The 283674-nt window shown below is 38.0% G+C and overlaps 25 protein-coding genes and 2 non-coding genes across 39 annotated transcripts; 15 read left to right on the top strand and 12 right to left on the bottom strand.

The window, feature by feature from the left end:
- The first annotated feature begins 4497 nt into the window (after positions 1-4497).
- On the top strand, positions 4498-7642 carry LOC149027018 (large ribosomal subunit protein eL13z-like). The gene is made up of 5 exons (XM_089158182.1): positions 4498-4604; positions 5769-5884; positions 5995-6128; positions 6961-7119; positions 7209-7642. The coding sequence occupies exons 2-5, from the start codon at positions 5776-5778 to the stop codon at positions 7428-7430; spliced, it is 624 nt and encodes a 207-aa protein (XP_089014308.1). The 5' UTR covers positions 4498-4604; positions 5769-5775; the 3' UTR covers positions 7431-7642.
- A 1515-nt stretch (positions 7643-9157) lies between these two features.
- On the top strand, positions 9158-11074 carry LOC149027017 (putative 12-oxophytodienoate reductase 11). The gene is made up of 5 exons (XM_089146226.1): positions 9158-9349; positions 9527-9667; positions 9787-9917; positions 10026-10181; positions 10299-11074. The coding sequence occupies exons 1-5, from the start codon at positions 9243-9245 to the stop codon at positions 10898-10900; spliced, it is 1137 nt and encodes a 378-aa protein (XP_089002352.1). The 5' UTR covers positions 9158-9242; the 3' UTR covers positions 10901-11074.
- Positions 11075-12722: 1648 nt separating this feature from the next.
- On the top strand, positions 12723-18556 carry LOC149027016 (pentatricopeptide repeat-containing protein At4g18520, chloroplastic-like). Of its 4 annotated transcripts, none has more exons than XM_089158170.1 (5): positions 12723-13176; positions 15327-15366; positions 15709-17798; positions 17935-17994; positions 18110-18556. In XM_089158170.1, exons 1-3 carry the CDS (start codon positions 12832-12834, stop codon positions 17175-17177), a joined length of 1854 nt encoding a protein of 617 aa, XP_089014296.1. In that variant the 5' UTR covers positions 12723-12831; the 3' UTR covers positions 17178-17798; positions 17935-17994; positions 18110-18556. The 4 variants fall into 4 exon arrangements, with proteins under 4 accessions (XP_089014296.1, XP_089014280.1, XP_089014288.1 ...); XM_089158154.1 differs by having other exon boundaries at positions 15327-17399; positions 17527-17798; XM_089158162.1 differs by having other exon boundaries at positions 15327-17593; positions 17684-17798.
- A 1044-nt stretch (positions 18557-19600) lies between these two features.
- LOC149027015 (BTB/POZ domain protein TNFAIP protein) lies at positions 19601-35274 on the top strand. Its single transcript, XM_089158132.1, has 10 exons — positions 19601-20136; positions 21431-21528; positions 21606-21651; positions 25941-26023; positions 26197-26261; positions 28220-28281; positions 29778-29837; positions 29976-30008; positions 34742-34807; positions 34912-35274. The coding sequence occupies exons 1-10, from the start codon at positions 19690-19692 to the stop codon at positions 34954-34956; spliced, it is 1005 nt and encodes a 334-aa protein (XP_089014258.1). The 5' UTR covers positions 19601-19689; the 3' UTR covers positions 34957-35274.
- A 421-nt stretch (positions 35275-35695) lies between these two features.
- LOC149027014 (pentatricopeptide repeat-containing protein At2g27610-like) lies at positions 35696-37219 on the top strand. The gene has a single exon (XM_089159806.1). The coding sequence runs from the start codon at positions 35696-35698 to the stop codon at positions 37217-37219; it is 1524 nt and encodes a 507-aa protein (XP_089015932.1).
- Positions 37169-44919, bottom strand: EMB1968 (ATPase family associated with various cellular activities (AAA)). The gene is made up of 12 exons (XM_089158119.1): positions 44846-44919; positions 44688-44766; positions 44475-44554; positions 43669-43791; positions 43478-43547; positions 43311-43384; positions 43075-43195; positions 42836-42898; positions 39959-40018; positions 38139-38264; positions 37962-38045; positions 37169-37567 (listed from the first exon to the last, which is right to left on the bottom strand). Exons 1-12 carry the CDS (start codon positions 44887-44889, stop codon positions 37466-37468), a joined length of 1026 nt encoding a protein of 341 aa, XP_089014245.1. The 5' UTR covers positions 44890-44919; the 3' UTR covers positions 37169-37465.
- Positions 44920-45114: 195 nt separating this feature from the next.
- RSW3 (Glycosyl hydrolases family 31 protein) lies at positions 45115-57809 on the top strand. The gene is made up of 6 exons (XM_089158079.1): positions 45115-46827; positions 50068-50341; positions 50455-50590; positions 55549-55759; positions 55860-56066; positions 56933-57809. The coding sequence occupies exons 1-6, from the start codon at positions 45244-45246 to the stop codon at positions 57299-57301; spliced, it is 2781 nt and encodes a 926-aa protein (XP_089014205.1). The 5' UTR covers positions 45115-45243; the 3' UTR covers positions 57302-57809.
- A 94-nt stretch (positions 57810-57903) lies between these two features.
- On the bottom strand, positions 57904-60286 carry LOC149027011 (uncharacterized). Its single transcript, XM_089158092.1, has one exon. It carries the CDS (start codon positions 60157-60159, stop codon positions 57931-57933), a length of 2229 nt encoding a protein of 742 aa, XP_089014218.1. The 5' UTR covers positions 60160-60286; the 3' UTR covers positions 57904-57930.
- A 41-nt stretch (positions 60287-60327) lies between these two features.
- LOC149027010 (chloroplast processing peptidase-like) lies at positions 60328-68478 on the top strand. Of its 3 annotated transcripts, none has more exons than XR_016173907.1 (6): positions 60328-61475; positions 66185-66253; positions 66351-66419; positions 66940-67026; positions 67118-67498; positions 67607-67633. XR_016173907.1 is itself a non-coding variant. In XM_089158103.1 (6 exons), exons 1-6 carry the CDS (start codon positions 61248-61250, stop codon positions 67671-67673), a joined length of 588 nt encoding a protein of 195 aa, XP_089014229.1. In that variant the 5' UTR covers positions 60328-61247; the 3' UTR covers positions 67674-68478. The 3 variants fall into 3 exon arrangements, 1 of the variants encoding a protein (XP_089014229.1); XM_089158103.1 differs by having other exon boundaries at positions 67431-67498; positions 67607-68478; XR_016173909.1 differs by having other exon boundaries at positions 60331-61475; positions 67099-67498.
- A 6398-nt stretch (positions 68479-74876) lies between these two features.
- Positions 74877-78027, top strand: LOC149027009 (amino acid permease 3-like). Its single transcript, XM_089158067.1, has 6 exons — positions 74877-74996; positions 75960-76086; positions 76183-76416; positions 76510-76603; positions 76688-76902; positions 76990-78027. Exons 1-6 carry the CDS (start codon positions 74991-74993, stop codon positions 77781-77783), a joined length of 1470 nt encoding a protein of 489 aa, XP_089014193.1. The 5' UTR covers positions 74877-74990; the 3' UTR covers positions 77784-78027.
- Positions 78028-80753: 2726 nt separating this feature from the next.
- LOC149027008 (Chaperone DnaJ-domain superfamily protein) lies at positions 80754-92376 on the bottom strand. Of its 2 annotated transcripts, XR_016173904.1 has the most exons (9): positions 91093-92376; positions 86079-87729; positions 85863-85989; positions 85683-85783; positions 85448-85513; positions 85201-85290; positions 82685-82861; positions 81478-81593; positions 80754-81410 (listed from the first exon to the last, which is right to left on the bottom strand). XR_016173904.1 is itself a non-coding variant. In XM_089158049.1 (8 exons), the coding sequence occupies exons 1-8, from the start codon at positions 91770-91772 to the stop codon at positions 81555-81557; spliced, it is 2931 nt and encodes a 976-aa protein (XP_089014175.1). In that variant the 5' UTR covers positions 91773-92376; the 3' UTR covers positions 80756-81554. The 2 variants fall into 2 exon arrangements, 1 of the variants encoding a protein (XP_089014175.1); XM_089158049.1 differs by having other exon boundaries at positions 80756-81593.
- Positions 92377-98929: 6553 nt separating this feature from the next.
- Positions 98930-101488, top strand: LOC149027007 (putative receptor-like protein kinase At1g11050). The gene has a single exon (XM_089158026.1). The coding sequence runs from the start codon at positions 99309-99311 to the stop codon at positions 101220-101222; it is 1914 nt and encodes a 637-aa protein (XP_089014152.1). The 5' UTR covers positions 98930-99308; the 3' UTR covers positions 101223-101488.
- An 8-nt stretch (positions 101489-101496) lies between these two features.
- Positions 101497-135442, bottom strand: LOC149027006 (ultraviolet-B receptor UVR8-like). Its single transcript, XM_089158038.1, has 12 exons — positions 134839-135442; positions 133680-133866; positions 125054-125200; positions 119081-119162; positions 116371-116526; positions 113904-114077; positions 113084-113155; positions 105815-105886; positions 105544-105662; positions 103162-103247; positions 103004-103056; positions 101497-102501 (listed from the first exon to the last, which is right to left on the bottom strand). Exons 1-12 carry the CDS (start codon positions 134927-134929, stop codon positions 102421-102423), a joined length of 1320 nt encoding a protein of 439 aa, XP_089014164.1. The 5' UTR covers positions 134930-135442; the 3' UTR covers positions 101497-102420.
- An 874-nt stretch (positions 135443-136316) lies between these two features.
- On the top strand, positions 136317-144029 carry LOC149027005 (zinc ion binding protein). The gene is made up of 7 exons (XM_089158018.1): positions 136317-138602; positions 139545-139600; positions 141315-141587; positions 141955-142191; positions 142353-142472; positions 142690-142818; positions 143503-144029. Exons 1-7 carry the CDS (start codon positions 136832-136834, stop codon positions 143518-143520), a joined length of 2604 nt encoding a protein of 867 aa, XP_089014144.1. The 5' UTR covers positions 136317-136831; the 3' UTR covers positions 143521-144029.
- Positions 144030-148768: 4739 nt separating this feature from the next.
- LOC149027004 (uncharacterized) lies at positions 148769-149619 on the bottom strand. Its single transcript, XM_089146214.1, has one exon. It carries the CDS (start codon positions 149594-149596, stop codon positions 148769-148771), a length of 828 nt encoding a protein of 275 aa, XP_089002340.1. The 5' UTR covers positions 149597-149619.
- Positions 149620-149969: 350 nt separating this feature from the next.
- On the bottom strand, positions 149970-150041 carry TRNAW-CCA (transfer RNA tryptophan (anticodon CCA)). Its single transcript has one exon. It is a non-coding gene; the product is annotated as a tRNA-Trp (tRNA).
- A 960-nt stretch (positions 150042-151001) lies between these two features.
- SECA2 (Preprotein translocase SecA family protein) lies at positions 151002-184058 on the bottom strand. Of its 4 annotated transcripts, none has more exons than XM_089157986.1 (31): positions 183697-184058; positions 183460-183594; positions 183302-183371; positions 183154-183218; positions 182938-183058; positions 177775-177866; positions 177513-177578; positions 177240-177304; positions 177075-177162; positions 176871-176939; positions 176582-176697; positions 175033-175123; positions 174101-174184; positions 173900-173992; positions 173686-173781; positions 173496-173581; positions 173015-173093; positions 172734-172847; positions 163109-163201; positions 162536-162599; positions 162129-162418; positions 161473-161528; positions 160263-160380; positions 160080-160160; positions 159706-159785; positions 152548-152602; positions 152395-152464; positions 152087-152264; positions 151875-151998; positions 151451-151525; positions 151002-151367 (listed from the first exon to the last, which is right to left on the bottom strand). In XM_089157986.1, exons 1-31 carry the CDS (start codon positions 183859-183861, stop codon positions 151203-151205), a joined length of 3144 nt encoding a protein of 1047 aa, XP_089014112.1. In that variant the 5' UTR covers positions 183862-184058; the 3' UTR covers positions 151002-151202. The 4 variants fall into 4 exon arrangements, with proteins under 4 accessions (XP_089014112.1, XP_089014103.1, XP_089014121.1 ...); XM_089157977.1 differs by having other exon boundaries at positions 152087-152276; positions 183697-184057; XM_089157995.1 differs by having other exon boundaries at positions 152087-152276; positions 160263-160373; positions 161478-161528; positions 183697-184057.
- Positions 184059-185953: 1895 nt separating this feature from the next.
- Positions 185954-189896, top strand: LOC149027001 (20 kDa chaperonin, chloroplastic-like). Its single transcript, XM_089157957.1, has 6 exons — positions 185954-186170; positions 186314-186493; positions 188758-188937; positions 189021-189176; positions 189334-189411; positions 189503-189896. The coding sequence occupies exons 2-6, from the start codon at positions 186320-186322 to the stop codon at positions 189674-189676; spliced, it is 762 nt and encodes a 253-aa protein (XP_089014083.1). The 5' UTR covers positions 185954-186170; positions 186314-186319; the 3' UTR covers positions 189677-189896.
- A 175-nt stretch (positions 189897-190071) lies between these two features.
- LOC149027000 (Photosystem II reaction center PsbP family protein) lies at positions 190072-191573 on the bottom strand. The gene is made up of 3 exons (XM_089157968.1): positions 191240-191573; positions 191008-191163; positions 190072-190520 (listed from the first exon to the last, which is right to left on the bottom strand). The coding sequence occupies exons 1-3, from the start codon at positions 191558-191560 to the stop codon at positions 190260-190262; spliced, it is 738 nt and encodes a 245-aa protein (XP_089014094.1). The 5' UTR covers positions 191561-191573; the 3' UTR covers positions 190072-190259.
- SRT2 (sirtuin 2) lies at positions 191490-202408 on the top strand. The gene is made up of 11 exons (XM_089157950.1): positions 191490-191882; positions 193651-193735; positions 193891-194152; positions 194311-194376; positions 194922-194967; positions 196594-196754; positions 196835-196964; positions 197811-197975; positions 199281-199408; positions 201557-201656; positions 201750-202408. The coding sequence occupies exons 1-11, from the start codon at positions 191841-191843 to the stop codon at positions 201801-201803; spliced, it is 1239 nt and encodes a 412-aa protein (XP_089014076.1). The 5' UTR covers positions 191490-191840; the 3' UTR covers positions 201804-202408.
- Positions 202409-204809: 2401 nt separating this feature from the next.
- On the top strand, positions 204810-206247 carry LOC149026998 (1-aminocyclopropane-1-carboxylate oxidase-like). Its single transcript, XM_089157938.1, has 3 exons — positions 204810-205039; positions 205179-205405; positions 205631-206247. Exons 1-3 carry the CDS (start codon positions 204938-204940, stop codon positions 206220-206222), a joined length of 921 nt encoding a protein of 306 aa, XP_089014064.1. The 5' UTR covers positions 204810-204937; the 3' UTR covers positions 206223-206247.
- Positions 206248-206274: 27 nt separating this feature from the next.
- Positions 206275-218317, bottom strand: NADK2 (NAD kinase 2). Of its 2 annotated transcripts, none has more exons than XM_089157926.1 (8): positions 217628-218317; positions 214546-216488; positions 212959-213080; positions 212710-212851; positions 212384-212608; positions 212072-212146; positions 209076-209177; positions 206275-208534 (listed from the first exon to the last, which is right to left on the bottom strand). In XM_089157926.1, exons 1-8 carry the CDS (start codon positions 217881-217883, stop codon positions 208331-208333), a joined length of 3069 nt encoding a protein of 1022 aa, XP_089014052.1. In that variant the 5' UTR covers positions 217884-218317; the 3' UTR covers positions 206275-208330. The 2 variants fall into 2 exon arrangements, with proteins under 2 accessions (XP_089014052.1, XP_089014043.1); XM_089157917.1 differs by having other exon boundaries at positions 214546-216459; positions 217632-218317.
- An 864-nt stretch (positions 218318-219181) lies between these two features.
- On the bottom strand, positions 219182-242810 carry MEI1 (transcription coactivator). Of its 3 annotated transcripts, none has more exons than XM_089157896.1 (17): positions 242411-242810; positions 242253-242295; positions 242032-242153; positions 240590-240697; positions 237806-237950; positions 237608-237699; positions 236695-236788; positions 236072-236561; positions 231006-231148; positions 230445-230776; positions 229530-229694; positions 225708-225998; positions 225026-225454; positions 224761-224805; positions 224503-224594; positions 220218-220311; positions 219182-220125 (listed from the first exon to the last, which is right to left on the bottom strand). In XM_089157896.1, exons 1-17 carry the CDS (start codon positions 242585-242587, stop codon positions 220048-220050), a joined length of 2940 nt encoding a protein of 979 aa, XP_089014022.1. In that variant the 5' UTR covers positions 242588-242810; the 3' UTR covers positions 219182-220047. The 3 variants fall into 3 exon arrangements, with proteins under 3 accessions (XP_089014022.1, XP_089014014.1, XP_089014031.1); XM_089157888.1 differs by having other exon boundaries at positions 219184-220125; positions 230445-230779; XM_089157905.1 differs by having other exon boundaries at positions 219184-220125; positions 224503-224588; positions 230445-230779.
- Positions 242811-242958: 148 nt separating this feature from the next.
- On the top strand, positions 242959-243040 carry TRNAS-UGA (transfer RNA serine (anticodon UGA)). Its single transcript has one exon. It is a non-coding gene; the product is annotated as a tRNA-Ser (tRNA).
- Positions 243041-246514: 3474 nt separating this feature from the next.
- LOC149026994 (Ribosomal protein L3 family protein) lies at positions 246515-248335 on the bottom strand. The gene is made up of 2 exons (XM_089157877.1): positions 247653-248335; positions 246515-247565 (listed from the first exon to the last, which is right to left on the bottom strand). The coding sequence occupies exons 1-2, from the start codon at positions 248224-248226 to the stop codon at positions 247276-247278; spliced, it is 864 nt and encodes a 287-aa protein (XP_089014003.1). The 5' UTR covers positions 248227-248335; the 3' UTR covers positions 246515-247275.
- A 4327-nt stretch (positions 248336-252662) lies between these two features.
- On the top strand, positions 252663-254588 carry LOC149026993 (exopolygalacturonase-like). The gene is made up of 4 exons (XM_089158196.1): positions 252663-252803; positions 252881-253170; positions 253737-253962; positions 254385-254588. Exons 1-4 carry the CDS (start codon positions 252663-252665, stop codon positions 254586-254588), a joined length of 861 nt encoding a protein of 286 aa, XP_089014322.1.
- Positions 254589-258459: 3871 nt separating this feature from the next.
- Positions 258460-280359, bottom strand: LOC149026992 (wound-responsive family protein). Its single transcript, XM_089157865.1, has 13 exons — positions 279684-280359; positions 278689-278775; positions 278481-278573; positions 277999-278075; positions 274936-275569; positions 270921-271020; positions 270725-270828; positions 270493-270576; positions 266456-266581; positions 265818-265955; positions 265673-265720; positions 264992-265093; positions 258460-259366 (listed from the first exon to the last, which is right to left on the bottom strand). The coding sequence occupies exons 1-13, from the start codon at positions 279966-279968 to the stop codon at positions 258884-258886; spliced, it is 2361 nt and encodes a 786-aa protein (XP_089013991.1). The 5' UTR covers positions 279969-280359; the 3' UTR covers positions 258460-258883.
- Between the last annotated feature and the right edge of the window lie 3315 nt (positions 280360-283674).

Genomic DNA, 283674 nt, shown 5'->3' with positions numbered 1-283674 from the left:
CAATGACTCAGATGAATAGAATAAGACAAACAATTTAGGCAAAAAAAGAATAAGCTAGGCAACTAGTTCTCCGGGTCAAAAGCAATGTCTGGAACTTTATGCACGGTCTACAAATTACACAAGCACTAACAATATCATCATTGTTGATAATGCCACTTAATTATTCTTGTTCTAATCTTCTCCTGTATCTAGAAAACACCTAATATAATGGAAAATTACAAATACACAAGTCGTGCTCAAACAATAAAAGAAAAAAGATAATGACTAATAAGTTGGCCTATTAGTCGGCCTAGGACCGTTGCTCACTCCTTGCGTACTTCTTCTCCATCTCACTTATTAATTCTCCCCCCCCCCTTTTTTTTTCTTGGTGAACCTATTTACCTAATTTTTAATACTTATAAAATGGATTTGTGGTTATTTCATTATCTACTCTCAATTCCTCCATGATAATTGTTCCTAACTAGCATCCTACTTAAATGTCATGAGGGCGAAAAATTAAGCATCACGATTCACTATAGAGTCTCGCAAAGCTAAACTCCCAAAACGTTCATGTGCTCTCCCTTGTGGTTTCGATTTATTGTATGTGTCATTGTAGATTTAGAATCAAGTTGTGCTTATATGATATCAACAATGATAATATTTATTGCAATGATCTAATAGATGCTTCAATAACATAAGATTAATTGAAATTTAGGATCACAAATTTTCATCTAAAAAAATAATTGTTGGCCTGTGTAATATTTTGGTTTTTCATTTGAATTTCACAGCCCATTTTAGTTTTCTTAATTGTTAATTTCAGAAAACAAGCATGAACATTTGACCATCTCCACAGATATTCAGTCTAGAACCACTAAAGTGTAGTCTTTATTTATTCTTTCAAAGAAATAAAAATTTTAGTTCTCGAAGACTCTATGCTATGCATCTAAGGGCCTATTTGGTTACGTGAATCCAGAGATTTGAAATCTCTAGATTCACAAATGAGAGATTTTTACCCGTTTGGTTGTGTGAATCCCTAGATTCATGAAATCTAGAGATTCACATTTTTACACTAAAAACGTGAATCTGTAGATTTATGGGTATGAGGTGAAATCCAGAGATTTCATCCCTACTATCAAAGCGTTAAACATTTGAACCATAATTCAATAAATATATTTTTTAGAATAAATCTACAAATTTAATTCCAGAAATTCAAGCTAACCAAACAGTTAATTTTATAAACCATGACTCTAGAGATTTGAAGTCTATAGATTTGAAATCTCTAGATTTTTGAAATCTACAGACTCAAGTAACCAAACAGGCCCTAAAAGAATTACCTTTTCCAAATGTGAAAAACAATAGGGATAATTACTGTTGCCCCCTTGTACTCTGATTTTATTACTACTTTATCTCTTCTACTTTTTAAAATTGCTAATCCAACCTTTAATTTTGTCTAAAATTACTAATGCCCCCTTCCGTTAAGCTCAGTTAGTTTACTGATGATGTGGCATCTATATATTTTCCAAAAACCCAAAAATAACCCTACAATTATCTCTTTACTTATTTACTCTTTGCAAGTTATAATACTATCCTTAATTAACTATGGAGAAAAATCAACTATAAATTAATTTTTCTTTTCTAAAAAGAAACTACCGAAAAGACTTGATTTTTCTTTTCTAAAAAGAAATCGCCGAATAAAGGAAATATGTGATTAAATAAAACTTAAAATAGAAACTAAAATACTAGGAAATATCAAATGTAATTCAAAGTTGAAAATTGAAAATTTCCTAATATATGCTAACCATTGTACAAAGTGTGTGGTCCCACCAAAGCCAAAATTTATTGTAAAATATAAGATTTTAAGGATATAATTGATATTCAATATAGTTTCTAAAAATGAGGGTAATGTTATATTTTTTAACTTCTTAATTTTAATGAAGGGCAAAATAGACATTACATATTTGATATTAACAATCACTTAACACCGTTAGAAGTGAGGGGGGCAACAGTAATTTTATAAAGAAAGATGTTTGATTAGTAATAAAACCAAAGTACAAGGGGGCAATAGTAATTATTCCAAAACAACATTATTATAAATGGATCTACCATGTAATGATCAGTATCATAGCAATAAATAGAGATTTTTTTTTTCCTTCCAAAATCATGTATTGTATGTGTTTTGTGAATGTGGGATACATAAGATCAACAAATATTTGGCATGATACTTTTATAGGCAACTTTCTTAGATGGTTAGATTTAAAAAAGAGTTTTTTATGTGTGAATCCTTGTAATGGACCATTAACTAATTTTGGGTCCCCTTAATGCAATATATTACGTATGAATCCCAAGCAAACTAACACAGTTAGCCGCCATTAAATGTATTCAAATTTCAAACGTTAAAGGACCAAAGTGTCCCTTAAATTCTTTAATACATTGTCTTAATATATAGTTTAAAAGATATATAATTGGTTATTAAGCATTGATTATATGGTTACAAAAATTATAATAACATAATGTATTAAATAACCTAAGGGGCATTTTGGTCCCTCAAAGTTTGAAATTTGAATATACTTCAATGGCAACTAATGATGTTAGTCTAGTTAGGACCCACATGCAATATATTGCACTAAGAGGACCCAACATTAGTTTGTGAAAGTAATGATCAAATCCTAAAGTGTATGATAATTTTTTTTTGTCTAATTAATATTCTATTTTGAACTACCTAAATTACCCTAAAGTCTTTCATTGCAAATGATGAAACTAACTAATGATAGAACTGAAAATCACAAAAAAACAAAATTTAAAATTGCCAAGATGAATATAAGCATTTCTTACAATATTTTATACAAAAGATTTGAGGGTAATTTGAGTAGTTCATGGTGAAATGTTTAATTTGGTGGGAAAATATTATCACAAAATTTAGGATTTGATAGTTATTTTAAAAAATATAATTCATTTAAGTAAAACCTTTTTAGAAATATCTTATTTAAGTAAATTTTTTTTTAAAAAAATCTGACCATTTTTTATTTTTTTCCCCCTAATTTTAATAACAAATTGTTCCCTTAGAATGAAGGTTTATCCTCATTATTGTTGTTATTTTCAGTTTCATGTCGACATTGATGTGTTGTGAAAAAACAGAAAGGCGAAATTATGATGAAAATCCAAAGGATAAGATTGAGATATTGGAATAAACCACTTGGACAAAGACAAGCACACTATCGTGACACCTATTATGACAACTAATCGAAGGCTATATAAATGGGCAATTTCGTACTTCAACTTGTAAAGTTTCACAAATTACAAAAATTACAATTAGCCCCCGATTGAAACTAAATCTACAAAAAGCCCACCTTCACACATTTGCAAACCTAACTCTGGTTTCTTCATCGTCTCTAGTGAACAAATTAATATTCTTCATTTTCGTAGCCTTTGCATCTCTTTCATCTTCTTTGTCTTGATGCATCTTAATGGTGAGATTGTGAAAACAATAATTTAAAATCAAAACCCTTGTCTCTCAATCTCGAATGGGTGAGAACCCAAGACTTCTCCGTGAGAAGTTGGGCTTTTAACTGCTTTACTAACTCACCATTGATAGTACTCTCTAATTTATATTCTATATTCCAAAAGCCTCTGATACAAACACCAGTTCAATTGGTATCTTACGTTTACTAGATGGATTTTGTGTGGTTGGTTATAGGTTCATGTTTCATATAATTAGGGTGAGGGTGGGTTGAGTTGGGATCCATACCCTAACTTGCCAAGGTTGATTGTGATTTTTAACCTTAAAAACAAAACAACAAGCGTGGATTAATGGTCCCAAAGAAATTTGATCTCTTAATCGCTTATGACTCATGAATTGGTCTTTGCTAGTCAAGTTAATCATTTTACTGATTATAGGTTAAGTAAGTCTTCATGGTTAATTTACCATATAATTAACACTTAATGGTTAATTATCTATTCTTAAAAGTATATATTAATACAATATATTAAATAGCTTGAATACTTTGGTCCCTTCATTTTTGAAATTTGAATATACTTAACAGTGATGTTAGTCTCATTGAGAGCCATATGTTTGTATTTTAACTAAATTAAAAGAGCTAGTGGGAATGGTTAGACTTGAGTGGCCGGTTAGGGTAAATCCGACACTATCAACCCTGTTAGGGCTAGTTATTTTATAACCCAAACCATTTTCCGGATTGAAAAGTTGGGTCGGGCTCCGGACCGGTTCGAATTGACAGAATTTTACATTTTTACTCACACTCCTAATTCTTATTGGAACCTGTGCGCTACACATGAAATCCACTTCACTTTTTTATGGGTCCTTTTAAATATGGGCTGCCTAACTATTCCTTTCTCTTTGTAGAACAAATGGGCTTTCGTTAGACTTACCAACCCGTAAACCGGTCCTTAGAAGCCCATGACTGAATTCTCTTACAACTGAACTAGGCCCACAGCCCATATAATTTGCCTTTGATCTGAACCGTCGAAGTTAGGGTTTTGGGTGTTTGGTTTTAGTGTGCTTAAAAGGGCAGTAGAATAAAGGGTTTTCGCTGAGCCTAGGAGTTGAAAGCTACCATTTGCTCTCGGCCGCGAATTATCACTCTGGTGCACCGTGCAGCCTCGCTCAGGTAAAAGCTCCATTGCTTCTGCCTTGAATACTTTGGTTTGTAGTTTCCGTATCTGATTGATTGAATGTTGCATGATCAAATGGATGAAAGACAGATGCGGAATCTGGATTTTCTAGATTTGATGTTTTCGTCTGGTTAATCTAGTTATTTTAGTTTATTCGGTATTTGCAGAACTGCAGTTCTTGTGTTTCCCTTTCACTACGTAGCTTTGTCATTTGGGCGTCTGCGAGATCTTTAGATGTGGCTTATCTTTGTTTTTTCAGTTCTGAGTTATCAAGTTTTTGGTTATTTATACGTGACTGGATAGTGTGATAATCTAATATAGTTCTTCGGTGACGGATGAGAATGTTGATTTTTTGCAATCTGAAGTTTTTAAATGTTGTGGTGGCCGTATCATCAATTCTGAACCCAACCGAAACTTCACACGATGAGAAGTATTGTAGCTCATGTGATTTCGACTGGATCAAATGGTATAGCGAATGGCTTTTTTGCGGAATTTTAGTTGATGCAATTTAGACGGGCTGGGTGGTTATTTTTCTTTTTGCTTCTGTGTTCGTGAGTAATATCAGACTGATTGTAAAAAACTAGATATTTTGGATTTTAATTCAATGTTCACCCATCAATCCTCTCATGTTCTTAGTCCAACATGGCAGGAACTATTTTTTATGCTTCCATCTAATAGCAATAGCCTAATGCCGATTTTTTTTCTTCTTTCTTTTAAACTATTTCCCGTTACTCTAAATTCCCAACTGGAAAGAAATCTTGGCCTACTAGCATCTTGACTGAATTCCTATTCTAAGGTAACCAGATTTCTGGGCCCAGGAATAAAGATGAAATCTGTGCCATTCTAACAAGATATTTTTAAGTGCCTAATAAATTGAGGCCATGTGATGAATCTCTACCCTTCCCCTGTGTGACCTTCTGATAAACAAATGATTTTTGATGTTTAAATAAATTTTGTGGAAGTTCACTTTGTGATTTTGTCATGGTCCTGTAAGATTCAATACCATTTTTATTTTTACCATTTTGCTGTCACGTTTTTAATTATTTGCTTGATATTTGTAAATTACATGCGCACTTGCTATCAAAAGAATGTAATTAGTGGGCATAAACAAATTTTTTTCACGCTGACATCTGATTACTTGTAGTCTTGCTGTTTTTTAGGTAAGTCATGGTTAAGCATAACAATGTTGTGCCTAGTGGGCACTTCAGGAAGCACTGGCAGAATTATGTCAGGACTTGGTTTAACCAGCCTGCTCGCAAGACCAGAAGACGTGTTGGTTAGTATACCCATCAGTTTTTTTTTTTGCAATGATTCCTTGATTTTGCTTACTTTGGGCATCAAGTTACTCTTAGTTCTTGATATGAATTTTTACTGGCAAATTTTCAGCAAGGCAAAAGAAAGCTGTGAAAATCTTCCCACGACCCACAGCTGGCCCTCTTCGTCCTGTTGTCCATGGGCAAACCCTAAAATACAACATGAAAGTAAGAGCTGGCAGGGGGTTTTCTCATGAAGAGCTTAAGGTAAGACAATATTTTATAATATGTTCTCAGGTCCTTGTGATTTCTTTTGCCATCAGTATTTTGGTAGTCGAGTCTTTGTGAGTTCATCCCAAACAAAGCGATGGTACAACTGCATTCCTATTTCCTGGAAGGTAATCAATGTATTATAGGGTTTATCAGAGAAGGAGCTTAGGTGATTTTTTTGTGTGGTGTGGTGGGGTGGGGGGGCGTGTTTGAAGACAGCTAGTGTTGGTGGTTGCATAGAGAAGGGGTGACAAGGGTATCATTTGTTGCAGTAGAAAAATTACTTAACCAGAACAAAAATGTTTAAACTGTTGATGATATGTAAGTGGGGGATCCAACGACCATGAAATCCTGTTGTGTAAGATTTCAAAAGTCGATGCTGAAATAGCATTTGGTCGAAAATCTTGACCCCTAGAAATAGTTGATTTGATTTGGTTTCCTCCATTTCTCAGTGTTCTCGGATCGGTGTGCATTGTTCTTGCTTTATTGTTGTTGTAGTAATGGTTTGAGAGCTTTCTTATTGCTTGGATATGCAACATCATCTTCTGGCAAGAGAAGCAGGCGTTGGATTTTACTTTAGTATATATTCCCCCCTTTTGTTCATATGGATGTACAAAATCATATTTCAAAGCTTTTCTCATAACTTTCTACTTCAGACACAAAAAGATAGTCTAGGTTTATTCAATTACAGAAACCTATTCAAGTAATATTTGTTCTCCTGACAATTTTTTTTATAAATAACCTTTAAAACAAAGGTTCCCTATCCTATTTAAGCATCTTATATTGTATAATGTTTTTTTCTTTCTGATTCTTACTATATGTTTTCCAGGCAGCAGGAATCCCAAGGAAGCTTGCCTCAACCATTGGAATTGCTGTTGATCACCGCCGCAGGAACCGCTCTTTGGAAGGTCTTCAAGGCAACGTCCAGAGGCTGAAGACTTACAAGGCCAAGTTGGTGATATTCCCAAGGCGTGCCCGGAAATTCAAGGTAAAATGGCATCTGAAGTTAAACTCCCATTTGCTGATCTTGTTTCGATCCCTTTATTGGCTTTGTTTCTGATATCTTTCTTTTTGCAGGCTGGTGATTCAAGCCCAGAAGAATTGGCAACTGCTACTCAAATCAACACTCCGTACATGCCTATTGAGTTGGAGAAGCCGTCCGTTGAGTTGGTCAAGCTTACTAATGAAATGAAGTCATTTAATGCCTATGCGAAGTTGCGTCTTGAACGGACAAATGAGCGCCACATGGGTGCCAGGTTGAAGAAGGCCGCTGAGGCAGAGAAAGAAGACAAGAAATGATAAGTTGATGAGTCAGCTTTTTAATCTGCGGTTGGAGAGTTTGCAGACACAATGCAGTTTTGGTTTCCTGAATCTTTGCGATATAGGTTATGCTGTAGACCTTTTACTTTATTTTCTGTTTTCTGTAGGGACGTGTATGTTCTGGTCATTTACTATGAAACTAATTTTTTGTTGGATGGTTTCTTATTGAATCTCTTTGAATTATCAGAGTACCTCTGGTGTTATCAATGGCAACATGGTCTATTGATTCGTTATGGTATACTGTTTGGTATGCTGTGTGCTTGGTTCTGCAGTTGGTTCTCCATCTTCGGTTCTGATAATGCCCTTAACAGCTACCACTGCTGGATGCTATAAACCACAATTTCTAATGCATCTAGGCCTTCACCAGAGGTCATTCAACGTTTCCGAACATTGCAGTGAACAGAATGTCATATTTGTTCACAGATGTACAGAACCAGCCATCCTAATGAGTTGGAAACTCCATACTTGCAAGCACTACTCGGTATTATGCTAAGTTATAATTTGTCCGCAGTTTTGCTTTCGTCATGTGCAGGAATGTTCAGCGAGCCCTTGGATGCACTCAAATTAATCATGACCATTTGGGAGAGTTAAGTGATCAACTCAACTGATTTCTGTCCATGAACTGAACCATCTCATTGGACTAAACGAACTGAAATTGTGTGTTTCTCATATTCGTATAAGAAAACATCAAAACATAGGGCGCCAAATTCGCCTTTGAAGAAAAGCTCTTAACACGCAAAAATCACAGAGAAAAGGTTTGTCTGTGGGCTTTAATTTTTAGCTTTGCAACAACTATTTTTTTCGAATGGGTTTGGGAATATCTCTGGATTTTCAAATGGAAGGGGTCTGAAGATCAGATAGATTGAGGGTAGAAGGCAAACTTGGAGCTAGCCCTGTATTTTGGTGTTTTTCAAATGATTTTGAAAAAATGTATAACCCTTTTGATTTGATGAAGAGTCTTGCGCATTACTGAAGCAAAATGATAAAAAAAAAAAAAAAAGGCGCTTTTATTACAAAAAAAAAAAAAAAAAAAAAAAAAAAAAAAAGAGATTTGTCCATGTATGAAGAAAACTGAAATGCTCCTAAATAATTTACCAATCACTCTGGATTTTGTATACACTAGAAAAACTCGGGAGTTTAAATCTTCTCTTGCGTCCGTAGTAAATAGGATTCAGAGGTTTACTCCAAAGAGTGCCAAATAGGGCTGTCCAACAAAGTAAATATTTTTCTACAAAAAAAGAAAAAAAAAGTAAATATTATAAGGGCCGTAGAAGTCAGATCCCTTCGGACGAGCCCAACTGCGTTGCAATGTCAATTTGACCAAATCTCGTAACTATTTACCTACAATTCAAAGAGCCTCTTTTGAAGACCTCACTGCAAGACAATCCTCGTGCAATAAAGTAGGGTTGCAAGACTTACCAAGAAAACCAAAATCCAAATCCTTGGAGAATCAAGTAATCAAAACAAAATTTTTATGCAAATGGAAAGAAGAAGACGAGACGAAAATGAAACTGGGTAGCTTTCAGAATTTAAAATGAGGAGATGATTGTTGTTCACAACTCCCTTTCCTTAGCTTCTTTTAAACCAACAAGTCTTCTAAAAGCTTTGTCTGGTTAGAGAAGGGCTTGATAGTTAGATTGGTTACACTTGTCTATATAAGTCTTGGTCGGATAAGTTTGTGTCAATTATATTGGTTTCTTGATGGTGAAGCAGCTTACAGGGAGACTGGAAACAGAGGAGAGCAGTAGAGATTGTAAAAGTGAAAAAAAGAGAAGTCGAGAAGATCATCACATGGCTAGTGCTCAAGGAAATCCTGCACAGCCTTTGAAAAAGACTAAAATCACTCCCATTCCTCTGCTTTCTCCACACAAAATGGGGAAGTACCAACTTTCTCATAGGTTTGCTAACATCACTAACCTTATCTTGAGTTTATCTTGGTTTTTTGGTGATGGGTTAAACTTAGATTTTCTTGAAATTAGTCTTATTTGCATGCTATGACTTGCTAGTTACTATTGGAAAATTCATAAATCAAGAAACCCTAATTTTTTCTGGTCTGCATTATGGATTTTCATCAGAGTAGTTTTAGCTCCATTGACTAGACAGAGATCGTACAACAACCTCCCTCAACCACATGCTATCTTGTATTACTCTCAGAGAGCTAGCAAAGGAGGGTTGCTCATAGCTGAAGCCACAGGTGTTTCAGACACTGCTCAAGGGTAAACATCCGTTAAGTTACTCAATTGCTGCTCATTTAATTCATTCTGAAGAGAAAAAAAGGAGGAAAATTCTCAAACTATTTTTTGGTTTTATTTTCTATCTTCCTTACTGCTGTTAGAATCCCAAACACACCTGGTATTTGGACAAAAGAGCAGGTAGAAGCCTGGAAACCAATAGTTGATGCTGTTCATGCAAAAGGTGGAATCTTCTTTTGCCAGTTTTGGCATGGAGGGAGGGTTTCCAGTTCTGGTATGCTTCTGTTGAATCTTATACTTGTTTCTCTTACTCATTTTTGTTCCATGATGTCTTCATGATCATTGAGAGAATCTCATACCTTAACTTTTGATCTTTATACAGCTTTTCAGCCTAATGGGCAAGCTCCCATCTCACCTACAGACAAATCAATGAGCTTTAATAGCCCTGACTTCACACCTCCACGACGGTTAAGGATAGATGAGATTCCTGGAATAGTAAATGACTTCAGAACTGCTGCCAGAAATGCCATAGAAGCAGGTAAGTTATTTTTATTGAATAATTGCATGAGGATATCTGATTATCTGCTGAGACTGTTCATGACAGAATCTGATAATTTTGGCTTAATATTTCACCTAAATTTCTCTTGGAATCCAGGATTTGATGGAGTTGAGATTCATGGAGCTCATGGCTACTTAATTGAGCAGTTTATGAAAGACCAAGTTAATGACCGAACTGATGAATATGGTGGAAGCCTTCAAAATCGTTGTCGCTTTGCTCTGGAAGTAGTTGAGGCCATTGTTGATGAGATTGGAGCTGACAAAGTTGGGATTAGGCTTTCACCGTATGCCAATTTATTTGATTGCAGAGATTCAAACCCAGGAGCCCTAGGCCTTTACATGGCTCAATCCCTAAACAAATATGGAATTGCTTATTGCCATGTAGTTGAACCATGGGTGAAGACTCTCCATGGTCTTCTACCCATGAGAAGGGCCTTCAATGGTACTTTTATTGTTTGTGGAGGCTTTGATAGAGCATCTGGGAACAAAGCTGTAGCCACCAATTATACTGATCTTGTGGCTTATGGTCGCTTGTTCTTGGCTAACCCGGATTTGCCTAGGAGATTCAAGCTTGATGCTCCCCTTAACAATTACAGAAGAGAGACATTCTACACATCTGATTCTGTTGTTGGTTACACTGACTACCCATTTCTTGACTCTGAGGCTACAGATTCGGAAAATGAGGAAGAAAGCAAGTAATTTCAAGCCTGATGCTCCCCTCAACAAGTACAATAGAGAGACAGTTTACACATCTGATCCTGTTGTTGGTTACACTGACCATTCGTTTCTTGAATCTAAGACTAGAGATTTGGAAAATCAGGAAGAAAGTGATTTTATTGTTTTCATTCAAAATTCCTAGGATTTCATATCAAAGAAGAGTTTGATCATCACTCCAAAAATTAAAGTGAAAAGTGTTTGATGTACCAGATCTGAGACTATGTGGGCTAGTTATTTTGACATGCACGCAATTAAATAGCTTTCAAGTTTGTTATAAATCACTCCTAATTATCCAGTTCAAAAGCTTAAAACTGTTTGGTGAAGATTCCGAGTTGAATAGAGTTTGAAATCATCCAAAGCATATGCTTCAAAAATCGAACAGCAGAACTACCGAATCCAGCAACACAAGAAAACTGAATGCAAGAAAAGTCGTGAAATCAACTCAAGTCTCCTCAAATGCTGGTTTTTGGTGCATAAGCATTGAAACTTGTGGGGAATTTCATCATGAAAGCTGAGAAGAACACAAAGGTTTCCCACCTACACATGTTTTTGAGTCAAGGAGTTGAGATTAGCCACGCGTCATCCACAGAATGGAGATGCCTTCCGGACCAAATGATCATTTATGTTGTCACAACTTCTATAAATAAAGAAAAATTTATATATAATAAAGTATAACTGGGTAGTAGAGTAATAAATAGATTTTCTATCACCACGGTGGATTCAGTGAGATAGCTAACCCTCCATTGACAAAGATCCTAGACTTAGTAAACCTTTTCGAATTCAACTTTAATCATGTGTGCGATGTTTACAAATTTTGGATGGAATAGGAAAGGTGTAGAGGGATGAAGGTTAGACCTACACCTTTTAGACTTATTGTTTCTACCAAGGTGTGTCATGCCGGCGGAATATCCCCGAATTATGAGGATTACCGAAATGAAACATGCAACGAAACCGATTTCAACAAAATGTCGCAAAAAATTGGCGATTTATCACCAAAAATCAGTTTATCACAATAAAAAAATCACCCTTTGTGATCAAAATATCAGGGTATTTAAGTAAACTCACTCACCATAGAGCCTTTCGCCTTTGGGTTTCTTCTTCAATCATTCCCAATTTGTCGATCAACATGTTGTAGAGAGCATTTTGTTGAAGTTTTCTATTTGGAATACGTGAATTAGGTACATCTAAGTCCTGTGCAAAATGATGTAATGGCAGCCAAAGTAAGGGATTTGAGAGGCGTCGCTCAGTGTGCGAATGGAGAACCAACAGCTAGATTCTACCATCGCAATTGAAGCTTTGAGAAGTGACTGAAGATAAGTGGAACAAGTTATTTAGTTTTCCATTTTTCTGGCAAAATCAGGAATGGTATGCCTATGCTTGGTGCCCCTCGGTTTCCTCATTTTTCCCTACGAAATTCAACTGAAATTCTACGCAATCTCGACATTTCCGGTTTCGTTGGTTTTGCTAGCCAGCAAAACTTCAAAATCCGGTGATGTCTTACACCTTGGTTGCCACTATAGGGTTGGTAACACATCCATTTAAACAAACTTTATTAATTGTTCTCTAAAAATATTTAACTTGATTCAAAACCCAAAGCAATATGCTAACAAAAATACTCAGATAGTTGAAATCACTAAAAATAAAATATAATTATACCATATCATACTAAAATTAAATTTCATTTTCATAATAAATTCTGAATAATGTTACCAAAACATTTTTCATTTGACCAAATATAACTTTTAATATTGATTTCTTATAATAAATGACTAAAATGAGTAAAAGCGAGAACAAATATCATGGATGGATAATCCGCCTTCGGTGAGGCACACCGAACGGCCAACTTCATCCACTCGACGAACGGAAGGAACAGCAGAACCAGATAGCGAATATCGAAGAGAACGCAGTTAGGAATGGTTCTTTCCACGAGTAGCTCACCCATTCAAACCCTCCATAGTTCTTCATTTAATCTCAAACATTCCTCTTCTCCGTTCATTTCACTTCAAATTTCCATCTCAGTTTCTAGCAGTGATAATTGCAGTTCCACCAGTAATAGAGTTAAACAGTGCAGAGCAGCTAAGCGGCAGACTGGTTCACTGGGGAAGAAGCCGCAACGAGTGCCCCCTGAGAAGAAGAACGATGTTCCAAAGTTGTTGTCTGTCGACATTGAAGCGGTTGCAGGTGACGACGATTCTGCCGATTCGGGCACTGCCTCGCAATCGTATCAACCCTTTCCGGTGACGGATGATCATGGAAAGGTGCGTAAGGCTTTGTACAAGTTCCTTTCTTACTATCCCTGTCCAAAACGCTCTGTTAGGAGCTCTTTATTTTTGGGTATTTGGTGTAGTCAGTTTCGTTTTGGATTCCTTGTGGGACTTGATTGATTATATGAGCATCAGAAGGGGTCTTAGAACATTTTGATGAACAATGACATTATTTTGCATTGTGTAAAAGGAAACTTAGTTATAATTTTAAAAGATAGCCTTTTGAAGATTTGTGATTGTATCAACTCACGTTCGAGGACGGTTACCTAAATTTGACTGTCACGATTGCCCCACACAAGGTATAAATATGTGGCGAATTTCAGTGGTATGACTTTGATTCTGAGTTGGCTATTCCTGGCACCATTGTTCTACCGTTCTGCATTGTTGTTGTTGCTGGAGAAACTGATTAGGCATTGGAGAATCCCCAGAACTGCCTCAGGTTCTGTCTTGTGTTTCTTGTTTCATCTTCGTAGTCTAGTTTTTGCAGCAATATACTCATTTTTTGAGCTATTAAATTATGGCATCGACAGAAGAGAGAGGTTAGAAATTAGTTGATATACCTTGCAAGATATCAATATTTTCTTGAACAATAAGCTTTATTTTATGTGACAACCAAAACTAAAAGTTAGTAAGCCACACATTTAGATAAAAAGTCTGGAAAATCAGATGTGGGCTTTGTGATATGCAACTGTAGAGGGAAATTCATCAAGGCAGTACCTCAGCGAATGGAATTTGAAGACATATCTCTTGGAGAAGCTATAGCACTTCAGGCTGATGTATTCAGTTGGGCTTCCAATTTTGCATGGCTGAATCTGATAACAAGCATGTAATTGACCTACTCTCAGATAAGTCTAAGAAACCCCCTTCCCTTCTGGATACAGTAGTAGAGGACTTGTATAGGTTGTCTCTGCAGTCCCAGGTTTTATCCATCATATTCCTAGAGGTGTAAATGCTATGGTAGACACACTTGCCAGGAGGGCTCTGTCCATTGAGGGGATAGTATCCCCCAGTCAGACTCCTTGGCTCTGAACCCAGTGTAATTCGGAAGCCTTGGTTTCTTCCGCAAATGAATGAAGGTTCTTTTACCAAATAAAAAAAATGAAGAAGTAAGCCATGCATTTGTAACTTATAGGATCTCTTGGATGTGTAACAAAAATGTGGAGAAAAAATATCAGAAGTCAGCATATGATATCTAGTGAAGTGTTATGCTTCATTATGCATGATGAAGCCTAGTAGGGCCCTGTGGAAATCTATACTTCACAACAATACCTGATGAGGTCTAGGACCAATTTATGGAACTTTATGCACTTTACGATGTCAGTGAAGTGTTATGCTTCACATTTTACCACAGGATAGAAAATTGTGAAGCTTTATTACGCATAATGGGTCCTTGATAATAGAATTGTGTCAACACAAACAAAAACTGAGTAAATCATTTATTTTAGAGATAATAGTTCATTAAAAATATAAATGGATATAAAAATGAGTCTGGCAATTCTATCTCTCTCTCATTTTCTTGTTGCCGGTTGTGACATTGAATTTCCCTCCATTCATCCAACATGTTACGTGATGTTAATAATTCTATGAATAATTTAATTAGCCAAGAAATGCACCATCCATTATCATATCAAGACCAAAACATTTTAGTATATGATGGATGATTGTTTCTTTAGTGTTGATTGAATCCTCAAAATGGTCTTGTTTTAATCCAAAGCCACTTAAATAGATGATCAAACTGAATGGGTTGTGAATCTGACCAACTGCATCCTTTCCATATAAGTGAGGATCAAAGAGTACTTCATATGTCAAATGTCTCTGTTCCTCGTGAATGCTTATCTATTACTTATTATCGTTATTAGTACTGGTATATGTTTAACTTGCTGGGTACCTTTTCTTGATTACTACAAAATATAAGATACTGCATGCTGACCCTTGAAATCGTTTCCTTTTACTCCCACTTCTCTCAGTTTTTGAAAACTTCAGCGAACATCAAAGAATATGTCTGTAAATAATAGTAGGGTTCTTTTAACGCCATGTCGTGGAATTAATTTCCTTCATTTGCCTGCATATTTATCTTATATTCTTGTGATTAGTGTTGATGTAGTTTTCGTGAACATTATTTTGGTTTATAAATTTTTGGGCAGGTCAAAGACATGTCGTACCAGTCGTGCATGACTGCTCAAGGTAATTCTCAGGGAGTTATGCTCCAAGAGATTAAGACACTTAAGTATCATCTCACAATTAAGGATCCTGGGGAACAGCTCTACAATTTAAAAGAAGCAAACTATCATACTTACTCATGCAAAGGTTCAATATTTTCAACCCAATCACGGAAAACTCTGTGCTCTCCCAATTTTAGAGAACACAGAGACACTGATATATTTGATTCTCTGTTTATTGATCCTGCTGTGGTTGGTTATTGGCTTCGGCTATGCAATAGTGTAAAAGAAGTTAGAATAGTACATGCGTTTGTTGTGAAATATTTAAAGAGCTCTGTAATATTTGTAAATAATAATTTGATAACAGCTTATTCAAGATTCGGGAAGTTATTGGAGGCTCGTAAGGTGTTGGACACAATGCTGGAGAGAAATGTTGTTTCATGGACCGCTATTCTTAGTGGATACTTGAGAAATGGGTTGGATGTTGAAGCTCTATCCTTATTCATTGAGTTGATTAAAAATGGTGTTAAAGCTAACAGTAATACATATGTTTGTATGTTGAATTTATGCCGCCATAGATTAGACTTTCAGCTTGGGAGACAAATTCATGCTTGTATTATAAAAGGGGATTTGAACAACTTGATTGTAGACAGTGCCATTGTTTACTACTATGCACAGTGTGGTGATTTGTCAGCTGCTTTTCGAGCATTTGATCGGATGCTAGAAAGAGATGTAGTTTGTTGGACGGCTATGATCACTGCTTGCGCACAGCAAGGACGTGCAGTGGATGCCTTTCATTTGTTCTCAAGGATGCAGGATAGTGGTCTTACTCCAAATGAGTTTACGGTCTGTAGTGTTCTAAAGGGTTGTGGGGAGGAGAAGGCATTAAATTTTGGTAGACAATTGCATGGAACCATAGTAAAGAAGATGGTTAAGGATGATGTTTATGTAGGGACCTCACTAGTGGTTATGTATGCAAAATGTGGGGAAGTTCTAGCTTCCAGAAGAGTGTTTGATAAAATGAGAAAGAGAAACACAGTCACATGGACTTCAATGATTTCTGGCTATGCATTTAATGGGTATGGCAAGGAAGCCCTAAGCCTTTTCCGCTTGATGAAACGGCGACATATAACTGCTAACAACTTGACTGTTGTCAGCATTCTCAGAGCATGTGGTTCAATTAGTTCCTTAACCACTGGAAAAGAAGTTCATGCACAAATCTTGAAGAGTTTCATCCATAGAAATATCTACCTAGAGAGCACTCTTGTGTGGTTTTACTGTAGATGTGGGGAGTACTTTTATGCTTCGAAAGTTCTTCAGTCAATGACTGTAAGAGATGTTGTCTCATGGACTGCAATCATCTCTGGATGTGCTCGTCTTGGACATGGCTTACAGGCTCTGGAGTTTTTGAAAAATATGTTATGGGATGGTGTGGAACCGAACCCTTTTACCTATTCATCTGCTTTGAAAGCATGTGCAAGACTAGAAGCTATCCTGCATGGGAAGTGGATACATTCCTCTGTGAACAAGACCGATGCTTTGTCCAATGTTTATGTTGGTAGTGCTCTAATTGACATGTACTCGAAATGCAGGTCTATTTCAGAGGCTACCAATGTTTTTAATAACATGCCTGACCGTAATGTGGTTTCCTGGAATTCAATGATTCTTGGGTACGTAAGGAATGGCCTCAGTGTGGAAGCTTTAAAGCTTATGTATCAGATGCAAGAAAAAGGCCTTTTGGTGGATAGTTATGTGATTGCCATAGTTCTTGGTGCATGTGGAGATGTTAACAGTAATGAAGAAACTCCATCTCAGTGTTGCTTGCAGTCAAATTAATGTTATCCTTGATTTCAAGGCAAGTGTAGTTTTAACACTGTAAATGAAATTAGAGCAGCCAACTATGCTGAAGTTACTTGAATGGAGAAGGAAACTGACATAAAAGAGCAATAAGCAACAGTAAAAAATCTTTGAAGACTATATATAGTGAACATTTATCAGACCTTTTACTCAGTATTGGTGTGGTGCACTTGGAAGTGGTTTTGGAGAACAGCATATCAGGTTGGTTCAGACAGAATCCTTCTCATTTCTTGAAGCCTCATGGTATCCACTAGCAATGTCCACAATGATTCTATGCCACTATGTATAATTTGCTTCCACAAATTATTAATACTGAAGAATCACACAGGTGTTCAGAGTGGTCAACATCGAAGTGTGAAACTCAAAAGAGACCGCTTCTTCAGGAAAGAAAAAAGGTTCTCTTGCATTTTGTTGTTTGGCAACTGGCAATGTATCCAGATGAATAGCCATCTTAGCAACTCTGATAAGAAAAAGGTTTCTTCCAGGTTAGGTAGCTGATGGTCGGAGGTGATTTCATGAAGTCCATGGGGGGATTTAATCTGCATCCAAATGCTGCTGAAATGCAGATTAATTTTCAGCCAAAGAGAGTGGTATTTGCAGGTATGGTACATTGGGCAGCTCTTCTCTAACTATATATCTTTATAGATACAACTTTATTACTATCAGTGATAGTTCCTTCAATGCATGAAAGAGAAACTAATTTGGAGTTTTCTGGATGTCTTGCTTCTTTTTGTAGATGCCTTTATTTTCCTCGTGTATTTATTCTGCTCACACTATGGACCAGAGTACCAAAATAGTAAGTTCTTTTTTCTTTTTTCTTCTTTTTTTTTGGGGTGGGGGGGGGGGGTTGTTGGGGAGGGGAGAATCTGTTGTAGCCTTAATTTTCCCCCTCTTCCTTGTCTTTTCTGCAGGTTTCAAGTAGTTGATGGAAAATGAGGTCAAACCATGTATGCGTGTTTGCAGCGTCTTAGAATGGATATCTGCCCGTTTTGGTTTTCTTGGTACTCTTCATTTGTTTGACTGGTTGCAGATTGTGACAAAATAGCAACTAAATAAACTTGGGATCCAGATGCAAAGAAGTGGAGGGTGAAGAGAAAGAGAAACTGCTTAGAGAACCAGTGTTTGATACAGAGAGATATAAACAAACTAGACTGTTTGATGTTTTGTATGACATCCGTGAGATGCCCCTTAAAATTAATGTCACCCCTTGAGTTATTCAATTTATCAATTAGACTATAGGGAAAAAGTATGTTGGTGACACCTCTTGCTGTTAGAAATTAAAATTATATGCTGATGTAAGCAAGTTAAACTTTTCAAAAAGACAAGAATATCTTTGAATAGAAAATCTTATGCTCGACTCGACTTCATCTTTCTCTACTATTTGCAGACACTCTTCTTCTTGCAGCTCTATAATTTCTATTGGTGCAAGATTTTTCTTTTAATTTATTTTTCTATTTTTTGCCCTATTTTCTTATAATGTGAGGTTAAAATTGAAAATGGGCAAATAAAACTAACGAAGACTAGTAGTATTAGTAATTGGGGGTTTACTGATAAATTGGATGTGGCATAAATATTTCCTTTGATGACTACTATGTGGGAAATTTTCGGTCCGCATAAAGGAAAAAAAGAAAAGAAAAAAGAAAAAGAAATCTCGATTGTCTTTTATTTCTTTTTCTTTCAAACAGCAATGTAATGTAAGCAGATCAAAATTCAGTAATATTTGAATTTGAATTTGATTATTAAAGGTGTTGTCTGTTCGAATTCGGATATGTAAACTTATAACCACATTCATATTTGTTTAATTAATCAGATTTTCAGATAATATCAGATTTGAATTCGTAGTAATCGGATGGATAAAAAATCCAAATTTAAAAGTGATTTTAAACTCATTCTCAAATATTTAATTGAACTTAAAATTAACAAACCTGAATTTAAATCGAAAACTTAAATTTGAATATTCTTAATCGAATATAATTATGAATCGAATTTAAAATATTGACTATCTAGGTAAAATATCCTCTACTGTGCAGGGTAAATGTGTACAACAATGCACTTATATATCAAATAAGTGGTTGTAAAAAAAAAAAATTTATTATTATTTAATTTAAATTTAAATATTTAATCACATCTTCCTATATTTAGTGCGAAAGTACAGTGCAGCAGAGAATTGTTTTCCTTAACATCCCTCATCAAAATCGAACTACAAGTCTACAATGGCATTTTAATATTTAGGGTTTAATCAAATATTAGATTCAATTCAAATCTATTCAAGTTGTTCGGATCGGGTCCGGATTCGGTGTTTGTTCCCGATTTATCACCGACACGAGTGGGACTGAAGAAACCCACCGCTACTAATTCGGAAGTGAAAAATAGATATCAAATATAAGGTATTTACGAGACAACAGACAAAAAGGAAAAAAATATCATCTCTTCGCGGCAAAGCATCAGAAAGCGAAGTAGCGAAGAACATCGAAGAGACAACAGAGAAAGAATGGTTTTCGCCACTAGTAGTTCCCATTTCTTCTGTACTCGTCCATGGCTTCTCAGTCGCTCACCTCTTCAAACCCTTGATAATTCCTCTTTGAGTCTCAAGCATTCCATCTCTCCCTTCACTACACTACAGATTTCTATCTCAATCTGTGGCAGCCACAGTTGTAATTCCACTAGAACTATAGTTAAACAATGCAAAGCAGCTAAGCAGCAGACTGGTTCATCAGTGAAGAAGCGACAACGAGCGCCGCCTAAGAAGAAGAGCGGTGCTCCGAAGACTGTGTCTGTGGACGATGAAGCGGACGCCGCTGATGATGATTCTGCGGATTTGGTGGGCACTACCTCGAAACCGTATCAACCTTTGCCGCTTCCGAAACCTCCCGCTGGGTTCGTGCTGGATGATCATGGAAAAGTGCTTATGGCTTCATCCAAGCGAATTGCAACCATTGTGAGTTGTTTTCTTTACTATCTTTGTTTAGAACCCTGATGAGCCTTTTATTTTTGGGTATTGGGTGTATTTCAGTCTTGGTTTGACATCTCATGGACTCTCTTCATTACATGGACATGATAAGAGGTGTCGTGAAATGTTTTCATGAGCATAGTCTCATAGACCTTATGTTTCCATCGTATTATAAGGGGACTCCTCTTTATTAACATGGCTTTTAATATTTCTAACTGTTTCGATCCTTAATAGAAACCAGTAGAATCTTAAATAAGCTACAAGTCGTTAAGAAGGAAATAAAGCTGAAACACTTGTTGGAGATTCTCACGGATTTCATATAGGCCTAGAAAAACATAAAATTCATTTAGAATCTATTGGTTTACACTCAATGACAACTGAAAGAGAGGCACGTTCTCAAACTACTTACCTGAATTGGCTGAAAAGAGGTCTTTCAAAATCAGTTATTTTTATCTGGAAAATGGATCAACATCTGAGCAGAGGATATTGGGTTTTTAAATTGATGAGGGGCTCGTGTTTTTCATTGTAAAGACATGATTCTAGGATATCTCAGTCACTGACTCACAGGTCTCAGGATAATGGTTTTCCATTTTAGTTTTGTTAATTCCATGTCATGTTTTCTTCCTGTTATTCATCTATAGCATTGGTGCACCTTTGGGCCTTCAGTGTATGTCAAGTAAATACATAAACTAAACCCCTTGTCTGGCCACTTGCATTTGGGACCAATATCAGGTCCATTTCTAACAAGGAAATGGACAATCCATGTGTGCCATGTGTCCCAGCATCACATCAGATGGGTGAAATGCATTTATCAGTTGACTGATGTGACTGATAAATGGATTTCACCCATCTGATGTGATGCTGGGACACATGGCACACATCTGCAAGGAAATGGATGGTCCATTTCTCACAAGGAAATGGATCTGATAAATTTCCCTTGCATTTGTGCATATTTCTCCTTAAAATATGCCACTTTTTTTTTTTTTTTTAAGTGTTACAATCCTTATACCTAAGATTCTGAGGGATCATTTATGGATTGACACTTAGAAAGGAGAAATCCTATAATAATGAGCATGCAACATTGTTTCATGAAAGTATGAAACTGTATCATCAAAAACCAGTAACAGTGATTTTGCATAAATTCCCACGTGTGTAGAATTTTCACTTTCTGATGAGAAGGAAGCAAAATAATCAGGTCAAGTAAAGTAGTATAAAAGGTATGCGCAGTCTTATTTTTTTGGTTAAAATTGTATTCCTAGTAATCTGACAAAGATTTTGGCAGGTTGACTCAACAAATAATTTTCCATTGGACTGCATAATAAGAAGAGTATTCAGAAGTTCTCAAGGGGATGAATGTATGCTATTGTGCCCAGTTGACACGTAAGTGATTTTCCTCTTGTGCAGGTCTTATTTGTAATTCTGTTAGAAATCTCTCATTCTGGAACTTACTCCTGCAGGCCTGTTCAGATATTAAAAAGCACAAACGTTGAAGGGTGGTCAGCAGTATGACTTTTGTTCCAGTCTCTTAGCCTTAAATTTATTTCTGGTTATGGATAAGCTATATATATAGGCAGTAAGCCTTAGCTTTACATTTCTCTCTGGTTATGGATAAGATATATAACCAGTTCTTACCACATTTGATTTCCTTTGTTGAAGGCCAAATGATCTAGTTTAAATATCTCATGACAATGGACTGACTAAAACACATTTTTATACCAGGAAAAGGAATGACGCAGCAGTCGCAGGGTTGATCTTTATAATTTATTAATATTAATTGAAACTACTGGACTAATGCTTGATACCCAAAGTGCCTGTGATACTTGAAATCATAACCATGTTGCAGGGCAATGACTCGTGATCATTTGGCCAACATAAAGGAGCTCTTTGAGTGGAATTAAAATAGGATGCTAATTGTTGATATTTTTGTTGTCTTCCAGTTGTTTTAGTAGTCTCATCAACTCAGTGATTGTTGGGCAAAAAAAAAAAAAAAAAAAAAAAAAAAAAACTCAGTGATAGGACATTCATACGACTCCTTATGAAGTATGGTCTGGAATGTGGGGTACTTAAGAAGTATCATATTGATAACTTCATTGTAGAATAGTTAAGTGGCAAATCTAGGCCAGACAAAATAAGGAATGATCATATTTAAGCAGATTGTGGAGTAGCTTGATACATTAAGCTACAAGAAGTGAACTGAGGTAGCATGGTATTGTTCGATGGAGGCCTTTGGATGCTCCAGTTTGGGGTAGGGATTAAACTCAGATGTAATGAACTAAAACAGCCAGGGCAGACCTAAAATGACAGTAGGAGAAGTGATTCAAAAGACGAGCATAGCATTAGCCTTGTTTCAAATTTGACCTTGAATAGGGCTGATTGGTAGGCAAGGATCCATGTAGCCAATCTCATTTACTTGGGATAAAGTTCATTGTTGTTATCAAGAAGAACTTCTTTAATTTGACATTTAGTCCATTCATGGTAATTGTTTGTTGAATGGTTTTTCTTGGCTAGATTGTGTGGACCAAGGCAAAAGGTAGGTATTTAGGTACAGGTCACATCGGGCTTTAGTTCAAGAGGAGGTGGTGGAGCTACACTGGGAGATCAACTAGGGGCCTGTTAACCTAGATTTTGTATGAAACAGCCAATTTAAGTTGGCCAAACCAGGCATGGGGTCCTTTAGTATGCGTTTGGTAACGTTGCCGTTCTGAGAAACTAGTTCTTATGGAAAACCGTTTTTAATGTTTCTGTGCTAAAAGACCGTTCTTTGCTTGAAAATGGGCGTTTGATAAATCCGTTCTAAAAATATTTGTAGACCACTAATAGAATATGTTGGGGTTTTTTTTTTTGGTTGAAAAATAAGTTAGTGTTTGATAAACTTGTTCTAAGGCTTCAATTTGAACCAATTTTATCACTTCCATTTCTGTTCTTTTGTAAAAACATCTTTTTGATGTTCTGCAAACACTTTTTGACCGGTCTGTTCTTAAAGAACAGAAGAACAAACCGTTTTATCAAACGCCTCTAACCCGTTCTTCCGTTCCCAAAGAACAAAAGAACGCCAAAACGTTTTTTAAGAACGTTATCAAACGCGCCCTTGAAGATTAGGGTTAGATCAGAGTTAAGGTTGATGTGTGGTTAGGACTAGTGAGTGAGGGACAGTGAATGTTTAGGGTTTCATGGAAGAGGCTGTGAATTCTGAATTTAAATTCCAGCAAATTAGGGTTTGCTTTTTCAGTTTTTGAAAAAAGAAGGAAGTTGGGGCTTTAGGGTTTAGAGTTGGAATTTTGAGCTGGGGATTGTATCGAGTTCTAGTAGGGTGAGGAGCATTGTTCAATCCAAATATTGGACAGAACTGATGTTTGGATTTTGAGATCTGAAAATTGGGTCTTCCCATGGAAACTGTTAGGATAAAACTCTTGGGTTTAGGCTGGTCAGATTGCAATGAAATTTGAACGGTCTGTTAGCATGATGGTGAGGCTCTGGTGGTTGGATGTAAACTGAATGGAAAATTACAGAATCAGAAGAATGGAGCAGTGATGTAGATCAAAGGCCAGGATTTATGGATGGAGGCTGTGGTGCGAATATGATGATGCTTAGGTGGCTAGAGTGGGTTGTCTTAAATTCTTCTCAAAAGACACCTTGCTTATGGTCTTCTAGAAGGTTAGGAGAAGAAGTGCAGAGATATTAAATTTACTTACTGTAGTTGCAGTCCTTGAGTCCTTCAATGGCAGCAGCTTACTTGTGTCTGAATTTCAAGCAGAACCTTGATGATGGGAGTAATCTTCAATTGCTCAGCCTAGTTGAAAGGAAGGCTCTTATTTGAGCACTGCATGCCTCACCCCGTCTATTAGTCCTACAATTCCCACTAATGAAAAATTTACTTACTGTAGTTGCAGTCCTTGAGTCCTTCAACGGCAGCAGCTTACTTGTGTCTGAATTTCAAGCAGAACCTTGATGATGGGAGTAATCTTCAATTGCTCAGCCTAGTTGAAAGGAAGGCTCTTATTTGAGCACTGCATGCCTCACCCCGTCTATTAGTCCTACAATTCCCACTAATGAAAAATTTACTTACTGTAGTTGCAGTCCTTGAGTCCTTCAATGGCAGCAGCTTACTTGTGTCTGAATTTCAAGCAGAACCTTGATGATGGGAGTAATCTTCAATTGCTTAGCCTAGTTGAAAGGAAGGCTCTTATTTGAGCACTGCATGCCTCACCCCGTCTATTAGTCCTACAATTCCCACTAATGAATCTATTGTGCAATTTCCCATCTCAAGGAATCAACTAGTCAACCCCATCCAATCAGAGCTGGATCAAACACCAAGTCACCAACTTGAAGAATCATACACAATGGAAGGGAGAGGAGGCAGCAGCAACTTACAAAGCAATATCATTTATCAAATTTTGTTCCATAATACTCCCTTCCAACCTCATATGAAGACTGAAAAAAAGACTCTTATTTTGAAAAGGAAACATTTCTAAACTTATTATGTAACTTAAATTGATGAGAAACTAAAACAACCCAAATTAAGACTTAGAAAGTCCAGATCCAGGCTCACAAAAACATTTATTAACAATTACTTGCAACTTGGATTAAAACAGAGAGAACTGGTTCATGATGAACTAACTATTAGCCGCTAGCCACTATAAGTCTTGCACCTTTACCTATCTATATCTATAGAATATATGTACATTTGTATGTGTATAGCGACTCATTCAGGAAGAAAAAGAGTGACTTAGGAAGTCTAGGGAAAGGTAAAATGATTAATATAAGTTCTATATTTATATTTGAGAATTGTCAATGCTATGAATTGTGATCTTAATCTAATTGCTCATTTTGAATTGTTTCCTGTCATAATGAGATTCATTTGATTGATATATGTACTGTACCCATACAACATAAATTTAAAAGATTTCATACAATTGTGTGATGAAGAGATTCGATTCGCGCCTTAGACTGACAAATTCTTGTCTTATAAAATTTCGGAAAAAAATGGATTCCTTGTTAATCCTATTGTAGATTTACAAGCTCTACATAATATTTATCCTTGTTTTTGAATTGATTGATTCAAGAACAACCTAAAAATAAATGAAGTATCCTGTTTTTCTACTTACTATCCATATTTTAGACCCATTGCAAAGTAAACCATGGAGTCAAAGGCCCAATACATATATAACCAACCCTAACGTTGAAATGAGCAAGTTAGGTGATCAATGTTTATCAGTGGTCTGGGTCAGCTTTCCTTGAAAACAAATTTTTATATGGAAAAGATTAATTTTTTGTTGATCTGTTCATGCCTGAAGCATAATCAAAGTAAGTCTTTAGATTTCCTAGACCTTAATAGTATATATATGATGACGAATGGTAAATTACCTTAACAAAATATTGCCCTTTCACATTCTTTGCTTCATTTTCTTTTATAAGATTGTTTAGGTACTTTTACTCTATTATTGACAAGATATTAATAGTCACAACAGTATTTGACAAAGTGGAAGTCCAGATTTTTTATAATTTATAAATAAGCTCCTTTTGACCAGTTCATTAGGGGGTGTAATCCTGAAGAAGGGTTGCTTGTTTTGATTGTAACAGAAATGTAAGACTGTGGGCTGGCATGTTTTTGCCTTAAGCCTTGAAACATGGCTAAGAAGAACAGTAATTCCTTTCTGGTCTAAATATTAATGGGTTATATTGATATACTTGTGGTGGATTTCAGAGTTCTTCAGTCAGGATGCTTATTGGTAGGTGACTAATCTAATATACAACATTGCACATTCTTTGCCATTTATACTGAAGTTTTGCAGGTCAATGATGAGGAAGTTGAGGATATTCTACCTGCTGCTGCTTATGCACTTGCAAAAATACATATGCATCTAGTATTCAGTGGGTAGAGTTATTAAACCTTCTTCAGTTTTGATTTTGTAATGGATAGTTTCTCACTTTTTAATTTTTTTTAAAAGATCATGTTGGTCTGCTTAAAATCTTTCATTTCATAGCTTGTTTTTCTATTACCTGAAAGCCTCAATGAAGTTAATTTCCTTTCTTCTGTTTTGCGACCAGATTTTGTTATACGGCACGGGGTGGATTTTGTTATTCAGAAGAGGACATATTTGAATTTCGTGCAGGTTGTATTCCTCCACTTTTTCTTATTTATTGTCTTTATGTTATGAAATGGTTTTGGCGTCCTTTGTTCTTGGTCGGTTGTGGAGTTAAGCATGATTCAGCTTATCATGTACTTTTAAAGTAGAGGCAATTGGATAAATTATGAATTACAAAATTTACCCTTTATATGGCATGTAAGTAATTTCTCCTTAGCAGTGAGCAGCTCCATATCTAGGAACATGAGGGATGCTTCTATTTTATGAATTCCGCTTAAGTTTACTGGTTATATTAGAGATATGCCAATTTTTTGACGTTTATTTATTTTTCAGTTTCTCGTTGAGACATCTCAATGATTTGCTGTTCCTACAAAAATGTGTATAGTAATCCTCAAGGGAGATGAAATTTAAATTCAAAATCCAAATTTTTTATCTGAGTCTTTACTCCCTCATAGTGTCTCAATCTCAAACAAAACCTAATCCTGCACCTCCTTGTTGCAGTTCCTTGAACTTATGCAGGGGATATTATGAGGTAACTTTTATGATAAGGATTTTTTATTGACACCCCCTTAAGGTGTCAAATGGTTTGTAACCTTCCTTTTTAACCCTATTGTTTTGTCTTTTCATTTGTATCCTTAATAAATTTGCAAAACGGTCACAGATATTGTTTAAATGGCAAAAGGCAAACGCGGCCAAATTTTTTTGGAAACCCTTTTATACCCTAATCTAAACTTTTTGGATAATATCAGAGGCAATAAACTTAAGGTACCAATTTCTAAATTCTACTATAGAGTTGTCATTTAAACATTTTGTTTATAATATAGGTGCATTTACTATCATGTGTATGCAATGCCCTTTTAGGTGCCCATGTAGGTGCACCATTCTAGATGGAGTGCTTGCACCTAGGAGTGTAAACGGAACGGATTCAGATCGGATAGTGGTATATCCATATCCGCATCCTATTATATTCGGACGGATTCGGATAATATCCTATCGGTTCTCGGACGGATTCTGTCGGATTTGGATGATAATCGGATAATTATTTTCTTAATTAGATTCTTCTAAATGGGCACGAATATAGATTGAATACAAGTTTTCGACTATCTAATTACATCATTACCTTTTTATTTGTGAGGACTAGGTTTGAAATTTAAGAATTTAGCAACTTTGGTAGCTATTTTAGTAGAAAATCTAGAAAAATAGTCACATATCATAGGTAAAATTTATAAAAATAAGAATAATAAGTTTAAATAAGTAACTTAATTGGATAATTTTATCGGACGGATAATAACCGGTAAGAAAGGGGTATACCATAGCCGCATCCTATTAATAATCGGACGGATTTGGATACCCCTAAACGGATGCGGATGCGAATTCGGAAGCGGATTTCGGTTATCCATTTACACCCCTACTTGCACCTAAATAGTTGTTAAGACATTCCCTAGGTATCTAGGTTACCCTTTTTGTTGTTGATTGCTTCTAAGAGATTGGTGAGTGCAGAACCTTACCTTAATTTTCAGGTTGATTGGACCATAGTCTCTCTCTGCATTAGAATTCTCTTTCACTCGAGTATTAGGTTTGGAAGGTTAAAGAAAGTTTCTCTTCAAAATGGCAATCAAGACCAAAAAAAAAACCATCTATTATTTGTAAGTGTATCTCCCTTTCTTAAAGTATCCTTCATTGTTCCTTCCCTCTTGAAATCCCATAAAGCCATCTCTTCCATGTTCATCACCTATTAGTCCCAACTCCCGTTCCTGATCAATTTTACCAAAAAAGATTCGGAACACTAGTTCCAAACAGCCATTATCTTCCTATATGTGGATTATTGTAATTCGAGTTGGCCCATAGCTGTCAAATCTAGGGTTTTTTCACCTGGAATTGCATTGTATAGATTCTATAGAATGCTATTGATGTTGACTTTTAAGTTTTGATTATCTTCTATCACTAAAACTTGTTTGTAATTGAATGTTTTTCAATTACTACAGATGACGAAAAGGAGATTGATGGAGTACCAACTGAAGGTGTAGAAATCACATGCTTCAATCAGGTAAATTAACATGAATGGGTAGTTATAATTGGATATTATGATGACAATAATTCTCACCATTCACCTTTGGTACCAAAATGATGAGGTTCTTGCTAGGAAATGTGATCTCTGTGGTTTACTTGCAGTTTGTGCCTTGATTTTGAAGATTGATCTGATTTTAGTTGCCTTCATATCAGAAGCTAGGCTTGGACAAACCCGTCTTATCTTTTGTTGATTATTACATTAATGATAAAATAATAAAAAATATCTCTAATATCAGATAAAATAATAAACTTCCTCCTGCAAATGCTTTAAGCTGTTGTGGACAACAAAAAACTTGTCTGTAGAGAGGAAGTCCTTGTAATTAATTAAGATTTCTGTTCTTCAGTGACACCCTATAGTGCTGTGAATTTAAGTACTTCTGTTACTTATCAAATTTTTTATTTTTTATTAAGTTCTAATGAACTAGAAACCTACTTTTGGCTTTGTTTAAGCAAGTTTAAGGTATTTTCCCCATTTTTGTACTTTCATTCACAGTTTAGGCAGAGGAGAAGGTAACAGAGAGGAGGTTTGGACTTGAGACCTCCTGTGAGCAGGGGCTTTAGGAGTGCACCAGTTTTTAAAAAACTCAAGTAAATCCTTGTTCCGTCTCCCCCCTTCCTTTTTCTATAGTTGGGTCTCGTCTTTGTCAATTGAGCAACTCCATGGGGTTCATGTCACCTCTTTATTTAGACCCTCATGGACATTGTGTGGCAGCCCTTTCCTACATAATCTCTATCTAAAGTTGAGGTTTTTCTCTCACTTCATCTCTACATTTAGGTCCTAATGAACATTGTATGGCAGCACTTCCTTATTCAATTTTTATTGCTTCCACTGATTAAACTTCTTTGTTCGTACATGTTAATTTAACTATTTCTTTGCTTTAGAAGTAGACTGCCTAAATTTATTATTTGTCTCAGTGGCGAGTGACCTAATAAAGAGAATTTTCTCTTAACTTTTCTTGTCTGAGTGGAGGAGCCATGACTCTCTAATTCCTTGTTTTCATTGATATTTTTACATAATTGTCATGTGTTTCACTTCATGGAATATATGAAAGATGATTCTTCTTATTCTTTCCATGAGAGTTACATCTGTTGTTTCCTATAAGTTAGGAGATATGCTGTTGGCATTTCTTTCTTTTCCCCTATATGTTGCCCTCTAGATAGGGAATGTGGGTTGAAAATCAACCTAATCCTGCCATTGGGAATCACTGAAATGATATATGGAATGCTAAGATAATCACGCTTGGTGAACTCAGTTTTGCCTCTTTCTGTGATGCACTACCCTGAAAGAGAATATTGTGAAACAAACTTGTTCAGCATTTAAATTTCTGACTGCGCGTTTTAACAAAGTTTGTGGTGGGGCTTCTTTTTCATTAACTTTATTCCCTACCCTGCTCTGTTGCTTATTTATGTACAATATGTTGCACTAAGATGTATGGGAAGACAGCATTTGAGTTCTTGATGTTTGTGTTGCAGGATGGCACACATTATATGATTTATACGCCATCTGATCCACTTCTGTTTGTTGCTGTGAAGGTGAGTCAGCAGCTGTGCAGTATATGTTCACTAAATCTAGGGAACTACTTCCTTTTTCTAACATTACTTTGAGGAGTTAAAATATTTTTACCTCAACAAAGCAAAATGAACTGAAGAACCTCTTTTTTGTTCATGCAGGACCAGAATGGTCAACTGCAGATTGCAGATGATGTAAGTATTTGCATTCTTGCATTTGAACTTTACCCCTCTCTTTACTTCTACTCTTCTCCAGCTGGATCATCTTTTGGATGGAAAAATTATCAAAAGAAAAGAAAAGTCCCACCATATTAGTAATATCTGTTGAAATATTCATACAAGTTCAGGATGCATTGTCTTTATCCAAGTTAATTGCATATTGTACACTCATCCTGCATTTTATGCAACATGTGATGCATATCAGGCTATTATAAATGTGACATCACTTTGGTTTTTAAGGTGTGTCCTAATTTGTGATCCAGAGGGAATTTAGAATTATTTATCTAGGGGAGGAATCTTGGACTTTGTCATGTATCTCTAAGATTGATTCTTTGTGATATTCCAATAAGTACGGAGCATTGATTTTTCATTACATGCATGCATGGTTATGCACATGTTAATGTGGTGAAAGAGTTGGTTAAAAGAGATGCAAAATTAGACTGGGCACAGTTTTGTGGATGCAGATCCGAAGACCTATGTACACTCAAAATGTATCACTCATTTCCACCCTCAAACTCTTAAAAACCAGCAAACCCTGATCCTCCATATTGAGTTTTGTTCTAATTTACCTGGCAATGTTGGCCCTTAGCTGAGCCAAGTCAGTGGCTATGTCATTTGTTCGATCAGCTTTGGTTCTATATTTATGATGCCAATAAATTTTTTTCACATGGTGTTTCTGGGGGGCTCCAAATTTGGCGGACATGTTATACCATCTATTCATGTCCAAACTTCAACCAATGTGGAGAACTTACGTGTTCTAACTTTTTATCAATGGTTAAATTAAGTTTGGAAAGTCTAAAATAAGTGATGAACTCATGAACTTACTAAAAATTGTTGAGAAATTGAGGGAGAAAGTCCTTACATGGTAGGCTATATGGTTGAGATAGGTCATCAAATTTGACAGGTGACCCACCGACGGGATCTTAAGTCTTGTCTGATGGTAAGCTTTTTAAATCAGCTTGCCTTATGGCTTAAATTGGTGGATGTAATGGAAATATCTCCTAATAAAATAAAAAAGAGATTAAATTTAAAATAGTAAGCCTGTTATTTTAAACCTTGTGGATTAATAACTTGGTAAGTTGACAATTGGCTGTTGGATATTTTTGAGAACTCATTTACTAAGTTACTCGTCCAATTTGCTGGCCTATCTTAAATTCTCAACCATATGGCCCATCATGTATAGGCCTCCCCCTTCATTTTTTTTAAGGGTTCATATTGACTTCACTTTCTGAACCATCCAAAATTGTTAAACGCTTACAATGATACAAGATATATCATCTGTCTGAAATTTAAACTATAGATTGATGATGATGTGGACAACATGTTCACTGAATTTTGGACCCCATCCAGAATCCCAGATTGCTACATGTTAGTTATTAAAGGCATAAAGTTGGTTCCTGGAGTAGCTGTACATGAACTTCATCCTTGTAAGAGAAACCTCCTATGCAAGTCAGATGAAGTTCTCTTCCTCAAGGATGGGGCGTTGATGTATTATAGATTTATAGTGGCATCCCATGGTTTATGCATCATGTGAGACCATGCTATTATAACTTGGCATTGTTTATTCTTGTGGTGTGCTTATGACATGATACCCCAAGGAACAAGCTTACTGTTGTCTCTTAGGGTCCTAACCTTTCTTTCTGGTCTTCTTCCTAAAGACCATTGTTGTTTGTTCCTTTTTCGTTAATATATTATTTATTCATCCAAAAAAAAAAAAAAAAATTATGATCAAAAGGATGTTTAGAAACATTTAGCTGGGGGAAAAATTTTGGATTTTGTCTGTATTTGTGGTATATCAATCACAGAGCATTGATTTTTGCCTATATGCATGCACAGCTATATACATAGTGATGTGATCAAAGAACTTAAGGTAAAGGCTAGTGGATAAGGGCCATTGAGTCACTTAGTATGGGTGTTGTGTGTGTTTCTTTTAACGGCATATCATGTGAAAGCATATATATTAGATTGAGCGAGTTCTCTATGCTAATGATTGTTGCTTCGTGGGCATTCTGGATTAGCCCCAAATTTAGTGGACATGTCATCCAGACCATCTTTTCATGTTCAAACTTTCAAATATATCTGAGGTACCCTTTTTACTGTCTTAGTATCAAGGTTTAAAACAAGTTTGAAAAGTTACCGAAGTAAATTTAGCACAAATCATCGAAAAATCAGGTGGAGAAGTTCTTACATAGTAGGTCATATGGTTGAGATAGGTCATCAAACTATATAGATTATCTGTTAAAGGGATCCCAAGTCTATTTGATGGTCAGCTTGCCAAATCACCAAACCTCATGGTTGAAAGTAATAGGTGTGATGGAAGCATCGTGGTTAAGGAAAAAGTTTTTGCTACAGCAACATTCAGAGTTCTTCCATTTGTTTAGCCACTTATGAACACTATGAAGAGATAATTTGGTAGACTGACTGTGGGTAGATTTGGAAACTCTTTGATAAACTATCTGTTATATTCCTTGGCTTATCTCAACCATACGATCCACCATGTATGAGTTTTTCCCTTCATTTTTCATTGGTTCCTATTGTATTCACTTTGTGAACTTATCAAATTTTGATTAAACCTTTGTAATGACACGGGAGATGTCAGATTTATATGAAATTTAAATTAGAAATGGATGATGACATGGACTAAATATTCACTGAATTTGGTTTCCAACTGAATTGCCACTTGGATGTTATCAAGGGTATGAAATGGTCCCTAGTAGGTGTGCTTGTGTAGATCATAGGTCCATGTGTAGTTGTTTGAACAGGGTCAGTGTGGTTTTGGGATGCAATTGCTGTGAGAGGCAGTCTGGTCTGGTGATATGCCATTTTTTTTTTGGGCGGGGGGTGGGGCTGTGATGAAGCATCTGATAAGGCAGTCTCAGTCCAGAATATTGACTTGTGTGGAGGACAATATTGCTTTCTATATAAGGTTGCCTTATATATGTATATAATTTATAATTTTAGGTTTATGAGAGTAGGCTTAGCTTTTATTTAGAAGTTCCTATTTTAGTCCTTGGACACATGGGGCAAGGCATGCTGCTTGTCGGTAGACCTGCTGTTGAAGTAATTCTAACAAAAGAGAATAAATAGGAGGAAGCAATAATAAAGATGAATGAAGTGGGACGCATGGAAAGCCAAAAAAGGAGGGGGGGGGGTGGCGGTTATGCAGTTGGCTGGAGATGCTGGGAGGCTGATTTGGGGGGAGGAAAGGGGATTTGGGCATCAAGGAAGTAAGGTTGTTGTCGGCAGCAGGCTACTGCTCGGAGCACTGGACTCTAGGTAATCCAGATATTTTTTGCTTTATCTTTCATTCTAATTTTTCTTCTATTGTGGAAACTACTGTGCTGTGTGAGATCTCCTAACAGTCTAGAAGCTTCATTGTTCCTGCTGGAGAATGTTGCTGATTTGTTTGTCATTCAACTAGGAACCATTTATGCCAGACTCTACTCTTCGCCTATCATTTATCCTAATGTAGAACTGTTTTTATGGAACTGCTATTACATTATGGGCAGGAGTTCCATCCCAGTAAGTAAAAATCCATAAGTGTAGCAAATTAAAAACCTTAATAAAGTGTTGGGGTGTTTGGTTTATTTTATATTTGCAATGGGTTAGGTGCAAATTTTTATGGTTTTGGCTCTCTGTTGTGCTACTGGCATGGCAGTTAGCTAAGCCTTTGTTTCCCGTTAGGATTTATGTGTGTTTAAGAGGCTGAAGAGAGGTTTTTTTTCCCTAGTTTTTTACCCCTATTCTTTTCTCCCCAGCTCCCAAAATAAATTAAATCTACAAATATTAATTATTGTTATCAATTTTAGTTAAAATGGAATGTTTACAGTTGCCTTGCAGTGAGAAAAGGTTCTCTGGTTAGAGGCTTGATAGGGCAGCCTTCTGTTTAGGACGATTTTCCTTTATCAGAAGCTGAATGCCTGAAAAAAAGGCAGTCATAATTCTGTTTTCAACTCTAGTATCTCACCTTCTTGAATCAGCAGGTAAAAAAGATGCAGGGTGTACAAAAAAAATCACCACATCGATTTTTCTAGTAGGTTTAAATGCTTTCTTTTGGGTCCAAATTAAAGAAGAAGCATAGAGATGGGATATGCCTTGGTGTTATTTATTTATTTAGGGTTGGGGTGGGGGGTTGGTGGTTGTTTTCCTTTCAAAATTAGGTGAGTATGATACTTAATAACGGCTTTCATGATTGATATTAATGGGTTTCAGTCCTTTCCATTTCAGAGGTGAATATATCACTTCTTACAACCATTCATAATGATGTGAAACTACTGAGTTTCATAGTCATACAATGGGCCAGAGTTTCTAAAGCATGTAGTTTCTGTTCTCTTTCCTTGGATTTAAACCAGTTTTCAAGCTCTCATAGTATGCTGGTCTACAATTTTACTCGTGGATGTTATTGTTATATTCGTGTGCATAAGCTGACGTAGAAACAGTTTCTGCTTCAGTTTACACTGGAAAGATTAGTTTAGTATGGAGGGGCAACTCAAAACTGGGGACGCTTAATTGTACTGCATTAAGAAAAATAAAGGCGACAAGATGTAGCCAAAAGTAATTATTGTACAGAAAAACAATCACAACTCTTTGACTGTTATGATTTGAAATGTTTCTGCTTCATGGTCAGCAAAATGAAAAAGGATTTCCCTTCAGACTTGGTTTGTACAGTTTTCTTACTTTTTCTTTTTCTTTCTTTGCATGTATATCAGGATCTCTTAGAGGATCCTGCTACCGTAAGTGCAATAGATGAGGAGACAGAATTCAATGCCCTAGTGGTATGTGATTACTTCTCTCTTAAACTTGCAGCAAACAGTCCTCCAGAAACTGGACTGCAGATACTTTTTCTCCTGTTTATGATCCGGTGTTTATGCTTTTACAGGAGGAAGAGTCTGCTCTCTTTGAATCGTTGTTAGGAGAAAGATAAGGACGGCCAGTTTCTTGCTAATCACCACCAATTTAGCATGTCATTTGCCAGCCAAAAGATGAGCAGGTTTGTTGGTATCTAAAGAAAGCGCTTTGTGTTCAAAACAGGTTCTCTCTGGATTACAGTGCCATTTCATAGCTAGCTGTTCACACTGCAAATTCAAAATGCAGCTGCTCTAGGCCACATGTATATATAAGTATGTTGTGTACTAGTTTAACCAGGTTGAGGCTGTATATTTGCTTATCCATATCAAACGAAACTTCTCAGGTGGGTTGCTATTTGTCCGAATTATTGGCTTCTTTCCATGCTTCTACCACCATTTTTATTATGTTACATTTCATTGAGAACTGTATCCCGTTCATGCTTCAGCTCGATTACTGTCATCTCTTCTCTATTTCACAACTTCCACCACCTTGACCATTAACGGTGCAATGAACTTCCCAACTATCTTTACGGTGATTAGTGCCCGCCTGCGTACAAGGTTCTAATCGGCCATAAACAATTCTCTTTAACACAATGCAAACCCTATGTGCTACGTAGGAACTTTCAACGGTCATCCCACCAGTTTTGCTGCTTCTTGAGGATAAAACGGCGGACAAAAGGCTCTCTTCGTCGTAGCAAGCACTCCTTTCGTATAGCAGGACCGAGGTACACATAAGGAAGTGGCTTTCAGATGAAACGTCCCAAAAATATTTATATCCCTTTACGTGTAGGAGCAAATCTTTAGCAACCGAAGTGGATGGCGAAGCAGGTTTCGTTTGCTCTCAGGCAGTGTCTGAACCCGAAATTCACTGGATCGGCCAAGATGGTTCATGCCCATTCTCTTAAACTGGGTTATCTATCAGACGTACACCTTTCCACGCATCTACTGAACGCGTACTGTAGGTGTGGTGTTGTACTTGATGCATGCCAACTGTTCGATGAAATTTCTGCTGCGGAGGAGCACCTATTATTGGACCCAGTATGCTGGAATTCTCTTATATCGGGTTGTGTTCAGAATAGAATGGATGAGGAGGCTTTCTGCCGTTTCAAACACATGCAGTTCTACTATTCTTATCGTGGCGTCAGAAGTCATTTAGAGCACTTGCATCCCGACTCCTATACACTCTCGGGTCTACTGTCTTCCAGGTATTGCCTAGATAAAAGCATCAGCCCTGGTGAACAACTGCATGGATACGCCGTCAAGACTGCAATTCTCTCGAGCCTTTCTGTTGGGAATGCTTTGATAACCCTGTATGCCAAATGGGGTATGCTTCGTGAGTCAAAGCTGGTTTTCAAATCTATGCCAAGACTAAATATTGTCTCATGGACTGCGTTGGTGTCAGGCCATGCTCAACGAGAAGGTCAAGAAAAAGACTCTCTTGGGATATTTTTACTTATGGTGAGAGAAGGCGAACAGCCAAACCAGTTCACGCTTGCCTCCATTTTCAGTGCATGTGCAAGATTGGCTTCCCTCTCTCAGGGGCTGCCATTTGTGCCAATTGCCCTGAAGTTGGGTCTTCTTTCTGACATGCATGTCCAGAATTCACTTGTGGGTTTCTTTTCAGAATGTGGCTCTATGGAGGAAGCTGAGGTTGTATTCAATGCCATCACTGATCCCGATCTTGTATCTTGGAATTCTCTTCTTAAAGGTTATTCCCACCAAGGAACAGCTGAAAAAACACTAGAAGTTTTTGACGAGATGAGAATAAGAGGTGTGAAACCAGACACAGTCACATTTCTGTCTGTCCTATCTGCATGCAGGCACACCGGGATGGTGTCACTAGGCCTAAATCTCTTCAGAAGCATGAAGGAAGACTATCAAATTAGGCCTGAGGCAGAGCATATTTCTTGCATCGTTGACATGTTGGGACGAGCAGGGCAGCTTCAACAGGCAGAAGAGCTTATCAGGGACCACCAACAAAAACTTAGTCCTTCAGTGTGGCGTACACTGCTTGGAGCCTGCCGATTACATGGCCAGGGAGAATTAGCAGAATTAGCTGCATCAAGGCTTCTTGAATTGGAGCCTAGTGATACAGAAGCTCACGTTGTTCTTTCTCACATCCATGCAGCAAGTGGGAATTGGGAAATGGTGGCAAGACTCAGACGCTCAATTAAGGAGAAAGGAGTGGTAAAGGAACCTGGCTGCAGCTGGATTGAGCTTGGAAACCAGGTTCACTTCTTTATGGCAGCAGAATCAAACCATCAACAAATCGAAGTCATTTACAAGACACTGTTGCTACTTACCAAACATACCAAAGATACCAAAGAGCAGATTATTTAGGTCCCACTACAGCAGCTGTGAAATTGGATAGAATCTCTTGCTAAAAAAATTGGCTAGAACCTAGTCTAAAGTCCACCCAATGTACAACACTGGTTGGCATTGAACAACGATAGATCTCTCTTTCAAAAACTTGTTAACTGCATGAAAGTTCAAACAAGAACTTCTATACTACATCAACATTCCAATTAGATGTTAACTTCTGTTGGTGGAAATACTGTGCACTGGAACTAAGATAAACATGTGCTGCTACTCATAGGAGAAATCTTCTGGCATGTTACAAAGGGCTCGCATCGTATTGCTGGTAACATCCATCAACTGCAAATATTCATCTGCTCCATCAACAAGACACTGCAACTCCAGAAAAGCAAAATGGTGAATATGCCACAATAAATGTTTCTAATTTCCTTTCATAACCCAAAAAGGAAACAGTAACAGATAACAGAATTCTGCGTGAGGTCATACCTTTTGGAACAATGGCAATTATACAAAGAAACGCTAAAAATTCTAATAGTGAATAATGTAGAGAAGATGCGGCAGATGGGTGTTAGCAAGTTGCTACTGTGACCACCTTTTTGACCAAATTAAAGCATTTGTTTCAATTATTATGTTCATCCAGATCAAGTATAAATATTTCAACTCTATGGAGACTTCCTGTCACCCACATTAACACCAATGCCAAAAAAGATAACTTCAAACTGCAGGTGTTCCATCAGAACAAATAAAATGATTAAAAGGCACTGACCTTATCTGCTTCGCCTAATCTCCTGCAGATTCTTGCCTTTTGCTCATCTGATATATCCTCTGCTCCCACAACTACATCAAACAACTGGCAAACATACACTTTCAGTCCCAAAAATATCAAAGGGAAGGCAACAGGGACAAATGGAAGAAGGAAGCTTAGAAGTGCCACTGATGAAACCTGGGAAAGCATTTGAGAAACAGGATATCCCTCTGCAACTATATTAGTGACTTCCTTGTTTGCCAAATTAAAATCACCACTTCTGCATGCTGCAAAGAGTGCCAGAACAACATCCTGTGGAATGACCTGGTAACTCAAAATTGAAAGGGTCAGCTAGGGATACCAACACTTAGTTCCAGAACAATGTTAACTCAGTAAAAATTGGGATAATAATGTTGTTAAAGTGTAATTGAAGACAAAGCCAAAAAAAAAGCTCTTTATCTTCATCAAAACTTGGGTAAACTTAGTCAGTTATTTTGCACCGTCTCTGATGTCGCCATTGTCTGAAACGAACAGCAAGTGTATAATCTGATGATTAAATATGCAATTTTATACATTTTGAACAGCCCAATAATATACAAGAAGATAGAAGGTCTCACAGATATTCAACAGAATAAAGGGGTTGTGATGTTGTACTATATTAGCATCAAATGCTTCTGATAGTGAGATTCAGGCTTAACTAGGAATCACCATGTATTGACATTTGACCATGGAAGTTGAATGGCCTGTGCATAAGTGATTTTGTTAACAACAGCTAAGGTCGGAATTTTAAATAAGTTTATTTTTTAGATGCGTGATTTTGATTAAATGTTTTTAATGTAGTTTCTTCTTCCTTAATTAACCTTTCTTGGTTTTCGGGAGAAACTCTTCCTATTTTGATGCGTGAATTTGATTAAACGTTTTAATGTAGTTTCTTCTTCCTTAATTAACCTTTCTTGATTTTTGGGAGAAACTCTTCATATTCCTTTGGTTGTTAATGGTTTATTTGAAAAATAAGAATGGGAGAAATTGAGAATTAAATTGATTCAAATAATTTCAAGAAATTTAATTGACCATTATAGACATCATTTATTACTAATACAAATGTCTAATTGATTAAATACAGAGGGGTATTGGAAGGAAACAAAATGTAGCCATGTCTATTGAGTTCATACTTTTATAATAGTAGTATGATAGTATGATAGTATGATAGTATGATAGTATGATATATATTGGGTAAACGATTGTATATCTTAGATGGATTGTAAGCAACATGGTGTCTTCATTAGAATTTTATATGATGACAGCGTGATAGCATAGTTGGGTCAACAGCAAAACTGTACTTCTGTTTGCTAGGCGTATTTCTTGTATGTCCTTCCCTGCTTGCTGAATATATGAATATATCCATCCATACATCCTATTTTAGGTCTCAAATAACAAGAGGGTGGTGCCTTGTATTACTTGAAATGATGTGGTTTTTCAAGCTAAAAAACTAGTTATCTTTTTAGTGTGACGTCAAGTACATGTTTTAAAACATCTTTACAGAAATAGGTTTTCTTTCTACCCCCCCCCCCAAAAAAAAAAAAAAAAAAAAAAAAAGAAAAAAAAAGAAAGAAAGAAAAAAAGAAGAAGAAAACTCCATGTTTTAAAACAAGCTCATCCATGGGGAATTTTTTTCTTTTTCTTTTTTCCCTGGGTGTCCCTGATTTAGGCCAGATTAATTCCTCCAGGTCCATGGAGAAGTATCTTATTAATTCATGATTAAATGGACTAGGTACGCATGCAGATTTCAGTTTGTTAGAAAAAAACTCAAAAATGCATTTGCAAACCTGTCTGGACACCATGACAACTATGGATCAAATAGCATCTGCTACAACCACCAGATAGAGTGCTACAAGTTTCTGTGCTATATGGAACACTTTTGCTCATAAGCGTTTCAAAAGTTGAATTTTTTCCAGGTGGGTTGAGGGTTGTGGGGGGGGGGGGGGGGGGTTGTGTGTTTGAAAGTGTATAAAACTTACCCCAGATACGCTTATTAGGTCCTTAGCAGAAATTGATGAACCAAACAAACGAGCAGCACTCTGTAATAAATTGAAACATTTGAATATTCACATTAAATGATCTCATTCAATGAAAGAACCTCAATATGATGAAAAGGTAGATGCAGAAAGGAAGCTCATCATCTTGGATTTTGAATATCAAGAAAATCTCAGACAAATATCTCGTATTAAAAACAACAATTCTCCTATACAGAAAAAATCTTCCATGCTTCAATGTGGTCAAGAGCTCTAGAGACAAGATTTTCACAAAGGTCACAACAAGCACCCCTTCGCCTCCATGGTAGTGACATTACATTCCATGGAAGAAGAATTTTCAGGTTGTGTTTGGCTCAGTTTTTTAGGTCAACTCCAAATCAATAATTCAGGTTAACTTAAGTCCCCGGTGGATATAGGTCATCGGCCAAGTAAATTTGAGATTCTTTTTTTCTTCAATTTTCATTTCTATGGTCCCATTTTGCTAACCCAAATATTAGGGACTTGATGCCTAGATGGGGTTAAGCAGTTGGTTCTAATCCCATGAGTTAGTGGTCAAGATATACATCTAGAAGAGATTTCTAATTTTGTTACTTTCTATTTTGCACATATTAGCAATGGATCCTCTAGGAGGATTCCATCCATTTCTATTTATTTTCGTTGAAATAGCTAATGATCCTTCTAAAGGATTCTTTTAGCGTTTGCTTGGAAGCCAAGAAGCAAGTATAGCCAGGAGCATAGCTCCCATGGTCCACTAGCTGTTTGTCTTCTGTAGTAAGGTATTCAGTATTTCAGCAGCTATAACTCTGCTTCATACCTATAGTTACACCACTACCAATAACCCTAGTTCAGTACCTTAATATTGATACACCATTCTCTGTTTGCAGACCACGGTGTAACAGCAAACTGTTTCACTTGTTTGACAGTAAGGTCCATAAGGGAATCTTATTAATAAGATCAAGTCCTATATTAAGCTTTGCTCCCAAGGTGATGAATCAACAAACAAAGGTGGGAATCCTTTACAATGGTTGGTGGTCAAGCCTGTGTCCTGGTGGTGAAGCCCGATAGTATCTCTGTTCTTCTATTTCTTCAATTCTCTTATTTGCTCTTCATTGCTTATCTTCTAATTGGTATCATTCCAACCAGGTAAAACCGCAGCTGTCTTCTTGGAATTTCACTTGTTAGCCTGTATTTTGGTGCCCTGTTACGATGACCATTCCTGTAGGTTTTCTAAGTGCTTTGGTTACCCATGGTTTCTGTCGGTCCAAGCTACTTGATGTTTTGATTGACTTCTCTTTTGGCCGATGACTCTAGAGTTATATCTGATACCAACATCAGCTTTCTTCCACAGTTCTGGCCAGTGTATTCTACTGATATTCTCTGTTGTGCACTCCTGTTTACTGTTTTTATACTAGCCTCCTATTCTGGATGCAGCAACTTATAACTTCCTATTTCGGAAAATCCAACCCTTGAATTGATTACTCCTCCTAGTACATTAGTATCTTGAGTATATCCAATTTGAAACTTCCTATTTTGGAAAATCCAACCCTTGGATTGATTACTCCTCCTGGTCATTAGTATCTTGCGTATATCCAATTTGAAGTTCACCAGACCTGCTGATTTGAAGTTACATTAGTTTTTATTAGTAGCCAATTTCCGTTAAATGTAAGTCTCTGTTTTGATTACCTATCACTCAGAAGGATCCTACCCTTGGAATTGATTATCTTTTGGGGGATTTATCACCCAAAAAGGAGGATTGTTTGATCCAAACGTCAACTTCATCTGACTGTTGGATTTCTTCTATTTGATTCTTTCTATTCTATGATTCTATCATTGGATCATGGTGTTTTCAACTGTGGACATTGTATTATATTAACCCCCTCGTATCAACCTTAGAACACATCTAGTGTACCATCAGTTTGCTCCGGATTCAGAGCATTAAGAAGCCCCTTGTCACAAAAAGACCCCTTGTAAGGCCAGGCAAAGTGCCCTTTGCAGGCATAATGGCACCAAGGCATATCTTGCTTCCACTCTCTATGAAGAAAAACTCTTCAAAAAGTATGATTTCCCTCGCAACTAATCATCACTACATTCCTCTGAACTAGTTCCCAAACTTATACAACCGGACCATTACCAAATCCTGAAAATTCGGTCAATTACTATTTACCGTCAAGCAAAATGCTTAGCGTACTACCTAGATCAAGGGGCACACATGTTTTGCTCGCAAGTGGGCCTGGATCTTAAGGAATTCCTCTAGCTCTTCCATATGCGACCGGGTAGGCAATTTAGTCTTTAGAGCTACCATCCACCATTTGTGGTGGGAGCACAACCTTAGGAGATGGACCTCCAAAACTCGATCTATAGAAGTGATTTGGAAAGCCATCTGTTTTGATATTACTGCTAGACTTATTTCTATTTCCCACCCCCGAGTTTCTGACACTCCTAGGAATAGGTTAATTGTTAGATCCTGGAACCTCAGCTCTTCATTTCGAGCTATCCCTTGATGTCTTGTAATTGCGCCTTTGTTTTAATTTAATTAATTATTCATCCAAAAAAAAAAATTATGAGAGGAAACACCGAATCCAATTTAAACTCTTAAGCCGGAACTGTTTCAGGGCCAATGTACCATGGTAGATATCCCAACAAATCCAAAACTGAAAGAGAAAAACAGATTTCCATAGAAGAAGAAAAATGGCATATCAAGATATAACCAGTACATGATTCTGTAAGATTTAATTGGTCATTGTAGTTATATCAACCTACTACATGGCATGCGGTATTCCATTCTTATACAGCAAGAGAAAAAATAACCAGAAACTTCAACCAATATATATATGGCATGAGAGAAAAGGTTCTGCTCATAACCTGCAAGTATGTTATGGCCCGTCGAAGATCACCTTGAGAGATTGAACTTAAGGTTGAAAGAGCCTACATTGAAGCAATACCATGAAAGAAGTTAAAGCTAGCACTGGATACTAAGATCCTAGCTTTATACTGAAACCCTCTTAACTCATTTTTCTTTTTTTAATTTTTATTTTATTTTTTAATTTTTTTATATATACATAAAAAATAAATAGACAAATAAATAAACAATAGCCCAAAACCTCTGAATCCATACTGAGGCCCTCTTCTCCACAAATGTGCAAAACGCGGCTACTCATGACATCTTCTGAAAGTGGCTTGAACCTAAACTTGGCACATCTAGAAGCAAGCGGCTCTATTATCCTGCAAATGGTATAACAAGATCACCTAAAGAGTTAATTTATCAAAATCATTCCGGCTTAATCCTTTGTAGCCTACGGTAACAATGGAAAACACATAAAGATAGTACAAAAAAGACCTGCTGATGTAGTTACAGATGAAAAAGAATCTCGTAACTTTGGAGTGTGTTTCCATCGAACGACGCAGTGCATTCTGCAGTAGATACATGGAGAAGTTCATCTGTCAGGGAAGCATTGTCCCACAGATCGGTACTTGGGAAGTATAAAGGATAACTGTTCAACATACCTGAGCATCTTCAGTCATTGAATCAGCCTCATCTAGGATAATAATTTTGTATGGTGGGCATGGATAAGGCCTACAATGGAGGGGGAAATTAGCTAGGAAAGAGAAAAAGAAAAGTTGAAATGAAGCCAATGAAGCACCATATGAACTAAGTTCTACAAATCAACATGAGCACACAATAGGTAGAAGTATACCCCTGACGAGCACCAGAAGCAACAGCAACTGCAGCAAAATCCTTGATCTTGGTTCGAACAACATTGATCCCACGGTCATCACTCGCATTGAGCTCTAGCACTCTAGATTTGTAAAGCTCAGGTCTTCAAAGAATGTTCCATTTGCACCCAAAAGAGGAAAAAAAATTAATAACAAAAGAATGTCCCATAATTAGGAAAGCACATACAAGCTTCATAGAACTCAATAAATTTGGAAACTAAAAAACATCTACAGTCCATTTTAGCTCGTTAAAAAATGACATTTGAATCTCCACTAGGGACTACTGTCATATTCCACAAGGCGGTGCAGAGGCATCCATGCGCCCTTTGTCTGAAGGAACCTTGGATCCCTAAGTGCCACCTAAGCACACCTTTTATTGTTGCATTTTTATTTTTTCATTCCTCTAATGCCTATGGCTTAGATCCCATTACAGCTATGGTTCTCTATCTCCAAGCTATCTTTTACATCTTGAGGGAAATCACATACACTATGGAGTATATATGCACATTTGGAAATAGAATGGAAGTGACTGAACCACAGCATGAATGGTAACTTTTTTGTAAAATGGTGATCGAATAGCCATCATAAACATCTGAACCATTTTATCAGTTGAAATTTCCGATGCATTATTTTGAATGTAAATTCTCACCATGAAGATATTTTCTAAACCAAACTAATTGATCTTGGTTTTGACATTTCATATTGCAGCACATAACTGTTGTAACAAAATCAAACAAGTCAATGAATTTGAAGAAAAAGCTACCCGAAAGGGGAAACGGCGGCTTACCCAAATAGCTGACGGGCAATAGCAAGCGCTGTAGTAGTCTTGCCGGTTCCAGGAGGACCATAGAAAAGCATGTGAGGGCACTGCAGAATAAGATTGGATATAAAATCACAATCAACAACAAGAATAGCCTCAAGGTCTCAAAGATGACTATGAAACCAATAAATTAGAAACCCAACAGAAAACCCTAGAAAAGAAAAATCTAAAAACACTCACATTCGCAGTCTCGAGGGTATTGGTCAGGACCCGAACTACCTCTTCCTGATGAGCAACGTCCTTCACTTTCTTTGGTCGACTGTTAAATAAACCCATAAAATTAAACGAATAATCATATTTTTCACAATCAGAAACGAAAAAGAAGCGAAGAATCATACTATTTCTCCACCCAAGGCTGAGAACTCTGCAACACAGGCGCCATCTTTCACTTTCTCTGCAATTGGTGCTTCTTTTCCCGCCCTTAATAGAAGAGAACAAGTCTCAGGTCTGGGTAGTGTACCATAATAACGGTCTATAAACGATATAAGAAATTAACGGTCTTGATTTTCCTGCGTGTTGAAATTACCAAAGTGTAAGAGGGTTAAGATACGGTGTATCTTAAAGCAACATAATATGGTAGTACGAAAATGTGTAAACTCTATAACTTATGTTCTGAGTCTAGAGCTCTTCTCTTCAAGAGTGGAGAATGAATCGGTGAAAGAGAAGAGAAGATCCATGTTTGGGAGAATGGTTGGTTAATGGTTCTAACCACCTCTGGAAATTTTAGTTCTTGGCCATGGCGTCGATCACGAAATCTGCAATTTTTCTGCTTGTACTGCTGCTAATACAACAGAGCTTGGTTTTCTCATGGAAGAAAGATGAGTTCAGGAACTGTAACCAAACCCCTTTTTGCAAGAGAGCTCGATCAAGAAAACCCGGATCTTGCACCCTTATTGCTACCGATGTCGCCATTAATGACGGTGACCTTACCGCCAAGCTTCAACCTAAGGATACTGGAGAAGCGAAGGAAGAACAAGATGAACCCGTGAAACCATTGATTCTTAAATTATCTGCGTATCAGAATGGCATCTTGAGGTTTAAGATTGATGAGGACCCTAGCTTCGATCCGCCTAAGAAGCGATTCGAGGTGCCTGATGTGGTTCTGCCCGAGTTTGACGAAAAGAAGCTCTGGTTGCAGAGGGCTTCCACGGAGGTTCTTGATGGCGATTCTTCTCCTTCTTCGGTTGTTTATCTCTCGGATGCTTATGAAGCCGTACTGCGCCATGAACCCTTTGAAATTTTCGTTCGTAATAAAGGTGGTGATCGAGTATTATCGTTGAATTCGCATGGGCTTTTTGATTTTGAGCAGTTGAGGAACAAGAAAGAGGGTGAAGATTGGGAGGAGAGGTTCAGGAGCCACACTGATACCAGACCTCATGGCCCTCAATCGATTAGTTTCGATGTCTCTTTCTACGGAGCGAATTTCGTTTATGGCATTCCTGAACATGCTTCAAGCTTCGCATTGAAGCCTACCAGAGGTCCCGGGGTTGAATTCTCGGAGCCTTACAGACTATTTAACCTGGATGTTTTTGAGTATCTCCATGATTCTCCTTTTGGGCTTTATGGGTCGATACCTTACATGCTCTCTCACGGAAAAGGTCATGGGACTTCTGGGTTTTTCTGGTTGAATGCTGCTGAGATGCAGATTGATGTTTTGGGTACTGGGTGGAACTCTGAGTCTGGGATCGTTCTTCCTTCATCTCAAGGTCGGATTGATACGCTGTGGATGAGTGAGGCAGGCATTGTTGATGCATTCTTTTTTGTAGGTCCAGGGCCAAAGGATGTTATGAAGCAGTATGCTAGTGTCACTGGGACACTTGCAATGCCACAGCATTTTGCAACTGGATATCACCAGTGTAGATGGAACTACAGAGATGAGGAGGATGTCGAGCATGTTGATTCGAAATTCGACGAATTTGACATTCCTTACGATGTCCTCTGGCTTGACATCGAACACACTGATGGGAAGAAATATTTTACCTGGGACCGTGTGCTCTTCCCCCATCCGGAAGAGATGCAGAACAAGGTAGCTGCAAAAGGTAGGCATATGGTTACAATTGTTGATCCTCATATTAAGCGGGACGAGTCCTTCCCTCTGCACCAAGAGGCTACACAGAAAGGGTATTATGTGAAAGATGCGACTGGAAAGGATTTTGACGGGTGGTGCTGGCCTGGTGCTTCTTCTTATCCTGATACATTAAATCCACAGATTCGATCATGGTGGGCTGAGAAGTTCTCTTTCCAGAACTATGTTGGTTCAACTCCTTCCTTGTACATTTGGAACGACATGAATGAGCCTTCTGTCTTTAATGGCCCTGAGGTATGATACTAGTCACATTTCTGTTAATATTGCTGTCTTTAGATCCATTTCTGTGTTGGGATGGTACTTTTCTCTTTTCTTCTCGTAAACTATAATAACATGTGGGTCTGTGACACGATCCCATCTAATTAGTGGAGAAGAGAAATGCAAAATATCATTGAGTCCTCATTGTCAGAATTCGTAATGTCATTGTGGAAAACTTATGCAGAAACCTTAAAACTAAGCCGACAAAAATTGTGTATAGTTTTGAAAGGAAATTTGAGTTTTGTATGAGCACTAGAAATTGTAAGAGTGATTTTCTCAAGAATCTAGTTGAGTATTTGTTACAGTAGCAGCGAATGGCTAGAGCAGTGCCTCCTCTTGCATACGTTATGTTTCAGAGCCATAAAACAATGTGTTTTAAAAGTTCAGGTTCTAGCAAGCTTGAAATATTTGGAACCTTCAACCCCAAGAATATGGTTGAGGCATTTCCTTTGCTCCTTCAACCTCTGGAAGTCTTAGTTTCTACTTTAATACCTTTTGTCAGTTCCAAAGCAGGAAGAAAATGTTTAAGCCCATGACAGAAAGGAATTAATAACGCCCATGAATTTAGAATAGTCGTTTGATGAAACAGTGGATATGCATGATGAATCTGCAGTGACTAGTACCAAGTTCACATAATGTGCACTTTCTTATCTTTTAAAGTGTTCTGTTGAATGAGAATCCCTGGTGAAGAAATTGGGATGCCAATGGAATAAAATAGACAACATATTTTTAGTTTACAAACTCCTAATTTTTTCTAATATTATATAATTTGTACTCCACAAACAACTAATTTAATCTAACATTAAATTAGGGCCATGGAGGCCCTTTGTTGTGCCTTCCTCTGGAAAGGTCAAGAGTCCACTCGGTTCCTCCATCCCATCAGCTGGATTTCTGTCTGTCATCCCAAATCTGAAGGGGCTTGGGCATTCGGTGTATCTCCAATATCAACCTTGCCTGTCTCCTGAAATTCATCTGGAAAATTGCTTCCAGGCATAATTCCATTTGGGTTTTTGGATGTACTCTCACTTGCTCATTTGGACTGCTTCCATCCCCTCCAACTCATCCTGGGTCTGGAGAAAGCTTCTCCTTCTTCGCCCTTGGGCTCTTCCTACCATTTCAACCATAATCTTGTTTGGATCCTCCACCTCCTTTTGGCTTGACCCATGGCATCCGTCAGACATTCTCTTTAACCTCCTTGGCCCCCGCTCTATCTATGATACCCACATTCCCAGGCTCACCCCTCTCTCTACCTTCATCACTAATGGTTCATGGTCCCCTCCCCCTCACCCTAGACTCACACAAGTGTGGAACTCCCTCCCTTCCCTAAATGCTTGCGTCTCCCTTGACTCTACATTTTGGCTTCCTACCTCCACCAAGTTCTTTACCATCTCCTCTGCCTGGATCCTCCTCAGACTCCCCTCTACCCCTGCACCTTGGGTCCCCCTTGTTTGGTTTAAAGGTCACATTCCTTGTCATTCCCTTACCCTTTGGAGAGCCCTTAACCTAGCCCTACCTACCCAAGCTTTTCTCATTTAGCCGTCACATCCTAGTTAACCCTAACTGTAACATTTGTTGGAACTGTTTTGAAAACCTTGAACACCTTTTCTTCTTATGCCCCTTCTCCGATCTCTTTGGGAGGAAGGCCTTGCTTCCATTTGGCCTAGGTTGAGGCGCTCTTATGGCTTTGCTAGAGATTGGGCCTGGTGCTTGCGAGTTTTCTTGGGCTCCTCTCTTTGCGACCGAGTTGCTAGTGTTTGGTGCGATTATACACCCCTTATGGTGGGAGCAAAATCTTAGGTGTTGGGTCTTCCAAATCTCGATCTCTTGATATGATTTGGAAGGCTATTTGTTTAGAGGTCTCTTCTAGACTTCTTTTTATTCCCCATCCCCCGGTGATTGACTCTCCCAGGAATAGGCTAATTGTTAGTGCCTGGAGTCTCACCTCTTCCTGTAGGCCTCCCCCATGAGAGGCTTGTCTTCCCCTCCCCCATTATTCTCCCTTTGTATTCTTGGCGTTGTTGTCTTTAATATATTTCTTTATTTATCCCAAAAAAAAAAATTTAATCTAACATTATATATTTCAGAAAGGTAACATAATTAAAAGAGTAGGACACCAACCTTCTCTCTGGTGTTGCGGTCAGGATAAGAAACAAAATTGCCTAATAATTTCAGAATTTTTTTTCTTTCTTAATCTATCTGTTCTATCAGGTGTTTCTAATCTGGCTGTTAGCAGACACATTGTGATTGAGTGGACCTCAGGTACCATGCTCGCATCAACTTTCAGCAAAAACTAAATTTGTCATGGAGAAGTAAATCATTAAATGCCCTGTTAAAAAAGTGGATTTGTATTAGAAGAACTGGGCAGATGAAATGCAAGGAAATATGCAAATAATCAGAAGTGTTGATTAAATCATAGACTGATATTTGATATGTGGCCAATCTAGACCAATACCTCGATCCCATGTGGTTACAATTGCAAAACCTCTCTTCTACATGGCTTAACATTGATTCAGTGTAGAAGGTGACTGAGTTGGAGCTAGAATGCCATCAGCGTAAAAGCTCCCGTAGATCAGTATTCTCACTTACACTCTCCTTGATCATTTCATCATTTTCCACAGTGAAATTATCATTTTTATCTTTCTTAAATTCCTATCAGCAGAAACTCATTTACCAGAAACACTTTTTTAACCTGTCTTACTGTGCTTAATCTAAGGGTAGCAGTTTCCTACTGTTAGAAACTTGTGGGAATCTAAGTCCATAGAGCATTCTATTTCGGTCTTTTTTAGTAAACTAAAATACGCATTGGGCATGGGAACCTCTGGTTTGTGGTGATTGCTGAGACTTCTTTCCATCTATAGGGATCTGGTTGTTTCAGATAAAATCCATGTAAAAGGGAAATCCTGAGGTAGAGAATCAGTACAAATAAGTGGTTTTTCCTGCCAATCTTCATTTTGCTTGGTTTTTACTTGGATGCAAATAGAAAGGAAGTCTATCTTTTCTAATTTGATGGCAAGATATTCCTTTTTTCTGTAGTAAGGTGGTATACAACTGAAAATCCAAGGAGCTAATCAAAATTTACGTATAGATGCCAACAGAGTCAGTGCTTAATGAGGTGTAGAAACTTCGAAGTATTATTAATTTGTAAACCAATTGAGATATATTTTGGTTCATTTTTCTTATCATAACCCTGTTACATTTGTATCTTCTCTTGAGCAGGTAACAATGCCTAGGGATGCTCTGCATTATGGAGGTGTAGAACACCGTGAGGTACATAACGCCTATGGTTACTACTTTCACATGGCTTCAACTGATGGGCTTATAAAGCGAGGGGATGGAAAGGACAGGCCTTTTATTCTGTCCAGAGCATTCTTTGCTGGAAGTCAAAGGTATGGAGCAGTTTGGACAGGAGATAACACTGCAGATTGGGATCAACTCAGAGTGTCAGTCCCAATGATTTTAAGTCTGAGTCTTACTGGAATTTCATTCTCTGGTAAGTAAGATATCATTCTAAAGTAGTTGTTTCCAGGATTCTTTTCCCTGTAAGTAGGCCTGGTTGCAAAGGATCACTTCAACTACAGTATTTTTGTCATTCATTTTATACAGGTGCTGATGTTGGTGGGTTTTTTGGGAATCCTGAGCCTGAATTGTTAGTTCGCTGGTACCAGCTGGGTGCCTACTATCCTTTCTTTAGAGGTCATGCCCATCATGATACCAAAAGGCGAGAACCTTGGTTATTCGGGTAAATATATTTAATTTCTTTGTTTTTCATCATTATCTATATTTAGCTTTAAACTTGTAGTTTTTTTCTTTTTAAAGCATGTCTCATGGTCCAAGAAATGCTTTAATAACTTAGACACATACGATGCAGCTCAACCTTTATGCCAATTGGTGGCTACATATATCCTTTGTCCAATCATCTCTATTTACATAATGGTTGCTAGTCCTAAGCAATGCATGTCTTTCCTCACCTCTTCTTTTAGAGTCACTTCAGGTCGACCGCTGGCTCTTTTAGTTCTTCAATTTGAAGATCACCCTTTGTACTATGACCATTTGAAGGCCTTTGTTTGGCCACTTCAAATGACTTTCCTATAATTCATCATGTATCAGAGCTCTTCTATGTTGGCTCAAATTTGTTCATTCTTTATTTATATTTCTAGTTTTACTGCTTATCCATCACAATATTCCTGATCTCAACTACAATGTGTTTGTTTATATGTTGTTTTTTTTTTGCTGTCAACATGCAGCTTAGGGCATCATTGTTAACCGTATAACTATCCTGTAAAATTTACCTTTGAGGTTTAAATGAATATTTTGATCACACAACATTCCTCTCTCCACACTCCTCCACTTTTTTTTTTTTTTTTTTTTGGGGGGGGGGGGGGGGGGGATGAATAAATAAATATATTAAAAAAAAACCAAGGCCAAAGAGGAATACAAAGAAAAGAAAGGGAAAGAAGGGGGGCCTACAACCAGTCAAGAGGGCGACTAGAAAGAAGAATTAAGACTCTAGGATCTAACAATTAACCTATCCCTTGGAGAGTCGAAACCCGGGGGATGGGGCATAGTAATAAGCCTACAAGAAACATCAAAATAGATGGTATTCCAAATCAAGACTCGGAAACGGGATTTGGAAGTCCATCTTCTCATGTTGCACTCCCACCATAAGTGGTGAACAGTGGCAACAAAGACGAGCTTACCCATATGGTCGCAAATCGTGGAGCCAAAGAACGTTCTTAGGATCCACTTCCAATCTCGAGCAAAACCAAAAGACTACCTCGATCTAGGCCAAATAGAAGCAAGGGCTAAACTCCAGATGGATCGGGCAGAAGGGATAGGTGAAGAAAAGGTGGTCAAGGTCCTCAAAACCGTTCCAACAAAGGATACAATTGGGATTGGCAGGGATGTGCGACTAATGAGGAAAGCTTGTGTAGGGAGGGCCAAGTTGAGGGATATCCAAAGGGTAAGGGAGTGGCGGGGGATTTGGCCTTTGAATCAAACTAGGGGGGCCCATGGGACAGGGGGACAAGGGGACATGAGGAGGTTCCAAGCGGAGGCAATTGTGAAGGTTTTGGTATGGGACGGGGTCTAAATGGTGATATCGGAAGCAGAGGATGATAGAGGGGGGAGGGAGTTCCAAACTTGTGTAAAACTAGGATGGGGAGAAGGGGACTAAGAGCCATTAGAGATGAAAGAGGATAGGGTGATGGATTTGGGGATGTGGGAATCATAAATAGTCGGGGACCAAAAAGAGAGAACAAAATACCCATCGGATGTCAGGGATCAAGCCAAAAAGAGGTGGTGGAACTAGAGGATATTTGAGGAGAGATTGCATAAAGGGTTAGGGGCTGAAGAGTTAGAAGCTTTTTCCATATCCAGGAAGAGGTGGAGAGGGGTGGGGAAGTCCAGATGGAGTCTGCTTTGAGGAGATATGAGTAGACCCAAGATACCGAAATGGAATCATGTTTTGAGGCAATTTTTCAAATGAGTTTAAGGAGACAGGTCAGGTTAACATCATAAATATGGCGAATACCAAGCCCTCCTTCAGATTTAGGCCGGCAGGTAGCCCAACTGATAAGATAGAGGAAGCGAGAGGGGATTCTTGGCCCTTCCAGAGAAAAGTGAAAAAGAGGGATTCCATGGTATGGATGGAAGATTTGGGGAGAGGGAAGATGTCACACCAGTAGAGATAGGAGGACAAAACGGATGAGAACTACTCTACCGGAAAATGAGAGAAGTTTACCTTTCCAGAGCTGGAGTTTTTGAATGTGATCAAGCATAGAGGAGCAACGGTGACGAGTGAGCCTACTTGGGATAAGAGGAAGGCCCAAATAGGTCATAGGAAAGGAACCAAGATTGAAAATGGGAGAGCCGTAAGAGGGAGGAGTGAGCGGAGTCAGAGATACCCGAGAGGAAGATAGTGGATTTCTCTAGATTGACTTTAAGGCCAGCCAGGGACTCGAAGTGGGAGAGAGTGGAGAGAATAGAGGAGATAGAGGAGTGGTCAACTTTAGAGCATGAGATCATCAGCAAAAGCGAGATGGGTGAGCTTGAGGGCTTTAAACTTGGGAATGGGGTAAATGAGAAGTTGATCAGTCTTGGATTGGAGAAGGCAGGATAGGACTTCCAAGTCAACATTATTCTCTGTTTCTCCTTATTTATTTAAGATTGAACTCAGGTACCTGAAATTTTCACTTTGTTGAATCTCCCTATTAATCAATCTTCACTACCTCTTGTTAGTTCTTTACTTCTATTATTACACAAGTGACACACCATACACTCTGTTTTCATTCTACTAATCTTGAGACCTTTTGATTTGAAGGTTGATCTATTTGTATCTATCACTGTTTTTGTTTCATTCACCAAAGCAATATCATTGACAAAAAAAATACACCAAGTCATTAGCACAAACAACTATGGGCTTAAAACTGATTCATGATGTAATTGTAATTGGGAACTCACTGATCGCTTTTAAATGTCTCTAGTTTGCTCATCTATGATTAGCATAGACAAATATGGGATCAAAATTGACCCTTGATGTGATTCAATTGTTATTGGGAACTCTCTAACTTGCTCCCTCTTTCTTACACTAGCACTACACCCTTTTTTGTACATATCTTTCATAACATTCACATATTTACTCTAGATACTTTTCTCTCATATTACTACTTAAATTTTTAGGACCCTAAGATGTCTTTTTATAAGTTAATAAAGACCATATGGAGACCTTCTTTACATTCTATGTATAGAACAAAATTCCGTCGAAACTTGCAAAATTTCCACCGAAATTTTCCATTTTGAGAACCTAGAAACGAAAAACTAGAGGACTGGAAAAAATCCCAAGTTTCCATTGAAGCAGTCGAAATTTGGTTGAAACTTGTCGAAACCTGGTTCAACCTAGCTGGACCAGCTGGTTCATAAGAAAAAAAATTTTCCAAATTTCGTGGAAACCTAAGAAATTTCTTGGGAACCTGGAAAATTTTTTGAAAACCTGAAAATTTTCATGGAAACTTGGGAAATTTCGTGGAAAGACTTTTTCCTGCAAGTTTTGTAGCTTTTCCAAATTTTTTATTTTTTTGTTTCTTACATGTTTCCCCAAATACCCCTCCATCAAAACTTCCCTATCCAAATTGTGTATTCCCTCAGACTGGTTATCTTAGGCATGTTGATGACCAGACTTATAAAGTTACAGTTGTCGATTACCTTAACTATGTTTGTTGGTTGGAGGAAAGAATGTTGTAGGCATAGTACTACTCAACGCAAAGGATGGATCCACTCTTGGCACTAAGTTGTATTTTTCTTTTATTGTCAGTTACTTTGTATTTGATGTTTTGAAGTTAGAAATTATATATTGAATGTTATGTACTTAAGTAGTTAAGAGCCAATGTGTTTTTATACTCTAATTAGCTTAAATGCAGAGTCTCACCCTAAAATACTCCCTAAAAACCTGTCGAAACTTGCAATAAAAAGTCCTAAGTTTCCTCGAAATTTCTCAATTTCCCACCTTGGTTTCCCATTTTCACCTGGTTGAAACTTGAGTTTCCCTCGAATTTTTTTCTAGGATTCTATGGATCCTTCTATTTGTCTCTTAAGCAAGTAAACATCTTTTGTAATTAATCTTCCCAGCATAAGGCCAATTGGTTGTCAAAAATATTTGTTTCTTCCCTTCAGTGGGTTCTCAATTAGTGTCTCCCATAACTTCATAGGATGAACCAGTTTTATTTTGTTATTAAACTTTTATATACCTTTTCTACTTGTAATAGCTTTATAATTTGGATGTTTAACGCCAAAAGATATCCACATATCTGTGTGGAGATAATAATGGGTAGTTTGAACATATTTATCAGTTTCAATACTGTCACGTGGTAGGTTTTGGCTGAAACACATATCCACCTTCTTTGTGTGTGCCAATACTGTCACATACAAGGTTTGAACATGAGACTCCTTGTCCGCCTCCTTTATAGTGGTCTGTTCTGAATGGTCACATGAAAAAGTTTGAGTTTAGGTTAAACTGGGTTCTATAGCTATTTTAGTGAACAGACCATTTGGACATCATCTTTGTGCCACATAATGGCATAAACTTACTACTTAACTGCAAATGCATCTATATTTTAATATAGCTTCAGTGGAATTACATAATACCAACTTTTCAGTTGTAGAATCTATTGGTTTATTAGTAGGGCAGAAGGACAAAGTGTATAATATTACCATTCATCCTTCCCAATTTTCAATTTTCTGAAGGTTGGATGAATTGCCTGTTGAGAGCTATTTCTAATTTACTCTGTGCATTTGCAGATGATCACATGAAGTTTAGTTTGCCCTTATGCTCAAGTCATTTACTTCATCCGGGGGGTATGATTAGTAATTAGAAGAGGAAGATTCTTCAACGTTTCCTGAATTATTGGCTACAAGCCATACTATTAGGCCTCAGCTTTTTATTTTTATAGTTCAATTTGTGTTCAAAAACACAATTTTGTGGCCTTCAATTCTTATTTGAATAGTTTTTTTTGTGCTCCAAAATTTTTAAAAACATGAGATTGGTTTTGTTGTTATAATTTCCCCCTCCCTAATGTATGCATGCACTTTAAATCCTAAATAGAGCCTTTTCAGAGGCCAGCTCTTATGTCTTACTTTAATGTGGAGAATGCTAGAAGTTGAGGTTTTGAAGTTGCTTGATTATGTTCCTGATGTGATGAACAGAGAGCGGAATACACAATTGATGAGGGAAGCAATATATACTCGTTACACGTTGCTTCCATATTTCTACACACTGTTCAGAGAGGCAAACACAAGTGGGATTCCTATTGTGCGTCCCCTATGGATGGAATTTCCTGTGGATGAAGCTACTTTCAGCAATGATGCTGCTTTCATGGTTGGAAACAGCCTTTTGGTACAAGGGATATACACAGAGGTGCATTATCTAGCTCTTTTTACTTTGTTCAGTTGGTTTTTCATTTTCTGAAGGTATTCTGCAGACTGATCTTGTATGATTGGACTGCCATCTGGGTCAGAGGGAGAAACACGCATCAGTTTATCTTCCGGCAGGACAGTCATGGTATGATATGAGAACGGGAATTGCTTACAAGGGAGGTGTAACCCACAGCTTTGATGTTTCTGAAGAAAGCATTCCTGCTTTTCAGAAGGCAGGCACCATAATACCAAGAAAAGATAGATCTCGCCGGAGCTCCACACAGATGGCGAATGATCCTTACACTTTGGTATGTCTTTGATGCTAAAGTATCTCTTCGTATCATCGTCTTCCAAGCAACGAAATTGTTCATGAAAATTTCTAGTATTTCCTTATAATGTTTCTATTTCTTTTGTTGGTTGTATGAGCCTGTTTTTTTCTGTTTCAATTATGTCTTCCTACTTTGAGTTGTGTGGTTGCCACTTGATCAATTGATGTGCCTTCCCCAACCCCTAACCACCCCCCCCCTTTTTCTAGTTTTCACCTGTATACGGATAAATTTTGCCATAGGTTACTATTTCTTCATTCTGCTTGTTCTGAATATCTTGGAATGATTTCTTCATCTACATGCTCTGGATAATCTTGGAATCATATTTAGTTCACTCTCAGAACTTGATAATGCCAACTTTACCCCTTGGAAGTCCTTCGGCATTTAATGTTTTAAGAAATGAGGTATATGCATTGTCATTTGATGAATATTTAGATGTTTGATATCTAGAGTCCAAATGAATAAGACTCACTGTAACAACTTCAATCCTGAATTGCCTACCCAAAAAAAAAAATCAGTTTTTAATTTCTGATATTATAATGCTATCCTTGTTCCCCTGCTGCATGATGCTCATATTTCTTATTATTCTACTGCATTTCTTCTTCTTAAGTCCAAGCATCTAAGGTGGCATTAATCACATTTGGTTTGGACTTGTGAAAACGTTTGTCAACTGAACTCCCTCCTGAATTACATCTGAAGTCTTGTAAGACGGAGAGCATTTTTAGTCCTCAAAGTTTTGGTTGCTTCAATTAAAGATTGTATATCTCTCGTAGTGGCTGCTCTAACAGGTGATGCTTCAATGTTGGTTGAAATCATCCCCTCACTTCTCTGTTTCAATGTTTGTTTAGGTGATCGCTTTGAATGGTTCCCTCGCTGCAGAAGGTGAGCTGTATGTTGATGATGGAAAGAGCTTTTTATTTGGACAAGGGGCATACATCCATCGTCGCTTTGTCTTTTCAGACGGCAGACTTACATCTTCTAATATGGCACCTCCCACCTCTGCTAAGGTTCTCTTTACGTCTGAGTGTGTCATTGAAAGGATTATAATACTAGGGCTCTCCTCCAAGGCAAAAAGTGCTCTTATTGAACCTGCAAATTACAAAGCTGATGTTGAATCTGGACCCCTTAGTCTTAGATGGAGAAAAAGCCCCGGTGTATTTACCATTCGCAAACCCAGTGTTCGGATTGCGGATGATTGGACGATAAAGATTTTGTAGGTGTTAGCGAGATCTAGAAGGGAGATTTCCTGTTTAAGTAATGTTTATGCTTCTGAAAATGCCTTCCTGTTCAAGGGGGTACCTGTTAGAGGTGCAAGGGTTGGCATATTTTGTAGTTTTACACTGAGAAGTGTGATATTCTCCCCAGCTTGTATTCTGTTAATTTGTAGTTGTAGTGGAAAGACCATTCATTTTGAGTTTCAAAAGACAACGATTTTGGTTGGAAACTGCTTACGTACATGTGTAGATCTTCTTGTGCAGGGGTGCTGCTCTATGATAATAAGAATGATGTTATAAGGCATAAAAACTTCTTGTTCTTGGGGAGAGATGGTGGATGTCAGGACAGAGATTCCTTTGTGCTCTACTGGGGTTGTATGAATTTTTATGGATCATCAAGAAAATTTCCATACTGTCCTTTTTTTTTTTTTTTTTTTTGGTAAATATGAAACTATATTACATACTGTCCTTACCATATGAAACTATATTACATTCATCTATATCAAACGACCAACATCGAAGATATATGCTAGATACAGTAGTAGTTTTTTTTGGCCAAAGATACAGTAGTTGTAGTAGCACACCCTTATGCCTTCCTGCTGCTATTTTCTACTAAATAGGAACCCAGATTTTCAACACTTCACCACACTCGGGCTTGGATCCCTTGGTGGATACCCGGTGTCTGATGATCCCAAGGTCCCAAGACTCTCAGCCTCACTACCATTAGCCTGTCCCAGCCAATGACAGTCGTCAAAAGAGCATCCACTCTTATGATACGGTGACTCAACCACATCCACAGGCTTGATGAATGTAGGCCCCCATGCAGGTGTTCCATCCTCATACGTGTTATGGGTCAACCTCCGGATATCCGATCCGTCCACCTTCACCGTGAAAATATCTCCATAGGGCTGATAGTGATGAGGATTCGCAATTGGCTCCCCTGATACAGCCGCATAGTCAGATGTAAACACGAGGCTTTTGCCATCCGGGCTGAACCAGGGATGATTGGTTCGACCAGCCTCACCACTGTGAACCAATTTCTTAAGCCCGGTTCCATTTGGGTGTATCAAGTATAAAGCGAAACCCCCTCCGCCCGGATTATGCCGGTCCGAGGCGAACGCGATCCACTCGCCATCTGGAGACCAATTGCACATCGTATCCGTCCACGGACCCTCTGTTAGCCTGTAGAGCCCACCTTTCTCCCCCTCTACGGCATCCATCACATATAGGTTCTTGTGGCCCGACCGGCCCGACCGGAACGCCACCCACTTCCCATCCGGCGAAGCTGATGGAAATGCGTTGTTTTCGCCACCAATCGTCAGTTTCTTGTACGGAGGATAACCCGTTGCACCATCTTCAACCTCATCAACAGATACAGATACTATATCAACGCCTGTGCTTTCTGTAGCAAAGGTGGGACCGACGCTAGTGTAGATAACCCCTCTACGCTTCCAGTCCCAACCAGTAGAGAAGGCGGTGTAGGGAAAGACTTGCCTCTTTCCTGAACCGTCACGGTTCACGACGTAAACGCCGGGAAAATCCACGTAAGCAATTCGTTCTCCGTCGGGCGAGAAGGAAGGAAACGACCCATCAATCCTGAACAGAGAAAGATCCTTTAATGGGTTCTGGAGATTCTCAAGCAGAAGAGGACTACTTGTTCTTTCGTTGCTGCTTCCTCTGCATCGGTGATACCCAACACGAACACGAGTCGAATCGGAGGAGAAGAACGGATTGTAATGGTGGGTATACGGAGACACTAGTCGAGTCAGCTCTCTGAACTCGTTTCGTTTAAGGTCGAAGAGCTCGATATGACGGAAATCTGAGGAGGGTCTCCTAGTTGCCACGGCGATGAAGCCCTTGATACTCGGTGAAGCAGCTGGGGTGAACACATGGAGACCTGGCGGTGTGACTCGCTCAATCACTACTGACTCGGCTTGGATCCCTCTCGCCCGTGGCAGACTCGCTTTGTAGACGCTCCACCATCCATCCTCGCTTCTGCGATGGAAATACAGTGTGAAATCATCTGCCCAACAAGGCCAACCTCCATGATCGACCAATTTAATCCTCTCGGAACCATCTTGAGTCTTGAAAATATAAATATCCGTGTTGAGTTCTTCAACCTCCCCATCCCAACCCTTCTCACCATGCGAAGCCACAGCGGTCCAAACCCTAGAAGGGGACACAGAGGGACTGAAATCAGCGATTCCTTGAGGAGTTAATCTGCGAGTCTCACCTGTTACTGTATTGGTTGAGAACACAGCAGCCCAGCTTCTTCGAGGAATTCCAGGATTTTCATGGGTAGAAACATAGATAAGATGCTCCCCTGCAAGAGAAGGTCGGTCTTTCATAGAGATCTTTACATCACTTTGTTCTGGGGTTAACATTGGAACCTGAATTCGTGATCCGATTTCAAGAGCTGATCTTCTTGCACTTTTCTCTGAGTCGATGGGATCCTTGCTGTGATAGACATCAAGATAGATGTTGGAGGAGCCAAATCTCTCTGTGACGTAGAGAAGTTGAACAGGGGTTGAAAGATTTGGGTCTAGTATGAGAGATTGATTAGGGAGGAGCTGAGATAGGATTGAAGAAGAAGAAGAGGAGGAGGAGGGAAAGTAACCATTGAAGTTCACGGATTGACCATCAGTGTGTAAAACTTCATCGTTAGGCTCTGGTGGGTAAGATGTTGGGAGGCTGAAGATGTCAAAGTCGTAGGTTGCTCTCCCTAGAGTGGCGAAGACTATGCTGGTATGATCAACGATTTCTTCTGCAGTTGCAGAGATTACCAGGAGGAGATGAAAGAGAAGCCAGAAAGACAGACCCATCTTAACGTAGAACACTTCACTTGACTGTGATCGAGCCATTGGGGATGGTTATAAAGGATAATTGCATTTTGGTCTGTGGTTCATAAATGCCCTGCTGTTACTTCAAGTATCTAATCCAAAATTCCAATTCGAGAGAGTGATTCAGAACAGATCATCCATGGCGTGTCCCCTAAGCTGTTGGCCGTATCTAAGAGAGAGAATCTTGGATTAATCTTAGACCGTTGGGATAGGAGGTGGTTATTTTACAGTTTTACCCCTGTGTCGTGGTGTGCACGTTTCGGACAGTGTTGTCTTTTCTTGAAAAGTCTAACATATCCTGGTCCGAAAATGTCATGGCCTTGCAACTTGCAAGCATCAGGTCTTGGCGGGAACGGACTTAAAAGAAATTAGCCGAAGTTTGGCCGAGCCTGCAAAAACCGTTACAGGATATAAGAGTTCTTCTCTGTCATGGCGATTGCAAGAACAGTGACGTCAGTGAGAGAAATCAAGAAACTTAGGCACCAAGAAAACCCAACACTATGTGGTTGCCTTTCATTCTTGTATCTTCACCTATAAAACCATCTCTCTTCTGGACTCGTTCTTTCACTTCGCTGAGTTAGAGACCGGAGAGGGAGCTACGAGGAAGAAGATAGAAGGAAGTAGCAGAAACCTTGTTGATCACAGTGACTTCAGGGTTTCTGAAAATTGATTCCATTTCCCAACTGAACTAACTTTTTACTACTTCTGCATACTATCAATACCTGTAGTTCTTGTTTCACTTCATTTACTTTCTTTCCTTCTTTGTAGTCAGCTTCGCCGTTTGTCTCGCACGATTTAACCGACGGCTTCTTCTCGTTCCTCTTCGTTGATCTTTGAGGAACAGATGCTTGAGCTTCTGGTTGTCGAACTGAAGCAATGGAGCTTAAGCAGTAACTTCGAGCTTTTTGTCTATTACACTAGCTATTTCTTATTAAACAAATGGCTCCGTCGAACGGGAGTCGTCAATGTTCGACTTAAACCCGTTGAAGCTTGAAACCCTTCTTCCATTTCACTGTTGAGGATACTGTCATCGTCTCTGCTTCTCTTCTTTTTCTCCTATTCTTGTGTAATTCGCTTCTGTGCTTGTTCTTTGTACCAAAATTTGCAACATGAGTTACTTGAGACCGTCGGCACTTTACCGGTTTCTTCTCACTTTCCCTTCGCTGCGATGGATGCCGTGTCAGACGTTGGCGTTTCTGCGATGGCCTAGTCTTGACGGGTTTATGAGCGTTCTGGTGTTGGTGCTCTTATGGTCGATGTTTGTGGAGTTTCGCCACATACCTTCATCATCAATGTATCCTACCATCCGTGCTGGAGATCGAATTCTCGCCGAGAAGGTACCTATATTTCCTATTGATCATTTTCTCTTCAATTATTTTACTTTTATCTGTTAATGTTACCCTAGTCTTATTCAAATTTGTGACTACCCATTGAGATAACTGTAGCGTTGACTGTTTATTTCAAGTTTGAACTCTAAAAGGTTGGGATCTTGTGCTGAATTTCTGATAGTGTCTTTGGAGCAGTTATTAGTATTGGAATTCAATATGGTATGCAAATGAAGCACAAAAACAGATCTCATTAATGGAATGATTGGCGCTTTAAAGTGTGGAGCAGTGAGTGTTAGTGTGTTACCTTCTAAAGAGCTCCAACCACTGCTGCTCTGCATAAGGGCAGCTTGTCCATTTTGCTTTAATCACTGCACCCCATTCATGTGCGGACTTTGTGATTGAATTAATTAATTGGATACCATATTGTTTTGCAAATATTAAGGTTTCTCCATTGTGACCTAGTAGACAGGGGTTTGTATGTCATGACCCTCCCCAGACCCTGCATTGGCCAGAACCTCTTGCAGAGGGTACTCCCCTTTTACTGTTTGCAACCGTTGATGGTAACAACATGTTTGTTTAGGAATTCCTCTTTTGAAGTAGTCTATCTACCCAACTTTCACTACAGCTGGAATTTCTCTCTGAAATTTTTGCCTTTAATAATCTTCTCTCGCAAACATGATTCTCATTTCTTTCTAATGAATTGGAAGGCATGCTATGAATTTATTTTTTCTTTTTTGTTAGTTTTAGTTAATTTAAGCTTTCCTGCAACCTATGTTACCAAATTTGTTTAGTCATTGACATAACAGGTATTCTTATTCTGAACCCAGAATATTTATTTTTTCATCATGATTTTTTGATATTCTTTTATTCAACTGCTAGCCTTTGGTGTTTTTTATAATTATTGTTTTTTTTTTATCCCCTTTATTTATCTTTCTTTTTTCTTTTCTTTTTGTGTGTGTGGGGGCGTGGGGGGGGGGAGTGTTGTGTACTGGTCCAACCACTTCACAGTCTCCAACCTTAAAGCATTGTTTGAAGTTTGAACCCTCCTGGACTGGTTAAAGAAAATGTGCTGCTCTCATTGATTTTTCAAGTGCATAGTCAATGATGTATTTGTCAGAATTTTCTTAAAAGAGTAACTAATGAAAAGCATATTCATAGAGCAGCAGATTTTCTAAATCTTCAACAATTATCCCACTTTTATGTTTGTTATTACCCAAAATCTAGGCAGACCACAATGCACACATGAAAACAATGTGAATTCCAAATGTGGGAAAATAATTTGCATCTTATAGTGTTTGTATATGAAATTTAACTATAATCCTGAATCTGGGTTCGCACCTCAACCCCATATGCTCTATCACAGCTGAATGGCATATTAGGACAAAGTCTAAAACTCACCCTCTCCCAAACAGGTGTTGAAGCTGGATATCTCTGCTAATATTCTGTTTCACATGTTGATGCAGAGGATTTTGTGGTCCTCTCATCACCAGAATGGTTGTATATTAAAATATGTCCAACTGTGTAATCCTTGACGGGTTTGAGATACTATACCCGAAAAGGGTGATGCCAATAGCAGAGGAAGAAGAGAAAGTAAAGATGGGCATTGAAGTCCTTGCCCTCCTTAATGAAAGCAAGAACTAACATATATGAAATTAGGTGTTCTACCCCCCCCCCCCCCCACTTAAAGTGCCATTGAACAAGCTCATCAATAAACTGCTAGGAGTGTAGGCAGAGCAGCACTACTATTGTAACTCTGTAGTTCATATCAGTTTCCTACTCTTCAAGGGTACTTCTATCAGAACATTGCCACAGTTCCTCTTTTAGCCTTCAAATGTTTTATCTCTATTCCACTACTTAGGGAGATTCTTTTAATCCTACCCCTTTATTTTATTTATTATTTTTTTTTTTTTTGGTTGGGGGGGGGGGGGGGAGAGAGAAATCTATCCTTTAATACTATTCTCTGAGCAAATCATTGCTTGAGGTTCCTCATTTTTGCAGATGACATGGTAATGGCATCATCATTTGCTAAAGAAAGGCTTTTCCAACCTCGGTAGTATTAGTTATATCTTGTCCAACTGGTTATCATAGACTTCAAATTTTACCTATACTCCCCCCCCCCCCACCACCAAAGGAAAGAACAACAATATGCTAAAACCCTTCTTCTCTCCCTCGTGAATAAAAGTAACCGCACGCACACGGCATCGGTGTAGCTAACGGGTCGATCTCAGGGAGATATACCACTTAACTTTAATCCTCCTAATGATAACACGAGAGTGACAAGTAAATTTTTTTCAATTAATTACTTAAACTAAATTAGCGGTCTTAACACATGCATCTAACAAAATTGAATCGGGAATAAAAATAACCTAACCATTTGCCGTCCAGAATTAAAAGAGAAAAATGCATAAATAAAAAAATTAATAATACTAAAATATTAAAAGAAACAATAAATAAAAAGGGAAAGATTAACATAAGAGAGGCATGACCGTAGGCATCTCTAAGACCCAGGGGGTAGGGAAACAGTAAAAAAAAATTGCAGAAAAATAAATAATAGAATAATAGATAAACATAATAAAAAGAGAATCGTAACCAAAGAGAGGCACGATTGTAGGCATCTGTGATCAAGGACCCAAGGGGATTGGGGAGACAATAATAAAATGCTGAAAAGTAAATCCTAAATTAAGAATAGAGAGGGGTAGACAAAAGCAGGAACGGAGGGGGACGAGGGGATTATTGACGAAGAATACTTGCTTGCTTTCTTGAAATCTTGAATAACAAATAAAAACTTGATTGATTCGAGATCCAACTGACCCTAACAATCAGATCTAAAGTAATCCAAATCTGAAATTGCTAGACCCAGAGAAAACGAATCGCTTCAAACTTGAAACTTGAAATTGAACTTGAAATTGCATTAATTGAAATATAAAAAGTACACTTTCATAAATCAAAGAAACTAAACAATTTAAATATATTGCATTACATAAGAAATTGAAACCTAAACATCTAAACTAAAAATTGAAACCCATAAGCATCAAAGGAAGAGAGCCTAAAAAAAAGCTAAAGAGAGAAGAATAGAGAATGAATGAATGAATGATCAAAGAGAAGAGGGGTATTTATAGGGGGCTGGTGAAGTAGGTGGAGAGAAGTAGAATTGGAAGTGGAAAGTGAAAGATATAAAGAAGGTGAGAAACTTAAGGAATGTGAGATAATTAAGGGAAGTTAAAGAGGGTTGTGGGGAGAGAGTGAAAAAGGTGGAGAAAAAAATGGAAAGTTTAAGGTGGGGACATGGGTGGAGAATTTGACAGGAAAAAGAATAGAAAAATATAAATAGAAAGTGGAGAGAGAAAAGAAAGTGAAGTTGGAGAGAGAAAAAGCCAAAGAGAGGGAATGAGTGGAGAAGGAAAGGAATGGTACGTTTGGAATGGACTAAGATAGGAAGGAAGAGAGAGAAAATAAAAATAATAATAAGGTAATTGAATGAGAATGGAAAAGGTAACTCCTAATCTTTAACTACTTGTGATCTTCTACATACATCAATATTTTTCTTTTTCAACAAAAATAAAAAATAAAAAAATTCTAACTAATCTCAGTCATCAATCAAAATTGGCTTCTTATTTCTAAGATATTCTTGGAGTTGGCCCATAATCGCATTTCGATCCACTCCTAGCCGAATGCATAGAACCGAGTCTTCTTCATAATTGAGAATTTGAATTGGACCTCTTTACGCATATCATACCCGAAAACTCCAAATATTAGCTCAAATCCTAAAAAAATCATAAAATCTGCAAAAACAACATAAAACTCAAAGTAGTTCCACTCTAAGTGTGTAAAATGCATGCTTTATGCCCTAGATTTCACACATAAATGTGTTCATCAGACGGTTACACAGTTTCCATGGAGCTCAAGGACAGCTTTGGCAGTTGACTTGGTTGTAGGTCCATGGACCTCTATACTGTGTGGGAATATATTCATTGTCTAACCGTTCTAGATTCTTGTTATTTTCCTGTTATCATTTTCTTACTGTAATTTGGTTCTGGTTTCCTATTGTAATTAGTTTTAAGAATCCAAAGGAGTCATTCTTATTATGTAATCTGTTATGCTTTTCATTATAAGTAATAAAGGTGGTAAGAATTGTACAATAGGATTAAATCTCTCAGTTTTCTCTCCCTGTTCTTCCTTTCAGTTCTCTTCTTCCCATATCTGTCTTCTGCTGGACATCCAAATTCATTATGTTTCTGCAGTCACCAGTCATCTCAGTGCATAGACGAGGCCAACATGCCCAAGGGCAAAAAATGATATTGCCTGTTCACAAATCTCTTCTTTTTGCATAGAAAGACATTTCAGGTCTTCTTCCCACCTGTGAATTGGATCTTATCTAGGTACCTGGACACACAAGGGAACCTTGGTTAACCATTATGAACCTCTATGGTGAATTCTGTCTTGTTCTCTGAATAACATCCTTTGGTTATACATAAAATATGTTGCTGAGCTTTGCTTACTTTTGATCATGGGTGAGTCGCATGTGCTTGCTCAACCTCTTTATTTTTTGTTTTGTCATCGTATCCTACGTCTTCCTGGTGGGAAGGAACCCACTCAGAGAAGTCCAGCAGAATTTTTGTGCTACATTTGGCTAGCATCAATACTGGAAGGAAGTTATTATTAATGAACGCTGGTGTATGCACAGAATGATAGTAATTTTTTCTATATTTCTCCTTCAGGTGTCGTATTATTTCAAAAGTGTTGCTGTAGACGATATCGTCCTTTTCAAGGCACCAAAAAGTTTACAGGTCTGGTTGATGGTATAGAAAAACGTATCACGCTTATGTCTCTTTCTATGTCAATGACACTGTTAACCTTCTGCTACCCTTTCCTGTCTCTCCACAGGATATTGGATACAGGAAGGAGGATGTATTCGTTAAAAGAATTGTAGCAAAAGCTGGTGACTTAGTTGAGGTATTGCTTCCATATATAATAGTTGTAAATCTCAGTTTTCACATTGATACTAGAATGTATCTTCCTTCTTTTTATTTTATTTATTAATATGAATAAATAACATAAGATTAAAAGCCCAAAGAAGGGGAAAGAGAAGAATGTACACAAAGACAGAGGGGGGGGGGGGGCAGCAGCCAGCTTTCAAGAGGGAGGCTGGAAGGAGGAATCTATACCCCTGGTAACAACAATGAGCGTGTTCCTTGGGGTGTCCATAAAAGAGGTATCCTAGAATGTATCTTATGACATGCACATTGCACATATACTCATTGTGACTATTCTTTCAACTATTTTTGTATTCCATAATTCAAGTCTTGGTGGCTGTGGAGTAAATCTGAATAGCTGCATCATTGATTAGATTCTAGATACAGAATATGCTTTCTTTTGTTTTCTTCTCATTATTGTGTGGCACCATAACCCTTGTTGTTGATAGCAGTCTTTTAAATGGTTAGTCCCTAGCAATAAAGTGTTGACATCCTTGTAGGTTCAACATGGACTACTCTATATCAATGGGATTGCCCGTCATGAAGATTTCACAGCAGAACGGCCAACATACAAATTGAGTGCTATGGTATGTCCTCCCCTGTCTTATCATCTTATTTTATCAATGTTATTCTTTTCTAAATAATCTATTTCCATTTAGAGATTTCATGTATCAGCAGAGTGTCCTTGAACAACATTACGGGGTAGGAACCGCCTGGGCAAAAGATTACGACTGGTCAATTGATCATGAAAAGCTAATTACACAATATATCTTCAGATGAATAACAGAAATGGAGTTATGAGCAAGAGGGAAGAAGTGGCCCGGTGGACTCCATGTTGTTGACATCTGAGAGCTCCATGATTATATTACATTTGCCTGAGCCTCAGACGGTGCACTTTCTGCACTTTCTGTCCCTTGGTTATTCTTGGTTTCTCTTGGACCTCAACTGACAAGTTCTGTATATCAAATTTCTCTGGTTCCTTCATTTGCAGCATGTGCCTCATCATCATGTTTTTGTGTTGGGTGACAACCGTAACAACAGCTATGATTCCCATCTATGGTAAGTATATCCATAATTGAATCCCCAGGTAGCTACATTTATCTGTCAATTTAATTCTCAGGCAATAATTGAGGGACCATGACTTCTTTTTATCTAATTTGATCACAGGGGACCTCTACCTATTGGAAATATTGTTGGGAAATGCGTGATGTGTTTTAGAGCACCAAACCAGTGATATGAAGTGGTCTAGTGACGCATGAAACCTGTTTTATCTTTGTTATCCATGACTTTGGCTGAATCTGGGTTATGGCCTGGACTGTTTAGATGGATTGGGTTCGCTCTCGGGCAATCTTACATGCATGTCAGTTGAACTTGAAAAAATCGGTTTGCTGGTATTTGTAACTATTAGTTGTGACTAGGAATTTTTTTTTTTTTTTTTTTTTGGTAGTAGTTGTGACTAGGATGTTAAGATCCTTATTACTGTGACAGTAACTTCTAGTGTTGTGAACTGCGAAGAACAGAGTTATTGTGTTACACATCCAAAAGTGTATTTTAAGTTGTAACATGGTATGTGTTAACGGGCGTGGTCCTTCTCTCTTTTTTAAACTCTTTGGTCTGTATTCTGGCTGAAACAGAGTTCTTTCCTTCTTGGCAGCTCCCCTGTTTTTATTAGGTATTGGAGAGATTATCTGCAAACAAGAGATGAGTGGCTTCATGTTGTATTTTGCTTTACATGGTAAACAACTTGTGATAATTATTGATATGTTGGGGATATACAGTTTGAAGCTCCAAATGTTGAATTGTCCATGCCTAACAAAATGATAGCTTTATCATGATAACCTCTGGGGTACTCATTGCATCAATATATTTATTTATCCATAACCAGGAAAACATGAACCTTAACTGCTGAGAGTCTATCAGAACATGTACCCTTATAAACATGTTCCTTACCGACAAAGCCTTTCTGACCAGAGAGTTAACTAGAATTAATAGTTTATGAAGGCTTTTATCTGAATAATGGGTCATGAACTATGAAACTAGTAGTCTTCCAAAAAAAACGACAGAGACTGAAATTTCACCCAATTCTAAGGTTTTGACAGAACTCATGTGACATCCCTCAACAGAAACTGACAACTAGCAAGTTGTTGTCATGGCTTGTCTTCCCAAATTTAAGTTGGGCTTTTGATAGGGGGTGTCAAATCTGTTGGGCCTTTCAAGGTTTCACAAACGTTGTAGGTTGAGTCTGAGTTGGATTGGACTGATACAGTCATCAGTCTCGGGCTTCTATCAAGTCTTAGCTAATTAGCAAAATTGAAGTCCTGATAAACACAGTCCAGAATTTACAATTATAGACTCTGAATCAGTAGTGTCTATAAGCCTCTGCTGCATTCCATTACCAGTATAAATCTTCATCACTTAATTTACAAGGGTAGGTCAACTTGCCCTACAGAAATCCATGTAAGACAACTTAGATACAATTCATAAGATGTTAGTTGAATTCCATCTGTATACCTTACATGTGAGTTGAGAATAGAATCCTTACCTTTCATGGCGAAGAAGGTCATTAATCTTCTTTTGTATTTGTACTTCTGAAAAGATAACTTTTCTCCTAATTTGACAAAGTGAGATGCGATGCATTTGAAGCACTTGGGTTCTACCAATCTTCTCTGTTTCGGGATCTTTTAAGCTTGTCCTTTGATCCTATATTCCAACTCCCCCAACATTATCACCGCCATCATCATGGTCATCATCATCCATCATCAGTTTTGATGGCAAAGCTAAGTACAAATAGCAGGTTTGGAACCTGCATTGAAACTTGCAAGAATATGACACATAGCTGTAGGTCATTGGTGGCTTGGCTGCCATGACTTGGGTCACCAACACGTGTGATGGTCAAAGAATCTTATTGACTCTAAATATCTCAAGGAGCGGTTCAGATTCTTGCAGAAATAAAAGATTTGAGCTCTTATAGTTATAGGCTTCTAAAATAAATGAACATTGAACCGCCCGCCGCATGAAGACAATGAAAGCGATACCTAACCAAGAATAAATGGTTACCTGTCACAACTAGCAAGTCTGTCATTTCAACAAACACCTGGCGTGCACTGGCCGCTTCGCCGCGTTCGGGATGAGTCAAAGCCCACCCGAGTGAGATGGTAAATTGGTAATGTTGTAAATAGTCAACGAAACCAAGACCCTTTTCGTTATCTCAAGCGTGTGACCTCGTAACTAATAAGAGAAGAAAACATCAAAGGCACAAGCAAAACACGATTTTAGTGATTTTAGTGCCGTGGAGGTGGAGCCCACACGCCTAGAGGGAATCTAATAATCAGATATCGGATGAGAAGAGTTGACCGACGAATCTCTCCTCATGACTTAAATCGTCTCCTTTGGCTGTGGGTCCCACTCACTGGCGTCAGATTTGAGGGTATACCAACCAATGAGGAAAACAGCATCAAGCGGTTGATATTCTAAGCATGGTTATCCCCCTTCACTCTCCACCGTTGGTTTCTCATCAAGCGTCACTAAAATTAGGCTTCTCTTTTTCCACTTAAAAAGAGTATCTTCTACCTTTTCATTGGTGAATATAAAATTACTTATTTAACTTTTCACCCCAAAAAAAGTTAATAATACTTATTTAATTCATAATAATTAAGAAGCCTACCATCCATTTAAAATAAAAATTAAAATAACACCCAAAGGGCTTATCTTCCATGGGAGGGTTCTACCACCATTGGTATCTAATTCTTACCCAAAAAGGAGAAAGAAAAAAAATTGATGGGTATCTAATTAAAAATGTAGACGGGTTGGATATAGAATCAGTATAGATAAAATCGATGTGATGTAACCCCGAGGGGTGGCTCAGTTGGCAAAAGACCAACACTTCCACATAGGAGGTCAGAGTTCGAATGCCCTGCCTATATTAATTATATAAAAGTTCCCCTGAGGATGTAGTCGTGGTGTGCACAAGCTGGCCCGGATGAACCTTGGATCCAAAAAAAAAAAAATCGATGTGATGATACCCAAATGTTATTAAACTAAATTGATTCTGAATTGTTTTTATTATCTATACGTATTTCTTACTCATGTAACTCCAACTTGCTTCTCCAAATACATATGATTTGCTCTAAATTTATTATCTCCTCTTTTATTCTTACCTTCGAGATCATTTGTCACACGTTTTTCTTGTTATTATTATTTCGAATAAAATATACATTTGAATATCGAATTTGAGAATCCAACCATCTGTTTTCGTTAATAGCATCTTCTACCCAACAACGATAAATACCCACCCCCTCCTTTATTCATAATTAAAAGTCTATCATTCATTTGTAAGAAAATTAATCAATAGGCATCCTACTTTCCGTAGAGGGGTCTACAACCATTGGTATCTAAGTGTAACGTGTTTTTTGTTAACTTCTCTATCAACAAATCTTTAGACCTATAACATCATCAAATCTTTGTTAACATCAATTTGTGAACTCTAATTGAATTTGTGATTTAGAACATTTTAAAGTCCTTAATTTGAATTTCCTGAATCAATTAGGTTATAATTACTTATTTTAGGTTGAATGCTAAAAAAATCAAAAACCTACATGATAGCTCATTTTTTTTTAGTTTTAGGGAGTGGTTACCAAAGCTTTATAGAGCCAAAGTAGACCTCAATTTTGGTTCAAATTTTGTTGGATTCTTTGATTTTTCTTTCTCTTTTTTTAATTTTCAAATTGATTCTTTTCTTTCTAGTTCACATGTGATTTTTTTTTTAAGTCTAGGATGGATTTATTTTCTTTACTATTACGTGTTTTAAAATAATTGTTTTTACTAGTTAGAATACATTAATCATACGGAACTCTAGACACGACTCTCACTTCATCCGTTATATTTTAACTTTTCATGAGATATCACTGTTTCTCGTCTTCTTTATCATTAATGTGCCAAAATACTCAAAAAATATTCAATTTATGGAATCCCCCTCTGGACAAATTTTTATCATCTCTTTGTTTGTCCTAATGTAATCAAAGTCGTAAACAAGCATGTATAAATATCTTAAGAATTAATTAAATATAAAACTACATAGGTAAAGCAAGAAAAGAAAGAGGTACATATACTATATAAATTCAAAGGAATCAATGCATTTGAAAGAAATAACTAAGATTCTAAATTTAAGTCCAAAATAAATCACATTGTCGACAACCAATTGTCATGCTTTATTGAAACCAAAGTTCCTTTATGAAGTTTTGAGTTTAATAAACATCATGAAGATTTGAATTTAGTAAACATTAAAAATTTGGCCTTTAGTCGTTGTGATTAGATACAAAACCTAATCTAACTATTAAATGCATTACCCAAAAAAAATGTAACTATTAAATGGTCACGTCAAATTAGTCAACATGATTTTAGGGATGTGAGGAATCCAAGTCCTACAAGTTGAGATGCCTTTGTTGAAAACTAACTCTATAACAGTATAAAAAAAATGAGCGAAAAGTATAATTAACAATCACATAGACGAAACTATGATAGATGTGGTCAAAAGGTTGTCCAAAAAAGATAAGAAAAATATTTGTTTCACCATCAGTGAAAAAAACGTTATAGCGTGTGCATTGTAAGACACACATACACGAAACTAGGATAGATGTGGTTAATGAGGTTGTGTACAAAAAATATAAGATAATATATGTCTCACTATCAATGAAGAAAGCATTATAGCGTGTGCATTGTTAGAAATTCCGTGTATTTTTTCCTAAGAGTACTTAGCCAAGAAATGAGAAATTAATTATATATAACAGCACCTCAATATTAGGTTTTTTTTAAAAGTCAAAAGAAGCCAAGAAATGAGAAATTAATTACATATAGCAGCACCTCAATATTAGGTTTTTTTTAAAAGTCAAAAGAACATCAATAACAATCAAGAAATACCCAAAGTTTTGTAAACCACACAACCAAAGTTTCTATATGTAACTTTACTTATCCAACAGTTTCAAACAAATGAATTGACAGATACCCACCAGGAAAGCTATTATTCCCTAGAAGGGATGTCATAGGATTCCTGTTTTGGGGCATATTATGCCCATAATTGAGCTTAAGTAATCTAATTTCAGAGGTGTTTCCCTTTCTGATACCTATTTGTTAAAACTGTTCCTGGAAATTTGATTTATGTATAGCTTTCACTGTTCCTGGAAATCTGATTTATGTATAGCTTTCATTGAATCATGTGGGTAAGCTTTCTGTGCAAGTGGTCCATGGTCATGGACATATCAAGCCTAATAGTTTCAAGGATAAGCAGAATAGAGCAATAGAAGAGCATGCCCTGTAAACCTTATGTTCCCATTTTTGCCTCTATCAGATTGAGAACAGACAGTAAAGAAGCCATAAGATACTTTGGATGAGGATTGGATATGTTCTGAGAGGTACTGATGAAGAAGATGATGATTTAAAAACCCCATTTGGGATTACTTTTTTCTTTCTTTGGTCCTTAAAATACATGGAGGGTTGAATCAGGGTGTGTTGAAAGCTCACCTAAAAGGCAATGCAGAAGGCATAAATAGTCATCCCACATGTTCATAAGGAAGCCCTACCTAATAGTTTTTTCTTCTATCCCAAAAACTTTTAAGTGAATAAAGGGATTAAAAGAGTCATCTCTTTAGACTATTTAGTTTCACACATTCAAACATTGCAGCTCTATGCTCTTATCTTAAGAATACCTTTTGACTGTTATATTATCAATTTGATTTTCTTGTTTAAACAAACATCAAAGTAATCTAACAGATCCTTAATGTATCAACAACTTGTTTCAAGTTGCAAATACATGCTCATTCCTTTCATCTTCCTTCCTAAATATAGTGATTTATATGTAGTGAGTTCATCTTTAGATCTTTATAATGTATCTTGAATCTTACCTGTTATGCTGCAGGACCCCCATTAATCTATTTTAGTACTAATTGTAAAATTATTTGTCATTATCTGAACATTATTCTTCATCCACTCAACTCTAGACCAGTCAGAAAAAAGGTGGATAGGTTTTCTCTCAATTACAAAAGGTTTTTCTTCAAACAAACCTCTAGACTAAACAAACAGGTCTTGATCTCTTGAATAATACTAGTATCAACTTTCAAATACAAAGTCACTTCCATTTATCATCTTTTTATTTATTTATTTAAACTTCCATATTGTGGGTTGATCTGTAGATTTTAGTAACTTAATCGGTATCTGTACCTGAACAATGCTTTCCATTGCTGAGCTTGTTACTGCCTCAATGTGTGTGTGTGGGGGGGGGGGGTGGCTTCAACTTGATTTCATTTAATAAGTGACAAGCAAACCATTTTGCAAAACTTATTTATTAAGCACTGGATTATGGAAACAGAACATACACAACGATCTGAATTGAAACAGGGCAAATAGCAAGTTGAGTTGAGGTATCAATTCTGAATTCCCTTATAGGCTGGCAGAAGTAGTGAAACAAAGTTAGATTTGGAAGCTTTGTCATCTTCAACTAGCAAAAAATTCCTTATACTGAACTTTAGTAGTAGTAAACAACTATGCCTCAAGGTAGCTCTGTTAATGCCTGTTCACATTACTAGTATTCATTAAACAAGTGGTCTTCCAAGTTCCAACTGTGTTCCACCCCTCTCCCATCTTTATTCCCGTTCTTTAGTAAACCCTTCACTTAATCCAATGATTATAGCTCAAAAACAGGTAGTTTATTCTGTTAATTCCTTCAACAGACAAGGGTGGCTGAGAACTCCACTAAATCAAAGCTTATATAGAACAAGCCACTACTATTGGAGCTTTTGTAACCAGATTCTATAAAAAATGTGCACTTGCTAAACTGCTCTAACACTAAGCTAGTGGGTTTCTTAAATCAGATCCAACCATATGTGTTTCTGGTTCTACCACGTCGACATTTACCTTCATTTGAAAAAATAACTGATGGTCCTGCATTTAACAAAAATTAAAATCACTATATAAGTTTAATTAAGAAAGAAGAGAAGTGCATTAAAACTTTTAAGATTCTAAGAACACAATCTTAAAGCTCTTTGTTCGTCACTTCATCTCTCATTCATTCCTGGGACCTTGGGAGCTAAAGGGGAACTAGATACTCCACGTTTGATCATCAAAGGGTTGGATGCTTATCATACCATGCAAGGATTTTAATATCACTACAATTAGATACATTTATAGAGGCAATGACCCAGTCACTGTTCAATTTTGTTCTTTCAATTACTTTGTGAGCCCAGTTAGATACTTGAAATGAAAGTACAAAGGGAACCCAATTCTGCTTTCAGGAAGGATGGAGGAGAAACAACACACGTGAGAAGAGGGGAAAAGAAGAAAGCAATGTAAAAGGTTAATATTTTAATCATTTTTTCTCTGTTGCCTAAGCCCCTAGTACTCTATATAAGCTTCCCTGATTCAGATGGACATGCAGCATCTCGTACAAGGTACAAGCCCTCTTTAGTTTCAGTCTCTTCTTCCTCTGTTCTTCTGGTTTTCCTCATCTGTTGTGGAAGATAAGAGCTTAATTTTCATCAAAGAAGACGCCAGAGCTGAAATAATGACGGTATGGCTAATAGGCATTGAAAAGCTTTGTCATTCAATTTAATTGGTTTTGGTTGGTTCTTCTTGATAAACCAACAAGGGTACCTTCTAATTTGTGTTTGAGTTTCAGTTTTGTCTTTTTGTTACAAACTCATAATTACTCGTTTGATATTTTCAAAGAAAGAGGTGAAGGTGAGGTCAGAGCGTTGAGGGTCGGATCAATTGGTCTGGGACTCTGGGGGGGGCTCTTATGAAGAGAGAGAGAGAGAGAGGGGAAGAGAGAAAAGATCCTAGCATTAAAAAGAGAGATTTCATGAGATCATTGACTCAAGAGATCTTGATGAGTGTTCAATTTTGAAAAGGGCAAGGATCGGTCTTTGACACGAGGTCTCCCGGCCACGTGCCCCCTCTCTCTCTCTCTCTCTAGCTTTTCTGACCAGACTACCAGAGTTTGCATTATATATACCCATCTACCTCTCCTTGAGATTATCAAATTCAGATGCTTGCTTCTTCTTTTGGCAACTGCAGAGAAAAGCTTCTCTCTTCCCCCCACCCCCTAATTCCCAGTAGTTCATCTCCCTTCTATTTCTTCTCTTGCTGGTTTCTTTATCTGCTACTTAGAGCTCTGTGTTTTTTGTTTTGCTGGGTACTTTGGGTAGCAGTGAAACATAACTGAGGCATACCCACCTTGCCCAAACTTCTGAATTTTTTTGGGTTTTTGTCACTTGGGTGTGATAGGGAGATATGAACACGAAATTGATGAACCCAAGTGGAAATTCTCTCTCTCACCTCTCTTTTTTTCTTCTCTAACAGTTCCACTCTTCATCCATTTCGTGCTCTTTCTTTTCATATAATTTCTAGTTAAAGAGTCTCGAAACAGGAAACTCATTTGATAAACTATAAGAACAGGCCTAGCTGCTAAAATTATTTTCTTTTCAATATTTCCCTCACGAAAAGCTGCTCTTTGTGTTGATCTATTTCAAAGATGGGGGAGAACGCTGCCATCCAGAACCATCACCAGGTACCACACCAAGTTTCTGGTCTCTCCGTAGACATGGTTTCTCAAGGTGGCTCGAAATGTTTCGATGATGATGGCCGTCTCAAGAGGACAGGTACTGTGAAGAAATTCACATTACTCGCAGAGATTCTATGCTTTGCTTATCAGTTCTGTTAATTGCTTAGCAGAGATTGTTTTTTGTCTGAATCAGGAACTATGTGGACTGCAAGTGCCCATATCATAACAGCTGTGATAGGCTCTGGTGTGCTTTCTTTGGCATGGGCTATAGGCCAGTTGGGATGGATTGCAGGTCCTGCTGTGATGTTCCTCTTCTCCTTTGTGATTTACTACACTTCTTCCCTCCTCGCCGACTGTTATAGGACTGGTAGTCCAGATACGGGCAAGAGAAACTATACTTACATGGATGCCGTTCAATCAAATCTAGGTAATTATTCTTGATTCTTTCACTTTTCAAATCAAATTGGGTGCTTTTTCTGATCTTCTGAAGAGCTCTGTTTTTTATTTTATTCTTTCTCAGGTGGATTTAAGGTCAAGATTTGTGGTATAATTCAGTACCTGAACCTTTTTGGTGTTGCTATTGGATACACTATTGCAGCATCTATAAGCATGAGGTGAGTTGATTTTGAACCATAATGGTCTCTTTTCTCTTTTTCAGAAAGTATCTGGTGTGATTTTCTCTTACTGACTGCATGCAGGGCTGTTCAGCGTTCAAATTGCTTCCATGAGAAAGGAGATGATAGCCCATGTCTTGTATCTAGCAACCCATACATGATCATGTTTGGAGTTGTAGAGATTCTCTTCTCCCAGATCCCAGACTTCGATCAGATATGGTGGCTCTCCATTGTTGCAGCTGTTATGTCCTTTACTTACTCCATAATTGGTCTTGCGCTTGGAATCGTCAAAGTTGCAGGTTTGAACTTTGATTCTCTTCTTCTACAGATTCAATTGCTTAATTACAATGAAACCCAACTGAAGCTTTTTCTTTCTCTGCAACCAGAGAACGGGAAATTCAAGGGAAGCCTCACTGGAATAAGCATCGGCACTGTCACAGAGACACAGAAGATATGGAGAAGTTTCCAAGCTCTGGGAGACATCGCCTTTGCGTACTCTTACTCACTTATTCTAATTGAAATCCAAGACACAATCAAATCACCACCATCGGAATCCAAGACGATGAAGAAAGCGACCCTTGTGAGCGTTGCAGTGACGACTCTGTTCTACATGCTCTGTGGTTGTATGGGTTATGCAGCTTTTGGTGACTTAGCACCTGGAAATCTGCTCACAGGTTTTGGATTCTACAACCCATATTGGCTTCTGGACATTGCTAATGTCGCCATTGTTGTCCACTTGGTCGGAGCTTACCAGGTTTATTGCCAACCCCTGTTTGCCTTCGTCGAGAAATGGACAGCAGATAAGTGGCCTGAGAGCAAATTCTTCGCCAAAGAAATTAAAATACCACTTCCAGGTGCCAGACCATTAAAACTGAACCTATTCAGAATGTTGTGGAGAACTCTGTTCGTCATTGCAACCACAATTCTTGCTATGCTCCTTCCCTTCTTCAATGACATAGTTGGGCTACTCGGAGCTCTTGGGTTTTGGCCACTGACCGTATACTTCCCAATTGAGATGTATGTGATTCAGAAGAAAATACCCAAGTGGGGTTCCCAATGGATTTGCCTGCAACTCCTCAGCGTTGCTTGTCTCGTTGTCTCCGTTGCTGCTGCTGCTGGTTCAGTTGCAGGAGTTGTGCAGGATCTGAAGGTGTACAAGCCATTCACGTCCACCAACTAATCTCTCTAGTCGTCACTGTCAGTTGGTTGCCATTGTATTAGCCGTTAATAGGCGAGAATTAGAGAAATCTTGTAACTTGTTGGAACCCATTACTGCTGCTAATGTGCATAGAAGCCTAAAAGTGGTAGTAATGTTCTCTGAAATTGTTAGTTTTCTGAATTCAACAAATGAGAAGAGACGCTTATGGGACTTTAAAGAACAATACTTCTCTGGTTGTAAATTTCTCTTTTCAGTTTAAACTACAATCTTTTTCTCTTTCTTCCCTTTATTCCCTCTTCTTCTTCCCTTTTTTTTTTTTTTTTTTTTTTTTGGGGAGTAATGCAAGAGTGCTAGAGGATGAGAAACCCAAGAGAATCATACCCAGCCAAAGGTTCAATAAGGGTGTCAGTCGATACGGTTTCGGTAATTCGGTACAGTATCAACTTTAAATATCGAAAATCAGAACCATACCGTACCAAATTTAAAGTGTACGGTACGGTTTTAGTATTTAAACTGTGCGATTTTGGTATTAAATCAGTACGGAAAAACGGTTTAAACACGGTATCTAGTGTGGTATTCTTTTTGTTCGAATAAACTTATGTCACTTTTGTTATTATTTCAGTAAGATCCTAATTAAATTGTGATCAACTAATCGATATAATTTGAAATTAATATAGATAAAGTAAGTAAATCTAATTAATAGAGACAAAACAAGTAAATCTAAGAAGAGAAATGAATGATGAAACGAAAAACTGAAATAGGGAATTAATGATAGGGTAAAGGTATAGTGTTTTAATTGTAAAATTACAATTTATATCCCTTAATCTGGTACGGTTTCGGTACGTACCTACTGTATAAGTACCTAAAATCGGAACCGTAATGAAGAAATTCGGTTTCGGTACGTACCATACCGAATTTTGAATGGTACGGCATGGTTCGGTACGATTAAACGATTTCAGTACGCAGTTGACACCCTTAGGTTCAAAGTTAAAATGAGTGATTCATCCATTGGTTCAACTTCAGTGTTACGCATTAAATGTACTGTCAATTTAAATGGAGTTTTCGATCTCGACTATGATAGTATTAATACGCATTTAATACACAGCATTCACGTCTCGTGCCGTTGTGATATAATTTATTCTTCAAACTAATCATCGAACGGCACCCTTTCGATGAGATGCTTGAGGAGTTTGGTTGAAAGCCCCAACCAGAGAGAGAGAGAGTTAGGACAATTTAAAGGTCGCGATCGGATGTCAGAAGAGGAGGGGAATCTAGGGAGGGTGGGGTCCATTCATTGACGCGTGAATCGTCAATGAGGTCTTCAGTACTGAATAAGCCTTTTGGATCTTCTTGCTGCAACAACTCAATCAATTATTGATCGCTCACATCATCAACGCGGCCTTCCGAGCTACCCAAGGGAAACAAACACAAGCCTACAGTACCTATGCAAAAAACGATACATACGTGTGTATGTATGTCTGTATATGGACCACCACCATGTCACGAGTTCTTCTATTAAGCTTTGGCCACCCTAGAGAAAAACAGGAGAAGCTTCAAGGTTTCTTTTCTTTTTCCCCTTTTTGGATCTGAAGCTCGAACCAGCTTCTTCTGTGCCCTTCGGCTACCTCTTCATATAAAGTAGGACTTTCCCTCTGAACCTGAGAAGATTTAGAAACTTTGAAGTTCACTATTTCTGGAATAATGACGGGAGCGATCCAATTACTTAAACTAGAGCATTCCATGTATTTCCATTTCTCCATGGATAGTTTGACACATCATTTAGGTCGGTTAGAAATTAGAATATCATTTCTCTTCTTGGCGTTCAAATAAGAAGGCATCTACGAACCAGTAGTTGACAGAGATGGTGACACTTGAAACTGTCCATTTCTGCAGTGACCCAATAATTATTGTTTAGTTGCCGTATGGGTTTTCTACAATCTAAAATAAAACCAACCGACATGAGATTTCTCTTCTGTTTTTTTTTTTTTGGTAAAGAGATTTCTCTTCTGTTAGGTGTTCCTTTTAACCTTATTAGAATATCAATTATTATCGGTTCACAACAAATGATGTAATAGGGTTTAATTATAAGAGCCGTGAGGGAAATGCCCAGTGGAGATTGACTGTCAGCTTCATGCTTATGTCATATTATTAGCTAGGTTTAGAAATAGAATCTCCAGTGTTTGGAAACGTTAGGCTAAGATTCTAATCTAGCGGTCGAATAATTGGGGATGCCATTAATGTTATGAAGAGACGAATGATTTTTATTTTCTTTTAACTAGAGATACGGCTAGATTCCCAGAATCAATTCTTGTTTTAACTTTTAATTGTAAACCCACATGAGGAGGTGATCCATCATCCATATATACACATATGGAATCAATTGTAAAGACAGCACTTTGAAACCCAAATATGGAATCCACGTTCCACGACAGTAAATATGGTTGATGTCAAGCCCTAATGGGACTTGGGTATTTAATAGTTGCAGCGTGAGTCCAAAACTGTAGGGTGAGAAAGAAACGTTTAGCTTTATGATAGAGATCTGTGCTCCCATCATACCTCTTCACTTCACGATAGGGATCCATATAAAAAAACTCCTCTTAACTCATTCATATCGAAAAAGTATTAGTCAGATTTACCAAAAAAACCAAGTATTAAACAGATTTCTCCTTGATATCTTTCAAAATATGAATTTTTAAATTTGATTATCCTCTGCCCCTACCATGCAATCGATGTACATTATATCAGTATTAATATATTTCCATTGTGAAATCGATATGTATATGCATGATACAATGAACTAACAGGCCACATTTAGAGGCTTAGGTCCTTCTGAAACCCGTATATCATGTTTACAAGCAACTATGCCACTATGAGAGCAGATCTCATCTCAATGTAGACCCAGGCAAGTCGTTTGCAAGCATTTCTGAAAATAGAGCGAATCGCTACTCTGCTAGTCTCAATACCTAAAACTAACACATTTGACCAATTGACCTACTACAAAGTGAGGGAGAGTTCCAACTCATGGCACAAGGCACAGCCTTGTATATGCAAAGGGCAATAGAGCTCCCAACGTGATGCAGAAAATCAGAATAAGCTTTATACTAAATGGCACAACTTATTTCAACCCAGACTAGCAACATGGGTGAATCTACTTGTGACAGCTCTAGATCGGCCAACAGTCCAGCAGCCGCCTTCAACCAGATTTGGAGAAATTGTGCAGATAAGAGTTCAAACTTAACCACAAAAGTTCCAACACCATGATCTAGATACATGATGAAACATTAACTGATTAACCACATAAAACATAAGAGTCCAAACTGCCCATTCAATTTTTCAATTCAAGAAACAAAAATTGTTTAGTATATTTTGATATTACAAAGATACCAATGGAAACATTGAGGTATCCGTCCAACCAATCAAGCATCCAAAAAAAAATCAATGAGGGAACTAGTTAACTCAAGCAAATGGCTTATGATACTTGTAAGGATATGAATACTCTACAATGATCGGCCATTCCGATTCCAACATACACCTAGATTTGAGCCGTAAATTTCCCCTTAAGAACATCAATTTACAGCAAGGAACAAAAAAACAAAAAAAAAAAAAAGAAGCCTGTACCTTGAACACCAAGGAAGTTTAGAACGAAACCTGTATGGCAAACGGCACAATGTTATACCAACCCAAATGCATGATCGCAGTAAGAGAAAACTCCTACCATTACTCTGCATTGTTGCCCAACAACTCGTGCAATTGCCAGATTAAGCATCACAGACCAAATAATAAGCTAAGAATTTAGAAAAGCTCCTCTGAATTGAATTTGTTCCAGGCTTCCTGTTACAAGATACAGGATGTCAGGCATTCCCAATAGGCTGCAGATACTAGATCAATATTGTACTTGACAGGAAATCATAACAATTACAACAAACATAATAGAACTATATAAAAATCCGGCACAGTATCAAAGGTACATTGTAGCAACTACAACAATTACAACCATGTAGAAGAATTAAGTAAGTGTACAAAGCAATAAATACAAAAGTTATAAATAGGCCCTTTCATTGTAATATAAGATCAGAGATTTAGATAAAGTTCAGATTACAGGCCATGGAGCCATTGATCATGGGGTAATCCATGCCCAACAGCTGAGATAGCTGTGGGTGAGAGACCCAGGCTAAGATAGCCAATCCCCCTACACCATTTTCTTCCATCAATCTTCCCTTATCTTTCCCTACCTGCCTGATATTCCTTGTAGCTGCTACTGTTTCTGTCTGCAACAGTTCATTTAGAACTCAAAAACTCAAACTGAAGGCTAGTATCCATCAGTTCATTCCAGAGGCTGCTTACAGCTGTAACCCACTGGGTGAATGCTGTCGCTGTTCCTGCAATTCAGTTTTGCTGCTGCAACTTGTGAAGATTAAAACTCAGCAACCCTTGGTCAGAATTGATTGAGAATGGGATGGCTTTCTGCTGCTGTCTGCACCTTGATTTGTCCAATTTCAGCCCATAGTTTTGGCAGGGTTGTCTCTACAATACTAGTTCCTATTTTGAGTCTTATTTTCTATTTTCAAAACTTGGCTGTTTAGACCTGAACCTGGATTTCATACTGGAGTTATTTGGATCTTGACATCATACTTGTGAGTTGTGACTGTTACCATTGGGTTTACAGTCTCATATTACCAACTCTGAGCTAACATATCTAGATAGTAAATCTTTACAACTGCATTGAACATTCTTCCAGTACTTGACATGAACAGAACATCACATATAAGAGAAAGAACACTCAAAAATTCAAGTATACATGACGGTCAGATGTTACCCAAGTTGTTGCTGCTTTTGTTTCCAGCAAGGTCACATAAAATTATAACTGGCCAATTTAATGAATAACAAGTAATAAATCTCATTTTATAATATAAACTAAGTACCTTAAGAAGGTCGAACACCTTCTCTGCAATGTATTTCTGCTGAAGATTAGCACCTTTCTGTTGCACCTTATCGGGATGGATGCACAAGGTTGCTTTTCTGTAAACCTTTTTAACTGAGGCACCAGTGATCAAATCAGTCAAAGAAACAGGCTGCCAACCGCTTTCAGGCCAAAGCACCTGGTCATGATTAAATGGTTATCAGGTATAACATTGCATGTAAAATAATATGCTACACATGATTACCAGCTAACAATACAAAACAACAAATCAGGCATGCCAAGAACATGATCCTGTGTCAGTCTCCAACTCTGGTGACAACTTAAGGAGTATGCTTTCCTGAGGAAGCTCACTTTATAGAAGGTGAAAGAATCGATTTAAGAATTTTACCTCATAGATGATCACTCAGAAGTCAGAAGTTAGTATATTAGGAAACACATTGGTAGGTATCTGGTTCATCCTAATTAATTTTTCCCATAAAGTATGCCCACTTATGAGATTTAATAAATGGACCCCCACCCTACACAAAAAAAATATATATATAGAATAGAGAATTTCTGGAAGTGAGTCAAAATAGCTCCAACTTTGTCTGTGCAAAGGTTTCCATGTCAATATTAACTGTTTATGCATGTATCACCTTCTTCCCTGACTCAACAAGGTTTCTGCATACAAGACTGTCCGTATAGAATTTTCCTTGAAGCACCAAATTGACTCTCTTTGAAGACTGACAAAAGAATTTCCCAAAAGCTGCAATACCTCAGCCATGGAAAAACTTAAGGATAGTTGCTGAAACATATTTATTGCAGTTAACATTCTGAGTCTTGATTTGTTATTATTTTTATCTTCCTACCAGGGGGAAAGGTCCTTGACTAGGGTGATTTTCGTTTTGCTTGAAATCATCTGCTGCTGGATGAAATAAATCAACAATGGTGAAATTCATTCTTCAACAAGGAACTTGAATTGCCGGGAAGAAAAAGGAGGGCAGGATGTTTGGAAACTGGAAAACTCAAAATGCTACCCTTCAAATACTCGATAAGATCGCTCCACTTAAACTAACAGAAGATATCCTCCAATTTAGGTAATATCGAGGAATGGATTGCCAACCAACAATACAATTTCTCAGTGGAGGCACCTGATAGCAGTCCCCACAGATCATCTTGATATTACTGGTTCCAGCCTTCCAAAACCCAGCATATTGTATTAATGATATTATCCTTTGAAATATGGGTACTTTCAGATAGATATGAACATAAGAAGGATTAGGTCCAGGAATATCAAAGACTTGATACAAAAGTAGAAAGGAATGAAATCAGATGCTTGCTGCCTGGTGAAACTGTGGTCCTGCTTCAAGCTGCAATCACGTAGAGCATACAGAGAGTAGACCAAATGATAAGAAAAGGGTTAAAGATTATTAAAGAAGATGAGTTGAACCAGATGGTTTGCATCTTGATATGAAAAACTATCATGTCTGTCCTATGTGTTCTGCGCCCAGAGAAGTTATGTCTTCAGTGGTCCACCAAAAGAAGAAAATTTCCTATGAATGGTACTTTATTAGTTTACTTTGTTCTTGTACTTTTTGTATAGCCTCAGGTTGGTGACATGAAGCACAGCAGCCTTTTTTTTAAATAAAATTTGATTTATCAGAAAAGCCTGAAATTAATATTGTTGAAAGCTTGAATTGAGTGTAATTCTAACATTGGAGACAAAATCAACCAATTCTTTCAAAAAATATGATAAGAAAAAAACTAAAATTACAGATGTTATTAACTGTTGAAGAAACTGGTACTATTACTGGAAGACAAAAGCACATCCTGACATGACAGAAAATAATACTAAAAACTGATTAATTAGTATGTGCATCATTTTTCCCCCCACACCAATAAGATCAGCAATAGCAGAATGATTCCTCTATCAAGTTGTCAGTTTTTTCAGATATAACCACACATTATACAGTTCAGGTTAAATAGGTAGCTTATTCTATTTCAGTTCTATCCTGCCTCCCTCTGCCAGTGGCTTCTCAAATAAATGGATTCACTTCTAGCAACCACCAAATGGAACCTCTAGAACTCAACAAATCAAGTGGGGAAGCCAGTCAAGAACTCCAATAGGTTATGTGGCTCATGTCTCTAATTGACACCATCAATGGCTGCATCAAATTCCATAAGAGGAAGGATCAGAGAATACTAGATTCCTGAAATTACATAAACACAGTATAGGTTGCCAACCATATTTGATCATCAACACCCTACTGAAAGGACTCTATAATCTCTCCAGATACACAATCTGAGAAGGTAAATGTAAAAATGGACCTATTACTGGTGGCTATTGCCGGTAATATACTACATCAGAACTTGCTACACTAGTACAGAAGTGCTTTCTAGATGTAACAAAACAAGGATCCCCATCGTTGATAAGGAGAAAACAACAATGCACGACTGAAAAATTCTGTTAAGAACCAAAATTGCCATATGGGAAGATGCACCAAACATAATATAGAAATCAAATGTACATGAACCCACATATTGTAATGTTGACAGCAGAGCACGGAGATTGCCTTCCTTCCCTGCAGCCCAGCGTTTAATATCAATGTCCAGCGTCTCAGAAAGCCTCTGAAATTAGTTGCAGGGCAACGGCAAGATTACAAAATGGAAACTGAAGTAACTCAAAGAATATGTTATATTGGACATAAATAGTCAACCCATTTCACATTCAAATGCTTGTTAAGGGTTCCCTTTCAATAAACACGGTTTGATAGGAAAGACTTACATGTTTTTCTGCTTGTTCTTGCTGAGTCTGAAGATCACGCTGATTTTTCTCAGCCAGTGCTTTTGCCTACAAAATATAACTCAAAATAAAAACTTCAGAAGCAATTACTACCTCAAAGTTAACTTTCAATTGATCAGGATTTTCAATCATGCATATGTCCAACGCAAGTAATTAAAACACAATAGTTATTCCCACATTAAAGAAGAAAAAATATTTTTAAAATAGGAATCCATACCGCACGCTCCTGAGTTCTCTGGTGACGATCCCATCTGGCTCTCCGTCTTTCCTCACTCTCCCCATCAATATCCTGAAAATCCCTGGAAGGGGAGGATGTCCCTAAAAATAAAAATTTTACAAATATTAAAAAAAAAATCTAACCAGAATTAATAATTTTAAAAAAATAGTAACATGTTACCTCCAAAAATTGAACTGAGGTCATCAACAATATTTGTGGAGGAAGAAGCCTTCTTCATGGTGGATGAAGTTCCAGAAGATGTCTTACGCTGAGTTTCAGGCTTTTCAAATTGGGTTTCAAATGGATTCTGAAACAAATGGAAGAAAATGATCTGATCAGCTCGTTTTGAAACAGCAAATAAAGTGCGAAGTCAGTTAAACCTCCCTAGTCACTTACCGAAGAGTTAGGCCTTGGTCGTGGTGCACTACTTGGTCGAGCACCCATATTACTGAAGAAAGACTCAAGATCATTATCATTCTTTTGTTGATTTTCCTTTGTAGCAGATGCAGCAGCTGCCTTTTCTCGAGCCTCCGCAGCAGCCCTTTCTCGAGCCTCCGCAGCAGCCCTTTCAACAGCAGCTCGTTCTGTTCTAAGCCGTACTTCTGCTTCAGCCCTCGCAACAGCAGCTCTCTCTTGTGCCTCCTTCTCCCTTGATTCTGCAGCTGCTGCCCTTGACCTGGCTTCTGCAGCCACTCTTTCTGCTCGATCCCTTGCTTCAATTGCTGCCCTTTCACGAGCTTCAGCTTGTGCCCTTTGAACAGCAGCTCGTTCTGCACGATCACGCGCCTCATTTTTTGCCCTTTCCACAGCAGCCCTTTCAGCTTTTAAGCGAGCTTCAGAAGCTGCTCTGTCACGTGCTTCTCTGGTAGCCCTTTCCACAGCTTGTCTGGCCTTCTCTCTTTCAATCTCCCGAGCCCTTTCTCTCTCCCTTTCTAGTTTCCTTTGTTCTCTTTCTTTATCCTCTCTCTCTTGTTCTCTTTCACGATCTAATCGCTCTTGTTTCTCTCTGAGTTCTCGCTCTTGAGCATCTTGCTGGGCAGGATCCCTACTTCTTGCAGCCCTCACATTCTCTCTCTCTCTTACTTCCCTTGCATGCTTAAATTTTGCCTCAGCTCTATCCATGGCTTCCTTCATAGCAGCAGCAGCAGCTGAGTTTGATTCTATGTCTTCTTCACTGGACAGAATGTCTGCACGTTCATCAACATTACTTTGGGACCTATACATAGCAAAGTCTTCAAGTTCGTCTATTGACGAGATACCAGAGCTCTTCGCTGAATCAGGGACCATCCGAGGACTCTGGAAGCTCTGAGCAGAATGCGGGAAAGTGGGGAACTCACTACCCTTCTTCTTTGTATTAACAGGCGCAAAAGAAGTTTTATCTCTTCTCGAAACTTGTGTTGGTCTAGGGGGAGGAGGTCTTGAAGGTGGGGGCGCACTTGTGGGTTGCGTGAAGAGAGGAATTTCAGAGACAGTCAACCATATATCGTTAGCTGCTTCCACATTCTCTTCAGATCTCGGAGACATGTCTGCCTGAGAATTTGCATTTACAGAAGAAGGGTGAGAACCAGCATGACCAGCAGGTTTATTAGAACCTGATGAAACGCTGGGAAAGTCAAAGAGGGTTTGATGAGATTCCCGATAATTGTCAACAGGCACCTTCTTTTGTGAGGCACTCTCAGATGGTCTTACATAAGGTTTCTCATATGACTCTTTGCTAGCAGAAGAATCCATGCTACCTGCCCTAAAAGAGCTTTTCTCCCTGACTTTATTGTTCGCCTCGGTTGAAAACAGGGGTACAGATTTCCCAAGGCTATCAAGGGGATCCATATCATCTAATACCGTCCCACTACCTGCTGAACCATCAACTTTTGCACTTCCAGAATTGCTGGGCTTGCTCATTTGCTCTAAAGGATCAACAAACAAGCCTGAGGGTGGGTAGGCTGGTGAAGAAGTTGGTTCCATGACGTCAAGGAGATCATCCATCATTCTGGAAGTTGATTTAGTTGGAGCAGTAGACTGTTGAGGCTGATTGGCCTCTGAAGTTGCTCTGTGCAAAAAAAAAAAAAAGATAATGTTGTCATTAGCAATTATCATTAGAAATCCGATATATCACTTAAATGGAGACACGGAAAAAAAAATAATAATAATTATCTTCCTAAAACAATGAGAAAAGATGCATATAAATTTACCTAGTTAAACCAAGAAAAGATATATCAACCACACTGCACTATTTATAAATGCAAATACACCAGACAGGACATTTTTTGTGTGTCATAAGATGAAACATGCATACCATACCAAATAATAAACCAAAAATAATTAAGGATAAGGAAGGAAATACCAAGCCCAACAAAGATCTGAAACTTTATAGCAGCTATTAAAAACAAAAACCTCTCTCAAAGGTTCGGTCAAACCCACCTCATACAAAAGGTCACAAGATAAAGTTGACATTTAACTTAATATTTATCAACACTCCAGTTGGCCACAGGGTGTGCAACGGACACTTCATGTTTAGTATGAATTTTCAAGTTTTATCTACTTATATGTAAAGAATACAGAACATGCAAGAATCTATCAAATATGTACCATATACATATTGCCTCAAACATTTTAAACATTTATCTGTATAATATCAGTCATACTTTAATGCAATTTTCGAAAATCTCAGACATCTAGATTTTCTTCCAGAAAGACCAGCCACCAGTCGTACAATTATTTAATTGTTATACACAAAACATTATTGCAGAAGTACAATTGTTTCCAAAAACACAAACCTTCTGATTAAGGCCTGGATTTCGAACTCTAATGCCATCATATGCAATTATGTAAACATTTTTTCATAAATGAATGACAAATGCAGGCTAGTGAGCCTATTTAAGTAAAAACAATTGTTGGAATCAGTTACATTTAGTGAACTTATGATACAATGGTTTTTCTTGGTTGCGGACTACATAAATGAACCTATGATATGGGTCATATTGGAGTGGATCTAATTTTATTTTTCCTGGCAGGAGTAGTGTTTCTGTATCCAGTACTACTCGGCCTATGAAACTATGAGTCTGTATTTGACAAGGATTTATACCCTTAAGACTCCTAATATAATAGAATTCTGATGCTAGTGTAACTTGGTTTCCAAATCCTAGAGCATCTGGGATAAATTCCTAATGCCCTTCATTAGCATTATTCATTTTATGCATGAACATGCCTCACCATGACACCATCATGGATTGTTGTGGTTCACATATATTATGTTCTATGTACATTGTGGGTCAATTCTTTCTACCTATGGTAGAAAGGTAAGATTCGAGTAGAAGGCAAGGTTGTTGAGACACTGGCTTTATTGTGGAAGTCTGAACTCTCTACTCAAGAGGAGTTGCAAAGATTTTTGTGATAATTCAATTCAACAAATCAACAATTATATAGAGTTCATAACACCCCCACTACCTCTCCCTATAACAGCCCACAATAACCCATCCCATAAAAATAGCAACCACTAATCCACTACAACTCAAATAAAACATCACCACTAACCACAACCTACCTTCCCTATTCTCACTCATGCACGTAACATTATGATTTAAATTAAAATCCCATATAAAAGCATCATTGAACATGCAATATGCCACAGTACATGCAATGGGCCATAATATCTAATCCATCTCAAAAGGTATGTGAAACTGTTTCTTTTTCAAAAAAACATCGAACAAGAATGTACCATACAGGGTCTGGGTAGACTTCAGAGGCATATGCTACCATGAATCTGTATTAATGTAGACAAATTTTCTTCTTTTGGTTCCCCCTTTCTCTTCCCCCCCCCCCCCCCCCCAAAGGGGGCCAGCTTTGCATGGAAACGTGATATTTGAGGCCAGTTAACAATGAGGGAATGCATGTAATAGTCAAAAAGAGTAAATATTAAAAGATTTACCTCAACAAAAGCACCCCACCCCTCAAAGAAAGGAGAGGGAGTGGGGTTGGAATAGTAACAGAAAAATACAAGTCGTGGGAACAGCATTCCCAAACCAAATATGATGAAATGAAGAAGAACCATGCTGATCAAAAATAAAAAATAAAAAACATTCTGATCATGTTGTCCAAAATATGAACATTTGCAAAACTGCTGAAAGTCACAACACTGTCGAACATCAGTATCCAGATCTAGACATCAGATACTTGAAATCTAGAGACAGTTACAACTCTATTTGAAATTCAAAATTGTTGAGGAACAGTTCCAATTAGAGAAAGGTAGGAACCAATGATGTTCAATGAGATATCAAAATTTGCAGCACATGCCTTTAGGTACACCATTAAGGAAGACTGATAATGCAGATAAGAGCAGTGAGAGACCAACAGGTAGGACAAAACTTCTCAGGTAGATATGGTGAAAAAGAATCTGAATGTCTTTTGGTGCCTCTAGACAGGCTTTGAACAATGTGTAACAGAAAGACAGTTTCCGAACACTCAGCCCCATCTACTTGAAAAATGCTCAGCAAAGTTGAATATCTAAACCTTTTAAATACAGAAAAGTTCTTCAGATTTGAATTTTTTAGGTTTGCCCATAGACATGGCTTTAAACAATGTGTAATGGTAAAGCAGTTTCTAAGCACTCAGCCCCATATAGCTAGAAAATACTCGGTGAAGTTGAGCATCTAAACAGGTTAAATTCAGGAAAGTTGCCTATTAACACAGAACTATCTGATTGATCAGTTGTTCCAGAAACCTAGTCAGCAAAACTAAGATGCCTAAACACCAACGATAGCGGAAATTTTTAATATAATTATGATTAAGTTCACCGTATTCCCTTCTGACGTAGAAGAGACTAGGAAAAGAATATAAATACCACAGCAGTGGGTTTAAGTAAAAGAATTAAGGATTGATGAAATTTTCTACTTGTAAGAGAAAAACCCAAAATGAGTAAAGGAATTCTCAGTTTCCAAATCTGTTTCAATTGTTCTAATACAATCTCTAAGAGTAGAAGAAACTCAATTCTGTAGATTTCCGTGATTTAGCCATTTAATAGTGCGCATCGACCAAAGAGAACACCCAGTGCCTGAGACCCCTAATACTGTAAGATCCCTAATACTTTAAGATCCAGGGAGGCTCACAATCTACCTAGCCTTAACCCCATCTTCAGGGAAAGGAAAGGATGTTTCCCAACTTGAATCCGTCTCCACAAGGTCACGACAGAGGAACCTCATCAATGTGCTGAGGCCCAAATACAGCATGAATTAAGTACCCACCCCACTACTAATCTAACAACCTGGCATTTCAATCCAGTGATCTACAGATGAATAAACAAATTGTTGAAAGAAAAGAATGACTCAAATTCACTAAAAACAGCGCATTGAAGTCCCCAGAACAAGAACGAATTAGACCACAAACATAAAAGTCTTAAGATGAACCGAAAATGTACCTGCTCTTCATGGGGCTGCTACCACCAAAACCAGGTATTAAATCATCAAAATCCTTCCCTACCCCTTCCGATCTTCTTCCACTCGAACTCTTAGAATCTGGCTCCGTTCGACCAAAGCCCCCCAATAAATCATCGAATGGAGCACTCTGCTTCGGAGGCGAAGAGATTGACGCGAACACGTCATCCTTCTTTGCAGTAGAAGAAGAGCTCTTCAACCCGGGCAAACCATGGAATATGTCGTCGTCGGCTTCGTCGTCGTACTTAGGCTTATCAAAAACTGGCAAAGACGAAAACTTTGAGCCCGAATCGTTTGATTTTTGAAATATAGAATCATAATCGAATGAAGAAGCTGAAGCTCCACGAGTTTGCCCCCGACCATCAAACTTAGGAGGTCCACCGAACACATCGTCGTAACCCCCAAAACTTGCAGAATTTTGCATTTTCTGATTCCCAGTGGAACCAAATAGTCCATCATGATCGTCAAGGAAAGACCCAGCAGCGGAATTCGAAGAAGTCCAGTCCGATTTTGAACGGTTCGAAGATCTGGGATTTTCCCCCGATCCGATCCCAAAATTTAGGTTTCCATCGGAGCTAAGGCCAGCAGCACCCTTTGATGCCGACATGGGAGCCGATTTTCCTTGTGATCTATACCCAAATTCCCCGGCCAACAGACCATCCATGTTTCCTCAATTAAAACTTTCCAGATCTGGGCGTAATTGAGCTAAAATGAGGTCTTAAGGGTTTTTGAAAACCGGATGAAAATACAAGGGTTCAGAATTTCGTGTGACGCCAATCGATCTCAGCTGATAAAGTTTCAAATAATACATAAAGCGATACAAAAAAATGATAAGAATGTGAAAATCCAAAGATACCAGAAAAAAAAACTGAATCGACGGCAACTTTGAATCTCCGTAATCAGAACTGAACCGGATGAGCAGGAAGAGAAGAGAGCCCTACTCGTCGTCTGCAGAGAGGTGGGCGGCTTCCAGCTAGAGAGAGAATGTGGTGGTGGAATCCTGACCTGCAGTTAACCCTTTTCAAATCTCTCTCTCTCTTCTCTCTCTTCTCTCTCTTCTCTCTCTTCTCTCTCTCTTCGTTTCCTCCTTTTTTTCGATTACGCGATACCCTTCTTCTTCTTGATTTGTTTTGCTTTCTTCTGTGTTGTTTTTACCATTGGCTTTCGCTGTATTGCCCAAGAAGGGAAGGGAAGGGATCAAGGGAAATAGAGAGAGAAGGAATGGCTACGCCAGGAGAGAGAAAATGAATTGGACGAAATGGCCAAAAGGGTCGATTTTTATTGTTTAATGCCTGTGATGTATTATGTGTGCAAAAGACGTGTTAATACATGATGGTGGGGTCCAGCATTGGGTACTGGGGCCCACCACCTCTTTGATATTATTATTATAGATGTAATCCATCCATTGGTTGTCGTTGATGGATGGGACTATTTGATATGATATGACCTAAATATCTTGAAAGGTTGGGCATTAACTTGTTAAGACAGGAATTTTATTTGTTTCTGTGGGTATTTATGGGAAATTACCCCTCCCCCCTCCCCCCTCCCCAAAAACAAAAGTCCCATGAGAAAAGATTTCCTTTTTTCAGTTTTATTTTTTAATAATCAATATTTATTCAGATTTTTCTTTATAACTTCTCAACATCATTTTTCAAGATTTCTAATGTCACCCATCTAGTTGTCAATTTATCAATTAAATCTTTTATTTTTTTGTTCACTATAAATCACCGTTTCTTGTTGTCAATTTTTATTTATCTATTTTCATGAAATAATATAAATTATGGAGATATAATAATAAAGTAAAATGGGTGGTTGTAGAATGGTAGAGGAAGATAAATATGAGTTTTCGAGATATTATTATGTAACTTAGAAAGTGACAATAATTTTAAACAGCGATGCTTGTCGATGCTTGTTCTTCTGTAATGGATTGAGTTATCATACACAATTGTAATGAGAAAAATATTGTATTCACACAAAACATTCTCATATGAGAAGGATTAAACATTAACATAACTAGTTATGTGGAAATATCACCTAAACATTTGTATTTTATCATATGTAATGAGGCTCTACAATTTATATTCATTTTTATTCAATTATTTAATGAAGTAATACTCGTGTGTCTCTTGATTCATTAACCGGCCTCATTTTTAAGGACACCTATGCGAGTATAGGACCAAAAAATTCACTTGTCGATAAAGTTATAGTTACATTTGAGTCTTTTACATGTCAAATGAGATACAAATTTGAGAAATCTTTGTAGCTAAGGTGACACCACCTTAAAATAACAAAATAAAAAATATTAGAGAATAATAGTAAAATACATAAGAAAAGAAAAAAAATATTAGAGGATATTATAAATACATTCAAAATATAAAATGGCTTTAGAATTTCGAGAATTCACCTCACTTTAAGGTACATTATCTTTTCAGCAGTTGAAATTGCTATATCGATTTTTTCATGTAAGAAAATGAAGTGATTTCAGTGATAATAAGTGTCTCTCAGGTGGGTTATGTTAAGAATTAATTTTCAAAAAATACCATTACAAAGTTGCTGATTGGTAAGATTAACACAATTAAGTAAAGAAGTCATGCATTCTCTTACTAGTGATACATGTAATATCTTCATTTCCTATATCAAAAAAGTGTCTTTATACCCAAAAAAATATATTATTTACAAATTTGATGATGACCATCCATGACCAATATCAAGGGCAAACAAACGGCTAAGAGACTAAGAATGAAAAAATAAAGCTTTTTTATAAATCTATTGTACAATAGTACAAGTATTTAGCTTTTTTTGGGGGGGGAGATGGTAGTATTGAACATATAATATTTTAATCAAAGAGTACTTATTGGATTTATTTGCTAGGTAAGAGGGGAGGTAAGTGATATTATCTAACTAATAAGTGGTATAAGTGCTATTTGTCCAGCTAAGAGGGGAGGTAAGTGATATTTACCCTTTTATCTTTTATTAAAATTAGGCAAAATGCTACGCATGTAGTAGGTTTTTCCAATTCAAATTATTATTGTCAAAAATATATTTTTAAGTGATCCAAAGGGTTGGTCCAGTTTGCAAAAGACTAGCACCTCATAAAACGAGATTAAAAAAAAATGATATCACATTATATAAAGCTATTAGTTAAAAAATAATAATAAAAACACTAATAAAAACAAAAAGAACAACTAAGTGATCCAAAGGGGTGGTTCAAAAAAAGAGACCTAACGGTTAAAAAAATGATATCACATTATATAAAGCTATTAGTTAAAAAATAATAATAAAAACACTAATAAAAACAAAAAGAACAACTAATACCTTTTTTAATTACAATATAACTAATAGCTGTTGATTTAATAAGAATTAATATCCATTACAATTGATATTAAAGTCACGTTCTACCTTAATGGTGTTAAATAAAGGTTCTTAGCCGGCTCAGTTGGTTGGGCCTTGAATTTACCAGAAAAAGATAAACTCAAAGCTCTATCACAGGAGCTTTTTTACTCTTTGGGTAATAATAATAAACAGTAATAATTGTTAATTTGTTATCATTATCATTAATGAGAGCTTCCATCAATTAAGCAAAAATTAGAAGTTAAGAGAATATGACAATAGTTTAATTTCACTTTTAATACCGTCACAACTTACATCTTTGGGTTATCATCAATGTAGATTTATTTTACACATAAATAAAGATAAATATATGCAAATCAAAAATTTTATTTACTTAAAAATATTAGATTTCCATCATGTTGAAAGAGGAAGCAAAACCAAATGATGCACAAACACCTAAAAACTATGTCAAATTAGTAAAAACCCCACAAAATTTTGTCATAAATTTACACAATGATACACTCAAATAACAAATTCCATTGTCATGATTATATAATTCTATAATGCTTATATAACCCTTCATCTCTTTTGATTTTATAATGTTGTCCATAGTAAAATAGAATCTTAAATTTGTTTTCTTCTTCTTTTCTTACTCTACAAGTTCCTTATTCCTACACTAATCATTTTTCGTTATGAGATATAGGATAACACAGCTAAAAGTAAGGGTGTCAACTGCGTACTGAAACCGTTTAACCGTACCGAACCACGCTGTCTGAAACTGCACCATTCAAATTCGGTTTTGGCAAATTCGGTACCAAAACCGAATTTATTCGGTACAGTTTCGGTTTTAGATACTCATACTGTCGGTATGTACTGAAACCGTATCGAATTGGCACCATACCAAATTAAGGAATATAAATGTAATTTTACATTTAAAACACTTTACCTTTTCCCTATTCCTAATTACTTGTTTCAGTTTTTGGTTTCGTCCTTCATTTCTCTTATTAGATTTACTTGTTTTGTCTCTGTTAATATCATATTTTATCAATTGTTTGATCGCAATTTCATTAAGATCTTAATGAACTAAAAACAAGAGTGCCATGGGTTTGTTCGTACTAAAATTATACCACACTAGATACTATGTTTACCCATTTTTTTGTTTTGATTTAATATTGAAAACATACCAAAACCGTACCGTCCGTGTAAATTTGATACCGTACGGTTCTAGTTTTCGGTATTCAAAGTTGATACTGAACCAAAACCGCACTGAATTACCGAAACCGTACTGATTGACACCCTTAGCTAAAGGTATACCCGAAGGCTTGATCAGTCAATAATGACCAACACCTCTCAGTGATAGCAGCTTTGGCTCTGAAAAGCATATAGTTACTGTTTTTACTATACATAATAATCTTACAGTTTATATTTTGTCCTAAGTAGGTCACGGGTCGAATGGGTGCTCCGGATAAAATGGGCTTGGGCTCATTTGGCCCAGTATAAAATTCATGAATTCATTGTATTTATTTGTTTGATATACATAAACATACAGTTCATATGCTTTGTACAACGTGGGTCATGGATTGAATAGGTGTTCCGGATAAATTGGGCCTGGGCACATGAGGCCCAGTAGAAACTTGGCCCAACCAAATTTAGAAAAGCCTGAATGGGTCAGTCTTGTTGTAGTTTTTTTCTCCAAAAGAAATCACTTATAGGATTGATGGGCCTTGGGCTTGGGCTTGGGCTATGGACTAGCCCAACCTACTTTTTTTAAAGACCACGACTTTGACCGCTCACAATTATGCAAGAGATGAGAAGTTTCCTGATATGTTGACCTCCGCCGGCCAACGTTGAGGTTTTGGTAATCCACTAATCCCTCCCATCCCTCTTTGAATAGAAATTTCATGTTTTTTTCTGACCAAATGAAGAACAAGAGCCACACCCAACAAAAAAAATTAAAAATACAAATGGAAAAAGAAGGAGAAGAAAGAAGTGCTCTAAAAAATGAATGACAAGCTTTGTCCAAAACTTCAACCAATTGCAATTATTGGGTTTTGAAGATGGATGGTGAATTAAAATTTACAAAGCATGTAAATTTTTTACAATTTTTGTAATTTATTTTGATTTGAGGTTCAATCGTATTAACTTACGCACACGTTGACTAAATTCTCAAAGTAATTTTTACATTATTTAAGGAAATTTTTTAGCTACCGACTATGTTATTCAATTTATTTGACAAACCTTTATTACTAACATCGTTAGTTTTAGTTAGTTTTTCTTTATTTTTTTTTCAATATTGCGCACACATCTTAAGTTTTAAAAATACTATTTTTTTTTTCATCTTTTAAAGGTCAATGATTTCCTAACCATGTGTCTTTGAGTTATTTCTTCTTTTTCGCATTTGCCAAAAATAGATTCGCATGGATTTTAAACACTATATGAAGATGTATGTGATTCATTAATGCAGGGTTCGTAAAGTGGTAAGATCCATACTTCTTGGTGGAGCGGTTATGAGTTCGACCCTTGCAAACGACAAAGCCTCCTGCCTTGAGGAATGTAATTACGGTGCACTAGGACAAACTAGCCCGGATGAAGCTCAACTACAAAAAAGAAAAAGAATATGTATATGGTTCAAATCTATTTAGATAAGATTTTTGGCACGTGTTGTAATTTAAGAATCATTTACTTGGCTAAAAAATTATTGTAAGAGTGATTAATTTTTTATTATCAAAAAATAATTAATTTCAAAATAATTAATCTATCAAAATGAAATTTTAATCATAAACAACTGGCAATGTAGTTTGTTCATGACATATGGCTGCAAGGTCAATTTGGACCTGAAGATTGATTAGGCCAAAGATTTGGATTCCTATCTCATATAAAAGATGTTAATTTTTTTTTTGGTAACCTAAAAGATGTTAATCAATCATAACCAACAATGTAATTTGTTCGGAAATCTTTTTCTTTTATTTTATTTAGAGAGAGAATAATTGTTCTTAAAAACACAATTTACCAAAAAATATTTTAGCAAAATTTGTACTAGACGACGAAATCATGCTCAGACTACCACTCTATAATGATAAACTTCGAGAAATGATTTGGGCAATGAATGTTATTGTTATTAAGAACGATTACCATATAGTGTTTAAACAAATGGAGGATTATGAAGCAACCAGGTAGAAAAGTATTTCAAGTGAAGAATAAAGACTTATGCATAGCAGTGATGGTATATCTTATTATGGGAGTTGGTAAAACTGTTCTTATAAAAAAGAAAAACATTTTAAGATTTTGATTACAAAATCCTAATTTCATTTAAAACATGTGAATTAAGTTAACTGTTTTGCATCATATTTTTTACTGGAATTTTAGTCTGATAGTTGAGTATTGGATAAATTATTTCAATGTGAATCCTTTAATTATAACAAAAAAAGGGGTCAATCCTTTAATAATTTAGACATTCTTTATAATTAAAACAATAATAAAAAAATAAATTATTTAATATTATCTATTTAAAAGGAGATATTGTTCTAATTGTCTTTTTAAACAAGGAACTTATTACGAAAAAAAAATCGTCTGTTGTGCACATCTCTTTGCTGTGCACAACAATGCCCTATTTATACCAAATAAAATGATGAGATTAAAAGCTTAATTTTAAATTTGAAAAGTTCAAAATAACTTTTTATTTCTTTAGTTTTCTCAGCATTTTATTTGGTATATATGTGCATTGCTGTGCACACCAGAGGATGTTTACTCGCCTATTTGTCTAATATGGATCCAAATTATAGTAGCGTAAGAAAGCATTAAACACTAATTTGAAAGGAACCCATCCGGCTATTGCATGCATACAACATATTGGATTTAAATGTCTTACATATTTACTAGGGGCCATATCCACTTTGTGTGCATATATGAAAGTGTTTGAGTCATGCTTCAATAGACATATTTAAAAATTAATATTTTTTATTTAAAAAAACTTGCTTGATGACTTCTTCATTTAACCTATCTACAAATATATATTCGAAATATTATAACATTTTCAGATCATATGATCTCATTACTGATGAGAGCATGATAATGACATTAGGGGATTCTGAGTGTATGCTTATAATTAGTGAACTTGAAGGTAAATTCAAAGGGATTGCCCTTAGATTCTTCTTTTCAGTAAATTGATCATTTGAATTCTCTACTTATCAGAAGGAAGAGTATGTGTTTTCTTCATGTGGGCTCCACTCAAATTCTATATTTTTCATTCATTGTATCAGGTTCTAAAGTCCAAACAGAGAAAATGAGGGTGGAGTAATCGAGCTCCATGAATGCACCAGTCATTATAAGATTAGATATTTTTGCCGAATAGAAGGACCAACCAATCTATGTGGGCATGCAGGAATCAACTCCCTTTGCTTGATTCTGGAAATATGACCTTTTTAGCTTAGAGTCATGGCGGCTGGATTTAACAATAGTCTACTACTACTATAACAGGGAAGTTACCCTTTTTCTTTGTTTTTGATTTGATTTGGAGCACCTTTTCATTGACTCCTTAAGCCAAGGAAAGAGGGTAGAACCAACCAGGAAGGCAGGAAGCAGCTAGGTGCAAGAAACAAATCACTGATCTGGGTTTTATCTCATTTCTTTATTTGATCTCTCTCTTCTGTTCATTGCATCATCATCTTTCAGGAGGGGAAGAAATAATGTAATCCATTTGTCAAACCAACACGTTTCTTGACTTAAGCGACTGAAGGAAGGATCAGGCCAAGCTTCCTCTTGACGCTAATAAACTATAATTCTCTTCCACAGTTCCACCTGAAGCCGATGAAGAAGAAGTAGATAACCCTGTAAATACCCAAAACAGAGAGGTTTGCAGTCACATAGAGAGATGAAGCTTCAATTTGGGTTCTTGCTGTTAGAGTTACTGGTTTTGTTTTTCTCAGTTGCAGCTGCAGTCGATTCCAATACCTCTACATGCCCACTTGATCTTAGCTATGTGCAGACGATCCCTTGGGATGATTCTTCTTGCAGGAGTAATTACCAGCAAAACACGAGCCAAAGTGGAGCAACAAGCAATTGCTGCCAAACCCTTCTCAGTCTCTACGGAATTGCTTTTTCTCAGCGTCTTAAAGACACCTCCCTCTTCCAGCTCCCAGATGTCAACACCTCCACAGTTTGTTTGGATGCCTTCCAATCCAGTCTTGATTCCCTTTCTCTCCCTTCCAACCTTGTTTCATCCTGCTTCACTAACCCTAGCCGCTTTGTTATCAGTTCCACTATGTGTGCAGGAATTCAAACCAAGCAAAACTGGATTGACAAGTTAGGTCATGCTACTCCTTTAAACTCTGGGTGTTCTTCTGATCTCTCTGGTGCTGCCTGTGATGCCTGCGTTGCCGCAGGCCAGAAGGTTCAAACCAATTTAACTGCTCTCGACGGTAATATTTCTCATGCCACTAATTGCTGGTACTTCACAATCCTCTATGCCGGTGGAATTGTCAACCAATTTGGGCCGGAGAACGTCAGCACAGCTTCCTGCATTTTTGGGCTCCCAATCAATTCTACCGTGGATGGAAGCAGCAGCAGCAGCAACTCGGCTCTCGTGCCTGCTTTGATTGGTGCTGGTTTGGCTATTCTGATTATCTCCAGTTTATTGGGTTTATATGTCTGGTGGCATTGGTTTAGGAAAGGTAAGCCTGTTGGGTGTGATGTGGAGAAGCTGGGAGCGAAACCAAGATTGCGTCGCAATAATTTCTCTGTTTGGTTAAAGATCACTGATCTTGAGAAGGCAACTAATTATTTTTCAGAGAAGAATTTGATTGGGAAAGGTGGATGTGGAGTTGTGTATAGAGGGACCTTATCAGATGGTACTCCTGTTGCTGTGAAGAAAATCACAGAATCAGATTTTCAAGGGGATGCAGAGTTCTGTAATGAAGTTGAGCTCATCAGTAATCTGAAGCACAGGAATCTAGTCCCCCTCAGAGGCTGCTGTGTAACAGAAGAGGAAGATGATTATGAAAGAGGCCGACAGAGGTACTTGGTTTATGAGCTGATGCCAAATGGGAACCTTGAAGATCATCTGTTCGGTAAAATGATGAACCAACAACCTCTAAGTTGGCCTCAGAGGAGGAATATAATCTTGGATGTGGCTAAGGGGCTTGCTTATCTTCACTATGGAGTGAAACCTGCAATTTATCACAGAGACATTAAGCCTACGAATATACTATTAGATGAAGACATGAGGGCAAGAGTTGCAGACTTTGGGCTGGCCAAGCAAAGCAGTGAAGGGCAGTCTCACCTCACCACCAGGGTTGCTGGCACACATGGCTACTTGGCGCCGGAGTATGCTCTCTATGGCCAGTTGACAGAGAAGAGTGATGTTTATAGCTTTGGTGTGGTTTTATTGGAGATAATGTGTGGCAGGAAAGCACTAGATTTGTCGTCCTCAGACTCACCAAGGTCGTTCTTGATCACAGACTGGGCATGGACACTAGTGAAATCAGGACAGATTAAAGATGCATTGGATGCTTCACTACTGAAAGATGTGGATGATGCAAACAGTATCTCAAAGGAAACCATGGAAAGATTTGTTCTGATTGGGATTCTGTGTGCTCATGTCATGGTGGCTCTAAGGCCTACAATCTTGGATGCATTAAGGATGTTGGAAGGAGACATCGAGGTACCTTCGATTCCGGACAGGCCATTGCCTCTTGGTCGCTCATCACGTTGCATTGATGGAAACACCTTCAGTACATTGCCCTTCTTGGACAGTCCTCTGTTAGACATGAGAGACATGCTTCGGTAATTATAAAGAAAAGATCTTGTAGATGTAAATAGTTCAAAGCAGTCCTTCTTTTCGGCCAAATTGTTCATAGTCATGGAAACATGTATAGTGAGGGTGACAATAGCATTTCGTTTGTTCTTAAATCTTTGTTGTTCATACAAAAATATCCAATTCTGGAGTGTAAGCATTTCCCATGGGGAGTGCCCATACATATAACCTTGCAACAGCCCTATTCTTGTATAATTTTCATTTGGGTTTTTGTTGGTCTTGTATATGTCTTCAGCTTCAGCGTTCTATGTGCCAATTCCAAATGCATTTAAGTCTGAGTTTCCTTGTTCTATTTGTTCTTTAATTGAGAATTACATGAGAAGTTTGGAAGGAAATAAGAAATTCCCAGAAATATACTGAATTTCCATATATATAGCTAATTTTCAGAAGATCAATGAAGATCAGTTTGAAAACATATGGTTCTCCCCCTTCCCAACTTCCCCCCTTGTAGAGTCACCATACAATGTGATGCACGAAGAAAAATACTGTATATTTTCTAAAGAAAGTTTCAAAATTTAGCCCATGCTGGAAGTTCTTCAAATATAGGAGTTCTTCTTTCTTTTCAAGGGAGCTTTAGGCTAATTTACTGAAAATAAGGGGTGGGTATTATTACATATACCATAGGATCGAACCTTGACCTCCCCACTGAAAAAATAGAAATTTCATAATTATGCATTCGCAAGACAAAGTAGCAAAGCATCCAAGCACCAAACAAAAAATAGGAAAAAAAGAAAAAGAAAAGGGGCAAAGGTTTTTCTTCATCCCATGGCATTGTAATTGAACTCTTGGGTCAGCATAACACTCCCACCGTCACTTAAGACAACTTTGGAACGACCCACCGTCTTAACAACCAATGCTACAAATCCATGATAGGCAAAGGAGAATTCAATCCTCAAAAGGAAGTCATAAAGCACTAAAGAATCAAGAACACCAGGAACGTCACTGAAATTACCACTCTTCACTAAACTGGAAAACCAAGGAACTGTAGCCCTCCTTTTAGCGCAAGGGTACTGGGAGTACAAATACTGTTCCGTATGGGTTCATAAAATTTACAATGATGCAGATACTATTAAACATGTCAGACATCATCCAGCAGGTATGCCATATGACTAAATGTGCTGGGAGTTCAATCTAGTAACCAAAAAGCTCTGAAGACTTGGGAGTGAAGGATTTAGATCCGAGTCCGTTTGACATCATTCTCTGGGACACTTATATCTCTGTCATTGCCCTTAACTGGAACCACAGTTTGCCCCTGTATCAGCACAAAACTTGTTGCAGTTAACTCACCACTGGATTCACATCTGCCCAAGTGATCCACAGGTCAATGATTCACTTGCAACATTGTCACTACACTAGTAAATCACATTTGTATAGCATTTGCCTATATGTTTTCACAAACTTGACCACTTAGAATGGGTATTAGGTCTTCAACCACACCCAAACCCCACCCCCACAAACAAAAAAAAAAAAAAAAAAAAAAAAAAAGAAAAGAAGGGTAACTGATGTCATGATGTTATAATGTTATAAGTCATGAAAAACATGAAATCATATGAATGACTACTTTTCATGGACGGTCCAGATCCTCTCCATCCTAGCGGGCAGGTCCATTTGTAAGGGTGAAGGAATGGGAGGACGGGCAGTTGGGTGGATAGGATATGCACACATTCATGGACAGATTTGTACCAAACAAATAATGACAGTTCCAACTACTCTCAGCACAGAGTCCAAAGAATAAAAAGCAAAAATGATTTTACTGTTTCATCAGGAACGACTGCATATCTCTCTGACGGTGAAATCCATGTCTTGCCTGCTCAAAAAAATGGAACCATAAAAGGTGAGAACCTTAAACGAGTAATCAAAGCATATGTCACAGACTTTGACGTGCAGAGCCAATGAACCTACAGAGATGTACCTGAGAGTGATTCAACCTTTGATGATTTGATCTGTCGGCAACTAGATCCATCAACACTCAGTATCTCCAAAATTTTGGGAATATTTCTGCGGTTTCCAGAAATGAAAATGCTGTAAGTTGAAGCTAACATGTATGGCAAGAAAAAATAAGGTACCATACCAAACCTTCAGTTTTAAGTTCCATTGACTATGGAAATTTCAGTAGACTACGCAGAGTAAAAACACAAAAATCCACCTAACACAAAAAAGAGCTAAACATGTTCATGTTCTCCACTTGTTTTTGGTCCCAACTTCAATACTTAAAGAGGATTTGAGATTCGTACTAAATAACATTACCTGCAAGATTCAAGGTTTTTAAGAATTGATTGTGGCAATATATGCAAGAATCAAGGGGAAGACCCCTTAATTGGGTCAGTGAGAATGTACATTTACATTATAGATAAATCTTGTTGCAATCTGATCTCAGCAAAGCAAATTCTCCAAACTAACAAGGAATGGTTTATTGGATTGAGTCGGAAAATACTCCCACGTTGGAAAATAACATAGTAAAGCAGCAGTATGCCCAGTGAACCACTGGGATGAGATTCGGTCATCACATTCTAAAACCGACTCTTTATACACTGGGGAATGATAAAATATGCTACAAGAAGAAAGATGGCCATCAGGCTGATTAAGCATCTGTCAGCCCTAAACCCAAGTGAACTTGAAGTTTTCAGACATAGAAATAACCTCACCAAGCTTCCCCCCCATAGAAAAAACAAAACCCTTCCTCTTCCCCAAGCCACACCCCCTGGTGTAGTCCCTCCCCCCAAAGAAAGAGGGGGAAAAGGAAAAATGATAGGTGCAATAACAAAACTGCTTTCTATGAGCAATAGAAAGGCCTGACATGAGAGGAGACTTACTCCATACCAATTTCTTTCATAGTCAATCTGATGGAAGCAAGGAGATAACAAACACTATCCTGCATGTGCTACTGACTCTTATCACCAGCTAATTTCCTGATGCTGAGCTAGTCACTAAATGAGTACCCCCCCAAATTTAGAAAATATTGCTTCCAGTTAGATTATGTGACTGATAAGCATGCATTTACCATTATTTATTTGATTTAATTCACCATACTTATTTAATTGATGAGAGCTAATTGAGTATTTTTGTGTATTTTTCAGGAATAAGGTGATTTTGGATATTAGGGATAATATGGTGTAAAGTTGGCAAATATATTAGATATTGGTGGATTTTAAATCATGGCATTCAATCTTGCTGCCCAAGAAATCATGAAAAATGAGATCTTAGCCAAATTGGAAACAGGTGGAGGTCTAAGGAACAAAATTGGTTATAAATCTGAAAATCGGGTAAACAGACATACCTTCAGTATTTTGGGCATATCTCTCTTGTATGAGCTTGGATTGAGGTGATTCAAGATGCTATGGAACGATATTGAAAATATCTACAACTTTCTAGTTTTGAGTTTTTCCAAAATCCGAACAAATAAAGGTCAAATCGATGGGTAAAGAGAGGGGATTCATGTGTGCGGGAGACATAAAAGAGAAGCCAGCCACAGAGAAGAGAAAAAAGACGGCGAACGCAGCTCTCATCTCTCTCATTGTTGAAGAAGAAGACCACATCTCTCTCTCTCTCTCTCTCTCTCCCTTCATCTTTATTTTTCTTATGAACTTTGTGATAATGAGTAGCTAGTTCCTTTTCTTTGGGATGTAGATGAACCATGCTTATTTCATTAATTTGATTGTTTTGTATCTTCTAGCTGATTGTGTTTGAGTTTGGCCAAAGATGTTCTATAGCTCAGCAAACTAAGCGTGCCAAGCTTCCACGAAGGACGATAGTCTTGCGAAGATAGGGCATATCTAGGAAGACCATCCCTAATTTACTTTGAAGTGTAGAGTTATATCGGTTAGGGAAAAGCATTGGGGATTCGAAATCCCAAAGATCTTCACATATTCATAATTAACGTTTTTGCATTAATTAGTAGATTTAGTTTAAATTTAGTTTTGTTGAATTCAATCTTAGTGACTTAGCCTTTTAGTTCCCCATAGTTCGACCCCGTACTTTCTGCTTGCTAGATTAGTATAAGATTTTATTTTTGATTGGTTAGCGACATGATCAGTGATGGCCACCCCTATCATTTTGGCATCACAGTTTTATGTCTGGTGTACAAGCTCTATATCAACAGAAACAGTGAATGAAGGGGACAAACATAATCTATTCTCACACTGGCTAGAGGCTTTCCGCACAGAAAGCTCTTCAATTTGTCTCACATCAACAGGCGTACATGTAAATTTTCCAGACCAAAAACATGTGCATAGTGATGTGTTATTAAAGGATGACTCGAAGTTCCAAACATTGGCCTAGTTGCAGATGCATTTACCTGTCAATAGAATCACCATGCCCAAGTTGTCCATTTGTACCCCTACCCCAAGAAAAAACATTCTGTTTTTCTGTAACAGCAAGTGTGTGCCTCCATCCACAAGATATTTGCATCACTTTCTGCAACCATAATCATGGAACTTTTAAGAAAATGCAAATAGAATAAATTGTTCTAGATAAAGCATGCACCCCTAAGATGAAAGCACAGAAGTAGGGAGTAGCCAACTAAGATACTCCAATCAGTTTACAGATATAAGGAAACAAGAACATGCCTGTTCCTCTGGAAATTTGACTTGCACTGGCGAACAGTGGTCAACATGATCACCAACACCAATCTGTCCAAACTGTATCAAAAGATAAAAGTGCAAACTTAGCTGAAACCAAAAACCGAGCTTATAATAAACATGTATCTGGAGCAGTCAACGTATAAAATCAAATCAAGGCAAGAATGAAGAGTTTAATGGATTTGGGATGTCAAAATCACAGTTAAAAATAAGTGACTAAGCAACCCAAGGCATCAAAGGGGGCCATGGGCATCAAGGCTGCCTCAACAAGGTGCCTAAGTATGACCTAAACAATTATGGTCAAGATACTCAGGTTTGCTGAACTATTAATGACCGAAATATCAAAAACCCAAATATCCTATTAGGTGTAGGCAAGGATTCACACCATGTAAGCTTCCAATATATCAAAACCATAAACAATCAAAAGAATAGCAGCACCAACAACAACTCAGCCTTATCCCAACGAAATGGGGTTGGCTAAATGGATCCCTTACCTTCCAATCAGCTATATTCGAGGTCATATTGGATACAAGGACTAAGCCATGCATGTCTTTTCTCACCACTTTTCCTGAGCTTATTTTAGATCTGCCCTAGCTCTTTGTTCCTTTAATTTGGGTTATGTAATTTCAAAATATTAGAAGTACCAACTCTTCTCACAGTTATGCCCTTCATTGCCCTTTCCTCGTCCACTCTGAAACAAAAGGAGATCAGTTGGTACAGAAACTGCAAACTATGAAGATTATCCTCTCCTCCATCCTCCCAACCACTGTAACCTGTAAGCTGCTACCTTGAAAGCAGATAACCTGTTACCCTGCATGCATGTGCATGGGTAGAAAGGCTACCAGTCTTTTTTTGAAACTTATTTATCGCTCATTGGTACTGCATTGTGTTAGTGAAATTGTGAATCTTTGGGTCTTCTTTATTATCTTTAATTGCAATATAGCAATGGATTTAATTGGACGGCTTGATTCCTAAGGAATTGGATCGTTAAACCAATTGATATCAGAGCTAACGTGTGCAGCAAAATGGAGGCTCCACTTGAACCCAACAAGTCTAGTAAAACAGCATATCTACCTATGAATACAAATGCATAAGACCAAGCTCCATCCATAGCCCAACTCGGTAGGTCTCTCTTTTAAGAATTCACAGTCCACATTGCTTTCCTCTGCATGTTTCTTCTCTCTCTTCTTAGGTGAGTTTGCATCAGAATAGTTCACAGAAATGATGTTCATTGTTTTGCCTGAGGTCTGCACAGACCTATTTCCCCTTTATTCACATAGACTTAACCTCTAATGAGTGGGAGCCAGCCGAAAACACCCCCCCAGCACGTGTGCGGATAGGCACCTTAATGGTGTTGCCTAGCGTCTAGGCCCCCTTCAAAGCCATGATTCACCTAGACACCATAATAAACATGCATTACATACAAAGAAACCTTGATGCAGTCAATATTAGCCACATTTAGCTTCCCCTTGATCAAGAAGGGTTGATTTGTACAGAATTTACATTAGGAAAGATAACACTATGTTAGGACAGCTATCCATTTTCACTTCCATCTTAACTTCTATTTTAACCCTTGCAAGGGTTTCTATCAAGGCACACAATTCAGCAACAGTACTCCGCTTGTCAAATTTCATGGTATCTTATCAGAGCAACAGGACAGAGGTCGATTCAGCAACTTAATCACCTATCTTCATTAGTCGTCATTCTCCTTTGTAAGAACGTCCTTTCCACCTTCAAGGTTGCTTTTTTGCCTCTGCTTTAACTCCATTAGTTAATCTTCATCTGACATGATAATTTCATTCTTTAATTTTTTGTCTTACCCTTTTTATTGTCTCAACTCTCAAGATTCTTCTTTCTTCTTCTTCTTCTGTAATCTCAAAAAACACTCAAAGTTCTTTTTTTTCAATAATCTGCAAACAAAATTATTAACTTCTGATGAAATGCTCAAACACCAGCAATAGCAAGTAACCTCTCAATAGCACTAGCGATTTTCTTGGGGACCGAAACCGAAACCGACAGACTTTTGGCCAGATATCAGCCATTTGGCGATTTTTCGCAAAATATTGTCGAATATCTCGAGAATTTCAGCGATATAAACTGAAAAATCACCGTAATTATGGATGAATTTTCAACCTATTTTTTTAATGAATTTCTCTCTCTTCTCCAAAGCTTCTCTCTCCTACTTCTTGCATTCTTGCCATCTTTTCCTTCAATCTTTGACATATAACAGTAGATCTTGCTTCATTCTTGATGGCTATAACATTGTTTACGATGATCAAACGGGATTTCCCATAGATCTGGGAGTTTTGTGGAGTTTTTTCATTTAAGAGATAATTATTGTTCTTCAAACAATTTTTTTTTTCTTTCAAAATACATGCCATAATGATATTGGATGGTTATGAAATTAAAATATGTTGAACACCGTAGGCCAATCTACGAACTCATGGAGTCAAATTTTTTTTTTCGCAAAGTAATTTATTTATTTATCTTCGGGCATAAAAAAATTGTATTCGTCTCCCCTGAAAATGCTTACTGTTTGTATGATCTGTGTTGTATCGTGATGGAAAAAACATATGTGGAACTCCATGGGCCGATCTATAGACTCGTGGAGTCAGAATATTTTTCCACCCAATAAATAATTATTTTTTTCTTAAAAATTATTAAAATATCAGTATAAAATATAAATAATTATGGAGAAAAGAGCAAAAATTAAGGAAAATGATTTTGAAAATTATGGAATAGCTATATAAGTGTTTTCAAGTGCTACTTATGTGGTTTCATTGCTAGTTTCGATATGGGCATCTTTTTTGTTTTTGCCAAAAAAATTTAAATATTTTTTTGTATTTAAAAAATAGAAAAAGTTGCTAGCTAGATACATAATTGTTTCTTTGTGTAGAGAAAATTATTTTGTTTATGACTTGCACAATCATTTTCGATGCAACAATTATCATGTCTGGCAGTGGGAGAGGAGTTGGTTCATAGGGTAGACAACAGGGACATCCACAACCACAGGGACCTGCAATGAGGGGGAGGGCTGAACCAACATAGCAGTATTGTGTTGCTATTAATGGCAACAAGAGTAGGATGAGATGTAACTTCTGTAGTAAGGAGTTTAACTTAGGTGGCATTAGCAGGTTCAAGGCTCACATCATTGGTACTTCGAAGGATATGGCCACGTGCACTGAAGTGCATCCTAATATAGTGAAGGTAGTAAAAGAGATAGAGAAAGCAAAGGGGACAAAAAAACAAGAGAAGAGGAGAGAGGATGCTTCCTTGGATGAGGTGGTGCGGGCACCATCATTTTATAGAGTTGACTTAGATTTTGATTGGGTTGTTAATCCCATTGATATCAAAGAGCAGAAGGAGAGGGATATTAGATGGGTGATGGCTAAGAGTAGGGAGGTGCAGTATCAGAAGCAGGAGAGGGCCATAGCTAGATTTACAGGAGTTGGTCCCTTTAGGGCTGCAAGGCTGGAGCATCTAGATCTAAGGACATGGGTGGTATATGTGGTATGTTCAGCCAATCATAGAGTTAGAGGGCCACTCCTATGGTAGATCATCCAGCACCACGTGACTATTCATGTAGGAGGGATCCTATCCTAGAGAAGAATCCTGACATTTTCAAAAGGAAGGGGGCCAAACAACCTAAGATTACAGGTGCATGGAAAGGGATGGCTAAGAAGGTTAAGAAGGCAGTGGCAAAGTTGATGTATTACAGTTCTATTCCAACAAACACAACACAGGTCCTGGATATGCTAGTCCCATCCCTAGAGAGGTGATGGCCATTGTACTGATTCAGGAGGAGGGGCCGCAGGAGTACATTGACAGTTTGAGATCTTTATGGGGGTCATATGGATGCACCATTATGTGTGATGGATGGACTGGTCGGACAAAAAAAATCTATCATCAACTTTATTGTGTATTATGACAGGAGGACCATTTTTTTTGAAATTTGTGGATGCTACCGGCTAGATGAAAGACCACATGTATATACTTGGACTCCTACAAAATGTTATTGATGGGGTTGGGAAGAATAATGTGGTCGACCGTCATTGACAATGGATCCAACTTCAAGAAGGCAGGTGAGGTGCTAATGAATACAATGTGCACCATCCCTTCACTAAGTGGTTGTTGGACAGGGGTGAGCTGGATAGACTAGCTTGGAGGTAGACCAAACCCATATATTGCTCAAGCTGCGGGAGTTGATGTAGATAGAGTACATGACATCTCGAGAGGGTCAAGCACATGCACAGGCGGCTATTGCCACTACAGATGAGGATTGTATGGTGTATCCTGACACACGTGAGGACGATCTGAATAACACCCTTGCAAGTCCCAGTTAAACTCGGAGGGATGAAGATGATGATGATGACAATAATCTAGTGGTGGTGGAGTATAGCAGCGATTACATGTTCTATTATCAGACACACAACATCCCCAAAGAGATACACTGGAGAAACTCGGTACACACATGCCACCTAGGATGAAGATTATGGTGGTGAGCTTCATCGTGATCGTACTACAAGCTACACTTGGCCAAGGAGGGGTGGAGGCCATGGGGGGGACAACAACACATGCATGGCCATGGTTATAGTGACGATACTCAATCATATGGCTCATATGGCCATTTCAATTTGATGGACAACTTGTTGGGAGTGATGGGATCCATGAGCCTGGAGGAGTCCGTAGGCTCCACATCTGCTTATGGTTATGGGGCTTATGATTATGGTGTCCAACCCGCACATGGACTTGATGGTACATACCCGTCTTCTAGGAGTTTGCACTACTATGGGTACGATGATGGATCATCTATGAGCTTAGATGACTTTAGAGGCATAACATGGACCACATTTACTTATAGGGATTATGATGGTTGGGGCCATCATCATCAGAGTGTCCCAATTATCCCTCTCGGTGGCTCGGGGACAACTGGTATTTTGGAAGCAGTATATGAATACAGTATGCCACCAGACCCACCATCATATGCACCAGCAACACCACACCCAGCAGGGTCTCTTGACTCTCTTCCATATCTCTATTCTCATTACCCTCCTGATGGGAGTAGTTTTGCATCAATAGATGATGCCAATTATAGAGGTTTAGTTCCTTTGTACCTCAATAACTATCAGCATGAAATGTCATGGAGTGACTTTAAAAATATTAAGGAGGAGAAGCTCATAGTTGCAGCCTTTGGGCCTTCTAGCATGGGACATGAATCACAGGACTCACAGTAGATGGATCCACCGAGGCATAGTACTTTCCAATTTTGCCTGTATAGTCGGGTATGTGCCGATCAAGAACATCAATTTAGGTGAGGTTTTAAGCAAAACCAACAATTCCAATGTGCTTATTGGGATTAGATTAGGCTAGACACCAAATTTGGGCCTATAATGACCTAAAATACCCCCAAAGGAGGGGTCAAAATCTGGCCAAACCTGGCCAATGTTTTGGCTGAATTTTGGCGAAACTTCACAACCTGGTTGTCACAATCATCCTAGCAATAGGCATGGAAAGAATCAGAAATTTTACTTAAAAATTAGCACAGGAGAATAGATACCATAACTTTTCTTTAAGGAATTGCAAATCAACAACAACCTGCACATGCTGAAGTCCAATAATCTAAATTGTATTCTCAAATCTGCTACAAGCCTTATCCCTGCATAGAATGTTGCCAATTTCACTACACAATACCTACTGATGTAACGGCTAATTTTCAAGCCCCATTGGATGTCTTCATGTGAATTTTTGACACAACAGGCACTTTTTGCACTCACATAGAATGACACTTGATGAATGCCAGATTCAAGTGGTAACATCATGACTTCAGATTCATGTACTTTGAGTAGCCAGACATACTGCAATAATTCAGATAATTTCTATGTTGGAAAAGAAAGCCGCTTGCCCATGTTACCTAATAGTCATAGAGTAGATGACTTCACTTCATGTACATCCTGTGTACTTGACCATGTCATGGGTCTTAACTGCTTCCATCTTCTTCAATAAGTACCAAATCACACTCCCACATCCTACTGCAGTACTACTTGGGTGGGTGTCTCAACACAAGTTACTTCAACTGCAGGTTTTTGTGTTTTTCCTTTAAGGAAATCTCATCACATAGGATACTAAAAAGCAACCTAATGCCCCCTGCTTCAGCTCCACAGCCGAATATAAAGCACTTTCCATCGTCACTTCCAGCCTCGTGGATTTCCTATATACTTCATGGACTTTAAATCTTCCTGATGCACCCATTTACCATTCAGCGCAACAATTTTTATGCTTCTCTAATGTCAGCAAATCCGATATTTAGTGCTCCTACTAATGCTGATTATCATTTGGTGTCTGAACTAGTTATCCAAGGTGTACAAGAAGTTCAATTCCTATCCTCAAACACCAACTCATTTTTTTTTTCTTCTTTTTCCAAAGAGTTTAGATGCTCCTCGTTTTGTCTCCTTTAATGACAAGCTTCTGGCATTTGTGACTCATTAGAGGGAGGGTAATAAGGGACAATTCATTGTATTAATTACAAAAAAACAATATTATGCCATTGTTACATTGAGGTGTAAGGCCATACTAGTGCGCAAGGCTCACGTGTTCAATAGGGTCTGGGGAGTCATGCATGCAGCCTTATTGCTATTTCTAGAGAGGTTGTTTCTAGGACTTGAACCCGTGACTAAGCCTTCAAAACAAGGAGCACTTGAAAAATGCGCCACAAATGGCCTTCATTGTAACTTCTATATTTGTATATATTTAATTTATATTGGAAAAGATAATATGGAATTACATTTTGTTGTAACTTCTTTTAGACCCACCCCGGGGAGAGGAACTTGATCAATTTTCTTGAACCTTAGGTGTGTAGGGTATATCCAAACCCTGTAACTTGGAGTGTGATTTCAATGATGTGGACCTTTGTGATTAAATCTTGATATCAAGTGTCCAATTCCACATGATTATAAATCTCTCCATTAATTATAAAAGCAAACACAGCCTTGAAACTATAAGAATGCTAAAGGAAAATTCACAAATAGTTCAGGTTACGTACACAAACTCCCGAAAGAAACCAATCTACATTGGCATGAAATTGTTAATTACTTTCCTAAACCATCCCTAAATTAGATTGTTCAAGCATTCTACGAAATTATATGAGACTTTCATGAAGTTCCATTTTGCAGCAGCACAATTAGTTAGAAATATTGACTTATATGTGATTAAATATACATACACATATGGATTACATGATCTAGAAATAAGGTCACCAACCTTATTCCATCCCCAGCCATAAAGTCTTCCATCAGATGTGACTGCCATGGAGTGACGCCAACCACCTGATATCTGCAAAGAGTTGAGCTTTGCCCAGATAATTGATGAATAAAATGTGACATAAAAGAAAACATTCCACATGCTTAAGTGTGCATACAAAAGTACCAGTGAAGCCAATGAAATATATCCATTCACCACATGAGTCATGAGACTAGCTTATAGATGGAAAGAGGATAGCAAAAAATAAGATTTGAAATAGAAATTTATGAAAAGGTTAATATTTCAACCATTAAAGAAATTTTAAGCATTTAATTTTTTTAGTCAATATTGTTAAAATGAGTCACAAATAAAGATTTTCACCACTGACTGGTACTTTCCAGCAATAGGTTGGTACCTTCTGTTTTCCCTCACCCGAGTAGATTACAGGAATTTTATCTGAAACAGAGATAAGAAGCACAAAGCATATAACAAGAATGGCAATTGGGTGCAGCCAAAGTACCCCTGAAGGTGACTAGCGAGCAGGATAATGGCATACATAAGAGCCTACTAGTAACGCCAGTTCTCAAAAATTTAATCAGCTAAAGCATAAACCAATCACTTCCCCTCACTGGGGGGGGGGGGGGTTCCTACCCATAGGAACATAAAACTAAATTATCTAGAAAAGATGTAGAAATAAGTTATATCTCTATGTACATGTGGTAAACCATAGAAATTCTTAGGCCTGAAAGGCTAGACTTCCTTGTTCATAAAATATTCACTTCTAAAGAAATCAATCTTAATAAATGAAGGCAATTATGCAAAGATGAATATAAAAACTGACCTGAGTAATATAATCATCATGTAGAGCTTCCAACTGATAAGGAATAAGGCGATCCTCAAAGTCGCCATGTCCCAGCTGACCATATTTGCTCCACCCGTAGGTATATAAACTCCCAGAAGAGGAGACAGCAATTGTATGCCGCCATCCACATGCAACCAGAACCATTTTCTGCCCCTAGAACATCACACAAAAAACAAAGACCTTAAAAGCAGGTCAGGAATTGATTCTTGTAAGATCAGAAACCTTGTAGTAGGACTAGAGGATGGAGCATGAAATTCCAAATTAACTGAATAATTGATCGGCAGAACTTTTGAGGTGAAATAAATTGAGGTGCCCACTAAATCTTGTTAAAACAAACACCACGAAATAGCGACTTGAAATAGAGCCAAAACGAAAGCACACAGAGATTTAATATGGTTCACACACCAATGCGGTATGCTATGTCCACGGGCAAAGAGGAAGAGTTTTTTCCTATGTAGAAAAAGAATAGGAGATCACACAACCAATCGCCAAAAACGGCATTACAAGAACTCTCTCCCAAAACCCTAACAAAAAATCCCAAATGTCTCAATAATGTGTTAGGCGAACATAAGATACATATATATATATATATAGGAATCCAATCGGGTAAATGGGTCAATCCATTGGGTTAGGTCATACCGTACCACAGGGGCTACACCCCTGCATAGATTTGAGGTGGGCTGGCCCAAGCCCTTCGCTTCCACCATAGGTCATAGGTCATTTGGGTCGCCCACCAAAATATGTCGGTGCGGGTCCATCTTCGAAATCGGATACAAGAATTCAGATCACAACATAACAAATCTGCCATGTTGCTTTAATATAAATAAAAAATAAAAATATGAATTGGCCAAAACAATCAAATATGAAAACATAGAAAGGTATGGTTTTACATACCTGCCAGTTAGGTCTAACTGTATGTGAAGTCTAAGATAATAAGATGAAATACAAGGTACCTTGTTAGCTACCATTTCATCTAGAGCACGAACTGTTAGGGAAAGGCAGCAAAAGTGTATACATCAACACTCCCCCTCATGTGTAGGCCAAGATCACATGGTCCTTCTATGTGGTCAAGATCATATGGAGAAAAAATGCCAGGAAAAAGAAATGAAAAAAGAGATTCCAATGCACATCCCAGGGGTCAAGTACATGACCTCCTATATTGTTAACATGTCAGTGACCATTTCAACTAAAAGCTCAAACTGTTAGGGGCACACCTTTATATTTCATGCCTTTGTGCAATCATCCTACAATATTTTTATATTTGCAATTTTATCCATTATCCATGTCACAAAACAGACCATGAAGAGGAGAAAAGAGCTCTACAGAGAAGTGGGAGAATAGCATAACATCTAACATGTTCCCCCAACTCACAATCCCCCAGCTATATATCTTAACAAAATGCTAATTACATAAATCCCCTGTACTCAATCCAGCAGACCATAAACTAAGATTAACCAGTCAATATGCTAAACAATCCAATGATTACTGGGAATATTAAGACACAATAGTCTACATTTATAAAACCTATTTGTGAAATATCCTCATTCATTAAAACATTCATGCTAATTTATCTTACCAAAATGGATAGACTTCCCTACTTCGACTCTAATTCTCACAGATTATTCATCAATACTCACATGATATAGTATCCTTAGGGAAAAAGAGAGAATGATTTCCAATCAGGTATTCAAAGAAGTTCTCTCTCTCTCTCTCTCTCTCTCTCTCTCTCTCTCTCTCTCTCTGTGTGTTGTGAGTTGGGATGCATCTGAATTCTGCATTGTTGACACAATGGCCAAGATGGTATGAATCATGTGGGGTATCTTAACTAAATAGGATTTGTTTGGTTTACAAGGATGGGTTCAACCGTACGAGAGAGTCTTACTCTCAAAAAGACTGTATGATGTCCTACATATTTTTTGTCTATTAGTTGAATGACTCCAATGAGGAATAGATAAATCAACAAAAAAAATTAAACCTTATGTAGATTTACCTTGTCAGAAAAGAGCAATCTTTCGGGTCTGTTTGAGCCTTGAGGACACGAAAACTGAACCATTGGACTAATTCCACCCCCATGAAATAATGCAAGTGTCTCAAAAACAGTTGTGACAAAATAAAACAAAAACCTTTGGTTGTTTCTTTAAACAAAGCCTCCAAGAAACAAAAAGTAATCGAAGCCCACATTATTTTACTAAAGAGATAAAGAAGACGATCACCCTCATTAGATTTCACTAATATGATAATGAAATTTTGTGTAATTTTATGTTGGTCTATATGTGCTTTTTGACATGCCTTCTCACAGCTGAATAGAAAAGGAATAGAAGTCCACTAATACAAGCAGCACCAAACCAAAAGCAACAGTAACTCATACAATAAGCTTAAAAGGAACAAGCAAAATAGATAAGATAACCAGGAAAAATAAAATGATCTTGGAAACTAGTCAACATACATCAACAGAAGAAACATGATGAGGGACTAAACGATCGTTTCTGTCACCCAAACCCAAGTTTCCATATCGACCCCAGCCCCAACCATAGAGCTTGCCATCTTCTGTAACTGCTGCTGTATGTTCAGCACCAGCTGCAATCATTCTAACAAATATTCCCTGCAAAATCACGCACAAAAGGCTCTAACAACAATAGCAAAAAGCAATCAAAATCATCAAATCTCAAACAGATCCCAGAGAAACATCAGCAACCAGTTATCTCAGAAACAAACCCTTAGATCTATTCAAAACCCAAGAAGGAAACCATAAAAGAGCCCCCGAGGGAGAAAACAAAAATTACCAACCGAGGATGAGAGAGAGGGGCTGAGACATGGTGGTAGTGCTAGAAGAAAAGCAAGAAGAGAGACACGTGAAAAAACCAAGAGGGAGAAAGATAGGGAGGCGGAGCCACCGAGATGAGGTGATGCACTTAAGATTGGTCAAATGGATCAATTTTTCCTCTAAAGATTAAATCCCCAATATTGGGTTCGTATTAGGCATCTTATTTTTGGGTTTATTAATGTGATGGGCCCAATATATAAACCTAGTCGGGGTGATGTTGGTTACCCCCCCCCCCCAAAAAAAATGTGGGGGTGATGTCAGTGCACAAGATTCATAGTTAAATTGAGTGTTTTGTGTTAGATTAATATAATTAATAGCTAGTTAAGAGTTCTGTTTTGAGCATGGAATAACTTTCGACCAAAATCACTGCATTTTGGAAAATTGAAACAAAACTTTCAAGATTTCGACCAAAATTTCGTAGATTTTGACCATTTCACAGGTTTCGACACTCCAATTTCCTCGGTTTTTGTTGATTTCTATCCCATTTTCACCTAATTTCCACAACTCCTTTGCCTTCAAACACCTCTTATGCTCCTCTTTCACCTTAAAACATCTCTAAAGCCACAACAACTACAAAGGAAACTTTGGCGGCAATAGAATGTGAAGCATGAGCCATACCCAACAGTTCTTAACTTCCCCTTTTTCTTTTGTTCATACCTTAAATGATCTTGCATTGCCTTGAAATTAATATATATTTAGACTAGGACTATGATCTATGATTGTGTGTTGTTTATTTTTTTTTAAATTTTTTTTAATTTTGAAAATTATTTTTCAAATTATGTATTTTTTTCAAAATACATATGTATACATGATATATGTGCTTCAACTTTATATATGTGAGACACCATCACTTGATCTAGATGGTCATTGTATTTTGTTGACTTGTATATATAACCATTCTATCAAACAATTCATGTATGTTAATGATTCTATGCCTGTACGCAATATGGATTGTACTTGTCGGAACCAGTCATTTGTTAGTATACTTGAATGATAAATTTCAAGTGGTTTTTTTAGCAAAATACGAGTTTCATTGTGTTTATTATGCTTTAAATAGGTAGAAGACGAGAAATCAGATGAAAATGAGGTCATATAAGGCCCGAAACCTAGGGTTGAAGTGTCAAAAAAAAGTAACAGATTTCGGTTGAGACCTGGGGATTTCAGTTTTTGCCTGAGTTTCGACTGTAATTTGCACCATGGTTTTGAGTTTGTTTAGTTTATTGATTCTTCTAAAGTGACAAGAGTCATTTTATGAGTCAAATTAGGAGTTCCAGAAGATTTATATATATGTGATACATCTCACATCAATTAAGGGGGATTAAGTAAAGAATGAATGTCTATTCTAAGAATTTTGGTATTGTAGAACAACACATATGGGATTGATATCCCAAATGTGATTTCTTCTCTTCTCTTTTTTATTCCTTCAAAGAATATCTGCACTGCTGAAGCAGATTAAGGAAGATATATTCCACCAACAAAAATGCAATATCAGATCTTATCTCTATATAACATGTGTCTTCAAGCTTTCCATCTCTTGGTCTCTTCCAGGACTTCTTTAAGTAAAGATTATCCAAGTAATTGAACCTGCTTATCAGATGCCACTAAGAGTTCAACTAATAAAATGAGTAGGGCCAACCACCCAGGTTGGCTGGGCATTTCAAAACCCAAACAATCCCAGACCTGCCCAACCCACAAGCTGGGTTAAGGCTGAGAATTCCTATTCTAACACAGCCAGCCTCACCCAAATATTAACTTCAAAAGGCAAAAACATTATTTAGGTTTTTCAACACAAACATGTAATTCATCCCCCCCCCCCCCGCCACCCCGCCACCCCCCAAAAAAAAAAAAAAAAAAAAAAAAAAAAAAGAAACATGTAAGAAGTGTGGTCAACCATTTAGCTATTGCAAAGACACGAGGATCGGATATTCAAAATTAGTAGTTTACACGACTCGTTGCCATGAAAACCCAGCCCCAAACATAAATTTTGTAGGCTGGAATTTCCCAATCCTAGACAGGTTGCTGGTTAAACTAGCTGAATCCAGGAAAAAGAAGAAAAAAAAAACATTTGAATCAAATCTGGATTTGAATTTTTCAGGCCCAAATTCACCATTAGAACAAAGAAGGTATGCAGAGCTACACATGGTGCAGTAATCCAATTTCCAGTCATCTAAACAAGCCTTTACCAGTACAAAGATTAGCTTTTTTCCGCTAATGTTACTTAGTTTTAAGCTCTAAAAAAGCTATAGACAGGATGGTACCCAAACAATCAAATTGGGCAAATAAAAGAGTTAAAGTAAAGCATCTTCTAAAAGAAAACAGGCACTGAAGATACCTCGAAAGCATTAACTTTTTGTGGTACGAGTGAGTCCTCAGTATGGCCAAGACCAAGCTGGCCATTTTGATTTCTCCCCCAACTTAATCAGGAAAACACAAATATCAGTGTATAAACATGCTTCTATAAGTTCTTCAAATATTAAAAGAGACAGAATATCTGCATCACACTGAAGAATCAGGCACAACGAAAGTTCAAAGACAGTTTATTGCATGTATGCAGGAGTCCTGTGATGATAAAATAACGTTTCATTTGATAAAAGGAATTCACACACGAAAGACAACAAAAAACACAAGAAATGAATATCCATATTTCAAAATAACAACATTTGGACAAACAAAAGGATAGGGAAATGGGATCAGATTGGTTCACCCAAAGTTGAGATTAGCGAAAACCGTTCCATATCTCCATAAAAAAAAGCAGACAACAAAGTCATTAGCAATCTCACCTTACACCACTAGAATGTGGATGCGTCTGCTATGATCGCCAACCCACTTTGCAAAACCAATCAACTCTAGGCTTCTCTGAGTTTCCCAATAACAAAAAAGAATAAATACAAACCCAAACCCAATCAACTCTAAGCATCTCTGAACATGATCAATAACAAGAACAATAACCTAGAACAAGGATTTGTAAACGTGATCACCTCCTTAGAGATAACTAATCGTGTCTGATGAAGAACAATCAAACATGTGAACACCATCACAAATGCACCGCTGCTAATTTCCATTGTTCAAGAGCCTTTGACAACGCAATGGAGTGGTCGCTCTCTTCTCTTCTCATGCATTCTTTCCTGGTGTTTTTGAGTTCTCAAGAACAACTACTCAAACAGATGAAAAACTGCATCTATCACAATACTGCAATATTGCTCCAACTGATCTTCCAAAAATGGAGAGAATATAGCAAGATTTTTGCCAAAACAAGAGCATGGTTTTTGCCTAAAATGCCCTTTGTCGCAGCAATTCGACTTTGGGAACTACATCCCAAAAATTTCATGGATACTCTTTGATAACCAGCCAGTACGTTGCCAACAAGGACAACAACCAAAAGCAGCCATTTTGTGTACCCTTTTCTGCTGCCTAAGACCATGGCACCTCAACAAACCTCTTTATTATGAAAAATGAAAACTATACTTCCAATCATGGTGGGAGATCTCGCTGAGATATCTCGCTTTTTCAAAGAAGTGAGACGAGATGGAGGTCGAGATCAGAGAGTTGAGATATCTCACTTGAGATCTCGCCCTTGATTTCGCTGGAACTCTTAATTTTTAATTTTTTTGTGGATTTCAGTTGGATTTTCACTTGCAACTACTCTTAACACATCTACAACATCGAAGGAAATCATTCTCTACTTGTCTTATGAACTTATGATTTAATGACTTATATAGAACTTCTAATGGTTGTATAATTTTATTATTCTATTCTTGAAAATTGAGATTGTGATTTTCATATGGATGGAAATTTGATAACATTTAGGTTATTTGATGCATTTGATACACTTTCTTTTCATTTACATGCCTTAAAGGTTCTATATTACATGTTGGATAACCTTGCATTCTCTAATCCCACAACATTTCAGTTTCACACTATGGGTAGACTTAGAAATCATACTTCTGGTTGTTTTCTGACAAATCCAAGGCCACCAATGTGTTCAAAAGGCCTTCAAAAGGCTAAATACCAAGTTTCAACCCAATTGGGACCCTAATACCCACTGAGATGGGCCACCAAGTTGACGCCAAAAAATTGTATATCTCGACCGAGATGGTCGAGATCTCGCTCAAGAGCGAGATCTTCTACCATGCTTCCAATGTCTTTCTGGTGCCTAAACCACAAGCCTCAAAGAACAGAAATACTCTTCATATCCTTTCAGTTTTGATGATTACAAATCTACAATCAAACACAAGTCTTATCTAAATCCAGTTTATCCAAAATATAATCCTCCAATGGGGGTTTTCCATTTGTTTTATATCTTCATTACCTACTAACACATCATCACCTTCACTTTTAATGAATCTAATATGGTTTTCTACCTTTCACTCTTTCATTTTACCTAGTCCTTGTACATACTTTTCTCCTTTTTGCACAAATTGCTATGTAATCCTATCTTTACCTACGGTATTCTTATTTTCATCTTGAGCAAATGCATGCCTTTCAAAATCCTCCTCATCCTTGGTCCTTGTTAGAAAACAAGCATTAAAGAATCAAAACAACAGCTGAACTTGAACAAAGAAAAGAAAAAAGAAGAAGAAAAAATGAAAACTAGTAAAAGGCTTGTGATTCTTGCTTAAGAGTCTAAATCACAGACCCTTTTATTTATAGCTTCTAATGAATCTAATACAACTTGAGAGACAAGTAATTGTCCTCTAGAAAAACGAAACAAAAAATTACAACTTTAGTAACTTCCTAGCTCCTAAAATAGAAATTTTTGAAAATAAAACTACCCCAAATAGACTATGCTTTTAAACTCCCAAAACTTACGTGAGACTCCTGTTGATGTGGTGCATCGCTACTCTCCGTTTTCTGTTCCGTGCTTCTCTTTTGTTCCGTGCGTCGTGCTTTTCTTTCTGTTCCGTCTTTTGCGTTTTCGTCATATCTTCCACTCCCCTCGTGGGTGTCCCTTCGCTTGCATAATGTAACTTCGTCCCATCTTGTCGTTGTGTAGTTCGATCACCTTCACCGGATTCAACACCACTTTCTTTAATTCTTCATGTCCAATACCATCCAATAATGAACAATCACGATGTTGAAGACAACGCCCACAAGTATGCGATCGATACTATCCCGTGCCGGTAGTGGGCTTTCCACCTATCTTCATTGTAACTTCGTCCATATATGCTTCATAAGGCAAGTAGTAGGTGGCGGCATTATCCACGTATGCCGGTAGTGGAGATATCCCGCTAAATCTTCATTGCAACTCCAATGTCCATATAAATGCTTCCGGGCAAGTAATATGTGTATGGGTAGGTAGGCTATTGATTACTATGGACCAAGTAGGTAGGTAGGATAGGTTATCGGGGCCGTGTAAGGTAGTATGGGTTACTGCGGGCCAAGTAGGTAGGTAGACAATATGAGTTCTGTGGACCAAGTAGGTAGGTAACGGTATGGGTTATCGGACCAAGTAGGTAAGGTAAAAGATAGTATGGGTTCTCGGACCAAGTAGGTAAGATAAAAGACAATATAGGTTACTGGAGACCAAGTAGGTAGTATGGGTAATATAGGTAAAGATAGGTAATGATATTGTTGTAGAATGACATAAGTTGAGGGCAAAGATCTTCACAAATAATATCCATCGGCACATCTTGAGTAGATATAGAATAAGGTACCATTCTCCCCTCACGTGTAGCATTACACGTGGACAATTAATGATGACCAATGAAGCAGCCAAGAAGTATGAGCACAAAAGAAACCCAAGAAGGAAAAGTAGCAGCCACAGAGGTGTATTATTCACCAATAAAGCTGATCAAGCAGCGAAATTGTCTCACAGGACAAAGTCTTGTTCACCAAGGGGGGGGAATTCGACCACCACTAACCCTTTAATAGGGTAGGAGCAAATTAGATCAAGAGAAAATTACTGAACTAGCTTGGAATCTCAAATTGCGGTGCAACAATCCACTCGGAAGAAGTGCAGATTGGTTGCAGGGATAATATCGATCTTGGACCATAGCAACAAACTTCGCTAGATGTGAAACTCTACGGATCTTTATATGAAGGAAAAGTAGTTCTTTAGGTCTTTGTAGGTATTAGATAAAAGAAGGCTAAACTTGATTCTAAAATAAACAACGAAGAAGTAGTAAAGCAAGAGGTAGCAGCGATTTTTCGAGAGAGAAATTCAATGAACAGGGGTACTAGTATCGACTTGCAACTAAACTTATAGCACAAACAATGGAATACAATACTTAGGTCTTGCAATCCTTATGGGCATATCTTTGCAAGAATCAAGAGGAATCCCAAGACATCGGTATAGTGCGATTGAACTTCGATTTGCACAAAAAAAGGTAGTAGCAGCCTCATTTGAATCAAATAGGTAGACATGTCCCCAAAAAGCTTAAGGCCTTTTGTAGTATTAATACATAGATACTTGGTGCTTCAAAGTTAAAGAAGAAGGACAGCCATGCCATTATCCCGGGTTGGGGCTGCCCTAGATAAGAAAAAGGAAAAGAAAAGAAGAAGAAAAAACTAGGCAGCCAAGAGAGAGAACGGTCCCTAGTTGATTAAACTAGGTTTGATACCATGTTAGAAAACAAGCATTAAATAATCAAACAGCGCTGAACTTGAACAAAGAAAGAGAGAGAAGAGAGGAGAGAGATGAAGAACTAATGGAGGCTTGTGTTCTGCGAGTCTGAATCACGGCCCTTTTTTTATAGCTTCAATGAATCTATACAACTGGAGCAGTATTGTCCTCTAGAAAAGGAACAAAAATTACAACTTTAGTAACTTCCTAGCTCCTAAAATAGAAATTTCTGAAAATAGAAACTACCACCAAAATAGAAACTATGCTTTCTAAAAACTCCCAAAACTTAACGTAGCAAGACTCCTAGATTAGAAATAGAAAGTAGGTAGCTCGCTAACATCATACAACAGTTTCGTTCGCGTGGCGAAATATCATACTTCGCCGTGCGTCCGTGCGATTCTCTTCCGTTCCGTGCTTCGTGCATAAATATTTCAGTGCATATCTTCCGTCCTTTATCAAGTTTTAAAAATAGATTTCTTAGCCTCAATGGTGGCTTGAACTTCAACATCACACCACTATCTTTCCCTAGATGAATGCCACTTTTCTTTAGATTTTCCTAAAAGTTCTTTAGCTATATCCTGCATATAAGTAGTTATCTCATTCCACAGCATATTGGGGTGCATATGTAGCAGTATACTATAAGCTAGCACCCTATGTCTCTATCTCTCTCTCTCCCTCCCCCCCCCCCTTATTTTTTTTTGGGTGTGTGTGTGTGTGTGTGTGTGTGTGTGTGTGTGTGTAAGGGAATCACTTCCTTTTTACAACTAATTTATCAGTTATTGCATTCAAGTTTTTCTACTTTGAAGTTCATCATCTAATCTTCACAAAAATTATCTCACATTTCCTACGATTCTGCATATTAAAACACATATCCGTGACAAATAATTTGTATTGAGTGGTTAAGCTCTTCAATTGTATAATGATAGGACCTCTCAATAAAACCACGGGAAATTGGATAAAACCCTGCAACGATGCTCCTCTCCCGCTCAATCTCAATGGCAGTTAGACAGCACCACACACACGTATAGTACATCAGGACTCGAAGGAAAACGGCAACGAAATTACTCGATTAATTCAACACCAGAAATGGTTAACAAAGACTGCAATACAAGATGAATCCTCTCCGGAGTGCCCTTAACTGAGGGTCTTCCCTTTCCCTTTCCCCTCTCTATTCCGCTTCTTTCCCCTAATATACCCAAGATAAACACCCCCCAAACAAATCCTAACAAACCCCTTACCACCTCAGCCATACCCTCCGAAGATTCCCAGCAAGCAAGCAGCCACTCTCCAATGAGACCCTGATACATGTCCTCGTCCTTCAATTGTGTAGCCCACATGTTTGGGTGGATATGATCCCCTACAACTTGCCTGTCCCTACAGTGCCCCTCCACATTAATGTCTTAACATATAACATTACAGTTTTTACATGGTAACCTATATACCTTTTAGCTAGAAAGAATTCTACTTGGCTACTCTGTGAAGTTACTCACAAGTGCAGAAATGGACTGAAAAGCACAAGAATAAAATCAAATGTTGCAAGCTGAGTGGTACCAAAGACTTTGAAGCAGAATTGTTATACATACTGGTATAATTTAACAACTTAGTAGCAGTTCAAAACTACGCTAGAGACGATGAACACCAAGCACAGATAGGGGAAAAAAATCAGGGAATAAAACCTAGCTCACCTGAAGCACAAGAAAAGGGAGAGAGGAGTGAGTAACGTGAACAAAAAGAACAACCAACCTCTGCACCTCGCCTTCCATGGTGACTGCCAAACAATGACTATCCCCACAAGCAATTTGCTTTATCATCACACCTTGTAAAGCTTTAACTGGTTGAGGGCTAAACAGGTCACTGGAGTTACCATGACCCAATCTTCCAAAATCGCCCCTATAAAAACAACCATCAGACACTTCTAATAGAACAAACTGCAACATATAACAGTGATGTTCTACTTCTACACATACTAAGACACAAAAATGGTAGAATAATCATTCAATATATCACAATTATTTGACCCAATTACATGTTGATGGCATATAAAATTATTCTGTTCTGGAAAGGGTTTCAATTTTCAAATATTAAGCATGGAAGTACAGATAAGTAGAAATTTCTTCTCGGTATCCTTATGATGGTGTTCTCGTGCTTTGACTATGGGATGTGGATCTCAAGAAGAAAAAAAAGGACCTATTAGTTAATAAAAGGATTTATCAAACTAATAGACTGATGTTGTAATGGAAATAGATTCCATCTTTTTACCATTCTCAACTGAGTCTCAATTGCAAAGCTTCATCAAACATAATCAAAGTCAAATGTTCTTTACTGCAGAATGCTGCCCCATGTGTTTGACTTTTGTTAAAACTAGGCTCTGATAGTGATTTTTATAAGAGTATGTACTTAGGGAAGTAAATTTTTTAGCTAAGTTGAATTTTCTAGCTAAATAGAAGTCAGTTACATCAAAGAATTTACCTTCTCTTAGGTAAATAAATTATTCTATAATTGATAAAGAAGAAAGAATCATTAAAACTGAGAAAAGATGCACTCAGACAAAAAAGAAAGAGGAGATGAGGAAAAGAGGTGACGGAATAATGAATGTTATCAGAATAGGAAGGGAAAGTACAATATAAGTTGGTACTAGATGCAAAGTTCGACTCAGAACAACCATTTTAGCAAGGTTTCAATCCTAGCCAGTCATAAAAAAAGAATCTGTTTTCTAATATGGATCCAATCAGATATAATTCTCTCTGATTCTACTAGGGAGCTGCAATTGCATTTAAATCCTGTCAAAGTCAATACATGCACTTTATGTATAAGAGCGTTAACGGTGACCACAAATGTTCAAATCTGAGCCAGAAGACAGGTTTGGTTCCAGAGACAACTAACAGCCTGAATTTCGATCAGTATTCAGATTTATCAGGACCTGACATGTTGTTGACCCAAAGGGAAGTACAATTCCACAAGGAAGAGAATTCCTCACCATAAAGAAACTACTTGCAACATTATCAAAAGGTGTTTTCAGCTGACAGGTTTCATATAGTGAACCAGGTTTGTACCTTTTTTTTTTAAATGAAAAAGAAAATTATTGCCCAAGGAAAGAAGGGTGAGGGAAATACAAAAGAGAACCAAGAAGGCTTAACATGTGGGACCAAGTGTGATAACTCCTAGGATCCTAACTCGAAAACCAAATTACAAGTCTGAGAACCTGAGCATCCAATGAGAAGAAGTTGTGGGCCATCCAACTTGAGATCATTGGTTCGGCACCAAAATCTATGGATCTGGATGATGAAGATGGTGGTACTGCAGCTTTGTTGGAAACTGGAAGGAGATCCAACAAGAACTCAGATGGGTTGGGCATGTGGAATTCCAGCTCATGAGTGATAGAATTGGGAGATGCCCTAGTTCAGTTAAGAGCCTTTAGGATGATCCCTAGGCCTATACCACTGTTTGGGTCCAACCGGGGTGACAAACCACCTTTGTACTGCAAAGCATTAGGTGGCGGTCGATTGACCAACCAACTGCCACCCTAGCCGGTTGGTTAAATCTGTATTTGTAGTTCTGGATTTTTACTTCCAGAACCGCTATTTAAGGCTTTAAAACCCTGATTTCATCATTATTTTATCCTAAGACAGCAACAAGAAGTAGAAGAAGTTAGAGAGCAATTGTGGGAGCAAGGGAAGGCACTTCTCGCAGAGGAAACCACGTGTCTTTGTCAGATTTCAGATCATGGAGGTAAGAAAACTAATTCTCTTTTCTTCATTTGTATTAAACCTTTGTTCTAGAGAAATATTTTGGGGGAAACCTTTGTTGGAAGTATGATTTGGTTGGGAAACCTTTGTTTTCCATTAATCCCAATTAGAACACGCAAGAGGAATAAGATTTGTATCTATTCCAATGGCGTATTTTTCCAGAGAAGGATTCTCTACTTTCAAATCTGATATAAAACTAGGGTTTATTTTGTTTCTTATTTGGGATGCTTGGATAGTATTTCAAAGACATGATTTATGACAAAGATCACCCCAAAACCCACCAAAGATGGGGGATCAAAGGGGTGAATTTTGGAGCTGAAATTCTGCCAGAGAGACCAGACAGTTGGTCCAGGTAGTTGGTTGACCCAGCCAACCGGCAACCAACCAGCCCCTTGCTGACTTGGTTTTGATGTTCCGAATGGTTGAATTGATTTCAAATCCTAAGTGTAATTGTATGAACATGTTAGTAAGACCTGCTGTGACTTGTTAGAGTGCTGGTTTGGATGAAACCAAGTCTTATAGAAGGTTTTGACATTAATCAGGTAAGGGAACAATGCACTTATGCTTGGTTGGTTTGATGTGGTTTCTGTTTATCAACTAAAGAATGATCTTGATGATTTGATATGCTGTAATATTCTGTTTTAAGCATGATTATTATGTGTAAAAGTACTAGGAATGGCTATCTACTGCTATTTATTATTTATTTAATTTATAGGGTAAATATCACTAAACTCCCCCCTTAGCTGGACAAATAGCACATACACCCCCTCTTACTTGGATAATATCACTTACCTCCCCTCTTACCTAGCAAATATATCAAACACCTACCCTCTGTTAACTTTCTATGGTTAAATTTAACTTTTACCGTTAAATATTTTTCTAAAACCCCAAACTACCCTTGGCTAAAAATAATTTTTTTTGTTTAAACCCTAAACTATCGTAATCACCCTAGCAGTTAAAATACTAAATTATCCTCAATTAAAATAATTGTTAAAAATCAAAACACCATAGTTAAAATTCAAATTATCCTTAATTATTAAAAGCCCAACATATCCTTTTGATAATTCAGTATTGAAATTGCATTTTGATATATAAGTAGTTGGTGTTTTTTTAGTTGTTTGATAAAATTAAAAGAAAAAAAAGGGTATGTTGGGTTTTAATAATTAAAGATAATTTGGATTTTAAGTATGGTATTTTGGTTTTTAACAATTATATTAATTGAGGATAATTTAGTATTTTAAATGCTAGGGTGATTACGATAATTTAGGTTTTAAACAAAAAAATTATTTTTAGCCAAGGGTAGTTTGGGGTTTTAGAAAAATATTTAACGATAAAAGTTAAATTAACCGAGAAAGTTAACAGAGGGGAGGTGTTTGATATATTTGTTAGGTAAGAGGGGAGGTAAGTGATATTATCCAAGTAAGAGGGGGTGTAAGTGCTATCTGTCTAGCTAAGAGGGGAGGTAAGTGATATTTACCCTAATTTATATGACTAGTTGAAATGCATGGTTAATTCATGAACTTGTATGCTTATCATCTTACATCAAGGATTATGGCTTAGACCATTGCCCTTGATGCTTTCAGTGCTGCATAGAGTTGGTTATGCATAAATAAGAGGTCTAGATGCATGGTTAGGTCTCCTTTGTACATGTTATTACCCATTTTGCATAGGAATTGAAGCCAAGTGACCCGTGATAGTAGTAGGGTGTTGGTGGGCGTCCAACAGTCGGTAACCATCCCGTGAGGAGACACAAGCCTACTAGCTTATCATTCATGGTAGGGTTGCATATGTTGAGGGTTGGGCTCATGGGCGTCCAACAGTTGGTAGTCATTTTGTGAGGAGACATGAGAGGCATCCACCTTGTCATATATGGATGACCATACTATTACGAGGTGTTAATCCAACAAACAGTAAAGATCCCGTGAGGATTAATATTCTTAAGTGGTGAAGGATACTAGACCAAAATGGCACTATATATGAGGGAAGGTATCTAGATCACATGTGATACGTGACCTTTATGACTTTGCATTGGGCTAGGATATCCCTAACATGCGTTAGTTCTCATACCAATGATTATGGTGAGAGAGTGTGGTCCTATAACCCATACCATGGTCATATTGGACTTGTATCCCTATACTTGATCATAATGCCCAAAAGTCGGTTGGATGCCATAAGGGGTATGTTTGAGACTACCCAGAGGAGGTTGATGTTCGTCTTAATGCGTGTCACCTAGATAGAGGTTGGCATGTTTAGCATACTAGCTGCATACCTAGGCCATCACTGCACTCTGCATCCTATATCATCCTTGTATGTGTGAATTGTTTACCTTACGGAGTTCTTTGGAACTCACCCTTATGGATTTATTGTTTTTCTTAGATGACTTTGTAGGTTTCGACAAGACCCCGATTCCGAAGGGATATGCCGAGGTGTCTATGGAAGCTGAATATGCAGCATGTGACAGTTCGTGTGGCTGTTTAGAATGCTCTCATAGCGCCGATTAATAGGGATAGGATTCTGTTAGTTCATCGATGGGATTATAAATTAAAAACCAGCACTATGATAAAATATAAAAGACACTTCGAACAGATGTAATCTTTCAGTTTTGATCATTCTTCCTTTTATTTGGAGATTTCTTTGAGATTTCTTTAAGACTCGACATTTATTCTTAATGGATTTATTACTTTTGCTAATGATTATGGTTTTTTGTGCGATATTTATTATTGTGGTTGTAACCTGATTTTGTGACGGAGGATCACATCCATGGGTAGTTAGGGTGGATCTAATACCGTCAGGTGGGGTGTGACACTAAGCCTTATGACAAACCTACAAAGGCACACAAGAAAGAAGATATAAAACACTTAGCAATATAGACCAAAAGACAAGACCAAGAGGTCAAGGTCAACTAAGCCAATCCTCTTTTTTATTTATTGTTTTTTCTTGAATTAACAATAATCACAGGTTGTAGAGCATTGAATTAGAGGGATTTCTTAACCTAGATGCTTTTGTAGTGATAGGAGCAGCATCGCAGGATTTGAAAGTACAATAGCATGGCTAAGAGGGCTCTTTCAACAGTAGCATGGGATTCCGCAGGATGCTTTATAGCTGCCCAGGCTAAGATATGCTATAGCTCATCAGCTACTATTGTAGAGGCTAAAGCTATTAGAGATGGACTTCTTCTAGCTTTAAATTCTTTTGTTGATAGGGTTATTTTATTTTCAGACTGTCAGTCTATTATTTTTGTTTTAAATGGTAGCAATCAACCCATCGACTGGGTGAGCATATGAGTATCATTGGAGAAATTCAGCAACTTGCTGCAAATTTCTCCTTTGTTGAATTAAGGCTTATCCGCAGGTCTTTAAACTATGCTGCAGATACTATTGCTCGTGGAGCAAATCAGTTTGCTCTTTCTAGGTTTTGGTGGTTTGTCCCACCTCGTTTTATGTGTGTAAATAATGAATTTTCTTCCAAGTTCATTACCAAGGATATGTTAATATAAGATTGGTAGTTTTTGGGCGAAAAAAAAAGAAGAAAAAGCTGTTGCCGGGCTGGCAAAGAATTCAGAAGGCCTATTATTAGCAATCTCAAAACCAAAAAGCACAAAGAGGTTGTAGCAGGCACAAAATCTTCATAGCGAGCATGTTCTTCAATTGAGTTTAATTCAGAAGCTTCGCATCGAACACCAGCAGCGATGATCGTAGGGAGTTCAGGGCAAAGGTCTTCTCGAGTTTATACATGCTCGACAAGATCACTTCTCTCCCGGCTTGTTGTGACCTCCCCGCATTAGGTTCGCTTTCGATCCTATGAACACCTTTTGGGTCAATAAAGATCTTGATTGGTTTGTGCAATAGAGGTGGTACAGGCAGGGAAGGAGGGGTCGGGATGACTCTCAGCATAGAGAGAAAGAAGCAGGAAGGAAGATAGAGAAAGAGTAAGCAGAAGCTATAAGGAGAGAGTGAGAGAAGGAAAACTGGAAAAGAAAGACACAAGAGAGAGGAGATACTCGTTCACTAAAGGAAGAGAGGGTTTCTCCTACTCTAGCTCCCAGCCATCCTCGGTCATTGTGGCGAAGGAAGAGAGGGAGTATGAGAGAACAAGAGAGATAGAAAGAGAGACAGAAGAGAGAATGAGGGAAGGAAGAGAGAGAATATATAATAGGGGGAAGAGAGAGACGAAACAAAAGATGCTGCCTTCTCTTAGAGGGATTCTCTTACATAGGCTCCTAGCCATCATCATTCAATTTAGAGGGAGAAGGAAGAGGGGAGTGTGTGTCTCTGTGTGTGTGAGAGAGAGAGAGAGAAAGAGAGAGAACTAGCAGAAGTTGCATTCTCCAAGAGGGAATCTTCTACTCCGGCTCCCGGCCACTCTCCCATAGTGAATCAAGTTGTTGTGATAATGTTAGTGTGTTTAACGAGACCAGTTTTGTTGCATTGGCAACCTTATCAACTCCCCATATTAGCATCTCCAAACACTATATACTAAAAGTAAACCCTACAAAGCTCCCCATTCTAATTCAAGAAAAGTGTACTAGAAGAACTACATATACTTCTAAACTATATTGTAAGTTTTCAAGAAAAGAGAAAGAGGAAAAAAAACCTAGAGCTGATTCTTAATGTTGTGAAGGGAAATTGTCTTTATGATTAAGAAGAGAAATTTCTTTTTTTTGGATGAATAAATAACTTTACTAAAGCGAAAGAGAAGAAGGAATGTACAAAGAGGGGAGGGTCCTAAACCAACCTTCAATAGGGAGGTCAGAAGGGGGAGTGTAAACCCCACAAAACAACAAGCATGTTCCATGGGGTGTCATCGACAGTGGGGTAGGGGATAAATTGAAGCTTATAAGAGACATCAAAGTAGGTGTCTTTCCAAATGGTGCCCAAGGAGCGAGATTTGGAAATCCATCTCCTAAGGTTACGTTCCCACCACAAGTGGTGGGTGGTAGCACCGAAAACTAGCTTACCAACTTGGTCACAAATAGAAGGGCCTAATAAGGTTATCAAGGTCTAAGACAAATCTCAAGAAAAGCCATAAGAACTTCTCGAACAAGGCCATATGGAGGCAAAGGATTTCTCCCAAAGGGATCGAGCAAAGGGACAAGTGAAGAAAATGGTGTCATGGTTCTCTAAACCATTCCAGCAAAGGATGCAGTTAGGGTTGACAAGAATGTGGCGGCTAATGAGAAAGGCCAGGGTGGGTAGGTTGAGGTTAAGAGCTCTCCAAAGGGAGAGGGATTGGTGGGGGATATGCCCTTTGAACCAAAGGAAGAGGGGCCAAGGTCAAGGGGGAGGGGGGAAGGTGGAGTGAGAAAGGTTCTAGACCGAGGAGGCGGAGAAGGTATTAGTGGAGGAAGGGAGCCAGATTATGAGGTCTTAGGGAATGTCTTGGAGGAAGGGAGGAGGACCAAAATTGTGTGAGATAGGGGGGGGGGGGGACCAAGAACCATCATAGATAAAGGAGGAGAGGGGAGTAGATTTGGGGATGTGGGACTCATACACTCTACAAGGACCTAGAAGGTTGTAGAGAATGCCCATTAGATGCCACGGGTTGAGCAAAAACAAATGGAGGAACCAATGGATATATGGGTGGAGATGGTGGAGAGGGCAAGCGGTCTTAAAAAGAGGAGTTTCCTCTAAACCTAAGAGGGGTTGGAGGGGATGGGATTAGTCTAGACGGAGTTGGATTTGAGAAGATATGAATAGACACACTTAACCAGATGGCTCATGCTTAGATGCAATCTTCCAAATGAGCTTCAAGAGGCATGCCACGTTGACATCTTGGATGCGCCAGATCCAAGGCCACCCTCAAATTTTAGATGGCAAAATATTCGACCAACTAATAAGTTGGAGGAAGTGAGTGGACTCTTGGCCTTTCTAGAGGAATGTGCAAAAGAGGGCTTCTATGGCTTGGATGGTGGCTTTGGGGATGGAGAAATACCACACTAATAGAAGTAGGGGGATTGAAGTGCCGAATGGATGAGCACCACTCTACCAACAAAGGATGGGAGCTTACCTTTCCAGAGTTGGAGTTTCTTGTGGATGTGGTCAAGCATCGAGGTGTAGTGATGGTTGGTGAGCTTACCAGGGATGAGGGGAAGGCTGAGGTAGACCATAGGAAAGAAGTCAATGAGCTGCTAGGGGAGAGGCACAGACAGAGTAAAAAACACCCGAAAAAAAAGAGAGTGAACTTGTCAAGGTTCATTCGGAGACAAGAAAGGGTCTTGAGGAGAGAGAGGCCAAGAGAATAGAGGAGATTGAAGAGTGGGAAGCTTTGGAGAAGATCATAAGCTTTAGAAAAGGGACAGCACACTTTGCTCATCTTTACTGAAAGGAAAACAAACAACAACAAAATTAAATGATAAGGAACAAACCATCCCCAACTATACACTTGCATCTGAGCTTCTGTATGCAGCCACATAAGCAAACAAATGTGTTGATGAATTACAAATAGGCAACCACATAACTTTGTTTAATAGGCAAACAAATTAATTGGAAACAGACAGAATTTTGTAAAATGCAGAAGCACATATTCTCAAATGAATATAAATAGTAGAAAAGGGTCAGCACACTTTGCTCATCTTTACTGAAAGGAAAACAAACAACAACATAGTTAAAAGATAAGGAACAAACCATCCCCAACTATACACTTGCATCTGAGCTTCTGAGTATGCAGCCGTATGATCAGCTCCACATGTGATTGAGACAATTTCATGGCCATCTAATGCAGTCAGTTGAATTGGGGAAAGTTGATCTTCAGCATCTCCATGGCCTAATTGTCCATCCTCACCTCGTCCCCAAGAGCAAACAACATTGCCAGCTGTAATTCATCAACACATTATGTACTTTTTCTTCTACACATTACAAATAATATTTTAAGTCACTATATCATTTTTCTTCAAACAACCCCATGTCTCACATATTTTTTGTAATTTTGAGACAGGGTATATGTATGATTGCTATTGGTCTCATGTGTAAAAATAATGAAAAAGCTTTATTCTTATCAGGTTATCTAATCTTGCCCATTAGTCTTCATGGTATGCAGCATGTGTTACTTTGGTCCCATGGTTAGTCAAGTCCCTATAGCAAATTGTTATTGTGACATTGACTTTATAAATGGGTCCCTTGGCCCCATTTGTTAATTTCTCACCAAAACGTAGAAATAAAGGAAAGGACAGAGACTTTAAGGCGCCAAATTGAGTCACAAACAGTGTTTAATCATTGTATATGTCGATGAGATCAAAGAATTAAGATGACGTTAGGGTTTCAAGCCACAAAAAAGGTAAATCCTAAGTGTTTTTTTTTCTTTTCCTTCCAGGGTTTTTGATCGGTCACAAAGCTTCATATTGTAGTTGGATGCTCTATAGTAACAAAAATCATACATAGAGGACTGATTCCACGATGTTAAAGCCCTCTCACACTTTCACAGGCCCTTATCAAAATGGAAAACTGCTGGAACGCGGGGTCACTCGGAATAATAAGAAGGGAATGACATTGATGAATCCAGGATTCACACAATACTCGATTGCCTCCACAGATAAGTGAGATATCAGAAGCCGATCAAAATGTGTTCCAAGAACAATAGTATCTTATCCCCAACAGTGTTACATTCCATATACAATGAACGCAAGGAACCCAACGCAAAGAACAACAAAGAGCAATATTCATCATCAACTATCAAGAAGAGATACCCCTGGACTACAGTCTTGCAATTTATTTGAATGACAAGAAAAGAAAAAAGAGAAGGATAAAGAAAGCAGGCTGTACGAAGAGCAGAGTTTCAGTCACTTACTGAGAAGCGCAACAGAATGACTAGCACCAGCGGAGATAAGAACAACACTACGAGCTGGTCCGCTTGCTGAACTCATCTCTTCATCTGCCATACCTGCTGTCTTTTACTCGAGTAATATATGCTTACAACCTCTCCTCTCCTCCGATCGAAAGTGCCAGATATCCCTTTCTTCTCTATCTTTGCTTGTGAAAAGCGGAAATACAGAGGGAGTTAAACATTAAGCAGTTGTGATTGATATTAAAATGACCTGAGGAAGCGGGCATGTCCAGAAACAGAGAATGGAAAATGACCAACTCTGTCCGAATGTGAGGCTCGTGGTAGGATAGCGTCGGCATTTAATATTTGACAATTCATCTCAGCTTGTCTTGTCTGGTTTCGTTCCCCACCTGCAACAACACTGTGCCCTGCCCTACCTACATTACGCCGCGTTCATGTCTGATTCAAACTCTTCACCAACACCGCTCGTTATTTTCCCTCCTCTAATAAGTCTCTAACTACATTTTAGTGTGAAGCACGTGCCGAACTCTACCTCAAAACGAATAAGATTTCCGTAGATTTCGACATGCCTCTCTACATTTGTTTGGATTTTTGTTCGCACCCATAGCATTGCGACATCTGCTAAAGAAAATATCTTAGGGGTATTTTCGTACTTAAAATTAACAAACACTAATGAGTCAATGACTAACCCTGCTTGAGTTAAAATTTACAAAAAAAAAAAAAAGAAGCGTCGTTCAGGATTCCTTGGGTTTCCATCGCCGAAAATTAGAACAAGATTGAGAGAGCGTAGGAAAAATGGCGGAAAACCTCTCCTCGTCGTGGATTTCTGTGTCATCTTTTGTAAATTTGATTGTTCCATCTGGATTTTCTCAAAAGTTGAGTCCAAGGATCTCTCCTGTGTCATCTTTTTATAATCCTTGGGTTTGGAGAGCTGACTCTTCTTCTCTCTATTTTTTGATCTAAGGAGATCGATTCACGTCTTGAAGTTGAAGAAGAAATTGAAAGGAGACTCTGTTTTCATCCAAGGATCGTTCAACAGAGAAGGCAGCCGAGACGGAGAGGATGAACCCGTTCACCGGAAATGAGGAAACCAAGATACAGGGGCTAGGGTTCCTCAGCGACCCCTTTTTGTAAATTTTAACCCATCGAGGGTTATTTTTTTGTAATATTGAGAAATTTCTTAAACTAAATTAGTCTAACTACAAAATTATCCATCCATCGATAGCCGTTGAATTCTGAATTTTTCTTTTTAACAAAGGGTAAGATTTAAAGGCCCCCTCCCTAGTGGGAGGTCTTGAGTTTGCACATATTCGTCGGCATTAATTATATAAAAGCTTCCTTACGGATGTAATCATGTGCGTGTAAGCTGGCCCGAATGAACCTCATATAAAAAAAAAAATAATAATAATAATAAAAAATTAAAATAAAATAAATAATAAAAAAAAAAAAGGCAAGAACGTAAGAGAGGGAGAGGAGGTAATGAAATCTTCTTCCTCTCCTAAATGCGTGCAAGGAAAAGTTTGCCGTGAATTTATCTATTGGCATGTGATTATCAAAAGGAAAACTTTGTCTGATAATGTTATAGAGATTAAAATCTCTAAAGATTATACAGATGCAGACGTTAGATTTTCTCGGTCGTCGCCGCCATTCCGACTCACTATTTTCCCTCGCTAAATCGACATCTCCAGCGACTGGAAATCTATCTGATCTGAAGACTAACCGAGGGAGGTCGTCGGAGGAGAAGCCATTAACATCTCTCTTCCACACAGTAAACGTGTTGACTCGCCTCTGCTCGCTTGGCTCCATTTTTATAGGATATCGATTTCAAAGACCAGCTTTGCGATTCCTTTTTGACTCGGTAATTTATCTTGCATGATTCACGTCATTTCAGCATATTGCCGCATTAACCGTTATAACTGTCATTAATGGCAATCACACCCAATATATAAATGACCCTCTTTGATCTTGATTCCTGAGTTCCTGACTGGAAAGAGAGATGGAGCTACCGGAATGCCCAGTCTGTCTTCAAGTCTACAACAGCGACGACACAGTCCCTCGTGTGCTCTCTTGCGGCCATTCAGCCTGTGAGGCTTGCTTGAAGCAGTTACCTCTTCGTTTCTCCAACACCGTTCGCTGCTCTGCCTGTACCCAACTCGTCAAATACCCAGAATTTCAAGGCCCTTCTGCTCTTCCCAAGAACATTGACCTTCTAAGCTTCATTAATTCTCAAAACCCTAAAATCAATAATCCTTCAGAATCAGACAACCAGACCCAAACCCGTGTCAGTCGTTCTAGAGTTGATGCTCCAGACCGTTGTCAGTTCATTCCTCGTTCGTTGTGGTCTGAAGAATTCTACTCGAATTGGAATCATTGGATTCTTCCCGTTGACTCTGTTTCGGTGGTGGAGAGAGGAGAAGAGTCACTTCACTGTTGTGCACTTCGAGGAAAAGTTGTCTCTTCCTCTTCCGCTTCATCGTCGACTCGTTGTTTTCCCGAGGAAAATCAGTTGGTAAGCCTTGTTCGCGTCGGTTATTCTTCGGAGCCAGATTCTACGTTTAAATTAAGCTATAATGCTAGAGTTATGGAAGCTCTGAATCGATTAAAGGAGAGGGAGAGAGAAGAATTGGAATTAATTTTTAGAGCTTCGCTTAGACAGCGTCGGATGTGCAAGGTTTATGGCTTATGGATGAATTCTGAAGATGGGTGTGTTTTTTTGGTCTCTGAAAAATTTAATGGTGATATTTCGAAAAGATTGAGTTCGTCGATGATTGGGTTTGTTGGAGTAAACTCGGATGGATTGGCGGAGCCGGAGGGGCTGGATTTGGACGCAAATGGTAAAATAACTGCTTTTGCCATGGTGGGTATAGAGCTATGTGAAGCACTGATGAGTTTGCATTCAGAAGGATTAGTCAGTGGTTGTTTGGCTTTCTCCTGTTTCAGTTTTGATGATTTTGGGCACATTTATTTAGACACAAATGAAATTTTAGTGATGGGAAGGAGAGTCAGGAGTTTTATCTCAGAGGCTTCTCGAGCAAAAGGTGATGATCGTGAAATTGAAGAACTCTTCGCTGGCCTGTCAGACATACAGTCATTTGCAAGTCCAGAGCTACTTTTTGAACTATTGAATTATGAGCGTGTCACTCCTAAGAGTGCCAACTCAGAATATTTAATTGGGTACGGCTCAGATATATGGTCCTTGGCTTGTATTTTGGTCAGACTTCTCATTGGAGAACGATCCGTGGAGGAGCTATTCAAAGGTTTCTATATCATTTTCCCTAAAGTCAGTGAAGAAAGTTGTGCTGGATACTTAAACCTATACAGTGGTTGGATGGAGAAAGTGGCCTCTGTTATGGATAAATGTTTGGGTCCAAAGTTTTTATCCCTGCAGCAGATTCTCTGCAGATGTTTGAATCTTGACCCAGCACATCGTCCTCATGCAACTGAAGTACAGAGGTGCGTTAGAGAATTACTTATTGAACCTCATAGTGATGCCATGGCCACTTTAGATGGTACAATTGTCCGGAAGAACCTGGTTCACTGCTTCATTCTTGGAGAGGTGTGTCATTTGCACAAGGAAACTGTCAAAGAATCCAAAGATCAGGAGAGAGATGGATTTCTAAGTAGTGAAGGCAGCAATGGCGCAGATGTTGATAAAGTTGGGCACGAGAATGTTGGCAGAGATCTTATCAATGGCCTAGGCATGGGTAGTTTCAATTCTATAAATCTGCAAGCGCACCTGGATTGTGTAACAAAACTAGCTGTTGGAGGTACTGACCAATCACCTTGCTGCCTTTAGCTATCAGATCTATCAAAGCCTTAATTATTACTTCTTCTAAGACCCTGATATTCTAGACATGGAATATACACTTATATCATCTGCCAAACTAGCAGTAGAGTTTCAAATTTCCAAGTCATGAAGCATCTAGAAAACAAATGGTTCTTGAGCGTCTATTCGATAATAAATTCACTCTTCATTGAGCTCTTGACTGTTTTCCTAAAATTCATTAGGATGTGTCAAGTTAATTGTTGTCAGGCACATTTAAATTTTGAACCTGAAAAGTGTGGGAGGTGGATCCCATGTTCAGGGAAATTGGTGTAGAGGAAGAGAGAAACCTAATTCACATTAAATAATGACATAATCAACAACTGGTTTTGCAGAAGAAGTTTAACCATCCTTTGGCTATTATAATAAAGAAGCTATGTTTCTTAAGGTTAAGCATGACTGTCAACATGTTATGCTTCCGTCAGTGATTTGTTGTCACCTCACCATCACCGCCAAACCTGTGATAGTGTATGTACTACCCCGACCCCCGTCTCCCCCCCCCCCCCTCAAAAAAAAATAATAATAATAATAATAAAAATCTATAGTTGTATGTGTGTACTGCTCTCAAACTTATTGGTTTCCAGAGATAGGAACCTACCACTGCCAAACAAATTCCTAATATTATGGTTATAATTCCAGAGATTGTTAATAAAAGCCCATTCCTAGATCTGATCCCACTTATGGAGGGTCCTAGGGAGGTGAGTTTGGAGACGGTCCTAACCTTCATTTTGATTCTTTATTTTTTGTTTTTATTATTATTATTATTAGTTATTATTTTTATATTTGAGATGGAATGTAGCCAAAATCAAGACTCAAACTGGGGGATTTGCCCTGGTTGATGCTTCATATGTTATATTTTTCATGTATGCATTTATTTATTCTGTAGGGGGTTTTCTGTTTAGCTCCTCCTATGATAAAACGGTCAACGTGTGGAGCCTCCAGGTATACACTGTCTTTATGTCTTTGATTTCAATTTTCAAGGGTGAATTTATACTTGTGGAAATGTTGTCCATCCTTTGTAGTAATCCATGCTATTATCTATCCATGCTAGTATCTATCTTCAATTTTTACAGTGGAATGCGTATATCCTCGAGGTACTGTCTGCTAGGTAAGTTGTTCCACACTGTTTATGCTGATATAGATGTTCCAAAGTCTTCAATTGCAATAATCCTTTAGTCACTGAGAGCTTTTGGGAAGTGTTTCATTTATTGTCCTTTCTGTAAACTATAAGTTTCCTGATTATGTTTTTAACACATTGACTATGGGGTATTCACTCAGAATACTTCAATATGTCACTGTGCATCAATATGCATGATAGATGATGCTGGGGATTGTAGATACTTATATTTGCCCTTCTAGCAACTTATGAATGTGTGAGTGGAATCTGTACAAAGGAAAAAAGGTAACCACCTAGTGGATTATATTTTTCATAGAAGGATTCTATGATTGTTTTCCCTTTATATACTCCAAGGTGATTCTACTGAGCACCCAAACTGGTAGTACAAAATTCAGACTGACTGCCTAATATTTATTTAATTTTTGGGATGAATAAATAAATTCATTAAGCAAACAGGAGAAAAGGGGAAGGCAAAAGTACAAAGCCAATCACAGGCTCAATAAAACAAGTGCAGAACACAAGCACAAGTAGCACAAAGCTGTTCAATCAAACCAGAAAATACAACCACAACCAAAATAAACCAAAGGGCAGTAGACCTAGCTAGATTGATGCAGTCTCCCAATCGGTCAATGACACGAAAAACCTTCGTTGCAACAATGTGTCGGATATGCAGCAGGGACCGACACAGCAGCACCACAGACGCAAGGTTGGTAGCATCACAAGATTGAGATGAAGAATGATGAAACCAGATCTGAGTTTGAACCTGAGTCAGAGAGTTCAACAATGATGGCCCTCTTTCCCCTGATACTACCATCAAGGGCTGGAATCTTCGCCGAACTGAACTGAAGCTGAACCCTGAAATAGGAAGGGGGGGGGAAGAGGGGGGAGAAACAGAGGGAGAAGATGAATCTGGATTGAGATCAAACCTGATTCAGAAAGATCGGTAATGATGGCCCTCACGGCTTCCCCCGATGCCTGAGAGGGCATCGAGGACAAGAACTATTGGTGATGAAGCTGAACCTTGAGACAGAAAGGGGAGAGGGAGAGAGAAGGAGAGACAGAGAAGAGTAGAGTCCAGATTTGGGATCGAAACTGAATTGGAGAGACAAGAACCCTTGACGACCTGAAACAGAACCGTAAAACGGCCTCAATTTTTTCTTTTAGACAAAGTGGAGAGACTGCCTAATATTAGTACTTGGTTTGAATAAAGTCCCTATCTTTTGTTCACAACAAGAAAAATGAAAAGAGAAAAGGAATCCTATTTCTGATGATAGTGGATTGGATGCTAGGTGGTGAACTAGCCAGCTACTTATTTTAAATACTTGTAGAATAAAGGAAAGAGAAGAAATAAAGATGAAACTCAATAAACCTATTCTTCTGTCCCAGTTTAGTTAGTTTGATATCTTTTTTGAAGTTAAAAGTACTGCTTGTTTGGTTTTTGACCGAATTATTATACTGATGATAGTTTATTCTTATCTGAACATATAATTCATTTGTTTGAGTCTAACTTTTGGTTTTTTTACTATGCATATGATGTAGGACTTTTCTCATTTACAGTCCTTAAAAGGTCATGAGCACAGGGTAATGGCTCTGGTCTTTGTGGATTCAGACAAACCATTATGCGTAAGTGCTGATGTTGGAGGAGGTATTTTTGTCTGGAGCATTGGTGTCTCTGTTGATCAAAAATCTTTGAGGACATGGTATCAGCCCAAAGACTGGCGCTATAGTGGCATTCATGCCTTGGCCATTTCTGGAACTGAACAGCTTTATACTGGCAGTGGGGACAAGTCAATAAAAGCATGGTCATTAGTGGTAATTGCCCTGCCATAGAATAAATCAAGAAAGTCATTCACAATTTTTCCCTCTATTTATTAATCACTAATTTCTTTCTAGCAGACATGGAGGTTTCTAAATTGTGTAGGTGTAGATTTCTTTACTGTTTTGTAGGCAAAAGATAATGTTCGTAAAAATGGTACTTAACTACTCAAATATGTGTCTCTATGGTCTACTTATTTAACAATAGGGTTCTTAACCTGAAGCTGTTTGTAATCTTGGGAAATTGATGACTGATGATTGGATACTTCTGGTTGTCAATTTCACATTCCTTGGGCTCTTGCATATTTTTAATGTTTGTATTCAAATCTCATCGGAATTACATAATCTTACTCTCTTTCTTCAGGATTACACCCTTACATGTACCATGACTGGTCATAAGTCAACCGTATCTTCATTAGAAGTACGGGCTGGGGTTCTCTACAGTGGCAGCTGGGATGGAACCATTCGTCTATGGTCTCTTAATGATCACAGCCCTCTGACAGTTTTGGGGGATGATGTGCAAGGAGAATTGATTCCAATTTTGTCACTTTCTGTGGATCGTGATATGCTAGTTGCTTCTTATGAGAATGGATGTGTGAAGGTTTGTTGTAACAGTATATCACTACAAATAATTCTGTGCTACCTTCATTTTTGTCAATATTGTGATGTCATTTCAGGTGATTGGTATTTGCTGACCTTTGCAAATTAGAAAATCCTTGAAGGGTTGTTCATTTGATCCATTATGATGCTAATTTCTCTCAGATATGGAAGGATGATGTGATTGTGAGATCATCTCAAATTCACAGTGGTGCGATATTTTCTCTTTCCATGGATGGGAAATGGCTTTTCATGGGAGGTTGGGATAAGATCATTGATGTACAGGTTAGTATGGTACTACTAATGTACTTGGAGGTGCTTCTCTTTACTCCTTCCCTCCCAACCTATTTTCTTTGTCAACGCCCATAACTTTGTTCTGCTTAACTTTCTTAAGTGGTACCATTTCTTCTTTTAGATGATCACTTATCTTTATCATTTCTGCTTTGCTGCTTGGAAACTTCTCTATCTGTTTTGAATTCTCAAACGTGGGCTTCAATTGCAGGAGTTATCAGGTGATGAGCTTCAAATTGATACCAGATCTGTTGGGTCTATTACTTGTGATTCTGTGGTAACAGCTTTGCTGTCCTGGCAAGGGAAACTTTTTGCAGGGTTTGCAGATGGTCTTATCAAGGTATGCAAGAACTGTACCCCTTTCCAGTGATATTCACTTCCCATTGACATCCTCAAAGGGCTCTCTACAGTATTGTATCTACTATGCTGTAGAATTTTTATGATTTGAATTGGATAACCTATTATATTCAAGTATTAGAAGCCTTTTGTTTCTCTGCAGGAAAATTATAGCATGGGCTTTTCCTTTTTGTTGATCCTGGTCTTTTGATGTTTATAGTATGGGGCATGTCATATATTCTATGTACCACAAAACTCGCATAATTTCAAGTTTCCTAAAATCTTAACTCTATAACTAAACATAGCTTCTGTTTTCATCTTATTTCAATTATGGATGGTATTGAAGTTTGGTGCCTGTTATATCATAGACAATGCATTATGGGGGTATTTTGGCGACCTGGGGGTTGATTATTCGCAGCGATGAAACGGCATATAAGATCAGATACCCCTGCAAGTTGCAGATATGTGTTTATTAGATGCATGGATTTGAACTTGTTTCTCCTCTCTATTGATGCGAAGTGCATTATGTCATTTCTCCTTGGTATTTTTACAATGGAGAGAATTACTTTGCATTGAGAGATTAAAAAAACTAGACTGGCCAATTGTTTATGTCAACCTGTTATCAATTTTTACTGATAAATACATCCACCACGCCTTTAGTTCTGAATCTCTGATTTGATTTTAACAGGTCTACTATTTCAACTAAGGTCAAGAGATTGAAAAAACCTCTCAGCAAAAGTTGACGAGGTAAAGCTGCATAAAAAAATTGCCTCCATCCCACCTCCCGTTGGAGTCTGCTTGTGCGGAAGCTTTTGGCACCAGGCTCGCCCTTTTTACTATTTCGACTTTTGAAGGCTGTACAGGAGGAAACACAAATGCTGATGTATGATGTATCCACAAAGAAATTACTGTAATAGACGTTAGGATATAACACTAACCTTCACTGATAAATATGGGGTGTTGTGATCGAGACGCGCAGGCCTCCTTATGAAGAGAACGGGGAAGGCAAGGAAGTGGAAATTATTTACATATGTTACCTTAAACAAAACTGGGAAAAGAAAGAGATAACAGCTTTCAGTGGCTCTATTTTTATTGTGCCATGGCCTGTCTAGCTGATCAACACTTCATCAACTGCATAATGTGATGCGTTCACATAAGTCGAATCTAAATCTTTATTTTTGCTATTTAATATTTAATGTATGACATATTTTATTATCAAAATGTGATGCTTACATTTAAGGAGAATGTACTTGTAACAGAATTAAAATTAAAGTAATTAGAAATAATAAAGAGTTGACGGAATAGAGAAGAAGAAGAAGGGATGGAGGAGGGAATTAAGAAGGGAATGAAGTAAATGGCAAAATTGCGCTTTTTTTTTACTTTCAACAGTGTGTTTATTATTGAAAAGTTTTTACAGAAATCTTAAAATATTTCTAAATCTTTTTTTTTTTTTCTTCTTATATTACTTGGATATCAAGTCTTGTCTAATTTAAGACAAGAATATTTGGGGATGTCGAAACATCTTGTAACTAGATTTAAAAATAAAAAGTAGAGTATTTTCTATAGATAGTCACTTAACTGGGGTAAAAATTAGACCGGTAAATGAATAATAAAATTTGCCTCCGAATTTGCATTTTTATTTGTTTAAGAGTATCTGTATCCGAAATTTACCGGTACTCTGTATTCAGAATTTTTCTTACCGAAAAATATCCGTATCCTTCCGCTAAACAACTAGATTCATATTCGGATAATTGCTTATCAAATCAATAATATACAGGTAGAGTAAATTATTCAACATTTTTTCCTCTGAAAATGGATGATAATCGGATTCGAACACCAGTAATCAGTAACTAGATAATCGGAAATAGGATATTATCTAGTTAAAGTAAAGTATTAAACATTTTTTTCTAAAAAAGGGACTAATAATCAAATTGGGAAACCAGTAATCGGAAATAAAATAATAATAATAATAAAAAATGACAATCACTAATTATTATCGGATATCCGATAATGTTTCGGTCCTTTCAAATTCTAATTCAAATGCCTTCTCTAAATTTCTACAATCGGATCGGATTTTTCTATTCGACCGGGTTCCAATCCGATCCGTTTACAAGTCTAGTAAAAATTTAGGCACCTCTCTTGGTAGTTCACTTTCACATATTGACTTTGATTCTATTAAGTAATTCAAACTTATTAAACTGAAACGACGAGAATGCTTAAGCGTAGTGTTATGACCGAATTACCCCTAATTGTCATTCCTTCCTTCACTTTGCTTGCGTCACCAAAATCACACCCCCTCCCTCCGCTAGCCACCGCTGCCCACCACCTCCCCCAGCTAGAAATCAGAGGGTTAAAAATCTTATACAATAATGCTTGTCTTTCCTTCGTATTTCGTACAGTTACGCTCCCCAATTAAAATATGTTTTTTGAGGACTAGAAAACCAAGCCAAAACAGCAAAATCAACAAGGAAACAGAAAAGTTAGTTAATATTGATTCTTCGTTCACCATTCGGCACATATAACATAATCATGTAGATCGACCAAAAAACCAAAGCCAAAAACAGCAGGAAGAATCCAAGTAACAAGGCAATGAGAAATTGCAATTTTTTTCTTGAACCGGATAATTCTAAACTTTCTACACATTTTCCCTCTACAAATTCAAAGAATAATCGACCAATATGAGAGCGACTCCAATCTAAATAGAGAAATTGTAACTCAATGAGTAACAAGAAGATTGGCACTCAATACATCTAAAATAAAGAGTAAAGAGAGTCTGAAACAGAACTGGTAGGGTTTACAAAATAGAAAGACTTCACAGCAACAAGCTTCTTTCTTTGTGGGAATCTAGGGCCACAGGTCCCTCCAACAAAAGTCACAAAACAAGGGAAGCTATCCAAATTACCAATCTGAGACCACAAATTACTATTTTAAAATAAATTTGCTTGATATCCAAGTAATAATAAGGAAATGAAATAAATCTCTAAGTATTGCTTGCTAGTAAAGCTATAAAGATAGAAAATTAAAAAAAAGTAATACCCTAATCTAATAAAATAAAATAAAATTTAATCGAATCCATGGTGGACCTCAGAAGAGTAAATCATGCATATCATGTGTGGCAATTGGCAATACCTTTCCCATAACACTTGGGAGTCTCCAAGCTTTAAACCCAAATTGGATTTTAAACTTCAAAATCATGTACTTGTTTTAACGTGAATAACAGAGATGAGGAACCATGTGAACCATTCAGAATCATCCTCTCTTTAAAGCATCATTTCTCATATGCCTGATAACCAGAGCACTAAGAAGATAAGCAAGATCATCTCTTTTCTTTTTGGGTAGAAACGCGAGAGGCCGTGGAAGATTCAGTGGAAGAACAAAAAGAGGATTCGAAAGATCTCCAAACACATTACCCAAAGCAGCAAATGCAGCATCATTAGACGCCATAAAAACCAATGCTGACTTCCTTCTCTCAGTGTCCTTTGAGCGTATTATAACATCTTCAACAGCACCAAATTCTCCAAATAATTTCTTTAACCTTTGAGCACAATTGCCTTTTGTAATTCCAACAAGCATCTCGTATCAATGGAGAACTTTGAGAATACTTCATCTCATAATAGTAATGTTCTTTTCTTATTCACTTTGCTTGGTTGTCAAAAACGATTCCAGATCACTTCCCCCGTCATGGAAAGACAATGTGTGAACCACCCAATAGTAGTGGAGTCTGCCTTTAAATACATACAAAATGAATCAAATGTAGGATCCCCAGTGGATCCAATGTGGACTCACCACTATTGTGTGGTAGAGAAGCATCAGAGAGCATATTTTTCTTCCCTAACAGGGAGGTGATCCAGACTCTCAAGAACTACCCATACTTGTACTTGTAGCTCCAACATGTAAATGACAACTAGCAATACAAATTTATGTCGACTGCATGATAATGCAACCCTCAAATCCATCCTGTATTTAGTTGATATATACTCAAATGCACAAGAAAACACTACTCAGATCTCAAACTTTTTAGCTTGCATGGGGTTCAATCTTATAAGGAATATGATGCAAAGCAATTCTAATTTAATTTGATTTGGTTTCTAATCTAATGGAGTTGCTTCCAGATTTTAGTGTGTTTCATGATATTCTAGGCTGATTAGGTTTCATGTTTACTTGGTCTTTGCTTTCAGTTTGTGCTTAAGTTTCCTAGTTGTTTTAGAATATCTTTCTTTTCTAGGGTCCCTACTATAACCTATAAATACATACAAGGTATATGTTTTTTTTTGGTGAACTACATAAAAGGTATATCAATAAAGTAGATACAGAGTTGAATTTCTTATCATCTCATGACGTATACAAAGCCTACTAGAGTTCTACACTAGTAGGTTTAAAAGAACTCACACTGCAACAGCCTAAAAGAGCTTCTGCAACCTCCCCATCTCATCCATATCCACGCTGTCCCACATTAGAATACCAGGGCCCATTCCCTCTATTCATATGGTGACAACAAACTTCCATCCATTCTTGTCATTGAATACCTTCCCACCAACATATATAACTGGCATAATTTTCCCTTCTTGCTTCCAAATCTCTCAATGTGTGGGGAACACCTCTAACTTAACGGACTTCAGAATGGCCGATTAGATTTCAGTTTAATTTCTGCATCCTGGACCTCTGACCCCCAATTAAGTTCCCAAAAGAAAAATTATTGAATTATCTTTTAATGGCATCATCATCTTTAAACATCTAAGCTAGTTTAGACAAGATGAATTAAACTTTCTGGGAAGGTTTTACTAACTTTACCAGGTAGATTCCTACACACAAACACAGTGACAAAGAGAGGCATAGTTTCATACCATTCAACTAACCCTGTTCATGTTTACCAGATGGTCCCTCCAGAAACAATCGAGAGTCTTCAGAATAACTGCTCTCTGCATTCCAAGGTAAAACAGCAGTGAAGTAGATTGCTTACAGGAAGCAAAAACCAACCACATCGATCAAAAACCCTAACAGAAATTGTGATCATGATATAGATGCAATTATGCAAACATAACATAAAAATTTGGGAATCCATATGACAAGGAATCATATTTTTTTATGAAGAATCGTGACTTCCTCACTGCTACAAAACCTTTTCAGAACACAGCTTCTGAAGTAACATATGTCCATTTAACCCAATTGACAGAGTACAATGTAACAACTTTCATTTGGTCAAATGCTGGAAAAGCCAATCCTAGAATAAGAAAAAAAATAGGAGATTACCTCAATTACCTTAACATATGCATCATCATAACCAGATTCTTCTATGACATCCAAATAAGAAGCAATTAAGATGTCACCAAGGTATATGGGGAGAATATTAGTGATCTGCCGGTACCTTCCATTCCTGCTCTTTGCATGGCATGGCATTAACATGGAAGCAGTTAGAAGAGACAACACATTTTGAAACTAAATACAAGTAAGATTGTTCATATTTAACATGGGTTCTGTTTTCATCTTATGTCAATTATGGATGCTAGTGAAGTTTGGTGCCTGTTATATCATGGACAATCCATTATTTGGGTATTTTGGCGACTTGGGAGTTGATTTGTTGCAGTGATGAAACCGAATATAAGATCAAATACCATTGCATATTCTAATTTAAACAGTGTTGATATAACAATAAGCTACTTATGCAAACTGAAGCTAATGTAATTCTATGTGTACTTGTGTCTTAAAAGTAATCAAAGTTTTCTCATCCAAAAAACAGAAAAAATTTATGTGTGGCAATTGGCAATACCTTTACATGCCCTTCGGAATGTCTGAAGCTTTAAACCTAAACAGAACTGAGAGTTAAACTTCAAGATATCAAAATCCCTAGTTATAACTTCGAGATACCAAAATCCTGTACTTACTTTTAATGTGAATAACAGAGATCGGGAACCATGTCCACCATTCAGAATCCTTTAGAATCCTTTCTTTGCAGATCATTTTCGATTTTGCGCCGCCTTTTGAAGCTTATCTAATGTGGAATTCTCATATGCCTGAAAACCAGCACCAACATGATTGTTCGACGCGAGACCATCTCTTTTCTTTTTTGATACAAACGCGAAACCATCTCGAGGGAGAGGCAGTGGAAGATTCAGTGGAAGAACAGAAAGAGGATTCGGAAGATCTCCAAACTCTTTTCTCATAGCAGCAAACGCAGCATCTGTATAAGTCATAACAACCAATGCTGACCTCCTTTTCTTCGTGCCCTTTGATCGCATTACAATATCTTTAACAGCTCCAAAATTTCCACATAATTCCTTTAGCCTTTCAACACCATAATCATCACCTCCACTCTCCCAAGAAACCTTCAAGACCTTCGCCGCTGGAACTGTGTGCTTAGCACGCATAGCACGAACTCGGGCAATCTCTTCTTGGAGTTTCTTTGCTATTCTCTCCTCTTCTGTCTTGGCAGGGTCTGGAGTAGAAGTAGCTTTCTCTCTCTCCTCATGATCAAACATCCGTTTTCGACGCTTCGAATCATATTGCGAATTGCGGAGACGTTCTTCACGTCTTTTCCGGAGAAGATAATCAAACGACCTCCGAGCATTCTCATCTTTAAGAACCTCATAGGATGCCGTCAGCCTCTGAAACTCGGAGTGAGCATCAGGATTATTTGGACGCTTGTCCGGGTGCAATTCTAGGGCTTTACTTTTGTAAGCTTTGGTGATTTCTTTTTCAGTAAGTTTTGCTCCCTCTTCCTCTGATGGTAAACCCAGAACCTCATAATGATCGATTTCAAACTCCTTCCGTATTCCTCTTGTCATTCGAAAACCTGAGAATAGAGAAGACGACCAAACACGTAAAAAGAACTCTAAACAATCAAGGTTTGCATTTCGTAATGTACTAAAGGCTAAAGCTTCATTCCCCTTGGTTTGAACAAGCGACGAAGAAAAGCGCGAAAACCATAATCTGTTTTAGGGATTTATTTATTAGAGTTTGTTTCTAATGAGGTTTGTTAGAGTTAGATTCTAATCAGGTTTTAATATTGGCCATTAGATAATTTATCGTCACATGTCACCATCTTAATGGTTAATTAGATGTGAATCCCATTTAAGGGCAGCGGGAAAAGCGAAATTTCGAAGGAAAAAAATAATTACATATATATTAAAAAGTTTGAGGTTTGGTGGATTAGGGGATTGAACCCGACGTGAATCGAACACGCAACCTTCTGATCTGGAGTCAGACGCGCTACCATTGCGCCACGGATCCACCATGTTACATGTAATCCCTTTACTTTAATAAGAACCTTTTGGCTTGCCGTTAACAGCCACTCATCTTTTCATTTTTGTTTTGTTTTGTTGTGGGAAAAGAATCCAAATCACCTCTCCATAACAAAGAGAACAATGTGCTTTTGATGCTTCTCCAATACACAATAATAATAAAATCCACCTATAAATACTTTCAAAATCATGAATCAAAAGTAAAATAAATCCTAAACGAGCCCACTACACTATTGTATGGTGAATAAGCCTCAATAAAGCAAGCACATTCTTGTCCCTGAGATCTTCCCATACTTGATTTTTTTGTTTTGTTTGGGTTAACAATCATCACCGACACTTGTAGCTCCAACATGTAACTGACAACTAACAAGGCAAATTAATGCGAACAGTATGATACAATCTCGGCAATGCTCAAATCCGTCCTTCGCTTAGTTGATATACACTCGAATACACAAGAAAACACTACCCAGATCTCAATTTTTTTTTGCTTGCATGAGGTTCAATCTTAAAAGGAATATGATGCAAATCAGTTGTAATTTGATTGGGTTTCTAAATTAATTGAGTTTGTTTCTTAATAACCTAGTCTAATTAGGTTTCATGTTTAGTTGTTCTTTGATTTAGTCTGTGCTAAAGTTGTTTCAGAACTTCCTTCTTTTCTAAGGTTCCCACTGTTATCTACAAAATACAAACTAAGGGCAAGGAAATACAAATAAAATAGGTTACGGGTTGAATTTATTATTCTCACGACTTATACAAAACCTAGAAGAGCTCATTGGAATACCAGTGCTCATTCCCTATTTTCATAAGTCGGTAACAAACTTCTGACCATTCTTGTCATTGGAAATCTCTCCACCAACACATAACAGACATACTTCTCCCAGGCTTTTTTGTCACCAAAATCCTCAATTTTTGGGGGAACACCTTGAACTGGACTTCAAAATGGCCAATCAGATTTGCTTTTTCGTGGCTGTAGCGTAACAGAGATGTGCATGAAACTCGAGACTAACTTTGTGAGGCATGGAGATGGTGGTACTCAGATTAACTAGTATCGCTTGACAGTGTTTAGAGGCCTGGTCGACTTGCTTCTACACAATGGCGAGAGGCTGGCAAGGCCAAGGGTGGCAATTGGGTGGAGAACGACAATGAGTCCCTATGTTACAAATAGCTCGTCAGACTCCATTGGGGATGACCAATGTTGTAGGAGTGACTGTACTGTCAACCTTCGAGTAGCACTAAGCATCGAAATGAAAAAACGACAACCATCAATCTTGTATTCTTCAAGTGGATTCCTATGTCCAAAACTCCGAACATTCACCTGCCAATTTTTCGGACAAATTGTGGTTACCCTGTACATTCTCACATACAAACACAGTGACAAATAGAGGCATTGTTTCGTACCGCTGAACTAAGCCTGTTCATGTTTACCAGATGGTCCCTCCAGAAACAATCGAGAGTCTTCAGAATAACTGCTCTCTGCATTCCAAGGTAAAAAAGCAGTGAAGTAGGTTGCTTAAAGGGAAAGCGAAAACCAACCACATCGATCAAAAACCCTAACAGGAATTGTGATCATGATATAAATGCAAACATAACATCAAAATTTGGGAATCCATATGACAAGGCATCATATTCTTTTGTGAACAATCGTGATTTCCTCATAGCTACAGCTACACAGCCTTTCCAGAACACAGCTTCTTAAGTAACATGTCTACTTAACCCAATTGACACAGTACAATGTAACTTTCATTTGGTCAAATGCTGGAAAAATCCAGCAACAGACACCAAGCCTCAAAAAATCCTAGAATGAGAAAAAATTAGGACATACCTCGATTTGCTTAACATATGCATCATCATAACCAGATTCTTCTATGACATCCAAATAAGAAGCAATTAAGATGTCACCAAGGTATTTGCGGAGAATGTTAGTGAGCTGCCGGTACCTTCCATTCCTGCTCTTTGCATAGCACAGTATTATTATGGAAGCTGTTAGAAAAGAAAACACATTTTGATACTAAATACAAGCAAGATTGTACGTACTTAATTGACTCATCAGTGCAGATTGCAAGCCAACGTTTCAAGGCCGACTTCTTTCTACGGATCCCTCTGAAAATGTTTACAGGCATTGGCAAATTTGGAAGAGCAAGGTTATCAATATCTATAGAATGTATTTTTTGTCTCTGTTCAAGTGAATCCCGTAAAGCTTCCTCTGTAACACCTGCAAAAGGATCTAGAGAAATTCTGTAACATAAGGATGCTTGTTCCTCCTTGCCAACTGCCTCATTTCTAATGTTTTCTAACATAAGTTACCCAAATGTGTTACTTGAAGAAATGTGAGATCAGCTCACCCGCCAATATTTTCCCAGAAGTTTCAATAAACTCATGCAAGAGCTTGCCTAAATTCCACCATCTTGGATGCTGGGAAAATAAGATTTATATGAGAAAGAAACATGCAAACAATAATATATATTATGCACTATCCATAAGGGAAAACTAATTACCTTCAGTGAATCAACATTTCCAAGGACAATATCATCTACAACTGCTTGCATGTACCTAGATGACAATTTTGATGAGCATTTCAGAAGCAAATTGATGTACAGCTAGTGGCTTACAACAAAAAGACTAAATAAATGAAAATGAATCTGAAATGGAAAGCCATTTGTATCTTATCCCAAACCTCACCCCACCACTTGGCCAATTAAAAAAAACAAGAGTAGGAACAATAAAACATTGTCTAGTCATTATAATGTTTATTGACTACATACATGAAACTGAAACATTTTATGAAATTGTGAAATTTCCAGTCTAAGCATTGAAGGTTTGGGTACGAGGTCTCAGTTGACAATTATGAGGCCTGTATGGCCAAATAAATTCCCAAAAAACTTCTAGGAAACCATATGTTTAGGCCATTTAAACATAACTGAACTGTTCTTGCAAAATTACACATACATAATGATTCCAAAGCGGCTTTGGACCCTACGTTGGTAGAGCACCATAGCTCTTCATCTCAGTTTCAAAATAAACCAAGATAAAACCTTGAGTCAATATTGACTATAGTTTTTTACTTGGTTTTGACCATATTTTGGGCACATCATTAGTTTTGACCGAAAAATACCTAGTTTCAACCAATTCTGATTAATTCAACTTTGAAGCCCAACGAAATACCAAGTATGCCCAGAATACCAAGTTTTGGTCAAACTTGAAAATATAGATTTTGACCAAGGTGAAATCGGTCTTGAAACTGAGACTTAACCTTTGGTTGGTACTAACACATATAATTCAATTAAAACAACTACAAGTATGCACTAGAAATAAGTGGACGTAAAAAAAAAAAGGGACAAAAGTGATGCCTTTTGGACCACAATGCTTCCTTCCAACCCTTCCTAGACCTAGAGATCCCTCCTCTCTCTTTGCCCTAAAGCTCATTCTGCCTCTTTTGATTGCTTATGGGGCCAACATGGCAACATCTACTAGCTCAACCCCTAGCACCCTCTTGGTATTCTCTACCATGTTGTGGAACCATGTGCAGTGTCCACCTCTTGTATCCCTAAGAAGTCCACCCTCTCTTCCTTCATTCCTCCAGCTCCTGGATCCCAACTCTCTTCCCCCAAGAGCTTCAGGCCCCTCCACAGATAAACTCCTTTGGCTCCCCGCCAGAAACGGAATCTTCTCTGCAGCCTTTGCTTGGCACCACATCCGTTCCCTCCCTCGAAGTCCCTTGGTCCAACCTTGTCTCGTCCAAAGGAAACATCCCTTGTCAAGCTTTCACAACCTAGAGAGTTTTTTCTAAGTCTACCCACCCATCCTTCCTATCACTATGTTCCTGTTAACCCCTCTTGTACTTTCTGCCTTGAAAGGACACGATACCCCACCTCTTCTTGGTTAAGCAAAAAGCTCGAAGCAAGTTATTGTCTAGGCCCCAATTAATAACAATATACTTGTTCCTTGTGGCATCTACAATAGGCTTAGGAGGACATGGGAGGCTTTGGAGCTAACATCATTGCAGATATTCCTTCCAAATCTGGTCTATATAACTGGATTTGGTAGTCCATCTATGACAGTCTTGCTCCATCCATATATCTGTCATGCAGGCACCAAAAAGAAGCTTCCATATGATATCAACAATTGAGGAGCCCCTAAAAATGGACACAAACTAGCAGCAGTCAATGTTGAAAGGCTACAAGCATCTAGAATGGCGTCAAATGAAGGCAAAGACTAGAACCCAGATGAGCATAGAGAAGGGGCAGGCAAAGAAGAGGTGAGGGATGGTTCCATCATGGTGCAAAAGATGCAAGAAGGGTTGGGTTGGATCTTACAGTGGAAAAGGAGGGCTTGGCTGAGAAGACGGTGGGAGAGGGTTCTCTAGACAATGAAGGCTTGGCAAGGGATGTGGCCCTTGAACCAAATGAGTTTCACCCAGGAAACTGGGTGAGAAGGCGTGCGGATGTGATTCCAAGCAAAAGCAGCGGAGAAAGAGGTATGCCTGGAAGGGAGGCAGAGAAGTTGATCGCAAGCGTGAGGGCAGAGAGAGCAGGGGGAAACAAAGGGGCCAAGTGAGATCTATCTCTGGAAGGAGGGGGGAGGGATCGATCCAATATTGAAATCTATGTAAGTAGGGAAGAGGACACAGCTTGGGTCCCCCTGAAGTGTAAACCACCCTAGCTCCAACCACATGATAGAGGATGCCAAGGGGTTACTAGAGGTTAAGCCAAAAAGAGATGTTGGAGACGTCTTCTATTCCCCCCCCCCCCCAACCCTCTTCTTGCTTGCCCCACTTCTAAACCCATTTGGATCCTTTCCATTGACTCTATTTGGCATAGATCCACGCATCCCCTCCGCTTTGACTTTGAGTGTTGTTGCCTCACCTGTACTTTCAGTGGTCCTTTGATTGCTGATACGACTGGTAAGCTGATCTTCGGCACAGATGGTAGTCCAAATCCAGACCCACTGACTAGATTTGGAAAGGCATCTATAAGGCAATCAACTCCAAGCTTGCTATCCTCCCCCAAGAGACCTTTTGTTGATTCCACAAGGAACAGGTGACGTAAACCCAGGTCAAGGGCCAGCAGGATCCTCTTTTAGAGAACAAGCAGTAATTAGAGATTAACTTGCTGTTTTAGGTCAGAATTCAATTAAATTTTGATGGACAGCAGCTTTGTACAATCAACCATGTCCTGCGGTTAAGGTTTTGACTTCCAAACCTTGGATCTAGGGTTATGTGGGGGAATGATTGGGAGAGATTTTAAGGTTTCGGCCAGGCTGTTTTAAGTCTGGAAATTGAAGAAACAATTATGTTTTAACATAATTCTTATCTGCAGAATTCTTCCCCTACACTAGGGCTCCTAAAATTGGGGTTTTGTATTTTCTAGGATTTCTTTGGTAGGGTTAGGGTAGGGTTAAGGTCGAGTGTAGTGCAGGGGTTGAGGATGATAATTCTAGGATAAAATGGGGTAGGTATGAGGGTTATGAATGAAAAACTATGCCAGGGTTTTAAGAATTTCCGGGTTCTAGGCTGCAGCAAGTAGAAAGAGGAGAAGAAGAAGAGAATGAGACATAGTGGCTGGGGCATGAAGGGGATAGGAGGGAAGGGGTTGTCATTGCAGGGTGCTAGGGGGAAGGCTTGCAATGGGGGTAGGGGATGGGAATGGATGGATTAGTTTTTGGGGATAGGGGACGGTGCTGCAAGCAAGTAGGAGGGTAGAGGAAGGGGTTTTTTTTTTGGATGAATTAAAAAAATATTAAACGAAAGGAAACAAGAGAACAAGGCCTTTAAGCAGAAGGTCTAAAAGGAGAATTAGAACCCCAGGAGACAACAATAAGCCTGTTCCTTGGGGTATCATCAACAGAGAGATGGGGAATAGCTAACAGTCTAGAAGAAACATCAAAATAGATGGCATTCCAAATCCTATCTATAGAGCGGGATTTGGATGTCCATCTCCGAAGATTGCGCTCCCACCATAGGTGGTGGATCAAGGCACAGTACACTAACTTGCCAATCTGATCGCAAATGGAAGAACCTAAATAGTTTATCAAAATCCAAGACCAATCTCGAAAGAACCCACAAGATCGCCTCAAATAGGGCCAAAAGGAAGCAAGGGCTTTTCCCCTGATAGATTTGGAGAAGGGACAAGAAAAGAAAAGGTGCTCAAGGTTCTCCAAACCGTTCCAACATAGGATGCAATTTGGATTAGCAGGGATATGGTGGTCAATAAGGAAGGATTGGGTGGGGAGGGCGAGGTTAAGGGCTCTCCAGAGGGTAAGGGAATGGCAGGGAATGAAGCCTTTGAACCAAACCAATGGGGGCCAGGGGGCTTAAGGTTATGGGGTCTGAGGAGGTTCTATGCAGAAGAGGTGGAGAAGGTTTTGGAGGGGGAAGGGAGCCAAACAGTGAGATCTCTAGAGGAGTTAGAGAGGGGGGGGGGGGGAAGGGATTCCCAAACCTGTGTGAGAAGGGTTGGGGGGGGGGGAAGGGACCAAGGACCCATTTGAGATGAAGCTAGACAAGGGGGTGGTTTTGGGGATACGGGTGCCATAGACAGTGTGGAGACCAAAGAGGAGGTTATAGAGAATGCCCAACAGATGCCATGGATCAAGCCAAAAGGAGGTGGTGGAGCCAGAGGAGATGGAAGTAGAGATAGCAAAGATGGCACAGGGGAGCAACAAGAGAATTTTCCTCCAGACCCAAGAAGGGTTGGAGGGCATAGGGCTAGTCTAGAGGGAATCAAACTGGAAATGGAAAGAGTAGACCCACCTAATCCAAATAGAGTCATGTTTTGTGGCAATTTTCCAAATAAGTTTGAGCTAGGCAGGCTACATTAACATCAGAGATCCGGCAGATTCCCAGGCCACCTTCAGAGGTAGGGCGGCAGATGGAAGACCAACTGACTAGGTGGATGAAGCGCGAGGCTTCCTGCCATTTCCAAAAGAAGGCACAAAATAAAGACTCCATGGCACGAATGGTATATTTGGGGATCGAGCAAATCCTGCACCAATAGAGATAGGAGGACTGAAGCACAGACAGGATGATGACCACTCTCCCAGCAAAAGATAGAAGTTTACCCTTCCAAAATTGAAGCTTCTTACGAATATTGTCAAGCATAGAGAGCCAGTGGTGACGAGTGAGTCTACCCGGGATGAGCAAGAGACCAAGATAAACCATAGGATAGGATTCTGGCTTGAATCCCGAGAGCTGGAGGAGAGAGGCACAAAACTGGTCAGGGACACCAGAGAGAAAGATGGTGGACTTATCGAGATTGACTTGAAGCCTAGAGAGGGATTCAAATTGCGAGAGAGCTGAGAGGATGATGGAGATGGAGAGGTTTAGAGAAAATCATAAGATCGTCAGCAAAAGCTAGATGGGTGAGGTTCAGTGACCTGCACTTGGGAATGGGGGAGATGAGGAGTTGATCACTCTTGGATTGCAGGATGCGGAAAACGACCTCTAAGGCAAGGGATAAGGAGAAAGGGGGCAACCTTGGTGGATGCCAACACGGGAAGGGAAGAATCCCGCTAGGGATCCATTGGCGATGATGGAGAAACGGGGAGAAGAGATACAGGTCTCAATCAAATGGATGAAGGGAGGGAAACCCGTGGAATAGAGGACATCCCACATGAAATCCCAGCAAACAGAGTCAAAGGCTTTGTGAAGATCAATTTTAAGGAGTGCAGCCGAGGAGTGGGTGGAACGATCAAATCCAAGGACAATCTATGCACAAAGGAGAATGTTATCCGCAATGCTACGGCCCGATATAAAAGCCAATTGATTCGGACTCACAAGGGAGGGAAGCGCAAGTTTGAGTCTATTTGCAAGGATTTTAGAGATGAATTTATAGAGAAGGTTACAGAGAGAGATGAGGCAGAAGTTAGAGAGGGAGGAGGCCCCTTGCTTCTTGGGAATGAGGCAGAGGAAAGTTTGATTAATGGAAGAAAGTTGAGAGGGGTTAAAGAAGAAGCTACGGATTGCATGGACAAGGTTATTCTCAATGAAGTCCCAAGAGGCAAGGGAGAAACCCATACTGAAGCCATCAAGCCCTGGGACCTTGTTAGGCTTGTGGGAACGAATGGCAAGAAGGATTTCTTCCGAGGAGGGGATAGCACTGAGAGAGGAGATGATGGCAGGATCAACAAATTTGTTAATGAGGTTGGGGGGAAGGCGAGTGCGGGGAGGGAGACAGGGGGGAGAGAAGGTTGGAGAAGAAGGAGACGATCTCGGCCTTGATGCTGGCGGGATCAAAGATGCAAGTGTCATTATTGGTGATGAGGGAAGGGATAGAATTGAAGTTGTTTTGGGCTTTAAGGGATCGATGGAAGTAGGCAAAATTGGAATCCCCCAGCCCGAGCCACTTGATTCTAGCTTTCTGATGGAGGAAACTTTCTTCCAAGGAGAGGAGGGAAGAGAGCTCAGAGGAAAGGGATTTTTCCTCCTCGGCAAGGGAGGAGTTGAAAGGGTCATTCTGGAGGAGGGATTGGGTGAGCTGAAGGTCAGAGCGGCAAGAAGTGACTTTAGTGGTTTAACATCATCACAAACTCTATTTACCATTTGGTAATAATGCACAACATCTAAGCAATCTCACCGGTTTAGTCATTGCAAAACTATTGTTTTATCGTTATCACACGTGTACAATTGCGCAAGGTTAAGAACTCTTCTAACCTCTTAGCCCTATGTATGATTGAATACTCAAAAATACAATACGATGACCACTCACCAACGCTCAAGGTGATCGGAAAAATTTCAGGCTCTAGACTTGGTTTCTAGAGCCAAAACAGCTTACCTATTTCTTCTTTCAATATATTCTTTTTTCACGGCCCTACTTTGTCTAACATATCTGCCGTACCCATTTCTTTGCTCTCCTCAATTCTTAAACTTGACCATACAAACTTCCTAGTATGGTGTTCCCAAATTCAACTTAGTCTGTGGTCACAACCTGATGAGAGTTTAGATTTAAGGAGATTTACAAGGAGACCCAAGACATATTCGAAGAGGCACAAAGAGTCCATGACGGCAAAGATGAGTGAGATTAAGGGAACCCCATTTAAAAAGGCTACATGGATTTTGCTTTACCATTCAACCCTATTCATTTTCTTCAGAAGCTTGAAGTGGTTACTCAATTTCATTACAATGTGAACATGACTATCATTATAAGAAAATAAAATAAAATAATGACAATAATTTCCAAAAGAATGGAAAAAAATATGGAGGATAGAAATTGAAAAATGTGATGAGCCGTTAAAACTTCTAAATTTTTAACAAATATAAGTAGAAAAAAATTATATATACATAACAAAATGTCAGGTGCGCTGCAACTTTTGGTGATACAACTGATTTCCGTTCTTGACATACTTAGAGAAAGAGCGGGGACGAAAAGAAACAGAGTTCCAAATCATGGAGCAGTCATCCCAAATATGATCTTGAGCTGTGACCATTTACATTCATGCAGCATAATAGGTCTATTGAATTTGTATCATATGTAAAGCAAAACATATTAGCATAGATAAAATTAGACAGGATTTGATTTATTTATTTTTTTTAAATTCTATAAAGGATTCCCCTTTTCATCATAAAAACCATTTCCAGACACAAAAAGTGAACAGGGTATCAAGTTGGTACAGTTTACAAGGGTGCTAGCACAAGAGAATTTTAAGAGAGGGGAACTCACTGGAAAATGTGTTGTGAACAACTTTCAGAATCACCTGTCAATATTAACTGTCTTAGATTATAGACATGCTTCCTTTGCACCTGGTAAAAAGCAAAAAATTAAACAAATCGTTTCAAAATACTAATAAATAGTCATGGACTGTATTTATGGATTTCCAACTACTAGAATTTAATATCCAGAGTCATACTTCTGCCTGAACCACCAGAATTATTGTAGCCCTACTGACTTGCAAGGGTTCTAATTGGAAAAAGATAAAAAGGTTTTTCCATGCCTAACATCCATTGTAGGAGCTCCAATGCTACTAGTCCACAAGAAAGTACAACAAGAAATCTGGAAATAGTAATGCTAAATAAATGTCATTTCCAGTTACATACCTCTAATACTTCATCAAATTCAACTAGGCTTTTTCTTATGCCAAAGAAATACTTCTCAGCATTTATTTGCAACGCCAATAGCTACACAATTGAGATACTCAAATTAGAAACACTCTAGATGTCTTTATCCAAAAAGAAGAATCATGGAAATAGTTAAAATTATGATAAGCTGGAAGCATATACCTGATTTACTATCGCATCACCTTCAATCGGAATATCCTCATCATTTGTAATCTTTGATATCAGATTTACAGCCCACTCAGTGTCAAAATTAAACTTCCGAAACATCTCATCCTGTAAGCTGTTTCAAAGATAGTCTTAACAACGATTCCAAATATCGTCTTCATACTTACTCGAATACCAAATAGCCATGAAAAGAAAAAACCAAAAATTCAAGCTGTTCAGACTCATGAAGTATGTTGGAAATTGGCATGTATTTCCTAAAAAGTAACAAAAAAGAAGAAAAATTATCTCACTCCCCTCCCCCCACCCCCAAAAAGAGAGAGAGATAATAAAAGAAAGAGTAGAAGGAGAAGAAAGATGGTCTCAGAAACAATGCCATGATTCATTAAAATTCTTAACGGACTCCAGCAACATAATATGGATAGCAATCCTCAAGCATATAATAGTAAAGGAAAGAGAAAATTAGAGAAACAAGGAGGGAAAACAAACAACTGAGGAACAACCCAACCCAGAAACCACCAGTGCTCACTACGCAACCAGAAGATTAAGTTCTAGCCTGATAATAGACTTAACGTTAGCGTCCTCCACAACACTTAATCCATTTGGCCCTTGTTTAAACGTAGCATCTAATTTGTTTCTGATTTCAAAACACAAACAGAGCAATATTTATACAGTTAATTTGAAAAAGAAAAACCACTAACCTCCCTATGTCTCTTCCCTCCAAACAGAAATCCAAAGGGAAACATTTCCACAATTTATTCAAAGAGGCCACATAAAATTATTACTTTAGCCAGAGACAATAGGATGCATCAGGGTATGGTCATGTAATATCATATATAGGAAATAAATGTATGATGCCCTTCTACAACTATTATATAGATAATAAATAATTTCATTTAAACAAAAGGTTTATGTACAGTGTCATCATATTTGACGCATCTATATCATTACCTAGGTTTAACACAGACTATCATATTCCCATTATTTTAGTTCCATATCCAACTTTATTACTGTTTCTGAATCTAGCGATCTAGTTTTTTTCTTTAAGAAAAATTACAACTGTTGTCCAAAAAAATTACAAACTAAAGATACTTTTTCCAAATTGAATTACAAATTTAAGTTTTTCTTGATAATCGTTTCCTGATTATATAGGATACAAGGATACATATTTAATTTATGCTTACAACTAAATCACCAGAAAAACTAGTACCTCACCATAAAACGTGTTGATCCGGGATCGCCTTGTCTGCCTGCTCTCCCACGGAGCTATGAATAAACATGGGGGGAAATTTCAAAACAGCATCATTGAAATTGAAATACATAAGGAGAAAATAACAAATAAATGATCAAATATTATAACAAAACTTTAAATCATTGATGATGCATAATCACCATTATTTTGTTGAAGAACAAGAGAGAAAGAGTGGAGGAAAAAGAGAGAGAGAGAGAGAGAGACATTTATAAAGAAGGTGTTGCAACACCTTTGTTGTGTATAAAGTCTTTTTGTCCTTAGTACAAATCTATTTTTATCAATTTCTATTTCTTGTGAGTATATCTTATTGAGTGTGTTAACTACCACCACCCCCTGCGCCAACACGTGGTATAGGAATGAACCCCCCCCCCCAATTCACAGTGTGTATTTTTTGAAGAAGAAGAGAGAGAAAAAGTGGAGGAAGAAGGGAGAGAGAGAGAGAGAGAGAGAGCATTTAGAAAGAAGGTGTTGCAACACATTTGTTGTGTGTAAAGTCTTTTGTCATTAGTACAGATCTATTTTTTTCAAGTTCTGTCTCTGTCTCTTGTGAGTATATCTTATTGAGTGTGTTACTACACCACCCTGCTACGCCAATGATATGACCAAAGACTGACCTGGTTGTCTATTCTCCGTGACTCATGCAGGGATGTTCCAATCACATGAAGTCCCCCAAGCCTTTTGACCTCAGATCCTTCATTGATACAATGAGTTTCACAATCCTTCAAAACTGAGAGATATGCAAGAGCTATGGTAGGACCGAGAGGATAGGTTTCAGATTCCTCAGCCACAATCTTCTCTAGATCTTGCTGACCAATTGACTGACTCATTTGAATAGAATCTGAAATCAAAGACTTTGCCTCCTGATATGTCCATCCTTTGCCTTCACTTTTTAAGACATATTTAGCTGCAGATTTGTTTTCAATATAAAAAAAGGTAATGATTTAAGTGGCTTATAAATTTGATTGAACATATTGCAACTGAATTCAGCCTTGAATAAGACGGGAAACACATCATCACTAACCCATAAGCGCTGTTTTAGCCAGCAAAGCTAATGAAGATGGTCCAATCTTCGTCTTTGACAAACCCTACATCAAAACATAGAAGTAAAAAACAAAAATCTATGCAAACACAAAGAGTTCAAAAAAAATGAATATATTCCTATGTAGGAGATTGTTAGACCTAGTAGTCCAGCCAAGATTAGCAGAGCATGGTGCTATGGCTGCTACATGGCACCTAGTTGGCAACCCAAAAGAGATAATACAATGATGCTCCCCTAGACTCCCTAAATGGAGATCTGGATTGAGGGGGGGGGGGGGGGGGAAGCAGCCCTCCATGTTGGCTATTTTCTAACCTATAAAATCAATATTTTAGACTGCTGAATTGGAAAGGGTAAAAATATATATATATGGTGGGCCATATGATTGAGCTGACCTTGATATTGGACACGTGGTCATTAGAAAACTCTACGTCTACCCATCAAAGTTCTGATTTGCCACATCACTGGTCAATGTTGCCTGAATTAAGCTGCCAACCTTGCTACCATATCCTATTCTCAATTTTGTTGAAGGGACAAGTAATAATACATTTAACTCACCTGGGAAATTGAGTCACCATCCATATCAATGTTTGGGGCTTCTTGTGACAAAAAGGTAAGTAAGCTGTCCTCCACAACTTCTTTGGCAAGCATCTTGATACGCCACAAAAAGAAGTACCAAAAGTTAATTCCAGAAGGAAAAAGAATAAGAAAACTTAAAATCACAGGAAAAAGATTTATTATGCAGGAAAGGGAAAAGAAGAAGAAAAAGAACACATTGTTCGACATATTTTTCTGGAAGTGACCTTGGAAATATAAAGAACTAACTCCTCTACTTAAGCCAACACTAGATAGATATCATAAACTGACTCAACTAGCTTTTGGGAAAACAAAACTGAACTCAGCCTCTCTTATGCGTGGAGTTACATGCAGCCTATGATTGACATGTCATGAGACTAGTTTAAGTTGTCACATGACAACTTAAAGTGGACCTAATGAACCAAAATCGTACCAGGTGAACCAAGATTCAATTGAACCATAAAACAACTTAAAGGAACTAAGAAAAGGGGCTATTTAGGCCACGGTTTCTTTGCTTTCTTCCTTTGGGACTTCTTGCGGATGTGGGCCAATAGGTATGCATCAGTGGTTCTTCGAAGCTCTTTGTTCAAGTTTTTGACCAAGATCTGATTTTTATTCAAGGTTCTATCAACCAAGCTGCTGCTGAGGAAATTCAGTGTCAACAGTAAGTTCGAACAAAAACAAACACCTTGATGTGGCTTAATACCATGTTCGTAGTGGATCTTGGTTATTGACTTCTAGTTGGTCTAGTACCAATCTAGAGCTACATAAAGTGGCATCAAAGCCATGAATGAACATGGTGAAATTATAGCAACTGATCCCGAGCAATGATGGAGATGGTTAAAAAGTTCTCTGCTGAACAGAGGGCTATAGATGAAGATATAATGGATGAATAGAGAATGATCAATTGTTGATTGCTTGTTACTCCAATAAGGGACGGTGACTTTTTTTTTTTTTGGTTGATTAAATAATTTAAATTACGAAAAAAGGAATACAAAGCAACCTTTAAGAGGAAGACCCAAGAGAAGAGCTAAGGTCCCAAGAGACAACAATAAGCATGTTCCTTGGGGTATCAGCAATCAAGGGGAGGGGAGAAAGTACAAGCCTAGAAGAAACATTGAAGAAGACGGCATTCCAAATCATATCTATGGAGCGGGATTTGGAAGTCCATCTTCGAAGGTTGCGCTCCCACCAAAATGATGGACAGTGGCACAAAACACAAGCTTACCAACCTAATCAAAAATGGTAGAACCTAAAAATTTTCTCAAAATCTAGGACCAATCACTAGCAAAACCGAAGGAGCGCCTCGAGCGGGACCAAATGGAAGATAGGGCTTTTTCCCAAATAGATCTGAAAAAAGGGCAAGAAAAGAAGAGATGGTCAAGGTCCTCCGAACCATTCCAACAAATGATACAACTTGGGTTAACAAGGATATGGCAGCCAATAAGGAAGGATTGGGTGGGGAGGGCATGGTTGAGGGCTCTCTAAAGGGTAAGGGAATGTGACATTTGAACCAAACCAGGGGAGGCCAAGGGGGTTTTGGGTTATGGGCATGGAGAAGGTTCCAGGCTGAATAAGTGGAGAAGGTTTTGGTAGGAGCTGGGAGCCAAATGGTTTGGTCACCAGGGACAGTGACTTACCACCACAAGATGACACATCTCAAGAATTGTCTCAAATTGACGTATCCCAAGGTCTGGGATAGATCTTCCAGGACCCTCTTTAATGAGAATCAGCAATAATTGAGCTCTAAGCACGGTTAGGGTTATTTATGGGATGGTTTGGAGAAGAATCTTGAGTAATAGTTGGTTTAACAAATCTGAATGGATAGAGTTTGGGAATGTTTGTCAGCTTAAAAGTATGGGATGGTTTTGGTGAGGAAAAAGGATAATATACTACGTATCTTGGTTTAAGGAAGGTAACGGTAAGTGATCAGATAAACTACGGTTTATAGGAAAAGGGATGGGATGCACTACGATTGATAGGAAAAGGGAGGGAGTATCTTGGGGTTAACAAAATTGGTGTTAGTAGGGTTTAGGGCATTTAAAAAACAGAAGGATGGGATAGATTTGGATAATTTAGAGTTTGAGATGCCCAAAATTATCTTGGAAAGGAAAAGGACCTGTCATAGGGAAAAGAAGGGGGAGTAGAAGCTTACAGTCAGGTATGAGGTGGGTTCTCAAACTTCAAGTATATTGATATTTCTTCCTCTTCTTTCTTTCTTTTCTTTTCTTTTCTTCTTTTTTCTTTTCTTTTCTTTTCTTTCTTTTTTTCTTCCTCTTTTCTTTTCTGTTTTCTTTCTTTCTTTCTTTCATTCCTCTTCTTTTTTCTTTTATTATTATTATTATTATTTATTTTTTGGGGGGGTAATTCTGCCACAAGATTTCTGGCAAGGGAAAAAATGGAAAAAGTTCAAGAAAAGGGGAGGGGAGGATCTGCTACAAGAAAAGGGGTGGTTTTCTTGCCGCCACAAGAAAGAGAGGAAGGGGGGTTGGCTGCTGTCGTGAGAAGAGAAGGGAGGCAAGAATTGCAGAAAATTCTGCAACCTTCAAGAAGGCCTACAATGGGATTTTCTTGGGTTCCTATGCTGCTGCGGGTTCAAGAAAGGGAAACGAAAGTGGAACAGAAGAAGGAGAGGGGATGAGAAGGCGATGTGATTGTACTTATTTGATGGAAGAGAACTGGTTGCTGTGGATTACTAGAGTGCTGAATTAGGAGGAAGATTGCTGGACTTGCTGGAATTGCAGGACCGAACTGATGAAAATAAGAGATCTCTAGACAACTGCAAGGTCCCCCACCCTGCCACACCTTCTTGGCTGCAATTTTTCAATTAGTTTTATTATTCCAGACTTAAGCATTACCAAAAAAAAAAAAAAAAAAGGAAGAAGAAGAAAGAAGAATAGGCTTATTTATACCCTTCTAAAAGACTCCATCCTAAGTGGATTTCCTTATAGATTAGAATCCCTTATAAGTAATCTCAACCATCCAATTATTAAAGACTTAAATATCTAATTGAATCTCCTAAAAAATAGATTCCCCCTAAGACTCAAATACTAAAGTAACTTTTGTTGTAAATAAAGACTAATAAGAGTCCATCTTTAAAGAAGATTCTCAATGGCCTCAAGACTCATCTTCAACTCAAACTAGACTTCTAACTGACCAAGACCCTTTGGAAAATAAAAAATAAAATTCTAAAAAAACTAAAATAATCATATAATTAGGGTTGGAAAATGACCAAATTGCCCCTATATGGGTTCGACCAGCCCTGGGTGCACCCTCTTGGTTGGGCCGTGGGGCCCAAACCCGGGTTTCGGCAAGGGGGGACCCCTGTTCATATCACAAGTTAATTGCAACACCCATAGAGACAAAGAAGAGAAGGGACAGCCTAAACCTCCAGAGGCATCCGTATTTGTTGGATTCTATTTAGGAGTCTAATAAGAGTTTGTATAGGAGTTAAATTAGAGTTTGCATTCATGTTAACTTCTATTCCTTGTAATAGTCTACTTTCCACTTTATTATAAATAAAGGGCTTGAGATCATGGATCAATAAGCCATTCTACCAAAATAGTGTTTCTCAACATGGCATCAGAGCCTAAATTCGATTTGGGAAGCGACCTACCTTCTTCTTCTTCTGATTTTTTTTCAAACCCATCGCCAATCTTCAATTCTAGGCAGTTTTTCAGTACCATCTTGGTTGCCAACTGAAACAGAAAAAAAAAAAAAAAAAAAAAAAGAAAGAAGAAGACGATTCTGTTCCGTCTCGATTCAATGAATAAGAACAGAAAACAAAGGAAAGAAGAAGAGAAGAAGAGAAGAAGAAATCAGCAACTTCCGCTGCTTCTGCAACAACTTCGGCTTCAGCTCCTGCAATTTTTTCTGTCTAATTCTTCATCTGAAGCCTGCGATTCTGAAGCTTGATTAGTCATCTGAAACCTTCGATTGGGGTTCTGCTATTAAGGTTCTTCGACTGGGGCTGTTCTCCTTAAGCCTGTGAAAGACCATAACGGATCTGTTATGGTTTGAATTTGATTTTTGAATTCAAGTTTTTGAATTCAATTTTTGAATTTAAGTTTTGAATTCAAGTTTTTGAATTCAATTTTTGAATTTAAGTTTTGAATTCAAGTTTTGAGTTATTTTGGTAAATTTACTTTACAGGGACTTATATGTAAATTTGTATAAGTTCTGAGATTTATTTGCAAATTCCGTTTTTTCAAGGACATATTTGTCATTACAAAAAAAAGAGGTAGATCTGTTTGGGTTGTTTGGCTATTGCATTCTGCGACATTTTTGTTACTTCGAAAGGGTGAAGACTGAAGAACTGCAGATAATTTTGTCAACATGACAACTATTGATGATACTACTGCTCCCACTGGATCCGAATATTTTTCCACTTTTCATTCTCTTTCGGTAAGATTTGACGGCACAAATTACTTGATCTGGTCTCAATCTGCTTACCTGACTATTGCTGGAAGAGGACTAGTTGGATACATTACGGGCACTACTATCAAACCCACTACCGCAGGTGTTTTACAGTATTATGTCATTCCTTTTGAATTCCATACATCCAAATATTGCCCGGGGTTACCTATTACTTGATACTCGCAGCCCAAATCGGAAGGCTACTATGGAACATATGGGCACAGTTGGGGAATGATGCACAAGTTTATGAGCTACGAAAGAAGCTTCATGAGACTACCCAAAAGGAACCAACTCGTGGCCCACTATTATGCTGAGTTGCGATCTCTTTGGCAAGAGTTGGATCATTATAGGGATTATCACCCCACTAATCCAGATGATGTGGTGACATATAAGAAGTACATTGATAAGATTCGAGTATATGACTTCTTGGCAGGTTTGAACGTGGAGTACGATCAGATCAGAGTGCAAGTCTTAAGTCATTCTCCCTTTCCTACACTAGAACAGTCTTATGCTCTTGTTCAGTGTGAGGAAAGTCGTCGATTAGTCATGCTTCATACTCCTATTATGGAGAAATCAGCTTTACAGTCTGTTCGCACTAAATCTGATCCGGCTAAGGAGATTATTAAGTGTGAGCACTGTCACAAACCATATCATACCAAGGAAAATTGTTGGAAATCGCATGGGAAGCCCGCTGATTTTGAGCAAAAACGAGCACAAAGACAGGGAAAACAAAAGGCTAATCTTTCCGAGAGACAGCTTACCACCACACCCTCTGCAGACGTTGGTTTTTCGCATGGAGGAGTTTGCTACTCATGGACGTATTATGCGATCTTCTATCGCCGGTACAGCCTCAACCACTGCTTCCTCTACTACCCCTACCAACTCCTACCTAGCTACTTCAAGATCTGGGGAAGGAGATTGGTCGTGGTAAATGGACTTTATTTGCTCGAGCCAATTGGAGGATCTACTTATGCTTTGACTACATCTTCTAATCCGGTCCATTTGGTAATATCAGACCTTCATTAGTGGCACCGTAGGCTCGGTCAGCCCCCTTTCAAATCATTTTCTCTAGATTTGTTTTCCTGATACTTTTATCTTACCATTACAATTTCTTCCTTTCCAAGTTTCCCCATTGGAATTTCCTTTGTTATTATCTTCCCACGTGTAACGCTACACGTGAGGGGGAGATTGAAGATGTCTACAATTCAAAGCCTTTCATGTAGACTTCCTTATGCAGAATTTGATCTTTGTTACCTTTGAAAGTTTGTCCCTTACCTTCGCATTCTTCTACTCCTTTGAAAGTTTGTCCCTTACCTTCACAATCTTCCACTTTGGAGATCTAACATTGCTATAGAGCTATCTTTTTGACTGTGTAGAACTTGATCTCTATTAACCCTGGAGATTCGCCCCTTAACTTGACATCTTCCCTTCGGAGATCTAACCTTGCAAAAGACTTGTCGTTTGACTTTTGCAGAACTTGATCTCTATTATCTTTGGAGATTGTCACTTATCTTGACAAATTTTCCCCTACCTTTGGATATTGTCCCTGGGCAAACTTTCCCATTAAAGATCTAACATTGCTACAAATGAAAACTTTCACTTTGGCTGTTTTACCCTAGCTATTGTTACCCCAAAAATATATTTTCCCTCAGATTTGTGCAGAAATTTAGTCTTCTCAACATTTGAAGATTCTACTTTTTTACTTGGGCGTTCTTCCTTGGAGACATAAAGTTGCAGTAAAGATGAGGACAAATCAAATGGAAGTCTATAAGGCAGACGTAATCTATAAGTTTGAAAATCAAATTGCAGATGTTTACCTGGACAGATGTTTTATACTTTTTTGGTCAAGTTGGACATGTGTGATATCCATGCCTCAACTTGAGGGGGAGTGTTGGATTCTATTTAGGAGTCTAATAAGAGTTTGTATAGGAGTTAAATTAGAGTTTGCATTCATGTAAACTTCTATTCCTTGTAATAGTCTACTTTCCACTTTATTATAAATAAAGGGCTTGAGATCATGGATCAATAAGCCATTCTACCAAAATAGTGTTTCTCAACAGTATTGAAGATGGCAAACAATTCCTAGGTATTTTATGACTGATTAACAGCTTTAGATGACTATTTTCACAGGTAAGATTTACTTCTGTAGGAAGATGAGATTAGTTCACACTAATCTAGGAAGCGAAGCCCGTGATGTTGAACTACAGAGAAAGATCTACAATATGCAGGTAAATCACCTATTAATTGGGAAGAGATGAAGGAAGACCTGAGCAAGAAATATTCACCACAGGCATTTAGAACTTGATGACAAGATTAAATAAATCTCTTTCAATAAGACTAACACAAAAGCTGTTCAAAGCTGAAGAATATTTGAAGCCCCATCAATGAAATTCAATTTGCAAGTTGAAGATTATTGAAAATCTGACATCAACAATGTTAAATCAAAAGCTAATGCAACTTTTTGTTGCCAAGGGAATTCATAGAGCACCAGTTGAGATAAACCTAAAGTGATTATAATAAATCGTCAAGACAAAGATGAGACCGTGCTTTAGACTTCAAAGATCTTTCCGTCAACAAACAGAAAAAATTACTAAAGTGGTCTAGAGCCCAAATCATTGACATTCAAAATGCTGTTCTTGAAGAGGTAAAACATGGGCGTCAAGTCTTCAATGAGAGAGTTACCAATGTTAACAAGTCTATGAATATGACATTCACAGACGACATTGATTCAGAGGTGGAGCACAGAAGAGTTTGTATTGCCGCTATGGTTGAAGAGAAAGCTCTACTCTTGGAAGACTTTATTTTTAATGTTCCTGCATCACCAAAGTTCTGTATAAGAATGGTCAAAGTTGTCACTTAGACGTTGTTTCCCCCTCATCACTACACAATTTGAGGACAAATTTTCAAGTTGGGAAGAGTTGATGCAGATTCATCACCAAATTGGGCCTAGTTGCTTTTGCAACTTCCGAGTTCAAGAGGCATCCAGGGCTTTGGTTCACTGTTTCAACACTCCAGCTTCCTATGACAGAAAAGGGCACCAAATGTCATCCACCCAGATCATTGCCTTCAGAATGGCGGATTCTCCATAAACGAAACCTGCAATTTTACAAGGATGTCTTTCCAGATGGAGGCAAAAACGGCAGGCAAACAAGGACCGATTGGGAGACAGGAATCTGACAAAGACGGAGAAAGGATTGCACTGAAGCACCAAAGAGTAAGTTTGTAAATATATAGCCAAAATCCGCCACCAAATTCACATTCGCATTCGCATTCATTTAAGGGTCTACGAATCCGAAATTTTTTTTACCATAAAATATCCATATCTGTCCAATAGGTAATCGGACTTGGATTCGGATAGTAGCTTACCGTATCGGATAATATACAATCAAATTTTATCCAATTAGAATGACATGGTTTTTTTCAAAAAGATATATGCATATAATATGACTCACAAAAACCGGTAAATATCTATTGTAACCAATTAATTCACCCTAACCCTAAATCCCTCAATCGAAGTCCCAAAACACATTTTAGTCGTTCTTCAAGCTTGTGAAACCCAAGGTCCCAAACACTCAAACCCTAGCTATTTTCCCCTTCAACTAGCAGCAACCAGCAGTTAGCTTTGTTTTCTACTTCATCTTTTTTCCCTCTTTCTTCTTGGACTCAACCTTTGACAACCATGGCTAAAGATCTCTATTGGTTTGTCTAGGTTATTTTCTTGCAAAGGTTCGGCATTCATAGTTCCACACAGCTTCCTTTTGATTTTACCAATCTCCAACTCTAACGATAACCCTCTCTCTTCCCTGCTCACAATATCTCCCTACCTTGCAAGTTCATGGCAAGAAACAAGCCTCTTATGTATAAAATTGAGAAGAACAAGCCTTTGTATCATGTGAATCCTTTTCTTTCTCAACATTTCTTCAGCTCCTACTGAAAAAACATCTCGGTTGGAAAAGCTTCTTGAAGAATGATAGCATCCACTTGCGCAAATTGGACTAATAGAAGGTCTAGTGGATTAGTTTTCTCTTATTTATTCTTCTTCTTCTTCCATTTTCATTTCCTTTTCTGCGAATTCGATTTCTTGAGTTTTGAAATTTTGGGGTTTTCTCTTTTTTCAATGTTCTCCTTTCTAATCTCAGTCTCCATAGTTCTCTATTGCCAATTTCTGGGGTTCTCCCATATCAACTTCTACTCCACATCATCAGAGCCCAGTTTGGGTGATAAAAAATCAGCGAAAATTGACTACTAGTAATCGGATTTTTTACCGAACCAGATAATTATTGGATATCCGTTATATTTTCGGATTCGAATTCAGAAACCTTTTGAAAATATCCATCGGATATCAGATTGGAGTCAGATGGTAAATTTGCTTATCGGATTAAGATAAGGATAGTGGTGTATCCGAGTCAAATCTGATCCATTTACAGGTCTAACAAAGAGTGAAGCAGTAGCTGGAATATGATGCTTAAACAAGATAACATTCCTCCAAGAGGTCCAGGTGCCTCTTGTTCTTATAAGGTTTCAGGCAGCTTCAGAGCTAAAAAGGCATGAGATAGAGGAAGTCTAAGAGACAGAATTGCTACTCCCTGAGGGTCTTCTCAAAATAGAATGCAGCGCACTCACCACCTTATCAAGCACTGGATGAAGAGAGACAGAACTTCTCTAACCTAGCATTATGAAGTCATCCAATCTGGTTCAACCCATACACAACTGACCCAAACAATTTGTCCAATGTTTTCCACATTCCTACTTGGTCAGGAGTGAAAAGACTGCCCAATTTGGCATGAAAGTTTGATTAGAGATGAGATCTAAATGTAAGAAAATAATACTCACAGAAAATAATTCTGGCTTGGCTTAGAAGCTATTGTTAAATGAATGATGCTTCTTAGTTCTTACATGCAACTTTGCATCAAATTATACACATTACTTGACCTGATCCAAGCAAATCATGTTAGGCTTGGGTGGAGCAATTTGAGTTGCTGAATGTAACAATCATCCCTACAGGTTAAGGTGATGCCATCCAATCCCAAGTTACCAACCAAAACCAGCTGGTTGCATTGTAATATAATCCACTCCACTTTTGATAAGTCAATTAGAAGCTAGAGATGAAACTGACAAGCCACTTTCTTCATAAAACACTTGCACTAACTTTTCTAAAGTTTTGAAGAAATAAACTGAAAATTATACTTACTTTTGGGTTTCCACCAAGGATTATGTCAGTGCCTCTTCCAGCCATATTAGTGGAAATGGTAATTGCATGTTTTCGGCCAGCTTGAGCAACAATCTCAGCTTCCCTAGCAGCATACTACAGTAGAAATAATTACAAGGAAAATATCAAACCGCTAAGGGATCCCAAAAAAAAAATTTTAAGTGAAAGCAGCAGAAAGATACACTAAGCACCAAGAAAACAAACTGCAAGTCTCTTTTTTGTTTTCTTTATAATCTGGAAAGGCAAAATGAATAAATCCAAACCTTGGGTCTTGCATTTAGAACATTGTGGGGAATACTGCGTTCCTTTAGCAGATCAGATAAATATTCAGAATTCTCAACACTGCATGTAGAAGGAAAGAGTCGTTAAACTGATCTTTATACAACACTAATTAGAATAAGCAACCAAATGTAATATGAATAAAACAACTGAAATCTGATATCATAGTTTAAATGTATTCATGTTCCATATCAAACAAAATGCAATCAACAAAATTAAATGAAATCAATAAATAACAAAGACAACTAATCCATCAATATACTCTTTCTTTGGTATGATACTTACTGCATTGCATAATTACTCTATCATGTAATCCTTTATGGTGGGGTCAATCATTTGGGGGGGAGAGCAACAATCCAATATAAGGCATTAATATTATATAATAACAGATTCAAATAGCCCCACAGAAAACCCTTCAGCCAGTTACACAAAATTACATTAGACTAATAATTGAAGAAAATTCACCTTGTGGTCCCAACTAACACAGGTCGACCCTGTCTATACATGTACTCAACCTCTCTCCAGACATTTTCCCATTTCCCACGTGCAGTCTAAGAAATAACGTTTCACAGCATGAGAAGTCGATTAAAGGAGTTGGACAAAAATGTTCAACAATAATGAACACCAATACTCATCATAAAAGTTATATTAATACCGCAAAAGCTTGAACGGGTAAATCTTTTCGGATATTAGGTAAATTTGTGGGCACTTCAATGACTGGCATCTGAAACATCTTCAAAAACTCCTTCTCCTGCAACAATAAGGACAAATAACAGAAGGGAAATAAACAGATCTGAACACATCACAGCAAATAGTTTAGAAAGTTAGATTGAGAGTATACACCATCAAAAGGAACATAAATGTCCTACTTCAGTCTTTGCAGTTCCAGTCATTCCTGAAAGCTTTGGATAGAGCTTAAACAACGATTGATATGTTATTTGTGCCACAACCACTGAATCAGCCTAAGAGATGCACAATAATCCCCATCTATCAATCAGCTTAGTAAAAGCATGTCTCAAATATGCATGTACAACAAAGCTCAACAGCTCACCATCGACAAACAGATATACCTGGATCTTCAGACCTTCTTTAGCCTCTACAGCCTGGTGAATACCTTCAGACCATCTTCGTTTCTCTTCTACTCTCCCCGTCAACTGAGGAAATTCAGAAACAAAAGATAATTCCAATACTGTCATTATTGTGAGGTTAATTTAAGTTAAATTAGGTATGAAAATTTTGCATCAAATTAATCAGGGAATAAAGATATCCAAGAATAGGGATGACAAATAATAACTGAAATTTCCCTAGTTGAAATGAAACAGTAGATCCAGAACTGATCAGATCAATCGCATCATTACAAAATTGTGACTTGATAAAATAGTAGAACATGATATTTAGGATTTATATCATACCTCACTAGAAACAATGCAATTTATTTTTGAGAGAGAATTATTGTCAGTTGTCTAAAACTTATATGGTGTCCCTAACTTGGACATAACTTACCTACTTCAAAAATCTTAACTAAGACCTCGGAGCGATGAAAGAGAAATCATTGCTTAGTACTCTCTTTTCCAGTTGCCCCAATGGTGCTTCGCATATCTTCACAAGTTCAATGTAATTATCTCTAAGCTAGGAAGATTTAATTAAATAATTTCTTAATAGGGGATTATGCAAATTTAAAATATAAACAAATGAGAACCATATGAAAATGGGTATAAGTTTTCATTTCATTGGCATATTTGACCCAAAAAAGGAAATTATTTCCGTTGAACTGAAAACCAAATTATGCAAAATTTTAAACCTATGTGAATCACGAGTACCAAAGACAAATAAAAAACAAAAGAGACAGCAAATCTAAAAATCAACATTGGTAAATAATCATTCACTAAGACTTGTTTTGGGAAATGAAATCATACGCTAAAACAAAAAACAGGACAATGATTTCTTTATATTAAATATTAGAGAAATTAAATTACTTTTTTATATTAGATATTAGAATTACCTCATTAATAATGAGGGCCTTTCCATTTCGAACAATGTATTGCACATCCCGTCGATAGAATTCCTTGGCCTTCAAGGCATTCAGAACAAATCTGCAACATTTCAATACTAACTAATGAAAGAATGTGCTACTAAAACAATCACTGATCTAGAATCAAGAATTAACATTTCAAGTTTCTTAACACAACACAATTGGTAATTGGTAATTTATATAGCATATAGACAATACAGGGCAGTCAAGTCCAGCAAACCATGAGTAATTAAATTAGCAAATAGGGCAAAAGCATGGTAAAAAGTATCAACCCACATCATATTGTACTGGCCATTATGTACTTGGGGAAAAAAAGGGAGGCTTCAATAAGTATTTACATTGTATTTGTAGATATGGCTTGATATGATACTTTTGATATGTCAAAATTAGGGGATGGAAAGAAAAGAAAAGAAAAACAAAAAATTGTATCAGCTGATGGTCAATACAAACTTTAAAACCACAAGGTGCCATTCACCTTGGGGCTGATGACATGCTGCATCAGGAAACTAATTTTTTTCACAAGGGAAAACTCTGAGCTTTCATTCCGATGTCACACCATCAGCTAGACATGTCATATAATCCAGGGATTTTGTAGGCATATCACATTATGCAAAGGTATATCACGATAAATCTCCTATAATCCATACATTGCTAGGTTGTGGCTAGCTGCCATATCAGTCCACATATGATCTAATTTCCTACATTATGCATGCAGCAAGTGAGCATACAGAAAATAAGAAGGCTTCCCCTATAGACCCAATGTATCTATAATAACTAAAGTCGTTAATACATGCTACCCAGTTGCTATAATAACCTTAACTGAAAACATCATCATGACAAAACTGGAATTTTCAGAGATTCAATCAATGGTAAACCCTACAATAATACAAGGTCCTATTCTCTGAGGGGCTGATGACATGCCGCATCAGATAACTAATTTTTCCAAAGGGGCAAAATTTGAGCTTTTTTTCTTATGTAACACACCACTAAGCATATGTATACTATCACAAATCCCCTTAAATCCTTACACTGCTATATTGTCGCCAACTACTGAACTCTATCCTTATATGGTCAAATTTTTGACATGATGCATGTAGTAAGTGAGCACACACAAATGAATAACACCCCCCCCCCCCAAAACAAAAAAAAAAGAGGAAGAAGAAGAAAGTACAACCAACATATCTATAATAACAATGGTCGTTGGTACATGCAACCCAGTTGCCATAACCTCAACTGAACACATATAACCAAATTGGATTTTTCAGAAATTCAATGAGTGGTAAACCCTATACTAATGCAGGGTGTCATTCTTTAAGGGGCTGATGACATGATGTACGACATATCTTCCAGATCTCTAATATGATACTATATTACTATGTATCTAGGAAAATCAACCACTGATACTATATGTGATATTGCTCCTTTAAACCTTGGGTAGGAATTCATTGGCATAATAGTAAGCATTCATCCATGGTAAATTATAGAGAACCACTAAAAAATATAGAAACAAAATATATACCTAGCCCAAGGATCCATTTCATCCCACAGGTCATTAGTTTCAAGTGCCATCTCAGAGAGCGCAATTCCTTCCTCGGTCAACTCCACAGAATTATCCTTGAGTTCCACGTTATAATCCTGGTAAAGAAAAAATAAATTATCTCTTAGTATGAAATTAGAGTAGAGCAAACTTTTTCCAAAGACCAGACAAACAAGCTCAGATCCCAATTAAATGATATATCATCAATGCATGACCTTTTCTATTAAAAAATCTCAAAACTTATTTATAAACAAAGACAAACAGCACTTACAATATCGCGTACAAGTAAGTCAGTAGCCACTTTAGCTGCAACTGGATATCGTGCAGCATCTTTACTAGCCTATTTGAAAAGCGCAAACAGACGTGAGACATCAAACAAGTTACTCCTATTGTTGCAGAACTACACTTTTAACATCATTTAAATTGAAAATGTAAAGCTGTTAAGAGCACCACCTAAAATATCACAATCAATTACCTCACCACTTATTAGCAAGGGATTCCTTCCTTCATCAATAAGCACAGAATCAACTTCATCAACTATCGCAAAATGAAATGGCTTTGGCCTGTTTGGACAATGTACACTGCTGCTTGAATCCCAAGAAAAAAGAATAATGAAGTTCATACAAATTACAAAATATACCATCTCATAACAAGTTGTGCACTGTCAGTGGCAAGATTGTCGCGGAGATAGTCAAAGCCAAGTTCCTGTAATGAATTCAAAAGTAGCACAGGATCAAAGACCAGAAAGAAACTGCAACATTGACACCCAAACTGCAGTATCCGGAAAACCAGTCACAGAAACCCACATCCAGGTAGTAAACAAACAAAAACCACCTCCAAAACTAGCTTAAGTATTACTTCAGTAATAACTAACAGAGGTTAATCAGATTATGTGGAACACTAAATGCCTTACAGAATTATTGGTGTATGTTATGTCACAGTTATAGTTTGATTTCCTTTCTTTGGCTGTCATTCCTCCCTGAGAAGTAGCCAACAAGGGGAAAAAGGGGATTAAAGTTAAGGGTGCACAGATAATTCAGGGGAGAAAAAAAACACATTACTAATCCTGAACATTGGGTCCAAACATGCAAAACGATAAAGTCTGGTTTCCACCTTGTAGGTGGACAAATATGAAAAACGATGTACAGATTCAATTGTTCACAGCAAGATATTACCTGGATAAGACCCACAGACAAACCTAGGGAACGGTGAACACGACCCATCCAGTCAGCATCACGCTGAGCCAAGTAATCATTGACAGTTACCACTGTCAAAAAAAAAATTTGTAGATATAGATAACATCAGCATTTGATTTACATCTACCTAGGAACAAAAAATCCAGTGATATGCTACTAAAACGTAATTCATGAAACACAGTGATTAACAGGAGGATAGCATGACAGACCTAATAGAACCCAATTTTCTACCAACAAATGCAAAGCATTTTAAAATCTTAAGAGGTTTTGGCCTCTGAGCTGTCTGATATCAAAATACTTCTGTTGCTTCCTCTTTTCATAGGGCCCATTTCATAACACTGCTGTTCTGAAACACGTCTCACCTAAAACTTTGTTTTCTGTTTCCGTGTTCAAGAAAACGTTTTCGAACCAAAATGGTGTTTGTTACTTTGGTAAACCTGATCAAAACTCTTTCTCAAAGGTAGGACCATAGGCTTGCAGGTGTTTGCTCTTCTCTCTTCTTTGTTTAAGCCTCTGGTAGAAACTTTTGAGAAAAGATGTTTTATTTGAGTCCTTTTTATCATTCAGAAAAAATTATGAAAATAGGTGAAACAAGGTTTTTGGTGTTTCAAAAGTCACCAAAAAACCTGTTTCTGGCACAAAAAAGAGACCACTCTGTTTCATTGGCATTAGAAAACAGATAAGTATACCCAAACGGAATATTCCATCGTTGTTCAACTAGCACAGGAAAACACAAGAAACAAGGAACATAAATGTCACCAAACAGGCTCTTATTTTGAATATGAAATAAAGGATCAATATTTTATCCCTGGTATTGGTGTCAAAAGACAAATCGGTGCTAGTTCAGGGTTAGGATCAGGACAACTGACCACTGAAGGATTTTTTTTTTCAATATATTTGGCTAAAGATAAGCAATGAATTGGATAACAGACAGGAAAAGGACAAAAAAAATTAGTACCCAGGCACATCCAAACGAGAAAAAAAAAAAAAATGGAACAAACATAGCCTGCAGGATAATTGGATATCAGAAACATCTTTTCCCTAATATATCAGCTGATGGCAATGAGCAGGCTAACCACAGGATAATGATTAAGCACACATCCCAAATGGAAACTATTAACACAATGAGCTTGGCTTCCAAGAACCACATCCTGATACTTCACAAACATCACCCGTGGGACCGTTGGATACCTGTACCTTTTTTGGCTACTATATCAGCTGGATTGTAATGATCAGGCTAACCACTGGGTAATAACTAAACACCAAACCCAGATGTAAACCAATAACATAATCAGCTTGACTTCCCAGAACTCACCCTGATAATTCTCTGTATACTCCACAATGAACAAAAATATTTGTACACAAAGTAATTGTATATTATCAATGTATGGACGATTCAAAAAATGCTACAGTGACTGAAGATATACTACATAACAAACAAATTAACAAATGCAAAAAATGACGTGAAAATATAGGATATATAAGCAAAATACAACAGAAGGTTGTGGTTGGGCACATTGAGGCTGCAGAGAAACAACAATGAAGGGTGGAATGTGTTGGCATCAACAAACCCTCAACCAGCACAACTGTATCTAATCCAGCACAATGCAACTTGGATGGGATATAATTGGTCATTACTATCAGAAGGAAAAAAACATAGCTTACAATATTACATGAGTTTAATATAAAAATAACATAAAATATGACTGTTAGTCACCTTCACTGACAAGGCAGCATTAGCCACCATGCCCACTACTTCAGAAAACTCTGGTCCAACTAACAATCCGGTAACACTATAATAGAAATGCAAAAGGTAAGTATTAGCTTTATGTCTAACATAAAGGATCTGGTATTCCAGGGTTCCAATGGAGAAACACTAAAGGACATGCTTTTTCATAAAGAAATTAAAAACTATTGTACAAGACCAAAGAGAAACTAGGCATAACAGCATAACAGCAACCCAAGACTATGCTGACAGATAAAACAAGCAATAAAACTGCAAATCAAGAACAACAACAACAGCAACAATCTTGTTACGAAAGCCAACCACATGATGACAACAATATCCTCAGTCTGACCACTCCTTGCTTTCCAAATATTTGCCAACTCCTTGGCCAATTTTGAACTTCATTAAATTGCCAGGAAGCAAACTAAACAAAGGGTCTGATTCAATTAAATTGACCTAAGAATTTGCTCGATTACTAAATAATAGTCTACCTTGTGGCAATAGAGATGGCTGTTCAACTGGGAATATGACTTTCTCAAACTAATTTCTTATGATTAAACACAAGCCTTTTTGAGAATATCAAGAGAATTCCTTCTCCAGCTGAAATGAGTTTGTGTAAGGAACCAACTGATGCCAGCAATCTAGTCAAAGGTACCAACAATAGGCCCAATAACAAGCGCATAACAAAAAAAATGGCAATGATAAACCAAGGTCCATAAAACTACCACTTCATATGACACTATTTCTTTCCTCGATGAAAGTGAAGGTGATGCAACATATAACATCAACAACAATAAGCTTTGTCCCAACTAAATGGGGTTAGCTACATGGATTCTTGCCTTCCACTCAATTTTGTTTGAGGCCATGTTAGATACAAGGCCTAACCTATGCATATCTTTTCTCACCACTTCTCTTAATCTAGATTATATCATTTCTCCATACAAGGGCATTTATAGGGTCTCCCTTGAACGTGGTTGTGCCACCTTAAACGACTTTCTCGAGCTTATCACTTATGGGAGCAACTCCCAAACCAACTCTAATATGATCATTCATTATCTTATCCTTCCTAGTTTTGCCACTCATCAATCTTAGCATCATCATTTCTACTACTCTGAGTTTATTTATATGATTCTTTTTAACAGCCAAACACTCTACACCGTACATCATAGTTGGTCGAATGACAATCCTATAGAATTTTCCTTTTAAGCTTTACTGGAATATGTCAACCACATAAGACCCCAAACGCATCTCTCCACTTCATCCACCCCATTTTAATTCTTTGGGAAACATCATCCTCTATAGCACCTCTTTTATTTATGATTGAACCTACGTACCTAAAATAATCACTCTAAAGAATCTTTTTATCGTCAAGTTTCACCACCTCATTGTCTGCCTGATCATCACTAAAGTTACAAACTAGATAGTAGATACTATGTCTTCGTTCTACTTAATTTAAAGCCTCTTGATTTCAAAGTTGCTCCCCATAATTCTAACTTGGTATTAATCCCCACTTGAGTCTCATCTATCAACACAATATCATCAACAAAAAGCATACACCAACGAACCTCGTCTTGAATGTCTTTGATTAATTCATCCACTACAAGTGCAAATAAATATGGGATTAAAGTTGATCTTTAATGTAGCACAACTGTAATTGGGAATTCATTATTTTGTCCCCCCCCCCCACTTTTCTTACTTTTGTCACTAAACCATCATTCATATTATTAACTATATCCACAAATTTACTTGCAACACTTCTTTTCTCTAGTACTTGCCAAATTAACTCTCTGGGAACTCTATCATAAGGTTTTTCTAGGTCAATAAATACCATATGAAGGTCATTCCTACACTCTATACATTTCCATAAGTCCCCTGATTATCTGTTGTCGGTTTTCCTGGCATAAACCCAAATTGATTTTCCATAACTATGGTTAAGTGTCTCAAACAGGTTTCAATTACTCTCACCCATAATTTCATAGTATGGACCATCAGTTTAATGCCCCTATAGTTATTATAGCTTTGAATATCTCACTTATTTTTGTAAATTGGAACCACGATGCTTTTCCTCCATTCATCTAGCATTTTCCCTATGCTCATAATATTATCAAACAACTTAGTCAACCAAACTAACCTGTGAGTTCCTAAGCTCTTCCATACTTCTATTGGAATTTCATTGGGACCTTGTGTCTTGCCTAGTTTTGTCCTCCTTAGTGCTTTCTTTACTTCGGACATTGAAATTCTCCATATATATGTTTTGAAAATTGGTACCTTGGTGAATGGTGTATCGTCTGAATCACAGGTGCTTGAAGTATGCTCATTTAGCATACTAAAAAAATAAATTTTCTATATTTCCTTAATCTCCTCATCACATACTAGTATTTTACCATCTCCATTTTTAATACATCTAACATGGTCAAAATCTCTACTCTTCTTCTTATCCCTTATTTTAGCTATTTATAAAAAGATTTTTCCCCTTCCTTTGTGCCCAACTTATTGTATAACTCTTCATACTTCTTCTCCCTTACTTTACCCTCAATTTTCCTTACCTTCATTTCTAGCCAACCTATACCTTTGAAGATTATGAGCACAAGGTAAATGATATTGAACACCAATCTGCATAAGCAATATTTCTCTCTCACTCTCTCCGTTAGTAACCACTCGCAATGCCTACTCTATAAGCACTAAATGACTTCAACAGAAATTCTAGATGACATCAAGAAGTCTTCAAAGTCTTATGTTTCCTCCTTTCCAATGTCAAATAGAATGACAAATATGCAAAAAAATTCATACAATGCTTCCTTGTGTTTCAAATCGAAAAACATCACATGTACATTCTCGCTTCCTCTTTCCTTCTCTCTTTCCCCAAGACCCATCATTCAATCAATTCCATCCCTCTGTATTGAGACATGATCCACTACAACACAATGCAAGGGCTGCTTTTTCAAGCAGTAAGTGACATGTACCATCTCAAACACTACCCAAACTTTTCATTTCCTCTTTTTAGTAAGTTAACCTGAAGGATTTTCTTTTCATTAGGTTACTTTGACTACTATTTTCCTTTCTTTCTAACTTTCTCTTGAGGGACTTTCAAAAGTTGGTCCAATCTTCATTTTATATACCCAAATTAGTACATAACTGGAAATTTGTCAAAACAAAACCCCCAAAAAAAAAATTACAAAACATAACTGAGCAGGAACTCATAGTTCATAGTTATAGAAAAATGTTACTGTGGTCATTTTTTATAAGCAGCTACTCCACAAAATAAGTAATTAAATGCATTGATACCTCTGCCAAAAAGGCAATAAAAAAATAAAAATAAATAGACTAATAATCCTACACATTTATGTGTGGTAAACTAAACTAGCAATTTTCAGAAATCAAATACAGTAATAACAAATTAACGATAGAAAACCTACCATGGACGCCCTCCCCTTTTAATGCATTAAGATAAGCTGCTAATGTAGAAACCAGCGTTTTTCCCTCACCCGTCTTCATCTCTGCAATGGAACCATCATGGAGCACAGCTCCGCCAATGATCTGTCATCAAAATAAACGAAATGACTGATTGATTTTCGTGTATCAATAAAGAATTATAATATTTTTCTTGGTTGGTGTTTGGGAGTGGGGATCACCTGCACATCAAAATGACGCATCCCAAGCTTCCTTTTGGCAGCTTCACGAACAACAGCAAACGCCTCTACAAAAATGACAGCAAACACTTTCCGATATGCCCAAAAACATTAAATGCAAAATTAAAACTACACGGAATAAGCTCTGTACCAGCTTGGATATCAGCAAGCGTTTCCCCTTGTCTGAGACGCCCACGAAATTCTTCAGTCTTTGCAGTCAACTTATTTACATACAGAACAAGAAGTGAGCTTAAAAGTTTATAACCAGCATAATAATAAACCCGATACCCAATAACGCTAACAACAAACCTGTTCATCAGACAAATTCTGAATTTGGGGCTCGTAAGAATTGACAAAATTCACAAGGCGACGGTAGTCCTTTACAACCCAGTAATTTAAGCTAGCGTAGTCACTCCATTTCTTCTTAATACCACCCAATCGCTCCTTAAACAGATAAACATCAAGAAGACCATGAAATTTTAGATTCGCAGTTCGGGAACATAAACAATATATACCAAAAATAAAAAAGAGGGAGTAATAGAGAACCTTGACAGAGGCGATAATGGGCTTGGGTGAAGAACTATACCGTCGCCGTTGTTGAGTAGAAGAAAAAATACTTGGGAAGGGTTTAGTAGGGTTTAAGATGGATCGACGATGGAACTGTTCAGTGGGAGTGGAAAAGAGTTTGGGGAGAGAGATCGAGATAGCCATTGAATTACGAGTTTCGTAAGGCCGATTACAGAAGCTCAAAGCATCGTTTGAATTGGTAGACGTTTTCCCGCCGATGTATAGCGGAAATGGGAAGGTATCGAGCAGTTCGATTCATTTTAGCCACCGCAATTTTTGCAGTTCGATCTCTTTAGTCTCAGCGCCCGGGTAGAATTAGAACTAGAAAGTAGGTTTCAATTTTAACCGCCTTAACACCGAGCGGAATAAATAATGGAGGATTCGAAACGACGTTTGCCCTGTTCAATCAAATCCAATTCAAAACATAAATTACAAGATTATTTACCATTCACTTTTTAGTATGACTCAACAAAAATAGTTTATCTTAGAGTTTGAGCTTATAAGGGTAACCAAAACAGTAATACTTCGTCATTTTATAATTTATTTATATTGTTCTATTTAAATATAAATTTAATAAAATAGAGATATTTGATAACTTTATAGAATAAGAGAGGAAGTGAATGATATTTGATAGGATTTCAACCACTTATCTCTGTAAAATATCAGCTTTGGTCATTTTTATTTAGGATTTGGAATTAGAAAGGTAACATGAAAATTTTTAAAATAATACATTTCATATTGACTCTGTCACTTTATTTTACTATCCTAATTTTCACTCCAAAAATAAAAAGACTATCCAAACAATAAGGGTAGGTTATTACATTCTTCAAAATATAAATAATAAATAGTGTTAATGTAACAAAATAATTTTTAGGGGTGTAAGTATAATTATTTGAAAATACAGGGGTATAAGGTTAAGTATTCAACATTTGACAACTTTGGTAAGACATTGTACACCTGTACTACTCCAATTGATCTGACCAAACTATCCTTGTTATTTCATTTTAAAAAGTAGAAAATTGAAAAATAACTTAGAAACACTAACTAGATAGTAAGAGGGTAGGCAATTGATTGGTGGGAGGTATTTTTCATAATTCACAAAGTCAATTCATGGGAGGATTTGCTAGATAGGTACCCTCTGGGAGTGTTTTTGATTTGAAGTCGAGAGTTATTTGGGTAGGCCTATGCGTGGCTAAGGAAATGAAGTTCATGCCTCTTCATTTGGGGTCGGACTCCTTGAAGGTTGTGAATCTTTTGAATTATGGATGATTGGATCGGGCTAGATTTGACAAGCTAATAGATGAGATTGGCTTGGTGCTTGATGGTGTGGATTGCATTAGATGTTGTCATATGGGATGTGAGGCAAATAAGGCTGTTGATTGGATGTCTAAAAAATGACACTTAGTCCTGAGTGTTATTCAATGTTCATTTAGAATACTCCTTCAGCTTTGGAGGAGATTCTCGTACGGGATCGTATTTATTGTCGCTCTTAGTGCTTTTATTGGGTCATTAACCCCATTTGATATTAAAAAAAAAAATAAAGAGAGAGAATCAAATTTATTTTTTCGCCTTCGCTGGTGGTTTCTATCTCTTTTGGTCCCCATTTTCAGTTTCAAATCCGCCATTTACCTTGCGGTAATTAGGGTGCGTTTGATAACGTTATTGAAAAACGTTTTGGCGTTCTTCTGTTCTTTGGGAACGGAAGAACATGTTAAAGCGTTTGATAAAACGGTTCATTTTTGTGTTATTTAATAATGGACCAGTCATAAAAGTGTTATAAAGAATGCTTTTTGTAGAACATCAAAAAGATGTTTTTATCAAATAACTGAAACATAAGTGATAAAATTGGTTCGAATTGAAGCATTAGAACATGTTTATCAAACACCAACTTATTTTTCAACAAAAAAAAAGAAAAAAAAAAAAAAAACACACCAACATATTTTATTATAAAAACGGATTTATCAAACGCCCATTTTCAAGCAAATAACGGTCTTTTAGCATAGAAACATTGAAAAACGGTTTTGCATAAGAACTTGTTTCTCAGAACGGAAACATTACCAAACGCATACTAAGGTTTACTGTTCTGTGATGCTTTCTCTTAACGAGATATTTTGACTGTTGACCTAAAAAAAAAAAAAAGGAAAAAAGAAAAAAAAAAAGGAATAAGAAGAAAATTAACTGGCTCAACTCGTCCTGGGTCGGATCCGCCACGCTCCAAATATTTCTGAATATCGTGGATTTGCTGTGAGGTCGATCGGATTTTAATAGCTGAAAACGAAATCAATGTTCTAGAAGCATCCCTTATCCTGTTCGGTGAAACCCAAATCGGCACGTTATTACATTCTTCTTCCTAGGGTTATATCTTCATAGTCATACTTGCTCGGTTACAGTTGCAAGCTAAGATTGAAGGCAAAAGCCAATTTAGTTTATTTAATCTTCCATCTGCGTTTCAGGTTTATATACTTCTGATTTTCTCCAAATTCTCTTGATAAGATGTAAAAAATATATCAGTTTATTGTTGTTCCATTTCTGAGGGGTGCTTCTTTAGGTTTATAATCTATTTTCAACTGTGTTTGACACATCTGATGTCCCTCAGGTATCAATGGCGGCCTTTCAGTTGACTGGCTCTTCTATTTCGACTCGAGGGCTTCCTTCTTTTCAGGGGCTTCGTCAATCAAGTGTTTCTGTTTCTGCAGTTGCCCCTCCCCGTGTAGGCTTCAACCAACGGCGGTTACAAGGTCTAGTAGTGAGAGCTGCAACTACAGTTGCACCTAAGGTAATTTCCTTCCGTTTCCTATGTCTGGATCTTACAATTACAATGTATGCAGCACTTGTTATCATGACGTAACAAATGTCATAAATAAAACCCTACTGGGTTTTTGATTAAGATACCCCATTTGCTTACTGTAATGTATTACAAAATGAAGCTACTATGCTAGAAGCTATATCTCTGTTAGTGTCTGCACATGAATAGCAGCAGACAGGTATTTCTTTTTGAGTTCCTAGTTGTAGTTGTCACCAGACTCATCACTAACATGTCGCTATGCGGAATTCCTGATGTTATATAACCGTTGAGAAATGAAATCGAGCTCTTGCTTTTATAAAAAAAATTGCTTGGCATTTCAGTTTTTCAGGTACAATATGTGTTGAACCACCTGCTTCACTTGGTTGGGAAATTTCGAGGAAACATGGGGGTGATGGTTTTCAATGAAATGAAGGCTATAATAAAATATAATGTGTCGGTTTGTGGATGTGTGTGATCCCAACTTTTCTGGTGACTAATAGCTTTGTATTGATGGATTATTCCTATAAACTGGATGTAGTGTCATAGGAAAGCCCTTGACAAGGGTAGTTTTGCTAGCTGAGGCAGCTATTGGTCTAGTTATAGTCTTGTCCTAATTGGACATTTGTTAGACCCATGCACTTGATGGGTTTTGATACCTAAATTTACGTTTCAAATAACTTCTAATAGCGTCTTTTCTGAGTTTGAGCTAAACTTTTCTTAAACATGATAAACCTAGGTAGAGAATTAAAGGGCTTTAAGCTATAAAATGATTTAGGTTTTCATATTGTAATATCAGCAGAACTAAGCACGCTGAGATTTTAACCTAGTATCATATGTGTTGGATAGAAGCCAGTCCTTGGCTTGCTGTTAGGTTAGTCCACTTTGTCTTGGTGGTTATGGGTTTGAGTTGGGAACAGCCTATCCATGAACTCATGAAGCTCCAGGGGGTCCCTTCCCAGACCTCACAACATGGTTTCTAGGCACTGCTTAGGCAAAGAGGTGCCTTTGTTGCACTTTGTTTGCTAGTGTGACCTTGGTCACCTGTGCAATGCCTTGTCGCATTGTGGGTGTCACTTGTTTTTTCACCTCCTCAGATGCCTTAATTTGCCTGGACTCCTCGGCAGTTATGCATCGCAGTGATGGGAGCCTTGTAAACTTGGTATTCCCTTTTAGAAACACTATAAAATTAAAGGGGACCAGCAATCCACGTAAAAACCTCATGGAATCCATCAAATTTAACCTGAGAATCCACTCAAAGCACTGAATGACAATACTTCAAGAAATCGGAATTGAATTGACTCACTGTGACAATGAATCACAAGTCTGAAACCAAGGAGGAGGAAATGAAAAATGAAAAAATGAAAAAATATAAATAAAAGCTTAATGAAAAAATATAAAAAGCTTACTAAACTTGCAGATGAGGGTGGAAATCAACTCTGGAGAAGAAGATACCAGGTGGTACGGTCATTAGCTCCCATCTCTCTCTAGCAGGGATCTCTCCCAAGTTGTCTCTCACAAGCATACATGCATCCGTACTGAAGTTTACAGTTAAAAGTGTGGAATAGGCTGCTCTTTCCCTTTTTTTTGTAATTTAGATTTAGCTATGGGCCTCAAAATTGGAAGTTGTTGCTACCAAATAACTTGCATCCGAATTAAAAACTTCCTACAATTTCTAGCTTGCATATATCAAGATAGAAACCTATACAGGAAAGAATTTTTTTTTTGAAGAAACAAACTCAAATTAGTGAGTAGTGACTACTAAAGTTATAGGCTAAAGATATTACTAGCTCCCAAATCCTTCCATGCATGCTAGCTCTCTGGGGATCACACTAGGTCTAGATGGACAATGACTTCGCTAGCAGTTATCCTGTGAACAGCACCTCCAAACCATGCAAGCTAGAGAAACCAGAACAGTGCGGATTAACTAACCCAACTTTTGACTTTGGTCTTTTTCTTCTTCAGGTAATGATGATCTACATTGCTTTACCTTCTCTCTTTTATGGTATGATACATAGTAATAGAGTAAGAATAGATGTAGCATGCGAAGAAAAAGTAGCATTTGAAGGATGCTTGCTTCCTGCTTCTGGTACTAGTTGTATGATCCTATAAGGTCCAATGTGGGGTATAAGAAGCATTGTTTTGTTTTCTGCCAAACCAACCATCTTTCTGTCCTCTTTTCAGCATTAATGTTCAGATGTGTGTCATTGTCATTGCATCTTCTCTGCTCATATTCTTATTTTGCTCTTGTCCTGCAGTACACTTCCATCAAGCCTTTGGCTGATAGAGTGCTGGTGAAGATTAAGACATTAGAGGAGAAAACAGGTGGTGGTATACTGCTTCCTTCATCAGCTCAGGCAAAACCGCAAGGAGGTGAAGTTGTAGCCGTTGGAGAGGGCAAGACAACTGGTAAAACCAAGGTGGACATCAGTGTGAAGGTGATTTTTAGCTTCAATAGTACTTTGTTGCAATTGCTTCATTGTTGAATAAGTTTCACCAAGATGAGTTTCTTCTTTGTCAGGTTGGCACGCAAATAGTATACTCCAAGTATGCAGGGACAGAGTTGGAGTTCAATGGATCAAATCATCTGCTTTTAAAGGAGGATGACATTGTTGGTATCCTTGAAACAGAAGACATTAAAGATCTGAAGCCTTTGAACGATTGTGTTCTAATTAAGGTATCCACCCACAGATCTTCCTTTATCCTTTGTGCATGTGTGCATCTGCCTGTATCTGCCTGCGTGCGAGCGTTATATAGTTTCTCATTCCTCATACATCCTTTGAATAATTGATTCCAATCCCAAGATACCTGTCTTCTAAATTATTTGGTCACAGGTAGCTGTAGCTGAGGAGAAAACTGCTGGAGGATTGTTGTTGACATCGGCTGCCAAGGAGAAACCATCCATTGGCACGGTAACCTCAGATTTACTGTTAATAACAACACATGAAATTCCTCAGTAAGATAACGTGGTGGCATATCCTATCCATTGGCTGTTTTGGGCAGGTGGTTGCAGTTGGACCTGGCTCCCTGGACGAAGGAGGTAACACAAAGCCACTGACAGTTGCACCTGGAAACACAGTTTTCTACACCAAATACGCAGGGAATGACTTCAAGAGTGCTGATGGTTCTGAGTACATTGTTCTGAGGGCATCCGATTTGATTGCAGTGCTTTCATAGAATTAGCTTGTACTGTGGCATCGTTTCCAACTCGGATTTTGTGGCAGAGTTGTTACTTGGCAGGCGGTTTTCAATCCAGAATTGTAATTACATTTCTGCTTTAGTGAGAAATATTTGCCTCTGGCTCTTCTGTTATTCTCCTTTTGTAGGAAATGTAGTTTTAATTTACAAGTAGTACTGTTCTGGTCCCCCTGGGCTCAAATATCAGTCGCAGGTTTTGTTTGATTCAACAAGATTACTGTTAATGATGGCCTTAAAGAACACGATTGATAGGTGAGTACATACAGTTGTGATGGCGTGCCTGGATACTCATGAGCTTCCATCTTAAATGGTTCAGCATTGTGAGACATGAATCTTATGACAGAGTGAACTTGAGCTGGAAGAGGGACCAGTAGATATTATTCATTATTTTCTCAAGACTGGTGTGCAAGACATTGAATTGAAAGATTAAAGCTGTTGGAAAACAGCAATACCAAGACCTAGACGCAATGGATGGCTGCAGAACTATCACTGGCTATTTACATTTGAGCATGTATAGCAGTTTACAAAACTTGGCTACTGAAGAATTAAGTACTACCAATAATTAGACAAAAGATGCTGTATCAAAGGAATGAAGAACTTGTTCCAACATCATTCTAGTTTGGGTATCAAGTGGATTTTCAGGTTGGTCAGAGTGAGAAATATTGAGAAGATAGAGCCTCTTAGAAGCCACAAATGCAGCAGAAAAGATCCTTTTCATCCCTCCTCTGGTGCTGTCTACCTTGTACTCAAACTCATACACCTGTAGGCCTCCATGTCCCATTCTCTCAGAAACTCCAATCACCTCAGCATCCTTTGTACTTTCCTGCAACACAATTACATGGGTAGATCAAAATCTGTTGGCTGCTTAACCAACATACTCCTCAACCAACTTAACCAGGGATGCACTGAGATATCAACCACCAAAAGTGAAGGTAAATAAAATCTCAATTAGTTCTGGAGATGCAACCATTCTTTAGTATTGAAAATACACCAAATGTTTCTTAGTGTTCATTTCACAAGGCAGGAGAAAAGAGTTCCCAGAGTTGGGGTGGTGGATAATAGAGGAGAGAAACTGAAACAACATTGGAGGATTCTGTCTCCCTCAAGAATCCATGCCAGTATCTCTAAATTTGCCATCCATTTGGTTCACAATCTAACCAGTTCAGGCAACATGAATTATTCCCCAATGGCAAGTACCTTCTTTGTTTGTTTTTAATTTTTCCTTGGAACCAAATGGACAATTTTAAATTTGGGTGCGCTGAATATTTTAAACTAAACCACTCATATTAGATTTGCAGTAACGATTAAACCTTGCGTTTTTCAGCCTGGATGAGCTTTTCAGCAACAAACTGAGGTGCCCCAAAGTCTCCAAGGGTGGTTAAACGAACAGGGCTAACCACAACCCCAACGTTGTTACTTCCCCTGTTTACCTCTTCGAACAGAACCGTGGCACCTGCCTTATCAACCTGCAAGTCAAGCTGTGCTTAGAAACCATTGAGTACACTACATGGGGGGAGAAAGAGACAGAGATGAAAGAGCGACCTTAACCCATGAAGAAGGTATGAGGAGAGTGAAACCCTCCTTGGAATCCGTATACCTCTCCAACTGTTGATCTTCGGCCATTGCTACATCTAACAGCAATGAGAAACTGGTAATTGGGAAACCCAGAAGCATGACTAGTCCAACCTCTCGCTTGGTCACACACAGCACTAGTCTCTCGCTACGTTTGCTCGTCTTCTTTTGTGGAGCTTCAGCAATTCCTGTTGAAAGAAGGGCTTGATGAAGCCATAAGGATTGTTGAGTTGCAGGAGTAAAGCAAGCCCTGAAAGCTGATCCCGTGGATAACAATCCCATTATCGTCATCCCTCTCACTCTCTCGTCAATTTTGTCGGTTTAAAACTTCATATGATGCATCAGACGACTTGTAAAACACAGATGATGGAATCCAATGGTGAGAATTCTAGAGAAATCGGTCCAGTGGTTCTACATTTAGAAACCGGTTTGACCGTTGTGGGGGGCCGATTTGTTGTGACTTGTGAATGGCGAAGGCCTGTTAAACGTGTCCATGGAATTGTCTACAAGTATTTCTTTCGATAGAAACGCACCATAGCCTTGGAAGAAACGTTCTAAGAGAAGGAAGAAGATGGCCATGGTGATTCAAATGCGCTGCCGATCTGTTAAAACTGTGAGTTTGATTGTCCTCAACCTTCTCTGTGATTTTTACGCAAATCCCAGACAATTAACTCCTGTTGATTGGATTATCTGTGCTTCTGTTATGAAAATTTTAGTTAGAAAAACTTCCGAGCGTTGAATTAGCTTTATACGAGTTGGGTTTCTTCTGAAGATAAATTTTAAGAACCCGGTGAGAATTGTATACTGTCTGTAACGTGAACAAGCTCAAGAGAGTAGGGACGGTCCAGGGGAAAACTGTACCAAGTCTTGGTACCATATTGTGTTTCAGATCCCTTTACTTGGGTATAAATTATTGTGCGAAAAACATTTTGCAAGTTCTTTTCCCAACGTTCATTTGTAGGAGGTCAGTTGCGAACTGAAATGTCATTGTGGGATTTCCTAATAAAAATTGTCATCCTAATCAAAATTGAGATATGCAGAACTTGCCGAACAGTTGTAGTTCCTATGGACATATAGACCACATGTAGTCCATTCAAGGGAACAAAGGAAGGGGTTCCTTCAAGTCATTGAAAATTTTGAGGGTAGATTTTTCAGTTCAATGCTCTCTCTGTCTTCCTTCTTGCATGGTAAAATGACAAGTTTGACACCTAGCTAAAATTTAGTATGAAGAAAATTTTGGGTGGTCTACTTGTGGGGCTTGGAGTTCCTAGCCCTTTGATGGAGAGACTTGGGAAGACTTAAGTTTTATGCAGATACTAGAAAGAGTTAAACATGGTTCCATTTTTGAACCCTAGAGTAAGAGAACCCGCTTGACTTATAAGAATTTTCTTTGAACAGAGATAATTCAAAGCAAGGAGAAAAGTGGAATAGTGGATTTAAATATCAGCAAACATGGATGCTAGTGTTACAAGCAGGATTAGTGTGCATATACATAAAATCTCTGGAGTTGCCACAAGCAGCATGCACCTCCCAATTTGTCAATGACTGGAATTGACATTTATTCTTTTCCCCCCTTAATAAGTTAAGCTATATGAAGGTAATGGGTCTACTGCTCTACATGCCAAATTTTTATGACTTACAGCTAATCAACGGTGGTATCAAGATGCAGTGCCCACCCCAAGATTACTAGTTCCCACTAATAATGTTTGAAGATCATCTCCACCTCCGGTAACTGCTGTGTTCCCAGGAAATGACAAAAACTCAGAAAGAACAAAATAAATGAAAGGAGTATTGAAATTTACTGACAATGAGAATAAACATCTATAATCAAATTTAGATATTGATTTGGGAAAATCTTAGAGAAAATGTGATGAGTACATCCTTTGGAAAATATTAGTTGCAGTCTATGTCCCCATTACATTTTGTTACCATTAAACCATGTCTCTTCAAAATCCTGGCCGTGATCTCTGACTGGCTGTCCCAAAAGTACATCTGATGCTCTATGTACCTCATTCTCAGTGGAATAGCCCTCATCTATGTGAAGTTCATATATTCTATGTTGTCCCCTTTCTTTTGTCAAAGAAATATTAAAAGAAGTTCCTAGCTGGTATTTAATTGGTTAATGTTTGGTACAGATATTGGATAAACTAACTTGGTTAAGGATCTCATACAAATCTATCATGGCTACCCCAGAGGGTTCCCCATTCTCATGAATGGTCATGGTGTCCCATATCTTCTCCATATCCCCAGATGGTTTGAAGGAAAGATTTGTTAAACTTGTCATTGCCTATGAAAATCAAGCAAATATTTTTGCGGCTGTGCCATAATACTGTGAGGTTGTTTGGTTTCTACTGATGTCTTCACCTATTTCAAACATGCAGCTTCTAGCAAGTGTCAAAGAAATGCTTGGAACAATTGCGACAGGGAAGTCTAGTCGTGTTTTATCAGTTACATTGACTACATCATGTAATTCCTGCATTTATTTCTCTTTTAACATTGAATGTACTCAAGATTCAAAGAGTATGAGGAACTGTGCAATTACTGGAAAAAAGAAGTTACATAGAAACCTCAATTTTCCACATATTTCTCAGTTTTAAGTTTCTCATTGTCCAATTTTTCAGGGTCTTCAAGCTCTCATCTTTGGGTAAATAATATTCAATTGAGAAGCAAACACAAGCTATTGAGTGCCAATTCAAGAAGAAACATACCTTTTCAGAGATGTGAAAAGTTTGTTCACACAGTATGTCGAGTCTCAATTCCTGGTACAGCTTCAAGAAGTAAAGACAAATCTTCAGATTTTTTGAGGGACAAGAAGATAGTTCCTGATTCAGATCCTCCAAGTATACAAGATGTCCATGATTTGTATCAGTTTTTGGATCAGAGGTCCAGTTGTAGATATTCTGTATTATTCAGAATGTTTTCCTGAGTTCCATATCATCATTTTACTAGTGTTAATTGGAAGTGCTATCCAATCATGATGTGTACTGACAATTGTGGCTGACTGTAACTTGGTTCCTTACCATTTTGGTGTCTTGTTGCAGTAGAAATCTCATGGTGATAACCGGAGCCGGAGTAAGCACAGAGAGCGGGATTCCTGATTATAGAAGGTTTCTGTTTTCTCTTCTTATCTCTCCATACTTTTAAAACTTGGTGTTAAGTCAAAGTCGATCTCAATATATCGTAGCTTGCTTATTTTCTATTTTGCAATAGGTTCTTTTCTACATTTATTTTAAGAAACTACGAGAGTTTTTATGGATAATACATGATGCCTTCCACTTAGATGGTTGGTTCAGGTCCATGGCAAATTGTTTGGCTACAGCTTTTTATTTATTTATTTATTTATTTGTGGTTGGGGGTGGGGGTTGGAGGTGGATGTTTAGCTATTGCTTGGCATATTTGGATAATTTTTTCTTTGAGTAAACTGTTGATTAGATAAGATCTAATCATCACAATGAACTCACCAACTAATTGCAACCAATATTGTTCAAGTTGTATTTAATGACCTGTTGATTGTTTAATTATCACCGAGAATATAATTACATTTGTAGCCTGAGAAGAAAATATTGTTTCTGCACCTCTTTTTGGATTTTGTGGTAATTTTCTGAGCACTTATTTTTAATGCTAACACAATTTTTTCTTTTTGTTGTTGCAGTCCTAATGGAGCTTATAGTTCTGGTTTTAAACCTATTACACATCAGGTGATCTGATGGACACCAAACAGAATTCTGTCCATCCTACATTAGTTTGATGATGAGAAATAAACTATGTTAGGATATGAAACTTCTGAAGCAAGTGTGGGACTTTGTACACTGGTTTTAAGTTCTCAAGCCCGGTGAATTCCTAGTTCATAATTTTACTCAAACAGCTTGGTTAAAAGGAGATGACTTGGCTATGACTAAACAAAATGCTAGGCCTCATTTGAAGACTTGGCTATGACCAAGCTATGTTGGTTAGCCTCTTGATTCACTTTACATAATTGCAGATGTGGCCGTACACTGTCTCCAAGCAAGTCTGAGACTTATAGTTTCCTTCACCCCATCAGCTGGAAAGGAGCATGTCTTACCCAAAGCTGAAGGGGTCTTAGCATTCATAGGATTAGTGATTACAAGTTTACATCAATACTAGTCTTTTGAAAATAATTTGGAAAGTCTCCACCAAGCATGACTCCATCTGGATCAATTGGGTCTACTCTCATCTCCTAAAATCTGACTCTTTTTAGTTTGTTTCTCTCCCTCCTGATCCCTCTTGGTCTGGAGGAAACTCCTCCTAAGGCGCCTCACTCTCTCCGTCATTTCCACGAGGATCTTTGATGGCACCTCACCTCCTTTTGGCTTAAACGCTTGAGCCGTAACATCCTTTGAGTACTCTCTACAACCTCCTTGACCCCCAGTTGGTGTATGTCTCCTGCATTCCACATGCACCCTACTTTTGACATTCATATCCACTGGACTTGATCCCCTCCCTTGCCTTCCTTCCGGGGTCTCACACAAGTCTGGCCCTCACATATGGTGGGAATGCAACCTCTGGAGATGGACCACCAATTCCAGATCTTTAGATCAATTTGGAAAGCCATCTGTTTTAGTGTCTCCTCTAGGCTCTAGTCATCCATCCCATCCCCTAGTTTTGGATCCCCCAAGTAACAGGCTCATCATTGTTACTTTGGGTCTTGGCTCTTTTTTACGGTCCTCTAATAGATTGTTGGCTGCCTCTCTTCTGCTCCCCCCCCCCCCCTCTTTTTTCTCCTTCTCCTCGTACATTCTATTCCCTTGGTCTCTTGGTATTTTTAGTTTGTTCATTCCCATAAAAAGGGGGATGAATTGTGAAGGAGTAGGATAGGTCATAATTACGTATATATGACACATGTCCAGTATTTGTTTTAAGTTTAGAAACCCATCAGATGAGCAGTGAATCCAATTAAGAGAGAATAATGAAAGGAAATCATAACTTGACTGTGGCTTTCATTCTAAAAGTAAGCTAAGTACAAAGACAAACACCAGGAAGTGTTCTTGAGGTCAATTACACATACATCCTTCTGATTGTCAAAGATTACTGTTCCCATGTACTTAGAATGATTACATATTCCAACTGACACATCCAATTTTCGTTTTAAGTAACATGTCTAATTCTTAAAAATGCTGCATAACTGACATATCCACTCGAATAGGTGAGCGTAAATTTTTGCATCATTCTATATTGATAGCTTTCCAGGTTATAGCTTACCTGAACATATTTTATAGCAATACAATTCAGAGGTCACTCATTTTTCTCTCTTTATTAGATTCTTATTTCAAACCTATGTTTCTCATGGGTGCCTCACCTAACAGGAATTTGTCCGCTATAGCCGAGCTCGGAGGCGTTACTGGGCAAGAAGTTATGCTGGATGGAGAAGGTTCACCGCATCACAGCCAGGTGCAACTCATATGGCTTTAGCATCTCTAGAAAAGGCAGGTCGAATAAATTTTATGGTTACACAAAATGTTGACAGGTAAACTTCTCTTCTCTTTTTGTGGTATTTAAAGGTTTAATATTAAGTTTAGTAAAGTTTGATCACATATTCTGCCTCAGACTGCATCATCGTGCCGGCAGCAATCCACTAGAGTTGCATGGCTCAGTCTATACTGTTATTTGTTTGGATTGTGGCTATTCCTTATGCCGGGACTTATTCCAGGACCAAGTGAAGGACCTGAATCCTAAGGTCTGTTCAGTTCACCATACCTTCTTTTTCCCCAGCATCCAACTTTACATTTTATTTTGGATGACAGTATTCCTCTTTACTTCTGTATAACTTGTGCTTTTCAGAAGTTGAGAACTAGATTCTTTTTTCCCATCACTCAAGTTCACCTGATGAGAGTAACATACTGAAAGCATTGTGATTAAATGGAAATTTTTTTTTCATGTTTCTCTTGCAGTGGAACCTTGTAACGAGTGTTAATAATCATAGTTGCCAAGGCGCCTGGTGAACCAAGGCGTCGGAGAGTGTTAAATCACAAGTTCACAGGCACTAGTTGAATGAGGTGTCCAAGGCACCAGCCTAGGTGACCCAGACAGCCAGGTCAGCCGGAGTGCCTGGATGCCACCTCATCAGCTAGGTGTCAGTGACACTTTGACAACTATGCTCAGAATGGGACATGGGGTACATAATGTTGGCTTCGTTGAACTCTTGCTTGGCATCCTATGTTATTTTTCATGAATAAAGTAGTTCATTACATGTCCAATTAATTTCTTTACAAAATTGAGGTACCTTTTGCACATATGGTTTGAGAAGTCAAAAACTGATATATTAGAATTGAGATAGAGTAAGATAAAAACAAGATACCACTGAGATTGTCTGAGATAAAAACGATGGAGATTAGGAAATTGTAGAATTTTTTTATTTTTTATCATTTGTTACCTTTCATTATGCAGTCTACGCAAACTGGGCATCAGGTTTTACTGCTAAAACCCTTATTGAGAGCTTCATGTTCTTATTGTCAAACCCATGTATTTTATAGGGGATGTTCATCTGAGATATTTTACATTGTAAGATTAATATGTTATGCAGTGGGCTTCGGCGATTGATAGTTTAGAGTGTGGTGACCCTGGATCAGAAAAGAGCTTTGGCATGAAGCAAAGGCCTGATGGTGATATTGAGATTGATGAGAAATTCTGGGAAGCGGATTTCCATATCCCCACCTGCCAGAAATGCAATGGAATCCTGAAGCCTGATGTAAGTTCCTGCTTCTATGAAACAAGATTTTCCCCGATTAACATACTATTTCTTGGTGGTAATTATAAACTTGATCTCCCATGACAATAGATTGCACAAATTCTCCTTCTTGGTCAATTGATTTATGTTTATTGGTTGTGGATGAATCCATACACATAATGCCAGAAGATATACTGCATCTGACAGAAACCGAGTAAAATCATGGATATTGACCCCAAGTGAAATTGTCAATCCTGAAGAGCATAACCAAGCCAATTTAACGTTACAAAAAGCAATTGGTGATCTGATTTATGAGACCAATCATCTTTATGATTTCATCTTACCGCTCATGGAAAAGGTGACATATGTTTGTTGTTCGCAATTCACTGTGTATTCAAACCAAGGATCATACTGGAGGCATTTAACCTCTTTGATGGACTAATAGGCAAGCATCCCAGTAATGATACAGGAAAATTTTGACCCTCACAACCTAAGAAAATTGTTGATATGTTTATTGTTTAACTGTTTAAAGTTCACCATACAACTTGAAAGCCATAGTTTCTGACTTAATGAGGCTAACAGCTTCTAATTTAGATTGCACAGCCCAGTTCCTTATAAGAATCATAAAGTTAAGTTGCCTGAGGCAGTAAGGAAACAGATTTGGTTTGAAATGCTACAATTCATGTATCCTGCAAAGGAATCAGGTGGTTTCTCTCAATTGAAGTATGGGGGTCAAATACCAAGAGCTGTGGTGAAGGGGAGTGTCAATTATTAAAGATGTTCTGAAACAAATATGTACACTATATGACAATCATGGGATAAAAAAGTGAATAACTGGGTCATGAAATCTGGTAGGTATTTTACAAAGGAAATCTATGCATCACACTTTTTATGGCCACAGGCTTCAACGTCTGAGCTTTAATTGTTCCATGCTGATGGATATTCTCTTTGTTCCCCAAGTTACAAACTTAGGTACGAACTTCTTGTAAGAGTACAGTTGATGTAGACTAGTAGTTTGTGCATATTTACCGCCTTGTCTAGTGAGTACATTTGTTTATATCAAACTTTAGTTCAATCGCAAAGTTAGAGGCTTTTGGTGGGTTATGCTCCTGGTTCTTACTGTGAATCCGTAACTATCCACCCGCCTCCTCCTCCCTTCCCCCCCCCCCAACACCCAAAAAAAAAAGAAGAAAATTTGACTTTCCCTTATTATTTATTTAGAGTTCAACCCTGAGCAATTGCTGAGACAGCAGAAACTTGAAATCTAAACAGAAAAAAAGAATGCTCTTTTGAATTGCATTTTTTATATTTTCACTTATTTTGAAGGTTGTATTTTTTGGGGATAACGTCCCAAGGGAGAGAGCTGATAAAGCGATGGAGGCTGCAAAACAGTGTGATGCTTTGCTTGTGTTGGGATCATCATTAATGACCATGTCTGCTTATCGACTTGTGAGGTATTCAGTGGAAGTTACTTTAACATCTCAAATCTGAAATTTAAGTTTCATGAGTGATTAAATCTGGTAGTAATTTTATTCATATTCCATACAGTGGTTTCACTTCTATAATCTTCAACAAAATATTAATACTGAGGCGATCTGAAAATCTAGGATATTAGATGCAAGCAAAGTTGGAAGTTAATGAATGTTGAAGAGCAAGGAAAAAGATGAACTAGATGGTTGGAGATGAAGAAGAGAAATGATGGTGTAATGTTGTTTGTTGGAGTATGTTCTCCTCCAAACCTATAGTACTTTACTAATTATAAGAAAGGATTTCATACACCAGCCTTGGGAGATAAATGGTTAATAATGGACACTCACAATATAAGGCGACTAAAGTACACTTATTGCATAACATGCCTCCTCTAATTGGAGAATAAATCCTTCCCAGCTTGCATAAAAGGTCACTAAAGTGCTTAGGAATGAGCTTTTTGGTAAAGATGTCCGCTTGTTGACTTAACAAAAGGAGTACAGCTGTAGCCAGAGACAAAACTCTCTCTTCTAAAGTGTCTGTCCACCTCGGTATGCTCTGTTCTATTATATTGCATGGGATTGTGGACTAGCTCTTTTAGTTCCTTCAATTTGGATCAAATCACTCCTCCATAGTGGGCCATTTAAAGGCATCTGTTACACATGGTTGTGCCACCTCAAATGACCTTCTCGTAGCTTGTCATGTAGTAGAATTACTGTCGAACAGCTCTAGTGTGGTCCTTCCTTACTTTGTCTTTCCTAGCTTGGCTCCTTGTCCATCTCAACATCCTCATTTTTACTAGATTGAGTTTATCTATATCACTATATGATGTTTCTTAACTATCCAACACTGCACCATAGATCATGGTTGGTTGCTGTATTACTTTCCTTCAATTATTAAGGGAATATGATGATCATGGAAAACCCCAAACACACCTCTCCACTTCATATCTCCTGTATTTATGATTGAACCAAAATACTTGAAATAACCTCTTTGTAGAATCTCCATGTCATCCGACCTCATAATCTGTCACAGTATAACCAAAGTTATGTGGTAGATATTCCATCTTCTGTCTACTTATAACCTTTTGATTCCAAAGTTGATCTCCATATCTTTAACTTGGCATTAATCCTTGCTTGTTTCTTAGCTACCAAAACAAAATCATCAGCAAAAGGCGTACACCAGGGAACCTCATCTTGAATGTCTCTGGATAAATCATCCATGATAACTACACATTTATAAGGTTTCATCTACCAAAACAATATCATCAGCAAAGGGTATGCACCAAGGAACCTTGTCTTGAATGTCTCTGGATAAATCATCCATGATAAGTGCATATGAAGGCTTAAAACTGATCCTAGATGTAACCCAATTCTAATCATAAAATCATTACCTTGGTCCTCAAGGAAGGGTTAGATAACTCATTAGTCTATAGTCTCCCATTAATTGATGTTCAAAACAGAATAACAAGAAGTAAAAACTTCTGGAACATGCCTAGTGGAGAATGGTAAACCAGCTCCTTGTTTCTAGTTGGTTCTCACAACAGAACATGTGATGTTAGAGGAGACTGTTGGGTTTTGGATAGCCCAAAGTAGTAATACTTATATGACTCAAATGAGTCAAATCTGTGGCCAATTGACTAGGATTAGTAAGTTAGCAAGGCTTTTTGATGAATCTGTTTGTACCACCCAACTTAACCAACGACATGACAGAGAAACAGGGAAACAGGAGATGGAAACTATGGTTTGAGGAAGAAAAAGATGAAGTAGAAGAAGAAAGGAGGTCACAAGCTTGCAACTGCCATGAAAAAAACCCCAATTCTTCTCATTTGATGATACAAGCTTGTATTTGAAGAGAAAATAGAAGACTCCTAATGGGACCCTAAACGTGAACAAAACTGTGTATCAAGAAAACATAAACCAAAAAATTAATCAAAATAAATAAATGAATAAATTAACTATTATATTTTACTGGATCAAAATAAAATTGGGACACTCATCTCCATCTGCGCTCCCAGTGATTAGCCTGACTCACTCCACTTCTTCTGCATCACTCTTTTCTGGTTCTGTAAAGTTTTTCATTTGTAGCTGATGTTACGTATCAAACTGACGTTGCCACAACATGATTTCTGCCAGAGCTGCTCATGAGGCAGGTGCTGCCATCGCAATTGTAAATGTAGGTGTCACACGTGCGGACAGTCTTGTGCCCATGAAAATCAATGCTCGATCTGGAGAGGTGTGTTACTGCAAAGTCAGTCTTAACAGACAATCTTGTGCACAGATATATAAACTTTATTTTGATTTTTTGAGACATTGATTTTCATTCCAGATACTGGCAAGGGTGCTAGACACTGGATGTCTTAATATACCAAAGGTTCAATAAGGCTATTGTGAAGCAATTATCAGACTAATTCAGTTTACTGGAAGACACTGGGGATGAGGTGCTGTCATCCTTGGAGCTTTAAAGTTAGATCAGGTGATGTCCTATATTATTGCAATTTGTCATTGCAGCTTCCAGGAAGTCATGGCCAGAGTAGGACTCCGCATATAAGAAACATGGGAATGCTGATGCAGCTGTCTACCTAGCAATCCACCCTTGACCATCTCTGAAGAGTTGCGTTCATCTAAAGAACTCTGGTTTTTATTTATTTATTTGGTGCCAACTCTGGTTTTTATTCCGTTAACATGAAACCTGTAAAGTGGTAACCATTCTATCCATGTTGGAATAAGCAAATCTTGTGTTAAAATCTTTCAATTGTTTTAGTTTTATGTTGCACAATAATGTATCAAAATTATACAGTTCATGTGAATGGAACAATGAATAAATAGTTTTTTTTTGGGTTCAATTATCATCAGGTCTTGTTTGCCTCTAATGGAAGTATGTGGGTTCTGCAATACGTTCTGGCTATAGTGGCAGCTGTGAACTCATTTGAGTTCCCAACTGGAATCAGGAAGAGACTATTAACAGATCCAGAAAGAACCAGAAACCTTCACATAAGACCCAAATCCCCAGAAAGAAATGGGAGCAACAAGGTCCACCCAATTACCGTTCTTCATGGAAGGTTTTGGGGACACCCAATCCATGACAACTAAAAGGGTTTTGGAGTACTAAAATTAGGTTAATTTTTTATACATTAAATGTCCATTTTATAATAAGAAATAGAAAAAATTATGTGTGGGTCTCATTACGCAAAAATTTACTTTTAGGTCCTACACAATAAATTGCTTCTAAGTCCCAAGTACACTACCGGCGTTTGAGACCCTTAGCCTAATTCAAATTTCAAATGTTATAGGACCAAAAAACCCTAAAAGCATTTATAAAGTAATTTTATTAATTTATATAGTGATTTTTTTAATTTTTATGGATGGGTGAAGTGATTCTCTCTTCAACCATCCTTTTCCTTCGTCCTGCCAGAAACTACTCACCATTGGCCGCCGGAAATGGCCCACCACCCAAAAGGAAAAAAACTATCCTGTGGGGGTGCTTGTTCAAAATTGACTGGTGTTGAGGTATCCTAAATGGGCCTCAGTGTTGACCAGGCCTGGGCTTGAGACATGGGGGCCATGCTTATCCGGCCCAACCTCGCCCAATTCCACTGTGTTTCTTCTTCTACTTCTTTTTTCTTTTTACAGGATAAATTCTTCTCTTGTTCTTAGATCTTTCCCATTTCCCTAGAAGCGTTTACTTTGTCTTAAACATAACTAACTCTTGACCTTAAGCTATTAACCACCTCCAACTGATTAATCCCATTAGTAGTTATTTATTACCCTTGTCTTTATATTATAGAGTTGAACCAAATCATTACCGACAAAGACCGACCAAATCTAGTGCACATACAGGCACTCTAGCCCATTCTTCTTGCTAAACACCTTTGACACACCATGACTCCCCATGTGGTGGTGGTGGCAGATTAGTTTTATACCAAAATTTAGGGTTTAGGGTTAGGGTTTCAGCTTAAACTACAAGTATGGGAGTCCCTAAGAAACATACATGAAAAACAGATCTTCAGCTCTCCTGAAGGCTTATTTACAGGAAGATGGCATTGGGGAATGCATCATGGCCGACCCCACATCTCCCACCTTACCCCCCAAAAAAAGGTAAAGAAAATCAATTTATGTATTTATACTTTTTAATTTTTTTTAGTTTATATGATTGCCATTCTCCATCTCTCTCTATCACATGTTCACCTGTGCTTTCTAGTCTGAACAGAATCAAACATCCAAACTCATGTTCTTGTCAATAGGGTTCAATACTTCCAGCTTACCAGCTAGGCAAACAGAGCCTAACAAAAAATATTGTGAAGCATTCTCTACCCAGCAAAAACACAAACACTTAATAAGATTTATGTGGTTAATCTAAAATTGCATCCACCATCAAACATAGAGAGTTTTACTATTTAAAGAAGAACAAAGTACAACCCTAATCGTTTTTCTTTCTCGATATCATGCCTTAATTGGTCTGTGATAAGAAAAGCTACATGTTCTTGCTAATATTAGCCTCCAATAAGTGTCAACTTTGGATCATATCTTTCTCAATTATGAACTCCATACCATAATTATTCAACTTCTCAATTATTGTGGGTTCTTTATTTGAACGGTCACAAAACTTCTTTTCATTCACATAAAATAAAATTTTAAAGAAAGATTACTCTTTACACTTGGTTGGAATCATAATATTCGGACATTTGGCAACAAAAGAAAGGGGTGTTTGCTTTTTTACGTACTATGTAGACTTTGAATTACTTTTTTTAAAAAAAGTCTTAGTTGACATACCACTTCCTAATACGTATTTGTAATGCAAAAGGAGTTGACATTTGCATTAAGATAAGCATTAATGGCAGCTTTTTTAGAAAAGTCATCTATACATTCCTTAATCTTCAAACTACTCCTACTTAAGCATTTGTTTAATTATAATATCTTTCCATACTTAAAAGAACATATATATCCATGTGAGAAGTGGTGGGGGGAACCCAGAATCTAGTGGGGGGTTGTCTAGTTAATGGGGGGCTAGAGTCAACAGCACAGAAACTGAAAACCATAATCAATAAGTCTTCACAAGGAAGAAGAAGAAAAAAAAAAACTATAAGATAGGCTTTTCATCATGGTTAAGAAGAAAATTCCCACCTCCACAAACCATAGAAATAGATAAGGGAAAAAGCACAAAAACAAATATAAAAAAAATGGCATTTCAGCTCTTTAGAGATGCTTCGGTTGTGGATTTCCACCAGAAATCCCATTTTCTGCATTTGACCTTGTGTACTCTCTAATTAGTTGGCACCGTCCAACATTTTTATCTGTTAACTGCTTTCTTGTAATAAAAAATATATGAAATTACATAATAATAGTGCGTTTGAAGTGAAAATTTGTTATAAAAGGCAGGGCTGGTTCTACTTACACCCACAACACTTCTTTAGAGTTCTTAGTTGAGAGACAAACACCCCCCATCAACACCAACTTGTCATCTTCTTCTTTGAGAACTCATTGTTTCTGCTTCTGCTATCTTCCTTTTAGTCTCCTATGGCAATTCCAGTGATCGATTTCTCAAAGCTTGATGGAGAAGAAAGGGCTAAGACGATGGCTCAGATTGCAAATGGGTGTGAGGAATGGGGATTCTTCCAGGTGATTTTCTATTAGTTACATGGTTTATGACAAGTTAATCATGGGTAGAGATGTCAAGTTATTAACCATTAGATTCTTTGTTTCTTTACCTGGGATCTCACTTTTATGGAAAACTAAAGTTGTTTGTTAACTGTTGCAGCTGGTAAACCATGGAATCCCAGAGGAGCTCTTGGAGAGGGTCAAGAAAGTTAGCTCAGACTGCTACAAGCTGGAAAGAGAAGAAGGTTTCAAGAACTCAATGCCTGTGAAGATGTTGAATGATTTGGTGGAAGCAAATAGCGGTGAGAAGTTGGAGAATTTGGATTGGGAAGATATCTTCATCCTTCAAGATGACAACCAGTGGCCATCCCAGCCGCCAGAATTCAAGTAAGTCTTGCCAAAGTGTGGTTATTAGGATTAAGAAGAAAAAGTCTTGAGTATAAATCAGAATAAACTTCAGAGAAGTGATGGATAATGCGTACTGCTGAAATATTAAGTGTAGAACAATTCACTGGGAACGGAAAACTGGTTGATTAATACCACTAGGTCTTGTCTGAGTTCAATTTAAAGTTTCTGATTATTACTAATGGAATGTTATAATTTATATGACAGGGAAACCATGGCTGAATATCGATGTGAATTGAAGAAATTGGCTGAGAAAGTGATGGAGGTAATGGATGAGAACTTGGGGTTACACAGGGGATACATTAAAAAGGCATTCAATGGTGAAGATCAGGCCTTCTTTGGCACCAAGGTGAGCCACTATCCACCTTGTCCTCATCCTGAGCTAGTGAATGGGCTCCGTGCCCACACCGATGCTGGGGGTGTAATCCTACTCTTCCAGGATGACAAGGTGAAAGGCCTCCAAATCAACAAGGATGGAGAATGGATTGATGTCCAACCATATCCAAATGCCATTGTCATCAACACAGGAGATCAGATAGAGGTCCTGAGCAATGGACGATATAAGAGCGTCTGGCATCGTATAATGGTCACACCAGATGCTAACAGAAGATCCATTGCATCCTTCTACAATCCATCTCTCAAAGCGACCATAGCTCCTGCACCTGAATTAATGAACCCAGTGCAAGTAGAAGTTCCCCATGCTTACCCGAAATTTGTTTTTGGTGATTATATGTCTGTTTATGCCAAGCAGAAGTTTCTTCCAAAAGAACCAAGGTTCCATGCTGTTGGGGCCATGTAAGGAACAGACAACAACTTACTTCGATACAGTGACAGAAATGTTGTTAGTAACTTGAGGGCTTTAGTAATAGAAGTTGTAACTGTTGGGCATAAACCTGCTGGCTTTCGTTCTTTGACCCTGTGTAGGAGAAAGTCCCGGGGGTAAAAGTGTGTTGTTACCTCAGTTGCTTGTTTTCCCTCCCAGTAGAAAGATAGGTAATGTTGGATTTCCAATTGTACTTTGGTTGCTTTGTACATTTTCAGCATATATATAACGCACTTTTCACTTATCAGTTGTGATAATTTCTTCCCAATTCTTAAGCATGTAGGTCTTTTGCTTTCTTTTTTTTGGTGCCTAATTTATAGGGGAGGAGGGAGGATCAAGACCTCCTGCACTCTGAACTTCTACCAACTGCTCTAGGTAGTTGTTCTCAGCATGTCAAGATCTTATCTAAAGAACCTTTGGGATATTTGCTTTGGGACTTTCAGGTGCTTTCATAGGTGTATTTTAGGTATATTATAGCATTAAAAAGACAATAAGAGTAACACATAACACCCAATATTACTAGGTTGGAAGCAGGCTCAGGTCAGCCCTGGAAAGCCCAGCAGATTAGCATTTTAAGCTAATTCCCTGTCTGACATTTTCACAGTTTTCATTTAAGGTCGGTCATTTAGCTGATTGTGGTGTTTGGTCCAGGTTAAGCTTCTTGTTGCTGTATGGTTTAATAACAAATGCATCAACATATCAAGAAATCCATCCCAGTAAAATCATGGCCTATATATTGTCACACTTCCCAAGTTTTATTTCAACCTTAATTCACCATCCGTTTTGGTGAATCTAATGATACCCAGATAACCAATTGTGATGCAAACAGTCACCTACATGGCATATTTGAGTGGAAATAAGCGTTCAGTTTGGTTATACATGCACTGGTCTTCTATTTCGTGCACTATCTACGTACAGGCCAACCTTAATGGGCCAAAATGTGGGTAAAAGCTAGGCATACGAAGTAGCCTTAGAATTAGCTAATTCTTGTTGTTAGTTATAGTTAAGAATACTGTTCTTAGATGCTTCTTAATTTCAGCAAGGTTGTACTAGCTCTAATCATAAGAGAAGTTGAGTTTTCAGATTCTAATTAAACTATGAGCTTCAGCTCAAAAATACATTGTAAGGTTGCTCATCCAAGATGGTTGAATGAATTGAATCACTGATTTTGTTTAGCCTTGGGAACCTAAGATAGTCATATTAGGGTGAGATATCCTAGCCTGCAATAGATTTTTGCCCCTTCTCCCCTGTTCTACTGCCAACTCTGGGTTGTGATTTGTATATGCTTGATAGCTTAGCTTCTGCTGGTGTTTATATTCTAATAAGCAATAACAAGACAGCGTGTTGTCCTTCAAGTAGTGTTTGGTCAAAGCATAACTTCAACCTAAGCATGCAATATACTCTATTTTATGGGTATTATCAGAATATAGTAATTCAATTAAATTCAACCCGGCTATCTGTTTGCTTTGAGACTTCGGGAGCATAAAGGCCAACCTAGGACTTATACTCAACCAGGCCTTGGAGCCAGTTGGATCAATCAATTTTAGGGTTTTATCGGTTTTAATTGTGATACCATCCAGGAGGCTGAGTTGCAGGCTGCTTGTTAGGAGTCATTAGTGACCTTCGACCTGACAAACTGCAAACATGCTGAAAGAAGTCATCTATTGATTCCTAAGCCCAAACATCAATTTTCAGGTCTCTACTTGTCAACAATCAGAGCACTTCATATAATGAGAATGATGACAAATTATGATATTCTTCACCCATGTTTTCATTATTTGGGAGAATGAAGAAATGCACAATTTTGCAATGACATACTACAAGCATAAAGGAGCAACTCTGAATCCATCAAAAAGGGCCAAAAGTGGCAGTTTGTTACTACATAATTTATGTCAGTATTTGAATACATTTTAGGTAAATAAAGAATCAGGCTATTCCTATCTTTCTTTGGAGCCAATAAATAAGGAGAACTACTGATCTCCTTTTGTAAGGTATGTATTTTATCTTATACACTTTTATTCTGTTTATGTACATATATTTACACTCCACCTAAAAACAGAAATAAGTAATGCGTACTTCAAGCCTTACAGTGCCTTCTGGTCTAGCCTTTCATTCCAATTCAAGCAACGGATCAAGCTACGGAACCAGTCACCAGTCTGATCAAATTTATTGACTGTTGGCAGAGGATGCTTGCTCATAGATATTCGAACAGAGTCTTCTCTTAAGAGTTGTTGCCTTCTCTTCCCATCAAAAGATACCCATGCATTACTGCGTGTATCATCAGGGATCTGTGGAGTTCCAGGGTATCATACAGTCAACTATCATTGAAAAAATAAAAAGGATAACACACATACCATAAGGTCCCTAAGTTTCATGTCTAAAGGGACTAGAAGAGATCATATAGACAACTGGGGAAAAAATTGCCAACCCAGGACGATAATACCAGGGCATCTCCATCAAGACATGAACATGAAAATACAAATAATTATGCTGCTGATCTAACCCCAACTCCACTACAGCTTATCAATATTTTATAAATTAACCAGATGGCTTTCAGAGGCAGTTTGGCAATCTGAGCACCGTGTCCAACAGCGTAATAAACATGTATCCCAGATTTGTTTTGGTCTAATATCCCAGATTAAATGTGATTAAATGGTGCCAATAGAATGCTTCCTGCACTAGTTATTGCACTGCTGCCTATTCTTGTTCTAGTCTCCTTACTTGCATGCATTAAGATAGATTTTCCTTCAATATGCAGCAAAACCCCACAGAAATCAACAGTTTCAACTTTTCAATGGCATTATTGTTTAATAGAATAAAACAGTTCACCTTTAATTCAAGACGTGCAGAATCTGGAAGTATAACAGGTCTGAATGAGAGAGAATGTGGGCAGATTGGTGTAAACAGCATGCAAGGAACATTAGGATGTACCTGCAATTCAGGTACCCCAGGAAAGTATTATATAGAAATAAGAAGAAACGTTATAAAGTAACAATTAAGAAAAAACAACTTTGTTAATTATTGAGTAGGTTAGAAGTTGAGTTCAGCAAATTTGCCTTCATCTAGAGTAGCATATCCTAATTAGTTGACTGATTTTTACATTCTTTTGTCTTGTGGCTTTTAGGCCAAAAAAGAATAAATTATTTTGCAGTCTCTACAGTTTCTACAGTTCCATCAAAAGTAATGCATTTGATTAATTGTTTCTAATAAGTATTCTACTCTGGGACACAGCATGCTAAGCATATATATCTGTTACAATTAAAGTATTGGTATCGCGTATCATATCAGTGGGGTAAGTGCACTGGGGATACACAAGATACATTAAAATTACACATGAAAGTGGTCAAGATATGGATGAAAATATACTTTTGGAGTAAAAAACAGTACATACGCAATATATGACAATTATCATGAACACACACTAAAATGGAGAACAACTTGGAATGAAACAAGTACATTCAGTTGAAATCATAATAAAGTATGGTTTTGTTTACTCTAAGGTAATGATCTCTTGCATAAAGAGACAAGTTCTCAAAGTGATTTAACCAAAACGTCATGATTGAAAACTTACGGTACTTACCTTTTCTGAGAACTTTCTACTTCAATTTCTGATTTCAGCCACTTGAATCATCAAAAAGAAAGGTTTGTTGGTGAGTCATATTTGTTTTTATGCTTCTTGAGAGCAAGAAAAGAGACTATCTTTTATTCATCCAAAAAAAAAAAAAAAAAGAGATTATCTGGTAGTCATTTCCGTCTTTAGAACTGGTTTCTGCATTCTTGAATGTGACCACGAGCTTTTAGTGGCCTATAGCACATCTCACACCCTATCATACTTGATATGTTAACAAAACATACCAATACCCTTAACTTGAAGTATCAATGTGTATTGGTGTGTATCAATAGTATTGTACTACACTGTATTTGGTTGATAGACTGTGATCCGTATCGATAAATGGTTTTTTTTTTTAAAGAATAAATAAAAGAGAAGAATAAGAAAGAAGAAGTAATGTATCTCATCATATCAATATCTTGTGATACTGACATGTATTGGCTGATATAATAAAGAAGTAGTAATGTATCTCATCATATCAATATCTTGTGATACTGACATGTATTGGCTGATATAATAAAGGGTGATACTGATAAACATGTTTGTACCTAAGCACAAATTATAAATACGGCAATTATATCTTCTCAAGTTTCATGCTGTTACTGTCCGGATCCAAAAACCCACATAGATTCCTAGGCAGATTTTAATTATTCTTCCATATAAGCTGAAACTAACCAACATGTATTGTAACTTCAGGTTCCACTTGTCTCATCATAATTTGTTCTCCTTTCTTTACATGATGTATTTTACACTTACTTGTTTATATTCTTTAATGTTGCAAATTGTATTTTGCAGATATCCTAAGCATTTCCACATGTATCTAGTGAAGCTTGTGTGTGTTTTTTCCTTCTTCTTCTTCTGATGTCTCTTAAAATCACCCTCCTGGTACTGATGCTTTAAACCTTGTTCCAAGGAACTTAAACTACTCTTTTTTGTCTACTTTCTATTTTCTGTTTAAGCTCAGTGGCTCAGTTTGAACATTTGTGTCCAAACGTCTAATTTTCCAATGATTAGCAATTCATTTTGAAGATTAACTCAAAAGCAATTTATCCACACACAATTTTCTGGCTATTTTTATTCTGTTAAACCAAAATAAAACTTACTGTTACAGCAACCTATTCTAACAAACAGAGTCAGCCTCTTTCAATATTATTTTCATAATCAAAGCACTACTAAACCCTTTGTGTAATCTTCAACCCTAAATATGTACCTACAGTTATCATCCATTGTAGCCAATAGCCATGAAGATAGTTTTTCCTCCATACTTTGTATTTTCTGTCTGTCTATAATAGATCCATTCCAACCCTTAAAACTTCCATACCACAACAAAAAGTCTTTATCTTTTCACAACATTAGCCCACCCAACCATTCACTACAATTCCCCCCAAAATCAAATGCTATTTCTCCTTTACATTTTACACGTCTTGTGAACCTAAAAAATTTCTCTCACCAACTCCCTCTCTTGCGGATTTCTATTCTAGGACAATTTGGGATTTGATTTTGCTACTATTGAGGATTCAGGTTCCACACGACATGCTTGTCGACAGGTATGAAAATTTTATGTGATTACTTCTCAACGTAAAAAACAATTGAAGGCCCTTCTTGCTAAGAATGTTCTGTGGTTATAGCAGAAAGAGGAAATACTTGGAGAAATCTGAGATTTCCCAGGACAACACAAGCAGTATTATACGAAGTGCAAACAACCTAACCCTCTAACCTCCTCCCTTCATCTTTATATGATCTTCAGAATTGGGTTTGAATAGTTGATGTTAAAACTGGTAGAGTGTTAAATAATATCCAAGGCATTCATGTTATTTCAAGTGGACCAAATACCACATCAATGATTGTAAATTTAATCCAATCATCACTTAGTGCAGCATGGAAGGTAACTTGCCACAGATTTGTGGCATCTTGAATCAGAAAGAAACAAAATCATGGAAGGACTATACCCTTAATAAAGTGGACTTTCTTCTTCTTCTTTTTTTTTTTTTGGGGGGGGGGGTGGGGGTGTTTGGGACAGTCCATTGAGTGGCAAAACAGAAAGCTTCTCCTACAAGTCCAACTAAGAAAGTTCAAATCGTCATCCAAGCCTTATCCCAACTGAAAGTTGGCTCACATTATTTGGAAGAGTCTCCAATAAAGTAAAAGAAGTAATGCTTGGAAAGGTAGGATAGGACTTAAAATGAAATCAGATAAAATGAAGTTGTAGGCTGACCATGGAACCTCCTGCAGCCGTAGAATAAGCCGTACTTCCTGTAGGTGTGGCTACTATTACACCATCACCTTGGACCTGAAATAAGTAAGAATGACCATATACATAAGGTATTTTCTTATTTGGTATCCAACGGGATGAGATAATATGGTCCTATAGCCAAATGAAGTAACTTAAGATATAGTTGCAAGAAAACTAAAATAAAGAAAAATCCAGAGAGTTGATTGTAATTTTATAAACCACATAAAATCTAGCACATGACTGTACATAGACTATTCCACAAAGTTTTCTACCTAATACAGCCATTGCTATTACCTTTGTTATAAGGCGGTCATGCTCATAGCATTCAACTTTGCAAAGGTAGGGATTAGAGCCACGATCAACAACAATCTCATTAAGGACGTCAAAAACTTTCCCTGGCATTGCTTTTCCTTTGCGAAAAATTTCACACCGAAGACGCATCCTGAGAGTAATATAAACTCCATCCAGTGTGTTGTTCCCATGGATGACTTGTTTCAAATCCTGCCTGTAGTCTTCAAACTAAATTGCCAGAGGAATATTACTTGAGGTAGGAAAAAAAAAATGCAATGAAAGGGAGAAAGGGAAAGATGCTAATCTTAGGAGTGATGTAAGAAACATACGGTATGGGAAGTAAGGAACCCAAGAGATCCAAGATTGAAGGACACAACAGGAGGAACAGCATCCCTGAATAAATTAGAAGCATGAAGAATAACCCCATCTCCCCCAAGACATGCTACAAAGTCTACCCTCTCATGAAGATCACTGCACCAGGGTGTTCAGTGGTAATAAGAAAAAAAAACCATCAAATAAAAAAAACCTAACAATGAAGAAATATCATCAACATCTTTTGAAACCACCAGACTCAGTACCTTGTGTCTTGAATATAAAAGGTTTGAACAAAACCAAATCCTGGGATTCTTGCAAATATGTCATGAAGATCAGGTTCCACAAGCACAGTCATTTTCTCATCGTAATACAAGAAGGAGGCAACCTAGAGAAATCATCAAGATAAATCAAATAGAAAAAAGAGAGCAGTCATCTTTTTCAACTGGGGGTGGTGGTGGTGAGGGAGGGGTCTTGGGGGTAAATGGAACAAATTGCAACAAACTGAATGACAGCATGTGTGTGAAAGCCTGCCAATGCAGTTCAAGATTCCAAAGAGAATATAAAGCTCAAAAACCTGTTAAGAGTTCAGGATCAATACACAGAGTCATTTGGAAAAAATAGAAGAAGTGAAGAAAAGGAACATTGTAGATACATACAATGCCAAGTCTATAGCTCAACGGCTTCAAAATATCTTGTAAGCTTTTCTTAAGATTATTTAGTAATTATACTACTCCTAATCACTCTTGGTATGCTAACCTAATTAAGCAGACTAATAGCAGGACTCTTTACTTGTGAATAAATATCATAAACTAACTCAAGCATTGTACAGTTTTTTTTTTTTTTTTTTTGGTTCAAAGCGTTATACAGTTAAAGACCCATTTGATTACTACTTTTATGTGCTGAGTGCTGACCAAGCACCACCTGTTAAGACCCATTCTATTACTACTTTTATGCGCTGAGTGCTGACTAAGCACCACCTCCCAACACACTTCTCTCTTCCCCCCCCCCCCCTCTTCTCTCTTATGAGCTTGTAACTTAGGCTATTACAAGGTTAACCCCACTAGCCCAAGTAAGTCTTTATAAGCCCAATTGGGGAGTTTAACTGCAGACCTTGTGCTTATGAAAGTAAGTTTTATTCAAATATTATCCCTGTGGAAAGTACTTAATTGCTTCTCTTGACATATACATTGTGTATGCATATGAAGAATAAATAAATATTAAACAAAAACAAAGATATGGCAATATGAATATGTTGCTATGCTTGTCAAAATGTCCCACATGAATCTAGTCACATGGCTGATGATGTGGTAAGTTCCAACTATATGGAAGGCTCCTTATGAATTAGCATATGCCAAATATGGTGGTCATATCCGATTAATTATGTGGACACTTATATTCAATTATTGCCATTATTTTGGACAGTCCAAGATTTTGACTTAAATCTAGGCTTTAACCACATTTTTACCTGTTTACCTTGATGCATAAATCTCTGGTCTGATATACGTAAATTGGGAACGGTTGGGCAACTTGTGCATCAAATTTGGGTCCTACTAGATTGAAGCATGGAAAATATTAATTATAACTTTTTGCCAAGCTCAGCAGTACATCTGTGCTACTACCGCAACATAAAAAAATGGACCTTAAAAATTCACACGTAATTTATCGTTTCATAATCGGTACTATGTAGAATGTAGATATGGTTGATTAAAAATGCATTGCGCTTCGAAACTGGAGGTTTCCTAAGTGGTCAAGGTCTTATTTTTCTCATTTCCTTGTTGGACTCTGACAGAAAATCATTACAAGAAAACTCAAGCAAAATGTTTGTTCCAAATAAATGCCAAGATATTTACCTCTTTAGCTTCTTCCATGAGCTCTTGCCCCAACTTCTTCAATAGTAAAACAGTCTTAGGCGTAGACTTCCACATAAGCATCTGTTGTTGGGTGCTAGGATGTGTAAAAGCTAAGGAGGACTCTGTTACCTTCTCTCGAGCACAAGAATATCCATCTGTGCGAACTAAGAACATCTCTGCCTTCTTTCTTGACTGGACTCTTACAACACCAGTTGTAGAAGCACACATATTCCCTTCAACAGGCGCCAAATCATCAGTATTTGATGTTACCGGACCTTTACCATTGCTATTCTGCACCTCTTTTATAGCTGTAGAACTGGTAGAACCTTTGGTTTTAGTGTCAATATATTTCTCTCCTCTTCCAAATGAATTTAGGCTTGCACCTGAACTAACAGAAGTATCACCAGCCATGTATCTTTCAGTGCTATAAGCTCTTTGGGACACTGAGTATAAACTTTTATCACTAGACCTCCTGTTTGAACAACCAGACTCCATTGACCCTGACATACTAGAAGCCCCAAGAGTTTCACTGTTTTGACTTGTTTTTGTAGGCTTATCACGCAAAGCCAGCATTGCCTCAAATCTTTTATTCTCGTACTCAAAAAAAGTACGTGGTGAGATCTTTCTACTTTTGAAAAAACTAGACACATCCTTTCTGGAGAAAACATTGCCACTGGGGATCTGAGACTTGAGTGGGTCAATTTCCCTGGAAAAGGGTGCGTGATATCCCTTCGTTGATGTTGCATCTTGGGAAGAAAGAAGACTTTCACTAGACCCATTTCCACATGGATAATGGTTCTCCAATATTGGAAGTACTTGTTTGTCACATATCTCTTTGGAATTGTCAGAAGTATCCAATATCTGAGATGCTGATCCATTTTCATTTTCTTTTTCTGAGAGAGTAATCCCTTCTAGATTTAAAGAGGCCCGCATGCCACAGTGCATCTTTGTATCTTCTGTTTGCATTCCATTGATGGTGGCACAGTTGAATGCGATTAACTGTGAAGCAGCACGAGTGATGTACTGCCTCCATCTTGAGACCATAGCAGAAGTCCTCCGAACTCCCTCCTGGCAGTGGAGATATATTGGCTTTTTATTAGAATCCAATACTAAAGATGCAAACTTCTTAACCTGCTCCATTGAAGGTGCTGTACCTATTTCAACTGATAATTTTAACACTTCAACTTTTCCACTCACAACTGCATCATCAATAGCTACTTCATATAATTCATCCTTGACAACCTCCGATCTCAAATCTACAATAGTTTTGAATCCTTTCTCCAATAACCACTCCAGACCTTCTTCTGTTACCTGGCCACCAGTCCAAAATGCTACTTCAGAATTTTTGGACTCCCAGTCTTCTTCCTTTGGTGGGGATAAATAAATGGGAGTCCAATTTGCAAACAGTGTCTGGCAGGGATACCCATCCCCCCGGGGAAAACCAACATCATAGCAGACATTCTTTAGTCTCTGCAATTTTCTCCATATAATAATCCTCTGGTCACTAGGTGAGGCCAAATAGTTCTCAAGGGCAACATGCAAACTTTGGCAACACCTTTTCATCTCATTTCTAAACGTGGCAAGTGGTGGAAGGTTATCTTCCAAAAGATGTACATCTTTAGCTCGAAAAGAAGTCATGATAGAAGATCTCCCAGAGAGGACGTCCTTCCTTCCTTTGTTCAGAAGAGCTACCATGCAGCCAAGCACTGCTACTAGTTTGTCCTCCAAAAATGATTGATTATCTGATTGGGGATCGTATGAAACAACACATTCTCCCGTTAACGGATTGCACAAAGTGTCCATTATAGCAGCATTAAGCTGTTCAGCAGCTCTAAATATTCTGCAATAAGCTTCAACTTCTGCAATGTCCCCAGGAACTGGACCAGTCCAAGAAAATTGAGATAAATCCTGAGACTGAAAGGTCCTCAAACAGAAACAAGAACCTGTGTCAATCATGAATGATATTTTTCCAGGCAGTCATCCATCCACTCTTTCTACTAAGCAAAGCAATGGACTTTATTCAAATGAAAGTACAAATAAATCAACATAAACACATATCCAAAGTGGTCAGCCAAGTGAAGAAAAATACTCTTTTACACTGTGAAGAAATACCACAAGATGAAGGGAAGTCTTCCCAGGTCATGTCTGAAACAACAAATAGATAACCAGTTTTATCCAGAAGGACAAAAATACATAAGCGAGTATGTTTCAGATCATGGCTTTAAGTCCCTTGTATTCTCACTGTTTAACTCTGAACCTCACTCTCCCTCTCTCTTACTGATATAACTGAGGTGACTAATCCCTTTCCTGTTCCTTATTATAATTATAATTATTCTCTCCCAATAAGAAGTATGTTTGCTGAAAAACACATTTTCTGGGGCTTGTTAAGGTACTCATATTAAATTCTTTCCCATCTATGCCTCTCTAACCTTAAGAGTCCAACTAGGCAGAAATTCAATGAGGACTAAGAGAGGGCAAGGTTGCTAAGAAACGTGTGCAGGAAAAACCTTCATACGGAGAAGATCAAAGGTGACGGTAAGATTTGATTCCTCTCATACTATGTTTGGCATCAGGAACCGTACAGAAACAGGATGGTGAATGCTGCCTGGCACATATGAACTCACTTTAAGCTCAACTAAGAGAACATCCTGAACAAAAAAAAAACTAAATAAGGAACAATTTTGAGAGGGTACAATTTGCTATTTTTCCTTTGGGTTCCCGTGAATTAGTACGAAATGATCTGATTGTCAACTAAGTCCATTAATGGACTTTGGACTACCAATGAGCACTTGAGCGTGTCCTTCGCATTGCATCATCGTTAAAAGTTCCGAAAAAAACAAGTTGCTGGGTTTTAAGGATCATTTCAATGTGATCAAGTTCCACCATCGAATGATCCGAGACGGCAGGAATCCATTTCCGTTGCTTTCATTTACGATTTTATTCACGGAATTAAACTATTTAGCAAAACTCGAACCTTCAAAAGAAGAAAATGGTTGTAGAGATATAAAAATAAAGGAATGGTTTTTATTCATCCCGAAAAATAAAAAAGGCATAAAACAATAACCAGAGGAAGCTGTAAAACTCACCTGAGAGTCCAAGCCAGTACGAGAAGAAGAAAAGTTAGAAAGCCAAGCTGCAGCTACGATCTTAAACCCATTACGCTCCCTCCTAGCAGGAAGAAACCCAAACCCAAACCCAAAGCTGCTCTCTCTGTTGCACGCAGGCAACAGAGTGGGTTTCACTGGGTAAGCCTGAGCTCTTGCAGTTACAACCGCTGGACTCATATCGAACGGAAACTGGTGATGAGACTGACAGATGAAGCAGCATCTTACTGCCATTTCCTCATGAAGGAACAAAATATATGAAACTAAAAGTGGGATTCAGTATGGAATTATCTTTTCATTTTGCCTTGATCTTCACTTATTTCTCTTCAAATCTAACTTCTCAACTTTATTTGATTAATAGATCATTAAACAAGAAACATTGGGTTTGTTTTTGCAACATCCAAGTCGACCAACCTCGGCAGTTATTGGGACTTTGGCATCCACGGATTTGAATGATTCACCAGACACCACAGAAGTTCTCCTCACGCTACTTTGGCCCCTTATCGATTCCAACGGATATGTATCACTGTTTGGACATATTTACCCATGTATGATCGAACTTTTTTTGTGTTGGTTCTGGTTCGCTTCATCGATAATTCTAGTAAACCCAGATGGAAACGGATGAGAATCGATCAAAAGGCTAATGTGGAGAAACATGGTTTTGGTTTGTCTTCCTTTGGCACGTAACATCAAATAGTCCCTCTCTTCTTTTGATGCCACGTGGTGAAGACGCAGTGGAAGAAAGTGGATTAGGATATTTGAATCTCCTTCTTCTGGGTCACTGAAACGTGTGGTGGGTGTACAATTTCCATCCTTTCTTGATAGATATGATTACTGTGTGGAGGGATAAGGTTCGGTTGCAGGGACTTTAAGAGTTGGCCTCTATTGGTGGCTATGGTTGGTGTTCGCATAAGATTCAACTGATTAATAGAAGTGATGTCAAGCATAAGAACTGTTTGACAAAAAGCAAAGAAACGTAAGGTGAATGTTCCTCTAAGAAAAAGAAAGAAAAGTTTGCTTCACAAGATATACAGAGCGAGAACTGAGAGAACCCAACCGCTTAGTATATTACTCAATAATCCATGGTATTACTATCACTTATTCATTATAGGCTTATAGCTTTGTCTTTACCATTTTATTTGTAAGGCTATGTTTGAAATTTAAGAATTTAACAACTTTGATAGTTATATTTTAGTAAGAAATCTTAAAAAAAATAAAAAAATTCAAATAAGTAACTTAATCGGACAAATAATAATTTGTTTTAAAAAGGTATACCATATCCGCATCCTATTAGTAATCACACGAATTCGAATAGTGCTAAACAGATGCAGATGAGAATTCGGGCACAAATTTTGGTTATCCATTTACACTCTAAACGTAGCTGAAGTGTGATATTCTTTAAATCTAATAGCTATCAGTACAAGCATAAAAGAGTTCATAATCGTTGAATCTCAAAAATGTCATGTGCTACAATCTGAGAACTAAATCAGGAGATACATTTTACGTGCAATTTTTCTTCAAACCAAATTATTAGATGCGAAGTAAAGTTCAATAATCAGTGAGTGATTTGAAATTCGTCATATTATCACATCACATTGAATGGAAAACACGAATGTTTATTTTACAAGCATGAAATTAAGACATTCCTTCCCCTTGATTCCCATTGCATAGATTTTAATAGACAGTTGCTTTCTATGATTATGAATGATTTCTTCCATTTTAAAAATGACTTTGTTGAATGGCAAGGTTTTCATGTATCCAGTAAGGCCTTCACATCATGCTAACAAATCTAACATCTGTTTACACATTTCAAACATTAAAATTGAGTCAGCATGCCAGGTTATCCAGGATGAATCATCCTCTCCTACCCCCCTTGGGAAAGATCCCTTGCCCTACAGTGTCCAGTTATGTGATTGATAAATACCATTAACTTACCAAAAGCTCCTAGAATATCAAATCTCCCAGAAATATGTATGGGTTTAATACAACCTTCCCCTGTTACCTAGAGGACAAATGCAAAATGCTCGTTAGCAAAGTAGCCATTGAAGCTAGATACTGGAATTGGATTTACAAGCCAAGGCAAATTCATCTTCTGCAGAAATTCAAAAAGTATTTACAGTATGTACATACAAAGAAAGTTCGGTGTACAAGCCTCTGATTTTCAATGAATGCTTCACAAATTTATTGGGACAAAACTGCAGGAGATGCCTGAAAAAATACTCCACAAGCCTCGTTTGGGACTCTTGAGAAAATTTTGACATAAACTAGCAAGAAGAGAACAGTCTCACATGCAAACTTTCACCTTGCCATGAGGTCATTTTAATGTCTGCTTAGGCTGGATTCGCAATCCAGAGTTCTGTACTTGATGTATTCCCTACTTTCTTTTCCTCACAGAACTTTAAACCAAGCTACTCTGACTACGAACTCTATCAATTATCAATTGTCTGCCTGACAAATCTTCTTCATATCCAACAATCTGCATTACAAAATACAGTAAAATCATTATCGTCGAAAGACATATTCCAAGAATGCTATCTATATTAATTTCAGGTATGCATTATCACAGACCTGTGACTCAGTTTGTGTTTCACTAAAACCGTCATACATGCCTTTTTTTACACCTTGTCCAGAAGGAGTACACAGATCGGGTTGTTTCTCATTCCTGAAGATGAAGAAGTCAAAATCATTTGTCCAGGTACCCAAAGAAACACGTCATTTGACCAGAGCCGATAAAAAAAGAAATAACAGTTACTTGCTTGCCCAGACAAATATGAGAGAAGAGATGAAAATCACAGTAACAATGAAAAGTTGGAATACAACTAGGTCTTAAGGCACACACAATCTGGTACCCTAGAAGGACCCTACCCACACCATCAGACAAGGAGGAACCAGATCAACATGAAAAATGTATTATCATGGTAATCTTAAATATTAGCCTATGTTGATGTTACCACATCCCAGACACAAGAGAAAGGTATACAGTGTAGGCTGAATCAGGACACATAATGAATTTTTACCTTGTGCATGGTTTGACTAGGTTGAGTACATGGACATAACTTCAAGAGGTATAAACCCCATGCACATGCAGAGCCACAGAAATGCTGACCAGTTGAAGGGTATCTCAAAGTAAGGATTTCTCTGAAAAGATCCTGTTTTCAAACACATGGGCTGCATTATGCAGTTAAAGGGGTCTTGTGTTGACTTAGTGATAGCAATACCATGGATTGTCTGATGCTTTGGTATCAAAATATAGGTACCCATCTTTGCTGTTATAAAAAACAATTACCTCAGCTATTTTATTCACTTTCTTCTTCCCAGGTTTTTCGGTATGAAATGTGAAGCATCTATATTTGCTCAACATTGATGTTCTTCATAACCCTATCATGATAAAAGATTTAAGGTTCCTTCCATATTGTGCATTCCAATGTTTGTGGACTCATTCCCATTGTCCCATGTCACTCCTTTGTTTGGTATTATTCCTATCCCACTTGGACATTTGATGAAACCTAAAAGTGATGTCTACGATGCCTTCAGAAATATTTAATCAGACGATTTGTACTAAATTTGGTGTTAAAATTAAAATTACTTGTTCTGATATAAGGGAGGGGAGGAGTACATGTTCAGGCTCCAAAACTATTTTACGAACAATGCCATTATCCATCAGCTTGCTTGTATTGACACGCCCCAACATAATGGCGAAACTGTGAAGAAAAATCATCATTTGTAAGAAGTCACCAGGAATCGACTAGCTGGCTTGCATGTCCCAAGAATTTTTTGCCTATTGCCTGCTCATGGCGTCCTTTCTTTTTTTTTTTTTGGATGAATAATTACTTAAAAAATTGGAAGCAAGCAAGAGCACATATACAAAGGGGATAGAGAAAGGGGGGGGGGGGGGGGGGGAGGAGAGAAGACCAATCAAGGAAGGGACTGGATAGAAGAAGTGAGACTCCAAGAACTAACAATCAGCCTATTTCTTGGAGAGTCAACAATAGGGTGATGGAGAATAGAGCGAAACCTCGAATAAACATCAAAATAGATGGCATTCCAAATCATATCTTGAGATCTGGATTTGGAAGTCCATCTTCTCATGTAATGCTCCCACCAAAGATGGTGAACGATGGCGGCTAAGACAAGCTTACCCACTTGATCACAGATAGTGGCACCGGCATAGTTTCTCAAGATCCATTCCCAATCTCGGGCAAAGCCAAATGAACGTCGCGATCTGGGCCAAATGGAAGCCAGGGCTAAGGTCCAAACAGAGCGGGAGAGCGGGCAACAAAAAAATAGATGGTCAATGTCCTCTGAACTGTTCCAACAAAGCGTACAATTGGGGCTGGCAAGGATGTGGCGGCTAATGAGGAATGCTTGGGTAGGGAGGGCTAGGTTAAGTGCTCTCCAAAGGGTTAGGGAGTGGCGAGGGATGTGACCTTTGAACTAGACAAGAGGAGTAAATGGGACAGGGGGGAGGGGGTTCCAAGTCGAGGCAGTAGAAAAAGGTTGTAGAATGGGAATGAAGCCAGGTAATGCAGTCAATAGTATGGGATGAGAGGAGGGGGGAGGGAGCTCCAAACTTGTGTGAGACTTGGGTGGTGGGAGGGACCAAGAGCCATTCAAAATATAGGAGGAGAGGGGTATAGATTTAGGGATGCGGGAGTTATAGACGGTTTTGGGGCCAAGGAGAGTGAACAGGATACCCATCGAATGTCAGGGGTCAAGCCAAAAGGAAGTGGTGGCGCCAATAGAAACCTGGACAGAAATGACGGAGAGAGAGCAACCACGGAGAAGCAGTAGCTTTCTCCAGATCCAAGAGGGGTTGGAGGGGAACGTGGACAGTCCAAATGGAGTCAGTCTTAAGGAGTTAGGAGTAGGCCCAGGAGACCCAAATGGAATCATGTTTGGAGGCAATCTTCCAAATGAGTTTCATAAGCCATATTCATATCCAGAATTTGGCAAATTCCAAGACCTCCTTCAGATTTGGGACCGCAGATGGTCTTCCAGGAAATAGGGTGAAGGAAGTGGGAAGAATCTTGGCCCTTCCAAATGAAGGCACAGAAGATGGATTCCAGAGAGTGGATGGTGGATTTGGGGAGGGAGAAGATACCACACCAGTAGAGGTAGGAAGATTGGAGAACAGAACGGATAAGCACCACTCTCCCAAACAAAAGCAACTTGCTTTTCCAAAGTTGGAGCTTTTTCTAAATATGATCAAGCATAGGGAAGTAGTGGTGGCGGGTGAGCCTACCAGGGATAAGGGGAAGGCCAAGGTAGGTCACCGGGAAGGAGTCGGGGCTAAATCCAGATAGCTGAAGGAGGGAAGCTCTAATGGCGTTAGAGATTCCAGAGAGAAAGATGGTGGATTTCTCAAAGTTGACTTTAAAGCCCAAGAGGGATTCGAAGGAGGAGAGGATGGAAAGGATAGAAGAGATAGAGGAATGGTCAGCCTTAAAGAGAATCATGAGGTCACTTGGTGGGTGAGGGTGAGCTTCAGGGATTTACACTTGGAAATGGGAAAAATGAGAAGTTGATCAATTTTGGATTGGAGGAGACGGGAGAGGACTTTCAGATTTAAGGTGAAGAGATAGGGGGAGAGGGGACACCCTTGGTGGATATCGACACAAGAAGAGAAGGATCCAACAGGGGAACCATTGGTGATGACTGAGAAGTGAGGAGTGGAAATGCAAGTCTCGATCCAAAGAACAAAGGAGGGGGGGGAAGCTCATAGCCAAGAGGACATCACTAATAAAATCCCACCGGATAGAGTCAAAGGCTTTATGGAGGTCAACCTTCATGAGGGCGGCTGGGGAATGAGCAGATCTATCAAATCCTCAAACAATCTCAACGTAGAGGAGGATAATATCGGAAATGCTACAGCCTGAAATGAATGCATATTGATTGGGACTCACTAAAGAAGGAATGACCAATTTAATTCGATTAGCCAGGACCAGGGAGATGAATTTATAGAGGGTTATAGAGGGAAATAGGGTGAAAGTCCAAGAGGGAGGAAGCACCAGGTCCATTCCTCTTCTCTCCCTCTCTCATCTTCCATGCCCCCCCTTTTTACCCAACCATTCCCCTAGGCCCACCTCTTAGCTCCCCTTTCCCCGACGCTAACCCAACATCCCCTTAAATCTTTTTCTTCTCCAAGCCCTTCCCTTCTCCCTCTTCTAGCCCATCCAACCCCCTCTCTTCCTTACTCCCACCCCCACCCCCACTCCTCTCTTGGCCCAGCCCAGCTCCCCTCCCTCTCCTCCCCTCTTGGGGTCTTTGTAGAGGATGCTCTTGAGTTTGTAACACCTTTGCTGCTGAATCCTTCAGATCTTGCTAGCTGTAGGAGAAGCAACCATGTCCCAAAGGGATGCTTTAATGCCAATGATGACTCCCTAGGTGATTTTAAATCTTCTATGAAGAAAAAAGAAAAAGATAGGTCGAGGATCTAAGGCTCTCGGAGGCTTGTAGCTTAGTTGAATGGATTAGTACTTTGAAGTTTTTCCTTTGCTTTGTAGGGCCTCGGCCTCTATTGTTTTGTATCCCCCCTCCGGCCTCCGGTTTCTTCCTTTTGGTCAATGAATGATCATTTACAACCCCCCCCCCCCCCCCCCCAAAAAAAAAAAAAAAAAAAGCTAGTGTTCTCAAAAGCAAATGGACTTCCATTTCTTATCCTTTGGGGTGCATTCCTTAAAAGTCAAGGCATTAGTTAGTAACCACACATGAGAAACAAGTTTCGTTCACATCAAGCAACTGCATGTATACCACAGTTTGAAGTTTAGGGAGCTTAGAATTCAAAAAATAATTAATATACATATAATATGTATGCATCAAAAGGCACTACAAGTAGAATAAAACCCAAAATTACCTGCTCAACCAATCGTTGGAAATTCCATAGGAAGAACGAGGCTCTAAATTGTCTTCACCAAGAATTGAATGATTGGCTGAGTAAAGCTGCATCTTCAGAGTTCAGAGGTCAAGGTAAACTGATGCATCTTGAGAAAATACCAAAACCATTGTTTTAAAAGATCAAAAAAAAAAGGGGGGGGGGGGGAATGAAAACAGAATCATTCACATATTCCTGACATTTTTGGTACAAACAATGATCAGCCTAAAAGAGGGATACCATTTGATCACATTGAGAACTGACTGGTGGCTTCATGTCTTGAATCTGGCATTACAAAAAGCAAATAAATAGGTAAGATAGTGATATAGATGTTTGGAAAAGAAAAAGTGACTGTTTTATTAGTAGAAAGTTTTCTTCAACCATGGTGAGGGAAATCAATGATGAAAGAACTATCAGCCTCTCCTACTGTAGGAAGTCAATCATGCCCCAAGGAATTTGGTCAACACTGAAGAATGCAGGAAAACTCAGTCCATTTTCTCATTACCTTACTTGTTTGTGCTATCAAGTCCTCAATAGCTGCAGCCACATCAGGAACACCACGAGAAGCTTCGCTATTATCTTCTGGTACCCTGTTTCTCCTGGATTCAATCTCAAAAACTGAACCATCTTGATGAGCTTCAGCAAAAACTGCGTCTGCCTCTCTGTCATTTTCCATAACCCTTGCTCTTTTAACGTTCTGCAAAGAATGTATTGCCCCTTCACTGAAGATTTTATAGCTTTCATTTCTACTGCCAGTGACATGAGTTTCTATTTTCTCCGTGACTTGAGATTGACTTGGTAACTGAGATGAAACACCTCCAGATATCATGCTACCTGCCTGTGTAGGATACTGGCTCATTGTGCACAATCCTCCCTCTCGATCTTGAGCAGTAACTTCATTTGGGAGAAATTGATCCAGAGCAACGATATTGTCCTGTAAAAATCAGTAAGAATGGAGGATATCCTCCAGGTTTCATGAACAAGATTATATGACAGAACTCGTAAGAATAAATATCAGAAAGATATGGAGAGCAAACAGTGGAGTGCCAGGTAAAGAAATGTGCACCCCCAAGAAAGAGGGAGAGAGAGAGAGAGAGAGAGAGAGAGGACGGATAGAAGAGTAGAGATACAAATACTACTAAATGGATAGACAGGGAGACTTGTCAAGGATAAGATAGAAGACTCACCTGCATGATGCATTCACAGATCCACTCAAAAGTAACTGCATGTATGCCCCATTTGCAAGCAGCCTCATATTTTGGGCCACTGGTGAACTTGCAAATTAAATGTGTGACCTTCCTACTAAGTTTTTCCGTGAACTTAGCTCCTAGAACAAAACAAAGATTTCTTAGTAATAACCTATCTTTCTCTTCATATTGAGAGACACAGAAACGAAAGCCTTCAAACCCAGGTAACGGAATCCGGCAGGGAAGTGGTGAGTACAGAATGTGACTGTTAACTTCCAGCAAGCATCCATCCTTCATCAAAGATGACCAAAAATCATTAGAAGATGTCAATTCTACACTGTTTGTACGAATGGAGCAAGATAAGTATCGTCAAATTTAAGGTAGCGGCTATAAAAGTCTTCTGCTAATTACTGGAAAGCAATATTTAAGAAATCATTTACGACAGTTGGCAACAGAAAAAAGATAACAAAAAAAGAAATGTGTTCTTTGTACAGGAATATGGCCCCTGCACCAGCACAAGTGCCAGTAGGACACATGGAAGCATCTTCAACTGTGGCATTTCCACCTTTCATGGGTGCACACATTAATTAAAGGGGCACTAGGGTAAATACGATATCTCTTTCCTTGAAGTGGTGTATACACACACACACACACACACACAGAGAGAGAGAGAGAGAGAGAGAGAGAGAGAGAGAGAGAGAGAGGGAGTTATAATTTAAAAAATGAAACCACTTCCTCTTTATCATCAATTATGAAAGAGATGTCAGTTCCGGTACAAGTCCAGGGATGAACCTCCGTCCTACCATGATGGCAGATGACAGTGTCAGCATGGCTGCTGCTGCATTTTTCCCAACTCAGTAGCAGCTATTACTGCTTCCCTCATATTTGCCTTTTATTTTCCCACACTTTCTGGGTTTTCTCCCCCATTTAAACATGTTCCTTTCTTGCTCCTTCCATTTCTGCCCCCATTTCCTCATCCCCTCCCCTTCTTTTCCCTCTGTTTTCTGTATGGGAGCCTTGAACAATATGGTGGCTGGTCAATAGTCTTTCAAAGGCAATGCTTTGACAACTATGACGGACATCACTACACGTCACCCATAACACAGCAATGCTCCCCAACCCCAACAGGTTAACAAAAACAAAAGCAAGACACAGAACTAGAAGAACTCACCCCCTGTCCCTCCCCCAACCCCAAACAAAAACACACCCACACCCACACATACCAAACAAATAAGAAGGGGAAAACCCAGAACCGTATTCTGCCACCACCTCTTGCTGCAACCTCAAAGAACAAAAGAGTCATTTACTTTAACCTGCATGATCCCCGAATTGTACCTTACACTGTAGGAGATTTTCAGTGTCTTCCACTCTATCTAGTCTAGTATCTATGAACGGGAAGTTTATAAAGTTAATTGCAACAAATTATGTGCATAGTCCACAGCATATCATAATGTACAACAACAAAAAGAAAGAAAGAAAGAAAGAAAGAAAGAAAGAGGGGGAAAAGAAAGAAAGAAAGAAAAGATAAAAATTATCCTGTTCAATCAAACATGAAAAAAGAAGAATGACAAAATTATTTCTCTCCCTTTTTAGCATAAGAGGTCCATTTGGCTACATTCTAGATTTTGGGTCCCCTTAGATCACAGGAAACTTAGAACAATCACAGTTTGGTCTTACATGACATCTAGGGCTGAGGCTTTTAAGAGATTTTCAATGAGATCATCAGATTGTCATTCAGAGTTTGGTTTTTGGCTAAATCAAAAAGTTCTCATGTGGTTATCCAGAGGATATCATTTGGGTCTTATCACAGTGAAATATGTGTTACTAGGAACTATGGATGATGGAGAACTATACCATCTATACTAGATTTCAGGCCAAAAATGTAGGGAGAAATAATTTTGACTCAAATAACAAACAACAAAATGTGAAACAACTAGGAGACTTCAATTTCATGAAGGGTCATTTATTGAAGTGACGGTTGTAGAATTCAAAATAGAAAAAAGGTAGATGGCAAAAATCTTCAATTCTGGTTCTTCACACAATAACGTCTAGAAAAATTTAAAGCAATGAGAAAAGTGTGCTTTAAGATGGAATACAAAATAATGATTGATAGGTTTCTTGAGGATCCTAATGACAAATAAATAATCCTGATATGGTATGCAACAAAAAAATGAATGTTTTTGTCTGGATTCCACCTTTAAATATACAATAACCAGCAGTAAGATTAAAAAATCACTTAACCTCAATATGCTCCTAATATCCATACAGGTACTAAGTGATGCAGCACAACCAGAAATTACTGTTCACGCTACAGTAGCGTGAACAGTAACCTAGATTGATATTTTTCATATTTGGTGGGCCCAAACTCCAGCTTGCAAGGAGATAAAATAGGATCTGTTTTCGTGGGAGTTCTAGAGATAATTTAGAATTTTATTATTTATTATTGGGATAATCATGTAATCGAAGTTTTTTATTTGGGTAGGATATCTAGGATAAGTTTTAGTTAGTTTTAAATTCCTAAGAGTCCTTGTAGGATCAGTCTTTTGTTAGTTTTAAATTACCAAGAGTCCTATTATAGTCTGTTTTCGTATCAAGTATGTTTGTTTTGTTATTTAAACACTTGTAATCAACTTATTGAGATGGAATAGAAAAAAATGAATTGAAGCTTGAGCTTTGTGCGTTTGCAGCCCCCCCCCCTTCTCTCCTCTTTTCTTCTTCTTCTTCTTCTTTTCTTCTTATGAATGTTCTTCTCTCTCTTCCTCTTCTTCAAGACTAATTCTTCTAAGATTTCCCTTCTTCCCCCTATCTTCTTTATATCCTTCTTCTTCAATATTCTGTCCCCCATTATTTGGTATCAGAGCCCAAACCTGGATAAATCTCTTCTTTATCTCATCGTTTGTTCAACCTTCTTTTCTCCCTTCCTTGTTTTCTTCTCCTCCTTGTGATCTTTCAATTCTTCATCCTTTCTTTATTGCCCCTAATTTCTTTTCTCAGTAATTGTGAACAATGCTACAACAACCTATCAAATCCTTTTTTTGCGGTGCCAATCATGAGGGTGCCAATCATGAGACAGATTTTTTCGATGAAACTCGAGGACGAGTTTTTTTTAAGAGAGGGAGAAATTGATGCAGCACAACCAGAAATTACCGTTCACGCTACAATAGCGTGAACAGTAACCTAGATTGATATTTTTCATATTTGGTGGGCCCCAAGTCTAGCTTGCATGGAAATAGATTCAAATTTGGTGGGCCCAAACTCCATCTTGGAAGGAGATAAAATAGGATCTGTTTTCGTGGGAGTTCTAGAGATAATTTAGAATTTTATTATTTATTATTGGGATAATCATGTAATCGAAGTTTTTTATTTGGGTAGGATATCTAGGATAAATTTTAGTTAGTTTTAAATTACCAAGAGTCCTATTATAGTCTGTCTTCGTATCAAGTATGTTTGTTTTGTTATTTAAACACTTGTAATCAGCTTATTGAGATGGAATAGAAAAAAATGAATTGAAGCTTGAGCTTTGTGCGTTTGCAGCCCCCCCCCCTTCTCTCCTCTTTTCTTCCTTCTTCTTTTCTTCTTATGAGTGTTCTTCTCTCTCTTCCTCTTCTTCAAGACTAATTCTTCTAAGATTTCCCTTCTTCCCCCTATCTTCTTTATATCCTTCTTTCTTCTATATTCTGTCCCCCATTACTAAGTTCTGCAGTTTTGTGGAGTACAGATAAAAAATTTCAAATAACACTAAAGAATATATGGAACCATCTTGGATTTCAGCAGGAACCAAAGAGAAGACTAAAGAAAATTATATATTTCAAAATTTTCTACCTCCAAACAGGATTTAATCCAGTGACTGGAAACAATGATGGACTGAGAATTTTCAGCAGGTTTCTGAATCCGACCATGACACTCAATGGTGAAGTCCACATCCTTAACCTGATCATCCACCAAATCTCCTCCTCCTTGTTTAACCCATTCAACAATTTCATCTCTCTGTTCCCAAAACCAATAAACAAATGAATAAAAAAAAGTTTGTTGGAGGCAGAAAAGAAAGAAGAAAAAAAAAGGGGGGGGGGGGGAGGGGACACAAACCCAACAGGTTGAAAATAGGACTGAAGAAATATAATAACAACAGAATCATAATATTGAGAAACACTCAACTAGCTATGAGAACAAGAAATACTAATAAAGGAAACTGAATGGAAGATTCATGCAAAGAAAGTCTGGACCTTGATCCAGCAATGATCTTGTCAACAATTGAAACTGGTATTATCAAGATAGGCAGACATCCAACTAATGGAGGCTTCAGTTTTTTTAATCCAATAAGTCACTTAATGGAAGTATATTATCTACTCAATAGGAGTCAATACTTCCACCATTGTTTCCCAAACCAATAATGAAACTTTCAACTTATTTGGCTATCATGCTCAGTTTCTTATGGGACATCCCCCCCCCCCCCACCCTCTTTTTTTTTTTTTTTTTTTGAGCCCTCTCCCCAATGATCTGAGAAATGGCTAGAAAGAGGCAGTTTTTGAAACGATCAAAACAGTGTAAGGGTTCAAGCCCCACTTCTATGGTCTAACTTGTCCAATAAAAATAGGCCAATCTGTGTACCTGCATATTTAAGTACTCACAGAACCCGGGCTAACATGCATAACATGCATTCTTGTAGTGGGCCCAGTGCAAACTGGCTAAATGTGAAAGTATTTCAATAACAAGAAAAATGAGAAAATGGAAGCTCACCCTATTATGAGGGAAAGAACTTGAGAAGCAAAATATTTTCCCTTTGAAAACATTTGATGATTTCCCATCTTGACCATTTGTAGCATCAAAATCTTGTTGAATTTTCAGTGCAACCTTACTGTCATCCTTTAGAACTGAAATCTTGGATTTCTGGAATGATCCGGCAGCTGGTTCTACATGATTGGACCCCTTTGTGTTTACTTGTAGTTTTGGTCCTCTATTCTCCAATGAGATATCACAATCAAAGTTAATATTCTCCACTCCTTGTATAGTTGGCATGTTGAAAGATGCAGCAGAGCTTTTCCCTTGTTTTACACGATAAGTGCTTACTGCTGCTGCTTCATCGGAATACACCCATTAGGACATATATATCAGTAAGCAAACCAAGTCCAACATTAAAAACACCTATTGAACCAAATTTAAACTATATAAAAATATTTTCTTGCATAAAGATACAAGAATTACAGACAATTCAAAGATGATACCTATTCCCCCCCCCCCCCCCCCCAAAAAAAAAAAAAAAGGCTGAATATATACAAGAATAGACAACTGTCAACACACCTTTTGGCAAAAGTAAGTCAGAAGCGACATGCTTTTGGGACACAGGTACTTCTCTTTTTTCTCGGTCACAATCTTCCAACCAGCTGACTCTAACCACATAAATAACCCCCAAAGCTGCATAGCCCCATACTTCCTTCTTTTCGCTGGGGAAAGAGCAGAGTAACTAAGAGCTGCAAGAAACAAGCATAATAATACTAGCCTTCCTAAGATATAATTGTAACACTACCAGGAATTGTCAACATGACGTGTAAAAGGGTATCAGATACAGTTCTGTGAAGAGGTCCAATGAAACAAAACACTAAAGAGATGTCCGCCATCTTCATGCACGATTATATGACATTGTTACAGATATAAGACGTTATAATGTAACACGATACTGGGAGTCCCCCTATCACGATTTCCTTCTTGTTTTAGGTCTTTACCTATTAACGTCCAAGTCCAAGTGAGTTTTCTTGTTAAGCTTAGTTAGACAAGAGTTAGGAGTCATATTCCTTATGTAATTCTATTTTGGTTTATTATAAAAATACAAGGTGGGTGATATGATAGAGTATGCATTCAATCACCCAACCTTGTTCTCCAATTGTTCTCTCTTTCTTCTTCTCTCTACCAAGTAGAGGTTATAGATCTTGCGATTGTTTACATAGTATCAGAGCAGTTGTACTCAGCACCTGTTTCGCTCTGTGATTGCCGGGTTGAGAATTGTTTAAGGCTTCTAGTTTGAAGAAAGAAATCCTAATTCTTCCTCGTTGAACAAGGATTTCATGTTCTGATTTTGTATGGATTAATACAACAATGTTGATGACCAGGATTGCTTGATGGTTACAAATTCTGGTTCGCCATAACATTTCATTCCACGGTTCCAATTTTGGGTTTAACCCGTGTCCATCCAAAATTAAAATTAGGGTCCTGTCGAATCTGATCAAGAAGTCAAAGGTATTGTTTCGGACTCAATCGTGAATGGTTCTGTTCCTGCAACCTTGAGAATTCTGGGGAAAAAAAGGAGATTATCAGTTTTGAATTTTATCTGGAATAGGCCCATGAGGTTTCAGGAGGAGCCATTGTTGATTGGAATTGGTGAAAGATCAAACCAGCTGATATACCTTGGATCAGGGGCCAATCTTCAGGATCCTCTTTCAGAGAACCAGCAGTAATTAGGGTTTAAATCTTGCTGTTATAGATCTGATCTCAGTCAAATTTTATTGGACAGCAGCTGTCTCTACTCTATTGTGACCAGCAGTTTAAGGGTTTTGACGTCCAAATCGTGGATTGGGGGTCTAGGGCTATGTGGGAGGGATTTTAGGGTCCGTCCAGACTGCTTTGTGTCTGGAATTTGAAGAAACAATTCTGCTTTAACAAAACTCTTATTTGCAGAATTCTTCTTCAACATTAGGGTTCTTATAATTAGGGTTTTGTAATTTCTAGGGTTTCCAGGGTAAGGGTAGGATTAGGGCTGGAAAGGTAGAGGGGAAAAGAGGAAGGTTATCCTAAAAGGGTTTAGGGTTTGGAGAGATGGTTAGGGAGACAGGAGGGTTTAGTTGATTCTAGGGTTTTGGGAATTTAGGCAGCAAAGGGGACTAGGGTTTAAACTAGGCTTTAGCTGGTCCAGTTGGCTAAAATTGAGAGGGAAGGTTACTAGGGTTGGGGGTATAAGGTCCCTAACTTTGGGACAGATAATAATGGTTAGATTTCCATAGATCTTACCTTAAAATTTAGGTTTTTAGAACAGTCCGAAAATTCCAGAAAATTCTGGAAAATAGAAAAAAAAAAAAAGGAAAGGTATGTAGCTTAGGGTTTAGGGAAGAAGGGTTTGTGGATACGGGAGGGTGCCACAAGCTAGAGGGACAAAGGGCGGAGGTTGCACAAGGGGTAGGGGAAGGAGCTGGGGTATCACTTACTTGCTCTGGGAATCTTGAACTGCAGAAAACTTGAAGAATTAATGCTGCCGCAGGCTTGAAGATGAGAGTGGAATGCTGGAATTGCAGAATTTTAACTCACACAGCCATGGGATTCCTCCTAGGAATCGATGACTCCAACTACCAAACCAGCAGCTAACAGAGCGAGGAGAAAAAGACGCCTCTTCCCCTAGTGAGAGATATGTGCACATATGTACAGCCTACATTCCAAAATCACCTAGAAACCACATGAGAACATATAGAGACAGCAATATACAGTGTATATATGACGCATATGTACGCCTACTGTACATATAGATCATGCACCTTGCAACTTAATTTGTTAGACTTTTAACACACTCCCTCAAGTTAGAGCATACAGGTCAACCAGAGCTAGCTTGAAACAATTCCCATGAAACTGAAACCTAGATAGAGGGTTAGCGAACTTAGCACTATGCGGATCAGAAGAGAGAAAAAAGAGTAACAATGAGCTTTTTCAGGACAACCAACCTTGATATGCTTTGTCCTCTCATAAAACAATGGATTGTCAGTGATGTAGATAACAGCTTTGTTGGTGCAGAACATCTCCATAGGTTGAGTGGCAGGAAAACCCAACTCTTAAAATAGAGATTTTTACCACATTAACTCAGCTGCAGTATGAGCCATAGCTCTCTACTCAGTTACACAATAGATCTAGCCACAGTAGCATGCTTGTTGCTATGCCATGTGACTAGATTTGTGCCCAGCAGCACAAGACCCACTAGATCAACATTTTGATGAAAGAGACAAATTAGCCAAGGCGGAGTCTCAGATTAATTGCTGTATCGATATGAAGGGAATACCCTGTACCATGGTCACATAGGGAAGACACTCATTTGCAAGGACACTTCTGTAATTTTACTTTCATTGAATACTGGGAGAGAAGAGAGATCAATTACTCCCTCCCAAGTCCCAACAAATTAACCTGATCCCTAGCGTCATCCTTCTCCTTCTTCTTATTCTTACATCTTTTCTCTCTCTTCACTATTTCTCTTCCATTCTTATACTGATCATAGCAGAGGCAACTACTGGGTTGGCATTATCTCAAACACCGAAAGATTAAAATGCTTCAAAGCATTGAGTTCTAACAGAATTTATATTTTATTTGCCATGTAACATGTTCTAGGTCATCTGATGGATAAATTTCAGAGACTTAACAGAAAACTTGAACCGCAGACTAGGAAAACTTCCACATTCAAGACAAATTCCATCAATATATTGTGGAATCAATAAAAGAAGTGCAAACAAATATCTGAGAAAAGATTTTAGAAAGATAGCTCAGGATTCCAGAAAGGGAAGCATACCAGCACTACGACTAATGTAGCGAAGTTTTTCAACCACTATAGTTCCAATAATTTTAACCAGTTTTGAACAGACCATGACATGAAAAAGTTTTGCCCCATAACTTAGCAGGTTTGACCAGAACTTTCGTAAATCTTAGCTATTTATATCTTTGCAAGGTTTTAGAAAACACCATAGACTACTCTAGCACAGAGACAGATCAATTCTGTCTTCTGTCTATTTCAGCTGTGTCTTGTTAAATCTTATGCATGTTACCATGCATCTAACAGAAATGAAGGAAAGAAAAAGACCAAGGGTATGTTTTGTTCTTTTTTTATTTCCATGATCACAAAAGATGCATGGAAGTAGAAGAACAATAAAGTTGATGAAAACCCAGATTTAGAGTTAAGGGTCTTTTGGGAATTTCCCCAAATCTAAGGGTTGCCCAGGAATTCCAGCAAAGAGATAGGGTATTCAAGGATATGTAGGGTGCTTTATAGCTCTGAAAACCCTGCTGCAATGACCAAGCTAAATTTGAATTTTAATGTGTTAAGATTCCAGATTTGATTTGTAGCAGAAACAGAAACTAGGGCTTGGAGGGGGTTTCAGCTACGATAGGAATAGGCCTGCACTTGCTGCTTTTATAATTTCAGAACTGATTTTTATTGGTCTGGACTGTAGGGTATGGTCAGAAGTTGAAACACATTCAGATTTCAGAAATTTAAAATCTGCAGAATTTTCTAGGAAGATGATAAGCAGAAATTTTCTAGACAAAGGAAACAAGGTTAAATTGGAGAATTAAAAGTAAGACTAGGGTCTGGGGGAAGGTGTGATCCTAGGGGGAAAAGAAAGGAGAGTTAGGGGCTGGCCAGCTGGGAATTTGGAAGTTGCAGAGGGAGGGATCCTGGGACTGTCATGGGAAGAAGGGAGGGGTGGGGGAGTGGCACAGGCTGTCAGAGGATGTAGGGGAAGGGGAAAAAGGAGCTGCTGGGGTTGGGGAAGGGGCTGGAAGGGTCTATGATGGAAAGAGGCAGGAGAGAGAAGGTCCCTAGGGTCACACAAGGAAGGAAAAGGGTGGGGAAGAGCTGCAGGAGAGAGAGGAGGCAGGGGATGGGGGTGAGGGCTTGTCTACTTACTTGGCTGCTTGTGGAATGCTTGTAGCTTGCTGGAATGAAGAAGAAGCTGAACTTGAACAAACTTTACTCAATCAGAGCCCCCTCAACTAGGAACCCTGATCCTCAAACTTAATCAACTTTATTGATCATCAAAACTGAAGAATTACATTGAACAATGAGGCTTATTTATAGCCTTTACAAAGAAAGAAGAACTTGACTCAAACTCAACTAAGACTTAGAGACCAACTTAACAACCAACTAAAATAAAAGACTTCTTGAAATAAAAGACTGACTTACCTATAAGAGTCCTCTATGGAAAAAGACTCCTTACCTAAATAAACCACAATCACTTAATAAAGATAAGTTTTAATCAAAGGCAAACTCCTAAAAGATAAGAACCCTCCTTGTAAAAGAGTCTTATCTGATGCACGACCTAACTAGTGGAAACCCACCCAAACATAACTTAAATAAGAATTAAAATGGACTGGGACTCTTTCATAACTCACAAGATACTAACCCAAATTAAAAAATAAAATAGATCCGTGACCGTCGGATTGATGGGATTCCAAGCAAACCCATCTTGAGCCCATAACCCTGGAATGGGGTACGGCCAGAATGTATGGGTGGTTCTTGGGGCCCACTTTGGGAGTTCGGCCAGCATGTCTCTGTGTTCACATCAAAAGTACTTCACAAAAGTGAATGCAATGTTTATGAATTTCATTGGCTTTCAAGTATTTACCTCTCTGAAGGTGTTCCCACAACTATGTGGGTTAACATGTCATTCAATGTCATAAACCGGGAGCCCCCACCTTTACGCACCATATGGACTAGTTTACGCAATTCAAAAGCCTGAAAACCAACAAGTGAAATTCTGCATTCTGAGAGATACATATCATTGTCTTCAGCTTGTGAATCGTCAGCAACACAACAATCAAACTTTCTTCCATCTTCAGGCTCCAACTTAGCTTCTCCGTTCCCCTCTTCTTTGGTAAACACATTGGCATCAGAAAAAGTTGAAGACGTATTCTGAGAAAGACGTGTTTCCAGATCAGGTTCAGCACTCAGGGAAGATGGAAGCAAATTTGAATTTCTAATCCCAGATGATGGCACATTTTGAGAATTCTCAATGCAATTCTCTTGGTCATGCTGTCGCTTTAGGCCACCCTTCATCACATTAGCTGAAGAATTAGAGACTCCCTGAATAGAGTAAGACTCTTCGCCCAAGCATGCTATTCATCAAAAGTAGTCAGTTCACATGTTGAGTACCACGATACTTCCTCAAAAAGAGAAAGAGAAAAAGGGAGGCAGGGGAGGGATGGGGCACAATAATGTGTTGTGAACGAAGCCATAAATAAGTGTTACCTCTTTTAGCTATAGACTGATCAACCCATTTCCGATTCACAATATGAATGTGACCCCATTTTCTGGCTACCTTGTATTTGTCACCTTCAGGAATGTATGTATGTTAAGGGCACAAATCTTTTTCATATTAAATAAACACCAACAAGTTCAAAATTTATGGTCAATCAGAAGACATAATCAATTTTGTAAAGAACTACCACAAAATAAATAAAGAATAAGAATCAAGATGGAGTTGTGACAAGGTAGACGCCAATGTAGGAGATATTGAAAGTAAAATCAAGAACCATAGTTCTGGGTCTCATCGTCTCAGATACTTTAGATTTCAGCTATGTTTTGACCAAAATTTAAACATTTAGGCTGCATGTATTGTTTGGCCAATATGGTGGTCAAATGGCCACGTTCTGGCTCAAAACTTCTAGGAAACCCTAATTAAGAGTTTTTAAATATATTAGAATTGATAGATCATCAGTCGTCACTGCATCTAGACAATCCAAGGCATTTATCCATACTTAAATTCACTTGGAGATTTGGGACCCATCAGACAAGATGTTTCTACACCATTGAATGCAGAGTCAGGGATGTAAGCCGTTTTTATCTTATTCCCTCATTTTTAATGATCTCAATCTAAAAAATTATAAGATTCAAAATTGAAGAATATATATTTTTGCAAAATGATCCTTCCCTAATAAGTGTGCCAAAAGAAAAAAATTTAGGACAGCATAGTGTTGCCATCCTTGATGTGAATCTACATGTCAACAGTTATGTGAGTTCCATCAAGGTGAAACTTCTAGTATGAACAACCGAAACGTGAAATGACTAGCTATCTCTCATAAACAAATGGACAAAGTTGAAACATCTTTTCATCTTCAGACAGAGCAAATAAGAAATAGGGAAAAAGACTTAAAAAGGATATATCAGAAACCAAATGTGTGCATTTCTTGGTTAGGTCAGCAGAGTAATTCCCACCATTCTGTACAACAAGCTTTTCAAGCTCCTTCCGCTCATCTGATTTGGGTGCAAATTTAAAAATCATACATGAAAATGACGACACTCAAAGCTACACCAAGTAGCTAACCTAACTGCTTGTTAAAAACTGTGTATAAAATGTAACCTGGTGGAATCCTTGACACACAGATGGTCAACCCAGAAAAAGGAGGAATTCTGTATGGCTCCTGTGGCACAACTCGGTGTTCATTCCAACACTGATTCAACCAGCTAATGGAGACAATAGGTTTCTTAAGAACGTTTAAGGCCCACTGTAATAAGAATATTCAAATTATTCAATAATATGAAATCTCGTAAGGGGAAAACAAGAACAGAAAAAAAAACCATAATATCCACAATATAAAGTAAATGCACACTGCAAACCGAAAGGATGTATTGTCAAACGGAAAACGATTGCTCCATAAAGTATGACGACACATAATGAAAAAATATAATCCGAAGAGAAAAAGCAGCATCAATTAAGTAATTTGTCACCACCTCGGTCCAATGAACATGGAAGAGACTATACAACCAATTTTTTTATCAGCAGCAAACTGAAGATTGTTTTGCTACAATGAGTAAGAAAACATGTACAACAATGATTAGGTCAACATGATCACAATAATGAAAGAACAGAGGCACAAATCTAACAGTGAGGTATAACAAAATATCTCCTATTGGGTACGCCTGGACAAACCTATTCACTGTCACTCTCTCCTTCTTGACGCCATTGCTAGGGAAGCTTTGTAACTCACAATTGGCCCTTAAAGCTTAAAACTCCTCCTCCTTTGGGAACATCTCTTCCCTGGTCTCCTCTTACAGCTGCAACCTCAATAATGTCTAGTCTTTTCTTCAATCAAACCCCTTTGACCCGGCCCTCACTGACGAAGAAAAGCCCTCTCTGCTTAGCTGTCCTAGCTCCCAAGAGGAGAGTTTTCTCCATCAAAAATCCAGGATCCAACTTGGAGAATAGAACACCTCATTCTTCCACCGCTCTCTCAAAAAGCGCCACAGTTACAACCCTATCCCAACCCTTCCTCTCTGCAAATGGAGTCTAGATCTCTGATGTTGATGGCATTAAGTGAGAAGTGATATATTACTTCTCTTCTAGCACTCTATTCCCTTACCCCTTCCCCCCACCCCCCGGTTCCCCATTCCCCCAAAGCTCATCAACAATTTTGTCCCCTCGACTCCCTTTAAGCCATTCCCGCCAATGCTAAAATCCTCTCTGCCATCAACTCCCACAAGCCCAACCAAGCTCCAGGGCCATATGGCTTCAGCATGGCTTTCTTTAAATACTCTTAGGGCTTTCTTGAAGAGGATCTCACCAATGCCATCCAAGCTTTCTTCCATCAACCAAACCCCTCTACCTCATCCCTAAGAAGCCAAGTGCCTCCTCTCTTTCGGATTCTCAGGCTATCTCTCTTTCTAACCTTCTCTATGAATTCATTGCTAAAATTCTTGCCAACCGCATCCAGCTTGTCATTCCCTCCTTCGTCAATATGAATCAAGCAGCCTTCATCTCGGTTAAAAGCGTTACCAACAGCATCCTCCTTTGTACGTGTGTGTGTGTGTGTGTGTCAAGGAAGGATATTTCGCCCGGTTTGCCAAATTTATGAGTTTTAAACTTTTAAAGTAATATATAATCTGAATATATAATCAATATATGTATAATACATAATATAAATATGCAAACGTTAGTGTCATTGTGTCGAGTGTCAACTGTCATGTTTTAAAATATAAAAAAATAATACCTAATAGTCAAATCATGTCTCCCACTCGTCAAGTCAGGTAAGAGATGTCAGTATTTTTTTTTTTTTTTTATAATTTTATGGTCTTACATGAACCACGTGTGTGGTTCACGTGGTTCAAAATGCATATACTGTTCATCTTCCTCCTCCATCTTTGCCTAAAAGTCGTTGATGCTCCATGGACGGCATAGTTGTCAGGCGCGCAATTGTCGCCTTGGCGTTGGGCCCCGGAGCGCCTCATGCGCGCCTATTTTTAGGCAATAGGCGTCCGCTTTTTTTTTTTTTTTTTAAACACGAGAAGATGCCTAATCGGGCATATATGAAATGCTTATTAGATTCCGATTGTGGTTCTTGTTTGAACCTATGCATTGTATATGCGCTCTGTGATCAAATGTTAAAATAAAAATAAAAACAAACAAAATTGAAAGAGATGTTCTTGCCAGTCTCACCTCTCCTCTCCTCTTCCCTAATCTCTTTCTCTCTTCCTCTCTTCCTCTCTTCTTCTCTTCCATTCCCGCGCGCCTCCGGCGCGGTGGCCGGTGCGCCTTCTTCTCTTCCTTTCTTCTTGCGGTTTTTTTGGACCTTTTGTGTGGTTTGTGTTGTTGGTGCTTGAGGTGTCGTTTGTTTTTTACTATATGATTGTAGATTTAGGTGTGAGTGTCACTAATTTCACTTCCGCCTCCCGCCTCCGCCTCGGGGGCGCCTCGTCGCTCTCGCCTCATTGCCTCCGCCTCCGCCTCGTCGCCGTGCCTTGTGGCGGTGGTGTTGCAACCTGCAAATCGGCTTGCGACGGTGGTGTTATCGCCGGAAATCACCGGTTTGGCGAGAAAAAGGCGAGATATCGCCAAGAAATGGGCGATATCCAGCCAATCTCGTTTCGGGGGCTCTTTTCGGTTAGGTGATTACCGATATCACCGAAATATTGTTCCATGGGTGTGTGTGTGTGTGTGTGCGCGCGTACAGAAATATGAGGTGCAAAAGCAGAAAATTTCTCCCAGCTAGCTTACCAATCCAAAAACAACACTCAAATAACATATGCTAAATATTATAAGTACTAATAACAAACACCCACAGCTGTCCAATACTACAAACTGACAAAGCAATGAATAAATAAATAGGGTACTGAATTGCACAAATCCTCTATTGGGTTTTGCATGGACCTTGTACTTTGCAGCCAAAACGTTCCTCACAATGACGAAGTTAACATCCGTGGTGGCCCTAGTTTGCAAGATTCCTCCCATTGCAGTCACTAACTTTTCGATCTTGACCTACAAAACATTAGAAATGAACTGATCTTCATAAATTACATATATAAATGTAAAGAAAAATATTGAAGAGAAAACTGTATTAAATGTCAGCAACCAAAAGGAAAGGGGACCAAACTTCCTCAGAAAATGTTGACACTAGTATTTGAAGGTTTATATTTGAATATTTCTGTTATTATTTCATATTGAACTCTTCAAGCACCAGCAGGATGAACACCTCAAGGGAAAGCATTCTCCAAAGGAGGTCAAACAGAAACAGTCAAATTTCCAAGGATTTTCCCAAGAAAAAATTGGAAATCACAATGTAAGAGAAGGTAGCTGACAATTATAAATTGAAAATGACATTGAAACTTGAAGAAATTCATTTATTTCTCAGACCATGTTTAGTTGAATGTCAACAACTGTAGTTCAGACTCTGAGTCCATTGTCCTGACTTTTGAACATGTGTTTGAGACTTCTTCAAACATTTTTAAGCCAAGGTGCAAATTTTCAGCCTTCAAATTGCTTCTCAAAATGAAATATTTGGAGCTGTAAGGTACACAGTTCATAATATTTTGGAGGAAATAGATGGGAGGAATTTTTAAAATCTGAAGTTGGCTTTTCTTAAATATCTACTTGTTTGCATATGTACAAATGTAATAATAGATAGGAGTCAAATACCACTACAGACTACAAGGGGTAAATACAACTTCGGATTAACATCATACAATAGCTAACTTTTTAGTCACTAACTGACTTATACGAATTTCCCTCTATCTTTTATTTTATTGTAAGTACACATCCTTTTTCTTTTATGCTGTATCAGTTTGGTTACTTCCGTGGCATACCTAATCAATTTTTCCTTTTTCTGTTTTAATAATAATAAAATGCATGGATAACTGGTTATAGTTGTCAATACCAGTGATATTTATCGAAGGATTCAAAGCCAACAACAAGGATAAGCTCGGAGGTTCTGGAAACCCTAACAGAAAAGGCATTTCAAAGTACCTGCTTTTCTTTTTCAAGCCAAACACATAATGACTTGAACATAGAAACAACAGTCATGTACAGTACAGGCCTTTACATGAATAAAATGCAGAAAATGTTTTTTACATTCTCAACTATATCCATCCAAGAGTTGGCCTGTTATGGAGAGAACATGACAAGATTGTCGTAGCTTGATATATGTTGAAGGATAAATGGTTCCAACAGAAAAGCATGCCTTATATGACCATCAATACTATTTACAAAGAAGTAATAAGCGAAAAAAATAAAGAAGAGAGAAATAAAAAGTCAGGCCAAACTGCTGGAGCGTCTCATTTCTCAACCGGGCTACGAAAATCCTATGTGTACGCTACCTTTTCTTCCTTCTCGAATCCAGAGGCAAGCACTTTAACCCCATCCATTGCAAGACAACAAGTAAAACCTTGTTTAGGCAAGTTTCTGTTTTCTTTTGCGCAGGACAGAACACATTGAGGACCTGCAAAGTTCCAAAACCGCAAAACCAAATTCATCCACTTTCCATTAATGTGGAAGAAATCAGCGAAACATAAGTCTACAGCTAGTGCAGGAATTGTACCAAGTAGATTGCATCCCTTGGCTTTTAGATCCTCGAATTTCTCCTGCAAAACAACTAATTCATTAACTAAACTCTTCAATTTCAAGAACATCTAAAACAGAAAAAAAAATCCTGTCGGGTAACAATTCTTCGAGTAGGTATTTGTAAATTGGAAGTACATGTTCAGGAGAGGAGATGATATGGTAATCACTAGGACCGATTCGGGACGGATCACAGCAGAGATAAACCTCGGCACCGTTCTGCTTGAGAGCATCGTGAAGAGTATCGAAGAATTCAGGCGGAACTAGGTTCCGAGACATGAAGACGTTGGCTCCCTTGAACACCTTCGTCGTCATCTTCGTTTTATCCCCCAATTCTTCACTCTTTTAATCTTCGAAATCCCATTCCACAAACCCAGATCAAACTTCTTAGACGAGACTAAACTTCTTCTTTTTTGGTAGACTTCTCAGACGAAACTCGAGAGGGGGAGGAGCAAGCTTGCGGTTGGGAGCTCGGGAGTGATCTGTAATGGCTGCAACTTTTCTAGTTAAAAAGCGAGCGGGAAACTGCGTTTTGGTTTTGGTTTTGGTTCGGCGAGATGCATCAACTGTTGGTTTCACTCCTCTTAAAATTGAAAATATATATATATATATATATAGGGGAATCTGAACCGATTGGAGATATTTTTCCTTTTAAAGATATGAAACCCAAACATACACACAACTTCGTCGATATGTCCGAGTGGTTAAGGAGATAGACTTGAAATCTATTGGGCTTCGCCCGCGCAGGTTCGAACCCTGCTGTCGACGGTTTTGACGCCATATTTTTCACATGGAAAACAAAAGCCAGAGTTCCTCCCCTGTTCAGGTTAGTTACTGTAAATTTTATTTTTGCTTGAATTGCTGATTACCCAAAAAAAGGAAGTTTTCTTCAATTGCTTGGCTCCGACTGCGAGGATTGCAGGGCTTTTTAACTGAAAATTGAAAAAAAAATTGTTTGGGTTTTCTTGTATAGTTTTGAATGACTCTTGTGTGCTGTTGAGGTCAACAAACTGTGCAGCTGACTGCCTGACTCCCAGCTTTCGGCAACGCTAATGGGCACTCTAGAAGCACTCCAAAACAAATGTTTTGCAGCAACATGACCGGATCCGTGTCACAGCTAATAGTTGTAGGCTTGTAGCTCATTGAGCGCTCAGTTCCCAAACTCCTACAAAAGCTGTGCCCCATAGAATGCCTCCCAGAGCATCCGCCCTGTGTAAATAGGGAATCTGTTGTTTCTGTGTCTGTGGGTACTGACTCTGTTTATATGACACTTCTCATATAAAAAAATATGTTTTCTCTTTTTAGTATAGGCGCTTTAAATATATAAAATAAAAATATTACATATGCTTAGGATCTCTTAATTAAGAGGAGTTAAGTGTTTGTCAATCGAGCAATCTTACATTGACAAAATCAAACCCTTTTCTCACCCATTCTAAGCCCTTTGAGGGGAAAGGAAATTGATGGATTTTCAATTGATTGAAGGATGTAACAAGAAAGTGTGAGATCCAAATTGAAAATGATGAGTCAGACTAAGCTAAGAGAGGCAAACTCCACCAAAGCATCAAACCGTAACCAACACTTATCCAGACAATGTAGAACACGGGATGGGAAAGAAGATAATAACAAACCTTAGAAATCTGCCCTTCAACCACAAAGCCACACTTCGAAATTGCCTGGACATAAATCTGGTTTTTTGAAAACCCTGAAAAATTTATCAGTACACGAGCACTGAGGAGTTTTACTTGGACTTGGACTAAGCAAATCAGAATTTGGCCTTGATACACAGAATCAATGGACCTAAGATACAGAATTTATGACTAATCAACTGATGAAGATTGGATTTAGAAGATGAGAGACAGTAATAATATTTTTGGAGGGAGCTTTGGCACAATAGTCAGTGGAACACAGTTATAACATGTGATTAAAGCATGAAACAGCATCTAAACAAAAATTGCTGGGATAAGCCTACATAAGAAAATTAACCCCCCAGGGTTCTTCTTGTGGAACCCTTCTAGAGATAGCAATAATATTTTCAAGTGCTTGCTGCTTTTTAAAGATCAACTTCCTAATCTCTCACAAAAAAGAAGTGAAAATCATAGGACTTCTAATTACTTCAAGATCATTAGCCACTGGAACAATTGCCAGCAGCAGCTACAATCCTTCTAGGAAACATCTGACTGTGTGGACACTGTTAGAGCATGAAAGATCAGGATTGATGCACCATGACCAGAATGGTAGGGCCAAACCTCCAATGCCTGCTGATAATGGACACCCTTCCCCTGTCTCTGCAAGAATAATCACTAGTAACCAATTAGAAAGAAAGTGGAAAAGGCAAAAACGAAGAGAGAGAGAGTCGGGGGATTTCTCATCACTAACCTGCTTCCACTTCGATATGTCACATGGTGTGTAACCTCTATCTGATTAAGGGGCAAGTATGCCAATCATTCCTCACATTATAAAAGAAACCAACCCTCAGGGGCTCATGAATGGTGCATCAACAAGAAGCTGTAATTGTACCCACAATTGCCACAAACATAAGAATCTGTAATAAAATTTGATCTTAATAACGTGAAAAAGAAGCAAATGCAGAACAAGAATGATATACCCAAATGTGTCTGAAACTAAAAAAGTTGTCTGCCTCCAAACCTGAACTTGATATTTGAAAAAGGACCAACCCAAACAAAACCAGAAAACTGAAATGTAAACTGACATAAAACTTCTAGTAAAAGGAAAAGATCTTTTCTTCTTTTAATCCAAGATCATTGTCAGTATAGAGCCTTGATTTACTGCAGGAGAGAATTTAGCCTTATTCACAAATTAATGATTGTATAAGAACTAGAAACTAGATGCATTCAGAATGTAGGAAAAACTTTAAGATGAAGCTTCTTAAGGACCTGCTTGATGTGCACTCAAGACAAAGGTTGACTAAGTTGAGTGTAAACTAAGATTTATTGGACTAAATCATATGTGCTTCTGTTCTGCTTAATCCTACAGGTTGGTTCACAAGAAGGTGATATGGTCCCTTTGAGCAACAACGAAAATAAAAGAAAATACATCATTCTGTGTAATAAGGAGGTCCCATATTTGTTTCTCTAAAAAAGTACCAAAATTGATGGGATACGTGACAGTGAGGTAACCTCTTCTCCTTCCAGTGCGTGTGGAGCCAATTCTTACAGTTTTGTTTCATTAGAATGTTTTCATGGTCTGAGAATTTCCTCTCTTTTACATTTTTATCGGTGACATGCAAGTACATTGACTAATTAATATGTTGTTTGAAAGTAGTCTGAAGATTTAAACTTCCAGCTATATGATGATTCTTATATTCTAATAACCCTCCTGAAGAGTTCAATTTGAAAGTGAATACACATATCTATGGGACTCAGTTGCCAGATAATGTTACTGCCGAGGAAGTAAATCATTCCTCCTGTTCTTGTGCTCTGGCCTACTGCTCTGTTCTAGGTGGGCAAAGTAAGATTTAAGGACGATAATAACCAAAAGACATAGTCACACCTTCTCAAGTAAGAAACCAAAGGGCAAAACATACAGAGTTACGATATCTCAAAATCTAACTGTGGGAGGGCTAAAATTTTAGACATTACAAAGTAGCATCTATTGAAATGCAACAAGGAATAAATAAATAAATAAGGAAACTATATTGCTTCTTTTTAGATAAGGTTAGGAAGATTACATTTACAGTTATAATGGCTTCTCAGATGGCTGTTCCAGTTCTATTGGGAGTAAAATAAACACCAAGATCAATTTAAAATAAGTTGGATAAGACCTTCTTGTCTGACCATGGCAAAACAACCACAGCAAAGGCATCTACAGATTGATCAGAAGGAGGCTTTAACGTCAAAAATACAGAACAAACCACAGAGAAACAAATGCCACATGAAATGATGAACAAAAGGAAATAAGATAATTACAAATGCCACATGACAAAGAGGATGAACCTAAATACCTAAAGCAAAATGGAAATAAGTTTCAAGTTTTCAACAATTGGATGAGGAAAAGAAAATGGGAATGATGACAAAACATAATCCCAAGAACAATGTTATGTGAGAATTGTGGGAATAACTGAGTGTCTGAGAATATGAAACATGAGTGCAAGTAATAGCAGACCTAAAGTAAGAATACAATAGTAAATATTTACCATCTGGTGTGATCTGGAAGAAAAAAGTTCAGGATGGAAAAAAAGAAAAAGTCAATCAGTCTCCAGGTCCAAAACAAGAGGATCAACCAGAGGAGATTTAGAGTCATTTTACCCTTGAAGAAGGAGACGAGGCGCAGTGAAGACCTCATGGCAGAGTGTTACCATTGGAGAACCCCAAATTCAAGAGTTGAGAACAAAATGAGATCAATATAAGTTATAGAAATTAAGGATTTTGGTTCTAGCTGATATTCCATAATTCTGGTTTTTGAACTTGATATAGTAGGCTAGTAGCATCATCACAATTGAGCCCTCCCCCCTTTTCCTTCCCTCGCTCTACTTCCTTTAAAACAAGCTGTCGGAAGTAAAATACTTCACCTCATGTATTTTACTTCCATTCATACCCCCACTGAGATAATGGAGCCTCAATGAAATTCTAGTTTATCCTTAAAATCCATCCCCTCGTGAATGTAGAAAAGAAACATAGGAGGCTCCAAATTCAAATAAGCAAAACTTGTATTTTCAGGGTTAAGCTTCTTCCTGAGCTAAATTGAATATTCTTGGTTCGAACTGAAAGAAATTCTGTTAGCCATCAATGAACCGTGTGCATTCTGTATTTGCTTATGAAATGTGAAATACTATCAATCCCTTCATGAACCTTGTCCTCCCCCAGCCCCCTGAAATTTTTTTTGCTAAAACAAGAGGTTATCTATCCTGCAGAATTTGATGATTTCAAGTCAATATAATAGCAATATCAAAAATGCATCCCCAGCTGTATGGTACAAAACAACAAAGGGAAATTCACTAACGTTAGTAACCAAAAAGGTACAAATGCGACAATACATTGGAGCCGCTAATTCTTGGGTATGTTCTTCCCAACAATCTTAGCCGGCGTAATCCGAATAAGATTCCCAGGCTTCCCAGGAACAGCTCCCTTAACCATCACAATCCTCAAGTCATTATCAATCTTCATAATCTTGAGCTTTCTGATCTTTGTCTTCGTTCCTCCCATCCTCCCAGGCATCTTCTTCCCTTTATAAACATGCCCAGGCGTCGTTCCAGCTCCAATGGACCCCAATGCTCTGTGACTCTTGGAACCGTGAGTCATCGGTCCTCGTCGGAAATTATGTCTTTTGATCCCACCTGCAACAAAATAGACCAAAATGGTTTTTTAAGTGTCCTTACTATGAGAGATTAAGAAAGCAGCAAGCAATTTAAAGAAGCCCACACCTTGGAAGCCCTTGCCGATGGATGTGCCGGTGACATCAACAAGATCACCTTCTTTGAAGATTTCATCAACAACAAGCCTCTGATTGGACTCGAAGCCCTCAACAGACACGAGACGGAACTCTTGAAGATGCCTCAGTGGGATTGCTCCAGCTTTGCTCAGGTGACCAAGTTCAGGCTTCGTTAGCTTCTTGTCTCTGACACGTCGATACCCAACTTGGACAGCATCGTAGCCATCGGTGGCTTGTGTTTTGACTTGAGTCACAATGTTTCCTTCTCTGAAACCGATCACTGTCACTGGAACTACGGTACCTTCTGGCTCGAAGTAGGTCATCATTCCAAGCTTTGTACCCATGACTCCAATTCCGGCTTCATAGCTCATCGTTGTAGTGAAAAATTTATGGCCATGGAGGTGTTTGGGTTGTTTACGATTGGGGATTGAGTAGAACAGAGAGTGGAGAGAAGGGGGAGAGATTGGTTTTGCTAGGGTTATTCTAAAGACAGGGCTACTTGTGTGAGTAGCGCAAGCTCCAGTGGAGATGGAGAAAGGGCAACGCCCAGTGAAAGAGAGCGCCATTGACGCTGCGGGAGATCTTGGATTTGGATCTTTGCAGGTGTGGAAACCAGCAACGCCCAGTAAAAACCCCTTATCCTTCTGCCCTGCCCAGAGAGACTCGAGAAGACTGGATAGGGGAACCGGGAAGGGTTCAAAAAGAACCCAACAAAAAATAATAATAAAAAATAATAAATTTTTTTTTAATGTATGTGTCCTTTTGATAAATTAACGTTGAGTTCTTTAGTGCAAAAATTAATGTTGGTCCTCTTCGTATAATATATTATGTTTGAATCCCACAAGGACCAAGAATAACTCACATATTAGTTAATGACCAAAATACTCCCTTTTACATATTTTATTTTCTTTCTAATGCCAAAGGAGAAATCCTTATCAAGACGACTGTTAAAAATGACGATCTCCTTCGCCCATGTAAATACCTCTTTATGAAATAAAATAGTTATTATGTAATTTTTCCCATGGATCACCTCGAAAAAAACTATACTAGGAGCCCCTTTTTCACTGAATTGGAAACGTGAGGATTTTGGACTATAATCTTATGATATGTTGGAAATCTCATCTAATAATCATTCACATCTGAAACGAATCTTGATACTTAAAAGTTGGATAGAATAAACCATGCATAAGGATTATATTGCCCCCAATTATTGCTGGGTAACTGATTCCAAATTCTCTTCCAAGACCTAAAGCTATGGTCCCGAACTTTAAGTATGCAGTAACCCTTCATATGACAACCATGATCAGAAATTTTCTCAACAATTTTTTTTAGTTTCCTCTGGATAATTCAAGAAATAGTGCAATAAAGCGCCTATGCATCCTCTTCTGCTCGAATAACACCATGTTTCTTTGTGAGTAAGTTACCTAAAAGAAATTTTCCACAATCTTTAAGTTCCTCAAGGTTGTGAAAGTAAAGGAAAACTATAAGGGAAATGTGTCCAAATTGAATCCAATCCAAGACATTAGGGTTTGAGGGAAGCACCTCACATATTCGGAGCGTAAACCCAATATCAACTTCTCTAAATCTCTCACAAGGTGACAACGCTTTTGAACCTCCTTACCGACTTTTTCCTCAAAATGAAAAATGGGAAAATTACATATAGACCTCCTAAATTTGCAATCAATTACATCTGCTACCCTTAATCAATTACAAATACCTCAAGGATATTACTTCCCCCCCCCCTCCCATCTCTCTCAGGTGGTTTCCAGTGAACAATCTACATTGGTGATTTCCCTCTTTACCAACATGTATGGTTCCTTGAGGAGAGGATACGGGGTATAATTATAAATTCCAATAGAGATAGTTGACGACAATAGAAAGGGTGATGCATCTGAATGGGCGGGCAAATTTGTTGAGCGAAGGTGTCATGACATGGAGTGGGAAATATCTGGACAATCATGTAAGCAGCTAAATGCACCTCGAGGCGCTACTAAGGTACCCCAGTACCTAATCGAGTACTCAATAGGCAATTTTGTTCTTCCAGCTAGTCTATTCATTATGGGAAACCAATTCTTCAGGCCAAATAGAGCTTATCTTCGCTTTCTCCGGCACATATAATCAAGGTTTCCCTCAACAGGCTGGTTCGGTTTCCTCTCTGGCGGCCATTCTCCTTACCGCTCCTTGGGCTTTGAAACCCTAGGTGTAATGGTCATTTCATCTGAGACGTTAACACCTTTGAAATGATGTTAGGGTTTGTTTTTGGCACACTAGATGGTTTGTCTTTTTTCTTTTTGGCAAAAGGAAAAATTAAATTAAACTCTTCATGCTAACTCTTTTGGAGGTGAGATAAGAGTTGTATACAATCAAAAGGGTAGAGAAAAACAACTATTTTCACGAGCTAAATAGTCTTCAAAAACTTTGAATTTCCCACATGACACATGCCTCTTTTGAAACAAAATAAATAGTTGTTGTCGTTTTCTCCCCAATTTGGCCATTGAAGGATGGGGTGTCTGGCGAGTCTGCATCACCATCTTGGGGCAAGCTATATGCTTCTCAACCATACAATAGGGATCGAACTAATGTAGAATTTACTAAAGCTTTCACTTGTGATTTGTTTTGTTATTTAGATATGGGTCTTATCCCCATTGTGTGGTAGAAAAGAATCAGAGGAGGACGTGCCTCTTTCCCTTGATGGAGAGGTGATCCAAACTCTATTAGGTCATGCCAAAACAATCTTTTACTAACTGCATTATTTTCCGTTAGTGAGATCAATGCAGGAATCAAAGAAAGTATTTAACAAATTACTTCTTAATTTTCACATTTATTAATTGAACAAATTGATTCAGCAATTATATTATTGGAGTTATCATGCTATTTGTCTAGGGTTTATCCTTTTAATTAAAGGTATTATTTCAGGAGCAGCATGAACTAATGAGGCATCGGATGTTAAATTTGAGCCTAAAATAGCATTGGTCATTGAAGTTACAATTTCATATTTTCGAGGTACATTAGGTAAGGATCTTGATAGAGGGACCTTGGGGTTTGTGAGGTCCAATGGGATTCATTACTCCCTAGCAAAAAAAAAAAAAAAAGCGGGTAATGGGATTCTCTCAAGCCACTATTCATAAGTGCTCAATAATTATTCGACAACAGCCCTAATTGACATGCATCACGTTGTAGAGTGTGGATCATCTCTCCTGACGGGGAGCACAGAGTGCTCCTTCGACGACTTTATAACCACAAATACATGGGAGCCAACAAGTGAAAAATAATAAAATAAAAATTTAAAAACTGGAACACATCACCTTGTGGACCCCCCTGTATTATGTGGTAAAAAACCGTCGGGGGAGCACAAATGAGGGGAGATGATCTGCACTCCAAGTTGAATGCCAATTAAGCTAATGGGATATTTAAAGGTTCCCCTAATATTTGTCACTTGTCATACTGTTTTTTTTTTTTTTGGTGAATCAGATGTTTTCTTTATATTCTCCTAGTTGTGGAATGCCTTGGTTTTTGTGTAGAGATTATTTTTCTTAATCCAATTTAGTTAGGTGGGAAGGGATCACCAACTGCTGCAACTTGACTAGTTGGGCCTTGGACCACAACCCAGTCTTGCCGTGAGGCGCCCATGGAACAAATTTTGCCAACCATCTTACTTTCAAATATCAATCCATCACTCTTATTTTCTTTTCAGGAGTAAAGCTAATTTATCTCAACTTCAATCCACGAGGAACGACACATCAAGAATTGTCAATGAAAAATTGTCTAGTTAACAAATTTTCTTCTTATTATTATTATTTTTTCTTATGGGGGAGGGGGGGGGGGGTGGGGAGTATCAAAAAAGAAACACCATGCTTTAAAGCTTATGTTGCGAGAGAGTTTGCAACATTGTTTGTTTCTTTGAGAGTGTGTTGGACTTCCTTCTTACCAAGAGAAAGAAGATACCGATATTCACTAAAACAGAATAATAAAATACTAAGCATGTGTAAGACTTCCTTTATGTTTAAGGTTGAGTGGTCACGCATTGGACAATCAAGATCTTTGTTTCACATGTAGTGCTATACAAGGCAATGTCTTAGTTGTCGATTGGATTGGTGAACCGCTAAGCCTTGTAGAGGATTCAAGTCCTTAAATTTATCAATGGAAGATTAAAAATTGACCAAATAAAACCATATATTACGTTTTCCTTCTTAATTCTATTTCTTCCGAACGAAAAGGGCAACCAATCCATATTTGGATGTCGATTTTCAACCGCAAAATTATAATCTACAACAATAGTAAGTTGAAGGGAATTCTCTCTCCCAATTATTGGGTTGAAATAATTTTGCCAAAATTAGGATGAAAATTGATGGTATAAATTTCAAATCACCCCACAAGCATTACAACTTGAATCAAGTCTACCAGATATCCATTGGAGTTGGGATCGCTTGAGCCTCTTGTCCCAAAGAAGGTCCAAGGTTCTACTTGATCCCAGCTCATTAGTTTTGCTCACATTTTTTTATTTATTTTTATTTGGCCAGGGGAAATTAATAATGGGCTCAAGCATGGATCTTATGTTAATTTGTTTATTATGCTTCCTTTTATGGGAAGGTGAAGCCAGAACCGTTGAGTTTAGGCTTCTCAAATCAAATGATAAAAAACAATCAGCAAACACCGGAACCAAAGGGTACGTCACCATCGTCGGCACCGAGCACCAAAGGGTACGTCACCATCATCGGCACACCGGAACCACGAGGCTACGTCACCATCATCAACATCGGGACCGGGGGGTACAAGTGTTTGATGTCACCAAGCATGGAGCAGTCTCTCGCGGAAAACGGATAATAGTAAGGCATTCCTTGCTTGCATGGGCTGCTTGCTTGTAAATCTTCGGCACAATCTACCCTTTTGGTCCCAAAAGGAGACTTCTTGGTTGGTACAGTCTCATTTGCTGGTCCTTGTAGCAAATCTCCTCATGTTGAGATAAATGGTAAATTAATAGCTCCGCCGACCTCGGGATCCGATGGTGCATGGATTACATTCGAGAGGTTTGAGCGGGTTGAACATCGGTGGGGCCGGTGGATCTCCGAATGGTCAAGGAGAAAAGTCTTGGGCCACAAGTTGTGTTCACAGTGCCAATTCAAATTGCAAAATGGCCCAAACTGTGAGTTATTGGAATTTTACATGAGAACAATTGGAAACTTGATACTTATTTCCCTTTGTCTTTCACTTTTGTTGCAGAGCTTGCAATTGGCATCGATTACCGGTGGATCGTTAAGCGGCATAACTAGTATTAATAGTAAGGCATTTCACATGGTTGTCAGTCAATGCAGTGACTTTACCATCCGTGATGTCAAGATTCAAGCCCCCGGTGCAGTCGAAATACTGATGGTGTGCACATTGGTGATTCGTCCGGCATCACCGTTCGATGACAGTGAGATTGGAACCGGCGATGATTGCGTGTCCATTGGAGCGGGAACTTCCAACATTGCCGTCACCAATGTGAAATGTGGACCGGGTCATGGCATCAGGTATATTACAAGATAATCATGCTTAAATACTTACGTAGAACTCCATACTAATTTGTGCAAATGCTAAAGAAATATAGGGGTGTCAAGGAAAAACCCACTACCCCAAGCTCGCCTGAGAGCAAACAGGGTTGGATCGGGCCTGTACTTGACGTTAGGTGTGGGCTGGGTTTCATATATACTAAAATATGGGCTTTAATATAAAATGGGCCATGACGAGCTTTTCTATTTCCATGATAATTATGTGCACTAAAGCTTGGGCTTAGCCCAAGTAATATGGGCACATGATAACCAAGGTGAGTTAGGGCCGAAATTTTGTTGGGAAAACCTACTACACTTGGGCTAGGCTGGGTTAAATGCAAGGTTGGCCCTTCCAGCGGTGTGATGGGCTTGGGGTTGTGCTCAGGTTTAGGCACACTCGCACCCCAACACACCCCTCCTCCCCACACATACCCCCCACCCGAAAAAAGAAAAATAAAAGAAATAGATAAATAAAAGAAAAGAAAAAACGGAGGATAAGACTTGTTTCAGTTGACTTTAACCATGTTCTTTTTTGCTTTCTTTTGTAGCTTGGGAAGCCTCGGGAGGTATCCAGGTGAAAAGGCAGTGAACGGTTTGAAGGTGACCGGTTGTACCTTGACTGGTACTGATAATGGCGTTCGGATCAAAACATGGCCAGCATCAGAAGCTAACACAGTTTCTAATGTTATATTCGAGGATATTACCATGACAGATGTAAAAAACCCCATCATCGTCACCCAACAATATTGTGACAAGGCACAATGCGACTCTAAGGTAAGTTCAATAAAAGCCCCAAAAGAAATAACACTTCACACCTATGGGATAGTACTACCCAATGTGAACTAATATAGACTCTTTGACAATCTCTCTCCTAAGTCTTAACACAATTGCACCTTATCATAACCGCCCTCATTTCATCAAATCAATACATTAACGCTCCCCACCAAATAAGACTATCCAGTCTGGTCGTGGGTTAGCTCTCATTGGCTAGGTTGGTGTAAGTATTCTTACACAACCATCCCTTTTTGTGTTTGGTGGGAGAGAGGTTGGTCAATCAGTTTGCAAGAAGGGATCTTGATCACTCTACCTCATGTTTTTAGTTGAAGATTGATTATGTAATTACATTGTCTCCATGATTACTAATGGTATGTGTCGACATTACCCAATGCAACAGCCTTCACGTGTGAAGCTGACAGACATTAAGTTCAGAAACATCAAGGGGACGACCCCCACAAAGGAAGCAGTCAGCATCTCATGTAGTGAAGTCAGTACCTTGTGAAGGAGTAGAGCTCGCTGATATTAGTTTGAAATCTACAGCAGGTGATGTGACTTCTATTTGTAAGAATGCAAAAGGTGTTGCTTCTGGTGTTCAAAGTCCAACCTCATGCTTTAAAGTCTAATTCAATTGGTCCTCCTGCACAAATGTCTTTGATTGCTTGTGCATCCTTTCAAAGAGTGATTCCTTGGGTAGGCAGATTTGGGTGTGCTAGTTCAACTGGCCCCAACAAAGCTGCAACTATGAAAGGAGAAAAGCGTACGAGACCTTTGTATAAACATCTCAGTTACTCGATATTGACTTGAGTCAAAGGTTAATATAATGACATTTTTTATTCCCTTTGTGAGTGTTCAAACTTTGATGGTGGGTTTATTTTGTTGCAACGAAAATTGAAGGAAATCGAAGGAAATTTTTCATACTAAAAAAATAAACTTGTCTAACAAGTTATAATCATCACACTAAGAGACAACATGACTAATTCAAAACCATTTAAAATTTGATCATTGAGTTTCACTCAGTCTCATTGCATTTGATAATCAGCTTTGGAAAGGCAAATTCACATGATTTGACTTTTTAAAAGTCACAGTGTAGGCCAGCCAGGGTTTTCCATGGGCTCACAGCTAGTCTAGCGGAGCTCTTCGTGATCCCTTCCCACTACCGGACACAAGCCGGTAGCGGTTCAATGTTCAAGTCAAAGAGCACATAATTGTCAAATGTGAGAAATAGAGGAGCAGAGGGGATTCAAACCCGAGACATGGGGGCTACTAAAACCGCGTGGTAGTAAACTTGGGACCACCTAATCCACGGGTTAACCATAACCTTTTCTACCCGGATACCTAAACATTTTGTTAATAAATCTCTTCAAGGAAAACATTGGGTAAAAAAAAAAAAAAAAAGACCAAGACAAGCCTAAAGGGGATGTTAAGTTCAAAGTTTTTGGACATGTGGGTAAAAATTGTATATCTTCCGCCAGTGGATGGAGTCAAGATTTAACATCGGAAGAGCCAAACACCAATATTTTCACACAACACAAAGAATTTTCTACCCATTATCTTTAGGGTTAAAAATTTTCTCCAATGGGGGCTACTTGATATTTCACACATGAAAGAGGGTCAGTGGAAAATTTCAAAATTTTGAGAAGGAAATAGAAGAAATTTTAAAAAGTTGTGAGGGGTAGAGAGGAGAAAAAGAAATTTCATAAGTTGGGGCTTGTTCATGGTGTTATTTAACCCACTAATGTTTCAGAAACCACAATGGCCATTCTGTTAATAACCGTAGAAGATCACTAGTAAGGTTCAAATAAAATTAAAATAAAATCAAAATTTTAAAATGATTCTAATACCCATATCTTATGTTCAAACGATTTTTATGATCTCAACACATGTGCTCGAATAAATCTAACAATTGTGAACGATCATTTAGGGCTAAAATCTATAAATACAAGTTTTTCTTTTTATGTTATTTTGCTAATTTATAAAATGAGACCCCAAGCTCTACCCAATTCTAAATCCTTATTTTTTCGAACCTAAGTTGGAGATCTGCCAAGGATGCAAGCATTCGGTCTCAATCTCTCGGTACTGGGGCGAAGAGCTTATATTGATCGTATAAAAGCTCCGTGAGGATGTAATCAAGTTGTGATGAACATCAGACCCAAAAAGAATCTCCCATAAAGCTACAAACCAAAAGTCTGACAATTGTACTCATTGAAGCTACTATTGCCCTTCACCAATCCTTATGGTTTCTCAGTTGTCAAACCTTAACAATCCAGACAAAATAAATAAAATGAAACGGAAGCAAAACTTCAAAATGATGAGGCGAAAAATACAGCCCACTAGAGTTAACAAGGATGGAGCAGACGAGAGTTCAAAAGAAGTTTCAGGAGCATTGCCTGGGGGGTCCCTATGGATGGTAGGACTAGATCGCAGCTAGTGATAGGTCACCCTGTAGTCCCGATCATCAAAAAGCTTAACTGAGGCAGTGGGAGTTCTTTGCTCAACAGAGCCCCCTCCATCGATCATACGATCAATGGAATCGTTGTTTGAAGTCCTTTCACTACCCATTTTCAAAAAAAACACAGAACATAGAAAGATTTGAAGAGTAAAAGGAAAAGCAAAACTAGCAGAAACGGAGTTAATAGCCCGAATGCAAAAGAAGAACAAGAATGAAGATATAACTAAAGCATGGAGAATGAACTTACTTGTGATCTCAGAAATACTGGAAGAGCAAAGCTTGAATCGTGAAGGCTGAAACTGGAAACTCGTAGGAAAACTTCAAAGCAAGAGCAATTTATGGAGCGAAAGCAGAAGCGCAGAGAAGAGAAAAGGAGAAATGAGGCAGGACAAACCTTTTATAGGTTCAAAATTCAAACGGACGAACGAGATTAAAACTTAATCAACAGACGGGAGCTCAAGACGGTTCAAATGAAACAAACGAACAACCCAAATCAAATATCATCAACAGTCTTTAATCGCTGACGATTCGAAGAGTTTAGTAATGATGATAAAAATTTAAGACACGACGGTTCGAACGACAAGAGGTAATGTCCACGCCTCCCCGAGTGCCACATGGTGCACGTTGCACAAGGAGCGAGGAGTTCAGATGACTTGATGGCACCGCGCTGGAAGTGGGTGTCAGGAGCATTAAATGCGAAGATATCTTAACGTGAAAAGACTCTTCGTCTCCACTCATGTTCGGTAAAAAAGCAAACCAAACCAAGCATTCAAGCAAGGGCGTTGCTCGAACGCTCAGTCTACGGGGCAAATGATACGAAGAAAATTGCATTGAACCCATCAAACCGGGTTCGCACCCTCTATCCCGGTTAGACCATAATCGGGACCCACTTTAACCTAATCTAACGATCGTATGAGAACGCCGCATTATGGAAACAAGCCACGAACGACCTCCCAAATCTTGCAAAAGGTGAAACTAACTTATAGGAAACAAGTACCGTCGGGGCGGAGGGGGAATCGTGCTAAGATCGATAACTACCCGTAGACCCCAAATATGGGGGGCAAAACCCTACGATCGGACGGTCACCTGAAGAGATCGCGAATTGAAGGTAAAACCTATATAAACGAGTAACTTACTCACTCTAGAGGTATCCAAATCATTTCCCTGGTACTCATATTCATATTTACACTCTGCATCTAGCCAAAGCTTTGTGATCAATTCAATAACTGACTTAAGCTTCGGAGGTGGCCTCCCGACCCCCACGGTCGGGCCACGTCTAATCATCTTTTGCAGGTTATCTTCATAGATCCGGAGGCTTAACAAATTCTGGACGCATCAACTATAATTCCTTGTCATCATCTGAATTGCAACAAGAGAGTTTGATCAAATAACAACTTGCATTAGATTTTGAAAGAGCAAGCTGATCATTTATCAGTCTAGGAACACCAAGACCATCATCGACGTTTCATTCGAATCTGCTTATGCTTGATTCAAAGGCACTCACATCAAATCTACTTTTGCTTTTAATCACTAATCTTTCACCTCATGACTCCATGTGTTCATTATATATAATATATATATATATATATATATAGAGGAGGAATTGAAATTTATCCAAGCCAGCTTTCATACACCTTGACTAATGCGACTTTATATGTTAATATGGATGTATCAAAAGAAGATTTTATCGTTTCTAAATCAAACTAAATCAAACATTCACAAATGTACATAACTAAACTCTCCTTGAGGATATGTTAAAATAAAGCACTTAAAAAATTGCAACCTTCCAAAAAGGAATTTGACCAATCCATGAGCATACCACAAAATTACAAAGGCTGCGCCTATGAACCAACCTCGTAAAGCAAAGTAGGCACAAAGAAGCAGGTACAGAACTAGGCCAACGGCCAACCCACAAAAAACAAAACACCTCGTCCCCCGGGGCAACCATTCATCCATAATATCTAATAGATATTTTTCATGGAATAGAATAGTAGTCGTTGAATGTTTAGGACATTCCATCTCTAGAATAAGGAAAATTTCTGCATTGTATAAAGTGGGTGAAGAAACTCCATTCAGCGTGGATAAGAAAAACCAAATTTCCTAAACCATGTAAATACAAGGATCAGAAGCTTTGGACACATTCCACTAAAAATGGAAAGATGTACCATCGTAATGCATGAAAGATCGCACAGAATCATTCCCATTGATTTAATACCTTATACAGAGTGACAAAGAATAAGACGAAACTTCCACTTCAAGAAAGATACAAAGTGTCTTATGAACACCACTAAGTTAGCTCCTGATTAGCAAATTACAAGCTGGGGGGTCCTCAAAAGGCTCCGGTATGGTAAAAATGACAATTGGTAATATGTTGTATTTTGTGGCAATTCCCCCAAAATCATCAAAGGCCCATTAGGACTTTACATGACTGAAAATTTAAATGTAACTCCTGATTTAACTTATTGTACATCAGCTGGGTTGGTCACAGCTTGGAACATTGGCTGTTTGGAAGGTTGATTTATGGGGTTGGCTTGCAGCAATTTTTGGGTTTTTGTGTTTTTCTCTTCCTAGTTGTAAGATTTTCTCTGGATGTAAATGTAATCCCCCCAGTTCCGATTCAGCCTTCCTCTTTATTTTTTTCTTCACCAACGTACCATCTCCTCTCCTCATCTCATCCGCAAAGGTACTTCCTTTTAGCTTCTCCTGTTTTTGCCTATCCATGCTGAGGCCATTGGTAGATGAAGTGGGCATTCTTACAGAGGTCGTCAGATGCTGGCCTGATGTTGTATTACTGGAAATCAACCGGTTGGGTGACATCAAACCATGGCCACTTGAATCAGAACTAAGCCTTTCTTGCACAAATCGTGGCTGAGCAACTAAACTAGCTTCACCATGGGCAATGTCTTCTGTTCTTGGGGCAGATACTTTCTTCTTCTTGATCTTCCCTAGATCCTGAGCATCAACAAAATTCAATATCAAGCTATGCAATTTTACTCTCCCCAGAAAAGAAAAGGTGCCTCCCAGGGAGAGGGTGGTTTGAAGAAACAATTCAAACTAAATGCATGGAACAGTCAGTGTATGTTCAAACATAATACAGTGGAAGATCAAACATGATAACTCAGTAATTAGAAATTTCTTAGAGCTTTGTGAATTTCTTCAATTCTTGCAGGTATGAAGAAAGTATTGCAGTAATAGATGCACCGCAACCAGTGGATGGTGGAGAATGGGAGAAAATCAAATTCTGGACAGATCAACGGCAAGGTCCTTTTTCCATTGCAGTTTTTACCCTTCTTGGGTGGGGAAGATACAACAGCACAAAAGCAAGGATGGAGGATTTCACTGAAAGATGGAAGGTGGGAGTTGCCGAATGTTCAATCCCAATTCAGAAGGAAGTGTTTGATGAAATTTAGCATATAAAGCTTTGGGACACCAGGATAGGTGTAACTGGTAGCTTCAATAGAATGGGGAGTTCCCTATGAAATCAGCTTGGAAGTCGAGGAAGAAAATTTTCCCAACAGTGGGTTGCTGTGGTGCTCTGTGGATATCAGAATTATCTCCTAGACAAAGTGATGTACGGCTGGAAGCTGCTACAGGGAATGTTACTGGAGGATGCACTGGTGAGATGTGTCATGGAGCAGTGGGGGATGTGAAACGTCTCTTCGTTCACGGCCCTGTAGTGGTAGAGATTTCAAGAAATTTTGCAGCTAGTTCAATGTTTTAGAGGCGGAAGCGAAAAATATTTTGGTGTTATTGCAGTGGTGGAAGTGCCTATCGACTCTTGGCATTTTTTAAATGAAAAAGGCTTCATCTTGCACCTCAAGAAGTGTGTCGGGTACATCCTACAAGAGGACCGGATTGGATGAATGTAGAGTTTGACAGGAAATACAGGGAATGTGGGGGGCAGGAAGGGTGTTTCCAGACTCAGCCACCAGGGTGAGTGATGCATTTCAGGCTTGCAGAGGCCTGTGGATTAAATATGACTCAGCAGCTGCGGTTGTTTTAGTGCAGAAGGGAGAACTACCATGGTTAATGTTGCAGTACCGGCAGTGGCTCAAAACCTACGTAGATGGGGCATCCAGAAAGCTCCACAATGTTACAATGCCTTGAAGATATGTTTTTTTTTGGGGGGCAACATCAGCAGCAAAGAGTAGACCATCAACTTAATTGGACCATCCAAAGTTGATCACAACGAAGCAGGAGAGACACAGAGAAGACCACGATTGAGATTCCAATGCTCTCAAGCCGAGCTAGGTGGTATGCTCTACAGACTTCTCTCAGCTTCTTTCCTATATGGTAGCTGAGAGATACTCCTCTCAGATCATATACAGTATCCCTGTTTTTTTGCTATTTGATACAAATGAGCTTTTAGCCGGGGGGGGGGGGATTATGATACAGTCTCCAAAGAAAATAATAATATAGTGTGATCCATGTTTTTGTGGCGCCACTGTCCGACAAGCATTGCAAGATATGTAACAACAGGGATCCAACAAAAGTTTTTGGGGGTGAGTAGGTGGTCAATTTTGTTAAATATGCTACTTCAGAAAGCCTCCAAGACTTGAAGCACTTTTTTCTTTGATACAGGAAACAAGCACAGAGATATATTGGGGAAGAACGGCAAAGGGATTCCATTGGAAAATTTACTCAGGGACGTTTATTCGTTCTAACCTTGAGATAAGACCCCAAATAACAACAGTGTAGCAAATCCCTGATTACAATTGGGTTACACCAAGTATCAGCTTTAAGCCCCCATTTGTTGTGCCTATCATGGATGATATAACTAGATACATTCAAGAGGAGGGCCCTTGGTATTCATCTCGTGGATGAGACAAAAGCAAGTGTTAACATAAGTTGGAGTTACAAAGAACATTGGAATAAAGGCTTTAAATTAGATATAACAATAACAAAGACAAAAATATATGACGTGACTTTGGTTACCCTAGAAAGGATAATGAAGCTGTGAAAATTGATTAGAGTGAGATTCCACAAAGTGATTATTTTAGGTAATTGGACTCAATCATAAATGAAGAAGGTGATATAGAGGATGATGTTTCAAGGAGAATCAGAACAGGATTGAAGGAAGTGGATAGATGCATCCAGAGTGTAATGTGATCGGCATTTTCTTTGAAACTCGAGGATAATTTTATAAGAATGACATAAACCCTCTTACAATGTATGGTCAAGGATCTTGGGCAGTCAAGAAGCACCATACAAGTAAACTCAGCAGGACGGAGAGGAGAATGTTGAGATGGGTGAGTCGAAAAACTAAGGAAGATAAAGAAGTAAGAATCGATCATATTAGAGTTGTCTAGGGAGTAACTTCAATACATTAAAGCTATGAGAAAGTGATTATAAGTGGCATGGCCATATTCGACCGAGGCAATTGGAATGCTCCAATATGGAGGAGTGATTTGGTTAAAATTAAAAAGAATTTACCAAAAAATCCGGGCAAAACAAAATTGGCCTTGAGAAAAGCACTGAGGAAAGACATGAATGGCTTAGCCCTTACAGTGATTATGACATTGAATTGAACTTACTGAAGGGTAAGATCATGTTTGCCAAGCTCATTTGGTTGGTACAAGACAGTTGCTTTTTTCCTGAAAATTTTCTTTCCTGGATTTATTAAGCTATATCACATGAGCCTATATGTGAAGTGTGAACTCATATTAATCACTGCCAAAAAAGTTAACAAAAGCTTCTATCAATAGAGATTTCATGTATGCTCATATATTGCCAGATGTAACAGAATAAACTTGCACGTATTAAGATATTCTGATGCTGCAAATAGACCGGATACATAATGAACCCAACTCATTCAAAAATCAACATGATGAATATTCTGTGTCATGCATTTTCTGCAAAGATACTTACTAACAATGACAAATTGAGCATATCTCTTGCTCCTCTTCATTTCCTTTTGTCTAATGAGAGAAACAAATTGAAGATTACTGTACTCCTCTAGGCACAATCAGAATTAATTCTAGCTGATCCTACCAGGAAGAGGTCAGTTGCTTGTTTAGATTATACCTAAAGGCTAAAAGCCCATTTTGCACATTTTCATTTGCTCTCTGAGATTCTACCACCAAGTATGCAATGTACACCCTAGAAACAATGGTTAACGCTACAACCACTCATTGTTAATAATTTCCGCTAAGAAAAAATCTACCTCCAATTCTTATCCAATCAAAGGCTCAACAAACAGAAGCTCAAGTAAATTATTCTTGTACCTTGTTTGTACTTAACACCAAATGTATCATTTATGGTGACAAAAATATAAATTTGCACAATGACAAATGCAATGCACGTTCAAATAATCATAACCAATGACTGGAGTTGTAATCCTAATTAGGATTTGACCGTGAATTCTAATTTTAATTGGAGTCCTAACTCTATTTTGAGTTTTTAAGACTATACATATGTCAAATATTACTTTCGATATTGAATCCTAGTTCAAACTTGAGTGCTATGTCAGCCATTGTGGCCATAAATAGAGTTGTAATTGCACAGGTGAGCCCACAATTGAATTATTGATCAAATTAAGAAATTTTGTTTTAAACATTGCTTCCTATTGAGAGGACCATTCTATTCTACATCCCCTCTAACAAGTTCTTCAAGCAAGCATCAAGCCTGTGATATTTGATCCTCAGTAGTCTCCTTCAATCAAGGACACCACCAACCATTCAAGCTGTTGTTCTTCAATACGGTTAGCGTAATCATTGCCAACACCAATTCCTCTTCTCCAAATCATCTGACAGCCCAACCCTAAGTCTCCCTCTATTTTCAATTTTTCCAACATCCAAATCATATCCAGACTCCTCCAGCCCAGTCCCAAAACCCCAAAATTAGATCAAGTATTCCCCTGCGGTTCTGGAGAGCTTGATCCAAAGCTCAGCCCAGTCTATCCATTGAAAACAAAAAAAATCCATCCAAGTTATTTCGCTGAAACCTTAATTTCCACCCAGACAAAACCAGTCATCAAGTTTGTCCCAGATTCTGATCAAAGATTCCCCTCCCTCCAACAGAAAATAGATCCAAGTTGCAGCCCCAAAATCCTACCATAAACCGTTGATTTCCTCAAGATTTTACTGAAACCCAGGAATCCAGACCTAATTTTCTGTTTCTTCGATTCCAGCAATATCTTGCCATCAAAACATACCAAACCTCTGCTGTTAGACTTCTCGACACTCACTTGACATAATCCTAACAAAGAACACCAAAGCTTAGACCCAAAACCCCTATTTTAAACTAACCGAACTTACCAGTTTATAGTGGATCCTAGTTAGTAGTTACTAGTTACTGGCTTCTAGTTGGATCCCTTCAATCTAGAGCTACATGGGATTCATTCATTTGATGTATTCAGTAGAGCTAGATGTTTAATTCAGAGTATCCATAAGAAACCTATGAAGTTCTTGAAAACGTAATTTAACCCCTTGCACATTATACATATTTCCAGAGCATTTTGGCTACTCATATAGATTCAGAATAAATGAAAAAAATTCTAAACAAGAGAAATTTAGATACGCTTAAGGGGTTAGTTATTCTTACTATCCACCAATGGTAAGAGTCCATATCATTATTAACTTACCATACCATATGAGAACAAACATATATATACGTCTATGCTATAAAATCATGTGTAATGCAGCCTTGCCATGCATGTCTCTAATTAAAAGAATGAGATGCATATAGATGCTTGAAAATACAAGAACATCCAAACCATAGTTGTCACGGCGATGAGGCGATGCGATGCGGTTTAGGCTAGTTGAGGCAATGAGTCGATGAAGCGCCCTCCGAGGCGCTTTTGAAGCTAGGCGGTTGGAGAGTTTTATGTGAAATTTTTAGTGTACATCTCATTCACTCCAATTCATTATAAATCTATCATATCTTATACGATAAAAAAAAACTAATATTAGCCTACCTCAAGTCATCCAACATACTACAAACCACACACGGTGGGACCTAAATAAAAAATCGCGGGAAGAAAGGAAGAGAAGAAGTCATATGTCACGCGGCTTGCCGAGTGTTCGTCGCGGGAATGGAAGAGAAGAAGAGAGGAAGAGAGGAAGAGAGAAAGAGATTAGGGATTAGAGTGAGAGTGAGTGAGAGTCGAGTCAAGAACTTATTCTCTTTCGATTTTGTTTTTTTTTTTTATTTTTTATTTTAACATTTGATCACATGTAGTGTCATTATAAATATGCATATAGGTTCAAACAATAGATACTTTCCAATTGAAATCTAATAAATAATTCAATATATGCCTTCGATTTGGCATCTTTCATGTGATTTAAAAAAGAAAAAAAAGGGGACGCCTTGGGGTATAAGGCATTCGAGGCTCTTGAGGCGACACCTAGGCAATGCCTCATACCCCAAGGCGGCCGCCTTATTGCCTAAAAATGAGGCAACACCAATTTGAGGCGCTCCAAAGGTGCCCGGACGCCTAGGCAACGCCTTAACAACTATGATCCAAACATACACATACATATGACAAAAGCCGGGGGGAGGAGAGAGGGAGAGAGAGAGAGAGAGAGAGAGAGAGAGAGAGAGAGAGAGGGAGAGAGAGAGAGAGAGAGAGAGAGAGACCTTTTGCCGGTTATATAGTGCCCTCTTCCGCTCCTTCGACCTACATATAGCATTTTTAACCCCATGGTTGTCCATCATTCCATTTGGCCACAATTCTGCAAGCTGAAAAGCAGAAGACCCAGTCAAATTCGTGCAGGGAAATTTTCCCACGGAATGTTGGCTGAAGTAACTGATATTCCAAAACAAGTTAGGACTTAGGACCATATAAAGAAGTCCCTCCACACCCACACCCCCCACCCCCCAATTCGACCTACATATAGCATTTTTAACCTCATGGTAGTCCATCATTCCATTTGGCCACAATTCAGCAAGCAGAAAAGCAGGAGACTCGGTCAAGTTCATGCAGGGAAATTTTCCCATGGAATGTTGGCTGAAGTAACTGATATTCCAGGACGCAGGGAGGGGACCCATCAGTCCCTCCCAAACAGGAAACAAACAACTATATACAGAGGAAGGTCAAGTTCTTCATAAGACATGCTGTAACAGAACTGTAGAAACTCAATGACATTGACACAGCTGTATTAGCTCAATGATCGAATGACCAGAAGTAATAAAAATAAAACAAACAGCACACATTCATTCCAGCAGTAATAAAGATTTAGCAGTCAAAAATGAATCTAATACACAAGGAAACAATTGCAACATTATGATATAAACAAGAAACAGAGGACATCAAAGTACCTCCACATAGAGCTTTCTGATTTGCGGACCCTTGTCTTCATCCATCCCCTAAAACCATCACAGGATATCATACGAAGAATCAGTAACAAGACCAAAAACATCTTCAGTATAATAAAAGTTGGAAACGTCATAAATCCATCAGTACCTCAACAAATAGATCATAAAGATCACAAATCTTGTCCTCCATCGCATTATCCATGTTATATTTTCCTTTGACCCCCTTGTCTTCAGAACCATGTACTTCTTGAAAATCATCAGTCGCTCCATCTTGCTGCTCCAATGTCTGAGGAAACATCATCCAACATATTTCATACATATTTGGATCCACTAACACCATGAAATATTTTCATGAAAATGCTAAATAAAAAAATTAAATCACCAGAATACCAAATTTTTTACAGAATTGATTGGATACAAAAGACCAGGGAGGAGGGGGAACTAACAGGGGCAATTCTAATAAAAATACATTTCAGTGAAGAAATGCTCATATTTGATGACAAAGAACAATCCTACAGCCCACATAAACCACTGACCAAAATGTAAGTTATAATTCTGATTATTTAATATCATCTACACAAATTTCAAATAAATTGTACAGACTTACTTCTGATGTTAGAGTGACATCAGGGTTTTGACTGTTCATCCAGCTAGTCAAAAAGTTGAATCTCAACGTTCAATGCCCATTTCAAATTAATAACATCATACAGTAAATTTCAACAAACCAAATATACAATCATAAACCTGACAAGAAAATTGGAGGATGATTATTCATGTAAAGCTTACCTTGGACTTTAGAGAAGGAACTCGCATTTTTATCATTTCTATGACCTCTTTCTTTATTTGTTGGAACCGGCCATCTTTTTCTTGTTTTGCAGACAACCCCAATTCAACCATCTCTTTCAAGTTTCTCTGTTGCAAAGATAAATGGAGCACTGTTAATCCTACTCCAAAATACTGAAAACATAATAGACAAGTTTATATGCAGAAAATAACCAGAACACACATGTTCAAATATAAATACATGATTTATTCTCTGTTAAACATAATAGACAAGTTTATATGCAGAAAATAACCAGAACACACATGTTCAAATATAAATACATGATTTATTCTCTGTTTGTTTTATTCTCTAATGATAATATGATTTCTGGTTCTCATCTAATTCAATCGTCCTGTTGAATTTCTTCACTAATATGTAGTAGCATCATCTAATTCAATTGTCCTGTTGAATTTCGAGTTTGTTTTGATTTCTAGTTTTCATATTCAATATGTGACTAGGATGATTACAGCATTCACGATGGCATCAATTTTCAGACATATATATGGAGAATTACGATGGCCAAAATAAAAGAAGCCCCAAGGAAAATGAAAGTAGGCAAGGCACAAGAACCTGTTGAAATCCATAGAAGAGCTTAGAAATCTACGGGCTAGCTTGGCTGACTAAGTTGTTTAATATGACTATAAGCAAAAGGAAGACGCTAGATGAATGGAGGAGAACCATTGTGATCCCAATTTAAAGGAGATATTCAAATCTTTAATAACTGTAGAGGCATAAAACTGATGAATCATACTATAAATTATGGGAAAGAGCCATTGAAACCCGTTTGAGACAACAAACCGTTATTACAAAGAACCAATTTGGTTATAATGCAGGGAAGACCTACAATGGAAGTTATTTGCCTTATTAGGAGACTTATGGAAAGAAATGGAGTGTAAGAAATATCTTCATATGGTCTTTGTTGACTTAGAAAAAGCTAGGTTAGTGTCCTTAAAGCATTTAGTTCGGCAAGTACTAGAGAAAAGAAATTTTGTAAGTAATATGTGGACTATATAAAGGATATATACAATGGTCTAGTGATGTGTAAGAATGATGGGGGGCAAGGTGGTGAATTCCCAATTACAAGTGGGCTACAATCAAGGGTTAACTTTAAACCCATATCTTTTGCACTTACAATGGATGATTTACCAAAGACATTCAAGATGAGGTTCCTTGGTGTGTGCTTTTTGTTGATGATACTAGTTTGGTAGAGACAAATCACACAAGTAGGGATTAATACCAAGCTAGAATCACGGAGAGCAACCTTGGTGGTGAAACTTGATGAGAGAGATTCCACAAAGCAATAGTTTGGGTACCTAGGTTCAATCATAATATGTTTGTGTTGGGCTGTTAAGAAACATCATACATATAAACTCAATTGTAATAGAAATGAGGATAATAAGATGGATAAGTGGCAAAACTAATTACACTAGAGTTGGTCTAGGAGTAGCTCCGATAAATAATAAATTGCAACAAAGTCATTTGAAGTGGCACGGCCAAGTTCAAAGGAGGCCTATAAATGCTCATATACGAAGAAGCGATTTAATCCAGATTGAAGGAATTAGAAGAACTAGGGGCAGACCTAAGTTAACCTTAACAGAAATGGTGAGAAAGGATATGCATAGCTTAAGCCTCGACGCCCTGTATCTATTACGGCCTCAAACAGAGCTGATTGGAGGACAATAAACCACGTAGTCGACCCTATTTAGTTGGGACAAAGCTTGTCATTGTTGGTTCAATCAAAAATGAAAAGAGGTTATATATATAGAGGATGATTGCTTACCTAAAATTAAAATACAACGGATGAAATAAAGAGACACACCCAGAGTCTTATATAATCAATGTATTCTTTTCAAGCTTAAAGACAAATTCTATAAGACCATCATACGACCAGCTATAATGTATGGGGCAAAGTGTTGGACTGTTAAGAAGCATCATATAGATAAACTCAAATGTAGTAGAAATGAGGATGCTAAGATGGATGAGTGGCAAAACTAGGAAGAATAAGGTATGGAAAGCTGGAATTGGAGTAGCTCCTATAAATGATAAGCTACAAGGCTGCCAAAAAGTCGACTCAAGTGGCACGGCCACATTCAATGGAGGCTTTTAATTGCCCCTGTACAGAGTGATGTAGCCTCAAGTGAATGAGGGCCAGTTCTTCCAAGATCTTTTAAAAGAACCAACTCATATGGGACCAAGAAAGGGTTTCTTGAGATTTTTGTTATAGGATATGGGAGGTTTTTTGTGAAAAAATCAAGGAGAAAAGAAAAAGCAGCGTAAGATGCTAGAAGATGAATGGGATGAACTGAATGGTTACTTAACATGTGGAGGGTCTGAGATGGAGAAGGATGCATCAAGTAAGGCAGACTCACAGTCTACCGAAGGAAATTCCTTCAATCTGAAACCCTTCATGCTCAACAAATTGATCTTCCTTGCAATGAAACTCCCAATAATCTTATTCATAAAATCTGTGTTAGTTACAACTTACAAGCATAGACTGTCTATATATAGCCTTCATAACTGACTCCTAACAGGAATTAATATCAAAAACAGAATCTAAATAAAACTCTTGCTTATCTCAACCTAGACTGACACAAACAATAATCTAAAAACAGATTTAAACTGCTAAGACTCTCCCAATTACAACTATGTCCAACTGGATTTGAGTAGGGCTGTCAAAATGACCAAAATACCCCTAGTATCAAATTATGCTTACATGCTGCTGGGTGATAATCTAAGCTGCTGGACCTGCATCATGTAGACGCAACTTAATCCAGATAAAAGGAATTAGAAGAACTAGGGGGCAGACCTAAGACAACCTTAAGAGAGATGGTGAGAAAAGATACGCATAGCTAAGGCTTGAATCTAGTATGACCTCAAATAGAGATGATTGAAAGGTACGGATCCATGTAACCAACCCCATTAGTTTGGACAAGGCTTCTTGTTGTATTATGTATGTACAGTCAATGTAACAAAATCAGCCTTAAGTCTGTCTCTAAATAAATCTAATAGGCTCACAGTCTGCCTACAATTTTATTGATGAATGAGAATGGGTTTTTTGCCTTTGTATTCTCTGAGATTGAGAATAGATACCGTGTGAACTGTGAAGCAAGATTACCCTTTGGCAAGATGCTAAGGCTGGTTGGTGCAAATCCAACTTTATTCTAGATGTGAAGGTTGGTCCAAATCTCCCTACCCTTCTTCTTTTTCATTATTCAGTACAGAAAATCAGGTTAATAAAGAGAATTCTTTCTCTTCTATGGGTATGCAACATTTGCTTAAAACTAAGTCTTTCTTCATCAATATTCAAAGGGTCTTAGGTTTGATCACAGACTGAATAATTATATGCCATACAATACTTATCCACAGTTTCAAATTCTATATAGTTGCTATTTTATCAGAATACTACTTCAGATTTGGATTTGTAGTTTCACCCTATTTATGAATCAGATTTTGAACCATGTTTCAGTCTTTCAGATGGTCCTACTAAGATTGTTGAAATATAGCTGTATCAATCCACTCACATTTACTGGTTTGAGTCCATTATAATCATCATCAGTACTCCCTTTGGGAGTTCTGTTCCAAGAGTCCCATTTTCAGTAGAATACTTTCATAAATCCAGATCAAAAACATACTGAGAGGAGCTATTCTCCTCTATATACCAAACTTCAAACCTGATATAGAATTTCCCATCTTCATTCAAGCTTCTGATGGTTAGTTATTCCCTCAAATATGATGTTGTTAACTGTGATTATGGTTTACTGAAGCCTAATGTTAAACACTTCTCGAGAACTGTCAATAGGTCTATTTAAGCTCCACACTCAACCCAAATTTTTACCAGATCTGGTCATGGAACATTGAGATACTACATTTATTTAATTTTCAGTCAATTCTGTACAGCCTAATTTACAAACTCTATAGTGATCTTGGTTGTAGTTCTTTCTTCTATATTGCTTTGTAAATCTTACACTGCATTAGCTAAATTCACTAGTTAGAAATATACCTTTAATGTTTTTAGCTGCAATAAGTGACCAAGAATACTCATTAGGCGATTGACTAACTCTTCTGATATTCTTCCCTGGCTATGCTGCAACAACCAAGAAAACTTGGAATTAATTTTCTCAAGAATTCTAAGTGAACAGAGGCAATAGAAGCAGAAGAATAAAATAAAAGCACAATATCAAGTCCTAGGGTTCTCCTGAAATAGAAGCAAGAAAAGTCAAGCTTTCCATTACCGCCAATCTTGCAACTTTAGCAAGCTTTAGTTTCACTTCGCGAGGCAATCTCCGTTTGACTGCTTGTGAGGAGGTGTCAGCATCCTGAACTTCCATAGGTCTGGCTGTACCAAATTAAAGAAAAGGTAACCTAAACTGAAACATGAAAGGTGTTCACAAACATCAAGAATTGGAAGTTACCATCATTGCAACTTACATTCTGCAACTATCTTTTCTAGCTCCCTAATGGCTCTTTCAAGCATTGTGCCTTTTGGCCTCATACTAGAACCTTCCTTAGCATGCATGGATGTCATCTTCTGTTTCACGATAAGATACAATAAGCAACGATCAAATAGTTTTCTGGGGACAACACAGGGCATTATCAAAAGGAGAACAACACCAGTGAATAATGGATAACATAATGAAAAACTACTAGCAAGTTCTAGAATCAATGAGATATCTCTTCTAGAAGATAAACATTTTTCAGAAGGTTGATGATTGTAGGTCACACCCTAAGTAATGTTTACTGTAGACTGATCTTCATAACCTGAGCATTTCTGTGGAGGAAAAGAATCTTCTAGTAGGGTAGATGGCCTACTCAAGCAGGATGAGAGATTTTTAATCAGATTCCTTTGGGGACTCTAATAAGTCTAGGGCTAGGCACAATCTTAATTCAATTTACAGTCTATAACTTTGAGGGTTCCTTCAAGATTCAGATGAGATGAAATCTGCTTTTCTTTCTTTTTTCTTGAACCGATTTAACCATGCTATGCTCAACCTTCTTGATCACATTCCGGAGGATCTTATTTTTCCAAGCCCCCCCCCCCCCACACACAGGAAGGGGAAAAAATCTCAAGAGGATTCTCTCTTCCATTCACTCCAACTCTTTGAGGATGATACTCTTTTTGATGGCATTATAATGTAGTTTTAGATTGGAAGGAATCCAACTAGAAGACAATAACCATGATCTGGATGAACTGGTAAGTTTGACTAGGTCAAATTTTGACTAGGCTTTTGTAGGACCAAGGGATTTAATAATAGGGCTAGGATATGCTGATGTAGAGAGTATTACAAATAAGGTTATGTTAAAATTTAGGGAAAACTTCCCAGATGGTCAGATTTAAAAAAAGATTAACTCAATAAGATATTTTTAAAAAGTTTTACTCAAATGGATTCTAATTTTAAAAATAATTATCAAATCCCAAATTTTGTGATAATTTTTCCTGCCCAACTAATTTTCTCTTATGAACTAACCAAATAACCCTCAAGCCTTTTATATATATTTAGTTATATTTTTTACCTTTTTAAATAATTTATTTCACAATTCAATTCCTAAAAAATAGGTACACATTCTATCACATGTGAGAGTTTTTTAGTAAGTTACTAGCATTCAAAATTATTTTTTTTAAAAACATACTCTTAAAAATTCATCTATAATTCTCACTAATTCCTCTTTCTTTTTCTTTTCTTTTTTCTTTTTGGGTTCTAGTTGTTAAGAGTGTGTGTGTGTGTGTGTGTGTGTATATATATATTTTTTTTTTTGAGAATCAGGAACTTTATATTAGGGGTTGGGAACTCTCTAGTATTCCTTTTTATTTAAAAAATAAATAATATATATAAAGGTTTGAGGGTAATATGGATAGTTCATAGGAGAAAATTAGTTAGGGGGCAAAAATTATCACAAAATTTGGGATTTGGAAATTATTTTAAAAATAGAATCCATTTGAGAAAAAAAAATTTAATATCTTTTTGAGTAAATCTTTTTTTAAATCTGACCATCTGGGAAATTTTCCCTAAAATTTAATGGCGACAAGTGTACTGGAACTGAATTACAAATTACAATAAACTAAGGTTAGATTTCCAGGTTAGATCGAGTTTTCCAACAGAAATAGAAGAACCTAGGGTTTCTAATGATCAGAAAAGGCCTTCACTAGGATTGAGTTTTCCAATGGAAATAGGGAAGATTGAAGGATTTGACGCAAACATGCGACTATTCTAATGGCTGGTTTGATCTGTGAACATTTTAGAGATTCGGAATGATGTCCAACAAATGAGGGGATGGGTAAACTTTAGTGGTATAGAGGATTGGAGAAGAAGAATTGGAGTTGCCGATGATTCAACTCACTCTTTGTCAAAGAACTTCTTGACTAGCTGCTTAGATAATTGAATATGTCCTCAAATTGCCAAAAAAGCCCAGCAACAAGAAGGAGATCGAGAGATTTGAGTAGGGAAAGACAGGAGTTGCTGAATTCAATAGAAAAAGGGAAGGCGGAAGAGACAGCTACCTCAGGAATCAGCAATTTGCATAAACAAACACTTATTCCATCACTCATGGGCTCAATTGAGAATTTATAACTATATTTATAGCCACAATGGCTAACAGAACTCAACTAAAACTAGGATCGGCTTCCAAATTCCCAATCTGGATTGCAGCACTAAATAAGACATCAATAAAAGAGTCCGAGTAAAATAAGCAACCCTAAACTACAAGTATGATTTTAGCGTTGATGTAGGGGAATCCTTACACCTTCCTTGTGCTGGTATAGAGAAGAATCACCACCTGGCACTTACAATCTAGAACATATTTATAGAGTACAAGTGCTATTAGAAAGTACTGATTCAAAAATTTACGTAAGAATTAAAAAATATATATTTAATCAGAAACTAGCAATGATATAAACAGAAGCTACTAAATCTTAGTCTTCACAAGGATCTTCTAGATCTCTAGTTGATGGTTGTATCTTGCAAACCCCACCTTGGGGCGTGTATCAGTGTAGATGGTCTAATTGGCTTGCTTCAAATAAGCTCCATCAATTCTGTCCAACAGCGTCTTAATCAATGATGCTCAAAGACAAAGCAGCCCTTTACTTAAAGCTTGAAGATTTAATAAGGACTACTGAGCACCTACAGTTCTGGGTTTAAGAGGACCCAGCAACCCATGGTTGGTCGGCCATAAGGCCCAAGGGTCTGGTTCACCAGTTGAAGTCCTTGAAGGAGTTAATAGCTTGGCACTTGCATCACTGATACATGATATAAATTTAAAGGGAGTCATTTGAGTGGTTTAGTCATGTTAACTAAGGCCACTGGATGCCCCAGTTCAGAAGAGAGGCCTGATCCTAATCAGGGGGACCAAGAGAACCAAGTGAAGGCCTAAGATAACAATAAGGAATAAAGAAAGACATGCTCTGCTTGGGCCTTGTTCCCAGTATATCCTCAAATAGAGCTGATTCAAGATCAAGGATACATGTGGTCAGCCCCTTTTAGTTGGACCTTATGTGATGCAGCCCATTGTTTAAAGTATTTTTTGTGTCGGTTTTTGTTTCACACCTTTTATTTTTTGAATGTCTTGTTCCTGTCTCTTCCGGGACCCCTTTAGCTGTCCAAATTAAGTTGGGATAAGGTTCAATATGTATTTAGGTAATTTAACTGCATCATTTGTCCTGGTCTGGTAGTACTTGCATATTTAAAGAAAATTGACAAAATCCAGCTTAATTCAAGTTGGACGATTGGGAAAGATCTTCCAAGGTCAGAAGCCCCTCATCATCTCAAGCTTTAGGTTGAAACTCAAAATGCGCTGGGAAAATCAAAATTAAACTAATGCTGGATCATCCTTGTCTTTGCAATTCCCAGTTTCAGTCAAATCTTGTTTCAGTCATCCTTGTTTAATGAGAATAACATAAATGCTCTTAAGAGGTCCCTGAGTCAGAGAACTCCACTTGAAATTTCAAGCTGTTGAACTTCACGTGGAAGAGTTACTTTATCCACAACTGATTGATTTTTGCCACTGGTGTGGTAATCATGTTTTAAAGTTAGGAAAAGAGAAAACTCCTGTTATAAGAACAGAGATAGAATCGTTTGACTTGCATAAAAGATAAATTCTCTCTTCCTTCAATTTTATTCTGTTTTTTCCCTTTCAAAAACTTTCCATATGCATCAGTTTCTTCAAGTTTTTCTTTTAAAAACTAATCTTCTTGGAGTTCTGCGAATGTCCTTTTCAAATTAGTTCCCTTTACACCTTTGATCTGTTCATTTCTCAAAAAGGGTCCCAAATTGACCTCTGAACCTACAGAAGGGTAATTGAGTATGTAATTATTTTGTTAGGCCCATAATGACCCAAAGTTAGGAATACACAACACAGGATCACGTCAATATGTAAACATAAAAAGTATAGCCAAGATCTCTCCAGAGAAACATAAGCAAGCTAAGGATTTTTCAAAGATACGAGAACTTACAGCAGTCTGTGTGGTGTACTTGCTACCAGAAGAATTAAGGTTGCTACCAGAAGAATTAAGGTCAGGCAGTTCAATACCGCCATTTTTATCCCGGGGCCGAACTTCTGTGGCTGCCTCCAGCTCATTCATATCATTCGATGGTTTCTTCGGTTGAGGCTCAAACTGAGTGGAAGCACTTCTATCAAGATAAGCCTGATATGCAGGATCAGAAGGTTCAACCTTCAATTTGTTATTGAGCTCGTTAGATTGAATGACTCCTACTTTCTGCTTGTCACATTCCTTTATTTCTGCTGGAAATACAGAAGGATCCCTATTCGAAATTTTAGCAAAAGAACTTTCGAATTTATTATCGCTAGAATCAGCAGACTTCTTTTTGGATGTCACTATGGCAGTGTTTAATTGATTCTGCCCTTTACCATCTTGAAGGTGCTCACTTACTGAAGGCAAAATTTGGGGACTAGAAGACTTGCTTCCTACCAATGGTGCATTCCTAGCTGCAGCTTTCATCCTCATATTACCCATTTTTGCATGTTTATTTGCTACATGCTCACCATCCTTCACACCACAAGCTTTCACCAAATCTTTTCTCCTGCGTTTCTTTGGTTGGACTTCAGGAGAGACAACTGGATCATTTCTGGCACAGGAAATAGAAGAAAGCGATAAAGGAACAAACCAAGGCAAATAAAATAATATAAAAAATTTATGATAGTAACTGATAGACAAGTTAATACTTTAAGGTATGGCAACCAGAAAAGAAATAAGATACATAGAAGTGACAGAAAACAGCATCATCTGCAAAGTTTCATGCTACGAATTCAAACATAATTGTCAACAAAAATGATTTTTAACACTGTCGTCCATTTGACTACCTTGTATAGCTGAATATGAGTTAAAGGTGATCCTCAATTAGATGACCCGTAAAATGCCGGCCACCTGTTATTTAACAATGGTTACAATGTTCACAAGCTCTCATGAAGTAAAAAACAGGGCTGAGTTTTCTTCATGGGTTGTATAGAGATGGTAAACATGGCATGTTATTCACCATCTGGACACATTGTCACCCCCAGAGGTTCTACTAGTCAATCACAACGAATTTGACATTCTAGATTAACAAAGCTTTGAAAATTAGATTCCACCAGATGATTTAATCCTGTCTATGCTTCAGATGATCCATATTGTTTAGTCTAATACAGACTGGCATTCGATTTAACTTAAGGTTCACAAAACCCTGATTAAAGGTTATTATAGGCCCACCCCCAAGTGAGTAACAACTCAATTAAACAATATAATGGAAACTTTCAAGTTAATTGAAAAACCAGCACCGTATCAGGATGTAGTGAAAAACAGGAGCAGATTAAAGAGGTTCACATAACTACAACCCAACAGGGATTTGTCAGTAAATAACAGGAAGTACTGTCTTCTTTCCCCACACTAAAACATAAAGGTGGAAAGGAGGGTTTGATTATAAAGGCTAAAGTCTCTCAACCATAACTCCCTTTGGATTTGAAATTTCAGGATAAACTCCTGACTCTCAGACTTATTGAATTCTCCTCACAATGGGTTTGATGATTAACTGGGATAAGCAAGAGAAATTTCTGAACTTAGCAAACTGAATTATATAAATCAGTTCAGCTGAAGTTTTAATGTGGGTTGGTTCATCAATGAAAGGACAATCTATGCCCATAACACAAGTCAAAGCAATTGATATACATGGAGATTGATCAACACTCCTTTCAGTTAGGTGGGGGGACTGCAACATATGAGAGAAAGAATTAACAGGACTATAAGGTGATAATGAAATATCAAAGGAATGACCCAAAGATATAAATAAAGGTAAACAAAAAGAAGAAAACAGTAAAAGAGAATAGAACAAAGAGTAACAGATAGAAGCAACCAAAGATGACCTGAAGAGCGGAGAGGAGAGACAACCAGACAAGAAGGCACACCATCAACATGCTTAACTTAATCCAATTCTCTTCATCCAATCTCAAAAACTCAGCACGAGCTTACGTGTATGGGGAAGGAGGGAAAAAAGTTTCATAACCAAAATCTAAAACTGAGATACTTGTATCAAATCAATAAACTGCAAGCATCTTTCCAGGAAAGGGGGAAAAAATGCTAATGAGTATCTCACTCCAAAAAGGTAATATAATTGCATAAATATGCCTGTAATCCCTGATGTAGCTGCAGCAGATGGGCTGGAACAGAATCAACAGATATGATCACTATTTCCCAATCCTTGAAGCTATGTTTCCCAATGTAGCCCCAATTACTAAGCAACTATCAAATATATCTAACTCTTCAACTAAATAACGCAACTACTTAAGAATTTAGTGACAACGTATGTGACAAGAAAATTAAGAAAGAACTACTGAGTATAGCACTCAAATATAATATATGAGTTTTTTTTCCTGCCGACGTAAAACCATCACATTTCTGCTCCTCTGCATATGGAAGGAAGACAAATGTGCAGGTAGGATAGGCCAAAACAAAATTCCTTAAATTAACAAAGAGAACACAAGGGTGTTTTACTGTCCACTTGGAAGTTATGAAGCAACTCTTTGATTTTTATTTTTTTTTGGGGGGTGGGGGGCAAATTTTGGTTCAAAATCTCTGGAGAGGCTGACTGTCCCCAGGCTCAGACTCCAAGCAGCTACTTTTACCATCTAACATTATCCATATCATTTCAGTAACATGACAGCTATTGCTTACTGCACGCTGTTATAAAATTTATTATACTAAAAAATGTAAGATATAAATTTTATCCTTTAGTGTTGACAACTACATATAGAACAACCATGCTACCCTTTCTTCCCAATTGATGATTGAGTTTTCAATAATTGTCCCCCTTCCTTACCAATCAATATTGTAAAGGTCAAAGTTCTACATTACCTCTGACATCGGACCAACAAAAACTCAAGCCTCAATAGATATCATTACTCAGAATTAAGCTTTTAAAAATAAAAAACTGTATGACCAAACAAGAACCATTCAGAAAACCTGAAAACTAGCCAGTTATGATGAAATAAAGGGCTGTTAACAGAATGCCAATAAAACACTCACGTGCGTTCCAACTGCCCTCTATTGACAAAGAAACCACTATGCTTTGTTGGTGACTTCTCAACTTGAAAATATTCATCCTGCAGATGAGACCATCAGTCATTAGCACTAACAACTCCATGGCAAAGAACTTTCTGAAGAAACAAAATGATAGACGACCAGAAAAGAAAATTTGTATTGAAACAAAAGTTTGGAAGTTCAAATGCAGATTCAACAGTTCACTAACATCAGTAAGCTATTTCATCATTTACAGGATTGAAGAACAATTACCACCTAAAATAACAAAGGCACATCCACAAAAGAATTACCCTTGCCTCTAACAAAGAAGAAAATCAAAAGCTAATCTAAAGACAATAATTGCAAAACTCTAAATCTAAATGAAATCATATTCCCACCCAATTAACTAATCTGAAGCCAACAACTCAGTTCCTTTAGCAACCACACCACAAAGAGACCCACAGAAAATTAAGAACCACAATACCAACCAGCTCAGCATCATCTATAAATGAATCTTCTGTGTCATATTGATCATCATCAGGAGCATCATCAAGATCTTCCTCATCACTGCTTTGCTTACCCTGGAAATAAGAAGTCGTTGAGTCACAAAACGCGAACTCCATAAAAATCATAGAGGGTCATACTAATTGTTTAGATTTCAAAACAAGATAAAAGACTAAAAGGCATGACCCATACCACATAGAGGCGTTCAATTTTCTCTATCACAGCACTATAACGACTCGAAGGAGGAGCATCCTTCACATTAGGATCTGCAGGTTGAGCCTTTCAAAAATTGAAGCACAATAATGAGAATCAGTGAAGAGTTTAACCAGAAGAATCTTCTCAATGTAGGAAGCAAATGCATAAATGTAAATGTAGGTGTGGTCACAGTCATTCCAGCATATTGCTAAAATTATATTTAGAATTAGGTCATCGTTTATATGCTCCTGTATTGAAAAATTAGCAAATAGGACACTGGGTTCCATTGCTATCAGAGCTGATGAGGTCTCATGTTTTTCTTAATGGAAAATCACTCAAGTCACCTTTCAAGCGTGTCATATTATTAGTGTTTATTTCTAGGTCCAATAATTTCCTAGAAAAACACAAGGAAAAGAGATAGGATTAACTCTCAAGCCTAATAATCAAACTACAGAACACAAGTAACATTACCCCAACAGCACACCTGGAAACTGAAAAAGAACGAAGATTAGTCGCAGCTGCTGGTTTCTGCAAACAAGTGGATTTAACTATGGTTTTTTCCCAAATTTTTTATCAACTACTTCACATTGGATGAACAGTGACAGCTTGGTGTTGGGGACGTGAGGTAACAATCTTGAAGATTCAGTTTAACCAATTGTCACAATTTCACATGGACATCCAAGAATTATCTCTTTACCTAAGCCCTGCTATCCACCAGTGGCATCTCTCTTAACCCAAATCAAACCCCCAAAAAAGAAAAAAAGAACACGCACACACATTCACTGCAACAGAACACTTACATGCTAAAAATCGAACTAAAAGATAAAAAACCCAATTGAGATAAACAAGTACAGTTTGACCCCATCCAATCAAAACAGTGTGGTCGAAACATCCAAAGTCGACTAAATGCAGTTCATCGTAGACTCTCGACCATAATTCAAAACCAGGCAACAACGAAGAACAGAACCAATTAAAATCGATTGTAAACATACCGGAGCAATACGAGACTCAAGCGCCGGATGAGCACCGGAGGGAGCCTCGGGCACAGCAGCAGAAGATCTATTCGCCTTGTTGGCATCCTTGAGCAGTTTCTTCCAAGAAACGATGGTGGTATCACCCGGATTAAGCTCCACATAGAACCCACGCCCATCCTTCGACGTCGAAGGAGACGATGAAGAAGGAGCAGAACTCGTGGTGGCCGTCGTTGCAGGGGGGAAAGTAGACGAAGAGACTACTACCTTTGAACAACTCTCGGCACCAACCTTCTCTTCCTCCATGGTGGCTAGGGCATTCAAATCGAATGTAGGGATTGCGACATTGAAAGCAGGTGATTGTGAAATACTTAAATATGAATATATATAGCAATGATTCAAACGAAATCTGTTAGGGCCTAGGAGGATGCGTGTTGCTGAATCCAAAGCATAATTAAGATGGAAAGAAAGGAACTACTCTAATTAAAAACACAGAGACAGACACCAAGATAGCAGTGAAGCTTCTGTTCTTGGTCATGGTCTCTTCTCTGGGCAGCTTTCGGGTCTGCGCGGGATACTAAATGTGACTCTTCTGCCTTAAGTCCTTAACCGCTAATGAATATTTTTCCGTTTCGTCTCCTCTCCCCTCGTTCTCGGGTCGGTGACTCTCTTTTAGAGTCAGACTCCTCACATCCTCAGTCCCTCTTGCTTTTTTCGCTTTTTTTTTTTTTTTGTTGGAACTCTTTTTGCTAATTTTCTTCTATTTTCCTTCATGATAGAGGTTAATTTATCTGCTTGCACCAGTATATGCCAGGTGGCACGCACTCTTAAGTCTAATTGGGTAATGACTCTTCGATGAGAATCTTTTTGTAAGGAGATTAACAAGTTAAACTAAACTGGAGGATATAAATGGTAAAACTTTTTTTTTTTTTTTTTTTTGGTCAACACCATGGTATGTATTAGGAAAAGGAAAGCAATGCTAGCCTGTGGGCGTAGTTCCTACATCCCACTAAAACTAAAAGTCGCGGCCACTGTCGTCAGTTGACTAAGTTTCACATTTTTGACGTTAGTGCATCATCGTGCTATGGTAGAGACTACACGGCCCATAAGCGTTCTTTTTCCAATAAAATCATTATCGAAAAAAAATTGCTTGACAATTCATTCAATCCTCCGGAATGTTCTAATCCCTTTATTATAAACCTCATAATATGGATATTTATATTATTTATTTGAAAAATATTAATAAAAATTTGTGTGCTGAAAGGATTAGTTTAATTGACAAAAATTAAGCACTTATTTACATGCTTGTAAAATATAATTTTATATTCTAATTTCAAATCCATTATCCCTAAAACGAAAAAGAGATTTCATGTGAACCATTGATACACTCTACGCTAGACCTTTACAATGTTTTAGTAACACCACGCTCTAATAGGAGATCTTATTCTTTTAAGAGATTAAATTAAAAAGTTTTAAAACAATAAAAAATAAAAAATAAAACTGCTAAGGCCGCCTAGTTTGCCATGGACCAGTCTTTCATCCCTTGTGCTATCAATAGTCATCTCAATCAACTTATCTCATCCATAAAAAATGGAGGAATGAGATTTAATGTAAGGGGGCATTTGTGTGTAGGATGTTACATAATGCTATAAATGAATGGAGATTTAGTAGAAAATAAAGGTCTCAAATTGAAATGGCTCAACAGGCATTGAAGGTATTCCAATTTCCAATAATTTTCAAGCTCGCTCCCATCAGCAGCACGAACTAGCAGACAATATAACGTCCCAAAACAATGGCAATCCCATATAGGTGGTAACCTTCACCTGGTAACAAATGCCTTGTTGAAATGGTCAAATGACGGAGTGGGTTCTGCAATTCATGATAGTCAAGTGGTGTTAAAACAGTTCTCTCACTCAACGGAATTCTCCTCTGTCGCTCTAGGTGAGCCATTGACAATATGCAAAGGCCTTTTATCATGTATTGCAGATGATTGGGCACACGTGGGAGTGGAGGTATAAAACTTGGAAGATAATTAGCAAGATTTTGAACCAACTGGCCCAACCCACTGTTGAGCTAATGGGATTACATGTGATATTTTTTTCTATATCCCAATATTTAATTATCTTAGGGCATGTTTGGTTACATGAGTCTAAAGATTTCAAATCTATGGAGTTATAATTTATAAAATTAGATGTTTGGTTGTGGAATGAAATCTATGGATTCATCCTAAAAAACTATTTGATTGACGTGATTTTTGTGAATGTGCAAATGTAAAGGTTTTTTGAAATCTTTCGATTTCACCTCTTACCCATAAATCTACATATTCACGTTTTTAGTGTAAAAATGTGAATCTATAGATTTCATGAATCTATAGATTTTTACAACCAAACGGGTATAATTCTCAGATTCATGTAACCAAACAGGCCCTTACAGTTTTTTATATTCCTAAGGACCTTATCAGTTTAGCTAATTCCTTGACCCGGAGATCTCTTTTCTTTATGAGTAAGAATGAGTGGCATGACTCCAAAAAAGTTGTGAGATAAAAGGAAAGAGAGCCAAAAAAGAAAAAGAAAAAAGAGAGAGCCTTAAGAGCCGGATTGGGGCGAAAATACAGGAAACAAAATAAATATCTACACATGACGAATTGATATTTAAAAATAATTTGCTTAATACAGGGAGTAAGCAAAAACAAATAACCTTATTTTTTCATTACAACAACGACAATAATAAGCATTGTCATAACTAAATGGGGTCGGCTACATGGATTCTTGCTCTACAATTAGTAATGCTCAAGGCTATACTAGATACAAGACCTAAGCTATACATATTATTTCTCACCACTTCTCATAAGGTTATCTTAGGTCTACCCATAACTCTTGTAGTTATTTCAATATGGATTATATCATTTATTCGTACAGGGGCATTTATAGGTTTCCGTTAAACATGATCGTATTACTTCAAACAACTTTCTCGAAGCTTATCACTTATGGAGCAACTCTCAAACCAATTCTAATATTATCATTTCTTATTGTATCCATCATAGTTTTACCACTCATCCATCTTAGCATTCTCATTTATGCTACACTGAATTTAGATATATGATTATTTTTAACAACCCAATACTTTGCACCGTACATCATAACTGGTTGAACAACGGTCTATAAATTTTTTCTGTAAGTTTTAATGGAATACGTCAATCATATAAGACCCCAAATGCACCTCTCCACTTCATCCAGCATATTTTAATTATTTGGAAAACCTTATCCTCTAAATCACTTCTTTTACTTATTTTATTAATCCAATATTTTGACCAAATGAATATTGTCACCGGTCTCTTTCAAATTTATCTATCTATGCAACTATGCTCTTGATTACTTTGGTAAACTAATGGCAGTAAATTCATTATTTTCCATTGTAACATGTGTGCCTAGCATCCAACTAGAGTTGGGGTTGAAATTTCACCCAAAAAAGGAAAAAACTAAGGTTGAAACATATTAATTGATCTCAACCAATAGCCATTGTAATTCAGTATCTATTTTTTTGTTGGGTAAAATGAAAAGTAGAATTATACATTAAAAGTAGAACACCTGAAAAAGTCAGATTTTTTTTTTTGGGTAGACCTGAAAAAATCAGATTTACAAGCCTCTAGGATTATGAGAGTGGATATGGGCCAACTTTTTAATTTAGTACTTATAGCCATTGTACTTGAAGTACGTCTGAATTGAGGGGAAAAAAAATCTATCATACAAATTTTGAGTTTACTCTTAAAGACCTTTAGGAGGTCATATGTTAAATACTGATAATCCACACCCTTATATGTAGGGCGGAGCTAGGATTGAAAGTTGGGGGGCCGAATATACATGAGCCAATGGTGGACCCACAATGGGTCCCACAATTATAAGTAAATTATAAAAAATATATTAAAATAAAGTAAGGGCTAAAATTGTGGAAGAAAATTTTAAAAAAATTCTAAAATTTATATTGCTACTAGTAAGAATCGAAACTTGATGAA

The sequence above is a fragment of the Hakea prostrata genome, chromosome 1 (assembly GCF_041222555.1).
Source record: "Hakea prostrata isolate BN-2017 chromosome 1, UWA_Hpros_2, whole genome shotgun sequence".
NCBI lineage: Eukaryota > Viridiplantae > Streptophyta > Magnoliopsida > Proteales > Proteaceae > Hakea > Hakea prostrata.
Note: the sequence above shows the minus strand (reverse complement) of the source record. Positions and strands in the feature narration are given on the sequence as shown.

Excerpts from the sequence above, each read along its gene's own strand:
- LOC149027005 (XM_089158018.1), top strand. The coding sequence starts at position 136,832 with ATGGAGCTACCGGAATGCCCAGTCTGTCTTCAAGTCTACAACAGCGAC. Across the intron at positions 138,603-139,544 it reads AACAAAACTAGCTGTTGGAG|GGGGTTTTCTGTTTAGCTCC; the intron begins GTACTGACCAAT and ends TTTATTCTGTAG. Across the intron at positions 141,588-141,954 it reads TAAAAGCATGGTCATTAGTG|GATTACACCCTTACATGTAC; the intron begins GTAATTGCCCTG and ends CTCTTTCTTCAG.
- LOC149027010 (XM_089158103.1), top strand. The coding sequence starts at position 61,248 with ATGAGTTACTTGAGACCGTCGGCACTTTACCGGTTTCTTCTCACTTTC. Across the intron at positions 67,027-67,430 it reads CATACAAATTGAGTGCTATG|CATGTGCCTCATCATCATGT; the intron begins GTATGTCCTCCC and ends CTTCATTTGCAG. Across the intron at positions 67,499-67,606 it reads AGCTATGATTCCCATCTATG|GGGACCTCTACCTATTGGAA; the intron begins GTAAGTATATCC and ends ATTTGATCACAG.
- LOC149027017 (XM_089146226.1), top strand. The coding sequence starts at position 9,243 with ATGGCTAGTGCTCAAGGAAATCCTGCACAGCCTTTGAAAAAGACTAAA. Across the intron at positions 9,918-10,025 it reads AGGGAGGGTTTCCAGTTCTG|CTTTTCAGCCTAATGGGCAA; the intron begins GTATGCTTCTGT and ends ATCTTTATACAG. Across the intron at positions 10,182-10,298 it reads CAGAAATGCCATAGAAGCAG|GATTTGATGGAGTTGAGATT; the intron begins GTAAGTTATTTT and ends CTTGGAATCCAG.
- LOC149027016 (XM_089158154.1), top strand. The coding sequence starts at position 12,832 with ATGGTTCTTTCCACGAGTAGCTCACCCATTCAAACCCTCCATAGTTCT. Across the intron at positions 13,177-15,326 it reads TGACGGATGATCATGGAAAG|GTCAAAGACATGTCGTACCA; the intron begins GTGCGTAAGGCT and ends ATTTTTGGGCAG.
- LOC149027001 (XM_089157957.1), top strand. The coding sequence starts at position 186,320 with ATGGCGGCCTTTCAGTTGACTGGCTCTTCTATTTCGACTCGAGGGCTT. Across the intron at positions 188,938-189,020 it reads AGGTGGACATCAGTGTGAAG|GTTGGCACGCAAATAGTATA; the intron begins GTGATTTTTAGC and ends CTTCTTTGTCAG. Across the intron at positions 189,412-189,502 it reads AGAAACCATCCATTGGCACG|GTGGTTGCAGTTGGACCTGG; the intron begins GTAACCTCAGAT and ends TGTTTTGGGCAG.
- LOC149027008 (XM_089158049.1), bottom strand. The coding sequence starts at position 91,772 with ATGGATGGTCTGTTGGCCGGGGAATTTGGGTATAGATCACAAGGAAAA. Across the intron at positions 85,514-85,682 it reads AGAGAACTCAGGAGCGTGCG|GCAAAAGCACTGGCTGAGAA; the intron begins GTATGGATTCCT and ends TATATTTTGTAG. Across the intron at positions 81,594-82,684 it reads AGGTGTTCGACCTTCTTAAG|GAAGCCTGGAACAAATTCAA; the intron begins GTACTTAGTTTA and ends ATCTTGTAACAG.
- LOC149027000 (XM_089157968.1), bottom strand. The coding sequence starts at position 191,560 with ATGACGATAATGGGATTGTTATCCACGGGATCAGCTTTCAGGGCTTGC. Across the intron at positions 191,164-191,239 it reads TACCTTCTTCATGGGTTAAG|GTTGATAAGGCAGGTGCCAC; the intron begins GTCGCTCTTTCA and ends CTTGACTTGCAG. Across the intron at positions 190,521-191,007 it reads TCCAGGCTGAAAAACGCAAG|GAAAGTACAAAGGATGCTGA; the intron begins GTTTAATCGTTA and ends ATTGTGTTGCAG.
- LOC149027009 (XM_089158067.1), top strand. Across the intron at positions 76,087-76,182 it reads TGGCCGTCTCAAGAGGACAG|GAACTATGTGGACTGCAAGT; the intron begins GTACTGTGAAGA and ends TGTCTGAATCAG. Across the intron at positions 76,417-76,509 it reads TGCCGTTCAATCAAATCTAG|GTGGATTTAAGGTCAAGATT; the intron begins GTAATTATTCTT and ends ATTCTTTCTCAG.
- NADK2 (XM_089157926.1), bottom strand. The coding sequence starts at position 217,883 with ATGGCAGTAAGATGCTGCTTCATCTGTCAGTCTCATCACCAGTTTCCG. Across the intron at positions 216,489-217,627 it reads TGGCTTGGACTCTCAGGTGA|GTTCTTGTTTCTGTTTGAGG; the intron begins GTTTTACAGCTT and ends TGATTGACACAG. Across the intron at positions 212,609-212,709 it reads GGTTCCTTACTTCCCATACC|TTTGAAGACTACAGGCAGGA; the intron begins GTATGTTTCTTA and ends CTGGCAATTTAG.
- LOC149026992 (XM_089157865.1), bottom strand. The coding sequence starts at position 279,968 with ATGGAGGAAGAGAAGGTTGGTGCCGAGAGTTGTTCAAAGGTAGTAGTC. Across the intron at positions 278,076-278,480 it reads TTATAGATGATGCTGAGCTG|GATGAATATTTTCAAGTTGA; the intron begins GTTGGTATTGTG and ends TCTCATCTGCAG. Across the intron at positions 270,577-270,724 it reads CTAAAGTTGCAAGATTGGCG|CATAGCCAGGGAAGAATATC; the intron begins GTAATGGAAAGC and ends TGGTTGTTGCAG.
- LOC149027004 (XM_089146214.1), bottom strand. The coding sequence starts at position 149,596 with ATGACAAGAGGAATACGGAAGGAGTTTGAAATCGATCATTATGAGGTT.
- RSW3 (XM_089158079.1), top strand. The coding sequence starts at position 45,244 with ATGGCGTCGATCACGAAATCTGCAATTTTTCTGCTTGTACTGCTGCTA. Across the intron at positions 46,828-50,067 it reads CTGTCTTTAATGGCCCTGAG|GTAACAATGCCTAGGGATGC; the intron begins GTATGATACTAG and ends TCTCTTGAGCAG. Across the intron at positions 55,760-55,859 it reads TACAAGGGATATACACAGAG|AGGGAGAAACACGCATCAGT; the intron begins GTGCATTATCTA and ends CATCTGGGTCAG.
- LOC149026994 (XM_089157877.1), bottom strand. The coding sequence starts at position 248,226 with ATGGCGCTCTCTTTCACTGGGCGTTGCCCTTTCTCCATCTCCACTGGA. Across the intron at positions 247,566-247,652 it reads CATCGGCAAGGGCTTCCAAG|GTGGGATCAAAAGACATAAT; the intron begins GTGTGGGCTTCT and ends ATTTTGTTGCAG.
- LOC149026993 (XM_089158196.1), top strand. The coding sequence starts at position 252,663 with ATGGTGCATGGATTACATTCGAGAGGTTTGAGCGGGTTGAACATCGGT. Across the intron at positions 252,804-252,880 it reads ATTGCAAAATGGCCCAAACT|AGCTTGCAATTGGCATCGAT; the intron begins GTGAGTTATTGG and ends CTTTTGTTGCAG. Across the intron at positions 253,171-253,736 it reads GGACCGGGTCATGGCATCAG|CTTGGGAAGCCTCGGGAGGT; the intron begins GTATATTACAAG and ends TTTCTTTTGTAG.
- SECA2 (XM_089157977.1), bottom strand. The coding sequence starts at position 183,861 with ATGGCTATCTCGATCTCTCTCCCCAAACTCTTTTCCACTCCCACTGAA. Across the intron at positions 172,848-173,014 it reads TTCTAAATGCAAGACCCAAG|TATGCTGCTAGGGAAGCTGA; the intron begins GTTTGGATTTAT and ends TTTCTACTGTAG. Across the intron at positions 151,999-152,086 it reads TGCACTGATGAGTCAATTAA|GAATGGAAGGTACCGGCAGC; the intron begins GTACGTACAATC and ends TGCAAAGAGCAG.
- MEI1 (XM_089157888.1), bottom strand. The coding sequence starts at position 242,587 with ATGACGACGAAGGTGTTCAAGGGAGCCAACGTCTTCATGTCTCGGAAC. Across the intron at positions 240,698-242,031 it reads GATTCGAGAAGGAAGAAAAG|GTCAAGATCGAAAAGTTAGT; the intron begins GTAGCGTACACA and ends AATGTTTTGTAG. Across the intron at positions 236,562-236,694 it reads TCAGTCTATAGCTAAAAGAG|CATGCTTGGGCGAAGAGTCT; the intron begins GTAACACTTATT and ends TTTGATGAATAG.
- LOC149027014 (XM_089159806.1), top strand. The coding sequence starts at position 35,696 with ATGGCGAAGCAGGTTTCGTTTGCTCTCAGGCAGTGTCTGAACCCGAAA.
- LOC149027006 (XM_089158038.1), bottom strand. The coding sequence starts at position 134,929 with ATGGCAGATGAAGAGATGAGTTCAGCAAGCGGACCAGCTCGTAGTGTT. Across the intron at positions 119,163-125,053 it reads ATGGAAGGCGAGGTGCAGAG|TTGGGGGAGAAATCAAAATG; the intron begins GTTGGTTGTTCT and ends TTCCTGATTAAG. Across the intron at positions 113,156-113,903 it reads ATGATGATTATATTACTCAG|ATATCAGGTGGTTGGCGTCA; the intron begins GTCAGTTTTTAT and ends AACTCTTTGCAG.
- LOC149027011 (XM_089158092.1), bottom strand. The coding sequence starts at position 60,159 with ATGGCTCGATCACAGTCAAGTGAAGTGTTCTACGTTAAGATGGGTCTG.
- LOC149027007 (XM_089158026.1), top strand. The coding sequence starts at position 99,309 with ATGAAGCTTCAATTTGGGTTCTTGCTGTTAGAGTTACTGGTTTTGTTT.
- EMB1968 (XM_089158119.1), bottom strand. The coding sequence starts at position 44,889 with ATGGCGCCTGTGTTGCAGAGTTCTCAGCCTTGGGTGGAGAAATA. Across the intron at positions 44,767-44,845 it reads CAGCCTTGGGTGGAGAAATA|TCGACCAAAGAAAGTGAAGG; the intron begins GTATGATTCTTC and ends TTTATTTAACAG. Across the intron at positions 38,046-38,138 it reads TTTCTCAAATGCTTTCCCAG|TTGTTTGATGTAGTTGTGGG; the intron begins GTTTCATCAGTG and ends TATGTTTGCCAG.
- LOC149027018 (XM_089158182.1), top strand. The coding sequence starts at position 5,776 with ATGGTTAAGCATAACAATGTTGTGCCTAGTGGGCACTTCAGGAAGCAC. Across the intron at positions 6,129-6,960 it reads TTTCTCATGAAGAGCTTAAG|GCAGCAGGAATCCCAAGGAA; the intron begins GTAAGACAATAT and ends TATGTTTTCCAG. Across the intron at positions 7,120-7,208 it reads GGCGTGCCCGGAAATTCAAG|GCTGGTGATTCAAGCCCAGA; the intron begins GTAAAATGGCAT and ends TTCTTTTTGCAG.
- LOC149027015 (XM_089158132.1), top strand. The coding sequence starts at position 19,690 with ATGGTTTTCGCCACTAGTAGTTCCCATTTCTTCTGTACTCGTCCATGG. Across the intron at positions 20,137-21,430 it reads CCAAGCGAATTGCAACCATT|GTTGACTCAACAAATAATTT; the intron begins GTGAGTTGTTTT and ends AGATTTTGGCAG. Across the intron at positions 29,838-29,975 it reads TTCTGTTTGTTGCTGTGAAG|GACCAGAATGGTCAACTGCA; the intron begins GTGAGTCAGCAG and ends TTGTTCATGCAG.
- SRT2 (XM_089157950.1), top strand. The coding sequence starts at position 191,841 with ATGGCCATGGTGATTCAAATGCGCTGCCGATCTGTTAAAACT. Across the intron at positions 193,736-193,890 it reads AGTTACATTGACTACATCAT|GGTCTTCAAGCTCTCATCTT; the intron begins GTAATTCCTGCA and ends CCAATTTTTCAG. Across the intron at positions 194,377-194,921 it reads GGGATTCCTGATTATAGAAG|TCCTAATGGAGCTTATAGTT; the intron begins GTTTCTGTTTTC and ends TTGTTGTTGCAG.
- LOC149026998 (XM_089157938.1), top strand. The coding sequence starts at position 204,938 with ATGGCAATTCCAGTGATCGATTTCTCAAAGCTTGATGGAGAAGAAAGG. Across the intron at positions 205,040-205,178 it reads AGGAATGGGGATTCTTCCAG|CTGGTAAACCATGGAATCCC; the intron begins GTGATTTTCTAT and ends TAACTGTTGCAG. Across the intron at positions 205,406-205,630 it reads TCCCAGCCGCCAGAATTCAA|GGAAACCATGGCTGAATATC; the intron begins GTAAGTCTTGCC and ends TTTATATGACAG.